At 40.4% G+C, this 282,264-nt stretch overlaps 8 protein-coding genes across 9 annotated transcripts; 4 read left to right on the forward strand and 4 right to left on the reverse strand.

Moving 5' to 3' along the window:
* Window positions 1-20,222: 20,222 nt before the first annotated feature.
* Window positions 20,223-24,627, reverse strand: RBM46 (RNA binding motif protein 46). The gene is made up of 4 exons (XM_065736017.1): window positions 24,474-24,627; window positions 23,479-23,946; window positions 22,228-23,010; window positions 20,223-20,248 (listed from the first exon to the last, which is right to left on the reverse strand). Exons 1-4 carry the CDS (start codon window positions 24,622-24,624, stop codon window positions 20,223-20,225), a joined length of 1,428 nt encoding a protein of 475 aa, XP_065592089.1. The 5' UTR covers window positions 24,625-24,627.
* A 12,021-nt stretch (window positions 24,628-36,648) lies between these two features.
* On the reverse strand, window positions 36,649-38,597 carry LRAT (lecithin retinol acyltransferase). The gene is made up of 2 exons (XM_065736260.1): window positions 37,761-38,597; window positions 36,649-37,385 (listed from the first exon to the last, which is right to left on the reverse strand). The coding sequence occupies exons 1-2, from the start codon at window positions 38,538-38,540 to the stop codon at window positions 37,233-37,235; spliced, it is 933 nt and encodes a 310-aa protein (XP_065592332.1). The 5' UTR covers window positions 38,541-38,597; the 3' UTR covers window positions 36,649-37,232.
* On the reverse strand, window positions 38,552-81,933 carry LOC136048368 (uncharacterized). The gene is made up of 20 exons (XM_065736019.1): window positions 81,768-81,933; window positions 81,567-81,667; window positions 81,424-81,493; window positions 80,325-80,455; window positions 79,866-79,954; window positions 78,380-78,479; window positions 77,114-77,157; window positions 75,899-75,976; window positions 72,327-72,523; window positions 70,402-70,466; window positions 68,218-68,324; window positions 66,269-66,380; window positions 62,135-62,234; window positions 56,034-56,073; window positions 55,768-55,819; window positions 53,228-53,339; window positions 49,505-49,588; window positions 47,882-48,005; window positions 43,869-43,963; window positions 38,552-38,877 (listed from the first exon to the last, which is right to left on the reverse strand). The coding sequence occupies exons 1-20, from the start codon at window positions 81,931-81,933 to the stop codon at window positions 38,552-38,554; spliced, it is 2,193 nt and encodes a 730-aa protein (XP_065592091.1).
* Window positions 81,934-86,171: 4,238 nt separating this feature from the next.
* FGG (fibrinogen gamma chain) lies at window positions 86,172-91,256 on the forward strand. The gene is made up of 10 exons (XM_065736261.1): window positions 86,172-86,291; window positions 86,385-86,429; window positions 86,862-87,045; window positions 87,154-87,247; window positions 88,139-88,269; window positions 88,782-88,915; window positions 89,034-89,218; window positions 89,853-90,130; window positions 90,491-90,657; window positions 91,026-91,256. Exons 1-10 carry the CDS (start codon window positions 86,220-86,222, stop codon window positions 91,038-91,040), a joined length of 1,305 nt encoding a protein of 434 aa, XP_065592333.1. The 5' UTR covers window positions 86,172-86,219; the 3' UTR covers window positions 91,041-91,256.
* Window positions 91,257-96,520: 5,264 nt separating this feature from the next.
* Window positions 96,521-102,942, forward strand: FGA (fibrinogen alpha chain). The gene is made up of 6 exons (XM_065736262.1): window positions 96,521-96,586; window positions 98,417-98,545; window positions 99,430-99,613; window positions 99,906-100,051; window positions 100,683-101,718; window positions 102,091-102,942. Exons 1-6 carry the CDS (start codon window positions 96,536-96,538, stop codon window positions 102,798-102,800), a joined length of 2,256 nt encoding a protein of 751 aa, XP_065592334.1. The 5' UTR covers window positions 96,521-96,535; the 3' UTR covers window positions 102,801-102,942.
* Window positions 102,943-107,535: 4,593 nt separating this feature from the next.
* On the reverse strand, window positions 107,536-113,409 carry FGB (fibrinogen beta chain). The gene is made up of 8 exons (XM_065736310.1): window positions 113,257-113,409; window positions 111,951-112,154; window positions 111,150-111,333; window positions 110,344-110,571; window positions 109,699-109,812; window positions 108,995-109,117; window positions 108,535-108,820; window positions 107,536-107,829 (listed from the first exon to the last, which is right to left on the reverse strand). The coding sequence occupies exons 1-8, from the start codon at window positions 113,368-113,370 to the stop codon at window positions 107,601-107,603; spliced, it is 1,482 nt and encodes a 493-aa protein (XP_065592382.1). The 5' UTR covers window positions 113,371-113,409; the 3' UTR covers window positions 107,536-107,600.
* A 3,668-nt stretch (window positions 113,410-117,077) lies between these two features.
* PLRG1 (pleiotropic regulator 1) lies at window positions 117,078-128,442 on the forward strand. 2 transcript variants are annotated; one of them, XM_065736308.1, is made up of 15 exons: window positions 117,078-117,143; window positions 118,049-118,155; window positions 118,359-118,501; window positions 119,495-119,548; window positions 120,315-120,408; window positions 120,900-120,990; window positions 121,178-121,279; window positions 121,817-121,909; window positions 122,246-122,395; window positions 122,512-122,613; window positions 123,061-123,163; window positions 123,645-123,753; window positions 124,444-124,583; window positions 127,066-127,259; window positions 128,233-128,442. In XM_065736308.1, exons 1-15 carry the CDS (start codon window positions 117,135-117,137, stop codon window positions 128,290-128,292), a joined length of 1,551 nt encoding a protein of 516 aa, XP_065592380.1. In that variant the 5' UTR covers window positions 117,078-117,134; the 3' UTR covers window positions 128,293-128,442. The 2 variants fall into 2 exon arrangements, with proteins under 2 accessions (XP_065592380.1, XP_065592381.1); XM_065736309.1 differs by lacking the exons at window positions 117,078-117,143; window positions 118,359-118,501 and having other exon boundaries at window positions 118,084-118,155.
* Window positions 128,443-141,960: 13,518 nt separating this feature from the next.
* On the forward strand, window positions 141,961-237,859 carry DCHS2 (dachsous cadherin-related 2). Its single transcript, XM_065736033.1, has 20 exons — window positions 141,961-143,799; window positions 174,232-174,423; window positions 181,593-181,824; window positions 192,283-192,519; window positions 193,851-194,870; window positions 196,250-196,437; window positions 197,244-197,343; window positions 201,569-201,726; window positions 202,320-203,160; window positions 211,899-212,138; window positions 215,169-215,303; window positions 215,515-215,724; window positions 216,861-217,718; window positions 220,335-220,445; window positions 222,143-222,354; window positions 223,781-223,932; window positions 229,079-229,209; window positions 230,734-231,020; window positions 233,722-233,860; window positions 235,221-237,859. Exons 1-20 carry the CDS (start codon window positions 141,961-141,963, stop codon window positions 237,857-237,859), a joined length of 9,921 nt encoding a protein of 3,306 aa, XP_065592105.1.
* The last annotated feature ends 44,405 nt before the right edge of the window (window positions 237,860-282,264 follow it).

A 282,264-nucleotide genomic window follows, 5' to 3' on the forward strand; every position in this document is an offset into this window, starting at 1 on the left:
AATTTAATGAATTAAATTTTTTTAATGATTTCCAGATATAAAACTTTAAAAAACCCAACCATCTTTGCTAGCCCTGATAAACACAATGAGTATCCCACCAGAATTTCCTGAGAAGTTCTTGAGTAGAAAAATCACACTATCCTTAACAATTTGAAGAAAGTAAAATTTTCCCTATGTTAGTAGAAGCTTAGATTTATTTATTTATTTGGTCAGTACTGGAATTTCCAAACCCATTACCTAGAGCAACTAACTGTGCCTGCTGAATACCCCTGCAGCTTTTCCATTAACGTGGACTGAAACATAATTAATAGTCACCATTACTCCAACTCTCACCTCTGGGCAGTAGTTCTTTTAAGATTTTAATTTAATCTAACTCTGCCACGGTATTTCAGGAAGGAAGGTTATTTCTTTCCCTTCTTTGGCAGGTTATTTTAAGGTGTCAATTCAAATTTTTGGCACTGACGTCAAATCTTTCCAGAGAAAAGCTGTTCCTATCCTCCACAGGGCTGTTAAATTTAAAAGCAATAGACTCCATCCTTCACTACCTATAATTTTTCCACTGTCTTATTTCTATCATTTTCCACCTTGCAAGTGACAGGTTTGTTGGCTCTGCCATGCCAGAATAAAGGGGTTTAGTCATTTGTCTAGGGGACATTTTCATGAAGAAGGAGGAGCTGGCCTTGCACACCCAATTTGCTTTGGGACAGTTAGAAGAGCAGTGGCTGCGCCTGTGGCTGTGATGAGAGCACAAATGTAGCTGTGTATTTTCTAAGAATAACAAATCTAATAAGAGTAGCAATAGCTGTAATGATCGTGGTGTATTTAGTGACATTAGAATTAGTTCGGATACAAGGAAAAAGTTATTCACAACAAGGATAGTGAAGCACTGGGATAGGTTGCCCAGAGAATGCCCCATCTCTCAAGACATTTAAGGTCAGGCTGTACAGGGTTCTGATCAACCTGATCTAGCTATAGGTGTCCCTGTTTATTGCAATGGGGTTGGATTGTTGGACGAGATGACCATTAAAAATTCCTTCCAACTCAATCCCTTCCAACTAAATTCACAGCAAGATAGTACACAGTGTGAGTTATTCATATTGTGTCAGCCCAGGGCATCAGGAATGCAAAATATTTAGAAATGGGATGTGGTGTTGCTTGGGAGGAGAAAGCCAGCTGCCCTGCTGTCTCTGGTTAGCAGGGAATGTGCATGCCATTCAAAATGTTGATCATCGAACAACTGTTTAATTTCAATTATTCCTTTGTGTTACATTTTCAAAAGCAGGAGGCAGATTTTTAAGGTTATTTTTCTTCATTACGTATTTGCTTTCTGGAGTTATTCTCTTCCAGAGATGGCCATGTTGGAGGTCTGCATATGCTGACCAAGGCAAGCAGTGAAAGAGTGTCTTGTCTTGGGGAAGTGGTTGCTCCACTACCACAGCGGAATTTTTCACAATTTCTTTTTCTTCAGACTAAGAGAAAATATTAAATTGCAGCCAAAAATGGTTCTCCTTGCACAAGGAAAAGATGTTAATGTGTTGTGCTTCCCCATGAATATTTCCATGAACATTTCCATGAATATGCATAGAATTCAGAACAGCTGCTAAGGTTTTAATGTTCACCACTTTTTCCTGCAACACCAACAGTTTTTGCCATCTGTACGCAAGCTCTGCTTAAAGGGTTTTGCAACACTCAGAGTTATAACTGGGGGAGACGTAAGATGGGTGAAAAATTAGCTTTTGTTAAAACATTTCACAAATCAGTGAAATGAAACAACTACTTTCACTGGAAAAAATAAAAAAGAACAGAAAGAACATTAGTCAGAAGTTCAACTGAACTTAGAAAGAACGTAGGAATGAACAAGGAAATGTATAATTATGCTGCCGAAGTATAAGTATGCTTTGTTTTATTAACAGAATCATTGAGGTTGGAAAGACCAATAAGATCATCCAGTCTGAGCATCAGCCCATGCCTGTGGCCATTCTAGGCCACGTTCTTCAGTGTCACATTGATATGGTTCTTGAACACCTCCAGGGATTAACTCCATCACTTTCCTGTTCCAATGCCTCACCAGATTCATACTTCCGTGCTGTGCACACAGACAAAAATCCTAAAAAAATATGATAAAAGGCACCAGAAGAACTCCAGTTCTGTCCCAGACTCAGCTGCTGCCCATACTGAGTATGGTAAGGACTTCCCAGAGTAATCTGTGTGGGAGCTTGCAGCGTCTAAGCTACAGATGTGGGAAGGTGTCATGAAATGAGCTGTCACTGGAAGCAGCTGGGTGGGAAGGCCAAGAGATGATAGCTCCACAGAGAGAGCAGCAGGTAGGTTGTGCTCATGAAGAACAGGGTTACTTGGGTTTAGCTCGTATTTGCAGCATCGCTGTCTTTAAGTCAGCCCATCCCTCAACTTCTAAGGCTTGGAAATAACCGTACAAAATTACAGCATAGTTAGTAAAGCTGCTGGGGAAAGTAATGCATCAAGAATTGTTGAACAGGCTCATCTGTTCTTTTCTCAGCATTCATCTTACAGTTTTAAAAATGTTTCTGACAAACAGAGGATGACGCTCTTTTGCCTACTGAGGGTTCCCGCATATCAAAGATGCAATTCAATTATCTGTGAAGCTTTTCAAAAATCTTCAGCGCTGCAACAAATTTTAGTGTGGATTAACTTCCAGCTGAGAAAATAATAGCTGGAAGTTTTGCTCCTTTACATGTAAGAGAACAAAACCATGAATGTTTTTACACAAAACGGTAGCAATTTCTTCTCTGTGTATAAATAATTGCTGATAACTTAAAAAGAAACGAATGGTTTTGCAGCTTGGGTTTGTACCTACATTTCTGTGTCTGCAATCCTCCGGTCTTGTTCTTTTTGCTTGACTCCTTCAGCGCTGCGCCCCTTCTATCTGTTGAAGGTTGTGGGTCAGAGAAGAAAAATGACTACAGTAAGAATTTTCATTTCAGATCTCATTTCTGGACTACTGCATTATTGGCAGCACCTTAGCATTAGGGATAAAACTCAAGGTTTTGGGGTTAAATATTGCAGTCTATTTCAGTCTTTATAAATCCCTTTGTATCAAAAATCCTCTGTAACCACCATGAAATAGAGTGGAAATGAGCAAAGTCAGTGATTGCTTCCCCCAGATGGCCACTGTGGGGCAAATTACCATTACTGCCACTTGGGCCTCACCTGGGGCTTAGGTAGGAGGCAAGAAGGCCCAGCACCTTGCAGATGAATACAGCGCTGCCTTTAGCTCCTCAAGCAGTATGCTAGATGGTTTGCACTTGCGATGATATGTGCTGAATGTGTGCTCCTGGGAGTTCTGTCAGCTAAGGGAATACTATTTTTATTTAGCTTATTTTTGAGTCAGCTTTGTGGTCCCACGTTATGTTGCTGTGCTTTGGGTGTCCTAGTTTCTTGTGTTGATTGTGTTTTGCTGGTGCTCAAAAGTCAGTTCTCACTTCTGTCACCAGTGATGTAAAGAGCCATGAATAGACCAAACTGATGGTTAAGTCTAGCTGTGGAAGAATTGTCAATGAGAGTGATGGAAAAGCAGCGAGGGAAACAGAGCTGCGCTGCTAATTTTTGCCATGCTTTATTTCCCAAACTGTTATTTGAGGCTGCCATGCTTGCAACTAGGAGGCTGCACTCTGACATGTAAGGTGCCTCTACGGAGAAATATGGCTGAAACGTTTACAATATTCTTCTCTATCAACACCTATGTGTCAGCTAGAGTGGAGAGCTCTTACCGATGGGAGGAAAGAAGACAATGCAGTCCTTTCTGATGTTCCCTGTCTCTTGGGAGCCTAACATGGAAGCACCATGAAGAAAATAAAGCATGTAACCAGAGAGTGGGGAAAAACAGGGAGTGAAACAATACGAAGATTTAAATTATGAGGAAATGGATGATACTCACCAACGCCCTTTTGATGCTAAAACAGTGGTAGCTTGATTACATGAGGAAGCATTTATGTTAATGGAGTTATTTTGCTATTAAGTTTTCTTTCAACTTTTAACATCTGCTTTAAAATACATGTCTCAGTGCTGAAATAAATACATGAGATTTAATGCTGCCTTCTATTACTAGTAGCTCTTGCTATTTAAATGCAAATCATATTTTGCCTGAATCTGATCTGCTAGAGATCTGGTTCTTCTTTAAATTACAGTTTCTGGGAAGCGCTGAAGGGAAGGAAACATTTATAGAAAGATATGTTTGTCTTTTCTGCTTTATTTGGAAATGGTCCATCAAAATGTACTTGAACTTCGTCATATTTGGAATAATGTCCTGGGCCAGTGGGAGCTGCTGTAGCAGGGAGATATCTGGTTTTACTCGTTAGCTTCTGTATGGCAGATTTCATTATTAGAAGTGGTGCAGTTTGGGTATTTCTTTTCCCTAGAAGTAAAACTTAACCACCTATGGCTAAAGATTTTGAAAGGCTAGTTTGTTGATGCCGTGTGAAGCTCTTCCCTAAGCAAGGAAGGAAGTCTATGGTTTTGAATAGTTTAATTAAGTTCTTCTCAAAGGGATAATAGTGAATGTTCTGCCTTCGGGATCTGTATGAAACCTTGAGTACTTTAAACTTCCAACTGCTATGACACAAATCCACTTCAAGTGGAAGTGGTGGTCCCTTCAGTGGAGGAAGTGACTGGCCGTGTGCTCTTGTCCTGTCCCGGTCCCATCTGCCTGCTGAGAATCAGTGACCAGGGTCCAGAGGCTGCAATGAGCATAGCTAAACTGTATGGCTGTTCGACACTATGGTGGTTGGAAGGAACAAAAGTTAGGCCCACAGCTCAGCCATGCAATGAAGATTTATTCTCTTTTATAGTGGATCACTGTTTTACATACAAAATCTATGAGAAGCATGCTCTTTTACACACAGGCACCAAGGGATGGTGCCAATTTTCATTTCTTGATGACAAACTCAAAAAATAAGTCTGCTTACTAATAACTCTGAGTGTTTCAAGGGGGGCGATCTACCATATTTGGTGTCTCTCCCTGCTCTTACTTAGTCTAACATAATTGAGTTTAACTAACTTCCATAAATATATGTATTTTAATATTTTTAAGGTAATTTCATGTGTGTGGGAACTTCTTCTCAGTGCAGTGACGGAGCACTGGCACAGGCTGCACAGAGAGATGGTGGAGTCTCTTTCTCTGGAGACATTCAAGACCCACCTGGATGCCTACCTGTGCAACCTGGGCTAAGAGCTGCTTTGGCAGGGCGGTTGGACCCGATAATATCTAGAGGTGCTTTTTGACCCCTAGAATTGTGTGATTCTTAAAGGAGTGACCCTTAACTCATTTTTAAATGATTTGATTTCATGGAGAGTAATACTAAGCAGATGAAGAATCCTTCTGGATTTGCATTTTATATCTTTTTAGTGCCAGAAAAACTCATCATGACTAAGATCATTTTTAGCGTCATAATGAAACTTAATCAGAAATGTCTGTCTTTCATTCTGAATGTTATAAATCACACATTAGTTTTACATCTTAAAAAAGGCTTATTTGTGAAGGATTAGAAGGGATCTTCTAATCCTCATTCCATTTCATCTGTTTTATTAATAAACTCTAAATACTCTTTCTAATTATGTCACGCTCTCCATGGGTCTGATCCTGCAAGATGCTGGCTGTCTGGGCTCTCAAGGTTCACCATCAACGTTTTTCTCCAACATCAATCCTGCTCTCTGAGAAGTCTGGTCTGAGAAGAGTCTTTTTGTGCTTTCTTGTTCTGGCTTTGGCTATATGCATCAGTGTTTCTTCCAGCAGGATGACAGCATATTGCAATTCTTTTTCTGCGCTTCAAAAGAATGGTGTAGCTACAAAATGTTTCATGGGGTATAGAGCCTGCAGGGGCATGGCATGCCTGTACTTTGTGTCATGTGCTCTCAGGGCTTTGCATGTGTGCCAGAAATTGCATGGCTCAGGAAGTATTATATTACATGAAGCAAGATCAAAAACTGCAGGTATGAATGATTCAGCAGTTATGGCAAGGGAGAGGGAAGACTCACAAGCACAAGAGAAGAATGTGGGATTTTAACACCAGTATTGAGCGATTTGTGCAATATAACTTCAGTTAAATTTTGCCTGCTCTAGTCTCCCCACGTTTAATAACACACAGCCGTGTTGATAAAGCTGGTAAAAATTCTGCTTTCAACTTTGTTATCACCAGACTTTTTCAAATGCCACTACGAGGGGGAGAGAGACTCGAATGCAATTAGGAAAAAGAGGAAGGGGAATACTGAGGTAACCTTGTGAAAAAGGGATGGTGATGGCATAAAACTGCTGCTGCTCCCTTTGCAGTACTTTTGTGCTGTCAACAAGGGAACAGAAATGAGATGAACAGCATATTTTGGGTAACTCCATCCAAGTTGTTTCCTTTTTACTGCTTTTCACAATTTTACAGTACAGCATTGTGCCAATAAATGAGATGGATAGCAAGTCTCCTAGAACAAAAATGCCTCAGCAGTCATCCAGGACAGCTTGCCAACTTTCCTGGAGCTTGTCAGGAGCGGGCTGTGAGCCAGACCTGACTTTTGGTAGCAGCAGCATGCTTTGGACTCCGAGGTCTTCCTGCTCTGCAAAGATGAAGCCCTTCCAGTCATGGAGTTTTGAGTAGGTCATGGAGGAAGGTGATGGCTGGAATCTCAACTTTCACTTAGAAAGAGGGAGCCCCTCAGGAGACCAGATGCATGGTGTTTCTGAAGGTTATCTGTGCAAAGCTGATGTATTTAGGAGAGATGTGGACTGGATATAAGGAGAAGGTTTTTACAATGAGGGTGGTGAGTCACTGGGATATGTTGCCCAAATAGGTGGTAGATGCCCCATCCTTGGAGACACTTCAAGGTAAGGCTTAGACTCTGAGCAACCTGAGCATGTTAAAGTCTTGTTATTAATGTATTATTTGCCTTCTGTTTTTTGAGATTCCTGAGTTCCCCTGAGCTATACTTTCAATTTCAAGTTCTTGACTAGACTTTTTTTTTTTTTTTCTCTGCCAGTGACTGGAACTCTAAGAAAAACTCCACAACAAAAAGCTTCAATGAATACCTGGAAGGTGGAGTTGGAATCAGCACCTTATGCAATAGAAAATACAAAGGTTAATTGTTTCTTTTAGTAACATAAGGGGGACAGGATTACTGCCCATAAACATCAGTGAGTAAACAGCAATGTAACTTGGAGAGCGTTGTCAGGAAATACACAGGAGAAAGCTTGACCCCGAGTGATCCTGAACTGTATAATGTGAGACAGTCCAACTTCAAAAGAACAAAGCTCAGGGCGAGCCCCTGTAGTAGCAATGGGAGCAGCAGACTTGTTCTTCCCAAGAGGAAGGTGATGTGTCTCAAGGTTGAAATTGCACTCTGCCAGCAGGGCTGCTGGACTTCTACAAACAGAGAAACCTCCGCTGAGGCAACTGCCCAGCAACGCATGTTTGTTAACAGCAAAATGCTTCTAAGCCTACAAATTACCTGAACAAACTCTGTCATTTCAACTCAAAAGACCGTGAAAGAGATGTAAACCAATAATGATCTACATAGTGCTTAACTATGTATTCAGTAAAAGACCTGACTGCATACGTTTCATATGTTAGGTTGAGTCTTCTGTTAGCATCTCTCAAATCCTGCTGTGATGGAGACCAGACACCACTGCAGGAGATGAAAAAGGTACGAGGAAAACTGATCTGAACATGTTTAATTCTTGCTTGTGGCTTTGTTGTTATGTGTTAAAAACATTAAATACTCCTCAGCCTTTTTTCTTTTAAATATTTTGGATATACATAGTTATTAAGTAGTACAGATATACAATACAGATCAAACCTGGAGGAGGTGTCTCTAGTCCAACCCGTCTAAGCTGGGCCAACATCAAAGTCACATTAGACACTAAGGCTCTTGTCCAGAGGGGCTTTGCATACCTGCCTGGACAATGATTCAACATCAACTTCAGGCAGCCTTCTGCAGTGGTCACCTACATTCATTAACAAAAATAATAGTAGTAATCATAATCTGGCTAGAATTTCTCTTCTCTGACGCATGTCTGCCACTTCCTGTGCTCCATGAGGAGGATGTGACTGTCCTCTGTGCATCCATGGCAGTGCACACTGCCATCAGATCCTCCCTTAGTTCTTTTCCAGGATGAGGGTGCTCAGCTCCCTCACAGCTCCTGGTACAGCAGATGCTTCAGCTCCTGACCCCAACAGGAGCTCCCCACCAAGCTCCTCCTTTCTGTGCTGGGGGGTGACACAGCCGGAAGCTCATCCAGGTGCTGTTTTGAGTGATGAGCGCTAGGGAATAATCCTGCACTGCTGGATGCGCAGCCAGCATCCTGCCCCTACCCAGCTGGACTCAGCTTGGCTTCTAGCTTACCGAGTAATCTTCCTCCCTCTAGGCTGAATCCCATTTGCATGGCCCACGCTTCAGACAATTACATTCTGCATTGCTGTGTAGATGAGATTAGTGCCCACCTCTATGTAATGATAACATTTGACAGTAAAAAAGCTCTCCAAAGTGATGCTGTGTGATTTAGGGTGACAGAGCTCCACGATCCCACCGCTGGCATGCTGTGTGTAAATAATATGCATTTGACATAGTATTCTTGTGTATACCCCAGTTTGATTACATTCCTTCAGTAGATCAAAAAGCTGTGTCTTAATCCTTTTCTTAATGGAGCAAAATTTGACAAGCAGCTGCTGAAGTTGTGCACTATCTATACAGGTTGCTTTACTACTTAGTTCTGAGCTCATGGTGCCTAATGATAAAAATAATACTGTACTTTAAAATAACTGTTGGGTGGGGAGATGGGGAAACTAAAAGCAGGGATAGGCTTTACATCTTGAGGTGCAACAGTTTGGGAGGGGACTCCAATAACCCATTCAAGGTAAACTTACTATGCAGGGAGGGGAAGCAAGTTATTAAGGATACAGAGCTAGGACTAGCCAAGCTTCCTCGTGTCAATAGGCTGTGTTTGTGCCTGTGCTAAAACCTGCTAGTCAAAGTCACAGAATCATAGGACCTGTAGAGTTGGAAGGGACCTCTGTGGGCCATCTAGACCAACTGCTCTACAATGAACAGGGACACCACAGCCAGATCAGGCTGCCCAGGGCTTGATCCGGCCTGGCCTTGAAAGTCTCCAGGGATCTACCTTGTGCAAGTACTCCTACTGAAATCTGTGGGGCAAGAAAAGTGGGAGAGGATGCTTCTTAGGGGCAGCTTCTCTCTTCTTGCAGGGACCCAGTGTCCCCTGCAACCCCTCTGTGAACTGCCTTTTCCACATGATGTTACTGCATAATTAGAGTTCATCCACTTGGGGCAATTAAGTCAGGTAAGCTTTTTTTCCCTCTCTGTCAGATTAATCTCTTAGATGTAGTGTTCGAATTCTGATTATTTTTTTATTCATCTTCTAAAAACTCATTTTCTACTCCTGTGTGTTGGGACCCTGGCTCAAAATAACAGCAGTGTAGCACAAAAAGCCAAGCTGCTCCTGCTGGAGAGAAGCCAGTGTTGTTAGTTGAAATGTACTGCGAACTGATAGGATCTGGCTGCCTTAGTGACTTGAAAGACATTTTTAATTTCTTTAAACTGGAAGCTAGCCAAATTTTTACCTTCTGAGCATGCCAGGACTTATCATGTGTCTGGAAGGAGAGTTTGTGCATAGCTGCAGCCCAGTACTACCTGTGGGTCCCACTGAGGCTAGGTGTTCCCAGACCTGCCTTGCACATCCTGGGGATCTGCACAGGCTGGGGCATTCCTGGCACTGCCCAGTCCCTTGCCTTCCTCCATCAAAATGTCTTCCACAGTAGCAAGAAATATTCATTGAGGCATGCCTTCCTTCCCCAGAAATATCCAAGCGAGGGGATGATCTGATCCCAAGAACAGACTCTTCCCATGGTAATATATTATCCAGGTCTGGAACAAAAAGTCTTTTGCAAGCAATTTTTTTTTCCTGTGTTGTTTGTTTCCAACCAATAAGCTGTCCTTGGTGAACCAAAATAACTGCATGTATGCACAAATATATTGATGCAAATGTCTGAGGCCTATTGGGTGTGCACATCTCTCAAAATCAGATGCAGTGTTAAACATTTGGTGCTGGAGAGCTTAGTGTTGAGTTTTGGCTTGAGGAGGTGTCACAGTGGATGCAGACTCTGGTCCACTGCTGCTGGACAAAGCTGTAAAATTAATTTAATAATCAGAGCCTTCACTGTCACAGTAGTTTAAATTGCTATTAGTTATCTTGTCAGTACAGGCTGATAAATAATGCCTGTTGCGTAGTGCTCCCTGTCCGGCACGTTGCAAGTACAAGGATTCACCATGAGTACCACATCTCACCAAGTACTGAGCTGTGCCTTCTTCAAAGCCCAACTTGATCTACTTCCTTTGCTCTGATTTGATTTAAAAACTGACTTTAATGTTTGTGTGGAATGCTGAGAAGAGACCACTGTCTCTTCCTGCTGCTTTCCAAAATTCTGATGCAAATCCACTGGAAAATAAACTTCTCTGTGCAATTAAAAAAAAAAAAAAAAAAGTCTGCTTCATCAATGACTTTTACATTCTGTGAATTATATAGTTGTAGATTTATCTCTTGATCCCTTATTAAATTGGTGCTTGGTCAAGCATTCATATTCAGCTTTCCTAATCTTTCCTCACACATTTGTCCCTCCAAATCCACAGTCACTTTGATGCTTTTCTCTGAGCTCCCTGTGAAAATCTTTGTTTTGGATTATTTTTCCCTGGAGGTAATAGTTCCCATATTTTCAAGCCAAAAATACATGTTACTTTCTGTCCTGGATCTGTACATTGTTCACATCGATGACTGGAATATTTCCAAGCTTGAGGATGCTTCGTTACTCTGATAATGTGTGTGTTTTCTCATATAGGTCAGGACTTAACACACATGCATTGGCACATGCACCAAATTTCTTCCTGCTTTGGGCCAGTTTTTGCTTGACGTGTTACTTGTTTACAGGCCTTTTGGTTCTCTTAACTTAGCAGAACAGTTAGAGAGGCTGATCTACCTTAGGGCTGGTTTGAGCCCAGCAAGGCCTTCCTTATCTCTCTCTGCAGGGTACATTGGATTATCCCAGCGCCTCCACATCACAGCTTTCCTGAAGTCAGAATGCTGGAAACCTTCCCCTCTTGGAGTTCTGTGCAGCAGAGACTGTATCTAACCAAGTCCTAGTGGCCAAGCCTAATGCCTTGAGATGTTAGGGAGCACCAAACAAAAAGACTGGAAGTTAAAAATGAAGTAGAGGTTAAAACAAATAAATAAATAAGCTCAAGTTTTAGTATTAGCTTGCTAATTCGTAGATTAAAAATAAAAACCCAATTCTGACTAATAAGGCATCATGCAGGAATGTCCACGGAACACACTAGAGCCATGTGCTGCTTGGTGGTAACAGGTGAGACTATGGGGCATGCAGAGGAGGGCAGGAAAGCACATCAGACATTCCCTCTTCATACATAGGAAAGATCCTCCCCTGTAGTCATAAACCTGCATCTTCTTTTGAAAAAATTCTGTTGTGTGTCACCTAGCCACTGGTTACCTGGGAATGAAGTAATAATAGAAAAAACGGCCATTTAATTTTGGTGTTATAAGTTCTGTTAGGAGCAGTGGCCTTTCCTAAAGACAGTTATCTGGAGAAGAAATTGAGTATATTGATTAGAGCAGACAATGTGAGTGTCCTGGAAGCCTGGGAAAGCCTGCAGTTAGAGAACCCAGCCCAAGGAGTGCCAGCAATTAGCTGGCTTTGCACAGTCATTGCCTTCTGTGGGTGCTGCACCCCCAGATCAAACTCTCAATTCAGAAAGCTGAGCTTAGCTTTTGGCATCTTTACCTCATCTACCTCTTCCTACCATCATTTGTATTCTTCACCTGTACTTCTGTTCGAGTGTTGTTTCATCGTGCAGCCCTCTAGTTCATTTTCAGTAGAGATTTTGGCTGACACGGCTTGAGTTTGTTTTCATACAGCTTCTGCTCCTTGCATCTCCCAGAACTAATGAAATAATTCTAGAAGCCACAACAGGTGTCATGTTAGGTGAGGGGTGAATGGTGTTTGCACACTTGATTCTGCAAAGGTGCTCTTTCTAGCCCATTTACAAGACCACGAAGCCAGTAGAAGCATTAGTCTTTCACTCACATGTAGTACTCCCACATTTTGTCCCCAAAAGACAAGCATTTTGTCCTTGATCCCTCCCTAACAGGAGTTCTTGAATGTTCAGGGTGCAAAGTTAGTTTGCTACTGTTTCTGGAGTACTTTGGGTACCTTCTATCAGGACGCTACAACAACATGCTATGGAAGCACATAGACAATCCAGGTAATATCAAACCAGTAATAGGAGGCTGAGAGATAATTTTGCTCCCTTTCCATGCTCATAGCATTCACGCCACACATGGGCAAAGTAATAGGCAATAAGATCCTTCAAGCATGTGATCTATGTATTAATCCCCAGCCAGTAAACTTATTTTTATCCTTTCTTTTGGTACTACCACAATAGCTGTTTAGATATATGAATACAAAATACATGGCTCGGTCATATGGGACCATTTGGTGGGTGTCTTGTTGCCAATGAGGATCACTAGAGCATGCACATGATAGATGTATTAAACTCTCCCTCTATAAAACACTGCTTGTAATGAAAATAACTGAGGTTATATTTGATGTTTAGGAAAGGTCTGTAACATAGGCTTCCTACAGCATGGCTATGTGAAGAATATGAGAAAATAGAACCAGTGGCAGACACATCTAAGCTGGCAGAAGTCCACGTGCTACTAGGGCTGAATGAATACTCAAAGCAATATCATGGTAGCCAACCATAAAAGCAACCCTAATGCTGGACACATTCGATATGGAAATAATCTGGAAATCCACATGAGGAGAATACGTTGACAGTAAACAGTTCACTGAGAGCACCATTCATGCATCTGTCCCGATTCTTTTAAAGAAAAGCTAGCGTGGGATGGCAATGAAAAAGCAGCAAATACTTCCTACTTAAACACAGTAGTGAACTGAAGGCTATTGTGTAAGAATGGTCAATGACAGAAGAGAGTGAAGGCAAGTATGCCAAGCTAAGTTCTACAAAATGATGCAGTGGCAATGAAGCAAGAAGAATCTAAAGAGAGATGACAAGTAAGGTAGCACAGCTTGAGAAATAGCTTGTTAAGCTGCCCTGGAAATGAGGCCAAAACTAGAACATATTTCTCTTCTCAAGGATTTTTTTTTTGTATGGCTCACCAGTAACTCATCTGCAACCTCCTGTAACCGATTCTCTTTCACACAAGTCAGCAAGAGTCTGCAGAAGGGCTCCCTCAGTTCATCTTGTTCATCTATTAATTAAAGTTACACCTTGTCATCTGACACTTCTGTCAGAAAAGGACTGACAAGATGTCTGTCAGCTGTAGAAAAAACCTTCTCCCTTCGTGGTGAAGTTAGGTACTCTTGTACTGTTATGGGAGGCCATGTTGCATGCCCTGACTCAAGTACAGTTTTTGACTGGTGATATCTAGAACTTAGAAGAATCATAGTGGTCTTTCCAACCTTAATGACTTTAAGTTCACCAAGTCCAACCACAAACCCACCCCCATCATGCCCACTAACCACGTCCTTCAGTGCCACATCTACACGGTTCTTGAACATCCCCAGGCATGATGACTCCACCACCCTGCTGGGCAGCCTGTTCCAATGCATCACCACACTTTGTGAGAAGAAATTCCTCCTAATATCCAGCCTGAGCAAACCTGCAGCGGGTTTGGCACCACGGCCTTTCCTTGGTGCTTTTCCTGCAGCCTAAAAGGCTGAATTGCAGAACATTCAACTAAGCAAATGGAAAAAGAATTCCTGTTGGAAGAATAAAAGGTCACGGAGAAAGCTCCGAAACAATCACCAGGTTGAGTTTCTCAAGAAGGAGGAAAGCAAAGATGATGAGATGCAGCAAATGTTTTACAGCTCTCCCATGCACAGCTGACAGCCACTGCCGTGATCTCATGTGTTTGTTAGCAGGCCTGTTTGTTTATTCCAGAGATGTCATTTTGCTTTCAGGCTCGTTGGCTTAGGCTGGCTTACTACCTCTGACTCATGAGGTGCTCTTATCTATCCAAGGGAGACTGAACAGAGTGCTGAGGCATCTTAATTTTTTATCAGAACAGATTTTTGAAAAAGAAGACAGCTTGATCTTCTGACTGCTGCAGAGAAACAAGCACCTGTTAGTATTAGTTATGTTACACTGATGATTAAACTGCATGTAGTCACTGAAATATGTTCAATTGTTCCTTACGGTAGAACATACTGAAAAAGTTAGCCAGAGTTTGTCTTCCAAAGTTGTAATGCATTTATGTCTTAAGGTTGTTCAGGTGGAATATTCTATTCATAGCAAAACATCTGCTTATCCTAGCATTATGAATCAGAAAAATCCAACAAGCTTAAAACAATGAAGCAGCTATCCATGCAAATGCAATTAGAAATGTCTGCTGGTACTTAACTTTTTGCTCATTAATTCTTTCATAAACTCTCAGACAAGGTAATAAAATTTCTCTGAGCTCTGCTGTTGCTCCTCACCAGGCTGCTTGTAAACTCTTACTTGTTTAGAGGCCTTCCCTACTTCTGTTGGCTTCTGCTTTTTTTTATTTCACCCCCTCTTTTCTTTCCTCTCTTCCCCCCCCCCCCCCCCCCTTTCTTTCTCCCTTTCTTCCTCTTCTTTCATTAGGGTGCTACTGGGCTTGCTTCAATGAAATTCAGTGATGTGTGTGCGTGTTGCTCGATTAACTGGATGATGCAAGTTTTCTCTCGTTTTAATCTAGCACTTTCATAGTCTAAATCCTTGGATGGGATGAAGAAACAAAACAAATTTAAAAGTTTCAAGGTAGTTGAAAACGGTATGCTTTTTTGAAAGGAAAGTAAGTAGTGCAAGTTTTCATTATTGTTAATTAAGAGTGAAGAGTGCAGGTAGTTTTCTCTCAGGACTGTTGCTTTAGGCCAGATGTGGCTTCTTTTCTTTGCCTAGTCGCAAAACAAACTTTTTTCATCAGTGTTCCTCTAATCATAGTCTGTATTGTAAGACCTCATGTAAGTATAACTGCATAAGGCACTCGTGCTCTCTACACGAGAAAGCTACTGCCACAGATAAGCTGTTGTCCACTTTCTGATAAACCTCTCTTCCCTGTATAAAAATACTAAAAACAAAATATCAAGGAAGAATTTAAGCTTTAGTCCAATTTAGCTGAAATCGGGCACTCTGACACTTCATTGTGTGATCTTCATAATCTGCATTATCCTGTAGACATCTTGAGATGACATTTTTGCATACAACCAATCCCTTCTTTGCCGTTTAAGTCCTCCTTAGCCAGATCCACTTCATTTCTGAAAGAGTGTGACATCTCATGACAGCCTAGGATCCAGAAGTTGTATCCTTTCTCTTCTATCCTCTCTTTCTGGAACCTCAGAACTCTTCCTTTTGGGACACTACTTTTGTCTTCATTAGAGTAACACTGTCAGTATTAGAGCCCAGAGCAGACTCATAGAAGACCACACAGGGGTGAGATTTAAGATGTTTCTTTTTCATTTCCCTCTGGCTTGTCAAGTTTCCATTTGCTCAGAAAGCTGACCATTTTATCACTTGCAATGTTTTGATTTCTCCTTACAAACTAATTCAGTGAATACCATTCCTGACATTCTAGTCCTATGTTCTTGTCTCAGACCCCGTGACATTTCCAGCTCTGCAAAGATCATTTTCCTTGCTATTTGTTTTTTTATACAGTAGTGAATACTTCCCTCTGCAGGAAACTCTAAGTCAATAGCAGCTACAGCCTGTGGCAGCACTGAACAACCTGAAGTGGTAATTTGTATAGTTAAATTTACAAAAGTGGGTACTGGATTTTGGCCAGCTGCCCTAGTGTTGTTGTCATGATTTGAGGTAGTTTTCCATCAAGGTAATTCCAATGAGTTTCACAGATTTTCATTGGCTCTTGACAGCAAATAGGTACCCTGCCACAGAATATGCTAACTTTGGTCAAAAGTGTTTACAAATATTAACCTCCTTGTGTTGTTAGATGAGAGAGGGTTGGGGGTGGGAAAGAACATCTCCATGTTAGTAATACTCTGCCATGACTTTCTAAAGGAACTTGCCTTCCTACCTGAAGTGAATTGAAACATACAAATGTGCCTCAATGAGCTGCAGTTTGCCTTTGTAAATGCTTCTGGTTCTCGTATGACTAGTTTCTATCACTGTCACAAAACAGTTCAATCATTCAGGCACAGGGGTTCTGTGGATGAGAAGCTGGACATGGGTCAGCAGTGCGCGCTTGCAGCCCAGAGGGCCAACTATATCCCAGGCTGCATTAAAAAGGGGTGGCCAGCAGGGAGAGGGAGGGGATTGTCCCCCTCTACTCAGCTCTTGTGAGGCCTCATCTGCAGTACTGCATCCAGACCTGGGGCCCCCAGCACAAGAAAGGCACAGAGCTCTTGGAACAGTTCCTGTACTACTCGCCTCTTTCAAGTCTAAAACTTAATCTGCTAGCTTAGCTAAAAGCATCACTGCATTGTCAAAATGTGAGACTGGAACTGAGACATAACCGTCTTGTTTTTGCAGGCTTCTTGAACAGATACAGGTTTCCTCATACTTCCTGAAATTTCACCCATCTTTGAGCAAAATGTAAGATATTCTTCCAATTCTACACACGTACTTGCAGTGAGGGGCCTTCAAATTTCACCTCGATTGACAGTGGTGGTTTAATTATTCTGTCATTTATATTTCTGGAGACAGAAAAGCCTCTGTACAAGACAAGGACAAAACCAGTAACAGTTAAGCCCTTCTGCACAAAGGCCAAAGCTGTGTCAGTTGGATGGAACACCATTTAAACAAATCTAAGCTATTATTGAGATATACTTAAATAATTTTTGCCAATTATTGTTTCTCCATGGCAGTTTTGCAGTAGCCTGTGTGGCCATGTGGTTTTGGAACAGCTCTCACTGTGCTCCTATGTGCCAGGCACCATTCCTGATACCCTGCTGGCACACTTGTGGTTTGAGTGCTCCTTCCACAAGGCAATGTGAGCTCTGTCTCCGGCAGATGATACAGGTTTTAGTTACTTTAATACCGATGCAGCCAGCGGGGTATTTAAGTAGGGCCCACCTTTTTACCAATTCTGACTCTTGAAATGGTTGTGAGTTGTCTGTGGATGAACTATTTAAGTGGCAGCTCATAACAGCCTGGTTAACATAATGAAAAAATAACAGGGGTGGAGGAAGCTCTAAATGACGAGGTTTTCCCTTGTCTTGGCACTTTTTGGGGCCTACTAGAGTTCTAACTTGCAGCTACCACTGCTAAACCTTTATCTGCTTTCCTTCCTCCTCCTAATAAGCTGTTGAACAAATAGCTTGAGATGTTTACCTGGTTGTTATTACTGTTATGAACAGCAATTGCATTAAGAAATCCAGAGAAAGATGAGATTAGTAAATCTACTGCTTTCTTGAGCTCTGCTTTTTACCTTAAGATTGTTAACCTAACAAGCAATACCACTTTCTATTTGAAAGCAAATTGTACGAATGTAGCAATTCCCATTATTAAGTAGCACACTAGATGTTGGTGACAAAAGGCCTTAGTTTTCCCCATCCTAACAAATAAAAACGGGTTGGAAGACTTAGGCTGTTACCCTCAACCGACTTGCTGCCCAGCATTGGCATAACCACCAGCCATCAGCCAAACGGCAGGAATAATATGGTTTTTTAAAAGCAAGCAGATGAAAAAAGCAAGATTAAGGATCAGCCTTTCTTGTGTAGGGCAAGTCTTTAAACGCAGTGAGTGGGCTCAGTACAAAGGAGCACGAACACAACTTTGTTTGACTAAAGTCAGCGACCTCTACTTCTACAGGGCCTTGAAGTTTCTTAAAGCGACCTTAAAGCAGGATGTTTCTAATATGGTTATGCAATAGTCCTGCAAAACATGCAGAATTATGTTCTCTTTTTGTCAAGGCTAATAGGCTCCAGTGAGACATATAAATACAAAAAACATACTCTCATTTTTGAACACTAATTATTGAGACTTTTAACAATGCATCCTAAATAATGTTCAAAAACACTGAGTGACAGCAACCTACTGCTACTGTTGGTTCAGCTGCTTTTCTTACAACTTTGCTCTGATCTGGAAAACAAAAAGACTTGTGGCTGAAGGTTGTTTTTGGCTTGCATCCTCCCAGTACTTGTTCTACTGAAGTGTTGGATCATGCTTGTGTACAGTCAGACTTACAGGGAACACTTCAAATAACTGTGAAGGTACCTGTTCACGTTAGTAATGATGAGAGTTGCTGGCTTGTAGCAAACTTGTTTTTTTTTTGTTTTTTTGTTTCTTTTTGTTTTACTTTGGACTTCTTTTGCATAATAATCCTTCAAGTATGGGTGCTAGTTACAATCCAAACAGCCCCAGACTTTCTGCAATACTGGTCACCTCTTTGCCCCCATCACCCAAGGGTATTCATTTGGGTACTATGCAACTTCAGTTTGTGACACAGCTTCCTTAATGAGCCAAGAACACCAGGCATACCCAAACTTCCATTAGAAGGAATAAAGAACATTGTTTTATCAAGTCTTTCTTGCACACACAAGAAGTTTGCTGTGTTTTCAAGATGCCTAGTTGAAAACCTTATAACGAAAACATGGAACTCAAAAGACTTAGGGCAGACAAAAACAAAGCTCACTGCATCTGCTTGTAAACTGCAATTCTCAGGCTGACAGGCACAAGGACTTGGAAATTAGCTCCCTTATATCTATCAGCGTAACATTGTGTTATTCTACCTAAACACTGATTTTTGTCTTGGCCTCAGGGACTTCATTTTAGCATGAGATAAAGCAAGTCCCCTCTTCTTTCCTCCCACCTGAGCTTCATAGGAAACAGTAAGCCACTAAATTCAACTTCATGCTCAGCAAAGCACTTCAAACTGGAGCCCTTGTTTACTAGTTGACTAAGTTTACTAGTAGAAAAAGCAAAGTGAAGCCTACAGAATCAGTTTGCAAATGTAGTACATGTAAGATTCTAGTATTTAAGTAGACACACCAAATGCCAACAGCATAAATTTAATATTCAAATTCAAGTGAAGAAGTAAAACACTATATTACACATTAAAATTTACAACACTTCAAAACAACTTTGTAGCTATTATTAAATACAATTAACATTCAGGTAGATCAAAAAAGGCAATATATTGATGAAACATGTCCAACTGTAATATTTGACTGTTAAGAAAAATATTTAACTTACAGCTCTCAATTACATTTTCTTTTCTCTACCCCTTTTCTTTTTCCCCTCCAACAAAATTTCAGGAAAAAAAAATAAAAAAGCTTACAACCATTACTTGCACATTAGACTCTTGGTCAGGAGCTAAAAGCACATAAAAGGTTTAAAAAGGAGATGGATCCACTTTTATTCTTAAAACAAAAGCAACAAATTATATAAGGAAATCTTTGGTGGAAATGTTCTTCCTATAAAATCTGCACTGTTACAGAAACAAATCTTTGAGTGTGGTACTTACATTTTGTATTACAGCTTGTAACAGGATTATCAGAAATTATTTTTATGTTTGAAAAGGCAGTATTGCCATCGTTGTCTTTTCAGTGTTTACTTACCATTACTTGCAACACAATCTTAACACTGCATGAAACTCGGAGTACAAGAGGCAAGGAGTTGTAATGAACTATTTCAACACTAAAAAGAGGCTACTGTTCTATAAATTATTATAGGCAATAAAATCTAAAACGAATTACCTTCATAACAAATTTAATCTAATTAAAACAATTGCACCAATCTTCAAAATTGAAAGTTTAAAATGTGCTTTCGAAAAACCCTTCAACAGGTACCACATAATCTGAACTTCCAGTAATAATGCATCAGTGCGGTGCTCTTCCTTTCATGGTGAGATTCAAAGTAACAAACACCAATGTTTTCAACCACTTAACTATGTTCTTCAGGGCAATTCAAGCCAAATTGGGTGTACTTCCCTTGCCTGCAGGAAGACATGGGGAAAAATGGGGGGGGGGGGGTAAGAAAAACAGACAGTTTCAGCAAGCATATTGCATTACCTATTCAAAGATGGACTTAAGATAAGCATACAACAAAAACTTTACCCCATGGCTGCCTTCCTCTTTCCTCTGTACCCCTAACACCAACTCCAATCCTTAAGTAAATGTTTCAGTCAACAGTTAAAGCAAAATCAGATAGGAGCTAATGGAAAATAGTCCAACCTTCTTCTATCTTTCCTTTTCTCCAAGTTCTCCTACACAGGCCCAGATGTAAAAGTTTACTTTTACATTACAAAAATTCCCTGTCTGTAAGCAGCAGGGACAGAAAAATACTAATCTTCAGGACAAATCCTGGGTAAGATTAGAAGCTTCCAGCAGCAAAATTAATACTAAGCATTGATTTAGCCTCCCTTATAAGCTTTTAAAACTGATCCCATGACACTAAAACAGTAATCTCCATTTTAAACATGAAAGAGGCCTCAGCAGTGACAGATATCCACATATTACTTAAAATCATTACTTAAATTTCTGCATATCAGGGAAGGAACAACGTCTTTCTTTTACATGAAAGCAGCAATCCAACAAAATAGTCCAAATATCACCACACTAACAACTCCAGTTCTTAATATAAATCTAAACCTGGAAGCTGGACCTGTTAAGTGATTCTAGGTATGTGAAACATAACTCCTTTTTTGCCTGTATACACAATTACAGCTGACACCACTTAGGCAGGTGCACTGTCAAATAATATACTATCTATGGAATTACAAGAACCAAACAGAAGCTAGCGTGCTTCGGCAAGAAAATATACTACCCAATTTCTAAGAAAAATTTCTAGTCATATTAAAAAAAGGTTTTTTTTCCTTCTCTCTCCTGTTCATCTTTCAATGAAATTCAGTTTGTGTTTTACTCGAGACATTTTCAAAATATTCAGGTGACACCAAGTGGAAGGATGTTGTACTGCAGCCTGCTCGGGACTGCTGCACACTGCAGCAAGTATTGTTACTTAACTACAGAAATATCTTTTCGAGAATAGTGCTTTGCACTAGGTACAGGAGATCATTCATCATGTCATTAGCGATAAAATATCCAGATTTTAGGCATCTTGCTTACAGTGTAGATTAAAAATAATAAAAAAACAACCTGCTGTTTTACCTTACAGCACTTGCAACAATTCACAAGAGCACATCACATACTTTTGTTTGCATTCTAGATTTAACCACAGCTGTGAAATCACTCTCAGACCAACCTCCCCTCCTCCTAGTTGTTTCTGAGTTTCTTTCCTAGCTGAGAATAGGAGAGAAAAATCTAAGGATTTTTTTTGTTGTTTTTTTGCACTAAGGAAAAGATTGCTTACGTTTCAGTCAAGTCTAAATTAACTCTGCTACAAACTGCATTTATTTAAAAACAAATAAATAAATAAACGAATTCACTGCAGTAGTACAAAGAAAATTCCAGAACAATTCCTAAGTAATATTAGGAAGAGCAGCAACACTATTTTAACTGTATGCTATCCTGCAGTAGCTTTTCCAACCCAGTAAACAGGAGCAGGAGAGAAGAGGGGGAAAAAAAACAAGAGAGAGTTGGGGAGAGGAGAGGAAAATAGTAGGTATGGCTCTGTAACAACCTTCAAATCCATCTACCAAAGAGCTCGAATTCTGCTTTCTTTCAGAATGAAGTTTGATCAAATTGAGACTACAGCCACTTAAGGAACACACTAGCAATCAGTTCTGTATTTCAGATGCTTTAATATTACAGAACTGAAAAATAATAGGCAGGAACTAGATGTCAAATGTCACGTTCTACATTATTTGGGTGTACACAGCGCAGTGATAATGATCTGCCAGAACTTCAGTGATTGTTTTCTCAGTTACAGAAAGCTTTTATCATAGGAGTTCATAACACCAAAGATTTAGCTTTCTAGTACACACATTCTGACTTTAAGATACTAAATACATGAAGATTCCAGACTTTCCAAGAATTGAGAATGATCATATCAATTTTCTCTCATTTTCTGGTTTAAAAATAATGAAGAAGAAAGAACTTTAAGTGACAGTACATTCTACCTCAGCATACCACCTGCAGTGCCCTTCAATTGACAGACTGCTATTGTGTTGAGAGTGTCTATAGAGAGAGGAATCAAAAAAACCTTCCCAAAACTATATGCAAAGGCCAATTTTATCACTTTTCCAGCTTCAGTTCTTAAGAACTATTCAAAAGCATTTATGCTTACCTAGATGTACAAGTGCCATCTGTGCTGCCAATTCCCTTGCATCTTCTACTGTTGCACACGGTTCATGTGACATGAAGCAACTCTGGGAACCATCTGCAATACTAGGAATAAGTATCTCACACACCAGATTTTTTTTCCCATTCTGACTTGTGGCTAAATACAAGTTGTACTGTGGTGGTAACCACTTATTTTTGTAGCAAAAATAATCCAGACGCATCACGGCAGAACGTAAGTAATTGGACTTTAGAGTATACATGCTCACGGGAACAAGCTTTACTCCTGAAAGAAATGGGTATGGATGCTGTTCACGTTCAGCTGAGCTCGGACTGTGCTGACCATTAAGACTAGGTGAAAGACTTACAGGTTCTCCTCCAGATTTCTGATCACCGTCATCTTTGCTAGGAAATTTCATGAGATTTTCAGAACAGGGGCTTACGTGCCCATTAAGATGCTGCTTCCAAGTACTGTCTTTGTGAACTGGCTTTGCCAGGGTTACCTCAATGCTAGCTCCATCAATGCACTTTCCATTCATTGCAGACATGGCAGCAACTGCATCCTCTCGGTTGTAGAAATGAACAAACGCATAGTCTCTCAACTTCTTTACACGCTCAACTACTTGTGGCTTAAACTTGTTGAATTCAGCTTTAATTGTGTCTTCTGTAGTAGAAATCATTAAGTTTCTTACGTACAACACTTTAACTCTCTGCATTGTTTCTGCATCGACTTCTTTCTCTGGGCATGCCCAATCTACTTGAACTGCACAACCCCAGAGTTGGAACGTTTCTATTGCAAAGAAGCAAAACATAGTAAACAAGATGAAAAGAAAAATCATTCTTTTACACTACCTTTAGAAAGAGCTAACAAATACGATGCGTAACACGTGAATCAGCAGCGTTTGTTATCTGCGTCCACTTATTCCTTAAGTGGAAAGACACAACCACCTGAAATAATTAATGAAGTAAGACTTGACAAAAATTCAACCTTATGACCCTGTGTGTAGATGGGAGGCATACTGTCAAATTTCCTTTTTAACTTCACGTTTAACTATTCCCTCCTCTTTCGATACTTTTAATCCCTTCTACTTTCCATTCCCCAGAGCATAATGCACAAGCCACTTCCAACACACTAAACTCTTAAAACGATTTTAATCTCAGAAGGGGATTACACCCCCTTCAACTCCACTCCACCCCCTCCCCCCTATTCCAAAAAAAAATACTGTCCTCCAAAAATTTAACTTAAAAATAGCTTTACCTGGGAGTAGCTGCCTTCTAGCCATGGCAGCTGCTTTGTGAGACTCATATTCTACAAAAGCAAATCCACGATTTTTAGTTCTGTCAGTGGCATCTGGACAAACAACGACATCCACCACTCCTCGTGTAACTCTTTTCATTTCTTTCAGTATTTCTTCTCTCTTCTTTTCTCTTGGAATTGCTCCAATAAAGAGTCTGCAGTTGTCCAAGCTTATGCAGACACCAAGAAATCTCCCTGGACGAATTTCATAATTATTAAGAATCTTGATGGCAAGCTGGGCGTTCTCTTTAGTAGCATACATCACAAAAGCAAAGCCTCGATTCTCACCACTGAATTCCATCATCAGCCTGAGCTCATATATCTTGCCAGCCCTCTCGAAAAGAGGGACCAGTTCATCTTCATAAATGTTACGAGGGATCTTACCCACAAAAACTTCACATCCACGAGGTGGTGGAGGACCTTCCCAACCTTAAAAGTAAGTTGTCCAGCAAAAAAACGTTAGTACAAGTGGCAGATAGTCACACCTTTGCACAACGCACTTCGGAGATCAGTTGTTGTTTTTTTGTTACCTTTGAAAATTGGTATATTTGTATCTTTTTAGATTTTCTAAGCTTAAATACAAATTGTGCACACAGGAGCACATTTTTTTTCTTTAAAATTCATCTGCTACTTTCCCTTGAATTTGTATGTCAAGCCACTGAAACCAGCATTATTTAAAACACACAACAGACACAACATATCTGACAGATACACTTAGCAATACTATCTTAAACTCAAAATAAAACCCAAATTCAGCATGAAAGATGTTAACTATTTTAAAAAATTACAGCTAGGAGTAGATAAACCCTCCTTCCAGAGTTCTCAAAATCAAAACCAAAAAAGCCATTGGGCTCAATACAGTAATAACGGAGCGGAAAGTACATGTGTCATACACAGAAGTACAGTGCAAGTACCCTTACATAAAATAAACTTTGTTACCTCAAAAAATTGCTTACCTGGTGGTGGCCCACCAAATTTTCTTTGCCCATTTTCTTGAACCATGTTGTATCCAGTCTTGTTTAGTAGGGAAAGTAAGGCAGCAGTCATCTGCTTACCACCTCTCTTTCTGTCTGGTTCTCTTGCTGCAGCAGAATTTTTCTCAGTCATATCTGCAATAGCTTCAATAGAACGTTATACATAACCCAGTTGAGATAATTGTAAGCCACTACCTGTATACAGAGGCCACCAGAGCACAGAAACACATTCTAGAGTTGACTATTTACTGTGATTTCAATAAGCATAAAGCTGCAATCCTGTACGTATCCGGTACCATCTATATACTTGCTTTCAAAACATAGTAGTGAACTTCAACAAGCAACTAGATAGTCCATATTAAAGTTTTAATCTTATGCAAGTGGCATCAGAGCTATTTTATAAATATGCTCTCTTTAAGTACTGTAATGAATTTCTTCATAACACCTGTCTGTTGTTCAGACCTAAATGCTATCCAGAGTGACAAAATCCACTCCCTTATCACTGTATTTTACAGAAGCAACTTTAAACTTGGATTTCAGTCCAAAGAATACTTCTGAAATGCATGATATGCACCACTCATTAATTAAAACAATTCAGAAAACTCTGTTAGAAAAGTAATCCAAATGAAATCAGTATTTATTGTTAACAGTTGAGAGAACTGTCTGTGAAAACTAAGGGGCTGAGATAATCCCACTTCTGAGGTCCTCATTCTCATACTTTTATTCATTTGCATGACACTGAAAAGTAAGGAGCTGTATCAATAGTTTTTACTGCTACACCCAGTATTGTGGGGCATGCCAAGATCTCCTTTGGTTTTGGTCACAGGGAACAAATGAGACCAGTCTATACAGTAATCTATGAACTTCACTGGCCAAATTAAAAAATTAACTTAAAAATCAGATTTTTCTTTTCACAGCCTTTCTTTCTCTCCCTGACCTACGGTCTTAAGTCCTTAAGGTCCTTGCCTTAAACTCTGCAATACTTAGCCAGGCCATCACCAACACTTCAATCACTTGCCTTTTATTCTCCAAAATCTACACAGGTTATGTAACACATGGCCACATAACTTCCCGGTGCTGCCAGAAGCAAGAATTACTACCAACAAAGCCACTCCGTACACAGTTAACGTTATCCCCACTACAAACATCAACCAGCCCCGTGCTAATTAGAAGCCCTATGCATCCCACTGGAACCACTACAGCACCTCGAACTAACAACAGCTCGAAGAAACTGAGAGCAGGTTTTCAGAAGTCTCTAGGCGATGATAATTATTTCTCTTTTCTTCCTTTTTTCTTTCCCCTTCTCTCACCCCACCTCTCAGCTCACTTTCCCCCCGCCGTCCAGCGCTGCGCAGCCCAAACTCGCGGCCTAGCCGAGCCGCGCGGCAGGTATAACTGACGGGAGGAAGCAGCCAATCAGTGCAAGGCACACATCGAGGCTCGGCATGCGGCCGTTTCTAAAACGGGCGCCCGTTGGCTGAGAGAGGGCCGCTAAGCCCGGGCGCACGCGGCTGTGTGGCGCAGCCCCGCGGAGCGGGTCCCGTCGTCGCTCAGGCGTCCCGCACTCCCTCCCGCCATCTAACGGATGTGTGTTAGGCCTTCAGCTGCATCCAAAAGGCATATTTGTGCCTCCACCGCAGGTTCTGCTGTGTGGTCCCACCTTAGTGCACTAGGTCTGTTCTCAGCCCTTATGTTGCTGTTCGTATTATGACCTAATAATGAAGAAATTAGTTTAAGAAGGATAAGGGCCTCCCGCCCATCTCGTCCCAGAATGAGTTGGGCTCCTGGGCTTTGCACTTAGAGCTCCTGATCAGAGTGCTTTGGGGGGTCTCAGTGGCATTGCACACACACACATCTTTGATGGGCACACATCAAAGCCCCAACAAGTGTGGGATTAGGTTGTGAGGTCTTTCAATTTGTAGCCATCAGAATACTGTGGCACACTTTCTTCGTCTAGCAAAAGAAAGATGCTCACAGCCAAAACGCACTCCTCCCCACATACATCTTCCTTAAGCCTTAAAGGCAGAAGTGTTCTTCATAAGCTAGAGAATCACCCAAAAAACTTCAGGTGTGCTCCTGAGCTTTCAGCAGTCTATCTTTCTATCTAAATTTGTGCTACCAGAAAGCTGTTTTGATACAGCATATCGGACACCAATCTGCTTGGTTTTTATTTTCAAAGAGAAAGCTCGCTATCTTTTTTAATCAATAACTGCATGATTTGTTAATTGGGTATTTTACAAATGATATGTCTCCAGGTAATAGTTTTGAGTGGACAAGATTGCTATTACCTTCAAGATGAAGCATCACCTCTTTTCCTTTCAGGTTATCTGCTGGGTTTTTTTTTTGGACAACACCTAACAGCTGTGAAACCTCTAATAGGAACAAATTAGGGGTACATTACAGTAAACAAAATTTTGGGTCTTTGCAGCTCCTTGTTTCCTTTGAGACTGCTCACTTTCTAGTAGAAAACCCAACGTGTTTCAGTTGCTACTGCTTGTGGAGAGTGCTGAAAGAATGCAGATGGTGGCTTCCAAGTGAAAAACCTTTCATACATTTTCTCTGTGTTTCACCTGTGTGACATCTTACTGAGAAGAATACGGTTTGCTGATGAACAACTGCTTAGCTGGAAATTATAACCCATTCCAGTAACTGCCATCAGCAGGTTTCAAGGAAACATACAACTCGGCTGTCAGATTTTTCTCTTTATGACGTGACAGAAATAAAGTATCCAAAACGAGGTCTACTTCTGTTTCTTGTTAAACATCAAAGTCAGGTGTAGGAACTAAAAACTCGCTTAATTTTCTTGCTGACCCTTACCTCTATTTAAAAGAAATTAACATCTTTTTCTTTTTTGTTCCACAGGTGCTAATTGGGTAGTACAGCTCTCATTATCCCCTTGCCCACAGTTGTTTGCTGTTTCTCTCTGGCAATCTTATTGTTTGGTATAATTTTTACGAAGAACAACTGTTTCTAACCTGTATTTCTCTCAGATTTTGCAGTGGTTTGTCAAATGTGGTAAAGTTTGAGCTGAATATTTTCATGGTCTTTTTGTTTGCTTGTTTTTTTGTTTGTTTTTCCAACAATAAGGCAATTTTTACAGGGAACATAGTTTTTGTACTAAATTCAGGGGTATATCTGGTAACCTCAGGTCTTCAAAAAAGATTTCACACATGAAAGCTTCTTATGGCTAAAACAAAGCTGTTTATTCAGCCCAGATTGCACTCTCTGAAACACTGCTTTGCTTGTATTGGAAGTAGAGGAATCCTCAAAAGGCAGACCCCGCAGTCAATCGTCTAAAAATTAGTTTTAGTTTATTTTAATTATTTATACAACGTGCAGTGGTGTTACGTAAGCTGGAATAGTTGGAGGGAACAAGACTTCTCTATTCTTCCTCCACACAGGCACCTCCTGCATCAGATTCTACCTTGTTTTTATGTCTCACAAACTGTATTGTGCATTCAGAAGACGCAACTCATTTATCATTTGGAAAGCTGTGATAGAAGAAGGCTGATTAACATGCTGATTCCAGTTTCTAGCAGTGACAGCTGTTCCCAACAGAAGTGTTGTTTCAGTTACAACAACTCTTTCCCTCCATATAGAAATGCTACTCATCCAAATTAATGCCAAGTTTTAATTCACTTTTTTTTTTTTTTAATGAAGACATAATAAAGCATAGCAAAGAGGACCAGGCTTAGAAGAATGTTGTTTATCAGAGTACTTATTGCTTTGCTGCTTTATTTAATTGCTACCCTACTACATACCATTTTAACTTGTGAACCTGCTAAACATAAGCTCTCTGTTATTTTTCAAGAATTTTAAGTATTTGGTGCAAATTCTAGTTAGAGGAATACTTACATGCAATCACAAACAATATGCTGTCTGCCCTAAAGCTTTATTAAATTCCACTTAGTGTCAAGGAGACACTGAATTAGTTTCCTCATGAATGTCTTTTTGAAACTGTCAGAAGTCTGATGGATGAGGAATGAAGGCAGTCCTGCCAAGACTGACGTTCATTCCTTTGGCTGAATTTGAAAATGTGAAAGAGGCCTTTCTCTTGCGCATTTTATTTTATAGCACAGCATCAGACAGTTGCTTTTCTTTTTTGTAGGTTATTTTAGGTAGCTGTAACACAGAAGTACAGAAGTTCTGCTTCATTGGAATGTCAGCAAGCCCTGACATATATTCCTGGAGTGGACTACTACTGCAGTTGTAATGTCTTAACAGGGGCATAAACTTTTTTTGTTGAGGTAAATTTTACTGCAGCCTGGAGCAGAAAAAGAAGGCATGTAGTATTTCTGCACTCTGACAGGTTTGATATGTGGGTAGTGGAAATACTTTAAAAGGACGCAGACATCCTTTGAAGTTTAGACAAAGGTCTCTGTAGAAAATGTAGAGGTAATTTGATTGTAAATCTAATCATAGAAAGCTGTCGAGAAGGAATTTCAATCGGTTGGTCCATTTTCTTTCAGGTTCCATTTGATCAAATAGCCAGAATGCCTGCTTAGTAGGATCCTCCTAATAAGGCATCCTCATGGCTCCAGAGACTGCTGTTTTGAAAGGCACCATTTGCACTTGCTTTTCTGAATTTCAGAATTGCATTCTGCCTCAGAAGAGCTGGAATCTTCTCCATTTGTAAAATAATAAAATCTGATATTGCTGGGGGGAAAATTGGGGGTTTTAGAGTTTTTGTTTTGTTTTTTTTTAGAGTACTTTTTAGTAATTTTTTACGAAAAAAAATTGATCCCGAAGCATGTTTTCTGTTCACCTAGACAAAACATAGCAAGTTTTACTTACACAAATTGAACTAAATCAATTTTAAGCCAATGTTGCTAAGTGCAGTGATGTGAAATGTGTACAACAAAGTGTATCAAATTATTTGACTTTTTTTTCCCTCATAACTTCCAGAACAATTGCTTTCTGCCCCTCTGTGCAGCAGAGGCATACCTTTAGTCACCCAAATGGGCTGGTTTTGATAATTTGAGGGACACACACAAAGGAAGGAGCAGCCTGGCATTGTGGCAGAGATTAACTCTGCAGAGGGGTTGGAATAAGAGGTGAATATCAGAAAACATGGGGAGGGTGTGAGAGAAGGGCCACTGGAGATCGAGAATCCTGTAGTGTGTTGCAGCCTTCTGTTTCTATACAGTTGCACGGTACTTTGTCATCTCTTTTTAGACAAACGTTTTAAGCAAATCTGAAATGGCAGCATATCCTTTGCACATCCGTAACAGCAGCAGTTAAAGAGGTTTGGCTGTATTAGCACTTCCAAAGCAGTGCCCTAATGAGCTTGAGACCAACTTTTTCTTTCTACAGTGTGAAGCACAAGAAGCACAGAGCAGGCCTCCTTTTGTTGTGCCACAGGTGCCCCTGTGCTCACCAGAGGACCTGGAAAGATCAGAGATAGTTCCTCTCTGTCACTGCTCAGTTTTTCACTTAATTACAAACGTTGACAGAAAATACTGGAATTTATGGTGGTTCCTGTGAAAGTTTATAACGTGGTTTCAGCACTGGAACAAAGCACACATCAAACTGTGAAATCTTTGATCTCATCTGGTCTGACCTAGTTACTAACTGGAGGTTTACTAGGAAGGCTGAGGATTTTTATATCACATTGCCTTTTGAATATTTAATCATTCTGGAAATAAATAGTATTGAATGCAGTAAGGGTAAACAAATTAAGTTTTTACTTTTTAAGTATTTTCACTGTAGTTTAAAAAGTGGAAAGGGTGTCAACAGTTTCCTTAGGCTGTTTATTCTAGGCTTAAAATCCCAGTTTATTCTGAGGATCCTAAAAGGCATTGATTTATCAAGCTCATGTCCTTTTAATTTATAATCCTTGTGAGATGGGAAGCTTTTTCCTACGTCTCCACTAGATGGGAGTACTTGATCTTACAGCAAACCTGGCTGTTATTAGGTAGAGGTCTAGCAGCTCCGTTTTCCCAGCATTGTCCACTTCTGGACTGGTACTGGGTTTCTCGCTGCTTTCATCCACGGCAGACACTGGGAAGAAGCCACTCTAGTAAAGACACAACCTAGGAAGGTTGGATGGATTCCAGGCTAAAGAAAGCCCAGCACGACGCTGTGGGGCTGAGAGGTGTAATACATAACAACTTCTATATAACAACATAACAACAAGAAGCCATGGTGTGGGAATAGTGGTGCCAAGTGAACCGTTTTCAGAAGAATTCCAGTGCTGACCTTTGGAAAGCAGTAAATTTGAGTTCCACAGCAGGAACATCTGAGAATTTTAAGGCCAAATGGTCTTCATTGTTCCCTATAGTAAACGCTAATGCAATCACCAGACAGCCAATTGAAAATAAAGTGCCATTTTGTACAAATCCTAACATTGCCATAGAGCCTTTTGGAGAGATAATTATAAAAATAAAAAAAGAGAAGTTCCTGTATGGTAGGGTAAATTCATTGGTGAACATGAAACTCAATGTTATGAATGCAAATGCAAGCCTCAAAACAGGAAGATGAATTGTTGCTTATGGAAATTTTGGAGACACTATCTGGACTCTATACTCTCTATACCTGTAATCTGTCTCTAAACACTCATTGCTTGTTGGCAGAGAATGATTTGGGGCTAAAGTGACATTTGGATATTGCCAAGTCCATTCCTGTGTTCCCGTAGTGTTTTAAAAAAATTGTCCTTTGGCTACGAGCTGAAGACTCTCAAAGGCAGTTAAGTTGTTAGCAGCGTCTGGTTGCAAAGGACACACTTGCTGCAGTTCTCTGATGGAGAATCCAAGTTTCCTAAAAAATACTGGGAGTAGCCGTGTTCACAGGAAAAGACCTTCAGAAGGCAGCTGAAAGATGCATTGCCTGAACTAGTAAGAAGCGAGGGAAAAACACAAATGGCTGCACAGAAATGTCTGTAGGCATTTGTCTGACTAGAATTGCAAAATGAAAAAAAGAGTAAGAAAGCTGCACAACTTTGGCATGTAACATTCTTCAAATCTTAATTCAGTGAAAGCTCCTCAGTGATCAGGATGTCCATCTCTGGACATCATCATCATGTTTATGAGGCACAAGATATTGGGGAGATCAGGGAATGGAAGGGAGCATTTCCAGTTTAGTCTTGCTCCCCATGAAGTCAGTAGTAAAGTTCCTGTCAAGTTCAGCTGGAAGAGACAACTGAGCGATGCTGTTGTAACAAAGTAGCTTGGAGTTCTATGTGCCGGCTGCTAGATAGGTGACTTACTGAGAATCTGTCCTACTGGGATAATTTTAAATACACAGTGCAAGTGAAACTTCTTACTAATTTTTCTTTTTAGGATCAAATGTTCTTTGTCTCTTACCTATTCAGCATTCTCTTCCTGCTCAGTTACACAGTGAGCTGTCAACTGGTATCACACATTCAGTATCTTTCCCATAAGAACAGACTGTTGCTGCAAACAGATTTGTTTTTAATTGCAGGATTGAGTAGTGTCTGTTAAAGAGACTTTAACACAAATAATCCCTAAGCTGAAAATGCAAACTATAAAGTTATTGAGGGTAAGTAATTTCTCTGTCTGGTTTGGGTAGATATTTTCAGCTTGCTTGTAAAAAACCTCTTATTTACAAGTCATAAAAACCTCATTATAATTTTGAAACACTGTGTATCAGCTCTACTGCCTGGGTAACTTTCAGTGCTTTAATAGTACGAGAGTTACTGGAATTGCTCAGACACCTGAAATAGAAATGCTCTGTTCCTCACTGGAATTTCAGTTTGTTGTCCAAGCAGAATTACTGCTTTCTCCAGGCAAGGTTTTGAAAGACATTCCCAGGCTAACCCTGGTCTGTCAGATGATATAAATTATACCAATAATGATTTAGAACAACAGTGGAACAGCTCTTACAGTGTGACCAAAGCAGTCTGATTCTTGTCTCAAGTTTGGAGCAATACCTAGAGGAAAATAAGAAGTCACCTTTTCTATGCAATTATCAGTGCTAAATAGCTGATGAAGAGATGTTACTTCACCCATCTGTCCAGGTCACATCCTAATCTGTCAGACGTGGATTTCCAGAGGAGCTGAGTTGTGTGCATGCTCCAAGCTCTTGAAAGACCCAGGAATGGAAAACTGCAGTGTGACAGTAGGCGCTGTGTTAGGTATTGCAGCCTTGCTCACCTTCCAGTCTGCAGTTATTCTCAGTCCTGAGTGATGCATTCGGGCCTCTCTTACAAAACATGGAAAGAGTTACGTACCTCAGGAAGGACTGCTTGGAAACCAGCTGGACTGCAACCTGATGAAAGTAACCCATGAAGAAAATGCAGCTTGGGATGGAACTGAAACAGTCTGGGGCACATCTGCATGAATCAAAGCCTGCACTTCTGCTTCAGGCAAGTGGGTGTGAGTACCAAACAGGATCCAGTCCTGTCCCACAAACAGCAGGGACGTGATAGCATGATGCTGGACCAAACAGCCTTAAAACAGCCTTGGACTAAATGCAGATCCACTTCTCGCAGCTATCCTGTTTCAGATTCTGGAGGCTACCAAGGCATCACTAGCTCCAGGTTACTTAGTCTGTGCATTACCCCACTGTTCAGACAGACTGTGAATGAGTGTGGCTGAAACCAGGGGCCTCCCTCCCCCTGAGGATACGCTCGGAGATAAGTACAGTCTTGTACAAAAACAGAAATAGCAAAAAGTTACTGTGATTGATATCTAATTCCAGTCTTTCAAGCGTGGATGCAGGAGACCTCTCATTATCTTCACACTTGCGTTTCTTCACTTGAGAGCAGAAGAAATTAATGACTTCCTTCCTACAGTGTGACACTGGCAGACCCACCCTGCCCTGTGCTTCTGTGCAGTGCTAAATGGAAACATACAGGTTATGAGATTGCACCAAACACAGGTGCAAGTCTGAGTCAGGCCTAAGACTATGCAGAACAGTAGGTAGCTTGACAAGTTTAGCAGAGCATAACCCTTCATTTGTTTGTAATTCTTAATTATATGAAGTATATATACAGAAAGCTCTGGTTTCACAGGGATTGAAGTTGCCTTCTGGTAAGGAACTGTGCATTTCATTTATCTGCTATGTTCTATGCAAGAAACAAACAGTGGCAAAGGCAGCTGTACCTAAAAACTCTGGCTAGGCTAATCAACGGAAGAAAGTCACAGGATAGGTTTGCCTATGGGATTCCCCCCCACAATAAACAAATAAATAAATAAATAAAAATCTAAAGCTACGAGGCACCTCACAGAAATTTTCCATGTTGTGAGACAGAAGCAAAACATAAATCACCAGTTTTGCCAGACAGAACTGCCGTACTCCAGTCAGTGTAACTATGATTTAAGAATTGTAAAGTTTGCCCCACACTTTCCCGCAGTGTCTTGTGTTCTCAGGACACCTGTAACTTCAGAACTGAAGATGTGTCACAATATACAAAAGAGAACTGAGTATTAAGAAAATTTTCCAAAAACCAGCCTTTGACAACTTCATGATACATTCCTACAGCAGATGACATGCTCTGTTTTATCAGTGCAGTATGCTGAAAGATTTTCATAAGGCTCACAGGAAAGCACAGTGCACAGCAGCCAAGGGCCTCAAACAAGCAAGCTGTAGCATCTTCATTTCAGACCAGGAGGACCCAAAGGTGAAATCAAGCAGCAGGTGACTGCTCACCCCCAAAATGAGTAATCAGTTATGTTCCAAACTAAAATAAATACAAACAGAAAGCTCAGTGTTCTCCTGCCTTCATTTAGCAACTTTTTTTCTTGTTTTAAACCCAGGTTTTGTAAGAACATCTTGAGCCTCATGAACACTCATTTAATTTTTGTTTTCTTTGGAAAGACCATCTCTCCTTTCCACTTGATGTCCTCACTGCGGGCATTTCCCAGCAGAGCAGGGGTGATGGTTACACTCCTCCATTACATGTTCATGTTTAACCACACAGCTTCCCAGAACAGCCCCACCACTAAAATGACCTGCAGCTCTAGATTTACGCTCCCTGTCACCACCACTTAGTCACCAAAGAACAGTGTCACTTCTAAACGCACACACTTCCCAACAGATGAAATGCTCCACAGTTTCCCATGGTTTTCTTTCATAACTAGCTCCTTCATTTCAGCAGCATCATGGCTGAGCTCAAGGCTGAAACACAAGGCTCCACCTAGGGCAAGTGCTTATTTTTACTCAAGTCATTACAGAAAAAGGTTAACATTGACATTTACCAAAATATTTCAGACTGTAATGACCACCTGCTGAGCTGAACATGAGAATTCATGCCTCCTAGTCTTATTTTTCCCTCAGTGCATGACTGATCTGACTTGTGCCTGACTTTCAGAAACTCTCTCCATCTCTGCTAGAATTACCATCAGCAGGAAAAACTCCTCACTGCACAGCTGGATTTCTCTTCCTTCACCCGTGCTGTTACTTGTCTCTAACCTAAGGATACAGACACACAGCCTGGACCATTTCATAGTATTCTGTAAGCTTCTTAAACTTTTACAATTTGAAGGGAAAATCTCTAATACTGTTAGACATCTGCAAGGAGCTGCTTTCATTTCTTTTATACACATGCCTATCAAAATCCCAGTGCAGTGCCACAGGTTAATCTGGATGCTTCCTGTTCAACACCACCAGCAAGGCAGAACACTGGCCCTTTGATACCAACTCTAGAGCAGGGATGTTTCCCTGCCTTCTAACAGTCCTGCTTCTGATTTGATTACTGGTCGTAACCCAACTGATAATAACCCCAAATAAGAATTATTGGCACTCTTATAAATCCCAAGTAAATGAAGGGCGAAAGAAAAGCCCCCCTGTAATGAAACACCATGTAAGTGCATGTTAATGTTCAGTGCCCTAATGGGACACGTTGGAGAAATGCTATAACGTTATATATCAAGAGGCTGGTAGACACTTTCAAATGAATAAATTCTATTTATATAATTACAAGAGTGATCGGTGACTACAGTTCATTACCTTATGCACAGCAAATTAAAAAAAACAAACAAACAAAAAAAAACACTCAGTGGAATGTATGTAAATATTACTAACACATATGCTATGGAAAAGCAATTCACATTCATTAAAAAAAGCACCTTAACTTGAAAGGTTTATCAAACACGGTTATGTGGAGTATCTCAGTCTTTGAAAGCAGAACAGAAGCTGTTTGCAAGGACCCAGCAATAACTGATATCCAACTGCTTTGGAGCTGGGCTGCAGATGGGAAGTGTACTGAAAGCTAGGCTGAAATCCCTGCTCAGTTGATGACAGCAGCAATAGTGCTGTTGTTTCCAACAAGACCGGAATTTCACTCGTCTTTACATTCTTCGTCAGTTACAGTGAAGCAGCCAGAAGAAAGATGATTAGAGAGCGGCCAAGTGGGCTCACAGTTCAAGAACACAATCTTCAAACAGCTGTGAGGTCTGGGGAGGGAAAAGGGGGCTTACAACCTAACTAAACTAAGTCTTAATCAAAACATGGGCCAGAATGGCACCTTCTGGTAGCAGAACTGATCAGGATACCAAAACCACCTGGTAAGGAGCAAGTCTGAGGTTGTACCTGATGAAGACTTTCGCCTCTGTATAGAGAGGGAGGCGAGCATGGTGCGCTGACGTGTAAAGTGCATGTAGAGCAAGACATTCCAGGAGCTGAACAGTATCTCTGCATATATTAAGACACAGCTGAGGAGAAAAAAAAAAGCAATATCTTTAACACAGAAATGATTGCCTAGATAACACGATTTCAAATCGAGCTTTACACATTCTTGATAAACCAACAGGACTGAACATTGGAGATGGAACATTTTTAGCACCGACTGCTGGCTTGCCACTAAATACCTATTTGCAAGAGATGAGTAGAGAAAGACATCTTCCTTCACAGAGAGCTACAGGAACCACACCAGTGAGCCCTGATGCTTTACAGCACCCACATAGCTCTAATTACTGTGGGAAAGAAAGAACTAAATAAATGTGCATTCATTTTCCACCCCCTGCATGCCATGTGCCCTGCAAAACTAGAAACCCATGACACCTCTGTGTCACAAGCCTTCAGAAGGCAAACTGGTTTCTTCATGCACTGCTTAGAAGCTCTGCAGCCGTTTACATTAGCCATACCCACCACTACCAGCTGCAAAGAAAACACTGAGGAATCAGACTTTCTGTACCAGCAGCCCAGTTGGAAAATTGCTGGGTATGCATTTTTTGATCTTTATGCAGTATATATGAAAGAGAGACCTGTGACATTTTCCCAGAAGGAACCCAACACCCATCTGGCTAGATGTGCTACTGCAGCACAGCACCCACACAAGGGCTTTTTTTTTGTTTGTTTGTTTTCTTGGCTATCAAAAATAGACAGCTTACCTAACTGTATCTCCACTGAGGGACATTTCAGGAACAGAGAACATAACTCCTGAACATTAACTAAATATACCAAAGTAAAAAGTAAGTAGTTCTGAATACCCATCACTGTGAGGCATTTCATCATCTATTTTTATTTATAGCTGTAGCACCCAGGCACACGGCTGGGAGATAAAAGAACACGAAGGACATGAGCAGAATCACTTAAGGCTAAAGGCATGCAGCAGAACCACATCACACCCCTACTTTATGATTTTTAAGGTGTGCAAGAATATACTGAGATTTTCAGGAAATCTATTACTTGGCTTACACAGTAAGCTATACCTTGTGCACTGTGTTCTAGAGTTGCATTTAAAAGTGACACAAGGTTAAGCAACTTTACACAACGCCAGTGAGTAATTTGTGCTTTCATAAATACAGTAGTGTACATCCTATATACAGACAGCTGTGGGTGTTAGCCAGCCATCCACAGAACAAAGGTAATGAAGATCGTGGGGAGCGTGGTGGAAGGTGCCAGACCCAGGCAGATGATGGATGCTAAGCCCACAAGCACCGAAGCAAGAACGCTCCTCTGGTCACGAATTATCATCTTGACAGTCTCACAGAACTGCAGGGAGAAGAAAACAAAAAAACAAAAAACAGAAGAAGAATGTCAGGGTTAAGGAAGAAAGCGCTGAGATGACAGCTGGGATTGATGCTCACTCTGGTACAGAGGGGCTGCTGGTGCCACAGTGCTCACACGTTGTGTGAGAGCACGCAGCCTGCTGCTCCACCACCACAGGAGTGTTGGCTGATGCAGTTAATGGGAACTGAGCCCTGTTTTCAGCCAGCGGAGGCGAAGCCGCCTGCCATCCCGCAGCCCAGCACTGTAGTGGCATGTGGCAGAGTGACCACAGCCTGCCAGCTCTCAGTAGCACTTCTGACATCAGGAGCCACACACTCACTTGTGGGGTGCCCCTGCCGGCCCCGCCCTAGGCTGTACCTTGTCTGTCTGGAAGCTGACCGGGGCTCCGTAGCGGCAGTAGGTGACGAAGTGCTCGCAGTTGTTCCAGAGCAGGCTGTAGGCCGTGGTGCCCACCAGCTTCTCAGCACGGCAGGCGGCCTCCTCGCTGCCCAGCACCTTGTCCTTGAACAGCCGGTCCATGTGGTTGACCAGGATGCTACCGCCATAGGCGAAGTCCTCCACCGTGTCCACGCGGATGCTGGCCGTCTTGGTGATGACGCCCAGGATGAGCCGCTTGTTAGTAACGACCCGCTGGATCTGCCGCCGGTCGTCGGTAAAGGCAGGCAGGATGTCGGGCATCAGGTGGGCGACGCGGTTCTCGCCCAGGTAGATGCCGAAGTGGATGAAGAGGGTGCGCGGCACCTCCAGCAGGTCGCCCCGCCTGAAGCAGCTCGTGTCGTAGTAAGCGGAGGCGGCCGGCGGGGGCTCCCCGCCCTCCGTGCCCGTGGGCAGCGCCCGGACGTGGACGAGGAGCAGTAGCTTCTCCAGCAGCAGCGAGGCCGCCTGCGGCACCGCGTTCTTCATGACCGGCAGGGCCGAGGATGGCAGCAGACAGGGCGCCGCCGAGCAGCCCCGCTTTTCTAGGCTGCCGGTCGGGGCGGGGCGGCCCGGCCCCCCCGGCTGCGTGCCCGCCCCGCTCCGCTCCGCTGGGGGACGATGCCCGCCGGGCTCTGCCCGCAGCCGGGTCCCCGTCACGAGCGGGCTCGGCCCGAAGGGCTCAGAGAGAACGGGAAGAGGCGGAGGGGAAGCGCAGCTCATTTTGTTTCACGCTAATCCATGATGTAAAGGGGTAAATCTGTAGACGGAGCCCACAAAACAGCGGCGGACAGGGGTCGGTAGTCGAGCCGCTTCCCGCCCCATAGGCTGCGGGATGGTGGATGGGGCTGCCATTCATGGCACCTCTGCATGAAGTCATCGCCTTCTCCCAGTGGCTCTGCCTGCAGGTTGTGGGCACGGCGGCGGTTGCCACCCGGCCAAACGGGAAGCTTTGGCTCCTCACCAAAGGGAAACGGATGTGAAACAGCAAGTTCCTTCTCCTCTGAAGTAACTTTCAACCTGAACGCCTGCGGACTGTGGGTGAGAAGCCTAGAAGACCCTGAAGGTGTAGGACTCCTTTGGTTGCTCCAGAATAAAAGAAAGGGCTCAACATTCCCTTGCTTTCTCCTGAGGAACAGCTCTGGTACGAAGGGCAAGGCCCACCGTGACACGTTCCCAGCCAAGGTTCAAGGGAGGCTCCCGCATACAAGGACTATCAGGCTTATCACTGGCACAAAGCAGTTTTTCCACCACTCCTCAGTGACGCCAACGTTATGAGAACACTGCCCTCTCCATTCGTCCTGCTCAAGCAGAGAGCTTCCTGAGAAACAGAAGGTTTCTGGTCGCTTGTTCCACCTCCAGAGAGGTCCACAGAGACCTCCTTCAGCCTCTGAGCACAGGCCAGAGCACTGCTCGCCAACGCGATCAGACACTTGGGATTTTCTCTGAAGTGTCACAGCCAAACTTTTATGCAATAAAGACTCCAGTCGCTTAGAAAGGAGGAAATACCTTGTAGACGCAGCTCACAGTGCTGGTAGGAAGACATTACGTTAGCCACCAGTCACTTAATTACTTAAAATCTTTCAAATCCAGATGCTTCAGTACACCTGGATTGGTTGATACATTTGCTCACACCTACTAGTAAATAAAAACATGAGCAAGGAGCTTTATGCACTTCTGACTGGCCTGTTTTTAAGGGACTGGAGAAAGGGTACAGGTTAAAAACACTAACCTCATGAAAGAGTCTCAGCCTTTTGATGATGGCCACAGGGACTGGTCCAGAGATGAAGCACTGTGCCACAGCCAGAGGTTTTCAGAGACTAAGTCATAGCACAGAATCATTCATATTTACCTCCTGAAAGTGTGAGCCTTCCATCTCAGGAATCCCTTCATCCAGCCCTACTGTCTCAAGGCTCCTTCTTCCCAAAATTGCTAAGGGAGTGCCTGGATGGTCTTGGTTGAAGCAAGTACAATCCTTCAGAGCTACAGTTCAGATCTCTCTCCCACCTAGCACAAGAGAGAGGAATTCAGCTGAACTCCCTGACAGAAACAGACGTTTCCTAACTGGATCTCTTACTTGGAGACATCCTTTGTTTGCTTCCTTAATAACCACGAGTTTTAATCCCGCAAAATCCCCATTTCAAGTAAATCTGGAAAAAAAGCTGTGAGGAAACTGAAGAAGAAGCACAACAAGGAGACTCAGTCTTACTACAGGGAAGGGTTTGGAAGGAATTAGGTGACAGGTGTGACATTACGCAGAGGTCATTTCCTTGTACCCTCGTACCAAAGCACTAATGAGCTCTGTATCTCCCTCTCCCTAAAACCACTCAATTTCAGAGTCAGAAACCCATGGAACAAGCACAAAAGGCGTTACACAGATGGCATACACAACTCACATACGTGGTGGCAGCAAGTGAAATCCACCCTGGGATTACTACTTTGAAAGTGCTGTGAGCATGCAGAGCACACAGCAACAAACTCATTTCTGAAATAAACCCTTCAGATTCTTCTAACGCAAAACTACAAGCCAGCAAGGACGTTTTCTGTCATCTCTTTCAAACTGCCATCACGCGAAACAAAATTTACAAGGTATAATTATTTTTCCCTCAAAACATCTCTCAAAATATTTTATGCATGAAAACTCTTTCATCAGAGATGGCTAAACTGAAAGCATACTTTGTGCCTCAGACTAAAGCCTCCAATAACTTCTTTCCCATCTTCCTGGATCACTTTTGTGTAATGACTTCTAGAACTTTAATAGCTTAAAGTGCCTCACAGCTGGAAAGATCACTTTGAAATATTACATATAACACAGCAAATAAAGTACTTGTTTGGACTGTTACCTGCTGTGGAATAATTACTTCATGATAGACCCCATGATTTCCTTTTGAGAGCTACGAGAGATGTAGCAATAAAGCTGAGGGAGGTGAAAGAATCCAGCCTCTGTTTTGTATTGCAGATGAGCCATGGCACAAAAAAGAGGTGCTTGCCAGCTTCCATTACACTGAAAACCTAGTACGTTAGATTGATCCTTTTAGGATCTGAGTCATTACTGCTTCCATCCTGCCCTCACAGCTTACAGTAGGGAAAAGGCAGGAAAGAAAGGCAATTGAAAGTGCAAGTTCTTGCCTACATGAGGAACAGCCCTGCTTTAACAAGCAGGCAAAATGCATTTGTTAACTGCAGTTCAGCCAATGCTAACGACACACGTGCTCACCTTCCAGTACAATCTATGTTTTAATCAAACTTTTTTCCAATTACTCAATCTCTACTGCAGATTAACACACAAATGCAGCTTTAACAAGCTTCCAGGTCAGCTGGGATTGCTGGAATAAATACAAGTTTATGAATTCAGAACACGTTAAGGAGGATCAAATCCTTGGACAGGGATTTCTGAGACTTTTACAAGCAGAGTACCTGAAGGGCAATGCCATTTGTTTTACACTGATGCACTGAAAGAAATAATGGACAGAAAGCATGTCTGTGAAGGATGCATCCAATCGAGGTAATTCCTGAGATAAAAAACCAACCCTTTTGTATTCCCATATCCAATCCATCTGAAGTTCTTCTAAGCGAACTACGGCCTCCGCCACAGAGCTCGAAGTGCCAAACTCTACAGAACTATTATCACTTGCTCCTTCCATTTTTGTATCAAACAAAGGCGAAGCACAGAACAGATCAACTCTGGTGGAGGGAGGGAACCAATGAGACAAAGCACGAAACTGCAGGTAAGTGAAACAACCCCAAAACAAGGGGTTTTAAGGACCTCTGAAATAAGTATCGTGGTCTTCCAGTAGAAGAAACAAACAACTGAAACAGATTTATACTTAGAAAGGTATACTTTAATTCCAAATCTCTTGCGTACACATTTACAGCCTCTTAAGCAGCATACTGAATAAACTGCATATATTTACCACAGCCTTTCATAACTCTGCTGCTTTGCTACTGAGCTCTTAGCGCTTTTTTATTTCCTCTCAATATCTTCGTGCATTTTGATAGGGTTCCAAATTATTAACGACAGTTTTCTAAATGAACAGTGAATTGTAAACATCAAACTCAGCAAAAATATATGAAGTTGGATACCTTTCTGCAAGGAAGTAATGATTCATTTTTCACAACTTCCACGAACCATGCTGTATACACAGGTAGTATTTAGAACTGGCTAAGAGAGTAACGTGTTTAGATGGATACAGCTTTTGCTTATACTTTCAAGTCAAAACCATAGAAAAGGTGGGAACAATTTGTTGTATAATCCCTAGTAGCAAGCAAGAGGCTATGAAATTAGCAATAATGGCAGCACAGTCTGAGATTTAGGGAAACAGTTCAGTGAAGTTTGCCAAATACTTATTTTCATCTTTTTTTTCTTATGTATAGTCTTCCTGAAATAAAAGGGAAGAGTCATTTTGGAATAAAAATGTCAAAATGTGCAGAATGATATTTGTATGGCTTCTGCGGAAGGAACAGAGCTAGTTTTGGGGCCAGAATTTCTATCCTGACAGTTCCATACAACTGAGACATAGATCTTGGAGTCTTTGCTTAATTTAGTGAAGAAGTTTTGAGTACCATAATTTGGATACACTAGTAATACACTGCAGCAGGGGAAAAGGTTGGATGGAGAAAGGAAAATGCAGAGGTGGTAACTGGAGTAGGAACAGAGACAAGAGAGCACTTCTCTCAGCACAGTGCTCCTTCACAGCAGGAGACAGAGCTTTCTACTGGAGGCTCATGGACCCCTCTGTGGGAAGGAGAACAGCCAAACGAACTTCAACAGCACTGTAAGAACACAAGGCACTCTGCTCCAATGCCTGGTCCCCCTTTCCACCTGCTAGGGCTGCTCGTCACAAGAGATGGTAAGTAGATGGTCTAGCTCACAGAGTTCTCCTACACATATTTTCAAGAGTGCACCATTACCAAGAATTAGTTTGTTACTGCTTAGTCCTTTCCAACTGATGGATGGACTTGGCAGGGAGGCTGGAGCTCGAGGATCTTTAAGGACCCTTCCAAACTAAGCCATTCTACAATTAATTCAGAAGACATTGGAAATAGTACATAAATCTGTCATTAATTGGGCAAAGAGCTGGAAAGTTGGTGGATCAGCACCACAGGGCTGCACTTCCTATTGGTCGCTATGTAGTAGTAACAATTACTAAATTTCTTCACTGCCTATTAGGGAAAGCTGTTCTCCAGTGCCAAGCAGTGATGGTGAGGTACAGCAGGTTGTATCAGCTTCACTCTACACACAGGACAAACAAATAACTGTTGAGAGAAGCTCAACTATATTGGTCAATTTAATTTTCAAATACAGATTTAGAGAAGGGAAAGAGATGAACGAACAGGAGGTAATTTTCATCTTGGAACAAAGACTGTCTTGTCTCATAATGAAATGTTATGTTGCAATTTGTTTAATTCTCTTTTACAGGAAATAAATTAATTCTTCATCCAATATATTATCTAGACAGGAAATGTTATCAGTCACAGACAAAGCTATTAGTCTGGTATTACTCAAAACTGTTATTAATTTGTGCCATATAGCTAAGCCTCTGAGAGATAACTGTCACTAATTTATCCGCAGTGACTTTTAAAAGCCCAACTCTAAAAGCCAGTTCTTCCATGCCATTTTTATACTACTCAAAGTGTTAAAAACATATGTATCAAGCACCTGTTACTCTATCAATGATTTTAAATCAGGAACATTTTTAATCTGGAAATCCAACAGCATCTGCCCAAGTGCTTTGCCCTGCAAGGAAAAACAAACAAACAAACAATTACTATCTAAATATACAACATTTGTTAATTACACTGTGTAATATGGAGATGTATATATTTAATCAGTGTAAGAATTCAACATGGTCAGTGTGTTTAACATCAGTGAGTAACGTTAGTGAGTTTTCAATCAAGATCTAGATCATAGATTCACTCAAATTATACTTATCATTTTCAACAGTTATGTTTATCTCTTCCATGTTGCCCCACCTGTAAATTAACGAATGACAAACTATTGGGAAGTAGCACAATATTTAGTTACAAAAGCTAAATGCAGTAAATCAGTACATGCCTGTGGGTCACTCCTTAGGGACGCTATACCACCACCACCAAGGGAATTCTTCAAAACAAAATTTAATGCATGGATCCCTGGCAATTCATATCTGTAACAACAAGAATGTAAATTGTATTTTACATCTCCTCCACCCCAGAGATTTTGGACAAAAACTCATTTAAACAGAACACAAAGCAAAAACTTGTGTGCTTCTGATAGCATCCTCTACTGGTGAATCAAGCCTAGAAGTCAAACTTCTAGGTTAACCCTTCCTACTTTCTTATTTCTTACCCTTACACTGACTTGTTAGTCCTTCGTAGTTTTAAAGGTTTAAAGAAGGATCATAAAGTAATAATTCCCATATTCAATGTCAAAATTCATATGTTTCTAACAAGGCACTTTTCTCATTTCCATCCCTCCAGCCATTTAGAAAGCTCTATAGGCAGGAGTTTCAAACCCAGTGTGATTTAGGAAATTACAACGGGCAGTGGGAAGTATTTAAATATTTCCTAGTTCTGATAATGAAAAAAAAAAAATCACATAATCTCCACAACTCACTTTTGCTGGCAATGTCTGCCAGCTGATTTGGAAGTCACGTTCACTAGAAATAACTAGAAAGAGCTCCAACTCTTTCAACCACAGAGAATTTTTAATAAACAAGTAAAGCTATGTTTCAACGCTTCACTGAAGCCACACGCTTTGTTAAGATAAAACACCTGTACTTTAGTACGATAGACCCATTTTCCTGTTCCACTCTCATTGGATGCTTTTTTCCATCCTTGCTTTTGGCTGGTGCATTTGGAAACTTTTGTAGAAGTTTGGCAAATGGCTTTATGATTTCCTAGCAAAGCTATTTCAAATTCCATAGTCTACAGCATACTTCCATTTGCCCCTCATTGCATAGTTTTACAGTGCTTTGTTTGCTTCCATGCACTCCTCCAGTGCTCCTTAGTTTTTTGCTTTCCTCTAATACTTTTTTCATCTAAGGACTTGATGGCTTTCCTTTTCCTTTTTCCCCTCTTAGGAAAGAATTTCATCAGATCATCAGCAAGACGTGAGCAGTAACTGAAAAAGACCTTATCCAGCTCTTGCCGTGTCTCCAGATGTTTGACTGCTACAGTTTAAATCACATTTCCTCCAGCATTGCCTGCTTCTCTTTGGTCATTTATCTGATCTTTATCTGATTGCAACAGATTCTTCAAATCTGCCCTCTAAAAAAGCTGGAATTTCTTGCACTAATCTTGGATGGCTGATTTTGCCACTCGGAGGTTTATCATTTTCCAGTCCTTTTTAGAATTGCAAAAATGAGGGCTGTTGTTGATACTGTTGAGCATTCGACAGGAATGTGTAGAATACAGCCGTTTTAACAATACGCAATTTGTGTACCTGATTAACAATGTAATCAGCAAGGATTCTGGAAGCACCCAATGTAAGCTATGGATCTTAATTCAGAACATCAAAGAGAAACACGTTAGCTTCACGTATTTTCAAGAACTATTTAAGTAAGATGTTCTAGCTAGAACTAGATTTACAGAAGCAGTATTCAGAAGCAGCATTTTCAATATATTCAGGCCTGTCAGAAGCATCTGAACATTCTAAATCCTTCTGCACAAAAAAATCACTCCCACAGAACAAAAAAAAAAGCACCTTAGCAGAGCCATCATAGTAGTCTTAAGCAGCCACAGTGTATCAATTAGGTGCTGTCATGCATTTACCCAACCTAATTAAACAATTTAACTTAAGTGAGATGCAAAGAAAAACTGTCAAAATCTCATTGTTTTGTTCCTCAGTTCTTCACAGCAAGAAATCCTTAAAGAAATACCCTCACGGATACAGTTCTTATGCAACTCACTGCTATGGAAATATGTAACTGCAGAAATAATAATGAAAGATGTTGTAGAGGAAATGCTGAGTCAGGGCCTGAAGCAGTGACTGAGCACTTGGTGGGAAGGCAGGGACAAACCAGGGGAGCTCAGGTGCATGCAGTGCAAACCCAGACCTCACTTAAGGGTTGGCAGTGGAAGCATGGGTATCTTACTGAAGATCCCTGAGTAAGCAGATCTTTTCCTTTGCTTCTGTGCCCACGGCTACTGCACGTTTTCCATCACATTACAGCATTTCAGATGTGTACAGTGCAAGCTCTGATAGCAGATGGGAGAGTTCTCAATGAGGCAAACAGTATGAAATACTTCACTAGACTACATTGTCTGTTTTTGTTTAAGAGAGAAATGTTCACTCTCTAGCACTTCTCTAGCACAATCGCTTCTCAATTTATAAAGCACTGAATGTGCAACACCTCATGGGGAGGCAAAATGGAGGGCAAAATGACTAAAGGAAAAACAGACTCTCACAAGCCGTATGATCCTGTAGCTAGCTTATGTCTTACCTCAGCACTGATGCTATTTTTTAAACAGCAGTACTATTCAGACTTGTATGAGACTGACATCCTTCTTTAAATACAGAGCAAATTTCTGAGTACGACTCTCTCTTAGCTTGACTTGGATTAGCCTAACTTTGTTTGCACATTACTGCTATGCACAGGAAACACTGATTAACTGCTGAGAAGGTACTCTTCCTAAGTGGTGGAGGGAAAAAAACCCAATTGTCTCATCTCTGAAAGATCACCTTTCGCTACTGTGTTACCTGGAATTCTGCAAGCTGAGTTTACCATGCTCTCTATCAAAAATAATCCCATCTTTTCTGTTTATCTATTTTAATAGCCTAAGGAAAAAGAATGAAAAGCAACCAGCTGACAATCTCTATTTCTATTAATGCAGAACCATGGTTGCTATGATTTTAATACCAAAAATAATGTTTATTGCTTAACAACTCACATTTGAAATAAAGGAAAATAGGAGTAAGACAGCCCTTCTTATGATAGTAAAACCTGAAAATAATGAGTTAATTTGCCAGAAATTATGCAATCTGAAGCACACAAGCATAATACAATCCTAAGCAGTTCCATATACAGATCTATTCTTTTGCCCCCCAAAAGTTTTTCAGTTTTCTCACAGCTCCATTATTACATCATTAAAAGAAACCAAACCCAGGAACCGATAACCTAATTAATCAAAATTAATTGGCTTTTCCCAGACAGCAAATTTGAGCTTTTATTTATGAACATAAACATCATTAAGAAACCACAATGAATCCACTTCTATAAGTATCATTCGAAGGCCTGACATTTTTTTTTCCCTTTCTCTGGTACACTTTTTATTTAATTAATTAAATGTAATTACTTTATTGATATTAGGATTTCTCAGATCTGTAGATTTGTCAGCACTTATGAAACAGTGGGTGAGATCTGCACAGATCTGTTCATCACAGTGCTCAAAGAGCAGGAGTTAAAACAGCTCCAAGTTCTCCAGGCTTTGAGCTGCACCTTTCTGACTCATGCTCTCTGACCTAGCAAAAGAGACACTTATTTCTTAGCATCCACAAAAAGATGGAATGATTTTGGCAAAATGTCCACTGTAGTAGAATAAATAACATCATACCAGAACAGGTTTTAGAAGTGTAAAGAGTTTGTTGCAGTATCAAAGTACTTGCTTTTAATGAGACACAGTGGGTTTAAAACCTCTAATCTGCTTTACTGGGCACACTTAGAAGAATGAGCTCTACTTCCTCACTCTGCAAGAACAGGATGTCTCATTTGCCAGGAATTTCCAATTCCTCATTATGTAGCAACTTAGAGGCTTGGGAAGCTTCAGTTCTAAGGCTCCTGCAGTTTCCAAATGGTTGATTAGGAATAAGTTTCTTAAAAGCAGACTGGGAGTTATTCATATTTTGTAGACATTCTTTATTACAACAAAACAATATAGCTTTACTACTCCTTTGCAACCCAAGCCATTCTTTGATTCAATGACTACTCCTCAAGTTGTTACTGAAAAGTGCAAACAAAGATACATTAAAGAAAAAGGCTGTACACAGACAGGTCCGTAATACTCAATTTAATTTACAATACTTTCTGATACAGTCTCAAATCTATCATACAACTGAACTGCACAGCAAGTTACTTACTACTCACCTTGTTACTCGCTCTTCTTCAGGTTTTCCTTGCTCTAAAAGGTGTTCAAAGTAGTTCTCCAAGGCTTGAGCAGTTAAAGTTTTCTTTAGATATGGATAATAGAGAGGATGCCGTGCTATGACACCTGTTAGGGAAAATCAGTGTTAGTTGGAACACGACCTGCTGAAACCTATGTGTAATTATCCTTTCAAAACTGATTTGGGGTCATCCTCTTAACTGAAAATGTACACATGGATACTCTTCAGTGAACTCCTGAATAAAGTAGCAGGACAGCTTTTCCTCTGTCAGTAAGAAGGTGGTGTGGTGCACAACCAAACTACGTGATATTAACCATTATCCTTCTGGCTGCAAATGGACCCTGCCACTGGAAAACACCTGAAGAAAAACAAAATACCAAAAAAACCCAAAAACAAACCCAAACACACACACACAAAATCTTCCCCTGTGTGTGCAGGACTTACAGAATTGTAGCTGACCATAAACAAAGCATAATCAGATCAGCAGTAGGTGCAGCGATGGAAGGTTTTGGTTCTTACCCCACTGCCAACTAACTGCAAGAAATGACAGTTCTTTATTGCTGTAAGTATACTTTGATAAACTCTAGGTAACTTTAAGCTGAAGCCAATGCTCCACAGTAGGATCAGAAAGCAGATTTGTGTCACAGATTTTTTATCTAGGGACTTCAAATAATTTCATCCCATAGGTTGTTTGTTGCTCCTTTAACAAAGCAGTAGTTTCTTTACATCTGAGGAAGCCTACTGGCAGTACACGCATAATTCATGACCTGGCAATGCTATGTTGTATTCATAGTCAATCACAGATGGTACAAATAAGATTTATATATATATCTATATGAACACTTCCTCAATCTTCTACCCAAAATTTCTTCACAAGCAAGGACAAGAAAACCACATTCCTTAAATACAAACAGCAAAAATCCATCAGTCTTAGCGTGACAGCTAATAGCAAATCAAATCCCAAACGCACCTTTAATTCATACTGAGCTTTGAACACCACACGCTCTCATCTTCCAACAAGTAAAGAGAGCCAATTGTTGCATGCAGAGGTAAGGAATAGAAGGAATTATTAATCAACATGTAAAGCAGCACAACCAGTGTAAAGACTGCACAGTGAAATATACTACTTGGATTTACAATATAATTGCATTCTTTTACATTCAGGAGCAACTCTGGTATTTCCTAACACAATATTTCACCCTTCTACATGGTATAAAATTAACATATGGAAATGTTATACACCTTCAGACAACCAAGAAATTATATTATGTAACAGACACAAAAAGTAGCAACTAACACGCAGAAGAAACCCTAAAAATGTGTTTCTTAATATTGGGGTGCTTACTCTGTGCAACCCCAAACAAAGCTCTGTAGTGAAAGACATTCAAGTATTTTTCTTAAAACCTCAGATTTCAAACAGCTGCTGGACACAGACCTACAGATACTGCATTAGTTAAATCTTGTTTCATATGAATTATTTTGTTTGAACACTGAGGCAGTAAAAGAAATCATCAAGCTATGTTAAGGGATTTCCTAAAAGTTAAGCAGAGCACTTGATGGCTCTTATTTGAGAAACTTAAATCACCTTGAGAAGAAAGATAAATACCTATGTTTGCAGAGTTGCCTTTGTCTCCACTTCTAGTATAGGCAAGATCTTCTAAGCGGTAAGTGTGGTGACCACTTGGCAGATCTGAACAATATAAAAACAACTGCACTGTAACAACAGCTACAAACAATGGTACCTTTTGAAGAAGTAATTGTCTTTACAGACTTCCTGCATCGTTTGTAGTACTCTCACAAAAAATGTCAAAGCTTTCTTCCGGCATACATCCAGAGAAGTTGTGAGGGTGGGGGCAAAATCACAAAATCAACTGTTTCTTCCCTTTACAAAGGCAAATCCCTTTCACTTTTATACAGTTGAATGCTGTGCCACACATCCCGTTCTACCACCTCTGAATATGAAAATCATCTCCATCCTAACAGTATCTCTGAAGGAGGCTTAGAAGATACTTGGTATTTCTTGACCAGCTAAGAATTGTTTGTCCCTTAACACACAGATCTCTCTGCTTCCGGTGGAGGTACATTTAGTTTCAGATAATTTGTGGTCTGTAGAAAGCAGTCACAATTTAAAAGTCTGTCTGAAGACTATGCATCTCTCTTGCTTTCAAGTTTTTTCAGTTCTTCAGTTCTTCTTCTTCAGTTCAACTTTTTCAGTTGCAATGAAGATTTTTATCTCTTTTTTCTTTTTCAAATAGCCAATTTTGCAAATACTTTAGTGTTCCACAGAAAAGGCATTTCATAATCACAATTGCATTTGTGATAGGCAGCTGTTCAGTTCTTGTCTGGAATACTGGACTTTCAAGTCTTCCTGAACATCACTGCACTTAATAGAACATTAAGCAGTCCTACTCCTGCCAATATAGAAGTTCAATCGTGTTGAAGCCATGGAGTTTATAAACAAGATTTGATTGTTTAGTCATACATCAGAGACCTCCTGCAATTCTTATTAGTAAGCAGCAGGCAGACAGAAGCCTAATACTTAAAACATGAAGTATAGTTTATATCCCATTTTTAGTCAGAGAGAATCCAGTCATTTCAAGCTTGTTTTGCTTCTAATCCAACTTCCCTCTGGACATATCAGCTCTCCTGGCTTCAGTGCCAGCATCTCAAATTTATCCGCCTGTCTGTGTGGCACTTAGAATTCCCAGCCCTCAGCTACCCTTTCCTATAACCTCTTCCTGTGATTTTCTGTCTTTCCACACATGAGCTGGCAGGTTGTATCTTCCCTTTGTTCCTTGGACACCAGTACAGGGAGCATCACAGCATGGAAGTGACATTCTTCCAGCTTTCTGTCATGATTTCTGGCACAATACCTGGTGGCATCAGCCACAGGAATCAACTAACACCTTAAAAAACGTTTTTTCTTTCTTTCAGAAAAATAATTCAGCCTAGAGCATACTGTCATCACATTGTCAGTCTAATGTGTTACAAACTCAAACTTGTATTGAAGAGAAGATCTTGTAAATCAAATCTGGGGCTGACCATAGCAAACATTTTCTGGTCTATCTGTACCAACAGAAAGAGGACATCGACTCACAGCCCAAAGTAAAATGCAGCAATGTTAAGCTACTTTCAATTAAAATTTTAACTCTTTACAACATGGGGAAGACAAGCTGAAATTAATTATGGGTTAGTCTAGGATAATAATACTTCACTGGTAATAAACAGAATTGAAATGTTGAACATACACAACAGAAGAGTTAACACAGTAGATTTGTTGTGAGCTTGACGCCCTGTCTTTTCCACATTCACTTCCATGAAAAACGCAAGTAGAAGTGTGTGTAATGAAACCTGCCAGAATATATTAAAGGGTATATTTATACAACTGGGGAGTATTGTTTGTGATTAAATAAATCCTCTTCTGATGCAGAAAGAGTCCATGTAAGGCTCATTCCTCACTTTGGCCAAATCTACAATACTTTTACATCACAGAAACTCAATTTCTTTTTTTTCCTTTTTTTGTTTTTAATTTAATTCTTATTCAATCCTCAATTCAAAAAAAAAAAAAAAAGGAAAAGAAAAAGAAAGTGTTTTCTCAAAGGTTGAAAATGATCTGTTTATCAGGAAGTTGTTTTCATTTAACAAACAAATCTATAGAGTAATCCTCTCTGAAGCTAGGGCAAGCAGTAAATTCAAATTCCACTCTTCCAGAACCACATCTAGCAGAATTTTTTAAATCCATTTTCGCATATTTCTCTTATCTGTTTGAAGACAACTAACAGTCCCTCACACTTGAGATAACCATGAAACCAAGAAAAAATACTTCTCTCCTTACTAAATGCTGACAAAATGCTTAGAAGAGTTTACTGCTTTTGCAGTCTAATCCATCTATTTCTCTTTATGTCGACCATGTGTTAAGCCACAGAAGTAGGTAAGTATTTAGTCACGTAGAGAAAACATTTCAATTTACAACTAAGGGCAAAAGTTTAGAGGTCCTTCTCAGGGAAAAAAAAAAGAAAAAAGAAAAAGCAGAGGAGATCTGCTGACCCTCAAAAGTAGAGTTCTGCCTGAATAAAGCCTGAAGAATTCAGTACTTACAAGCTGATGTCAGGCACCTCAGAAAGTCTGCTCTAATGATAAGAAGGCATTTGAAAGCAACAGGAAGTTTGAAGACTTTTTTTTTTCCTCCAATATTTAGTGTTGCAGTCATGTTAAAATTAAAAAAAAAATCAGTAACTTTGCTAGCCTCTTCATTAGACAAACAATGACCTTCTATTCCTTCACTCACTCGGTCTGATGATGATAATCTCCCCCTGCCCTCTCTGCTACTCCCATATATCAAAGAGATTCTGCTTTGATTTGCAACAGACAAAATCAAGAGCTGAACACATACTGGAGATTAAAATTTATTACTGCTTGACACCAAAACAAGTCCTTGAAGGGACGTCTGAAAGGACAGAGAAAACAGATTGACACATGGCAGGTCAGTATCAGTGACTTTCAAATGGCAATAAACACAAAGCCACAGATGTGTTTGAAAATTTCTCTACATTATACAGAATATCTTCTACTAACTTATAATTACTGATTCTGCTAACAGTTTAGAGATATTCCACTCATTTATCCTGGATTCCAGATACAGATGATAGGTGGATGCAGTTCTGCCATTAGAAGGGATAAGAAAAATACCTATGAGCTTCTATTATCCTGAATCTAATACACAGCTTCTATAACTCAGACTGAACTCTTTGTTGCAGACAGTCTGACCTGCTCAGTTTAGCTCACCTGTTCACCCAGGTATCTTCCTTTCTTTCATCGGAGATATGGATGAGGAAAGTTGAATAGAAATGATCATAAGGAATCATTATTCTGATATGCTTTATTCACAAGTTCCAGATCAATCCCACTCTTGTTCACTTCGTGAAGTCTGATGTAATGCGACCGTATTTATTTATCCAAATCATTCAGGATTCTGTACATCTGCCCTCCATTCTGAAGGTACTATTATGTTTTAAGGTAAAACCAACTTGTACTAGGATTAATACAATAAGTCGGAAATATACTTTGAAACCACGTTTCAGTATCAGTTTAGAGTTCAAGTGCTTTCTTGTGGCTAAGGCAACTTGATACAGCCTTGTTACAGACTCCAATGTAATACTGTCTGATGCTAATCTCCATCCTTCCTAAGAAAAGTGGCTTAAGAGTTTTGCAAAGGAATTCAAACCGCACAGTGCAAAGAGGTAAAACCAATTTCTTGGACAAAATTTAGCACATCATTTTCTAGGACAAAGATGGGAAACGATACACTGCAAGTACAAGATGAACTTACCTCTCAGTTCACTGTCAATCTTGGGTGGGTCAAAGGAAACAGGCTCATCTGATGTGAACGTGAGATCCTCCTCGTACGTCTCAACATACTGACCATTTAGATACAGGCTGATCTGGAAAAAAATACCCATTTCCAAACTGTCAAATTAGACCAAGAAATTCAGCACAACACATGCATTACTAATTGAATATTCACCTGAATCATTTTTAATAAAATCTTTTAGATCATTTTACTCAACTGCCACTCTTAAGGTTGTTCTTAGAAAACAGCTAATAGCAACAAAGTCTTGCAGTGCTTATTTAAAAGGAAGACCTAAAAAAGCAAATAAGAAAAGTTATTCTTGCCTTCAGAAGGCTTGCTAGGATTCTTTCTCCTAGCACAACTTTTAGGTTACCCCTTCAACACGAGAAAGGACACTTGGAAAATAACTCATGTTTGCACTGTAAAATCACTCGTGACCTATGGTAAAACTGGGACAATTGCATCAGAACAGTGAAAACAACACATATAACCAACGAGGTACTGAATCCAACCTGAAATCCAGAAAAGTGTTATCAAACACAAAACAAAAGAACCCACTGTGGCAATATTAATGGATCTGAAAATCTCCTTATGTAGTGTTTTTGGGTTTAGATCAAATTCTAGGTTTATCTCTATGGCAACTAGACTCTTTGTAACTGAAATTCCAATCCAGAAAAGCAGTTAATTCATACCTTATTTACTCTGCAATCTCTAGCTAGATCTTTCTTAATACATGGCTAACACTTTGACCCGGGGACTGAATCACTCAGACCACGCTTTTATGTAACCTTTATTGGATTACAGAAGTGACACAGAATTTCAGTGCGAGCATATTACCCTGCTCTCCAGATTAGCTCCTTAAAGCAAGCATTTTGATTTTCTGTTTTGCTAAGAGAGACAACGCTGTCTTCCCCTGGTAAATGGAGTTACTATTTAATCTCAGAAGGCATTTGGCCACATCTGGAACACAGTGCTCGTAAGTAATTCTACACGTAATGTGATAAACAAAACAGTAGCCTGATCTTCCACTAAGACAATAAATTAACATTAAACAAAAACTAGCCATCCATACAAAACAAAGTGCCAGTAAAAATGGAAGTACTTCATCCTCACAAACCTGGACCAGGGAATGTCAGACCAGATAGTAGGAAAAACTCATTTACTGTGAGGGGGATCAAATGCTGGAATGGGCTTCCTAGAGAGGTGGTTCATTCAACACTGCCAGTGTTGAAGAGGCATTAGGTCAATGCCCTTAATAATATGCTCCAACTCCTGGTCATCCCTGAAGTAGTCAGGCAAATTGACGTGATCTTTGTAGGTGCCTTCCAACTGAATGCTTCTATTCTAACTTCTTCCAAAGCAAGAAGTGGTTTTGTAATACTTCTCCACTGTCCACAGTTTATCACTGTCATTTCAGTAACTATACAGCATCTCCTCTGAATTTAATCTTAACTTCTTACCCACCAATGTAGAGAAAAACATAGCATTTGGCCTTATTTGTGCTGAGCACAGTATACGCGTTTAAAAATGAAAGTGAGACAGTCCTTTTAGGAAATGTTTTGAATCCTTAAATCAATTACTGCAATTTATTTACAAAGTTTATTTGGGGTTTCTTCCTTCTTGCTGCCTGTGCTCCTAATGCTTCTCTTCACCACTTGAAACAGAAGGCTGTCCCTGTACTTACTGCTGTGGTACAACACAGAACAATATTCTGGCCTTGATCTCTTTCTCATCTGCTGAATGAGTGAGAAAGCCCTTGTATCATTATTAGGAAACCTTGATGTGAGATATACGCAACAGCAGCACGTCAGTTCAAATTCTCAGAAAAAGGAAGGGCATGTTCAGATTCTTGTCTGCAGTATCCGATTAAAATCATTACGTACATTAAATTAAGTATCTGAAAAAATCCAAACATTTCATATGCAGTAAAAGCCAGTTTCTCCCTCTGGTTTACCTTGAAGACTTCAAACTATACACAGGGACATATAGAATGGAAAAGAAGCAGGGCTCTAGCTTGATGTTTCACCTCACGTTGAAATAGGCCCACCCAGTCATCTGAACTCAGACTGAAACAAACTACTGTTACAAACTTAATATCATAAAGCAGACAAATTTCATTTGCAGGCTCTTCTATAATAGTAATCAGAACAACACTGAAACATCTCAGCCTTTTTTAATTTTAAACTTTCTGGAATACTGGTAAAAGTAGGGCTCACTAGTCCCAGTGACCAGAAGGAAGAGGTCCAGCTCTCTGCTGACATAAGACCTGCATAAATCAGAAGTTCAGTGATTTTAATACTGACTTCCATTAGTATATGCAGAGGGTTGGGTCATATCAATTAAAATGGAAGGCTAGGAAGTTGTAAAATATGGTGTGTGAATAACAGTACCTGGAAAAATATTTTTCCAAGTTATCACTATACTTTGCAGTATTCCAAGTTGCTTAAAAATGGGAAGTCAGCATAATTTTTATAATGACTTCAGAAGAAACAGAGAAGGCTTTAAGTGATAAGTCTTACCTGGACATTGCTCTTTGGATAATAGAAGAAAAACGGCTTCAAAACTGGGGATCTAGGCATACAAAGCAATCATAAATGCACTTAAATACAAACGAATGAACATTTTCAGATTGTTAGTATACTAGGCAATCACTTGGAAAATTTAATACTTTTTACCCACTGTTATTAACAGTTTTCTGAACAATTTTAGAAAACTCAAGGAATGCAGAAATTACTTAGAATTCATTATTAATAAAGCAAGATTTTATTTTTAAAAATTAACTTACATTCTAGGGCGCCCTCCAATAATTCCAGTGAGGCCAGGTGCTGGAGATGAAAATGAAATTCACAAAATAACTGTTAAATTCATCTTCAAACTATCAAAGCTCATTGCTTAAGGCAGTTTAAGTCATTTCTATAATGCAGATTTATTAATACTCGGAAACATCTAGCAAATTAGACACGGTATCAGATTAATGCAACCAAACATTTTACAGAACAGGGAAAACAGCAATATGTGTAAAAAGTACTGTGACTTAAAAAAAGATTACGTCTCAAGATGTGCAAAGCATGAAATGCTTCAAAAGAAGAACCTCATGATCTTTCTTGTATACCAATGCAAGCCAGGCAATACATCTGGTAGAAAAAGAACTAGTCTGAGGTTGGGGAGTGTTACTGTTCTGTTCACTTTTAAAGAGAGCAGAGAAACAGCTTTAATCAGACCCAAATTCCTGTTGCTTTATTAACAATTTCAGCTGCATCTCTCTCAACCATTTTCACTGGCTAACTTAGCTGGTTTTAAGTTCCTCTGCACTGCAGATCCCATTGTTTCTTTCTCTTTTCTACACAGGTAATTTAGGAGCTTTAAGTCACTCGCATGATTCAAGATTTGCAGTAAAATCAGCACTGTGATTAGACTCTTCTCAACATCTGACTGTTAGGCTTTACTGCCATTAAACCCATCTAACACATCAGTATTCCTGAAATAAACAGTTCTACTCTTCCTAGCTTATCTTCTATCCTTTCTGCTTGACATGGATAGTATGCATACATACTACATCTAAGTTCTCTTCCCCTTCTTTCCTCTGCAGTTCTGTAAACACGTACATAAAATCAGCCTAGGAATTAAGCTTCCCAAATGCTGTATTTACCCAACTTTACCCTGGCTAACATGAGCCCACTTTCCTTCATGCTTCTTCCAGGTATACTGCCTCTGACCAAACACCAAGGCACTACGTTCTTGTGGTGATAAGCCCACACTGATAACCTCTACCTCTCTGCCTTAGCTTAGGCTTGGTGCCTTGGTAATGCAGATCAAGTGGTAGCACATGCACAGCACAGCACAGGTCCAGATTACTGTCTAGAAACACATTCACAGGAGGAGTGATTTTCCTGAAACAGCTTTTAAGCAAGGTGCCTTACTGAAGTCTTTGATGCTGTTTCAAAAAATAATAATTCTCAAATTAACCATGAAGAATCACCCATCTGCCCACCAAGTTCTGCTGCAAAGAACACTGTTCTGGACAGAATGGAAACTAATTTATTACAATTAGACAGTTTCAAATGATCCAAGGAAGATTAGACTCTACAAACACTACCTGTGTGCTCTTCGAAGCCAAAAAATTTCCATTCAGTATTTAAACCAATTGCTGTTATTTGCTGACTGAATTATGCTCCTGGTTTATTTAGGCTGCTGGGTGAGGAAGTGGCATATGGTAAGGTCACGTTGAAAATAGGCTCAGAAAGTTAATTTAAAATTATCTGTGGATTGTCACATGGCTCACTTCCCGCTAGGGAGCTGAACTGCTCATTAAGGGTACCAGATTTTGCTCCAAAACCTATTTCAACTTCCTGAAAGCTCACAAAGAAAGCTCTTCACTTGCCTGCTCTCATACAACGAAACTTGGCTCCCAGAACAAAGCAGTTGTCTGAACACTAACAAGAAAACAATTCATCTAAAAGCATCAAGTACTCACACCCTGAGGCTATGATGACCTTCCATTGCTGCTTGCTATCACTACTCTTGCAAACTCCTCCAGCATAAGCTTCTGTAAGTGTGGATCTTTCTCAAGACATACTGTAGCTACCCTGCACATACATGCAATTGCAAAGCAGAACTATGCTGTTACGTGCCAGCTGCAACATTATTCATTTCTATGTTAGAATTATTCAATCCATTGTTTATGTTAACATAAGAATGACTGCAGCATTTGCAAGTATAATTTAACACATGCACAAGCAATTCCTATTTAGTCTTCAGGCAAAGAAGATGAATCAGATCTTAAGTTGACTGTGGCTTATGAGTGGGTATTTGTGTGAACAGATAGCACCAGAGCACAAAACCTCATCTCCAACCCAGGGCTCCCTATTGCATTTCTCAGTGAAGACTGAAAGAAGGCAATGGAAGGTTAACCACAGCTCTCTAGCAAGTCCGACCACACCAGCAAGCCCATTTCTAAATTACTTGTGATCTCCTTAAATCAACTGCTGTCCCAAGACACCTTCCTGGTAAGAGAGATCACGCTTATTATGTGCTCCTTATGTCAATACTTGTGCAGATGTTTCCCTCCTTCCTAGATGGAGGTAGGTGTACCTATCTACAACGAAATCTAGCATGAATAATTTGTCATACCTGTGGAGAGTATCAGTCATACTGTAGCATCAAGCAAATAAGATTATCAGATAAACTGAAATTGCTGATCTCCTTTCCCGGAAACACTGCACAAGCACCTTCTGTTATCAAATGGCATTCATTAGTTCCCTAAGGCAGGTAAGAATTGCGAAGGAAGGTGTCATCTGATCTGCAACCAGTCCCTTCAACTGTAGCTATCAACTCAGTCCAGTTACTCAGCATCAGTATCTGCCAGCTTCTGTGCCTCAGAACAGCACGTGTCAAAAGGAGACTAATGCCTTCAAGTTGATAAAACAGTTGCAGACTTTTTAAATCCACCTATTTTCTGTTCATCTGCATGTATAGTACCATCATGCTGAAAACTTATTCTGCCTCAAGGGTCTGATCCACTAACTTGCTATTTTCCTAGAACAGTTTATTCCCCAAGTCTGAGGATCTTGCCTGAAATGACAAACTATTGAGGTGGCTGGGCATCTTACAAGCAATGAGTCAGTATCAGAGACTGTGCCACTTCAGTTCAACTGATTTCATTCAGTTTTGAGTATATGGCATGACTGGAGAAATGTCTGGCACTAAGTCCACTAAATTTCCTTCCTTCTATGTGATGGATTTAGTACCTTTCCTTTGGGTATCAGGGTTTTAAAAGGTTTGAATCTACATTCCACCATTTTTTATTCCTTCCTGCATGTTTTCATTCTGCATTTGCTTCTCAGTGTTTTCAATTTTCTCACCGTACAGAACTCATACAATGACGACCTTGCAAATACCAATACTCTGACATCCTGTATCATGTTAAAACACATCAAGTTGTTAACAGATTTCATGAACGCCTGTACAAGGAGAAGAATATCATGATTTACTGGGAGAACTACAGCAGTTCATGTCACCCAGCCTGCCTATCCTTGGTCACACATTTTTCTCTCCCCTCTACACCAACACTGGTTTTCAGACAAGCATTTGAGGGAGTGGATCCACTGAAAAACAGCTCTGGTGAAATGAACACTTAACAGGGGCCCAAAGGAGCACGTATTTCAACATGAGTAACTGCCACATTCTAGTAAATTCTAATGCATGCCACAGATGTGACCCTTGTAGGTGTCCTTCAATCTATTTCTGCTACAAATAATACTTCTGCACGATTCTATGTACTTCTCAACAGAATGAAATGTGCAATATATGAAAGAATCTAGACTGCATTAGATCTAATTTGTACAACATTTTGGAGTGGAAAAAGAAGATATCAAAATTGTCTGATGGGTAGAGATTCAAAAGCTTTAAGTAGTTTGAATTCAATAGCTGATACTTTCTTTGAAACTTCACTGAGTTCCAAAGGACAATCACATCTCCTGGTGGTGACTGTATTGGCTCAAACAAAAGCCAGTTAATGTACTTATTGAAAACAATAAGGAATCACATATATGCAATACATTTACAGTTGGTTCTTACAATGTAGTTTACTAATAGTACAAATGGGGTACTTTTTTTTTATACACTCTAATTATTACATGTCCTTTGAATACAGCAGATGAACTATCTCCTACAGTACTATTCTCAAACAAAAATGGAGACTGCAATAAACTGTCAGATCAACGATGTTCCTTGAAGTATCTTCCAACACACTTATGAGATCAGTCATAATATTTACATATACTCAACTACTTTAAAATCTCAAGTTGTATTAACCAGCTGTCATCTTAGTGTCAAACTCCGGTCATTTTAATGTGAAATAAGGGTCAGCACATGATTTCAGCTATTAATAAAACATTTCTTAGCTACTGAACTATTAAACTACAAGTAAGACAGTTTCCCTTCTTGAGCCTCTTCCCCACTAGGCTTTATTAAGAACAATCTATCCAAATTTAAGAAGTAAACAAAAGCAAAATTCAGACAACAAAAGGACAGCTCTAAAACTGTACTACTAAAACTGAACATTAAAGACTGAATTGCTAGCAACTGTTAAATAAGCTTAATATTATCAATTTTCAAATTATTGAGGAATAAGCCTAGAGAACAAAAAACATTCTTTCACCAATTGGAAGTTAAGCAATCTCAACTTCGTACTAATTACAAAAAGGAGAAAACTATTGGTATAGTTTTTTAGTAGCTTGTATCTCCTTAAGCCCATCAAGCAAGCATAATCAAACTGAAAAAAATGATTGTTTAAACTGGTAAACTAGGTCTGGCTCAACACTGTGCCATATTCCAAAGGCAAACTAAATAACAAATCACTCTTTATTGGATGGCACGTCTAAATACAGAAGCATCATATTCTTCTCTTTGCTTAACCATCTGCAATATTAATACTATGAAATAGAAATTCGCATCTCATTGGTCATCTATATAAACAATGGGAATTAAAAAGCATTTGGAGAGACAACTACGTATGTGTCAACTTCAGATACTAAAAATAAGCGACTGTTTTTAAATCCAACTATCTTTCCTTTGTTCAAAAAGACTCTAGGAGATCACCTATGTGCATATAAAATAAAGAACAAGTAGAGATTTTACTTGCAGGAATAGAACACAAGAATAATTAAAAAGATTACTTCAATTATAAATCCTTAACTGTTTTCTAGAAATGGTAGCTTGATCTTACTGTGAAAACATTATCCATCATTAAAATAGCAGTCTTTGGAAGTAGTGTACATCTATGGTAAATGCTGATCCACTAAACAACCTTCACAATTGCAAAATATTTTAAAATGAATCTTCCTAATTACTTTTGCATGACTGTATTGTGTCTTTTAGGAGGGAGGAAAAAAAAAGAAAAGGAAAAAAAAAGAAGACGACCATGCATCAACCCTTCTTCGGTAAACAAAACAAAACAAAAATGTACTATGTTACACACAGCTCTGATACCACCCTAAAGACAACAGAGAACACCCTTAGTTCCATACAACTTTGAATTCACTAAAAAAAAATAATGTTGAGCAATTCTTTAATTGCATAGCAACATTTAGCCCCCGTGAATCAGGATTCTGAATGTGCTTTGGAAGTTGACATTCAGGGTAAGTAATTTAATTTGAAGATTCACATAAATCCCCAATATACCGCTGCATTAGGTATAGAGAAGAAATTGGAACACACCTGAGCTCCACTCTTCCAAAAGAAGCTCTCCAAATTTGAAATGGATTTTAAAAAGATTAAATGAGTATTCATAGTGGAAGCTGCAGTCAGATCCTAGCATATGAATGTATTCCTTACAACTGCGATGAATACACTAGTAACACTTAGATTTTACTTAGAAGGACAAGAGAAAGAGTAGGAAAAAAAAACTGCTCAAAGTGAGCTGTTAATAAGTTATCATGGAAAACTGAGAGAAACTAGTGAAAATTACAGTGAATAAATGCAAAGTTTTTCTTGGAAAAACAACTAATAAAACAAAAGAAGCATAAATTATTTCACAATGGAGGACCCTTGTGCAAAAACTTAAACTATGTACATTTAAAACTAAGACTGACTTTTAATTAAGTCCCGGTGTTTTGTCTTTACACTGGAAGTCAATGAAAATCATCCATTACAACACAAGTCACTCAAAGACAAAAGTTGATGACACTAATGTGAGGCTAGACACACCAGTGGAAGATCAGAATTTGAGTGGGGGAGCTAATACACAGTGTGAATAAAGACTGAGACGGAGGCCATTAGCATTCTCACTGCAGCATGCTATTTAAAACTTTTTCATTAGATCTGAAAGTCTGAATTCTCTACATAAGCAGCTACATCACATTGTTAGAAAAAGACATGAACGTTTACCCATGCCAGTTCCAGCTGCTGCAATCTCTTTGGAGAAGATTTCTAAAGCTTCTTTTTTCTTATGATGTACTGCAAGCCAAATAACAGCTTCTCGAGGACCCTGCTTTGAAAAAGCAGAGGATTAGCTTAGCAGCAGAACATCAGTTATATCTGTCAAATCTAAAAGGAATGCAGTATTCAAAGCGAATCTAATGGACATCTCATACTCAGTTCTACTAACTGCAATTCTCATTCAGCTGCTTTTCATCCAACATAACTACAACTTTTGGTTAATGTTCTATCATCTTTACCAGAAAATCAGCCACTGGGTATTTCAGACTCTTAGAATGCCATACATCTTCTCCATCCCCCAAAATCAAGTACCATAACAAACTAACGTAAGGAAATTAATACTTGGTTCACTCAGTGGGACAGGCAAACAACCTGTACTCTTATTTTTACATTCACTGAGAATACTCTGGGGCCAAGGCTACTTAGCATCAGAAAGTAAACAGGTCTGCTCACACTAAAGAAGCCAAACCTAATCCTTGAGAGTTTAAAGAGAGAACAGAATAAAAAGCACCAGATTTCCAACAAATACAACAGATGCAATAGTTCATCCTGACTTCTTTCACGTATTGATTTCTGAGGCATTTAGTAACTTCCTTAATTATCCATAAAATCATGAATATTTCAAAGCAGCATTTTTCTTATTAGTGCAGAACATTCAAAAGATTTTAGAAAAAAAGCTCATTTCTTTACCAATAGAGAAATTGATGACACTTCCACAAGAAGATCCACATGCTGCCAGAAACATACACCTATGTACACCTAAAGCCTCAAAACACAGGAGATGAGGTGTGGAGCAACAGTGCATGTTCTTATTATGTCAACTGAAAAGAATGGAATGAGTCCTTTAAGGAGTTTCCCCTCTGGAATAAGGAATAGTATCACCCCACACTTGACCAAATTGTTCATTACTTAACCCTCAGTAGCCATGACTCTTTGTGCTGATAGCATCTTTCTCCTTAAGTGATGGGAACAGGAGAGAAGATAACATATGCAGGCAGTTGTTAAATGAGCTAAATTAAAGTTGTGGTCTGACAAAAATCACATCTCAGCTTTCTTGCAGTATGGTTAGATGCTCATTCACTGAACAAAGTTGAATTCCAGAAGTCAGTAACAATTCCAAAATGATATGGAGCAACTGCCGATTTGCACAGCTGGCATAGGGAAAAATGCTAAACCGTTATGCCTAAAACAATACAAATATATTCATTAGTATGTTTAATAAGTATCATCCAAACAAAAATTTATTTAAGTCTCAAGTAAACATTCTGAGCTTTAAATATATATATGTTCTCCTCTTCAAAATAAGTAGAACAAGTGCATGCTGGATGCCAACTCCTAAACTGCCTGTCTTTAAACACATCCCCTAATGTTAGTTCTACAGATTTTAACTGCCAGTGTTTCTGTAAAGCTGAATTCTTTAAAAACACTGCATAAAAGTATTTTAAGTGCTTTTGAAATACAGATGTCCCCTAAGTATAATTTCCAAGCATATATACCGTACATTTCCACAAAAACCATTCTCTAGATTTTCTAAGGTTGACATATTCTCAAATCAGTTTCAGGAATTTAAGTAACTTCAGAAATTTAAAAACATGGTTTTTAAAACAGACAGCTGCTGAAATGTTTATAATAAATGCTGCAGTATGCTATACCCATCCTTCTGACTACTGGAAGAAGAGGCAGTTATTTTAACAGACTACTGAGTCCTGCTTCTAAACTGTATTGGCTCTTCAGTATTGCATTTTTAAGCCCGAACCTTTCTGCCCTGTCCAGATGCTGGAGAATGATACAGTGATCTATGAAAATAGAGTCCTGGCCTCAGTGTGATAATCCAATACCAAAACTGAAGTTGCAGACTACTTTAGTCATTTATGTTACAGTATAAATAGAAAATACACCAAAAAAAAACCCCAGCAAAACAAATTTATCTTTTAAGTTCAAAAATGTGTTGTAAAAGGGTTAGAAGAAAACTACTGCGTTTTAGTTAATGAAGCTTTATTTCTGTACTGCTAAGAATAATTTGCTTACACCCATGCTCAGTGCAGCCTTTAGAAAACCAACTACTACCACAGGTGCTGTTAATATATAACTTCCACGTAAAAGACATCCCGTATTTCTAAATCACGAACTCACTGGTACTATGACACTGTCACATAACCCCTTCTTCAAGAACATAAAAATCAGAGCAGGAAGTACCAGCAATTAAATGCCACCAAGGTTACTCAGTGCTGATTCAGGTGCACTGCTTCTGCTGATAAAGCAGGCTATCAGAGTGGCAAAGAGCAGCTATGGAGACAGGTGGAGAAGACTGAAAAAAAGGAAAGGAAGCAAGGATTTTGTATTTCTCAAGGCTGCCTCCTCTCGTTGGGAATACTCAATGCTATACACATCAGCTTACACTAAACTGACCCAAGTCTGGGGTACACAACCAGTACACAATTTAAATTCAGATGGAAGAATCTTCGAAGCACTGCTTCCCTTGTGTGATAATATAGCACCTAGCACAACATGGCTCTGCTTCTGACCAGTTATTTGCAATCCACTCAAGCACATCTCATTTTGTACAGAAAGAATACATCTACCAAAGGGCATATGTTTCTCTTACAAGTCTATAACTTTATTTTAAATGGTTACCATTTAACAATTAAATGGTTACCATTTAATAATTAATCCTCTCTCTTCCCCCATTCCTTTGAAGCTACACCACCACTGTTTGCCAGATGAGAACTCTTCACATTAGGTTCCTCTGTCCATGAATCAGTGTGAAGAAGATAAGGCAGCTTCCCGTGTTTCAGCTTCAGCTTTCACATCCCACTGCAAGCATACAGCAGAGATACTGCTGCATTTAATTTTACTGTAAGACCTGGAAGCTGATGCTAAAATATGGGAAATATAGTAAGTATTCCACTCGGTTTGGAAAATGTTTTCAGTATACTGTAAGCAAGGAAAACTGAACACTAACAGAGAAACTGTTCTTCTCCAAATCTTTATTATATTTTATTTATACTCTAGTGAGCCAGACAGAAAACTTCCCATGTAATGATATCATTAAAAAAATGAATTATCATGCCTAATCATAAAGAACCGGTACAAAGGGAACACAGAAGTCCAATGCCTGGAAAATGTGCTCTTATGCTCCAATATTTTCCTTCTGCAATCTTAGTAACACACCTAATGTACAGGGGTTTGTTGTCCTAAACAGACCACATCATAGATGGCTCCACAACTCTTGCTGCTGTTCAGAATAAAACTGAAGCTCAAGCATTAAAGTGCTCAGAGCCACAGACACACTTGTCTCCTTTCTAAGAGCAATTACTTTCTATAATAAAAGTTCCACTATCTCTTTCTTTTATTATTATTATTTTTGCCTACACAGACACCTTTTCAGCTATTTCACATGCTGGCATTGCTAAGATCAAACTCACAGAGCTGAGATTTGACAGGTGTAACTTAAGGGTTTTGCAAGACTTGAATGTACAGAAAAGAATTAAGATGCTGCTGTTTTGGAACAATCTAAACTGTCTAAATATTTTAAGCATATGTAAGTGGGGACAAGATTTACAGTCTTCTTCCTATGAAAAGATCTTCTATTTCTAGATAAGGGAAACAATCCACAGCTGCAGTCATCGTTCACATTCTTACAGATGAATTCAACAAATCACAAAACATGCTGAAGAATTATGTACTTAAGGATTACTTCACAGATAGGACCCACAGAGCTTCAGCACAGGCAATAATAATTCTGCCTTTCCTTTTATAATGCTGTCTTTTAAAAAGAGTTCTGCTTAATGCAGATTAAATCATAAGAACTTTTAAGGCATTTCTTGAGATGAACAACATTAGAACAGACCACAACAACATTTCTGTAAGGTTTCTTATCAGTGCTTCTGGAAGATCCAATGCTCCAAAGACTCTGTCAATGTAATTTTGTACACTAAGGACAACACTGAATTCTTTGCAAGATGGTGGGGGTGAAATTCCCAAGATGACAGTGACTTCCTTTAAAGTTATGGAAAAGATAACATTATAGATAGATTAAAAAGAGGTCAGTAAAAGTTTAAGAACACTCCACTGAATACTTACACCATCTATACTCCTTCTAGCATGCGATCCATATGTATCTTCAGACCCTAAAACCTGTATGTTAACTGCACTGTAATCTTCGTACCCAAGCTGACTGAAAATAAGACGTGTCCTGCAACAAATGATTTTCATTTTTAATTAGTAACCTCCCTCGAAGTAATTCTTTGTAGTAGCTCTGTGTTGTCACAGGAATTAGCTCTGCGATGTAAACTGGGTTACAGATAGTTTTCACTACACAAAATGTACATGAACACATCCAAAGTGATAACAGGCTAAGTCACTCATCTGAACTTATCCCTACGTTTCAGTTTGAGTTTTTTCTTTATTCAAATTCTATGGAAGATGACAGGTAAAGCCAAACAGATGGTCTTTTATCTTTAAAAAAATAAAAAAGAACTGCTTGAAAGGGTATACATGCAGTCTTCCTGGTTTTCACACTGGTAATTCAGTTCTTACCTCTGTTTCTCCTGCAAGACATTATGACTCACCAACAAATACATGCAACTATACACCACAGGCATCAATGAAGGGATATTTAACTGGAGGAAGAACTTTTATTCAAATTTACAGGTATTCAGTTTCAATTAATGAATAGACAACCCTAATGCCAAGAATTAGACAACAATTTTTAAGAACTCTTTTTCATTACTCATGCTTGTCTACTCTGACCCTGTGAATTTTCTCAAATTAATTCTGTAAGGTTATTTCCACCAAAATCATGCTGCTACAAGAACAATGAGTTTGCCCAGTCATGATTAGTAAAAGAAATTATTTTTTTAAAAAATACACCATAAAAACACATTCTGCTTTTAGAGAAACAGCAACTGAAACTTTTTTTGGGCAGGGCCAACAATTAAATTTTAAAAGTAAAAGTTTTTAAAAGGCAGCCCAACTTTCAACCACTGAACAAACCGAGAATGACCTTCATCTTTTATTTTATTTTTTAAACAGACATGTAAAGTCCAAAGACCAAGAAATCATAGTAAAAAATATGAGAGGAAAAATGCTTTAACATAACCCAACTATTAGAAGTACTGCAATATGTTAACATGTTGCAAACTGGAAAAATAAGTTAAATTCTGAAGCAGCTAAACTGGTTCTCCTTTTATCTTTGTACCCTCTAGATGTTTTAAGAAATTTAATCAGCTGAAACACTGGAATTATGTTAGGATGAGAAAAAATTTTCCATCAGTTGACTATTTTGAAGACACTAGCAATATCACTATTGTTGTAAATATTGAACATGGCACCTGGAAAACGATATGGGCTTAAATATAAAGTGTAATTCTTATTGTTATTGAAAAAAATGAAGGTGGTCACTGTATCACCACTGAGGCCATTTCTCCTCCAATGAGTACGGGAAAAAAAACAACTTGATTTACTTGATTTCTGAGAGGTGCCTATCTCAGAGAGCTAGTTCAACAGGTGTATAATTTGATGGAATGACAGAGGAGAAGTCTTACATAAAACTGAGCAGAAAGCAATAGTTCACATAACCAGAAAGTCTGGGTGCTATTGGAATAAATGGTTGATCAGGCTGTCTTCCAACTAGAAAACTGTTCCAGTAAATAAAACCATATCACAAGGTAATAAAATATTTCATCTAAAACAATTTTGGTAAATTGCCCACATTTCATAGCTTCCAAGATTTTGGTAAGTTATGTGGAAAAAAATAAAATCCTGTCTGGAATCTAATAAATTTGGGTCTCAGTTGTCCATTTTGAACAGTATTTGCTAACTTCTTCCTTTCAGTCAAACACAGGTAACAAGTGTAGTTACAGGTTGTTTAGGAAACTTATTTTCAGACTACTCAAGTCATGAAATGTCCTCCCAGCTTCTGTCTTCTATGGTTCTTACAAAGTCAATGTGATTACCATCATGTCACCATTCTATTTTCATTATCCTAAATATCAAATCATCAAAACCCCTTTTGAGTAACAAATACTGACCTTTTGAGAATACTTTCTGCAGTGAGCTTTCCTTTTTGTACTGCCTTTGGACCTCCCACTGGACAGACAGCTGTAGCTCTGAAACCATCAAGGTAAGTGGCATTTACCTAATGAAAAAGGGATTAAAAATTACATGTGATTCAGTACTGTGCCATCTGGTCTAGGGAGCCTGCCTTGGCAGGGGGATTGGGCTAGATGATCTCTAGAGGTCCCTTCCAACCCCTACAGTTCTGTTATATACTATAAATGTTCTCTAACAATTACTTTCTTTATAATCCCAGTAGTGGAATGATAAGAAAGCATTATAATCAGTAAACTTACACTATTATTTAAAATATGAAGTGATATTACAAGAAGGTTCAAATCCATAGTCCCGGAGTCCTTTAAGTCGAGCCGGAGGAGAAAAAGACCATTGTGGATGAACTGGGAACTTTTGTTGAGACTCTGAGAGAAAAGAAGAGTCTATGTCCTCTGGAAGATGGGACAGGCTACTTGGGGAGACTACAGAGAACTGGCCAAGATTTGCAGGCAGAAAGTTAGAAATGCTAAAGCCCAGCTTGAACTTAGACTGGCTACTGCTGTAGAGGAGAACAGGAAACCCTTTTACAAATATATTAACAGCAAGAGAAAAACTAAGGAAAATTTCTCTCCTTTACTTGATGAGGCAGGGAATGTAACCACAGATGATAAGGAAAAGGTTGAGGTTCTCAATGCCTTCTTCACATCTGTCTTTAATAGACAGAGCAGTTGTCCACAGGGTACTTGCCCTGACCTGGAAGTCCGGGATGGAGCGCCTAATGCACCCCCTGTGATCCAAGCAGAGACAGTCAGGGATCTACTCCTGCATCTGAACTGCCACAAGTCCATGGGACCAGATGGGATCCACCCAGGGGTGCTGAGGGAGCTGGCAGAGGTGATTGCCAAGCCACTTTCTGCCAAGTTGGGAGGATGTGTCAAACTTCCTGAGGGTAGGGAGGCCCTTCAGAGGGATTTAGATAGGCTGAATAGCTGGGCTGAGCTCAATGGGATGAGGTTCAATAAGGCCAAGTGCCGGGTCCTGCACTTAGGCAACAATAACCCATGCAATGCTATAGGCTTGGGGCAGAATGGCTTGAAGAATGTAGAGAGGAAAAGGACCTGGGGGTGTTGGTTGATACTCGGCTTAACATGAGCCGGCAGTGTGCCCAGGTGGCCAAGAAGGCCAACAGCATCCTGGCCTGTATTAGAAATAGTGTAGCCAGCAGGAGCAGGGAGGTGATCACTGTACTCAGCTCTGGTACGGCCGTACCTCGAGTACTGTATTCAGTTTTGGGCCCCTCACTACAAGAAGGACATTGAGGCCCTGGAGCGTGTTCAGAGAAGGGCAACAAAACTGGTGAGGGGTCTGGAGCACAAGTCTTACGAGGAGCGGCTGAGGGAGCTGGGATTGTTTAGTCTGGAGAAGAGGAGGCTCAGAGGAGACCTTATTGCACTCTACCGCTTCCTGAAGGGGGGTTGTGGTGAGGAGGGGGTGGGCCTCTTCTCCCTGATAAATAATGACTGGACGAGAGGGAATGGCCAGAAGTTGTGCCGGGGAAGATTCAGATTAGACCCGAGGAAACATTTTTTCTCTGAAAGAGTGGTCAGGCACTGGAATGGCCTGCCTAGGGAGGTGGTTGAGGCACCGTCCCTAGCACTGTTCAAGAAGCGTTTAGATGAGGTGCTAGGGTATTTGATTTAGTGGTTGGGTAGGGATAGTGATAGGAGGATGGTTGGACTAGATGATCTTGTAGGTCCTTTCCAACCTAATGAACCTATGAACCTATAGAACTGTTAAAACTCAGAATCACTGCCCACTGTCATCTAACTATCTTGTACCTACACATTTTGGTTCATGAGATATGTTTTGGAGTTGAAAAGTAGAATAATCTACCACAAGTTATTATTAAAAGAGAACCATTTCAGCCTTTTCCGGCTATATGTGGATTTGCCTGTTACATAAATAATCATGTTTTTATGCACCCAGTAATGTTTGTTCAGTGTTCTTTCTGTTATTCATCTGGCAACAGCACATGTGCACTCATGTGAGTCTGTGTGAAGACTCTGAAGTGGCAACAATTTTTGGCAGTAAATATTTTTATTTCTCCAAAATATCAATTTTTGTGTGAAGTGTAAGGTATTCTTCACTTACAAAGAAAGTAATACCTTATAAAATGTTGAAGGAGGTGATCCTTTCACTCCATGAACTTTCACTGCACCACCTTCAAAACCTGGAGTAGTTAAAAAAAATCAATACTTATGCTTCTTCACGTAAGCTTCTTCACGTAACTTCAAAGACATGCTTTTATGTTAATCAAACTCATTTAATCAGAAGAGCAAAGCACTGATAGCTGTTCTGCCACAGAAGAGAACCTTCTGCAAAACAGTTATCTCTGCCTTCAGAACTGCAACGTGACAGATGTACTAACTTTAACGGGTCTTTTGTCTTTTAATAAAATGCTCAAAATGTTTATGTACTTAAAAATAACTGACACAGAAAGGAATTTTAAAAGTTTAAATCCAGTTGTTACTATGCTATTATATCAGGTGTATTAATAACAAGAAGAAATGAGAAAATGCTGCCATGACATCAGGTTCAAGTCTGAACTGGAATAAGGTAAAGTGCCTTAAAAATCAGCAGTGCTTATGTCAAACTGACAGCATTATATTGTAGCTCATCTGTAGCTAATCTCTGCTTTCAAATGCTTAGAAAACAGTTTCAAGCTTTACAGAAATACTCTGAAGTGGTCAAAACAGAAATTCCTTCAGAACATATCTGAAAAACAGAATCAGACTAACCTAAGTTTTACGGATCATGCATTAAGTATCATCACTCTCTCCAAGGCTGCAATAACTTTTGTTCTACTCTGTCAATAGAAAACAATATCCCCACAGCCAGAGTAAAAATCTGGAAGACTTTCATACGCCTGATTAAGTTGTAACATAAACAAAGCCCGAAAAACAAAATGCATGACAGCCATTGACTAAAACAAAACAGAAGCATCTCTCAGTTCAAACACTGCCACTAATCCAGCAGGACAATAAAATCAGCAATGTAAACAGCAAAAACAGATAGCATGCCCTGTTTTTACTAGTGTACGTGTCAAAGCACTTCAAACTAAAAATATTTAAGAAATCTGTCTATTTTCCATCTGCTATATTTCTAAGACGACTAACTGAAAGTTCATGTGAAAGTTCATTTTAAGTTCAAACGTGTCATATCAGGTCATTTGCAAGCTGAAAGTTCATAGGAAGGTTAGGGTTCTCTTTTCCTTCTTAAAAAAGAAATACAAGACTGGTGGCTACAAGCAATAAGCTGCTCTTATCAGAATGTCATTCAGTTATGTTGCACGAGCATGAGGTTCACTGTATGCTTTTACAGTACTTTTATTACTGGAGCCAATTTTCCCTAGGAAGTTCTTAATTTGCAACTTCAGTTGTTCTAAGTTTTACAGAGGCACTCAGCATACTGTCATAGGTTAAGTTCCACCAGAATGGAAACAAATATACAGGTGCAGTAAAACTTAAAATGATTATAGCTAACAATCACACACACTAATCCAAACAGCAAACCTTGGAGTGAGCTTTTTGGGGTTTGTTTTGTTGCTTTGCTTTTTTTCCAAGTCCAAACTTGGAACAAGCGTTGCATCTGTCTTTAGTCTGCTAACTGTTCCTATGACTGTTGTAGTTCTGAAGATGGAAAACTACTTCTTCTAACAGAGGTTTTCCAGCAGATGTTCTCTACCTAAGCAAGCATCTATCACTTAGGTTGATCTTAAGTCTTGGCTGGTCTTCTATATGTCTTAAAAGTGAAGCAGTAAGAGCAGCGATCAAAGACTTAGATTAGTCAACCAGCAGGAAAGTAAGAGTGTGGTTACAATTCCCAAGACCATTTCTAATAAAGTTATTTGAAAAAACGAACAAAGTCCTTTCAAGGAAGTTTGATTCTATGAAAAAATTCTGTTGGATACAGTATCATGCCTTAAGGCACTGATATAGCAAGGAATATGCAGACAAAACATGGAAATGAAAGTAAAAGCTTTAGTTTGATCACCTAGCTCACACATCTCTTAACATAAAGGTGCACGGACCTGGAATTTCAGTGATGGAAACTTCAGAAAAGTCACATGTGACATCTGGTAAAAGGTAGCGTTGAGGATTGCCCACTTCATACACCAACTGTTCAGCCACAGTGCCAAAGGAGATCAGTCCCCCTGTGTCTGGTGGTTTGGAAATAATGAAGTCTCCTTCAGAGGAGCACTCTACAATAGGAAAGCCTATGTTATGCCTAAAATAATAAGAACGTTGAGAGAAAAAAAACAACATAAATATGAGGTGAAAAGAGGAATGGCATAGCAGAATTTTATGGTAATGAATAATAAAATAAAACTGTCAAGACTTAAAATGTAGCTTGTCACTTCTGAAGCAATAAAGGAAAAGCACTGAATAAGCAAACCAAAATAAGAGGGTGCGTTTTATTGCCCAGCAAAGAATGACACGTCTAACACCAAACACCAACAGTAAGCACTTAGGAGTGGAGAATGGAATCACCAAAAGCAGAGGAGAAGCTGGAAGATTTAGATATCTTTGACTGAAGGCATAAATTCAGCAGAAAAACATGATTGTTAAAAGCCAGGCTGGCTACAGCAGCACACCCAGCACTGAGGGTGAACACGTGTAAATGCATTCTGCAGTCTGGATTTGTAAGAAGGATGTTAAAACACAAAGAACAAACTGCTGGAGGTAGGAAACAGAAATATTCAGAAACATACTAAGGACAATTTCTCATTTTTGTGATAAATTTTCACAGGAAAGTTATAATCAGAAGACAGGAACACATGAAAGTAAGATCTCTAGCCCAAAATAATAAAAAATAAGTAATACAAAATAACAACAAAAATAAAAGCCAGAATCAACAGGAAGAGGCATAGACATATGGAATATGACTTCATATAGACTTCAAACAGGAAGACATAACAAAAGACAAAAGCAGTAAAACAGAAAATTGCAATTATATTCTCTCTAGATAAATGTACAGAAAGCAATCAAATAACTGAGATACATGCTGATCAAGCAGCATGGTAGAATTTTCAAGGTTTTGTGGAAGCTATCTAGGTATTTGCTTTCCAAGTTAAAAGGCTTCTCATTTACAGATCATTTATCTGAGCAAAAGTAATAACCTAAAATTAAGAAGTTGAAAACTAAAGCGGTGTTCACGCTCTCACAGAAAGGCAACCTGGCTCACTTCCCCTCAGAAGAAATTGGAAATTTGTGGAAATATAATGTATGAGAGAGAAAAAGAATCCAAATAGGGGATAAAGGAGATAAAGCCCCCTGAAAAAGGGAAACTCTTCTAAAAGGAGCTAATAAAAAGGTGCTCCATATCACCATTCCCATTATTGTCAATGATCTTCAGGTCCTTCGTACATAATTAAATCAGTTCATCCCTGAAATTAATTACTTCCGGGTGCTAGAGGGGACCATGTGCTGAACATACAACCAAACTGGCTATCTGCAAAGGTTACAAGAACATAGTTTGCATAACATACATTCACAAACTTTTAAAGGAAGTAAGCAAAGAAACCAGTGAACTCTGAAATGACATTAGCAAAAGTTCATGGGAGTTTGGACAGATTCCTTATCACTGGGGAGCTTAAAACTTAATCCTTTTTTTAAATAATGGGGTTAAGAGAGAAGCTCTGTTACCAGAGATCAGCAACTTTAATACTGCTAGCATACAAAACTTTGAAAATATAGTAGCTGGAGGACACCTAGAAAAGCCCGCCAGGAATCAGTAAGGATTATACTTTATTTGTCTGGACTTTGAAACTATTTAAACCATGAAACAGACAGAGGGTATTAAAAAATAAAAAAAAAAATAAAATAGAAAAGGGGAAAAAGAGGGAAAAAAGAAAAAACATAAACCAAACCCTGTGAGTACAACAGACTGAATGTATAAATCTGATTCTAAATGATTACAGTATGGGGGTTTGTTTATTTTTTCTGTTGGCTCTGAGGGAAGAAAAGGGTTGAAAGCTGGCAGCAGGATCATTTCTTTTCTCCACCTAGTATGTATCACCGTATGAATAACAGAAAAGGAGTAAGTGCCTTTTTTGACAGCATTTACTTATAATCAGTAATTAAAGAATGTTCGTTAGTCTTCTACAGAATCAGTGATTTCTTCAGTTTTCTCTGCTAAGCATCAGAGAATTTACACAAGAAGCTCTTGTCTAACTGGAAACAACAAATAGTTGAGTGTTGTAGGCATAAAATTTAACCAATTCTTTTACTTGTTTGTTTAAAACACAGAAAAACTCATAACCAGTAGTCTTTCTTAGCAGTGCTCTTCTATCTGCTTCAGCAGCCAAAGGCTGAACAGCAATTTGGACTACTTTCACAACCAAACACATCTTCTGCAATAAAATGTGAGGGAACTAGAGAGAGATTGCCCTCTAGTGTTCATTAGAGAACAGAATAAATTGTGACAATATCCTTAAGCTCTAATGTAAACGCCCAGTAATTGTTTGCAGACATGAATGATAAGCATTCCTGGCTGCATGAATACACTCTCAGTGGTGAGAAATTAAGGTGCCTTTCACACACTAATGACAACAGGCATTCTGACCTGGCTTCTTCTTCCCACATTCAATGACTTCGTTGGGCTGGTTTGGATATAACCTTGCATATCATACCATATTTAATAAGATTTATCGAGATTTAGATTACACAGGCTTACTTTCAGAAGACTTAAGAAACTCAGCTCTTTTTAAACTAAGTAGGAATCATTAACACACTATACTAAGTGAATTCTGAAAGCTCTTTCAGAGCTCTGTCGACCCAGTGCCCACACATGTTGCATTGGAGACAGCAGGGCTCAAAACTTTTATCATTACTGAAGCTGTGACTTTGCTTACATAGATTTGCACACACTGAAAACTGATTCAGGCTGTCCAAATAACCAGAAAAATTCGTATCATCAAGTTTCTGTAACTTACAGTCAAGCTACTACTAACTACATTAACAAATGGAAAATTCATTCACTTCTACTACTTGATTGTGTTCCCCAACTGCTTTTAAGCAACTCTTAAAAACAAGTTCATCAAAAGCACACTACATGAGTCCTTTCTCATGGCAATTCTCAGCAGGCAGAAAGACCTACCTATGTGAAGGTCTCATCCAGTACATCTGAACACAAGTAATGTATGTAACACTTTTTCAAGCATCAGTAATGTACATGCAGACACTGACAGCTCGAAGCATTTATGGAGATTGGAACATATAGCAAGAAAGGATGGTGGAATACATAGCAAGAGAGCACCCTGCCATCCCTGCCAAAGCAAGCTGTGTATGATTCCTGATTGGACAATGCACAACCCTGATCCAGCTGAAGATTGACAAATCAGCATATAAAACATCCTTATTGTCTTTTCCATTACACACACACACTCCGCAGATGATCTTTCAAACCAAGCCATTCTATGAGTAGAAAGAAAAAGAAACTGATTTTTGCAACAGGGAAACATAGATGGCCTTATATTTGGCCCTGCCTGTGGCAGAGGGGCTGGAACTTGATGACCCCTGGGGTCCCTTCTGACGCAAGCCACTCTAAGACACTATGATTTGGTCTCCTGCAAACATACACGCTGTTGTCATGATTACTTACCAGTCTGGTACCACGTGCCAGTCAGTGAATATCCCACCAGTACACTGAGCACCACATTCAATAAGATGACCTGCAAGGCTGGGAAAACAGCAAGCATTCAAACAACAAAATATTCTGTAAAAGGATGTATCGCAAATCCAGTCTGAAAATGCAATAATATGACAGAAAGAAAGCTAAATATCAGAACATGTTCATTCCTTTTCCTCCACAGAGTTCAGTGTATAAATTTTGCGTTAACCATTAAGTAGGAATTCTGAAAGACGACTAAAAGTTTAAAAGAGTAAACTTTTATATGAAAAAAAGGATTGGTACATTCAGTCAAAAATCAAGTTTCATTAGTCATTTCAAGAAGTATCCATCTAAAGGCAGTATTTTAGCTTTTCAGTCTGTAACTGAAAACATGCAAGACCCGTTTTTAATCTAGAGGTGTACAATCTCAGACAACGTGAAGGATCCCTCTGAACAAAACAATCTTTAATTGTGGTATTTCATAAACGTGTTAGAGAATTATAGGCAAGATCATGATCTCTCAAAACTGATTACTAATTTCAATCCCAAGTCAGCAGAGCTGGAGTTCCCTTCTGCAATTATTCTCAAGCAATAGGAAGTCCAACACCACTACTACTAGGTGCACTCAGCTTACTTAAGTAGCCACCTATTTTAATGTACTTTGTTGTAGAAAGATGATTCAAAAAAATGAAATTAGATGACAGGACTTTACTGAGTTCTTTTTGCAACAGATTCCTAACCTCAGGATTTATAGCTAGGGTTTGCAAGTTGGGCTACTCATATTCAGCTTCTGCAAAACCAGGATGCTGACCTGTGACCAAGACTCAGTCTGCAAATCTCTAAAGACAGGAGTTGCTATCAACATCAACTACTCAAACTGACGGATGAACAGAAAAAGCTGAAGTCACTGTTCTTTACCATGAGATTTCACAAAACATACAGGAAAGGAAGCTAACCTGTTGAACTATTAATTTTCTCTGCTCATTTTATTGTTGTGAGTTGGTTTCAGAATTATTATTTTTAAATTTCAGTTTCAAACATGAGAGTATTAAGTGAGCTTTAAAGAACCATAACCAAAATCTTTATTCTGAATAACTTATAAATGAGATCAGTAATAATATCCAAATTCCCAAAATGCTTAAAAAACCATTATCCTGATATTATACAAGATGAAATGCAGATTTATCTATTTCTTATATCATTTACCTTCCTGCTGCTAGCAAGTCAAATTCATCCCTATTCCAGCCAAACTAGAAGAGAAATACAAACATATTACTTATACGGAAGTCTTACACAGTACAGGAGACTGCTTTCATTAACATCATTTATCACAGTTTTACTTAACTGTAGAAAGAACAATCTAGTTAATTGGCAAGAGCTGTAGGTGGATTTGAGCTGCTAAGCAGTAAATACATCAGTGAGGTATTTCAGTTTTCATAGGAACTTTTAGTAACAGACCCCTCAAAAATTCATAGAGCCACACCCTCTTCAAAGTAGTCTAGCACCTTTTTTTTCATGTAAGCAAAGCACTATGTTTTTTCAACTTTCTGAAAATTATCAGTTCCTAGACTACTACCAGCCATCCCAGCAGCACATTTTCAGTTTAACTACAGACCTTTTTTTTTTTTTTAATCAAGCAGAAGAAATAGCAAGAGACAAATCAAAAACAATCAACATAACAGAAACTTCCCTTTTGTATTTTTTTCTCGGATCTTGCTCTCACTAATAAGGAGAATCTGGTTGAAGAGGTGAAGGTTGAGGGCAGCCTTGGTTGCAGAGACCATGAGATGGTGGAGTTCAGGATCTCATGTGGCAGGAACAGGATACCAAGCAGAATCACATCCCTGGGGTCAGTAGGAAGTTTCTGTGGGACCTCCTACGTTCCAGCTGGCACCCAGCGCCCCTTGTCCTAGCAGATGTCACCAAGAAGCGCCTGGCTCCATCCTCCTAACACTTACCCTTTACATACATATAAACATTAATGAGGTCACCCAACAGTCTTCTTCATGCTAAAGAGCTCCCTCAGCCTTTCCTCGTCAGGGAGATGCTCCACTCCATTATCTTTGTGGCTCTGCACTTGTCTCTCTCAAGCAGTTCCCTGTCCTCAAACCGAAGGGTCCAGAGCTGAACACAATATTCCAGATGCAGACTTACTCAGGGCAGAGCAGAGGGGGAGAACTTATCTTGGCCTACTAACCACACCCCCTTCTAATGCACCCCAGGATGCCACTGGCCTTCTTGGCCACAAGGACACAGTGCTGGCTCATGGTCATGCTGCTGTCCACTGTGAGCATGTGGTCACTGACAAAACCACTGAATGGTTTGGGTTGTTTGCGTGCAGGCAAAAAATGAAACAAAAATGAAAGAGCTCATCATTTTTAATTTATAATTTCTCAAGGATAAAAAAAACAACTCAATGATTCTGAAATAATCATTCTGTTCATCACCACCTTGTAATTAACTTGTACTTACAGAATGAATGAGTGGTCCTAACACAATCCCACTGTCAACGCATCTACCAGTGATTACAATATCAGCTCCAAGGTCAAGAGCTCTGCTTATCGGTCTTGCCCTAAAGGTACAAAGACATATGTAATCTTACTTTTTAAACACACCATTTAAAAATAAGCTCCCTGTCACAAACATAATAAGAATCATTTAAGTCTGCATGAAACCAACTTTGTTTATACAACAACTAAGTGATTGGAATTGAGGATATTTTTAAAAGCAAGCATCATAGTATCCCATCAATTCTGTAATAATTGAAAGACTTGTCTTGACACGCATACAAAATGTCCTGAAACGCAGTGCATAAAGGATCACTTTTATTATCTGTAGTAGAAAATATGAAGTGTTTTTCAGAGAAAATAATAACTACTATTTCATTTGTAGATGAGTATATAGTGTCCATCAGCAAGGGAACCTGCTCTGAGAAAAGTTGACCAGATGATTTCCAGAGGCCCCTTCCAACCTATCTATTCTGTAACTTGGTATTATTCACAAAGACACACTGCTGATTTGGCCCCTCCAAACTTAAAGCCTTTTGGTCAAACTTAGTTAAGTATTATTAGAACTTAAAAGAATCAGCCAACTTCAAGCGAAGTGTCACGTGTTTGTTATTTCTGAAGACACTCAGGCAATAGGTTTACCAGGTTGGTCAGGTAAAAGTTGGCCCAGTCATAATTAGCTAAACTTAATGATAACTTCTCAGATGTAGTTCATGCACTGAACCAAGAATCAAACTGTAAACATAACTAGATGTATGGAATTAAAAAAAAAAAAAAGTATCCACAGAGCTTTTTTGATTTTATCCATTATACTATGAAGCTGACTTGTTCTACAGATATATATAAACCAAAAGAGATATTTATACAATTAAGCATCCAATGCAGATGCCATAGAAAAATGTAAGTTATGAAATTGCTGATTTAAGAAGCTGGTTAGCAGCTATACATTTCAATGCATCTCAGATTAAGGGATGCATAAAAAAATACTGCTTCTTTAAAATAAATAAATAAATCAAGCAAGCAAGGTCAAGACTCAGTTGTTTTAGCTTCCATTAGTAAAGCAGAGCCATAAACAACAGGTTTTTAAAACGTATCCTCCTCATACTAGTCTGCTTTTGTCCTCTCTGCTTTTGTGAATCGTGAGTCACCTGAACTGGAATTAACACCTTCTCAATATTATAAACATTAACCACTGCTCGTTAGATCTCATTTACAGTTACAGTCTTGCAAGGCAAAGATTGACAGAAGGTTAAAAAGAAAATCTATCAAGAACTGTAACAGAAAATACTGAAAACAAACGCAAAGAGCAACTTATTAAATAATTCTCATTTTGGAGGAGAAAATACATGCTGTCTTAAGCACAGCCATACCCCTGCTGTCTTGCCAGGACACATTTCTGCAGAGTGCAGTATTATGGTGCAAGCCAGAACAGCAGCTTGTCAGTAACTCACCCAAGATACACGTTCATGCTATGAATGCTCTCTGGAAACAGTTTGCCACTCTCCAAATCAGTGATGCCAGCTCCTCTTAGGTTCTCTTTCTGTTATAAAACAAACCACCAAATTGATGAGTACTTTGTAGCATCTATGGAAAAACTTTTGTTTTTTCACCCCATGCATTAAAAAAGTAGAAAGCAACTGTTTTAAATGCTTTTAACAGTGAACACCCCCTCCATGAAAGCATTAAAGGCCAGGCTGGATGGGGCTGTGAATAGCATGGTCTGCAGGGAGTTGGCCCTGCCTATAGCAGGGGGTTGGTACTAGGTAATCTTACAGGTCCCTTCCAACCCAAACCATTCTGTGATTCTATAAATGAAGATGCTACAGAAAGATGCAAAGATTCAGGATGATTTCTTCTCTAGACAGAATGACTTCTATAGTTCTACAAAGTCTAGAGGCAAAGTGCCATACCTCACTCATCAGGTCATCTCCAGTAATAACAGCTATTTTCAAATCAACATCTGCCTCCTTCGCCACCTCCTGAAGAGCAGCCGCACAAGCCAGGGGGTTAATTCCACCCGCATTACTAATGACACGAACACCTTTACAAAAAGGATGAACCAAGCACACAAGTATTATCACTTATATTTAATATAACAATTCAATGTGAGCTGAAAGACAAGGAAGACAACCTTTGCAAGGTATCAGGCATCTAATCAAGTGAAATACTCTAAGTCTGAAGCCCAGTTATGTTTTTGAAACAAAGGATTAGGCTAAGCAAATGAGGGAATATTTTCAGAAGAGCAATTGCTGTAGATGGGCCTTATGGTACGGATGACCTCACTGCTCCTGGAGGTGTTCAAGAAATTTTTAGATATTGCACTGAGGGACATGGGTTAGTGGGAAATATTGGTGATAGGTGGATGGTTGAACTGCATGATCTCTGAGGTATTTTCCAAGCCTGGTGATTCTACGATTCTACAGTTTTCTTCTTCACTGTTCTTGCAGGAAGGGAAAGCGACCAGCAAGACAAATATGATGAGGAAATGACAGCAGCATGCCAGTTCCTATGGGTACAACACAGGAAAGCAATCTTTTAAGGCACTCGTACTTTCCAAAGAATGCCGTTGTGGCAGAAACATCTCTTTCTCTGAATTCAGGAGTATGTTAGCATGCTTGGAGGAAACAATTTCCCTCTTCCACTCGAACTCAGTAAGTTGTGAAGATACAGTCATATAAAACAAAAAGAGCTCATTAGGAAAATGGGAAGTATCAGAACTACTTTGGAATGCTGCCAAATCTTGTGATTGCACTAAAACGTGGGAATTTAGGACTTCCAACAAGAGATTTTCCATTCTCAAACTAAAGCTATGAAAAGAATTACTGGGAGACACACATACGCGTTTGTAATGACAGGTGAACACTTCAAATACGCCCTACGTAGACTCTTACCACCAGATGTGCACTTCGTGTTGTCTTTTGAGGCTGCGTTCACTGCGGTGTGACAAACAGCTGTTGATAGGTACACAAACTGCACTTGATTAAGGCGCGAACGCCAAGAGGAGCGTACCTTTCCTGTGGATATCTTTTATGTATGGAGCCATGGCAGTGGAAACAAAATCCGGAGCATAACCCAGCACCTGCAACCGCAGAAGCACAGGGGTTGGAAGGGGCACTGCAGAGCGCAGCCCCACTGCCGCAGCCGCTACTCACGGGAGAGCGGCCTTTGGCGGCCGTCAGCAGCGACATGGTGACCTCGGACAGGTAATCGAAGACGAGGAAATCCAGCTTCCCGCCGTACAGCAGCTGCGGCACTGAGGGCAGGGAGGAAGCCTCCGTGAGCCCCGCGCTGCTCCGGCCGCCCCGCCCGGGCCCTCAGCTTCCCGCGCCCGCCCGCTCCTCGCCACCGCCTACCCGCGGCCGCCGTGTCCCCCCAGAAGCCCGAGGCGCAGCCGATGCGCACCGCGGCGCCCGCCGGAGGCTCACAGCCGAAGCTCCGCCACCGGCTCAAGCGCTGCGGGCGGCGGGCGGCCCCGAGGAGCCGCGGCCCGCGGAGCCCCAGCAGCGCGGCGCAGCTCATGGCGGCGGCGGCGGCCTTGCGGGCACCGCCCCGCCGGGCACGGCCGGCAGGGGGAGCTGTGCGCCGCTCTGGTAACGAGAGCGGCTCGATTAGAAGATGTCTTCCTTACAATGGAAATAGGGGTTCCCTGCCGCCAGCAGCAACGACTGACTCTGAGCCCATCACTTCATACACGGAATGAGGGTCATTCCAACTATCTTTTCTATATAACTCTTGGGAAGCTGTGCCCCGTGGTGCGGAGGCTTTGGCTTCCCTGGTTTCACGCTGCAGATGAAGCGTGTTGCTCTTTGAGGACGGCAGATGGCACTGTGTGATTTGGAGTGAAGCTGGCAGGCAGCAGTGAGCCTGTGTGCAATGCAAACACAGAGCTGCAAGTAAAAGCTGCTCCCTTCTGGGTAAGGAAGTAAGTACTAGTAAGTGGCATCGTTCCGTTGCGTGGCAAGGACCCACATCCACTTGCTCTACTGCTTAATGTGCAGCTAGTAAGACACATCTTGTTCTCGTGAATTGTGAAGAGAGGGAAAATAACTTGGCTTAGGTTTTTGTGTTGGAGAAAGATAGAGGTTCCAATTTGAAAAGTAAAATATATCATTATTTTCCTGATCATAGTTCAAATGTAGGTAAGTGTAGCATCGCTGTTTCATTCGGTGACTCATAATGCTTCTATTTACTCATGCCATGTTAGTGCCGTTAATGCCTCAGATTGAAGCCTGCAATTCCCTCTCCGTAAACAAATGCATGCATCAGGCACTGGAATGGCCTGCCTAGGGAGGTGGTTGTGGCACCATCCCTAGCACTGTTCAAGAAGCGTTTAGATGAGGTGCTAAGGGATTTGATTTAGTAGTTTAGTGGGTAGGGATGGTGTTAGGAGGATGGTTGGACTAGATGATCTTGTAGGTCCTTTCCAACCTAATGTATCTATGAACCTATGAACCTATCAGCATGAGGAGCAGGTGATGTGTAAAGGAAATGTGAGATTAATTCTTCTACCATCATCCTGAATTCCTAGCAGGGAGTCAGGGTAGACTACATTGTTACAAGACAACTAAGCTTTTCTGGGATATTTCTGGCAGCCAGGTTTCCTCTGACTGTGAAAGAACTACAAGCGATGCATTTCACAGGCTACATTTTTATTGTGAAATGTATTACATTTTTGCTGTCTGTTAATGCCACTGCAAATAAATTCCTCTCCAAAACAATGCTATTGGCAGACACCAATATTATGGTTTATAAAGGAGGCTCAATTTATGGAGGCTCTGTCCTCTTGACAAATTACAAAATATTCAGCAAATATTTGAATGTATTACTTATCTTATTCCCACAAATTAGTGGATGCTTTTGTTTAACAAATGGAGTTCACTGCTCTTCTCCTCAAGGTAAAGCATACATTGCAATCTCTCTTTTGCAGATAGTCTAAGAGCCAACCTTTTCTAAGTGGATCAACAGCTGGAAATGATCTCTGTAAATCAGTAAAGGGAGAGAATTGTACCTAATACCTCTATTCAAGGTGCAAGCTGCTTAAGGCTCAGTAATGATTTTTAACTGATCCCAGGTCTTGCTTTAGGGTCTTTCAGTATGTTTGCTGAATCCACTTTAGTGTGTTGAAGTATAACATCCTGGGCTCTGGAACTTGGAAATCCTAAAAGCAAGAAAGCACAAGAATCATTCCTGTATCCATGGTATGCATGCAGCAGAATATCTTCTGTATTCTTCCCAAAGCACTCCTAATGAAACCATACCATGAATGATGTGGATTTCATATTTTTCATTGCTCTGCTTTCTAGGGAACGGAACTCTTTGCAGCCTCATTTGAACATAGACCATGTCTGTGCTGATTTCATAAGTGAAAAGAATTGAGAGCCTCTCTCATGCATAGTAACTGGCAGCTGATATTTGTGGTTAAAATCCTCTAGGCATTTCTCTTCAGGAAGGTTGAAAGAGTGTCTGATGCAGAGAGTGGACTGATAAATGGGCAAAAAACATTGCCTTTTGCCTAAGACTTAAATACTGAAAGAGAAAGATGACTTACTGAACTGTTTTAAAATTTGTTTTCATTTTCACTTTGCTATTTTTAAAGCAGTTTGTTTCTGGGCATACCGGAAGCATAACATCAGTACTAGACAGCTTTTTAACCATCTCTGTTTCTCATCCTAATTATCACTTGCTCATTAGTTGACCTAGAGAAGAAGCCTATCAGCAGTACAAGTAGGGCAGTGCATGTTCATGATAGGTTGCAAAGCAAAATATGCTTTTTCAATATTTACTTCTTGAGGTTTTTAACATTTATTTTTTGTATTTATTTTTACATTCAAGTTTCCATTAAAACAGTAACAAAAATGTACTGGATCAGTAGCATTTCTGAAATTGTATAAACTGAAATTTGACATTAGATGCTTAAGTAATGTAAGTATGACTTGAAAATTGTTGTTTTCCCAAGGCAGTCATAAGAATAATTTGCTATTCAGGTACTAATTTACATTACACGTGTATATATTCTGTATTTCTGTGTTGTACTGTGAGTAATGGGAAGGCATTGGGTAGCTTTCCAGAGGCTGACAAAAATGCTAATCAAATACTAATTGAATTGAACTAGACACTTTTAAACAAATAGATTTGAATTGACCTCCCACTCAAAAAATAAATTGTGAGGAAAAAGTAAGCTGAATTTGAGAACTCTTCATTCTGCCTGTGTGGCATTAATCATTCCTCATTTGTTAGCAAATCAGCAAACAAGCTTACCGGTAAGAAAAAAGAGCTGAACAGAACAGAGCTAACATATGTTGGGCACGTTGCAGGGTAAAAACAGGTCTCTAACACAATTGTTTTGTAAATGGGTCAGCTTTTTGCAGCCAGAATTAACCAAGAAAAACAAAAGGGAGGAGAACGACTACATTGCCATTTTGCTTTAGAGCACATGCTAGTTTTGACATAATGAAAAGTGGGAATAAATCAGTTCAAAGCCATGCAATGTGAATTTATGGAGGGAAAGAGAAGGGAGCAAAGATATGAAAAGGATTCATTATTCAAGGCTACACCAAGACCATGTAATCAGTAAAACACAAGATAAATGTTGTGAGGTTTTGATGCAAAGAAGAACAAGAGGTTACAACAAAAAATAAAACTGGTCAACTCTTAAAAGTGCAGTGTAGAGATATTTATAATCATTAAAGAAATTGTTCAGATTGATTCCTTTATGAATGTAGGTCTATGTGAAGATAATTTTATATAAGAGAAGAACCACACTGAAAATTCAGTTTTCTTGTTCCTAGACATTTTGTAGTCATCCTCTTGTTTTTCAGACCAAATTAGCCAACTCTCTACAGCAAGTTTTGTTGTTGTTATGTAAGATATGTTGACTTTAGCAAAAATTATTGCATTGTACATTTAAATTATTTTGTTACAGCCATTGTCACATTTTAGTCCTAGAATGTTAGGAACTTTTTCTCAAAATTAACTAATATAGCTCACTGTCAGGGTTGGCTGTTATCTTTTCTGAATTCTGAAATTATTATCTAAGGATGCAAGATGTATTTTACCATGTTCCATGATGAAATATTCCCTTGAAAGAGTTTCAGATCTACGTGGACTATTTTTGGAGACGAAAGAGAAGGGCACGCTCTTTCCTCTGTGAAAGAACAAGGGATATCTTGTATTCTGTAGTCCACATATTCTGTCCCAAACACTATGTACCCATCTGCACTGGAAGGGACATCTGTGCTTTATACCTCTCTCTGCCTGAGTTTTGTCATCTGCCAAATAGGGGAAAAGATATTGAACCCCTTTGCATAGGATGTTCTGCTTTGTGGAGGGAAGGTACTATGCAACTACTAAACACTCTTAATATTTAACTTTAGACTATGGATAGGTGTTTGCATATAATTTAGGTAGTTACCTCTGCTTTCCCCTATACTAGTTAAGTGACAACTCTGCCTGCCCCCATCCCAAAACCACATGTGCATTTGCTTTTGCTTGTGTTACGGCTTCTATGCACCTTGTTTGGCCTTTCTGCCTCCTTTAAGACCGGACTGGAACAGAGATAAAGCACAGAAGTAGAAAGCAAGTTCTGCAAATGGGAGGAGTAAGAGATGTGTGCAAATTCTGGGAATCCACCTCATCCCCTACTCCACCTCTTCCCGCTACCTCACTGTTCCCGCCCCCAGCTCCAACTGCTCCCTTAAACCTCTGCTGCCCTGTGCTGGGGCCAAAGTTGGCAGCCATAAAGGTGCTGCCTCAGCTGCTGGGGTGAACACTTTCAGTTGCTGACAGTCTAGCTGGCATCCAGCGAGATGAGGCTGAAGCTGGGCAGATGGGCACCTCTGGGGCATCTACTCTCCCTGCTCTTCTCCACCAGCATGGCGGTAAGTGAAGGTGCAGAGTGTTAGAAAACACATCAGTGCTGAGAACACTGTTGGAGAAAACTCACTGAAAGTGATCTTGTTTCTTCTTTTCAGTACATTGCTACCAGAGAAAACTGCTGCATATTAGATGAGCGATTTGTAAGTACTAGATTCATTTTCTTTTAAATTAAAAGTCTAGTCAAAGCCTGCCCACGCCGTTTAATAACTGCCATTTGTAGCTTCATTAGATCCTCATTGTTAGCTTCAATGCACACTAAATCCACTGAGCACCCGTTCTTGATTGGTAGTGGCATACATCTGCGGAGAAAAGCAGCTATGCTGCTGATAAAAACATATTAAAGACACTACAAGCAACAGCATGTTCAAATTTCTTTCTATGTTTGCATATATAGTGTATGTGAAACTAAACCCACTCTATATATTCCGTAGAACTGCAGACAGAGGCAAATATTTTTTTCCCTGAAATCGTTTGTACAAACTGTTACTGATAGTTCTCCTGTCTGAATATTCTGTTGCCCTTTTCCTTTTTTGCTACTGAAACATTATCAATTATTATTCTTTCCTCTCTAGGGTAGCTACTGCCCCACAACTTGTGGCATTGCAGATTTCTTTAGCAAATACCGTCTCACTACGGATGGTGAACTCCTAGAAATTGAGAGACTTCTGCAGCAAGCTACTAACTCCACAGGATCAATAGAACATTTGATTCAACATATCAAAACCATCTATCCTTCAGAGAAGCAAACCTTACCACGTGAGAATATAAATATAACTACACAATTGAACAAATAACGTTATGTCACAGTCTTGTTTTTCTCATTTGCCAATCTGCAATAATTTCTTACCTTTGTCTGTTCTACAGAATCAATTGAGAGTTTGACTCAAAAGTCCAAGAAAATAATTGAAGAAATTATCAGATATGAAAACACTATTTTGGCTCATGAAAATACTATACAGTAGGTATCTTCCACCTTGATAAAAGAAGAGAAAGAAAGTGATTTGGATTACTAGTCACAGTTAAAGCTTCCTCAGAAAGGGTTTTTGTGCTTATGTTGACCATTAGACACTGTCTTTAGTAGGACACATAATAAATATGAGGAACTGAGAGTGCATTCTCATGTTATTCATTAATTGTACAAGTACAAGATAAGAATGTTAGGAAGCCTGGCAATGTTTTCATTTATGTTTATTTTGCTGCATTAGACTTTGATTTATTTTTTTTTCCATGAGCTATGGAGATTTTATTAACACGAGTTTGTAGTGTATGAAATATTTGTACAATCATTTACTGCAACTAATTTTGCTGCATATATCAGCTCAGTTCCTAAGTATAATTCATAAGTAATTATAAACTCAGTAGTGGTCTTCAGTAAACCAACACTGAAAACAGAATTGGAAAAATCATTAACTTTTCTAAAACTTGGGGCTATTTTTATTGAGCTGAATGTAGCAAAATCTCTACTTCTATAGCATTATATCCAATACAATTTAGAGATTCTGAAACAGTTTATTTATATAATTTATGTAAAATTCCACATTTAAGGAAGAATAATTTATAATTTACTAAGGAGAGCAAAGGAAAACATTCCACAGCATTAAAATCATGCATTAATTGCTAGTTTGAGTTTTGCTGATTAGAGGCGAGTCAGGTTTTACATGAGATTAAGCATGTACATTCCAATTTTGGCTATTTTACTCAACTTTACATACCAGTGCTAAGAGAAGCATCCCCTCTGCAGCAATGTATGTAGCAGCATGTTATCTCAGTCAAGCATATGTGCAGGTAAACGTATTACAGTCAGTAAGAAGCAGCTGAGAAAACAAGCCATTTTTATGTCTCTCTCCAGACAGTTAACAGATGTGCATATAATGAACAGCAACAAGATCACACAACTGAAACAGAAGATTGCTCAGCTTGAGTCACACTGTCAGGAACCATGCAAAGATACTGCTGACATACAAGAGACAACTGGAAGAGGTGCACAAAATGTTTCTTGTATGGTGGAGGGTCAATCAAGTTACAAGTATTGCCAGTTGGCACTGCAGTGATGAGGTTCTTGGGATCTTAAGGGCTGTAGACTTGTGCAAAGTTATAAGACTGCTAGTTCTGAAATCAGTGCTTGGATCAGTTTAAGGAAGATAACTCATGATCACATTCTGCTGAGTGATCTGGAGAAGTATAACTCCAGAAGTGCTGCTTTCGTTGCTGTAGAAATTGGTACTGACTGTATTCTAGGTGTAAGTTGCTTAAATTCCATGTGAGACAAATGTTCTCATTTTATACATAGCTCCTGTGACTTTTAGTTTTTGTGGGGTTTTTTAAATTTGTTTTTAATGGCAATGGCATTTAAATATTTAGACTAAACAGCAAACTTTGCAACAATATGAATTTCTTACATTGAGAAATTTACCATATCAAATGCGAGGATAGAATTTGAAGATAGAACTGCAGCCAGATTAGTAACAGTCCTTTGAATATCTTTCCTTCAGATTGTCAAGACATTGCAAATAAAGGTGCCAGAAAAAGTGGTCTTTACTTCATCAAGCCTCAAAAAGCTAAGCAGTCATTCCTAGTCTACTGTGAGATTGACACGTATGGCAACGGCTGGACAGTATTACAGAGGGTATGTCACTAGGGTATTATTATCACAAGGAAGCATATGGCATCAGTGCTGTTTTCATTTGCTTACGTAAAGGACATAATGTTTTATTGAGGGCTGGTTTGTTGTCATTGTTTTACAGAGAATGGATGGGAGTGAGGACTTTGGGAGAAATTGGGTACAATACAAGGAAGGATTTGGCCATCTATCTCCTGATGACACCACAGAATTTTGGCTGGGCAATGAGAAAATTCACTTAATAACTACACAGTCCACTCTGCCATATGCCTTGCGAATTGAACTGGAGGACTGGTCTGGCAAAAAAGGGTATTTGCTCATGAAACTTCTGAAAATGGCATCTTAAAACCTACTGCTCTCCCAGTAGTGTTAGTTTGTACAGATTTAAAAAAACATGGCACTACTAGATATGTCAAGATGCATGGGATACTGCATGGGCTCCAGAAACTCACAACTGTGACAGCAACATGTGTGTGCATGTCTGAAGTCCACATGCCAAAAGCCCTAGTTGATTTGGCAGAATAAATCTGTTTCTTCCCTTCAGAGTTTCTTCCCTTAAGTCTTCCATTCTACAGGACAGCTAACTACCTTTCCTATTTCTTGAGATACCTATTTGTTCCTCCCACCAATAACTTCCTCATGACTTGAGTAAGCCTACACAGTAGGAAACTGGGAGATACACGCATATGTAGGTGTATAATGTAGGTCTTCCGTGCATCACTGGAGAACAGTAGAGTCAGAAAACTCTAATGGTGGATGACAAAAATTGACTGGATCTCTGTCATTGCACCAATGAACACAATGATATACAAACAATTCTATAAAATTACGTGCTAGGATGGCTTAAATCCCTTTTCTGTAGTGCTGACATCTATGTGTATTTCATTTGTGCACACACTAGGAATGCAGCATTCTTACATTCACTATTATCCTCTTTTAACAGCACTGCTGACTATGCAGTATTCAAAGTGGGAACTGAAGAAGACAAGTACAGATTGACCTATGCCTACTTTATTGGTGGCGAAGCTGGAGATGCCTTTGATGGCTTTAATTTTGGAGATGATCCAAGTGACAAGTCCTATACCTACCATAATGGCATGCGCTTCAGCACCTATGATAATGACAATGACAACTTTGAGGGGAACTGTGCTGAGCAAGATGGATCTGGATGGTGGATGAACAGATGCCATGCTGGTCACCTCAACGGACAGTACTATATAGGTAAAATATCTTCTAAATACATATTTTCACATAGAGAAATGTAACCAAGGACACCACATTTCAATGACAAAAGAAAATGGGTCACTTTCACTGGGTATGTTTTGCCGTCTGGTTTTTCCAAAGCTGAGGTAGTCCATTCTTTAAAATTTTCTTAATATTAACACCCATTTGTGGCAGCTCTCCAGCCCAAATTGGAATCCTTTGTCCTCATAGAAGCAAAGAGAGGGAGAAGTACACTGCGTGGTGTGTGTCAGTGTGCCCAGGGTTGTCACAGATGTGTTTGTACCACAACTATGTATGGAATGGGCACATTAATTATTTAGAAACAACTAAATATTTTGCTCAAATTGCTGGTTTTAGGTGGTGTGTACTCATCTAAAGATGCTGGTCCAGATTCATATGACAATGGCATTATCTGGGCAACATGGCGTGACCGATGGTACTCCATGAAGAAAACTACAATGAAAATCATCCCATTCAACAGACTCTCAATAGATGGACAGCAGCACTCAGGCGGTGCCAAACAGGTCTGACCATAGGACAGAGAAGATATTTAAAATGACAACAAAATATGGTTATAATTTCAAGTACAAGGCATGGACAGCTGAAATATTAAGCCTACTACATCCTGGAGGCATCAGCTTTGTTTACCATTGGTCACAGAAATATTGCATTTTGATTTTAGTATACCTTCTCTTCACTGTTTCTTTTTACAAGTAGACAGTCTTAGGACTAGAAGTTATTCCTTGTCTTCATGTGTTTTAATTGCTAAACTTTGAATTTCCAGCTAGTATAACTGTGTATGAACACTATCAACATGTCATTATCAAGACTTATATACTTCATCTTTCTTTAGAAGAACATTAAAACACTGTCTTTTTTTTTTCTATTGCAGGTTGGAGACACATAAAAGGACAATTTAATAAAGACTGATCTGAATAGAGAAAATAAATCTTTTAACTGTGAGGCACTGAACTTATCTCACCTTCCACAGTTTGGACGTCAGTGTTATGAAAAGCCGTTGACTGTAGAATGCCCAACAATTTCCTTTGAGCAGTGCTTACCTCTGTACATGGTTATTTTTTTCTGTACACATTCCCAATAAAAATTTGATTATTACATAAAAGCTGTGCTTGCTATTTGTGATCTACTGTTGCCCAAACACAACACAGTAAATGTGACTGTTGGAAGGTTACTCTGATCAAATCTGTTTGGTTCAGTTATTCCTGCTCTTTATTTAGAAGTGTATTTGGAGCTATTTCTCCATAAAATATGGCTAGCTTTCAACAGTCTTCATTTTGTTTTCTGATGAAATTATCAACTTGTGACACAGATCAAAGTGCACAGCAACCTGAAAGGGACCTAATTTACTGCTAAAGGCATTTAAGCAAATATACAGGATGTTAGGAAGTATACTAGCAACAACAAAGATATTTTATTTCAGAGCATGCATACTAAGAGGTTTCTCAAATATTATTCAAAATAAAAGTTTGGTTTCCTATATAGCACATAATATTACACTATATAAGGATTACACCTGCATACCACACTCATAAACTTATTAAATTATTCTAATGTTTTTTGCATCATTTTCAGACCAAAAATAATAAAATCTGTAGTATTAATTATGTTTTAGTTGCATTTGCTTTTACTATATTTGGTAATAGTTTTTCAGTGATCCACACTGACAGCAGAGATCAATAACTACAGGTTTTGAGATCCTGTCTGACTGTAATCACCCAAAATGCTTGATGAGTGTATCTGGGTAAGGGGTTTAGAAAATCATATTACTTTTGTGGATATGCTTCTCAACAAAAGAAATATATATGTTTAGAGCTAGAATAGAAACATATTTGTGTATATCAAGTTGATATATAAAGTGCACCCTAGTTTTTATTTTTAGTTACCACTGAATAGCCAGGACTTCGCCTGGTATTTCTGAATAGCACACTTAAATGGCTTTTTTTAGAGACAGGGAAACATTACGCAAATAAGACAGACCTCAAAGGCCATTTTATGCCACCTTGACACTTACACTGTTGGGGTGTGCAGGTGTATGTCTGTTTTGCTGCCAAGGCGCTTTGCCTGAACCTGAGTGTTCATAGCTTGACAAGCTGCTATCCACTTACTGCTTGTAGTAGGACTGTTTTGAGTGGTCAAGCCACTTTCACTTTCTGTTTTCAATTTAACCCCACCTATGATATGACTTTAAAAGTTGTTCTATTTATATATGTCCAACATGGAATTAAGAAGTATTCCTTACCTCTCTGTTACTTTGGCCTCTGAATCCACTTTTCTCTAGGTCTGAACTGTTCTCCCGATCTAACTTCTCGTTGCAATACCTTCTTTGATGAGAATCTACTGTAAAAACACACATTTCACTGATGTGAGCTGGCATTTTATGTTGCTATTCAGAACTAAGACTGACTCATTCTTTCATTTGGTTTACTGATTGGTGTCCTAAGGTTTCACAAACAATTTTGAGCCTCTTAGGGGAGGACCATCTGCATCAGAGGGCTGGAGGGCTGAAGCTGCTGAATCCAAGAAGTTTGATTGTTCACAGAAGTCCTGTGCTGGCCAGGCCTCAGGAGGGGATCTGCCAGGCACTGCAGGTATATTCTGTGGGCCCTGAAAGAAGAGTTACACCTCTTAGACATCTTTTCTACTGCATCCAACCATGGAACTATCAGAAAGGGACCTGAACTGATCTTTCTTCTGTCTCTTAGAGAGAGATTAATACTCTCACATTTTGTGAGGTTGTTTGTTTGTTTGTTTTTGTTTCTTTATTTTACAAGTAAATACATTCTGTTTTAACTTACTGCCTCCATTTTGCATTGTGAAAGGTCTTATTTATATTTCCTAAATCAGTCTACAATTGCACAAGGCCTTCAAAGCATGGCCTACATAATACAGCATAATACTTTATATTTAGGCAAATCTGTTCCCCTCTGAGTTTATAAGATATAGTCACAGGACTTGGGTGCTGGCTACACTGCCTTACTTTCATATGTTATGATTGCTGTCACCCTTCCTATTTGTCAAAGACCATTGTAGTACAAAGCATAGGAACTGGGAGCAGAAATATTTTCCTTCTGGTCCTATTGGAGAGAGGGTTGGACCAGATGGATCCAAAAGTCCTTTCCTACCTCAGCTATTCTGGGATTCTGTCATTCTGGATCGCATCCTGGGCACAAAAATCAAATCTAAACCCAGACTCCCCAACTATCACTGTGGCAACCTACCAAGAGTAAGGCAGCTAAGTAGTAAACTGCACTTCTGTCCTTTGATCATGAATTAAAGTTAAATCCAAAGTTTATCTAGCTCTTAGCCTTTAACCTTTAGAAACAAACACACAGAGAAGTGACTGGATGATTGCAACAGGAAAGCAAAGGTACAGGCCAGAGGTCAGGCACAGGTTCAGCCCTCAACTGGAAAGTTTGAGGAGCTCCTCCTCTACCTCAGGCTCGTACAGCAAACCCCTTCACACAAAGCAGGAAAGCAATCTTAGTTTGCCTAATCCTTACGGTCATTTACCAGCTTTTTCCAGTCCCCCTAGACCTGGTCACTGAGTTTTACTTGGACCAGAGATTAAGTTTTTTTGTAATTGAAGGTCATCAGAGAGCTGTGCCCTCTATTAGCGTCAGAGGAAAGCTAGCACACACTACTGTGGTGTCCAGTCTCACGCTGGTAGCCTATATGTGACACTATCTAGCAAATTGCCTCATCTTCTGTTAGCATGGTAGAAAATGCAGATTCTTCTCCTTGATATGTTCATATTGCAAGGACTCAAGCATCACAAAATGGTATAGATTTTCCATTTCTTCAACATATTTGGTTTTTAAGGCCTATTAAACTACAAAAACAGCATTCAAAGTGTGTTGAAGATCACAAAATCAAACTCCTGCAAGCTATAAAAAGCCAGAGCTAAGGTGACGCATCACAGCTGAATTATGCTTATATATTCCTTATGATACAGTACTAAAGATATAATCACCTATTGCTTTTTTTTCACATAATATATTTCCCTAATCAACTCTGAGCATGAAAACTGTTGGCAAAAAGAATGAAGGATGTTCTGTCTGTTGTATAGGCTGTAACATTTGTAGTAAGATAGGGTGTGTTTGTTAGGAACATCACAGTGATGCAGCAGTATGGCAGACTACACAACTGTACACACAAAGAGGGCACACATAGGGATTGCATGTGCACTACTTGTGCTTCTGAGCACCAAAGGCATAAGGCTGTGGTCTTCAAGCAGAGACTTTGACATCAACTGTGTAAGCCAAATTAGAGCTCATTGGCGCTGATAGGAGACTGTCCTTGGAGATATTGTATATAGTTCATTTTACTGTGCTCTTTTAAATAACTCATTGTAATCCCACAAGTCTTCCTCTCACTGTGATTGTTCCATCCTTTAAGCACTTTATTGTTGTCTGAGCTATTCATGATTCTTTAAGATTGTTATAATTCTTCCACAGCACTGTCACAACAGAGTGAACAAACCTGCATAGGACTTGGACTGCTGAGTTTAGCAGTGGAGCATGTATTGTGTGTCACTGAACCAATCATATAACAATAACCCTTTTACCAAATCACATGTAGGATAGCTTAAAATGGCAGGGGAGCATTTATGTGTGGAACTCCTTTGTCTGCTTTGAGTTCAGGAGCTCCTTATGGACAGCGCAGCCATGGCTGGCTGATCCTCAGACAGCAAAGATAACGTGGAGTCTGCTCAGACATTCATTGCTGATGTTAGCTGAGCTGTTCCATTTCTGAAATGAGAAGAGGTCTGTTGCATCGTGGTATGAAAATGGCACCATTCAGGATTCAACAGAGCACAACTACAAAACAACTTTATCTTGTTTCCGAGTATGCACAGGTAACATTGGGACTTAAATATAATAGAAACTTCTAGTCATACAAAAACATATTTTGATGATGTAGGTGTAAATCAGTGACATAAATCAGTGTAGCACCATCCTATCTATCTACTCCGTATAACCTGAGAATATGAGTCATTCTTAGTGATATTTGTATGAGCTCTGTTTTAATTTAAGAGGGTTTACAGAGGTAAAAGAAGCATGCAATGCAAAGCCAGACATGAGACGAAACAAAGGGTCGAGTTGAATTTCAGTGAACCTCACATGGAGAGTGATGAAGCCTTCTAAAAGCAGAAAATGAGGAAAAGCAGAGATAAGGAGGGTGAGAGAAAACCCACGAGTCTGCTGCAATGGATCCAAATCCACAAACAGCTATTTTGAATTTAAAATGTTGTACAATACCAGAGTCAAGCTTAAATATGCTTCTGTAGAACACAGTATAATATAGATCAACCAGCGGATGATGGAGAGTTTTGTGAGTACTATGCCATTTTAAAAAAACAAGAGAATGTTTTATTCTTTCAACTGATTTGCTTGAGCCAAGGTTTTCCTCATCATCTCTGCTCACTGTCATAGCAACTTTTAAGACAGGCAGGATTTCAAACATTTGACAGCCACATACAATATCACCCAGGAACATAATGGCTTGTTATAGATATCACAGTAGCAGCACATTTTAATCAGTTCCTATACAAAACTTCAGCGGTTTTAAAATGACCTAAATTAAATATCTGCCCCTTAAAATGATTTAGTAATTCTAAACTTTTTTGTTTATTTGTTTGTTTGTTTGTTTATTTTAGGACATTTTCAAATATCACTCTGTTGTGCTCTTCATAAATATGTGTGCAATTTACACAGTTAGTTTCAATCTCTTCATAATCACTTCATAAAAGAATTGTAAGTTTGTGGAAGAGAGAATATGATGCTAAACATGGTGTGTGTTATAAAAATACCAGCAGTGTCCAGCTCTAGAAATATATGCAAACTGATCTCTGCATTACTCAGGGATTCATTTTTGTTGGCAAACCATAGCAAACTTTCTTACACTTGCTTTGGAAGGCCCAGTGATTTTCATGAGCATGGAGTTACAAAGAAAGGGTAAACCTGTGACTTACTTTTTCAAATATCAACTGTCTGATCACATTAGATAAATTCCTGCAACACACTGTGTGTCTTCCAGCAGTTAAGTATTGCTGGCTCCTGCTAGGACCTGCATACACCCTAGATGAGCAACCACTTACAAGAAATCAAGCTTGAAGCGCATATATATATATATATATATTTTCTTTCCTGGAATACATGGTGTTGCCCTCATGGTGGTGCTGTACAAATTTATCTGGAGCAAATAACACCAGAAACTTGTGCAAGAGGCCTTAGGTAATCAACTCAGGACATTTGGCATGTTTTGTCTCCAAACAGAGGGAGAATAATGATTAATCTCAGCTCTTCAACAAGGTTTAAATCACATCAAATGACCAGAGGAGAGCATCCTGTAAGTCACAGTTCTACTTGCTCTTCTCCAAAGATGATACCAGCGAGGATCCTCTGTGTGTTGCTCTGCCTCAACTTAGCTTGGGTATGAGTTTTCTTACTTCATTTTACCATACCTTTCTGATTGGAATAGTAAAGGTTTATTTAATCTGCATTAATTAGATGTATATTTGCTGTTACCTGTTCTGTAAAATTCAGCATTCACACGTATGCACAAGCAAGCTTACTGTAACTACTTCACCTCTGGACTTTCATACCAGCAGTTCTCTGTTTTGCTTAATTTAGCCTTGCTGAACCTGCCTGCCTTCTGCAAAGCAGAGTAAATCAATTAACATGAATTCATAGATTCACAGGTGCTGCTGTGAGCCTTGAAGATGGCTGAATTGGATGCTAGAGGTTCCAGCCAGTCAGGAATTTTCAAGTTTATTTTAGGATGAATTCTACTCTCCTTTGGGCAGAATATCTCAGTTTACTTCAACTGCATTTTCCAGCTACTAATGATGCACAAAGCCTTTATTATAAAATACTGTTTAAAAACAGTCATTCTTGTGGCAGCAGCATCAGATTAAACTAGAATCTATACAAGATTACAATAGATCATAATCTATTATAATATATAATGTAATATATATTACCTAAGATAAGCAAGAAGCAATTTTTAGATAAGGAAAGTGATAATCTTGATTTTCAACTATGCTAACATGCCATCTTTTTCACTTACATTTTTGCCAATAATCTTACACTAGTCTTTCTCTTTGTGACTGTGTTCCAAAGGAAGCAAATGCTCTAACAAACTGCAGAAATTATGGGGAGTGAATCTGGATAAACAGAAGCAGTCCTGCTGGAGCTACTAGTGCTGAAAAGGCACAGTCCACCTAAAATTAAAGGTTTTATTTGTTACTTTTAGCAGACCCTTGGGCCAAGATGAATTGAACCAATGTGAAACTGCTGAGTTTAGTAATGACAATCTAGATGCCACAGGGCTGAGTTTCTGACTGGAAAGACTGGAATTAGGAAAACATTCTCTGCATCAGAATTAATGATTAATGTTTTTCAGCATTAATTATACTGGTTGAGAAGAAGGTAATGTGCGTACAGAGGAACCTGGGCAGTCCTAATTATGTAGCAAGCAGCCTTCTTCACCTTTTCCAGTTCTTTACTAAGCAATAACACAATAGGAATCCGGTCAGTGTTTTGGCTTAGAATTAACCTGTATAACTGCCCTTTTGTTTCTTAGGATTCAAGAAAATCTCAGTGTATTCATTTCTGTTCTGCCCATTAGCAAAGTGCAATCCATCCACCACTGACATTATTATTTTCATTACAATGTTATTAGTTTCTCTTGTTGTTTATGCCAAGCAAAACAGCATTACAAGCTTATAGACTAAAACCAGAAACATTAATGAATGGTAAAGCCATTGGGTGAATCTTCATGAGAATCTTCATTTGTACGTGTACCTTCAAGCCAGTTTTGGGTAGGCAGAAAGACTAGAATGAAAGCAAAAAATTAGGAATATGATAGCAAATGAAAATAGAATGCAGATGTTTCAAAGTACTTTCAAGGGCCGTTTCAAAGGGCTTTAACTTAATCTATTTCAAGTGAATTTCAAGCTAATTTTGCGTTTAAGTACAGAGCTCAAGATTGTCTTGTAATCATCATCATATATTCTAAGCACCATCCATTCTCTGTATGAGCATTAATTTTAAGAGTGGAAAAGCTTTATTTTGACAAAATAAACTAAACCACGTCTTACAAGAAAAGCTTTTGCACTGTTGGATAATGCATTCCACAAGGCTGCACTTTCCACAGCAGCAGTGCCACTGTGTGCTTGAGGATGTCAGCTTTTTGTTTTCATTTTCTTCACCACTGTTCCGACAGCCTCAGTTTTGCACTTCCCCTTTCTCCTCCTGGCAGGCACGGGATGGGGAGACCGTCTTTGAAAAAGAGGGTGCTGGTGGGCGTGGCCCCAGGATTGTGGAGCACATGCACCAGTCCTCCTGCAAGTACGAGAAGAACTGGCCCATCTGTGCAGATGACGACTGGGTAAGCAGTTAACCTTGGGGACAGCAGGGAACAGCCTGAAAGAAAAAGATAAAATAGAAAGAACCAATAAAAAGGAAATTTAAGAAGTTCTTTTCATGATTTTTATATTGCTGCTTTAAGAGTTAGTAAGAGAAAGGCGCTTGAAAGAAAGATTTGTGAGAAAGGAAAATAAGTAGAAACTGAAACTTAGGATATTCTTTTTAGGAAGTCTGATGACAAGATGCTCCGTAAAAGCTTCCCAGTGGTTGACTGAATGTCTGTGTATGAACTGTCAGTTTGTCTCTCTCTTGCTTCTTGCATCTCTACTCATCTCTATGCTGCATTTATAAGATGTAATCTTGCCAAAGAGCTGTAATTTATAAGAACATGAGGCTTTTCTGTGGAAAATTCTGCTTGAATTTAATAGTAGACCTATTAGTAACCATCCTTGCTCAAACTGGACAGCTAACTTCCCCTTACAGTAGCCCTTTGGAAAATAAATGCGGTAGGATAATTGTTTTGGTTTTATTAATATTGTTACTAATATTGTTATTGTTATCATTGGTATTTTGTTTAATTTTGTTTCACTCTTAAGGAACAGAGGAAAGGGAAAACTAAAGGTGTCTTGCCCCTGCTTAAGACAGGTTTCTATGAGAACATTTCAGCAATTCCAATGCACCAGTGTCAGAAGAGCAAGATGTGAAGGGTCAGTCACGAGGTGTCTTGCTCCAAGTCATACAAACCCTTGTCAAAGTCATTGGATAAATAGGACAGGGCAGCAGAAGTCACATAATATTGCCCCAAGTTTATTACAGTGTTTTAATTGCTGGTTTAAACATTGATTTAAAAAACAAAATGGCATGCTCCTGAAGATTTTAACACAATTATTTCGCTCCCACTCTTAGGATACAAAATGTCCATCAGGTTGCAGAATGCAAGGAATAATTGATGACACGAACCTGGACAACAATCACAGAATAGACAAAATTAAGCAGCAGCTCGCAGACAGTCAAAACAACTATAAAACATCCAATCGAGTAATTGTGGAAACCATAAATATACTAAAGCCTGGTCTGGAGGGTGCCCAGCGTAAGTATTCCCCCCTAGTTTTATTATCCATGATAATTTTTGAGTGTGTGCATGTTAGCACTATTTTGTGGAAACACATGCTGCACTCGACCTGATTAACAAAAGCCAAAACATACATAGTGATGCACAAGTTAACTACTAACTTGTAAAAAGAAATGTAATTTCCATCAGCTTTGTGTTATGAGAAGTTTGTTCTTAAGTATCTGTTTAAATTGCCTATTTCAAACTACGAATGCACTTCTAGGAAAGAAAATCACACCTGCATAGATGACCTGATGTGTTTCTGTTTCAGAGCTCGATGAGAATTACGGTCATGTGTCATCAGAACTGAGGAGGAGGATTGTGACATTAAAGCAGCGAGTTGCCACTCAAGTGAACAGAATTAAAGCTCTGCAGAACAGCATTCAGGAGCAAGTGATGGAAATGAAGCGCTTGGAGGTAGGCAGCTACTGCACCATTCCCACTGTTTGCAGAGCCTAGCTATACAGGAGTATCTGTTACACTGTGCATGGCAAGGAGTGCTCCACCCAGAAAGAAAATACAATCCAATTCTCTCAGGATCTGCCCTGGTGCAGCAAAATCCACAACAAGCTTTCCGTGGGGCTTGTTTTATCTTTCCTGCTTCATGGGAAGAAGTCTGAACTCAGGAGGGCCCTTTGTCCCATCTTCTCTCAGAGAGGCAGCTGGGATTCCTGATGCTGTATCTACTGGTAATCAGCTCCGTGTGGGGCATTTATTCACCTGTAAGAAGCTGCTGGGCAACAAAGAGCAGGAGGGAGGCCCTGTCCTTCTGTGGTGATGCCCACTGGCCCCAGGAGCACACCCTTAGGCCCAAGAACAATGAAAACAGAAACTGGAAACATGCCACAACATCTCTCTCCATGGAGCTATGTGCACTGTGTATTGTGCTTGCCAAAGTAGATTTCAAAATGGAGCTTTGGAAAAGCTCATCTGTAGATGGGAGGTACCAGGCCAGCTCCCCATTTTCCCCAGCCCATGTAAAGGATGTGCTAGCTTAAGAAAGTCCAGGAAAGTTCCCTAATGCAGTAATTTCTCTCTGTTTGTGTAGGTGGACATTGATATTAAGATACGAGCATGCAAAGGAAGCTGTGCTAGAAGTTTTGATTACCAGGTGGACAAAGAAGGCTATGACAACATCCAGAAGCAGCTTACCCAGGCCAGCTCCATTGACATGCACCCAGACTTTCAAACAACTACCTTGAGCACATTGAAAATGAGGCCTCTTAAGGACTTGAATGTTCCTGAGCATTTTAAGCTCAAGCCTCCACCAGAAATGCAGGCTCTGAATGCATTTAATAACATCAAGCAGATGCAAGTGGTATTAGAAAGACCAGAAACAGACTCAAGCCCTTCCCGAGGCGAGACCTTTTACCATGTGGCAGAAGCGAGGGGGGATTCTTCACCTTCCCACACCAGCAAATTAGTTACTTCTGCTCATGGGAGAGACAACCCTAGCTTGGTAGACAAAACCTCCTCTGTCCATAGATGCACGAGAACTGTCACCAAGAAAGTCATTAATGGCCCTGATGGCCCTAGAGAAGAAATAGTTGAAAAAATGGTTTCCTCTGATGGCTCAGACTGCTCCCATTTACAAGGAGGACGAGAAGGAAGCACATACCATTTTAGTGGGGCAGGTGACTTTCACAAGCTAGACAGGTTTCTTCCAGACCTAGAGTCATTCTTCACCCACGACTCTGTATCCTCTGGTAGTAGGCACTCTACTGGCTCGAGTACTACTGCAACCAGCAGCCGTGTGACTGGGGCAGGCAGCAGCCACCAAGGCACTGGAGGGAAAGACAAATTCACAGACTTAGGGGAGGAGGAAGAAGATGACTTTGGAGGACTTCAGCCATCTGGATTCGCTGCTGGAAGTGCAAGTCACTCCAAGACTGTAGTGACCAGCTCCTCTTCTAGTTTCAACAAGGGAGGCTCCACTTTTGAAACCAAATCACTAAAGACCCGTGAAATATCTGAGCAGCTAGGTGGGGTACAACATGATCAGAGTGCAGAGGACACCCCAGACTTTCAGGCGCGCAGCTTCAGACCAGCAGTAATGAGTACAAGGAGAGCCTACACTGGGAAAGGTACACAGAAGTAGTAATTGAGGTAGTGGAGCCAAATTCCATTCATAACCAAACTGACAGAATGATTTTAGATACTGCAGTATAACAATGTGATGATAAAATGCCACAACTGTGTCTGTTTGTTGCCACTTTGTAAATAAAAGGGAAAATATATCACTAATACTCGGGTGTGGCATAGACAACTAGCAATTTAAGATCTGTGTAAGATTTTCCTCTCTCAATTCTTTTTAATGCTACCTGTCACTAAACCTTAAGTAGTCCAAGACACATTTAACACATTTTCCTCAGATCTATTGCTGCTTGGATTCCTCTGAAGTTTTTATTAAACTTTACTGATAACCCCTGTCAAACCAGATCAACTTTTTTTTTTAGACTGCGATGATATCCGCCAGAAACACACTTTTGGTGCCAAAAGTGGCATTTTCAAAATCAAGCCAGAGGGATCCAATAAGGTTTTGTCAGTTTATTGCGACCAAGAGACCACTTTGGGAGGATGGCTTTTGATCCAACAGAGAATGGATGGATCAGTGAATTTTAACCGGACCTGGCAAGACTACAAGAAAGGTTTCGGCAGCGTGGATGGCAAAGGGCGAGGAGAGTTGTGGCTGGGCAATGAGAACATCCACCTGCTGACTCAGAACAACACTCTCCTTCGAGTAGAGTTAGAGGACTGGGATGGAAATGCTGCATATGCAGAGTACATCGTGCAGGTAGGGACTGAATCAGAAGGCTATGCCCTGGCTGTGTTCTCCTATGAGGGGACTGCCGGGGATGCACTGGTTGCTGGCTGGCTGGAGGAGGGGTCCGAGTACACATCCCATGCCCAGATGCAGTTCAGCACCTTTGACCGGGACCAGGACCGTTGGGAGGAGAGCTGTGCAGAGGTGTATGGGGGCGGCTGGTGGTACAACAGCTGCCAGGCAGCCAACCTCAATGGCATCTACTACCCAGGGGGCCACTACGACCCCAGGTACAATGTTCCGTATGAGATCGAAAATGGAGTCGTTTGGATACCGTTTAGAGCCTCCGATTACTCCCTCAAAGTTGCTAGAATGAAAATCAGGCCCCATGAAACTCTGTAGAAGGACAGGCATATACATCACAACTACACGTTGGAAATATCTTCTATATTCATGTGTATTCTGTACCTTTACCCTATGAATTTGAAGGCAATGTGGCAACTCTATAGAACACAAAATAAACACTGGTTAATTATTAACAAAACATTTCTTTCATCTTGTTTAGAACTGACAAAACTTTTCCAGGAAATGTTGATTTTAAAAACCTTATATAAATCTTTTCTACAACCTTTTGTCCCATTAGTGCTTCTTACTACCATGTTTAGTTTGACAACTTTAAATGTCAAAAACTTGCAGAATGATATCCCTAATATCCTCATGCCTGGTTAAGCAATTGTTCTGAAATGGGAACTGAAAAATTACACTTTGTGCTGTGATATTCTAAAATAGAATTTGAGTTTATCTTGACAGTTTTGGGGAAGACAAGTTTTGAGTATTCTCCTTTTGGCAACAGTAGTGGCATCAGTCTACTGAAGAAATAATTCGAACTGACAAACTGTGGTGCTCTCTGGAGCAGGTCAACACCCTGAACTCCAACTTAATAACATTTTCTAGACTTAATTCAGTTGAGTAGAAGAATCCCAATGACTGTATCAAATTTGCTGCCTCAAGTTTTCTTGCAATCATGTAATATTTAAACAGCAATCTTACACCTTTAGAAGTGAAAATCCATTCATTTTCTCACAAACTTATTCCCTGTCAGCAGCATAAAAGCTTTCATGGCTGGAAGATTTTGTTATTTGCCCTTTGTACTGGATAGAGTAGGACATACAAAGTGTACTGCCTGCATATCTGCAGATATGTCACATACACTCTGCCAGGCAGAATAGCACGTGTTGAAAATAGATCCTCATCATGCTCATTGTTCTACACAAGCACTAGACATGAATGGAGATAAAGATCAAGCCATAAAATTTGACACTAAAACAAGACAAACTGATAAAACAAGACTCTGCTACCTAAAAATCAGCTATTGTTTTTTAGCAACCATGGAAAGACTTTAACAGAAATCAGCAAAAGCAAGATGAGGAGCACCTGGGTGAATAATCTTCTCTCATGTTTTTAGTATGTTTCTTGGCATATGTGTCAAGCAATGATTCATCTTTCTGTACCTCAGTACAGAAAGGACATTGAGGTGCTGGAGCAGGTCCAAAGAAGGGCAACAAGGCTTGTGAAGGGCTCGGAGAATATGCCCTACGAGAAGAGACAGAAGGAACTGGGACTGTTTAATCTGGGGAAAAGGAGGCTGAGAGGAGACCTTATTGCTCTCTTCCAGTATCTGAAAGGTACTTACAGTGATACCAGAGTTAGTCTCTTCTCACTGGTGACAGATGACAGGACGAGGGGAAATGGCCTTAAGTTGTGCCAGGGTAAGTTTAGGTTGGATATCAGGAAACGTTTCTTTACAGAAAGGGTTGTTAAGCATTGGAACAGGCTCCACAGGGAGGTGGTTGAGTCACCATTCCTGGATATGTTTAAAAACTGTTTGGGTGTGGGTTGTGGTTGTGTCATGGTTTTATGATTTTTGGTACTGGTATTCCACATCATAACATCATGTAGTGCATTTAGAGTTATAGAGTTAATGCTCCAGCTCCATGGATCATCGATAGTTCCAGGTATACCTGTCTCAGAAGAGAAGAAGAACTCCATTCCCCAGAGGACTTTGCGATGCTTTGCGTTCTTACGTGTTTACGCTCAGAGGGAAAGATAAAAACTGTCTGCGGTCACGGGACACTCTCTTTCCTTTGGGATCGACTCAGCAGTGGGTGCTCGCTGCCGTCCGCCTTCAGCGTTAGCGTAAGGCCTTCGGTTTATCGGACACTCTCTCTTGCTCATTTTATTTGATTTATTAGCTTTAATTCCAATTATATTGTATTATATTGTGTTATTTTGCTTTCTGATATCTTATTTAGTAAATTAGCTTTCCTCCTCAGATCGTTGCCGCTGTTTTGTTCCTAGGCCCATCTCCCTTTTCCCTTCTCCCTTTCCCCCTTCCCCTTTCCTGGGGCGTGGGTCCGTGGGTCCCCCACACCAATCGTCACGGAACTGGGCCGAACCTGCCCGTAAACCGTTGACAGGTTGGACTCAATGATCTTTGGGATCTTTTACAAACTGAGTGATTCTATGATTCTATGATCTACGTGTAAGGTTTTGATATCAGCATCTTGCTGACAGTGTGTGATAGAGACTTTTTAATAAAAAGCTGGTTGCATGGAAACCAATTACATCAGTTACATGATTGCACAAGAATATGCTGCTGTAATGACATAAAATTGAGTAAATATGTACTGGGTTTTTGGTTTTTTTTCACATAATTCTATTGAGAAACAAGCATAGGTGGTCTTCCTTTCCTAAAATCTCACCAGTCTGTATTATTCTGCATTATTCTGCAGACTGCACTGGAATGGGCTGCCCAGGGAGGTGGTGGAGTCACCGCCCCTGGCGGTGTTCAAGGAACATTTGGACATAGTGTTGAGGGACAGGGTTTAGTGAGAACTATTGGTGATGGGTGAATAGATGAACTGAGTGATCCTGTGGGTATTTTCCAATCTTGGTGAGTCTATGATTCTATTCATATCATTTAAAAATATAATCAAATACTGAAAAAGGTCATTTTCAGCCTTTCCTTTTCAGGCCTTCTCAAGTATAGGCACTGTGCAACATATTTAATACAGCCCTGTGCAGAGAATTTACTGTGCTTTAGGAAGTCACTTCTGCTTTATGTTACCTGTTTTGGTTTTCTAGCCTCAGTGAAAGCCTGTCTCTGAGGATGCTGAAGATCTGCAGTCATATGGTGAGATACTGCCATGACATCTCCTCATCCTCCCGGTCTCCAGAGACCAAATCAACAAGAGAGGTCTCAGATGGGATCTACCTTCTGCTAGCAATCTAGGTCTCTTCCTTAGTGAAGAAAGTGGTCTCCTCTGAAGGCTGATCCTGCCTACTTAGCAGCTCCTGTCTTTCAGAAAACCTTTTATTCTGGCTACCAGTAGTTTCAATGAAGTACTCAGATTTTAGATAGTCTGTATGTCCTTGTCTATAAATATCGAAGGTGTGGGAGGCAAAGGGATGAGGCCAGACTCTTCTCGGCAGTGCGTGGTAATAGGACAAGGGGGGATGGTCACAAACCGATGCATAGGAAGTTCTGTACATACATGCATAAGAACTTCTTCACTGTAAGGATGATGGAGCACTGGCACAGGCTGCCCAGAGAGGTGGTGGAGTCTCCTTCTCTGGAGACATTCAAGACCTGCCTGGATGCCTACCTGTGCAACCTGGGCTAGGGAGCTGCTTTGGCAGGGGGGGTGGACTCAGTAGTCTCTAGACATCCCTTCCAACCCCTACAATTCTGTGATTCTGTGAAAATGAGGTGATTTAGATCTCCTTTCTAGGCTGTCATCATAGTCAGCTAAAGGAATTTTGAAGGTATGAAGTGTGTCCCTGCTGCCAAAAGATTCTGAGCTATATGGAGATCTTTGTCCAAATCCTAGATGGAATAAACAGATGTATTTGGGAACAGGGAGCAAAATGATGAGCATGACTGTCATAGTAACACTGACACATCTCTGGATTCATGTTAAATGTCTCTAGAAAAAAAAAACAACAACTTTGTATTGTGTTTGTTTAGCCTGCTTTTATTTGTTATCCACAGGTAATGCACACATGGGTAGGATTTATTTAAGAAGAACTTTTGCCTAAGTATTTTCCGGCCTGTAAGAGAACATTTAGAACGGTAAATGTGTTTCTCAGCAGTGCCTATAGCCTGCCCCTACTCAGTCATCTACTGTGTCAAATTGCAGCCACACAGCTCGAGGGCAGAGTTCACAGGCTATAGGCACCATTGAGCCTAGCCACTTTTCTGTTCACAAATGAGAAAGTTCCATACAAAAATGCCAGTATGCTCAGACATAGTCAACCTCATTGTCTTGCTCCCTTATTGTACACCTGTCCATCTCTCTTTGCTACAATAAGTTTTATCTTGCCTGACCTCTGTCTTTCTGCACTACCAAGTCAGTGGCACTTCACCAGGCCTTGGTGCAAGCAAGGTGTTGATCTGGCAATGGAAGCAGCACGGGGCAGTTCCCTATGATGAGGCTGCAGTAATGAGCCTCAGAGTTATATTAGTACCCTGTCTCATTTACCCCTGGTAAGCTGTGAAGATAAGGGAAGAATATAACAGGCTTGATGGCTTGGGAAGAAACCAAAACAAAGGTGGGCAGGGCCTGGTGTAGCAGAAATGCTAAGTCATGGCTTGAACAAGTAACTGAGCACCTGGTGGGAAGGCAGGGCCAGGGTTTCACAGGTAGTTTCCCACGCCTTTGCGGTATAAAAGAAGAAAACAGTCCCTTGGTGGGATGTGTTTGCTTTTTCCCAGGTTATGTACAAATACCTAAGAATTGTGAAGAAAGCTTCAGTTTCAAGGCTTTATTTAATTTTTAGTGAACATTTTACAGTAGTCCAGTCCCTCTTCAGATTTTGTCTGAACTTCTTTGTAGAAGAGTGAAGCAGCTGTATTTTTATACATATTATCAGCCTTATTCTAGACCAGTACTTTTGTCTTGTGAACAATGAAAAATGGAACAAAATAGTCTTTGTGGCTTATATTTGTGGTTCAGATTTTGATTTTTCAGTTGCCATGGTGTTTCACTTTGGGTCATGACATGGTAGTACCTGCAAATTTGGTTCTCATATGTAAAGATAAGCATGAATACTGTACCAAAAGAAACCCAAAACAACAACAACAACAAAAACAAGGTACAAATATGAAAAAAAAATCCCTGATTCTATATACTTCGATAATGATTAATCTGGGAAGTATGGCTTGATTTTCATGCTCATCTTCTTCATTGAATACCACGACCCCTTCCAGTTCATCCATACAATACCATCATCTGTACCATGTTTTGCCATATCCCAGCTATAAGTCCCCCCCCAGTAGTATCTGCCATTGGGGTTGGCTGCATGGCAGCGATTGTACCACCATCCACCACCGTCTTCTTTGGAGCACTGTTTTCTTGGATCTGTAGTTAACCTGATGAAGTAAAAAGGGGAGATAAGTGTCACAGATGAACTGTAAGCAAATATATCTGAGTATGTATATGTGTCCCTGCCCTGAAATTTTTAATTGCAATATCATCACAATTTAAAGATACTAGAAAGCATGACAATTGTATGTATTCTCAAATCTAAAGAATTCTATTATTCTTAAGTAAGAGACATAGCACTTATTTTAGAGATAAAGAACTAAATAATGTCTTCTACAACTGAGTTCCCATCTCCTGAGTAGGCAGAACTTTTATTTTTATCATAATCTGACTCTCCCTTTGGGACTCGTCTTTGTATAACTGGAGTTAGTACCAATACTCCTACTTAACCAAAACAGTAGTCCTAAACAATACCACCATCAACCTCTGACAATGAGTATATTGTATTCAGACTGCCATTTTCTCTATTGTAACATAATTCCTGGAATCGATGGAATTCATGATTCCTGTTTCTTAGTTGGTTATAGAGCAGCACTAATGTAATACAGTTTTACCTCCTCTTTGGCTATGCCAGTTCTGCCCTAAGCTGCACCAGTATAGGATGAATGCTTGGCTAGTAACTTGAGAAAACTTATTTTAAGATACTATAAAGCACTGTGCAAACTATCAGAAAGTTAGTTGAAATATTCTGTATTTTTTTAAATAGATACGTGCAGAATAATTTCTTTTAAATGTCTACTGCAAGTACATACCATCCATCATTGTCTCTGTCGTAAGTACTGAAGAACATGCCATTGTGAACTGTCATTGTCCTGTTTTCTCCATGCAACTGTGAAGCTCCTTCCATCAGAGCATTGCCTGCGTTGCCTTTGTAGTTACTAACGGAAAGCTGGTATTTGTTTCCTTCATTATGTATGGTGAAACCTCCATAATGAGCTGATACTTTATCACCATTCCAATCTTCCATTTCAATTAAAACTTTAGTGGGCCCTATCTTGGTAAGTTGGCTGATTTTGTCATTTCCAAGCCAATATTCACCTGAGAAGTAACAAATGAGAGTTCAGTGAAATCAATTTCAAAATATCCTTCAAGGCAACTTTATAATCTGCCTTCAAGTCTGTCAAAGTCATTCTTAAAAAGTCAAAAAGCTTCAAGAAATACAAGAAAACTGTTTCACTAAGCACTCTTCATGTTTTATGCTCAGCTTTTTACCTGGTGTATCACAGTATTTCTTCCCTCCACTCTTTGCAACATTTCCAAATCCTCTCTTATATTCATCCCATACTCTTCCAAAATTAACACTGCCATCCTGGCGGTTCTGAATCAAAGTCCAACCTAGAGGAATAACAGAATATAAATTAATTAATCTAATCATAATTAGATTAATTATGAAAGGAGCATGAAGTCTTAAGACAGAGCCCTACTATCATTATCTCAAGACAAATGCTACAGGTGACTTCTTTGGAGCAAGACTAAGTTATGAGTTCTGCCTTGCCATTTTTACTCACACTGAAGCAGTGCCTTGCTTCATGAGGAAATGTAGAAAAAGCAGAAGGTGAGGAAGTGCTTCAGGTTTTTTTTTAGTGTGTAAGTAAGAAATGGGTAAGAAATGAGCCAGATCTTCCACTTCTGTCCACCATTACATTGTCAGTTTTAGCTATAGTAAGATGTGTTTTTATTTACTTGCCCCTTCACAATTATTCATTTGCAGTTTCATTATAGAAATATCATGCTGGATATCTGACCAACATGACTTTTTTGAATAAGTCAGGCTTAATTCTCAGATAACAAAATTCTCAAATACAAAAATTGTAACTCCATATTAGTTTCTATAAATTGAAAATTACTATTATGTTTTTTTCTGTTTCAGCATTCTTACTAATTAATATTTAAAAAAATCTTTATTTTACACTAACCTCCATTATCTGTTTCCATATCACAGTAGACTCTGTATGGCTTGGTAAAAGGATCTGGCTGGATGATGTACATTTCAGACGTTTCACCTCCCTTTCTGTAGATATCCTCGCATTCTGCAAGAATAAACCAGGAACTGTGTTACTGAAAGAGCTCTGAACTCTTTGAATTGCTGATTACAAGGGACTGCTTTTAAAGAGGTATTTAATTCTGCTTTGATTTTAATATCCATAATAAACCATTTGGAAGAATCAAGAAAGAAAGAACAGCATTCCTGGATTGTTCTATGTTTCTGGATAGGCATTTCTAAAAGTTCAAGCCAAGCAACCAAAGACTGTATATATTTCAATGACTTTTTGAATTAGACAAGCTTGTAAAGGAAAAATCTTTCATAACTGAGGAGAAATAAAGGGTGCAACTCAGAGAGTCACAAACATACCACCTTCATCTTACGGAAGGTAAACCTGAAGACCAGATACTGGGTAAGAGGATTTTTCCATATTGAATAATTATTCATCTTTTCTGCTACCCTAATCAGTGTCACAGGTTTCAGAGGAACAATCACACCAATAGAATGATGCATCCATCAACTTGCATAGAAATATAAAGATGAGAAGAAAGAGTAGTCATTATAGTTAAATAAGCACCTCTGCCTGAAACCACTGGTATATTACAGGAAACAACACAAGGAGAACGGCAGTAGTCTGTCTGAGTTGCAATAGCATTCTCCAGTTTCTGTATCTTTTTGTGTAAAGAATCCACAACTGCACGAAGGACTCTGAGGCTAGAGGGAATGTTATTGTCCAGGTTATCCTTTATGTAGTTGTAATGCAATTCCACTTCTGTGTTATACTCAGAAAGTATAATATCATTGTCTAGAAAAACAAATAGATGAGAAGTAGGTTAGTTTTCTATGTTTTCCAGATGAAATAATGAAAAGTAACCTGTAAGCAAAATTTGAAAATCTGCTTATTTTCTTCGTGGGGAGGAAGGGTATGCATATATTTTGATTACTTTTCCACAATGTATAAAATTATACAAAGATTCCTGGAAAACTCTTTGTTATAAAATGGTTATTTCTTGGAAAGCTAGTGTATTTGATGATGTTGCTGTAAGAACTAGTTCTTGCCAAAGAACTATAACTAGCTTCTTCACAGAGAGCCATGCTGCCAAGACAGAAGCTGGGCATAAAGGAGTTGTATGGATGATGGACCACAGTATATAGACTTGGGAAAGCAGGTAAGAGAAGGGGAACCCTTACATTTAGAGTCCTCATATGAATCTTGACTTAGTATAGGATCCATTCCTTTGCTTCTCTCAAAGGACTTTTTTTAAGATTTCAGATTACATATTTTTAACTTTTTTTTTTTAAAGAGTACTGCTGGCAAGTAATAGTAGAAATATCAATGGAGCTGTAATATCATTAACATTAATGCTTCATAACAAAATGTACCTTTTCTTTGTTTTTGTGTCTTTACCAGTTTATCATCTATCATATTCACATACTGATACATAGTTGTAGAGGTGTCAGAAAATTTGGCCACTCTGTCTTTCAGATCACGCAGAACTGATGTCACTGTTTTTTCCTGTTTTAGCAATGTTGTTTGCAGTTCACACCCAGTTGGACACAGTACTCCCTTAAAAAAATAAAAAGGGCCATACATAAAGATCAAGACAAAAAGAGAAGTTTCTAAACCAGTCAGCAAATGACTATACCTTTGGAAACTTTGAATAGTTAGTAATATTTGACTACATATTTAGGCATTTAGATAAGGACTCTTAGGTAAGACATCTATCTGCTAAAACAAAGCTGCAGTTTGCAAATGAGGAGGGAGTGCTTAGTCCCCTCGAGAAGATCCTTTTGTTGAAACCATTGGGCAAAGCCACCCTTTTGGGTCCAGTATCGACTGCTTTTTGTTTATCTGCACAGTTAAATGTTCCTGGAGTTAAGGAACCTGCACTAGGACTACATTCTGTCAGGGACAGCTGGAACTTTGCATATAACCTGCTCCTTTCTTCACCTGCCTCAGTTAATCATGGAGTTTCTCCTCACCTTGGCTTTGTGTATCTCTCATAGGAAATGGTTGCTTACATTGCAGAAATAGTTATCTCAGGAAGCTAAGCACTGTGGAAGCCTGGCCAAATTCAGACAGAAAGAAACCAAGTTGGGCTGCTCTAAATGCATGACTATCCTACAATCATAGAAAAAAACAATGTCTTCAGCACCATATCAACCAAACAGGCAGACACCTACCAGCTCCTCAAGAGGATGCTTGCAGCCACCAGCATCCGGGTAGATGATCCGCTCCTTCTTCATGCCCTGCTTGTCCCGTTTTGGGGGCCGGGGCTGGTACCCTGTGCCAGAGATGGGTGGTGCCACAGGCCTGGGTGTGGGGGCTGATTCTCGCCGTTTGTCCAGGGGTCGGTGGCCTCGAACATTGACCTCAGGGGTTTCCTCCTGCAAAGCCAGGCAGAGGAAGCTCTCTAAGCCTGGGCTGAAGCCTGCCTGCAGCCAGGGCCCACCCTGGAGAGAACACTGCCCGTGCGAGGCCTAGACTCCACCGATAAATACAGCACTCCATCTTAACAATTTCACTTCCTTGAAATATTTCTATCTTAAAGTCCAGCCTGAAAGTCTAGCAAGGAGACTAAGCCATTTCTTGAAATGAAACCTTTTGAATCATGGAACAAATGCATCAAAATCTTCAATGACCTCCAATCTCATTCAAGCTTAGCTACAAATAGCAGAAATGTGTAAGAATTAGAGGCTTCAAGGAGTTCCAAAAGTAGGCAGCATGCAAACCACAAAAGGGATGCAAATGACATAGCAAGGTAATCTCACCAGTAGTCAATGCAAACACACAAACACATCCTGTAACAGAAAATAATCTCACTGCTGGTCACCCCGACCTATTTCATATTGGCTGGGATTTTCAAAGTATGAAGAAGAAAACTTACTAAAACTGTAAATAAAATTTCTCATTAAAATATTCTAAATAAAGCAAACTAAATATAGGTTAAATTATTATTTTTGACTGATCCTCACTGCTTACCTATTGGTCTAACGATTATCACCTTTCCATTTCAAACATAAATCACATTCATTATCTGGTAATTCATTCTTTTTTTTTTTTTAATGCCTGCTGAATCCATAGGAAAAAAAAAAAAACAACTGTCTTTTAGGTAGGACATAAAAAATTACACATTTCTACACCTTTGCACATCACAGATGAACTGTCTAAAACATCACATGCTAGCATTGCTAAATAAATATCCTTAAATACATTTAGTTAAATAACTAATCTTACCAATTTCCATTCTACATCTGCTCAAAGAAAGAAAGGAAATAGGAAGAGAGTACATCCAAAACCAGAAAATAGCTGTTGCACAATAAAATATACATGAAGAAATAACTAAAAGATTATTTCTTTGAGTGAAAGAAGAATATGCATGTATTGTATTCTAACTGAGCGAACTCACATGAGCCAAGTAAGTCATGCACACAATTAAACAAAATTTATCATTCTCTTATTATCATCAATTCTAATCAGTATTACAACCTCATCATCATATTCAGTGGATGCCTGGGGTTTAATGGCAGGGATGGAGAGCAGGAGCAACAGGAGCAGCTTCATGGTGCTGCTGGCTCGAGCTGCTCGCTGACCTTCTCCCATCAGCAGATCTGTCAGAGCGAGATCCTCTCTGTTCCTATATATGCACGTGGCCACCCCAATTTTCCAGTGATAGTGATAGCACCAACCCTTCACTGCAATCACTGCTCTGTTAATATTTAATTTTTCTTTTCCCTGTGTGCCTAAATACATTTGATGTTGAGCAATTTCTCTGGACAACTCTTATCTGCATGTCCCAGAGACCCCTGTGGCTGCTGGCATCAACTAACTGTTTAAATCCTTAAAAGTATGTCCTACACATATTACACAAGATTACCGTATTCTCAAAAGTCACAAGTCCTGTAAAACAGCTGACTGGGTGAACGTCCAAAGAGAAGAAATACTGTCAAATACAGACTCTGATGGCTCCTTGCTTATTTTCTCTCTGCTGAAAAGTGGAATATTTCAGAAATATCAGATTACATTTTAATTAAATTCACCTCATACCGAATGTTTTTTAAGCAAGTCTGATAGGACCTGGATAGATATGCAAGCCTTCGGCCTCTTTCCGTACAGTACATCTGAGTAAATCAGTTTTCCTCATGAGGAAGCATATGTAGTACCTCAATGAATATCCTGAAAATTCAGACTGACAGAAGATCCATGTTTTATCTTTACTTCCATTGCTGATAAGCCTCCTCGTGTACTATGTGGTTTGAGTATTTTTAATGGTATTTTAAAATAATATGGTATGAGGTTGTTGGTAATCATAGTAGAATAAACAAATGCTTTCTGGTGCTTTTTAAGAATGTGGCATATTGCTGCTCCCATATAAGTAGATTTAACATTTCAGTGCCTGCATGTCCCTTGATTTTCTCATGTATATAAACAATTGAGTTACAGTGAATTAATCAAATGTGCAGAATGAAGGTTAGCACATCTCTTTCAAGTCATTTCTATCAAAGTCTGAAGACATTAACAGGAGCAAGCCATGGGCTGAGCTTCCATTTCAGAGACCAAATGGGTGGTGAGGTAGATTTTGTGATAAACAAAAACAAGAATAGCTAAAATTGCTTGTTTTAGGCCTTCTTCCTGTATTTGTGCTGTTGTCAGAGTTCTGATAAACTATGGAGATTCCCGAAATATGAAAACAGTTTAACCTGGCTAGTTTAATTATTAAACAGCTTGGCCCCAAATCAGCCATGGCTCAAGGAGCTCTTACTATCCTGAATTTGATCCCTCGCAAGAGAACAAACCTAACACTGCTAGATTTGGAAGAACATGAACTTCTCTCTACAGGAACTAAGGGAAACTGTCTTTGGCCAAAACTGTTGTCATTAGCACGTTGTTTACATGAAAATGTGCCAGTCAAGATACTATATGCCCATCACCATCACAGTTTCTGGGCATCCCCCAACCTTAAATGCAATTTTCATCACACCATACCTGACAGAAAGTTCAATCACCACTATTTTATGTATAAGGCAGAGGCACAGTGATGCTGAACCTCTTGCCCAAGGCTAACAGGTAGCAGAACAGTGGAGAACTAACCTGGGGTCCCACTAGCCCTGAACCAGGAACTCACCTCTAAATTATCCTTCCTTGGTCCATACACTTCTTAATGATATTTGCATTTAATTTATTCTGAAACCACCACCATGTTATGCAGCAACTTTAGGTGCCATTCTTCAGGCACTCGGTGCTCTCTGGTCTGTGGTGGCCAAAAGTGGCTGCATCCAAGCTCAGCATGCTTGGCTTGGGAATCCCCCAGCTTCATCTGCTTTCCAATGGGATTTCCCCTATGAAATTTAGCCTTTGACCCTCCCCACTCCAGTACTTTTACTGGCTTCCCAGGAAATTACCAGGACCACATGAATGAACCATATGCCTATCATGCAAAGGCTGGTGTGTGGATTGGGCTTGAATAAGCAGCTGTCCTTGAAGGAGCTGTATCTGCACCACAAGGTTTTTTCCAGCAGAAGCTTTTCTGAGCAAAACTCCACCTGCACAGGGACGTGACTTACACTGGCAAGAAGTGCTTCTAGTATGAGACAAAATCCGGAACTGCAAGAGGAACAAGATATACCGGCAAGCGTGCATTCATATAACAAATATTTTGGGAAGCGAAATTTAATCTACGTTAGTTGGTTTCTTGGATATAAGATGTAATTTTTCTTTGATGCTTGCAATTGTTGCAGCTATGCTGACATTTCATAAGGACTGAATAAAGTCTTACAAACAACCAAGAACATGGTTTAAGCTTCTTCTGAAAATGGCATCAAGGAAGCTTTCACTCCAAACAGGATACCTGATCTTTTTTTCCTTGTGTTTTCTTCACGTCCTCCCCATCTCGTGTGGTTAATGGGAAGTTCTTCCTGAACTCATATAGTGGTGATACCACAACAAATCTGCTATGAGGATCTGTGAAAACAAAGCATTGACCTGACAGTGTTCCAGGACATCTCTCTGTACACTGGTTTTGTCCTGGCAAGGTACTTACTGGCAGAGACACGTGTGCTTTTAGTAATGAATTTTTGTGTGCTGCCTCTCATGTTTGCTCTGCCAAATCGTCTGCTCATGGTGCAATACTCTTTACACAAATCCCATCCTTGGATGTTGGCTCCTCCAGGCTGAATGTGTCCCAGGGTAGTTTTGATGAGGGGGAACAGAACCTTCTTGAGCCACTGACAAGCTGTGACAGTAAATGTAATTTTGAAAGGAATCCAGTTGTTAGCAGCTGATTTAGAAATGTTCTTTGAAGCCACTGGTGTTGGACATGTATTGTGACAGGATTACTCTAGAATTAGATTTTCATCTCAGATGTCCTCTTTCCTTCCCTTTACTGGTAATAATTATTACAAAGCTTTCTTTCTTGTAAATGAGAATTAATGTTATCTTCATATTCTGTAAGAAAGTTCATATACATTTATGGGGGGCATCTACTTTGGTCGTTAAAACAACACTGAAATGTATTCAATATGCCAGTCATCTTTCCATTAGTAAAAAATGACACAGCTTGTACTTGGTGGCATTATAGCTGGAGTTGACATGCAAGAAAACATCAAGCAGCTGCATTCAAGTTGAAACAGAATAAACTGAATATTTTAGTGAATACTGTTGGCATGGTTTTTTATTTCTTCTTGGAATTAAGCTGCTAGGAGGAGAAATAATATATATGTATTACATTACACATTTATATATATAAATAATCTGTTACATATACACATGTATGTATGTATGTATGTATGTGTTACATTTACATACATACATATACATATATATATGTATGTGTAACATAGAGTAATTTGACGTTTGATTTTCTAAAGCACTGCAAGGACATCAAGGTATACGATTCTATTCCTAATCTTTACTTATCAAAAAACTACAGGGAATCGTGAAATCTAACTGTGTGCTAATAACTAGCTTATCTAAGTGTTCTTACAAAACAGAGATACTTATTTTTCAAGGAGTGCTACAAAGGTCTGTATTTCAAGCGGGTTTTTCCTGTAAAGATGCGTTAATAATGAACCTGATTTCCTTCAGCAGAAGACAGAACGCAAATCGCTAAGACTGCACGTGAAACGAAACGTTAGCAGACAAACCCTGCGCGCCCACGGGCCGCCCGGGTCCCTCAACAAGCGCAACACCGCACTCTGGCGTTGCCAGCCCCTAACTGCACCCCGCGGGACTCGAACCCTCCACCTCCGCACCGCCCCGGCCCGCGCAGCCCGGGCCCGTACCGCGCGCCCGCCACGCGTCACTTCCGGTGAGGCGCGGGGCAGGCGCCGGAAGTGCCTCCATAGCTGTCGGAGGAGGGCGACGCCGCCATGGTGGAGGTGAGCCGAGGGTTCGCGGGGTGACCGGGCTGTGCGAGAGGAAGTGAAGCGGTGCGCGTGCCCTCGCTGCGGGGATGGCCCGTGCTTCTGCCTGCCTAGGCCGCTCCGGGGGCAGCGGGATGCTGGCTGGAGGCCTGCGGGGCCTTCTCGCCGGGCTCTGGGCTCTGAGGGGCTGTGGCAGCCAGCGGGCGGCTGTTCCGTTCTAATGTCGCTGAAATGCTGTTGGTAGGAGCACGTAAGATGCCAAGCAGCTGCCCGTCGTAGCGGGTTTTTTACAGAATGTCATCGCTGTCCGGAAATATTGCTAGATGTTTGCCTCGTAAACACTCGGCAAGTGGGCAGACAGTATCCGGGGCAGGAAAGCAGAGCTTAGTGGTGAAACCTCAGTGTAATGGAGCAAGGAGGCTGGGCAGCTGAAGAATATCTAGAGCCAGAAGTTTTTAGCGCAGTTTCCAGTTTATTGTTGCTGTTTGTGATGTGCAGAACAACTACAGAGAGTTCCAGTTTTGTATACTGAAGGAAACTCATATTCCAATTAGACTTTTTTTTTTTTTTGTGCCCCGAGGGGAAGATAGGAGTTAAAGCATGAATTATGTGTAGGTTAATACCTTTACATTCTACTCATTTGGATGTGAATGAGATAATAACTTTTATTTGCTTTCAGTAACAAGGATAATTTTAAAAGGATAAGAAGCTTTGTCTTGTTTGATCCCACTATTACTTGTACTAAACAGCACTAGATAGAGTGTTAAATTTTGAGTTTCCAGGAGGAACAGTGTTTTCTTTTATGTAAATAGGATTATATCACTTGTAAGTCTGAAATTGCTACTCGATTTATGTTTCAGATTTCAGTTTGTCATTTAGGCATGGATGAATTTATTTAAATACACTTTCCTTTATTTTAGGAAGTCCAAAAGCACTCTGTGCACACACTTGTGTTCAGATCTTTGAAGAGAACCCATGATATGTTTGTAGCTGATAATGCCAAACCTGTACCGTTAGATGATGAAAGGTGAGTACTGTGGTTGAGTTTTATTTTGTTAGTGATCACCCAGGTAGGAAGTTTGGATGTTTAGTACAATCACCAGTGTAGTGTAAGGGAATTAAAAATACGAAGATTGTAAAGTTAGCTGTATGAAATGTTTCCTCTTTTTAAAACGTTTCAAAACTTAAGAGCAGTTCAAAAATCAGGATTATGCTCTGTTCCTCCAACAGCCACAAAGTAAAGATGGCAGTCAAGCTGCGTACTGAGTACGGCTCAGTGTTGCACATGCCTACTCTTAAAGAAAACATGAGAGAGAAAGGAGGTCCAGCCACTGGGGATCCCTATGGACATAAACAGTATTCTGGAAATGAAGGTTTGTTATTCCTAGTAGAGTGTTTGCTCTTTGTTTTGTCTTAGTCTCACTAGTCTTCTATCTGAAGACTGCATTGTTAATCTTTTCTCTTTGCACAGAAGGGGGTAGGGAGGGACCTGGCCTTTTTTATTTATCTTTGGAATAATTTTAAGTGATGTAGAAGGATTTGAAGGAAATAAAAATACCTATTTTTCACTCTTTGGTATTTTCCTTGCTAGAGTCACAAGATTTAAGTGATTCAGAACAAGGAGAAAGTTTGTTTCCACAAGGAAATAGTAGGAGATTTAACTCATTAATAAAATGAGCAAGTTTTAAGGTAATGTTAGTGTGTGCTGTATTTGGGTGTTAAAAAGCTGATAATGGTCAATTATGTGTTTTGTGTTTATTTTTGTTTGTTTCATATAATTTTATATAGGTGTGCAACTATTAAAACAGAAAAATCATTAGTTGAAAAACACTCCGGTTTGGTGTTGTATAAAATAAGTATGCATTGGTCTGATCTGTATAGAAACATCTGAAGACTGCCAGATGCCTTTGTTGAGGATTTATCTTACAGAATACTTTCTATTTGAAGTATTCTGTGACTTAAAAGCATTGAGAGACTGCAAAAATACTTTAAGGAAACAAACTTGTGCTTGCGTTTTTCTTTTCCGATATCAGGCACAATTAATCATCCTCAAGTGGCTTTTGTCAAACACTGATACTGCCTGTGTAGTTGGCTCTCTTTCCATGGTATCTACTTCAGAAGGCATCTTTGACAGCATGAACATCTTTCTCACGGGAGAGTGATTGTCCCTTTTAGTAACAAGTGGTGCTACTGATATCATTTTACTATTGAGGTCTAGAAATCTGAGATAACCAAAACAAACATTGATGTAAATAAGAGGTTAGTAAGTGTAATTCATTAGAAGTGATTGCTGGTTTCTACTGATTTGCATGACCTACTGTGTTTAACTCAGTTTTGTTTGAATGTATTATTATGCTGGTCTTTAGGAGAGGAACTGGAGTATGTGATAACTGGTACACATCCGTATCCACCTGGGCCTGGTAAGTAAAGTTCTGTGTTTGAATCAGGTATGTCAGTGTTAAACCCAGATTTCTCTGTTGTTCGTTGTGGTGTTTCTTGTTTTAACCTTGGCATCTCACATGAATGTTATCTTTGTTGTCAAGTGCCAGAACATTGTCTAAGGGAAGAACTAGAGAATTGAAAGTGAATAAATTCGCTAGTCTACACCAGAGCTATACTTTGCAAAGTGGTTTTTGGTTTTGGATGTTTGTCTTTTTTTTGTTTGGTTGGTTTTCCTAAAGCAACCTAATCTTCTTAGGATTAGAGATTACAAGCTTCAGTCTGAAATTCTCACCTCATGTAGGAGTAAATCTTTCGTATCCCTGCAGTGCTCCAGGATATCTGAAGTTACATAGAGACCATACACTAATAAATAATGATACAAGAGCAAGACAGCAAATACTTGTCAAAATATTATTTCTGTGGCGTTTGGATTTTCACAATGGTTGAGACTGGATAAAAAGTGTAACTACTACTAGATAAATTTATTTCATTTCTGATGATAGAATCATACTGTTTTCTTCTCTAGAAATTGTGTGCTTCTGTAGGTAGGACCATAATCAAAATTACTGTAGATGTGACTCTCATGTGGAAAAACAACATTGAACAACTGTATTTAATATTACAAATGCATGACACGTCCTTGCACACAGGTGTGTGTGTGTGTGTAAATGTGTTATGCAATACGTTTTCCTGAATTTTCTTTTTAGTGGTTGTCTTTGATTTTGCTGTGTTGTTTTTTCCAAGGTGTGGCTCTGACAGCAGACACTAAGATCCAGAGGATGCCTAGTGAATCTGCAGCTCAGTCCTTAACTGTAGCACTTCCTGCTTCTCAGTCCAGGTACTTCTGTGTTACTTCATTAACATTTGTGTAATATACAAGAATCGCAAGGCAAAACAAAGTACTTTGAATATTCAGCTTTATAAATTAATAAAAGACCTGATCTAGCAGTTGGCAACCCTGTCCACAGCAAGGAGTTTGGAATTAGGTGATTTTTAAGATCGCCTGCAACCCAAGCCATTCTGTGATAGGATTTTAAGGTGGTCAGGCATCATCTTGGTGTATGTTCTTTGGCTGTCATTGGAGGTAATGGACAGAAAGTGGAGAATGGGGAATTTGGATTACATAGAAGGTAAAAAAAAGAGGCTTGGCTTTTGGGTGCTTCTTGTATATTGAGTTGATCCAAGACTGGAGCAGGTTGCCCAGAGAAATTCTGCAGTCTCCATCCTTGGAAATGTTCAAGACTCACCTAGACACTGCTTTGTGATACCTTATCACTTGATTGAAATCAACCCTGTGTTTTACAAAATAACTGTTTTCATTTGACCTAGGTTGGATGCAAATCGGACAGCTGCTGGTGTGGGTGAGATTTACAGACATGCTGGGATATCTGAGCGTTCACAGCCTCCTGGGATGTCTGTGGTGAGTTTGTTGCATGTCTGACTTGAAATACTGGCAGGTGCTTTGGGTTTCATTTCTGCATTGTGTGGAGATCTCCTTACTACCTAAACTTCATCAGTGCTGAGATGTCAGGGAAAGAAGGTTTTAAATTGCAAGTGAAGAGAGGTTATGAAGTGCAGATGGGTGTAATCTTCTTTTTAATGTACAGGCTATGATGGAAGCTGGTGGAAACAAAAATTCTGCATTGGTACCAAAGAAGGCTCCAACCATGCCCAAGCCTCAGTGGCATCCACCTTGGAAACTGTACAGAGTAAGTTGAAAACTTACGATGTGAACGTAGATGTGAAAGTGTATGAATTAAGTTCTGTTACAGTTTTGTTTTAGCACTGTTCATCTAAATACAATACTGTGCATGAACAATTGATCAGAAAAATCTTCAGAATGCTGTAGTATTAGTTAAGTGTAAAGCTAGTAGTTAAAATCTTTTTTTTGATAAACAGTTGATCTCAAAGGAATTTGTGTTGATTCTGCATACAAATGTTAAAACATGTTGTATGTAGAAATTAAGACAAATTACACTTCAGTACAGTCTGCCAGTCTGTACGTGTTGAAGCATCCTGTTATGGTTGTAGAAGCTTCTTTACAGAAGTATTTCCTACTGGGGAAGTAGATTCCCTATTCACCACACTCCCAGATGTGGTGTACAGCATGTAAAATCTCATCATTCAACCAAAGTAGAAATAAAAATCAAGCTCTCTTCAGATCTAATCTGAGATTTGTTATGGAAGTTATATTGAGTGATATGTGATATTGTCTCAGATTTAGGAATTTTTATCTTTTTCCAAAGGTTATCAGTGGTCACTTGGGCTGGGTGAGATGTATTGCAGTAGAACCAGGAAATCAGTGGTTTGTTACTGGCTCTGCTGACAGAACTATTAAGGTAAGAGATTGGAAGAAGGTACTGACAAGTGAAGATGTGGAGGTTTTTTTTTTGTTCTTGATAATTTTCTTGAACCCTTGGAAAAAGTTTCTCAGTTGATAGACACAGAATGCTGTGTACAGAACTGCAAAATGTTTTTATTTTACTTCATAGTCACAAATGGAAGAGAATTTGTTGAGTATTACTAGTACTTGAGATTTCATTTGTTATTAGCTGGAGAGCAAGCATTTCAGTTACTATAATTTTTAATGTTAATTCATTTTACCCGGATTCCTTGCCCACACTATTGCTCTGTAGCTTTTAATTGTCTACCTCAAAGAAACTGTTTTGGTGCAGATTTGGGACCTTGCTAGTGGCAAGTTGAAATTGTCTTTGACGGGGCACATCAGTACTGTACGAGGAGTGATAGTAAGTGCAAGAAGTCCATACCTCTTTTCCTGTGGAGAAGACAAACAAGTGAAATGCTGGGATCTTGAATACAATAAGGTAAGCTATAGTTTCTTAAATTTGAATTAACTGGTAGTGGCAAATATAAAAATAAAAGCATTTGAAATATTCTTATAAAAATTTGTTCAAAGCATATATTTTTTTTATTCATCTAGGTTATCAGACACTACCATGGTCATTTAAGTGCTGTTTATGGTTTAGACTTGCACCCAACAATAGATGTCCTGGTAACATGTAGCAGAGATTCAACAGCACGAGTGAGTATTACTTTGTGTTTTAATATACTCTATTTGTAGAAGGGACTAGTTAACAGGAGTTAAGAACTCATATTAAAATGAAAACATGACAGTTCATGATAACTTCGTTTTCCTTTACAGATTTAAAAACTAAGCCTTCATTTATACCCTAAAAATTGTCTCCAAATTATTCCTTAATTTACTAGGTTAAACCCTAAATATACAGGATCACTCTGTGTTTTATGTGCATATCTAGAAATGTAAAGGTAGGCTCCCTGCTCTGCTTGAAATTTACCCATCGGGACAATTAGTCTTGTGATGAACTGTTTGGTGAACAAAAAAATTTAAGGACCGTATTTTAATCCCTAGGCATATGGCAGGGAGTTAGTGTAATCAATTACAGTGTCTAAAATACATCAAATATATACCCTTCTTGGCCTCTTTGCTTTTTTTACTGTGATTTCACAGATTTGGGATGTGAGAACAAAAGCCAGTGTGCACACGCTCTCAGGACACACAAATGCTGTAGCAACAGTGAAGTGCCAAGCTGCAGAGCCACAGGTTATTACAGGTAGGGTGGGCATGGTTTTGCAAATATTGTATGTAATAAACCCTATCTTTCCTGTATGTGTCGTGTATTTCTGTGAGGTTCAAGTCTGTTCTCTTCGTTAATTTATTAAATTCATTTCTTGTTAGCTTTCTATTGAAAATAGTCCGTGCAATGATTAATTATACCATTAATAGTATGAAATAAGAAAATATAGCTATGTATTGTTTGAATGTCTTTCTGCATTTCCCATACAATAGTTAATGAAAAAGATACACTTCTTATTTATGTCAGAATAATGCCTTGCTCAACTATGTACTCCTTTGCATTTCAAGCTGCATAAGAAGATTGTTACAACCCAGTATCTTTCTCTTCTGGACTGGAATTAACATCATACTTTCTTAACAAAGATATTACTAATTTTACATTTCTCACAAAGTTTTGTTTGCTCTATGAGGATAATGATGATAGCATAAATACAATGTGTTGGGTTTTTTCATTGCAGGCAGTCATGATACTACCATACGACTGTGGGATTTAGTGGCAGGAAAAACTCGTGTTACCTTAACAAACCATAAGAAGTCTGTAAGAGCAGTAATACTTCATCCAAGACAGTAAGTTTTCCTCATTCTTTTGCCCTCTTGTAATTCATAACATTGGGTGGTGCTGGAAAGCCAGTGCGAGCTGACTAGGAATAGCAGGGCATAATAATGTAAACACAAAACAAACAAACAAACAAAAAACCTAATAAGCATAAAATGCTTAAAAAATGTATTTATCAGTAAGCTATTTGTGTAGCACCTTTTCTGTTCTGGCCTTCCCAGGTATTGGTTATCATACCCATATTGTATTGTAGTCCACAGAGTTTCTTATGCATGTGCTTTGACATGTTCCTTGAAAAGTCAGCAATGCTGCGCATGATGTAGCTAATAATAATTAATGTAACTGAATGATTATTGGCAGAAAGATACTCATTTTTGTCAAGTTTCACAGATGTGAATAATGCTAATGGAAGGTGTTTTTTTTTTTTTTTGTAATATATGCTTCATTGCACAAGATGTTTCAATCTAAGTAGCCTTAAAAAAAACATAAGAAAAAACATATTTGCATAAATTCACTTTTTTTTGCAGTGTTTCGTCCTTGCTTGTGTGGTTTTGGATACAAAGACCTGTTTTCCCCTCTGATACCTTTGCTGATGCTGCCCTTCTACTGAATTCCTACTGAATATTAGCTTTCACACTGTCCAAAGAAATCTTTTCTATCCTCTTATGTATCTTTAATATACTGTGCTTATTTTCTTTCAGTTATACATTTGCATCTGGTTCTCCAGATAACATTAAACAGTGGAAATTCCCAGATGGAAACTTCATTCAGAACCTCTCTGGTCACAATGCTATTATCAACACATTGACAGTAAACTCAGATGGAGTTTTGGTCTCAGGAGGTAAATGAGAAATGTACATTCATATTCCTTCCCACTCACTCTTGCTGTGCTGAATATGACTGAAGGTCCTTAGGGTCAAGATGTTCCCTTAGCTCTCTTGGACTTACCTGCTATAGCCTATAGCTTCATTTTGCAGGAAGGTAGAATCCCTTACATTTTTTGGTGCTGCTTGCCCAAAAATGTTTGAAAGGGGTCTGAAGTCTCCCGTAGGGAAAATGTTTCTTCCCAGTTGTTACAAGTCTGTGGAGTCCATCCTGTGTGATCTCATGAGTTTGAATTGTTAGAATCTTCTCAGGAGAAGACTGGATAATGGAAGCTGTTTTGTTAAAGACATGTTGATGCAGTGAGAATGGATAGAAGATATAGAAAGCTTGCTGTGCTATTTGTATCTAACTCATCCTTGAGGTGCATGCAGACATTGGTTTCTGTTGGTTTTAATTGGTTCTGAGGTGATATTGTTCCAAATTACTAGCAGAGCCTGGTTTTGGTTCTCTGATCTTTTGGTTAATTGTAAACAAGACTCAATTCACTTTATGACAGGATAGAAAGTTCAGTTTAAGACAGGTTTTGTGAGGTTTTTCAGAAGCAGATTCTTAAGAAAAGCATTTCTGTTTGTAACCAGAGAATAACAAAAAGCAACTGTTTTTAGAACAGTCCAGTTACAGCTCATTGTTTCAGACTGGGTTTGATCCAGTTTGGTACAGTGTATCGTGTAGTCTAGAGTTGTGGAGGGAAATGGAAATGCATTAAGCAGGAGTTGTGGAAGATAGCTAATTATATTGTCAACCTACTATGGCTTTATTTTTAACTGCATATGAAGGGGAGCCTTGGTTTTAAAATTCTGTCATTTGACAGCTGCTGCATTCATAGTGAGAGCAGGAACTCTACCAAATACTGGACTGATCTCATATTTGATTGTGTTATTTTGAAGGCCTTGTAGACTTCCGTGTTAGCAGCTGTTGAGGCTTTCAAAAGACCTGTTACTACTCCACACTAAACAAACACACACTGTTATTTTAGTGATTATCTGTGAGGGTTTTTTTTTATTTATTAAAATTTGAATGTAATCCTCATCCCTTTCTACACCTCCATGCTATTTACAGCAACTTAAAAGAAGTTTAAGCTGAATTAAAATAAGTTGAAGTTACCTTAGAGTGTCTTACCCTGAAAACACCCTCTTGAAATATACAGATTTTTCCACAGTTGCCAGCTAGACAAGAAATGAGAGTTTTAATAGATAAATAATGCTGTTGGAGTAAAATTATTTTTTAATTGAAAGATGCTCTCAAAGCAATTTTTCCAAATACATTTTTCAGATAGCTATGAATATCCTGATGCTACTAGCAGTTACAGCAACAGTAGTTTAGACTGGTGTTTGAAACAGAACCTCGACAACTATTAAGTATATGTCCTGTTAACAGGTTCCTTGATGTCTGTAATTTCCTTTGTGGCATGATACTTCAATTTTAATGGAGCTACTGAACTTAATGTTCAGAATACCAGTCCTTTCTTAGCTTCCAAAGCAACATACTGCAATTGCCTTGTGGGTTATTTGATTCAAAATGAGAAGAGATTCTGAGGAAGCTTCACCAGCTTACACAAGATCAATCTCCCTTCTTAGATAAGGAAAACAGAAAACGGAAAAACTTATAGGATGTTACATCCCCTTGCAGCCCACAATGTCAACTGTATCCTGGGCTGTATCCCAAGAAGCATGGCCAGAAGGTCCAGGGAGGTGATCTCACCCTTCTACTGTGTGTTGTGAGACCTCACCTGGAGTGCTGTGTCTCCTCTCAGTACAGGAGAGATGTGGACCTGTTGGAGCGCGTCCAGAGGAGGGCCACAAAAATGATCTGAGGGATGGCACACCTCTCCTATGAGGACAGGCTGAGAGCTAGGGCTGTGCAGCGTGGAGAAGAGAAAGCTCTGGGAAGATCTGAGAGCAGCCTTCCAGTATCTAATAGGGAGCTAAAAAAAGGGATAGACTCTTCAGCTGTTTTTGCTGTGGTAGGACAAGGGGAAGTTGTTTCAGACTAAAAAAGGGGGAGCTTTAGATGGGATATAAGAAAGAAAGTTGTTACAGTAAGGGTTGGTGAGGTTTGCCAGAAATGTGGTGGATGCCCTGTCGTTGGAAACATTCAAGGCCAGGCAGGGATCTGAGCAACCTGATCTAGGTGTAGGTGTCCCTGTTCTTTGCAGGGGAGCTTGGCTAAATGGTCTTTAAAGGTACCTTCCAACTCAGGTGGTTCTATGTCTGTGTTGTACTTGGGATGTTGCTTTCAGTTTTGGGCTTCTCACTACAAGAATGGTATTGAGTTGCTCAGGCATTAGCAGAGAAGAGGAATGAAACTGTTGAAGGGACTATAAAACAAAATTTATGAGAAGTGGCTGTGAGAACCTGTTAATGAGACTGATTTTAGAAAAAAAAAAAGTAGAAATTAACTGGTTGAAATACTAATTGTTTGCTTTGGCTTATTTTTAGCTGATAATGGTACTATGCATCTTTGGGACTGGAGAACTGGATACAATTTCCAGAGAGTACATGCAGCTGTACAGCCAGGCTCTTTGGACAGTGAATCAGGAATATTTGCTTGTGTTTTTGACCAGTCTGAAAGCAGACTGCTAACTGCTGAAGCTGATAAAACCATAAAAGTATATAAAGAAGATGATACTGCGGTACGTAGAAGTGTCTTTTTAATATATTTTCATGAAATCAACAGATTTCAAATAAATTTTAGGCACTAGTTTTACAAGCAACATTTATACACACTTGTTGAATCTATTTTATTAATATTGGAAAAGAATGTGTATGCATAAATTTGGAGAGGACAGCAGCTTCTTCCTTATTTCTTATTGACTGCTATACAGCAAAAAAGCTGTGCAGAAGAGCTGATGGACATGGAAGTCCTTTATGATTAAATTTGGCTAAATCTAATATATCTAATAGTGTATATTGTGTTTTGAAGGCACCAGGGGACTGCTTGATTGTAATCATGAAAACGTGAATTAGCAGGATTACATTTTGAATTTTTCTGTGTATGATTTGAGTTTTTTGAATATTTCTGTGTATGATTTGAGTTAAAAATTGTCCAAGACATATTACTAGAGTTTAGAGTAAGTAGAATTTTCAAACTGATGTTTTCAACTCTGAATCTGTTTACCAACGTGGAGAAGAGTAGATTGTAGGTTATTGGATTATAAAGATTTAAAGTGCTTTTTTTGTTTGTTTATTAAACGTTTTTTATTCAACTTTGGGATTGCTGTGTTGAATTACACTTGGAGCAACTCATTTTGCATTGGGCAAACTGTGTGCACTTTGATACTTGCCAAACTTGTGTGTCAGTGGAAGGACTGACTGAAATTCCTGCTCTTGTGCTTTGATCACTGAAGTGTTTTCTCTGAACTGCTACTGACAGCTTTGTGCCCAAAAAAAGAAGAAAAAAAAAAAGGCACACCAAGTTCTGTTGTGTCTTTCAGGCAGGAATGATACTATAATTTAATTTGGGTAAATGAATTAGGTAAATATAATGCTGCATCTAACATGGGAGTATATATCATATGTAAGTAATGTTTTAGACTAAACTCTAGTTACAGATTAGTCTAATGTTAAAAAAAAAATCCTTACTTGGCTTCTCTTCTTCCCTTTTAGACTGAAGAAACTCACCCTATCAGCTGGAAACCAGAAATTATCAAGAGAAAGCGATTTTAATGCGGCAACATACTTGTGCTGTAATTTTTTTCTGGCTTTTTTTGAGAGCTTTCAGTCATGTTAAGTTCTGCCTACAACAGCAGAGCAGGAAGTCAACAAGTCCAAGTATTTTCTTTTTCAATGTGTTTGCTAATAAATTTTGTTTCTTTCTTTTTTTGTCTTTTTTTTTTTTTTGGCTGTTGTGTGAGCCCAGCAAACAGGTTGCAGCTGACAACCTTCTCTGTGGACAATGTATAGCTCTTGAAAAGGATAAATGTGCAGGTGATGACTTTTTTATATACATCTACTGAGTGTGAGGATGACAAAGTCTTTTCAGACTAGGTTTTCTGGAAGACCCTTGCTTAACTCTAAGAGTAACTGAATTTATCCATAGAGTCCATCTACAGGAAACTTTCAGATTTTAGACCAATTGACTTTAGAATCACCCATCCTCTTTCAGTTATCCCAAGTATTTAGGACGTTCAGTTATGGGGAACTCTAAAACTGAGGTCTGAGGAAAAGCTCGTAAGTCATTCCAGCCTTTTTTTTTTCTTTTTTAATCTCCTTGTGATCTTACAAAGGGTTTAAATCATTTATACACGTGCATGTATGTAAACACCCTGAAAGTTTACTAATACTCCTGAAGGGGCAGATGTGTCACTGTGTTTACAGATAGTTACTGCTTGTTGCAGGACTATGTAACACTTACATAGTACAGCTGATCTTTGGTGTCACCATTGTTTTTCATCACATACTAAACTTTGTTCTTCAGATTGCTATGCTTGAGAATGGAATAGGAAAAGATAGGAATTATGGTGTTTTTAGGATTAGGAAAAATAGAAAAATTTTAACAGTATGGATTGAGAACAAGCATTCACTGTCATGAACAACCATAATAATTTCAGTTCACTTAAAATAACTTGGGAATTTAAAGAATTAAATTTAATTTTTTGTGATGTTTAGAAGTGATGTTTACTCCTTCCTACAGTAACATGTGCAGTCCCCCTTTAACTTGCTTCTCTTTGGATATCTGCCTGGCCTGCAGTTTTTTTGCTCATACAGCATTAGTTTTCTTGCATGGAGAAAAATACACTGGTTATTCTTCATTTAAAAAAGTGAATGCTAATAGAGTATATTTACAGGTTGTATCAGGCACCACTTATCTTGATTGCTAGGTACAGTTCTTTTTTTGCATTACATTGCATCTGTTTTCATCTTAATTTAATGGGGCAAAATGTAGATTATGGCCTATATGTGTTTTGTACCTGTTGCTAATGCTTTGTTCCAGAAAACCATGAAGCATTTTGGTGTTAAATGGAATTTTTATTCTTGTAGTTAATCTATAGGAAACCAGCATGGAGAGGAATAACTTGCAAAAGAGTATTTTTTGTTGTTGTTGTTGTCTGTTTTTAACAGAAATGTCTAATTTGATAACTTGGGAGAAGGAAAATTAGAGGTTTTGGCTCTGTTCTTGCACATCTTTTCTGTACTGGCATCATTTTTTCCACTGTAGGTCACATAAAAAAGAGAAGAAAATTCTTCTGCAGAACCTGTTTCTTCCTTGAAGGAATCCACTAGCACAGGAGCAGTGGTTACAACAACATTCTCTGTAGCACTGTTGGTAAAGATGTGGTTTGCAAATGAAAGGCTGTGTCACCATTGTTTGGAACTGCACTTTTCCCTTTTGGCTTTGTAATATGCTGTCCCAGTTCTCAGAGTGACTTTTTTTCCCTCAGTGTATTCTTTACCATTTGATTTGCACATTTGTTTCCTTCCCAGCTGTTTTTTTCTTCCAGTAATGTGAATAATGCCATATATACATCTGTAAATATGATCTGAGACATCAAGATTCATTTAAAAAAAAATAAATCAAAGTTCATGTAAGTGCTTCTGTGGTGCAAAGTTTGCCAAGATGGTGAGCTGATGCAGAGATCTGATGGTGTAGGACACACACTGAGATTAGACTTGTCCACATAGTCATAAGGTAAAACAAAAGGAGATACTTGGAATATATTTTCATGCTTCTGGTAAGTGCCACACTGCAATGTCAGGTAAAGTAATTTTGGATTGGAGCCTCATCTCGAAAAATGGTCATGTCTCATGAAATTTGATATCTCCTGTATATGATCAAATCATAACCGTTTCTACCACAAACCTTCTTTTGTTTTATATTGTACATAATTGCAGAAAAGTAAGAAAATGAGTTTTTTTGATGTAACAATTTTCAAAAATGTGTAAGCAGTAGAAGTGATAAATTCTTAGATGACTCTTTGCTGTATAACAAGGCATATAATGTAAGCTCAGCAGCTAGAGTGCTGTCATTTGCTGACAGCCTGAAGGTTGTGCAGAACGTGCAGAATTTGGCAGCCTAGGCTTACAGAAGTAAATCTTTAATATCCATTTTGTTGGTCCTGTTAGATAGGGATTGAAGTCTCTGCCTGATATAAATGACAGCAATTTAGCCATCAATAAAACCTTCAGTACAGTATGATTTTTGTGTCATTCTTTCCCACTTGTGCTAGTAATTCCTGTCAGTCAAAGGAGTCAGCCTTACAAAAGATAATACTATGTTAGCAGGATTTGAAACTAGCATAAAGATGACTTTCTATGGAAAATATTCCTTAAACAGAATATACAGTTAGTGAATTGCTTCATTCATTTGAAAGCAAACAGGTCTTTAATTGCAGTGAGCTTGAATGCTGTATGAGAAGCTGGCTCCTTTCTAAAGATGATCCTTCTCAGAATTGTGCTGTACAGGGGAGACTGAATTTCTCGTTGATATTTTCAATAAGCTTTCATAAATGAACTCTGCAGGACTATTACAGTGAAATTGCCTTTCCTACCTGCATCTTTCATATGCTTAGGAAAGGAAATAAAGCTGAGCAGCAGTCATTCAGTATGGTACCTTTGTCTGCTGGATGTCAGAAATCTGAATCAAATCTGTCAGAAATCTGGAAATCAAATGCTGTGACTTTTCTGGAGAAGTGACACCTAGGCCAACCAAGAGGCTTTGCTCTTCAGAATATCTCCTAGCAATGGCTGTATAGCAGCACTCATATTTTCATAGATAGATACAAAGAACTCTGGGCTTTGCTCTAGAGGGTAACTTTGGAGTTTCTAGATGCAGACTTTTTTTTTTTTTTTCTGCATTGTGAACAGCTTTTTACATCAGCCTTACTTTATCTTTTCCAGTTGAATGTAAGTTGGAATGTAAGGGATGCCTCATGATACCAGGTCAATTTCTCACTGCCAGTCAGGTGGTGGAGCCAAGGAGTGATGTGAGCTCATAGCTGCAGAGCTATGTGCTACTGGGATGCACTGCTGCTGGGAGACTATTGTGTGACAAAGAGTGGAGCGAGTGTAATCATAAACTGCTGTGCCCCATCCAATAGCATCTTTTTTCTAGTAGAAGATACCGTAAATGTTAACTGACTTAACTATTTCCAAGTAAATCCCCTTGACAAAAGCAAGCTTCCTGCACTGACAACTAGAGATTTGCTCTCAATAAAGTAGTAATATAGAGTATGAATAGAAAAATTCCATACAAAAATTTGAACAAGGCTGCCAGATGAGTCAAATTTCACGTCCTGCAAATACATTAATTCTTTCCTGCTCATTCCATTTCTTCCCATGTGACATGGTAATGAGCATGTTTCTTTCTAAAAAAGGCTTGGCAAAGCAAATCTACTGGAATCAATCCATTCTGCTAATGAATTTTTTCTATTTTGGAACTGAAAATTCCATTGAATTGAGTTTTATTATTCCATGCTGCTATAAATCAGTGTATAACAGGATATACAAATACAACCAGTGAATAAACACACCGTGATAGCTGAATGAAATTATAGATAGGTTTGCTGCTAATTACAACAGATGAGTAGGGTATTGATCATAGTAAATAAGCCCACTTTGTTAGTTTGGGGTGGGATTGTAAAAGGCATTTAAATGTTATATTAATGGAGATGAGAGCTGCGGTCCTGGTGTTGCCCACTTTCATAGTGCTGTTGGTACATGCAGTTGCCAGTCAGTGATGCAGCTTTTCTCCCAGTGCTAACAGGGGATGACCATGTTTAACATGCACGGTAATTAGCATTAACGGCATGGTGTGTTTCAGACTTTCACCCAATGAGGAAAGCATCCATATGCTTTCCAGTAATGCAGCCTTGTGCTCTATGGCGGTGTGAGTGTTCTCAATTTCTCCTTGATTTTTTTAGGCAACTATTAACTCCAATGGGATGAACATTGCTAAGAAATTGGAAGCTATCTCTGGCCTGTATCTCCAGCTTGATTCGTTATGACCTGGTAATTCCTTTCTTTCCTCCCTTTTTCATCCTTGTACAATTGTTTGAGTTGGAAGAGACCCTTGAAGGCCATCCAAACCAACTCCTCTGCAATGAGCAGGGACATCTACAGCAGATCAGGTTGCTCAGAGCCCCAGCCAGCCTGACTTTGAATATCTCCAAGGACGAAGCATCCATCACCTCTCAGGGCAACCTTTCCCAGTTCCTCACCATGCTTATTGTGAAAAACTTTTCCACCATGCTTGTCCTGCTCTTCTCCCTTCTGAAACCTGCAGTGCCCTCAGCTGTTCTGGAAAGAGTCACATTATCAAGCAGCACTGTGACATGTGGGTCGTCTACCTTGCTGCAATACAGTGGCTCAGCCATGGGGTGGTGGTGTTTTGTGGTGGGAAATTGCTCTCAGAGGCTGTCCTCTGTGTGATGGAGAGGTCTCTAGTTTTTCATACACTACTTTCAGTTATTCTTAATTTCTTAAAGCCCATAAATATTTGCTATGAATACTATAGTAAAAAGATCTGGTGTTGCAGGTAACAGGTTATAAAATTGGACATCCCTACCTCAGGCTGATGCTGTTCTCACACTGCCTTGGTTATAAGCCGTGTCAGCACACACATTTTTTAATGCAGTGTGTTCCTCTGGTGTTGACAGTGCCTAAATCATACGTGGTAGAATTTAGGAATGCTCCAGCATGGACAGTGCATTTAGCCAAGAATAGGAAACCTCATCTTCTTTCATATACTTTTTTCATGTTTTTTTAATGATTCTCATTGAAAGGTTTTCCTGCACATTCTCGCGTGCAGTTCATTTAAAGTCACTTTTCTCCCTCAATAGATGGGGAACAAAACTGGCAATAAGCAAGACAAGATAAAGGCAATGTCCCTGAGACCTCACCTGGAAAAAGATTGAAAAGAATTAATTATCTGGCTTGTTGGAGCCATACATTTGTTTCTCATTAGTTGCTTTAGTTAATGTGTTGAGCTTCTTTTGCATTATTCTTAAATATGCATTTTAAATGAAAAAAATATATATATATATTCCTTCAACAGTCTGATGTAAAGAGCTAATTTGCTCTTCTTTCTTCATGCTCTTTTTTTTTCCTTCCCATTTTGCTCTTTTTTCTTTGCTTCCTTCCTCTCCTGTGAGCCAGTATTGCTCACCCCACATTTAACATGTTTGCATACACTTTTTGCTGCACATAGGAACTGCAAGGAAGCGGTGGTCTTCTGCCATTGTAAGCACAACTCTGCCACGTGTCCTCTTGGAGAGTGCTGAACTGGAGGAACCTGGAGGACAGGAGTGAGAAGAGCAAGGAGAGAATAAGACAGAATCATTAAGGTTGGAAAGACCAGTAAGATCACCCAATCCGACCACTGTGGCTAGAAACAGTATTATCTTTCTGGGTTTGTTCTGTTGTTGTTTTAAATAGCCCTCTCAGCTGGTTTCCTCACACTCTTTTCATTTGTTTTTAAAAAAAAACAGAGTACAGAAGAGAGTGAGTATTGAGAGCTAACTCTGAAAGTAGGATTTTTCACGTGTTCTTTGAGTACTATAAACGTGCTACAGAAGTGAGACCATAGATCAAGCATTCCAAACATCATGCTATAAAGCTTCCTCTATCGAGACCTTTCATTTTCTATTTCTTCTCTTTTGCAAAGATTGAAGCCAACGGATAAGCCTTGCCTCATAGCCCACCGGTCAATAAATCCAGTCTGACATAACACCTGCAGGGAAATTAAACAGTTACCTTGTCTTCATGGCTGCACATTCTAGAATTTTTTTTTTTTTTTTTTTTTGCCATTATTTTTGGTCATAAGCCCTTTGCAGGAAACACTGAATGGCTGTGCCTTGAAGCTGCTCTAGTAACAGTAATAGCAGGGCAGAGTTGATCTCTACCATACTGAGTGGTCTCATTTTTCAAAGTATATTCAGTTACAATCAGTTAATTATAGTTTAGGCGAGGCTGACGGAATAGGGCAAGCTGGGATTGCTGGGATGGGATGTTTTCATGCCTTTTAAAATGCTCTAACACTCACATCCTGCTGTTTTCTTTCACATTCTTCCCCAGCTCAGAAAATGACAAACTGAGATTAATTATTTGTTCAGCCTGAACACCTGCTTGAACCACTTTCTTGTTTTCTGCCTTCACCTTTTCTCTCAAAATAGTTTAATAAATATCAGTCCATAGACTGAGGAATAGTCCAAGTACTTTCTTACTGACAGACATCAAATGGCACAAAACAATCCTGTGAACTGAGGGGTGCAAAAACTCCCTACATCAACCAGCTGCTTTGGATCTACATTTACCATTGTACTTGTTGAGAGGAATTTCAATATGTTTCCCTTTCCTTAACACTCTATTTTACAGTTTATTCCTTGTCCTACAATTTAGTGTGTTTAAAATTGGACACGGAGGCTCATATGGGTGGAAAAGCAAAGGAGAGGTTCCAAACTATGCTGTTACACGTTATTAACGGGAGGACTAGAAGCCAGCGAGCTCACTTGATTATGCCAAACCCTGATCATGCAGTACAAACCCTGACAATTTGGTACCGTTCTCTGAAGAAGCTAAAACCTGTCTGTTTTCAGGTGGGGAGAGAAGACAGGGTTTCTTTTGGTAAGAAAATTACACTCTTCAGCTGTTGAGCAAATACAAAGCATCTGCCTAATAGGCACTCTGAACATCCTAAGAAATGTAGGTGACGAAAAAGGTTTGTTTTGGAACTGAAGGGATAAAATCCTGTCCCATTACTGTAAATGGGAGATCTGCCACTGACTCCAGTCAGGCCAGCATTTCACCCAATATCTTTTATGTATGTTTTTATATGTTATGATATTTTGTGAATGAACAAAAACAATTCATGTGGAGGGTATATAAAGGTTTTTCTTCTCTACTTTAGAGGGACCAATCTTTGTTGCTTATATTGGAGTTCACGGAACAGATACAGGTTGGAAAGCCGTTACCACATTAACACTACATACTTTATTTTCTATTACTCTTGTTTAATCCATCAGCAGGAGCATTGTTCAGAGGTTAATTGAGAAAAGAGCACAGATGGGAAGAAAATGCCTGAAGCTGAGTCTTAAATGGAGCTGAGGTGATGCTGCCTGAAAGGAGGTTGAGGAGAAAACAAAGAGAATGTCTTGCCATTTCTACTTAAAATTGTTCCAAGTCTACATTCCAAAGACACTGTTGGATTTCCAGTCCCATTCTGGCTGCATTTCTGAATGCTCAGGGCAGCATTAGTATCCAGGACAACTTTCTGGGGTAGAGGTGGCGTAGGGGGGACCTGTCTGTTTTCTGTCTGGAAGATTCTGATGAATCCTTCTGGAGACAGATCTTATTTTTCCATCCAGATTGTCTTTTGCCCTGCAGAAAGTTCGTTCAACATCTTCCCTACAAAGATGAACCTTCCACCTGATGGGAAAGCAGTCCTTGTGGAGATTGTGGGCTGGTTTATCCCCGATAGCATGCTGTGCCTTGTGCCCTACAGTCTGCTTTGGCTACCTTGTGTCTTGAATTGAGCATGTTGTTTTTGGTCGAGTGGTTCTAGAAAGCTGAGCGAGCTTGTTCTGTCCTGGCCCAGACAACAGTCAGTGCTGACCCTTGGCCTGAAGGGCTGCTAATATGAGAGGAGAAGGGGCAGCTGGAAAGACATCTTGTGTTCCAGAACTTTGATGTGGAAACTCACCTTCTCCTCTTGGTCAGAATGCTGTGAGGGGGATGAATAAGTGGCTTGGAGCTTAAGCAAAGGAGAGGGTGAAACTAGTGTCCTCCTGTTTTCTGTTGCAAGACATGGTTAGCGGATAATTGAGGGGATTCTCTGTTAGCATAGCTATGCTCAGTTTAAATATTCAGTGGAATAAAATGTGGCCACGCAGAGAAAATAAACCCATAGCTAATGTAAAGATTATATAAACTAGAATATGAGAAGATATTACACCCTGTCCCTGGAGATGCTCAAGGCCAGCTTGGATGGGGCGCTGGATAGCCTGGTCTAGGGCCCAATATAGTGGGTGTCAATCCAGCCCAATGCAGAGGTATGAGAACTGAATGATCGTCAAGGTCCCTTCCAACCCATTCTATGATTATAAGAAACTGACAGGGAAAGTGCTGGCAAACACTGCCAACTGCAGAGTGCAGAACTTCCTAGCCTTGGCTAAAAAAAGCTGCTGCTGTCCAGCTCAGGGTTGGAAGCAATATGGCTGTTTGAGTGGTTTGTGTGCAAGTAAGCAAGTTTGGTTATTCAGAGCATACCTGTGCCTTCCATACCTGTGGTATGACCAGCTCCCATTAAGAGTTATTTACTTCAAAGTGATTGAGATCTGTCTATATTTCCAAGTCCATAAACAATTATGACTGCCTGGCTGTTATTCATTGGAAGGATGTATTTTATATTAATGGGAAAATTAAATTGTTCATCACAGGAGACTCACGTATGTTTAGTAGTCAAACAATGTGCAATTCTTAGAGGGCCAAATTTTTCGTTTCCCCAGTATGCTCTTGAATCCTAGTTTCCAACTGATGCTTCTGCTGTAGCTTTGAATCTAACAAATGCATTCTAGCATGAATCTAAGCAAATTCTAGCAATGAATCTAAGCAATAATGGCAACAGTAATTGTTGCAGTAAATAAAGCATTCCAGATAAGCACTGTGCTCGGGAAAAAAAGTCCATGGGGATACTTCAGCTCCTTTGCCACAGGTTACTATGATCTGTCCTTGCAATATGATTTTTTTCTGAAAAAATATTGGCATACACTCATTCTCTTCTATTGTCTTGTAACAAATTATCATGGTTTGGCTGATGCTCTGGTTTAAGTCCGCTCTGAAGCAGAAGGAAGGGAAGTAGCCTAAAACAGTGATCAGAAGAGAGTTTTGAAGGTCATGAATTGTTTTCTCTTTCTGTCAGTTCAGGGCACCTTTGAAGTCAGAGGAAATCCCAACTTCAGGGGTTGATTTCAGGGGTTCTGATTGAGAGGTCTGTCTGGGCTGGGGAACACAGCATGCACACTGCTCTCCACTCCCAACAGGACTGCTGCAAAGCCCAACTTGTCCACATCTCAAAGAGCATTAGGACTTGCAAACGAAGGGCTCTTCTCAAATATGCAGTGTTATTTCTGTGTAAATTTGTTCATTTTACCATTACACTCTCTACCAACAGTCTGTTTAGTGCAATGGAGCCATGACAGCCCGTGTCAACAACTGAAAGCAGTTCTTCTGTGAGAAAGAGAGAAGAGGAAAGGAGAAAATATAGACCTGAACTCTTTCCTTTACACAGAATGCATTAATCAAAGAATTTTTTTGTGTATGAAAATAAAATCTGTGTCTGTTATTTAAAAGCCCTTCTCATAAAAGAAATGCATGTTAAATTAAAACCACTGTTATTTTTCTCTTTCCTTCATAATATGGACCCCTCCTGGTTCTTGATGAAGAGTGAGGTGAAATATTGCACAACTGAACTGCAGAGAAAATACAGATTGTTCCAACTGCGTGTGCCAGAATGAGTGCTCAGAGAGAGATCACTGTGTCATGAGCTCATGCTGGCAATATGTTTTTTTTCTATGGGTGTAAACTGAGATTTGAGCCTGAGACAGACCCTATAGCAAGCCTCACAGGGGCACTTGCATGTGTGTGTTGTTTTCTTTAGCATCAGTGAGGAGGCTGCAAGCTGTTCCCAGTCCTAGAAATGCACCACCAATGCAATGGTAGAGATACTTGGACCCACCATTTCCTCAGGACACCCTGAGCATGGCCCAGGGTCAGGGGAGCACTGGATTTTTCAGCATCCTGAATTTCTCATCCAGTGAGTATTGTGCTGCACGTACACGTTTTACAGTTCCTCTTAAGAGTCTCCTATCTGTGTCACTGAAAAAGCATATAAACAATTCTTCTCACTGTGCTAAGAAAGGACAGTAGCTCATTATTACAAAAAAAAAAAAGAAAAAAAAAATTGTTTAGAAATAGGTTTGCTCATCTAATTCCCAAAGCATTGCCCCAGTTGTAGGGTATGACTGAGGCACAGTACCCTGGCACTAGGAAGGGACATCCCCCGTGGCACAGCCTCTTCAGGGGAACACGTTCAGGAATCCAGTTTCATTTGCCCAGAATTGCCATCCAGCACTGTTCAGCAAAGTGATGTTCTGTGTTATTTTGAAAGCAGCAGCTGTGGAGCCTTTGACACTGGAATTCAGAACTGAAGCAGACAAATCAGGCAGGAACAAATGGTGAGGTGGGCACACAGACAGCTCTTGCCCAAAGTAGCTCTTTCAGTTCAGTCTTGGCCTATCTTCTTGCTACTCTAACCACATGCTAGGGCATGTATGGATATGGTTTTACAAGTTTTGCTTTGCTTTTGCAGATGCCTAGCAGTCTTCCTTTTCCTTCTAAACACACTGCCAAAGTGTACTGCTTAAGGGACAGTGAAGCTTCTCTGTCCTGTCCTTGTTAATTTTGAAATGCAAGTGCTGGTCCCTGTACCCACTGTGGAATGATATATGCTTTATAACCCATAAACATTTATAGGTAATGCAGTCAGCAGATGAATAACTCAGGAGTTAGTTGAGCTTGTCCATCCCTTCACCTGCCCCTAGGCCTGCCATCTCTGGGCTGGCACCCTCGCCAGCTGAAAGCAGGGTTAGCATTGCCTCAGGGTTCCCTGTCCATTGTCTGATGTAAACGGACCCTACAGATATATAATTTAACATTTGCAAGCACTCCCCAGTATGGGATGGTGACAAAAAAAAACTTTTCAGCCTCATAAAGGTTCTGTAAAGATGAACGCTGTAAAAAAGGAAGACAACTTTGTGTAAGCTGCTGAAAGCACCACAAAAAAAAAGATTTTCCCCTACAGACATGAAATGGCCAATGAAGCTGCAAGAAAACTGCTTTTAGATGCTGCTGTATGCCTTACAATAAAACAGACAATTAACTTATGTCACCAGCGTTTGGTCATGGCTTACTTTCAAGCAAACATTATACATGAATTAGGATTTGTATGACTGTGTTTTCACACCCAGTAAAAATGGGTGCCCGTCCAAACCTGTGAGGTACCCCACCAGCCCTGCTCACCAGCAGTTCACTCCCAGCTGCCAGCAAAAACAAACCTGCTGCAGGAAGTTATGCTAACATCCACTGCTTCCCGGCCCTGGGAAATGGGATCTGCACAGCTCTGAAAGCCATAAAGGAACATTCAAACCACGTTACTCAGTAGTTCCTGCCTGAAGCCCTGTAAGTTGTGGTTGAAAATGAACCTCTCTGTTAGACATCTAATCTTGATGGAAAGTTCTAAGTGCCAGAAAATGCATCCTGCTCACGGTATCCTGTCACTCATCCCTATAGCTTATATGGTATTTGTGGGCTGAACTCTGCTGCCTTTGTAATTGCTGGCTTTGGGAATGATTACTGCCTGGCCCCACAGGGTGAAGTCTGCTTCTTCTCAAGAGGAACTTCTAATCTGCACCTGTGTCAGAATAACAGCAAAGGAAAGCAGCTTTGGCTCTGTTTTAAAGATTACTTTATGAGGTGTTGTGATCTGTATCGCAAACCACATGAGGAAGTTGAGCAATCAAAAATAGGGGTTTTAGATAACTCTACTTGCTAAAATAATATCTGTCTAAGCTTATAAACTAAATACATACATACAGCTCTCTATATGAATGAACAGAATGCCAAAATCTGAATGAACACCTGTCACAGAATCATAGAACGGCTTGGGTTTGAAGGGACCACAAGGGCCATCTAGTTTCAACGCCACAGGGCCACCAACCTCCTGATCTGGCACTAGACCAGGTTGCCCGGGGCCCCATCCAACCTGGCCTTGAATACCTCCAGAGATGGGGCATCCATAGCTTCTCTGGGATATCAATCCAGGTAATCTTACTTGGATGGTTAAATCTGAGGGCAGTAGCAACACCTGCTCCACAGCGGGGGGCACATCTACTGCTACTTCTGCTACCTGTAGCCCCACAGCTCTCAAAGTGGAATGAAAGCCCTTCCTACCTCAGAAAGCACCATCACATGTGTTATTCCCAATCAGGTTCTGGCCACAAAATGACTGCTAATTAGTGAGCGCTCAAGCATGTCCTGCAACAAAATGAGTTCTGCAAAACACTTTGTGACCAGGAGTGAAAGGATGGCTCCCAGAAAAACCATCATTTGTGGCTGCATTTCACTGTGTTTATAAGAAAGCCAGACCCACACATAGCTTTCTGTCACTATAGAAGTCACCAGTAAATATGTAGCACAGCCGACACTCCTTCAAAGAGGTGTTGCTGAAATCAGTATGAGTCTGCCTGGGGAACCTCAAATAATGAAACACCTAGCGATGTGCAGAGCTGATCCTTTCTCCATGTGCTGCATTACTCCAGGCTGAACTTCTGCAGAGAGCCCCACTGGTGGAGCAGCAGGCACATATCCCTTCTGAGATCTGGCTGTCCTGCAGATATCCCTGCAGGTGCTCAAGGGCAGACTGGGTGGGGTCCCAGGCAACCTGAGCTGTTCCTAAACACAGAGCTTTGCTCCTGTGGCAGTGCCTGAGTTCTGTAACAGCAGGTTTAGTAAGTGTGCCACATTGAGCATGATTCGCGTGTTTTCCTAGTGACTGCACAGGCTGCATGGGACATGGCTGTTTTTCCAAACTTGCTGTGAGTGAATGAAATTCAGGTATTTTCATCATGAACAGATGTGATTTGGGGAGGATCCATGTGTTTTCTCAATGAATATGCATGGAACTGGCAAGGGCCGCAGTGTCTCCTAGCTACTATGCTTGTAATTATTGCAGTATATAAATATACAGAGGCTTTCTCGGAATGCTGTGCTGTGCGTAGGAAGACCTGACACAGCAGAGGTTTGTCCCAGTCTCGGTTCTGCAGGAGAAAGAACCAGGACACAGCAGTATGGGGAGCGATGGCTGTCACATACTGCGCTGAGCAATCAGGGCAGAATGGATGCCTAGTGCCCAGCACTTGTATGATGCCATGTATTCTCGGTGTCGTTGGAAACACACTAATTCATCCGTACAACAGATATGGGAGTCAGGAGTAGTGAAAAAGGGAGGAATTTCTGCTCTCACTGAAGCCGACTGAAGTCTCCGCTTCGAGCTCCTTTCTAATGCACACTTCCCTGCCACACTTAGCGCGCGAGGCTACGACGTGAGCGCGGCGTAGGCAACGGGCAGGGCAACATTAAGCCGAGAAAGCCTCGGGCATCTCCGTCCCGTTCACGCCCTCTCCCGACAACCTCACACCCGCGAGGGCCGCCTCCGGCTCCGGGTGGGCTGTGCCGCGGGGGCCACGGCCCCGACGGGGCGGGGGCTGCGGGGCTGCCGCCTGCCCTGCCCGCCTCTCGCAGCCGCTCGGCGCTCCCGGCTCAGGGCTCTCAGGCGCTGGAAGCATGGCGCGGAGACGTGCCGGCAGGTGCCCGGACGGGCTCCGGGTCGCGCCGTCGGGGCTGCCGCCGCCGCCGCTGCTGCTGCTGCTGCTGCTGCTGCCGCCGCTGTGGCTGCGCGGGGCGGCGGCGGCGGGCGCGGGGCCGGTGTACAACCTGACGCTGGCGGTGGCCGAGGGGCTGCCGGCGGGGACGCTGGTGGGCGAGCTCCGCGCGGGGCTGCCGGCGGGCGCGGAGCCTCCGGGCGGCTTCCTGCTGTCGGAAGGCAGCGGCGAGTCGGCGCTGCTGGCCGACTTTCAAGTGCGGCCGGACACCGGCGAGATCCGCACGGCGCGGCGCCTGGACAGGGAGCGCCGGGCGCGCTACAGCTTCGCGGCGGCCACGCTGCGGGGCGACGTGGTGCGGGTGGAGATCGCGGTGGCCGACGCCAACGACCACCCGCCGCGCTTCCCGCGGGGCCGCCTGCGACTCGACGTGTCGGAGCTCAGCCCGCCCGGCAGCGCCTTCCGCCTGCCGCCCGCCAAAGACCCCGACGCCGGGCGCTTCGGCACGCAGGGCTACGCGCTGCTGGAGGCGGGCGGCGCGCCGGGAGAGCCCCCTCTCTTCGCGTTGCGCTGCGGACGCACGGCGGCGGGCTCCGCGCCCGGCCCGGTGGACCTGGTGCTGCTGCGGCGACTGGACCGCGAGCGGGCGGCCGAGCACCGCCTGCTGCTGGAGGCGCGGGACGGCGGCAGCCCGCCACGCCGCGGCCGCCTGCGAGTGGCCGTGCGGGTGCTGGACGAGAACGATAACGCGCCCGCCTTCGGCCGCGCCGAGTATCGCGCGCGGATTCCCGAGGACGCGGCGCCGGGCACCGCCGTGTGCCGCCTACGTGCCACCGACCCCGACCTGGGCGCCAACGGCCGCGTGCGCTACAGCATCAACCGGCGGCAGAGCGATCCTGGCGGCTTCTTCGCGGTGGAGGAGCGCAGCGGAGTGCTGCGGCTGCGGCGGCCGCTGGACCGCGAGGCGCGGGCGCTGCACCGCGTGGTGGTGGAGGCGCGAGATGGCGGCGCGCAGCCCGAGGTGTCGGCCGCGCTGGTGTCCGTGGCCGTGCTGGACGTGAACGACAACGCGCCCGCCGTCCGCCTCCTCTTCCTGACCGAGAGCGGCGGCCCGCGCATCTCCGAGGAGGCGCGGCCCGGCGCCTACGTGGCCCGCGTGTCCGTGTCGGACGCCGACGAGGCGGGCGGCGGGGCAGGCGTAGCGCTGGCTCTGCGCGGCGGGGAGGGCGCCTTCTCGCTGCGCCCGGCGGCCGCCGGCGTCTTCTTCCTATGCGTGGCGGCGCCGCTGGACCGGGAGCGCCGCGAGCTGTACGCGCTGCGCTTGGTGGCCCGCGACGGCGGCACCCCGCCGCTCTCGGCCGAGCGGGCGCTGCTGCTGCGCGTCGCCGACGTGAACGACGAGGCGCCCGTCTTCGCGCGGACCCGCTACCGCGCCACCGTCTCGGAGGCGGCCGTTCCCGGCACGACCGTGCTGCGCGTCAGCGCTTCGGACGGCGACGAGCCGGGCTCGCCCAACGCCGAGGTGCGCTACGCGCTGCAGGGAGAGCCCGGCGCGCTGGCGTTGCTGCACGTCGACGCGCGGAGCGGCGCCGTCAGTACGCGCGGGCGCCTGGACCGCGAGCGGCTCGCCGCGCTGGAGCTGCGCGTGGTGGCACGGGACGGCGGCCGTCCGCAGCGCTCCTCCTGGTGCCGTCTCAGCGTCCGCGTGCAGGATGCCAACGACAACGAGCCCCGCTTCCAGCGCCGCGTCTACCGCGGCCGTCTGCCCGAGCACGCCGCACCCGGCCGCTGCCCGCTGCAGGTGAGCCCGCGGCGGGGGGGGGGAGGGGCGCGGGGATGGCCCCTGAGCGGGGCTCGGCGCGCGGCTCCGGCGGCCGTCGAGCCCTGAACGGTTGCGCCGGGTTTGACGGCCCGGCGCTTCCCGCGGCCCCGCGTCGCGGTCCGTGGTGCTGAAAGCCGGCGACCTTGGCTCCCTCGGTGGTGGTTTTCGGCCCAACCCCCCCTCTTGCCCTGGGAATACAGCCTCGTGGGGCGCGTTTACGAGGTGCCACAATCTCATCATGTCTTTGGCCAGCTTCTCCCTTTCTGACAGAAGTCCGGCTTGGAGGAATCTGGGAGGAATGAACGGCTTTGCGCCTAGGGGACACGGAGCCGGCGGCGGCTACTGGAGGGGCTGCTCCGTCCCAGGCATAGCCGCGGGACTTTCGGTGCTGCCAAGTCAGCCTACCTCCCATTGTACATTGCCCGGGAAGGGACAATCTGTGTCTCCCCAGACGAGTGCAGTTTCCTTTATTCGTCTGTTTTTGCGCTGGTTGGGTTAGGAAGAGCCGTGCCGATGCAGTGACTGCAGCACCAAAGCCTGGCAGCTGGGACTGGGTTTGGCACACGGTGATGTGTGCCTCTGCGAGTACTGCACCTCTGTGGCCTCAGAACAACGCACGTGACCAAGTGTCTCCCTTGTGAGCCATTCTCTTATAGCTAATGCAGTCAGTTGAGAATAACACCTGGTCACTGGGTTGCCTTGCTAGCATGCTCTTGCTGCAGGGCGGTGCTGGAGCTCAGGAGGTATTCATGGTGTAAGCACTCACGTTACTTTGCACGTTCTTGTGAAAAGTGCAGTGCATCACTGCAGTTGTATCTTGCAGAGAACATAAATTGTCATGAGTTAGTGACAGTCACATTAGTAGCTTCTTGTGGCTTTTGTTTTTGAATTCATTTCCTTTGATGGTTCGTTAAAAAATCTGTTCATTGGCTTTACAGAGATTACCAATCTCTGTGAGAAGAGGAGAAAAAACGTGTTAACAGCAAAATTGCTGTTACAACTTGCACTTTGTGGGTCCATTAAGAAGGCTGCTTTACCTCACTGCTGATTCCTCTGTTCCCTTTCTTTAAAAATAACAGTCTTTCTGATGCTGAGATTGTGGGGCGTTTGTGAACACAGTGACAGCAATAAAGATTTTGTTTAAAGCTCTGAAAGGTAACTTTGGTGTACTGGGAATTGTTCCATGATTAGGGAAAGGCTTTTTGGAGAGTTGTGTTTTAAGGTATAACTCCTATCAGAAGGATGCTTCCTTTTTGTGGTGCTTGGCATGTTTGAGGGAAGTTTATTCTTGCTTGGGATATACATTACCAAGAGGCAGTGTAGAAGGAGAGGGATCTATAGAGGTCTTTCTATCATACAGCCATTCCTCAGGTTTTTCTCTGCTTTCTGCAAAAGAATATTAAGAGGAGGAGAAGGGGTTCTCTGCAGACTTTGGTTTTAGAATGTTTTCTCCACACTGCTGTTACTAGAAGCAGAAATGCACCCAGACATCTAGGCTGTGAACAGCTGCAAAATCTGACTGCGTTGGGAGCTGCAAATGGTTGAGTATGGCCTGTCCATTTATCGGATATGAGTCAGCTCATCACCCATATAGATGTTAATCAGTTGCTGGCTCAGCAGGAGGCTTAACCTCTCCTGGAAGGCTTTAAAGCACTGGGAAATAAATGAGTTCACCATCTCCCCAGGTGCAGCAGTCTGACGCATTACCGAGTGGGCCCTTATATTCATTATGTTTTGCTGCTCAGTTCATTCTTGAAAACAAACTTTTAACTGCATGTTGAAAACACATGAAACACACTTGTGTTCTAAAATTCACAAGTCTGATTAAGAACCCACCTGGGAGTTTTACATAATTGGATGCAGTGTATGCAGGGACGCTTGTCCTGCAGTGCATTAATAACAGAGTTAATGACACCCCAAAGCCTCACCCTTCGTGGCATCATCCGACAGGGAGAATAAGAAGGGTGTGTTGTAAGGGAAGCTGCCTTCGCTGCATCCCCTTTTCCTCTGTTTACCAGCTTCCCATTGATACAGAGGTCACATCTGTGGCCTTTGAAACACTGCTTTGTGCAGAAGTGGGTTTTTCTTCTCCACCTGACAGCATGGCGTTAGACATGCATCTCTTTCCCTCTTTTTCCTTCAGTGAAAACAAGTGTTGCATTTCTGCCAGACCTTAATGGGTCTGCCTGCTGTTGGATGTGACTGAAATCTCAGGATACTGTTACACCTATTTACTTGCACTCACAGGCTGTGCCATTTTAAGAACAGAGCTGTTGTGGTAACAACAATATCTGCTACAATAAAAGCAAGTGTACTGGCTTCCAGCCTTGACAGATGTCTCAGTCTCCTGTCCTGACCTTGTGGGACCCCTGTGTTGTTTTTTTGTTTCCCCTTCCCCTCTCTCCCTCCTCCCCTTTTGTCCTTCATGCAGGGAATTAGCTGGTCACGCTTATGTCTGCTCTGCTTCCACTGCCTTGCACCTACATCTGGTGCTGGGGAAGGGGTGACAGGAAGAGCAGTTTTTAACTAGCGACTGACTAAACATATGTGAGACAACCAGCTTGTGTATGCCCTGGTGAGTTTTTCCTTTACAATCCTAACTACACACATATGGCTTAATGTAGTGTCCAAGGAACTGGATGAATGTTGCCAGTCAGAGAAACTGCTGCACACTCCTGCACTCAGCCTCTGCTACTTTGCGTGCTGCACTGTTGTTTGTTTGCTAATATGTGAAATCCTAATAAACACAATTTTACAGTACACATTCAGTTTTTCCTATTCTGTTTTGCTTTGAATTCTGAACTCGTGGTCAGACATAGCAGTTATAGTTCACTGGAGCCATTTCTCCCCTCTGCAGGGTGACTGCCTTGATAACAGACCTATCATTCGTATGAGACTTATGTTTTCTCGTAGACCATCATCAAGGGCACAGATGTACTGGTATCTGCATCTCTACTTCCACCTTAAGACAGGGCTATGTATTAAAAGTTCTCCATAGATATGCAGACACCTAATTACTTAGGAAAACATTATTAATCTTTGGATAGACTGTTGCTTTGGACATTTATAGCTAATTTCTTGGCTTCATTCCAGTTTGGTATCTTTATCACTATAATGCTCGATGACATATAGAAATGGTATTTCTGTAGGAGTGGTGGTGTGCCTTTACATGGGCATGGACTCAATAAAGCATGTTCTGTAACACAAAGTTCATAAAGTTGTCTTAAGGTGCTGTTGGATGGAAGAAAGTAAGGTCCTTGAGATAAGTGTGCTCACCTTGGTAATGCTGGTGCTGTGCACTGTACTACAAGTGCTGTTGAATAGATAGACTTTTTGGCATGGCATTAGGAAATATATGAATCTCAAGAATCTAGTGGCATATAACTGAAACCTTTAAGTCACAGGTGTATTTGGAGAAAGGGGATCGGTAGCCTTAGTTGTACCAGCTTGGTGCTTCCTTGCTTGCTCATTTTGAGAACAGTGCTACCACCTGAGCTCATGGAGATCCTCACACACACAAGAATTTCTGAAGCAGTGAGTGTGTGGGAAAACACACTCACTGCATCAGAAATTCTTGTCCTTTTAGATTGACATTTGCATGATTTTTAAAGGAGCATAGAGGGGACAATTTATTCTGATTTTACAAGGAAAAAGAAAGATTAAACTGTACATTTAGCTTCTTTTGTTGTTGTTTGTTCACTCCCTTTTAAAATATAACTCTGAATCTGAACTTGTTTCTTTTTTTTTTAATCTGTCTTTGAAGTTGATGTCGTTACCAATAATTTTGGCAGCACTGCAGACTTTTAATGATTTTGCTCTGATAGCCAGCTGTTCTTTTTTTCATTCAACCCCTAAATCTCTTAGATTTGTTTTTTGAAGTTAAAGGAATAAGGCTTGAATTTTCATGGAACTAATTTGTAATTACTTTTTTTTTTTTTTAAGTTCTCCAATTATGCTTGTATCTTTGGAAGGGGAAAAGAGCAGGCAGTCAAAGGCTGATTGCTTTTCATTTTCAGAAAGGTTTATCTGAAGTCGTTTGCAGTGAGGACCAAAGCCAACATTTGTCTTAGATGAGGACATCTGTTACATTTCCTGAACACTACTGTTACGGGACACAGGTTATCCCTCAGTTTCCAAAATTGCCATCTCGCTATCTTCCTCAAAAGTGTATACCCAGACTGTGCTGTTTTTCAAAGGCCAGGTTATTTGTACAGCGACATTAGTTCTTGACTAGAAATATGTCACTTAAATCAGTTTGCATTTCTCTTCTTTTTAGTCAATTGCTTTGACTCACGGTACTCTGTAGTTTTTCTCTTCTGCAGTTTTCAATGAATGAATTCCGAGCTTACAGTTTTACAGTATTAGTTTGGTGGTATAAAAACTCATATGTTGTTCTATTTTTATTACTTTAGTCCTTTAGTTCTTCTTATGTAGGTGCTAATGGTCTACATTGACAGGGATTTTCTGCTTTCAAGAGATGGTGAATATTATTGAAGTGCTTATGTTCATTTCTTTGTTTTTCTAGTTAATAAATAGATCGAACATGAGGGTTATCAATACATCCTTTAGGAGCTTGACTCCTGTTTGTTGCCTTTGTAACCCATTTGTTACTTGTCTTTTTCAAGACGTTTTCATTTCTTCTATCTGGTTTCTTATCATATGACTATTTTGCTATACTAAATGAAAATTTAAATAAATATTTATCCTGAACATAGGTAAGGAACTGAAAAGACAACCTGGAAACCAGTCCAAATGCCGTATCATCTGTCACATTAGCTGGGGTGTCTAGGCACGAGGCAGGTAACTCCATCAGTGCCCTAAAGTAGTTGTACGCAGATATGATTCTGGTACTGAGTGTGAGGAACTTAAAAGAAGCCAACATGTTCTAAGGTACATGACGACCCTTACTCCTCTTTGCACTACTTTTACAGTGGAGTACAGATTCTGCATTGCCCGCATCCTCCACCAATAATTGTCACGGTGTTACCACAGAATGGGTTGGAAGAGACATTAAGGACCGTCCAGTTCCAGCTGTAAACAGGGTTGCCAACCATCAGATCAAGCTACCCAGGATTCCATCCAAACAGGTCTTGAATGCTTCCTTATTCACTGAACAGTCCACCCTTCAAATCCATCTTTCTCCAATTTAGAGATAAGGTTGTGGTGTGGGACTATGTCAAAGGTCTTGCAGAATCCAAGTAGATTACATTGGTCAGTTCTTCTGTGTCTTACAGGTCCCTTCCAACCCAAGCCATTCTGTGATTCTATATCCAGCCTAGGGTGAAGCTGTCTGCCCCTAAACCCAGCAGAAGACAGAACACGGAGCACACCCACCCTTACTGAGACAGATGTGCTTTTTGGTGAAGTGGAACTGTGCAGTCATTGGTGGTGCTGAAGTCAGGGTGGGAGTCTTTTACTTCCAGTTCTCTGCACAGACTTGTTCTATTTCTTCTGTATTTTTCATGTTTTGTCAGGGCATGCCATGTTTCTATGCTTTGAGCACATAACTAGTTTATTTTCCTTCTCTGATTTGCAGCTCAGATTATTACATTTGTCTCATAAATTCTGTCTGGTAAGGTATTTTCCTTCCAAAGCTGCTACAGTGTGTACACTCCATGAATTGCCAGACTGCTGCTCTTCACCTTGTGACACCAGAGTAAACTGACAGGTATATGGACTGTGAGGGCTAGTTTGATAGAATAGCATTTCCGAATATATCAAGAGACTTTCTATGTGTGGTTTATTTTTACTTGTTTATATCAAACTTTTGTGTTCTAGTATTCATCAGCTTAACGGAACTACGGTACAATTTTTAATAGCATAAGCCAGAATTGTGACTTGTTTTCTGTGCTGCTAAATAACTGGCTCATGTGAAAAATGTGCTTTTAATAATACAGATGGCAACAGATTCTTGAAAGAGCTTTTATGTGTGTCAGCAGTGTTTGCATTTTTGTGCTCAAGCAGTCACGAAGACTTAGTAACACTGACATGACAAATGCAGGACATTAAGTCCTATTATGGTGCTTTCTTGGTATGTGGTGAGGTTTCTCTAATTAAGTCAACCAAAGATTGTTTTGGTGTTTGTTGGATTATTTTTGTCTTGCCTTTCTGCAACGTGGTTGGTAAATCTCAAACGTTATCCGAAATGGCGGTGTCTGTTTTATTTTTGCTGTCTCCTGCTGACAGACTTTTCAAAATGTCAAAGCTTATTATGTTAACTATTCTACTTTTCTTATTCTGACAGTGTTGTTGCGTTATATCAAAATGTAATTTTTTTTCTGTTTTCCTGACCATGGTGATTCTCTTCTTTGAGTTTAGTTTTGTCCAAGTAGTTCCAATTCTAAACTCCTTGTCCACTCAAGTTGGAACTTTTAACTGGTAGAAGGTGTAAAAGTAGGCAACTGGGGATGAATTCTCAGCCATTTGTTCCTCTTATCCATCACAGTTCTTAATTTTATCATGATTGGATCTGGGTTGGCTGTTGCAATATTATTCCTGTTTATTTAGGTCTGGATCTGGATACTGAACTTGTACAGCAATGTAAGCTATCCCATTGACTGTTAGTGGCACTAGCCTGAAGAACAGCCAAACTCTATGTGCTTGGGTTTGACATTTAGATTTCCATTGATTTCTGGAGCTTGATGACACTATTTTCATTAGCATTACTGTATAAATTCTTCATAGTTTTGAGTAACCTTTGTAATGTTTTCTGCTTTATCATTTTTCTATTGTGAATTTTTCTCCGTTTCTGTGATGTGAAGAGTTAGTTTGAATGAATTCTCAGATTTCATGCAGCCTGTCTTCAGATTCAGGTGTACATGAAATGCAGCTGTATTTTACCATCTGAGCTCACCAACATGAAGATGAGAATTGAAGCCCAAATACTGTGAAAGCAGTATTTCAGCAGGAATAGAAAAACCTTGTGAGATTATTGTAGTTCATGGTAGTTGCCGAACTTCCAAGTGTTTTTATTGCAGAAACATTCTATCACAGCTGTGCAGAGTGCCTACATATCTTAACAGATATAGTTCTTCAACAGCCATCCTAGAACAAATTTCAGACCACACATTTTATACCTTTACAATGACCATGGGCACTATTTTATTACGGAAATAAATTTGCTTTCTTCCGGAGCACAGCAGCTGTAGTGTGTCTGACTGCCTTCATCTGATGAGCTCCAGAACCAACAGGTCAGGTCCTATTGTGAAAAAGAAACCAGCCACCCACTTTCTTTGGAAAACAGGATATTGATTCTTCACTGTGAAATCAGGGCTCAAAGAAGAACATGAAATTTAACAGCTGCTTCTTAGCTTCTCCTGAGAAGGCTCACATGCTTCCATGAGGCTTGTTTTCATTGTCCTAGAGAGCAAGAAACTTCACTGATTGGAGGGGGTAAAAAAGAAATAGTGCTCCTTATTCAGGCTGTTGGACTGGCACTGCCACATGACATAGACAAAGGCACTGCTGACACAACTGACAAGATGGTGTAATGTTAATAACTGGAGAAGGAGCACCCTAAGTCTAATTTATGAAACTTGTCAGTGTAATATTTTTATTTGTTGATGTAAGAAAAATATTTTTAAGTCTGTTGAATAGCAAGACAGAAAAAAAAATACTATCATCATAACACGTGCTTTTGAGGTTTAAACTTAGTAGTTAAATATGTACTTGACTTGTGGAAATCACTGTGTTGTAAAGATGCACTCCTGTATAATGAAATAAGGGAAGGTGGATAGCTTGTATCTCCTTTTGACAGCACAAATTTGGCCAAATTGTTTAAAGTGCAGTATAGGTGAGATTTAATTTCAGCTATTGTTGGCAGAATAGCTTAAGGAAATAGGTGTTGCTTTCTTTCTTTTTTTTTTTTTTTAACGTTTGTTGTCCTTATCTCTTCTGGAAAGGCTCTTATTTTTGTGCTTATTTTGGGAAAATTGCATTTAAATGATCACATGAGTAACAGAACCATGTTACTGTTGGTTCTGTCATTTTAGAAAATCAGTTTCTCTAGTAGCTGAACCTCACTCCACTGGTAAGATCTGAAGAGAAGAATGGGAACCTTCACTTTTACCTGTTATTTAATGGAGGTTTGCTTGAGTTTGGCTACTGAACAGCTGCCTTGCTGCACTTGGGTCTGGTTGGAGCCTTTCTGGGACTAGCAGGCATGCTCTCTGCTCAGTTACAGTTGAAGCGGTGAGGCCTAAAGGTGTAAAAGCTTTGTGATTAAATCCAACTGTGACAGGAGTGGCACCCTCTGAGTAGCTCTGCTCTTTTGAGTAAATGGGAGGACTGATAAATTTCAAGTGGCACTGGTAACCTAATACTATGTAGGACAGTCACAGTTGATATAGGTGATCCTAGAAATATGTATTTTTTAACCATTTTCTGTTTTCTACCAACACCATCTTACCTTTGCTAGGGTTCATCTAACTTCCTGGTATGCAAGCATGAACAATATTAATACTGTGGTTAAGTAGGAAACAATGCTCTTAAATTGGATAGCAGGGAGGTATGTTAGTGGTACGTAAGCCATTGCATTTAGTTTACCCTGGTGGCTTTGTGGAGAGGAAGCATGGATGCTTTACAGTTCTCTGAAAAGAGCCCTGAAACCACCTCCGCACAAACGTGGTAAGCCTGTGAGGTGTTTATGGCTGCAAGGTTCCCAGACAACAAATCCTGCTTCTTGGCTGTTCCTGCTTGTAGGCAGTTCTCATCAAGCTTATATAATAAGAGCTTATTTGGCCCCCTTGGGAACAAGGGGGGTTGTATTACAGATGGGATGTAGACATAGGATTTGAAGAAACGGGGGGAGTTTAATGCACTCCGAAGGAGACCTTTCTCAAAAGCATTTGAAATGGTAACATGACACAACTGGAAAAACAAAAAATAATTTAAGTTTGTTGTTACACTGCAAGCCTGGATTGTAGGTATATCTTTGTAGTGTGTTACTTATGAATATTTTTACTTGTTGATCCCTCTTGGCTTTTAGGAATGGGGCTGAATGTCACAAGCTAGCTAATGGCCTGTTATTTGTCACAGGAACCACCATGAAAGAGGACAGTCTTTTTGGTAGCCAAGCAGACTACAAGTGTGCACACAGCATCACCTCTGTACTGTGTGTTCCCTCATGGCTGGCACTGATCCGCATCAAAGGAACTTCTCCTGCTGGGGAGGGAGAGGCTGTCCTTTCATCAGTGTGGTTAGTTTGCAGCTTTTGTGGGAACCAAATGTATGTTAAGGAAATATTTGTGGGTTTCCCATAAAATTCATAAAGTCTCATTACACTTGTTTACAAAAAAGGATCCAAAAACAGTTGTTCGTGTGACATTATCTGGTTGCACTCTAAATGATTGCTGTGTGACCTTTAAAGTTTGATAAAAGTAGTATGCAATTGTGGACAGGTTAGCCCAACAAACAAAATAATAGTAGTTACTTTATGGAGTGACTAAAGCCTGAAAAAGAGAGAAAATAGATTTGCTTAGGTAATACCCTGCCAAATAAAATAAGGACCAAGACCTAAACAGTAGCAGAGATTTAAGGCTTTATGATGCTCCCTTGGAATAAAGGACTGTATACATCATCTGTATACTGGCTCAAAATTAATTCAACATTTGTAGGTTTACGTCTACGTTGTAGCTGTGTTTATGTGTTTAAACATGTTAATGTGAGGCAGCTGCTGGAGCTCTGTACAGAGATCAAGTCCACATGATAAGCCTTTCTTCTATGCAGTGGAGAGGATTTGGTGCTATTCATACTCCAAAGTGTTGCAGCAAAATGCAGAGTGTTGCAGAACTCTTGCTTGTAAGTGAATAGTGCGATACCACTTAACTGCAGGTCTTTCTGATTTCTGCTAAATGGTGTCAATACCTAGTACTCCTGTATTTTCTACAACTTCGGTAAAAATACCTTGATGTGATTTGGTTTGGGCACAGGTATCAGGTGTGACATGTCAACATGGCTTTGTTCACATTTTATTGCTGGTACCTTTGCTGTGGGATGATGTCCCTTTCTATACTGAGTGTTAAATGAGCCTTGTTAAAGGCAGAAAGAATACATTTCTTTCCCTTGGAATACTGAAGATCATAACATTATAAAGTTAATGATTGCTCTTCCAAAATTCCCCAAATTGCTAGCATGTTAATAAACAATAGAATTCTCTGCAAGAGGAAAGATTATTAAAAGTAGTGGAGCATACTATTGCAGAGTTTAATAAAAAATTTGAAGCAAGCGCATTTTTTATTCATTTCATAGTAAATGACAAGGCTGCTTTTGAAAACTTCTGTTTGAGAATTTTTCTGCACGCTGGATTACACTGAGGGCTTTTCTTCTGTCTGCCGGCTACTGATGGTGGCAGTGGGGCTGGTTTCAAAATGTGTTCAGTTGCAGTCACGGTCAGTTCAAATCAGTCTCTTGTAATTTTGTGCCATAATTGAGAATTCTGCCTATGCTGGGAAGTGAATTTTGATACACATACTGAAAATACCTGTTTGCTGAAGTGGTGTTGGAGTTAAAATCCCGAATTCATCATGCTATAGAAGGTTACAGTAGTGTTGCCATATTTCTCATCTGTGGCTCATAAGCTACTGTGTTGTTTTGTCTTTTCATCTCTGTAGCAGTATAATTTTACATCAGTTTAATAGTAGATTTTTTAAACTTCTGTCTTCGCCTTTCTTAGAATTGGGTGGGAAGAAAAAAAAATTACATTTATCTTACCTATTCTGTCTTGTGGCTTTAAAGTCACAGAATCACAGAATATCCCACATCAGAAGGGACCCACAAGGATCACTGAGTCCAACCCCTGGCTCCACAAAGTATCACTCAAACCCAGACACTCCCTGAGATGCATCAGCTTGAAGCTGTGCCCATTGCCCTGGGCCAATGCTCACTGCCCTCTGGTGAAGACCTGTTCCCTAACCTCCACCTGCACCTGCCCTGACACAGCCCGGTGCTGTTCCCTCAGGCCCTGTTGCTGTCACCAGAGAGCAGAGCTCTGCCATGAGGGCTCCCCTAGGCTTGCTCTGCTCTGGACTGAGGACTGTAAACTGAGGGACCTCAGCTGCTCCTTGCACACCATGCCCTCAGACCCATCCCTATCTTTGTAGTCTTCCTTTGGACTCTCTAATAGCTTTATGTCCTTCTTATGTAGTGGCACCCAAACCTGCACCCAGTGCTGGAGGTGAGGCTGCATAGCACAGAGCAGACCGGGACAACTGCTTCTCTCACCCAACCTGACACATTCCAGTGTATGGTTGACCCTTCTGGCTGCCAGGGCACACTTCCAGCTCACATTTAACTTGCCACCAACCAGAATGCCCAGATCTCTTTTTGTGGGACTGCTTTCCAACTCCTTGCCCCCATTCTGTACATACAGCCAGGGCTGCCCCATCCCAGGTGCAGAACCCAGAACTGCTCTCCTTCATGCAGATGGGGACCACCCTTGAATTTGTCCAGATCTTGGTGCAAGGCCTCTCTACCTTCAGGGGAGTCAACACTCCTCTCAGCTTAGCATCATCATTTACTTGGAGTCATTGATGAAAACATTAAAGAGGACTGGCCCCACAGAATCCCACTGGTGACAGGTAGGGCAACTGTCAGGCCATAGCCTCCCCTCACCCAACACAGCCATTTTTTGATTGTGATGGGACATTCTTAGGGTCATATCACCATGACCACCTCCCTACAGACATACAGGGACCCTGACAACAGAACACCAGTTGCTGACCAACTTGTGTTTGGGAAGGACATACTTGAGAGTAAGAGCCCTCTCCCATTTTGGAAGCATTTGTGGAGAAAGATGGATCCTCCTCAACCAAAGTGTCAACTTGTAGAGAGAAGTAGTGAACCCACCAGAGAGTGACGTTGACCTTTCTCCAGAGGACAAACCAATGGAGGTGGATCCTCCTCCATCAGGCCTGGGCAAGCACTATAGCAGCGTGCTTGCCTGGAGACCTTGCTATATCCATTGGTGGTGCAGCAGGGGCTCACAATTTCCATCTTGGTGTTGAAGAGTGACCGTCTGCTACTGAGCCCCTGGACCAGCTGCTGCTCTTTAGAACCCCTTCTTCCCCAACCTCATCCTTCCCCAAGACCTCTCACCTTCTCTTTCCCAGCTCTGAGGGAAAGAGAAGGACCAGGACTGGTGTCCATTATGTTTCTGCACTGAGACAAGACGAGGAGTCCATTGGATGGCCCTGAACTCCCTGAGGCCTCCAGGTAAGTCCCAAGGAAGAAGGCAGGGCTGGGACTGGTGTTCTCTCAGCTGCTGTGCCAGGAGCAGGAGGAGTTCTGTGGACAGCCCCAAGCTCCGTGCAGCCTTCAGGCAGCACCAGGGAAGGTACAGTGGCAGCTTTCCATTGAAGCAGCAGAAGACTTTGGTTTGGATGGGAAGAAGGGATGACATTCAGCATGAAGGTCCTTCCAGTTGATCCGTGAAGACTTTTGTTTCAAAACTGGAAAATAAACAATGTGAAAGAACAATACAAAATAATAAAACCTAAAGTCCTTTTCTAAAGCAAAACCAGTAAGTGCCTCTCCATTTTTGGTAATTTAGAGTCTGCCTTGGGCCTCCTGAGTCCCTTCTGCTCTCCCCAGAGGGAATAGCTTCACCATGCTTACTGATCTTTCTGAGCATATTGTTTGGCAGCGTTATGAATCTTAGTGGCATGCAGAACGTGGTGGCTAAGTGGAGATCATTTTTGCTTCCTGTCACTAAAATTTCTCTGCAGAACACAATGAAATGAGGATTTCTCTAACTATGATGTAGATAGAGAAGATAAGCTCCCTTTACTTTGTGCTAGAGCAGATGCTTTCCCACCAAAGTGCTTCACTCTGAGCATAACCTGTCCTTCAATAGATTTCTGTTATGTCTTTTTAGCACTTCATACAGAAGATCACATTTAAAAATCTGTGGCAAAAAGGAAATGATCAGGGAAAGATCAGAAATCTAACTCAAATTTATGCTGAATCCTTCAATGGGAATGAGAAGGAAGATGAGAAGAAATGAGTAGTTACCAGCTGTGTATTTTTTGCATTTTACTCCTGAAGACTTGGTGCTAGCCATTGTCCAGGAACAAAGTACTGGACTATTTTGAACTGGAAGTTATGAACCTTTATAATGCCCCTTCAGCAGCTATAATTTCATTTGAGAAAGAGGGAAGCAGGACAAATGAGAAAAGCAAGCTCCAATTGCATGCACTGGAAGAAGATCTTGAGAATAAAATACATCAGGGTATTTACAAGCAAGTTGGAAACCTACTGTCAAAAGTGGAGGGAGCACACATTGCAGCCCAGATCTTCTCATCTCTGCACTGCATGCTCTCCAGTGTCTCTTGAGTGGCTGAAGCTTAATAGTCCTGTTATGAAAGCTTAGCTGCTGTGATTCCCACTTGTGTTATTTAACAGGAGCCAGGTCTCTATAAGGAACTTACTGATTTACTAGGTTAGTGAAAAGACTGTTGCTGCATGCCTGCTGCATAGCTGCTAGTGAGAGGCCACCCTCCGTGGAGCCACAGGAGGGATGAAACCTGTGTTGAGGATAAAAAGACATAGCAGGGTTGGGAAAAAAACAATCTATTTCAGGACTGGATGGTGATAAGTTCCAATGCTAACAGCTGAGATTAGTGAGCATCATGGACAGGTACCAATACTGCTCATGAACGACTGAGAACAAAATCTCATTATTCAGTAATTTCCTGTACTGTATTATAACATGCTTTTTTGTATTGTCCAGAAAACATAGGAATGTTAACAGCAATGTGAATTGAAGACCTACAGTTTTAACACATAGATGTGACAAAACTACAGGGGATCCTTTCGGTTTAGTAAAATCCAGTCTACTTATAACCTAAGTACCATGCTGCAAATGGTCTCATCCTTTAAGGAAAAATGTGGTGAGAAAATATAGAATGGATCATCTAGAAGTATCACGTGATGTGCTACTTAGTGCCTTAGATTAGTGGTGTACTGTCTGAATATCCAGAGAGGCCTCAGTACTCTCTAGACATACATATATGCAGATTCTGCTTGTCCAAGTTGGACATATGCTCCAGTCCTCAGCATTTTCTTTTCCCAATAGAGAGCAAAAGACTTGAGAAAAGTCTAGAGATGAACAGTTGGACCTAGCCATCTGGCTTTCATAATCTCCCACTTTGAAACAATACTGACTTCTGATGATGTGGCCAATTTATACTGTCAGTCTTTTTCATTTCCCTCCTGGAACTTTACAAATCTGTTGCATTTATAAATTAAAAAATGCCCTTGGTACACAGTGTGCCTTCTGTAGATGTTAGATGTCACGGTGTTATCCGTGACAGTTACCCAAGGGAAACCGAGAAGGGAGAGAGGAGAGAAAAAGAAACTGCGTCAGCGGCTGCGCGGCCGCCCGAGCAGAGCCGCGCTCCGGGAGGGGGAGGGGGAAACAGCAGGAAGAGATGTGTCTACAAGAAAACAACGGCACGATCTGAGAAGGAAGAGTAACTTTACTAAATATAATAAAATTGAACAATTGAGAGAGAGATAAAAATTTACAAACCAAAAACCGTTAAGGAGGAAAACTGCAGGGGAAGCACACATGCTGAACCTCCACGGCAGCCCAGAGGAGCGCGCCCAGACAGAGCGCCGCCTGCATCCGGTGCGGAGCTCCGCCCCTCTGCTGCTCCCACAGCATTAACTCCTTCACTGCTGCATGATGCTCTGATGTGGAATACCGGCATCAAAACTACAAAACCACAACATTCCACCCCTTATTCCACATCATCACATCATGCTTAACACACATCTATACATAACTAAAACAGTAATAACATAAGTTACATAGAAACATATATATATATATATATACACATACATACACATGTAATTACAGACTGCATTCCCCCAATATCAAATTCCCTTGTGGGACACACTGGACGTCCCCATTTTTAACCATTACCCACCAGGTGCACCCAGGTCCCTGCGCAAAAACGGTTCCACGGAGGGGTTTGCCCTTTCCAGAGGCTGGAAGGACCCACACCGCCTTTCCCAACATGCTCCTCACATGTACCGCAGGGACCTTATCTCCCTCTATGGTCTGTAGGGAGCCGGACTGTGTAGGACCCTCTCGGTTGACTGATCCCCTAGTGTTGACCAACCAGGTGGCTTCTGCCAGATGCTTCTCCCAGTGCTTGAATGTCCCACCACCCATTGCTCTCAACGTGGTTTTTAACAACCCGTTGTAGCGCTCGATCTTACCAGCAGCTGGTGCGTGGTAGGGGATATGGTAGATCCATTCAATGCCACGTTCTTTGGCCCAGATATCCACAGGAGAATTTTTGAAATGAATCCCATTATCGGACTCATTTCTCTCTGGAGTGCCATGTCACCATAGGACTTGTTTCTCGAGCCCTAAGATGGTGTTTCGGGCGGTAGCATGGGGTACTGCATATGTCTCAAGCCACCCAGTGGTCACCTCCACCATGGTGAGCACGTAACGCTTACCATCGCGAGTTCGTGGCAAGGTGATATAATCAACCTGCCACGCCTCCCCATATTTATACTTTTCCCATCGCCCTTCCTGCCAGAGGGGTTTCATCCTCTTGGCCTGTTTAATTATGGCACATGTGTCACAGTCATGGATAACCTGTGCAACGGCATTCATAGTTAAGTCTACCCCTCGGTCTCTAGCCCACTTATAGGTCGCATCCCTTCCTTGATGGCCTGAGGTCTCATGGGCCCACCGAGCTAAAAATAGCTCTCCTTTGTTCTGCCAGTCCAAATCGATCTGAGACACCTCAATTCTGGCAGCTCGATCTACGTGATGGTTATTTTTCTGCTCTTCAGTAGCTCGATTCTTGGGCACATGAGCATCTACATGACGCACCTTTACACCCAACCTTTTTGTTCGGGCAGCAATGTCTTTCCACAGTTCAGCAGCCCAAATAGGTTTACCCTTCCGTTGCCAGTTGTCCTGTTCCCACTGCTGCAACCACCCCCATAAAGCATTTGCCACCATCCAAGAGTCAGTATAAAGATATAGCATGGGCCACCTCTCCCGTTCAGCCACATCTAAGGCCAGCTGGACAGCCTTAACCTCCGCAAATTGGCTTGACTCTCCTTCTCCTTCGGTGGCCTCTGCAACTCGTCGTGTGGGGCTCCACACAGCAGCCTTCCATCTGCGATGCTTCCCAACGATACGACACGATCCATCAGTGAAGAGGGCATACGTCTTTTCATTCTCTGGTAGTTCGTTATATGGTGGGGCCTCTTTAGCACGAGGTATCTCCTCTGATGGGGATGTTCCAAATTTCTTGCCTTCAGGCCAGTCCATGATCACCTCCAGGATTCCTGGACGGTTGAGGTTCCCCATCCGAGCTCGCTGTGTAATCAGTGCAATCCACTTACTCCAGGTGGCATTGGTAGCATGATGGGTGGGGGGAACCTTTCCTTTGAACATCCAATTCAGCACTGGCAGTCGAGGTGCCAGGAGGAGCTGTGTCTCAGTACCAATTACTTCAGAGGCAGCGCGAACCCCCTCGTATGCTGCCAAAATCTCCTTCTCAGTTGGAGTGTAGCACTCCTCTGAACCCCTGTATGCTCTGCTCCAAAATCCAAGGGGTCGGCCTCGGGTCTCCCCAGAGGCTCTTTGCCACAGACTCCAAGTGGGACCTTTCTCTCCAGCAGCAGTGTAGAGGATGTTTTTCACATCCTGTCCCAACCGTACTGGCCCCAGGGCCACAGCACGGGCTATCTCCTGCTTAATCTGCTCAAAGGCCTGCTGCTGTTCAGGACCCCATGCAAAATTATTCTTTTTTCGAGTCACTTGATAGAGGGGGCTGTAGTTTGGGATGTGCATCCTCCAAAAACCTACTACACCCAGAAAAGACTGTGTCTCTTTCTTGCTAGTGGGTGGTGACATACTGGTGATTTTGTCAATCACATCTCCTGGAATGTGACGACGTCCATCTTGCCATTTTACTCCCAGGAACTGAATTTCTTGGGCAGGTCCCTTCACTTTGTTCCGTTTAATAGCAAAACCAGCACCCAGAAGAATTTGGATTATTCGCTCTCCTTTTTTAAAAACTTCCTCTGCTGTATCACCCCACACAACAATGTCATCGATGTACTGGAGGTGCTCAGGTGCCCCACCCTGTTCCAGTGTGGTTTGAATCAGCCCATGGCAAATGGTTGGGCTGTGTTTCCACCCCTGGGGCAAACGGTTCCAGGTGTACTGAACGCTCCTCCGGGTGAAAGCAAACTGTGGTCTGCACTCTGTGGCCAAAGGAATAGAAAAGAATGCATTGGCAATGTCAATGGTGGCATACCACTTGGCTGCTTTTGACTCCAGTTCATATTGCAGCTCCAACATATCTGGCACAGCAGGACGCAGTGGGGGTGTGACTTCATTCAGGCCATGGTAATCTACCGTCAGCCTCCATTCTCCACTGGCTTTACGCACTGGCCATATGGGGCTGTTAAAAGGTGAGTAAGTTTTGCTGATCACTCCCTGGCTCTCTAGCTGACGGATCAAGTTATGAATGGGGAGCAAGGAATCCCTGTTGGTGCGGTACTGCTGTCTGTGGACTGTTTTTGTAGCAATTGGTACCTGCTGCTCTTTCACTTTCAGTACCCCCACAGCAGATGAATCTTCTGACAGGCCAGGTAAAACAGACAGCTGCTGAATGTTGTCTGCATCTACAGCAGCTATTCCAAAAGCCCATCGGTATCCCTTGGGATCCTTGAAATGTCCCCTTCTGAGATAGTCAATACCGAGTATGCATGGAGCCCCCTGTCCAGTCACTATGGGATGCTTCTGCCAGGTTTTACCGGTGAGGCTTATTTCTGCCTCCAACACAGACAGTTCCTGAGAACCCCCAGTCACTCCAGAAATATGAATCAATTCTGTCCCTTTATAACTCGAGGGCATCAGAGTGCACTGTGCACCAGTGTCCACCAGTGCCTTATATCTTTGTGGCTCTAATGTGCCAGACTAATCACACAATCTAATCCACACAGTCCAATACACTCTATTATCCCTTTCCCTCTCCTGGCTGAGGGCAGGGCCCCTCTATTGGTTACCTGCAGTGACGGGAGCAATTTCGTTGGTGGCTGATCTCTGCTGTAGTTCTCTCACCCGTGCTCGCAGTGCGGGAGTGGGTTTTTTATGCCACTTCCTCATGTCCTCTCCATTTTCTCGTAAGAAGCTCCACATGGCCACACGTGACATGATGTTACTGCTGTCATTTGCTCGTGCAGAGAGGCGGTTGCCTTTGGTGGCCGAGACTTTCAACAGTTTGATCAATTGCTTCATCAGATTCTTTGGGTCATGCTCGTCTTCATCAGGTGTTTCCAATACTGACACAGGTTCATCCCTATTCATCAGTAATGACAGTTCCTCCAGTATAGTTTCCTGTGTCTTCTTCATCTCACCTACTTCTTCTGCTACTATAGCTGCAATGGAAACACATGATGGTGGAAACTGTTGTTCAAAGTTTTGGAGTGTAATAGTCAATTCATAAACTGGGAGTCTTCTGTCTTGGCCCTCGAATCTATGGAACATTGCTACCAGTGTACTTGCGTACCTCTCTGGTGCTGTTTTTGAGAGCTTGTGATATACATCAGGTGTACACCTTACTCTATCAGGATCACGGTCCTGGTGTGGATTGTTAGGGACGAAATTGGGATCATACAGCATCTCTACTACGGCTGTTTCTCTCAAAAATTGGATGCCTTTCTCCATGGTGTTCCATCTTTCCACCTTAGGCTCCAGATCATCTTTGTAAGGATATCTATCCTTTACAGCCACTAGTACTCGTTCCCAGAGGGTAGCGACTCCATTCAGACATCTGCCAATTCCTCTGTCGATAGCTGGGTCTCGAGCAATGCTTCCCAGTTGGCAGGCTTCGCTACCATCTAGGGACACGCTGCTGGCACCGCTGTCCCAACACTGCAGCAACCAGGTGACAATAGATTCACCCGAGTACAAACTCCTTTCTTGAACCTTGTATTTCAGTCATCTTTAGGGGCCGACGAGTAGTGGTAACAGTGACTCCATCATCATCACTGTCTTCTCCATGTCTCTCACTTTTCTTAGTGGCCTTTCTAGGTGGTGGTGGTGGTGGTGCTGAGGAGGGCCCCTCGCCTGGATCTTCCTTTTCTTTCTCTGCTTCTTCTTCTTTCCGTTCTAGGTGCAAGGATGGCCATGTCCATTTCTGGCCTTCCACAGGGGCAACCGACACTGATGCCAGTGCTTCCTGTGATTGGTCAGGTCTAACTTCGAGGTTTTCATTTTTGCTTTGGACCTTGGTTTGGAAACCATTTCTCTCCAGAATATCAATTATAGCTCGATAAGCACAAGCCAGACCCCAAACAATACATTCCTTCTCAGATCGTCCTGAGTCACATGACTCCTTACCTAAAAACTCACTGAATTTTTCAGGATCCCACAGGTGCTCAAGATCAAAATTGCATAACACCGGGGGTCCCCACGCTTCTAATTTCTTTCCTAATTTTTTCCACCTTCCCTGCCATTCAACACTCTCTGGTTTTGAGGAACGCTCCCTCCACATGATGTAAATTACTGTTGCAGAGAGTGCATTCAGGAAAACAGATAACACAACTGCCACAACTGCCAGGCTGACATCCTGAATATAGGTAAAGACCTGAAAAGAGTAACTGGAAACCAATCCAAATGCCGCATAATCTGTCACGTTAGCCAGGGTGTTTAGGCAGGAGGTATGTAACCCCCTCAGCACACTAAAGTAGCTGTATACATACATTACTCCGGTGCTGAACATGAGGAGCTTAAAAAGACGCCAGCATGCTATAAGGTACATGAAAAACCTTAGTCCACTTAGCACCAGATTTACAATTGAGTACAAATACTTCACTGCCCGCATTCTCCACCAATAATTGTCACGGTGTTATCCGTGACAGTGACCCAAGGGAAACCGAGAAGGTAGAGAGGAGAAAAAGAAACTGCGTCAGTGGCCGCGCGGCCGCCCGAGCAGAGCCGCGCTCCGGGGGGGGGAGGGGGAAACAGCGGGAAGAGATGGGTCTACAAGAAAACAACGGCACGATCTAAGAAGGAACGGTAACTTTACTAAATATAATAAAATTGAACAATTGAGAGAGAGATAAAAATTTACAAACCAAAAACCGTGAGCTTACGTTAAGGAGGAAAACTGCAGGGGAAGCACACGTGCTGAACCTCCACGGCAGCCCAGAGGAGCGCGCCCAGACAGAGCGCCGCCTGCATCCGGTGCGGAGCTCCGCCCCTCTGCTGCTCCCACAGCATTAACTCCTTCACTGCTGCATGATGCTCTGATGTAGAATACCGGCATCAAAACTACAAAACCACAACATTAGGCTATAAAATTGAGCTGCATTCTGTGATTGTAGACATGCGTGAGCTACTCCCACATATGATGTTCCTTTTGTTATGTGGTGTGTTTAGGCTTAACTGGCCATGCTATTGAAAAGCTCTCCGTTTATGCAGGAACAACTCGTTAGTAAATAGTAATGGGACAGGATCCACTTCTGCAGCAGGCTCATGGCTATGGCATTTGTCATTCTCTTCCCATTCATGACTTGACCCTGTTAGCTGGCTTCTTACTGTTCTAGGCTGAAAACTTCTGTAATTTGGGTTTTCTTAGCTGTGGAAGGTTATGACCCAGTAGAATAGCTTTTTCTGCTCCCACGGGACCCTTGTCAGCTCCTGGATCCCATCTGAAGAAGGTGTGTTCTCTTGTGGTTTTTAGATGAAAAAGATGAAATCTTTTTACAGTAATACACTGTCTGGCTGCATATTGTGACTTGTATGTGGGTAGCATTGTCATTGTCATGTAACTGGAGTTGTGTATTAACAGACAGGTGTCATATCAGAGGAAAGGCTGGTGCACCCCACAATTTCATGCAGATATCCAGCCAGGCTGTGGCCAGTGTGCACCTGGTTTGCAAAGGAGGTAGAAGTGCTTCTGGCCCCATAACTCTGAGACTGCCTGAATGGTGCTGTGCTCATCTAAAGATCTGTGGCTTATGGAAGGGTCTGTTATGCACAATTACGTTCACTCATCATATGTAGGGTTTGTTTGTCACGATGAGTAACAAGTAAATTTTACTACTTATTCACTGAATGGAGTTCTTGAATGGGTTTCCACTTGAGTGTAATTCTCATTAAACTAATCAGTATTTGTAGTTTGGGAGCAGGAAGTAATTTATGCTAAGCTCTGTTTTAGATATGGAGTATGTTTAAGAGCTTTACTTTTACATTAGTTTGTGCAAAACATATAGTGGCAGCTTTGTGGTACTTCTGAATCTTGTTGATTAAACATCATGGGTTGTACATGATGTCCTTTAATCTTTTGGGTGGGGCTCTGCCTCCTCCATGTATTCAAAGCTGGGCATCTGAATTATTTGTAAAACATACATCTGACTTAAGGAAATTACTGGTTTAGTTATGTACATTTATTGCATGTAGTTTTTAATTTCAGAATAAATTTTGAAAAAAGAGATTCATTTTTTGTTAGAGAGTGTCCTGTATTTTGTTTGGTGTGATACTCTTCAGGTTAAGGTTTTGCCTATTTCATACCTTTTGAGCCTTCTGAATTGCTTATTGTTCTGAATTGCTTTTTAGTTGAGCCTCCAGACTGCACTGAGAGCTGTATAGAAATACCTGGGGACAGATGTGGAAAATTGGAATGATGGGGAAAAAACTGGTGTGTATGTAAAAAAATAGAAGGAAGGGGGGGAAATATCTCTATGGTTTGTGTCAGGACTCATTTCTGCACCAATTCTTAGAAGATATATAGGTCCCTTGCTAATTTTTATGTTTACAATAAACAGAATATGAAAATATTTTTTTAAAGTGCTATGAATACATTACTCAAGCTGTGAGTTTGGCCATGTTTTCAATTTTCCATAAAAGCAGAAAGAACCCTCATCTTCTTCCTTCCAAATCTGAATTGGCTATGATTTGTAAGGCTACAGTTTCACAAAATACATGCTTTTGTTGGGAGAGATTGTTCTTTTTAATGCTTATGGGATGGGTGTTGCAGGGAGTTGCTGAAAGCAGTGCAAGCCCTAATTCTGAGCACCAAGCTGAGGCACTCACTGGTGACTCAGAGATGTTATTAACAGCATTATTTTGCACGTAAGCATGTAAACAGGTATTCACAAGGGGAGAGGACTTGGAAGGCTTTGCATATTTGTAAATATTTGGCAGACTGTTTAAACAAGTGGTCAGTGTGACAGAAATAGTAGCTACCTGTGCTGATGTGTTCAGAAAAGCCCGTCATGAAGTTGTGCTGGAGAACCCTGCCATGCTATTAAAAACAAAATGAGAAAAAAGAAGCAGAATGTTGTTAAGCTACACTACTACCATCAGCTGTAGTCACTGCTAAACATGATTTTTAATGGATGGGAACAGAGTACGTTTTACATGGATATGTGGATGAGAATAGATAAATTGAATTTGTTGTCAGCTATTGACTCAGATAGCAGGAGGATTGGAATTCGATGATCCTTGGGATCCCTTCCACCCCAAGCTATTCTATGATTGTAAGAAACATGGAGTAGAAGGATGCCTGCCACTGACTCAACAAATATATAACCTTGAACAGTTTGAAAGCTGATGCTGTGAGGATCATAAAGGGAAGCCTGCATAGCACCAATCAACTTTATTAAAGGATCCCTTCCTGAATTATGGAAAGATGATTGATTTCCTTCTTCAGCAAACCTGCAAATCCAGGATGTAGCACAGTGTTATGAGCATGGGAAGGGCATTGGGTAGGCCATTTCTGAGACCCTCTCAGGGCTCATCAAAGTGTTGCATTTTCTGAGAGGACCTTTTACAATGCTTTTTTTTTTTTTTTTTTTGCCAGAAATGATAAACTGACCTTTGCTTCTGTGTATCTGCCATGCTACCCTTTGTTCTGTACTAAGCTGTCACATTTACCTAACAAATGTAGCAATTTGTAAGTGGTGATTTAGGCAGTTCACACTTGGTGTTTATTTACTATAAAGGTGGAATAACAAAGCTGTCTTCTCTGACAGCAAAATCAGTTTTAGAGATTTCTACCCTGGCTGCTCATTTATCACTAATCAAGTGAGTGGAACTAGGCACAGAATTTTGAAAATAATATGATTAAATGCAAATAAATTCTAAGGGCCCTTATTTCATTTTACATATCTTTTAGTGGAGAAATTAAACTTTCTTCTTAGTGATCTTGTTCACAATGGGGCTCCATCAATAGTTGTATCATCGTGGCCAGGAGTATTGGTTGAGCACTGCGGTTTGTGGGCAGGAATTAGCAGCTCAAACTGGTTTGTGGGTTTGGAAAACGTATGTAACCATGCTGTTTTATCCTGTGCTAAGTGCATGCTATTGCTGAAAGAGTTTTTAGGCCCATTTCTGCCACCCTCCCACCTTGTGCCCTGGGGTCAGCTGCATCAGGCTCAGGGCTGAAATCTGATGTTGCAACAATAAGTTGCAAAAACAAGATGTTTTAATGACTGGCTTCCACTGGGCCAACTCCTGGAGGCAGACACGGGTGTCCCAAAGGAAGGAGTGGAAAGAGATGCTTATCCACATTTGCCATTCTTCTTTCTCTCCTTTGTAGCATCCTCGGCTAGTTTCTCTGTTACAGACACCAGCGAAGACAAAAGATCATTTTATCATCAGTGTTTTGCTTTAAGGTCACACACCTGCTCTGCATTCAGGATATATACTTTGTTCATTTAGGCTCAGTTAGCTAGTGTATCACGTAACAGCTTTTAAGTACAGTAAGTATGTTGATTGATTTAAGCAGAAAAATTGAATTCTTCTAATTATTTTTAGTTAATGTAATTATACGTGTTGCCAACAAAATTAACAATTTATCATTCATGGGATAGAATTATAACAGGAAAAACATCCAAACAACAAGATAGTCAGTTCTTTTAATTAGTTCTTCTTTCTAAGCCATCTTGTTAAACGTAATATTAAAATAAATCCCACCCCCAGAAATTAAAATGTGGTCCAGTATGAGATCATCAAAACATGCTTTGTACAAAATATTTCTTGGTGATATATTCTAGATTATTAAAACCATTATTCATAGCTCCTTGGTTTGTTCAGTTAGCACAGAATAGGGAAACTTTTGTGCTCTGCTTTTGGTTCTTAAAGTTGGAGCTCTATAGCTTGCTGAATTTAATGAATAAAAATGTATTTGTACTTAAACTCTTTACTGTGCATAGCAAGTCTATAAAATATAGAACTGTAGCATAACAGCTGAGTAGCCTTAATGAATGAGCTGAGTTTCTTTTTTTTTTACTGAAAAGTAGAAGTCTTCTTCAGTTAAATAAAGTTTCAGTCCTGGTAATATTTATTACTTGCAGTGACAACTAGTTTTCCTTCCTCAGAAATATGCTGTCTTTTCATGTGCTGGGCCCCCAGCTAAAGAAGGACGCAGAGCTCTTGGAACAGATACAGAGGAGGGCCACTAAAATTATCAAAGGGCTGGAGCACTTCTCCTGTGAGAAGTGGGCTTGTTTAACTTGGAGAAGAGAAGGCTCCAGGGAGACCTCATTGTGGCCTTCCAGTACTTGAAGGGAGTATATAAACAGGAGGAGGAACAACTGTTCACATGAGTTGATAGTGATAGGACCAGGGGGAATGCTTTTAAACTAAGACAGGGGAGATTTAGGTTAGCTATTAGGAGGAACTTTTTCACTCAGAGGGTGGTGATGCACTGGAACAGGTTGCCCAGAGAGGTTGTGGATGCCCCATCCCTGAAGGCATTCAAGGCAAGGCTGGATGTGGCTCTGGGCAGCCTGCTGTAGTGGTTGGCAACCCTGCCCTTGGCAGGGGGGTTGAAACTAGATGATCTTTGAGGTCCTTTTCAACCCAGGACATTCTATGATTCTGTGGTTCGCTTCTGTTCTTCTAGCATATATGTTAATATATATAAACGATACAAATTCAGGCTGTGTTTGCAGTGAGGTGCATTGCCTAGACCAAGCAGATGAACCAAATAGATGCTTGGCCTCTTAGCAGATGGTCTTGGTGCTGGACCCTATGCTTCATAATCCCAAAATACATTTTCTAACCACCAGTCTAACATGTAGTGCTTAGGCATTAGCAGTACTGCTGCTTGCTCTGAAGTTACGTACTGACAACAGTGTTGGTCCTAATCATGCTGAAAGTTGTTGATTGAGGACAGGATGACAGTTCCTCTTCTTAAAGTCAAGGTTCATGCCTTTAGAACTTATGAAAGTAGATTGGAAGCTTTATTCCTGTATCTGTATGTTAAGCCTGCCATGCTGGGGAGCTTGGCAGTGATCAAACATGTTGAAATGGATTATAAAAAAAACCATAAGTATTTGTTAAAACTCTTCGTGGGGTTAGAGTTGGCGTTAGAGTCCATTCTGTCTCAGGTAGTTAAGAGGTAAAGATGGTTAGTTGTAGGCCAGATTGACCTCTAAGTAAGGGCACTGTGTTAAAGACATTCAGTTAGCCATCTGGACAACAAGGCTGAATGCTGTTTGGGGTGGAAGATTATACACCCCCAGAAGGATGTTTCTGGCAGTTCATGTGCTAATCTCACAAGCATGACTATATCTTCAGGAGTACTAAAGAAGAACAATTGCTAGTAAATAACCTTAATTTATACAGCCACATTTCACTGAAAGCACGCTTTGGAAATGTAGCGTGGTGAATGCTTACAAAATACTGGGTGTCTGTTATCCTGGTGGTGTTTGGGTTGTACTACAGTATTAGCCAGGTAACGGACTGACAGTGGGCATTGCTCCATCACTACAAACAAATCTGCTGTCCTTTCATTTGAAGAATGTTGGAGTTCTGGCTGGTGACCCCCAGATATCTGTAGGACAGAACTACTCTTAATACTACTCACCACCAGCATAGCTGTGTTGAATTACTTCCTTTCACAGTCCCAGTAGTTCCCCTATGTCTGTATCTATCTTACATTTGGATGAGTATTTTGGAGTAGTAAAGTATATTTTCCTATACGTTCTGTTTTTCTTTAAAACAGACTACCAGCAACTAATTTACTTTTCACAGAATCATTAACACACTTTCCATACTCAGAATAAAAACCTGTCTTAAGCACTGGCATTGAGAATCCCCCTCCTCTCCCAGACACATATTATGATTTGTGGAAGCTGTATATTGTTTTGCTGGAATCAGATTGAGGAAATGTGACAAAATATGTGGCATGAGAGCAATTCTTAAACCATGAAAAATTAATTTAATATTTTTTAGTCTCATTTAATTGCTATCAGAGGTGACCATTGTCATGAGCATTTTGGCCAAACTGCTTGCTTTTTCCCTTTGCAGTCTACTTTTATTGTGTTGTTCTGAAAGCCATAAAATTCACTCATATGTAAAATTCAGCATTGAAAAGCAGTCAGCATTAAGGATGCACAATGAAATCCTAGAAATGATCTTGGCATGGGATGCAAAGTGCGTGCCCTGGATTTTTGGTTTGCACAGTTGAGTTAATCAGATTGCATTCTCTGGTGTGGTTTCACATACAGTAGTCATTTATCCCATTTTGCATATAACTTAAAATATTTGCTCTGCTTTTCTCTCAGCTGTTTAAGGGCTGGCTTGGCCTAGTTCCGTCACTAATGGAGTGGGGGACCCACAGACCCGTGCCCTGGGGATGGGGACGGGGAAAAGGGAAAGGGTAGGGTGATAGGCATAAAAACAGAACAGTGGCAGTGATCTGAGGAGGAAAGCTAATTGTAAATAAGATTTTGGCAAGCCAAATAACACAATATAATTGGAATTGAAGCTAATAAATAAAATGAGAGTGTCCGGAAACTGAAGGCCTTACTCTAACACTGAAGGCCAGATGTCTAGGGAGAACACACACTGCTGGGATGAATCAAAAGAAAAGACAGAGTGATCTTGTGACTTGCCAGCACTTTTATCTTTCCCCTGAATGGAAAACAGAAAAACACAAAGTAACGCAAAGTCCTCTGGGGCACCTAGTTGTTGTTCTCTTCTAATACAGGTATGCCCAGAACTATTGACAATCCATGGAACAGGAGCATTCATTCTTTATCTCCCAGTGCAATCTCCCGGTGCATTGCATGATGTTATGATGTGGAATAACAATAACAAAAAATCATAAAACCATGACATTTTCAAAATATGTTCAGTTGATATTACATGGGAAATAACGCTGCAGGAAAAAAAGTGAAGATACCTAAATCTAAAGGCAGGAACCTTTTTTGTTCACCCGTTGAAACAGTTACATATATGTTTGAGAACATTAAAGCAGTGGAAATGAAACAAAAAATTGGAATGGTGACTTTTCTCTCAAAATCAAATAGTGCTCAAAGTAATCTGGACTTTAGGAGCAGATGCAGTTCCCTATAATCTTGTTTGTTACTCATATATTGATAGCACTGTTTCATTCCCCTACAGTGTGGAGGTAGATTGATCATTGTAGTGAGTTGTCAAAGTCCCACTGAAGGGAGGGGAGCCAACTGAGGTTCTGCTGAATATTTGGTTTCTATTCACTGTAAAATCTTTCCTTCCTTATTATAACAATGAAAAAAAGATGTTTCTGTTCCTGTCTATATGAGCACACTGCCAGCATTTTTTTTTCTTGCTTCAGATTTCCACATGTATTGTAGTATTTAAGTGTATGTGTAGGTGAGGTTAATGTATATGTAGGTTAATGCCCTTGAAGCACACAGTGCTTCAATTTATATGTAGGTTAATGCCCTTGAAGCACATAGTGCTTCCCTTTATTTTTTCCTCTGAGATCAGGCTTTCTTTCCATAGGCAAATCAAAGGTCATTTCTGCACTTCCAACAGTCTGTTAGCTGGTTGTATAAAGAAACAGATTATTTTTCTTTCTTTATCTTACACCTTCTAGTGTCTACCAGTTCCCACCATTTATTCCACTCATGTACTGGTCTGTCTGAGCATCACACTGACTGGTCAGCTTTTGTATTGTTCTGTACAACATTTACGTAAGTCCTCTTTCCCTCTTGAGAGGATGTCTGTCTTCTAACCGTTCATTTCTTTATTGGTAGTGTCAATATGGCAAAAGAAACCTTTTTCCCCACTTTGACAAATTTGCAGTCTAGACAGTGTGCAAATAGAGTGAAGGATGTAGGTTACAGAAAGCATGACTGAGTGGAGAGGGGCAGCCAGCAGCTATCCATACCAAGGCTGTGGTTGGCTTTTAAAATTTTCTGTAGGAAGTGCTTTGTCCTGTAGTTCTGTATTCCCAAGCTATACTCCTTAATTACACGTCTTCAATTTAGCACACTGAAAATGTTATTTAGCTAAGGAATAAGAAAGGCCCAGTGAGCTTCATCCTCCCCTCCTTCCTTTTCTCCTAACTCCCCATATCCTATTTAGCCTGACTGTTGGGGAGCTGAAGTTACAGGTTTGTGCTGGTTGCCTCCCCCATCTCCAAGGCCCATAAATCCTTTCAGCTATATCACCTCTGTGCTATTGCCAAAACAACACTCCTGGTCAATGCACTGTGAAAATTCTTGTTGCTGCCTTCATTTCCTCTCTCTTGGACTGCTGTAATTCACAGCTCTGAAGCACTTCGCTGCTGTAGGAATGGTACTGGTGCAGCAGCTAGTTACTACCTGGAGCAGCTGCTACACCCTGCCTCATGACTTTCCATTCCTAAATGTGTGGATGCTTCATCTGCATTGGAAAACTTGAACTTGTTTGCATATTTTCACTGGATTCCTTCTAAAGGACACTGCACTGATAACAGCTTACTGCTCCCCAGACCTCAGGTGTTGCAGTGCCTGTCAACCTCCACTTTGTTTGACGCTGTAAATTCTTTCTTTCATTTCTAATTTCAGATTTGTTTCTCTTCAGATCAAAGGTTCTGTGGGCAAATCTCCAGAGTGATTAAAAAAAAATACTGTTAGGTGGGTGAAAATTGAATGGATTCTAAGGATTTGGACAGAGAGAAAGATCATATTTTTATAAATGTGGAAATAGATGCTGTTTAATTCTGCTGTCTGATATATACATGATTAATGTCACAATTCAAATCTGCACTGCTTCGAACTGAAGCATTTTGCTTTAAATTTATCACTTTTTATTCTTTTGCATGAACTCCTAAAAATCTAAGGACTGCAGAGTTGAACAGAAGGAAAACAAGTTGCTGAACTTGTCATGGGCTGCACTTTTAACAATGCCCTTTAATTTCACACCTGCAGTTACTCACCCACACTCAGTTCTAGACACAAATGTCACTACACTTGTAACTAAGTACAGGCACTGTGAGACTGAAACTTTCAGTAATGGCATTAGATTTGAGGCACAATAAATAAGTTGAACTATTTTTTTCCTAAGAGACAAGTAAATTACTGTTCCGTAGCATCAGAGTGGCTGAGTACCAAGGGCATATATAGGTTTCTAATTTTTTATTTATTTATTTATTTTTTGTAACATCAATAACAAAGTGCATGACTGATGAAATACATGTGGGGTAGTTTGCAAAAAAGCAGCCAGGCACTGTTCTCTGCCCCCATGTCCAACTGTCCTGGTGCAGCTTGAGTCCATGCAACTACATTAAAAAATAGCAAGAAATCAACTCAATAAACTTATTAGTAGCAATCATTTCTGGCATGTCGTGCTTGGCTTCTGTCAAAGGCATGCCTGTGCCAGGTGTTCAGTGGTACAGACAGCCATGTGGCAGCAACACAGACCTCTGCCTTTGCCCTCCCTGATTCGTGGCTGTGGGTATAGCCACAGTTCTTGGTTGGGGTGGGCAGGCATTCTCTCATTCTCACACTTTGTGGTTAACTTGCCCGAATTTCACTCTCAGGCCTGGTAATGTCTCTGAAGCCCTGCTAAAATCTTCAGGCATTGCACTTATACAGGTAGGCAAGGAGAAAACAGGATTTTTCTTCAAAGAAGAGCAGCAAATAAAGTCAAATGAGGAGAAATCCTCCCAAGTATATCTCCAAGTGGGGCAAATTAAAGCACTATAAAAACAGACTATTTTAAGGTTTACTGAATTAAGCTGTGGGGAATTTCCCAGGAAATACATTCAGTAAGGATGTCCTGTGTCACTTCCCTGATGCGTATAGTTTTCATAGGACTGGTAAAAATGTGAAGGGGAAAGAGGTTGAATGAATGGCTGAACATGCATAGCTTTTCCAGTCACAGGGTGTTCATGTGATTGAGATAATTACTGATGAAGAACAGGTATGTTTCAGACAGATTCCAATTGCTCTGTGCTCGTTTCAAGAATTACAGTCGGTATCCAAGTTGCTGTCTTGTAAAACACACACAGATAGCTCAAGGTGTCCTTGTATTCATTGGTTGAATACACATTTTCTTCATTTGCTTTCATAATACTAGGACATCTTTAAAATAAAGTATCTGATTTTTGAAGGATTGAATAGTAGTTTCACTGCCTTCCTTTTTCCTTTGTTTCCCTGCAGGTCAAGGCAACAGATGCAGATGCTGACAAGTTTGGTGAAGTTGAGTATTTTCTTTACGATGGATTCCATTGTTATGAAAAATCCAAAGCTTTCCATATTGATTCACGTACTGGTCAAATCTGTGTCTCTCAAGACATTGACAGAGAAGGAGACCCAACTACTTATGATTTATTAGTAAAGGCTACTGATGGGGTAAGTTTTGCCCTTCTGCCAGGTTTGTGATAGGATTTGTAAATTTGGATATGCTGTACACTATTACAGGGGAATTATGTAAATGAAAATGATATCGTTTTGAATATTTTATCTTAACCCTTAGAGAGGACAGAATAATACATTACAAAACATAAAATTTGAGCCAAACTGATAAAATTCACTGTAAGATCCTCAGTTACTCCTACATGAGTGACTGTAAATCATTTCTAGGATGTGTTAGTTGCCACTGATTCTCCATTCGGGGTTGGTGGACTCCAGGTTACCTCTGTTTGAAGATCACTTCAGCAGTGATAAACCAGCAACTTGTGCTAGAGCTTCATGGCAAAAGTGAGTGCCAATGATTTTCCTGGTGAGCAATGGACATGTGAGCAAGGGAGTCTAAGAAATTGGTATTTTTTTACTGAAAACTCCCTCTAGTACAGCTCTGTGAAACTGATGGCCCTTTGCAGCTGAAGTCCATTAGCTGTATTCAGTGTATTCGTGAAGCACATCCGTCATTTAGTTCCAGCCTGGTTTGTGGCCTTTGAGGCTGCTGACAGTGTGAATCGAAGGACGGTAAACAAGGACAGTCAGGGAACTTGTCAGAAAAGTACTGATGGTAACTAAAAGCATTATGAAGAGCAGGCCATTTCTTCAGACTAAGAAACTGGCTGAGAATAGAGAGTTCTATTTGTTGGGACAGCATCTGTTTTTTTCCAGCAGAAGTTTATGTTCCTGTTTTGGAATTTCTCTGAGATGTGATTTTTGTCTTCAAAAGTCCTTCCTAGGCAAGATTTGATAGTGTACATATTAATATAGACTTCCAAACCTTGAAGAATAAAACAGTCCATAATACAGTATATAACATCAGATACCATATAAGTTGCTGTAGCTCATCACTTCATTTTCCTCTCATGAATCCAATGGTGATTTTGTGCAAGTCCTCATGTTCTGCAGCTACATAATAAACATATACAAATAGAATGTCAAAATTAATCTTACTCATCAGGTCTATGGAAGAGCTGAATAGCAGCACTGAAAATCTGACAGGTTTCTTGTATGTGTTTTTGGTCTGACCCAGAAAGTTATTCCAAAAATATAGAAAGAAGATAGGTTTACATGAATTTTTTTTTTTTTTTTTGTTAAGTTGTTGCACTGATTATAGAGATGCAGGCCATGCAGTGAAACCATGGATTATCACTCCTTTTTCTTTTTCTTTTTCTTTTCCTTTTCCTTTTCCTTTTCCTTTTCCTTTTCCTTTTCCTTTTCCTTTTCCTTTTCCTTTTCCTTTTCCTTTTTCTTTTTTTTTAAGATCGTTCTGTGATTTATATTAATTTAAGGACCTTGAACTTACCAGAATTTCAGTACTGTGGGAGGGGTACAATTTCTGATTACCTTTGGCAGGTGGGATGTGTAGTTCCAAGCAGATGCGTTCAGCAGGGGAGAAGTGAATATAGCCAAGACAGAGAAGGGTGAACCATCAGTGTTGATAAAGGGGAGGGAGAGATGAAAAGGAGAGAAAATAACAGTTAAGTAGAAATGAGGAGGAAAATACTTCATTTTCCAGGTGATGAGCAGCTTATCTTACAGCATCGCTATCAGTTTCTTCCACCTGTCTGTGCCTACTCCATTACACGCTTTTGGAGCTTGTCAGTCATCTCTTTTATGTGCTATTTACAAGTGGTAATGGGAGAACTGAAATTGCACATGGGAACCCCTGGAGAGGCAGGTGTAAAACAGATTCTGTTTAACTGATGTTAAGTAAATATCCTGTAAGAGCTTGTGGGATCTTTGCCCTGATGTGCATGGGGACAAAGCAGTTCATAGTGCTAGTGCTAGCTTTTTCAGCTGTGCTTGTTTTGGTCCCCAAGCCACTTAATTCACACATGTCTTTGGTACTCCTCCATGAAATGTGTTTATATGGAAAGAAGTAATGTAAATTGCCTATAGAAATGCGCTTACACTACCCCATGGCATCTGCATTTAGCCCTACTTTTGGGTCTCTGGGGTTGTGGTAGACAGAAAGACTGTTCCTGTGGTGAGGGTCGCAGTCCCCTGACCCACACACCAGCACTGCTTGGCCCTGCTCCCTGTCAACCTGCACTGCCAGCCCCAGCTGCAAACATCTGTGTCAGGCACTCGTGGCACATCAGTGAACCCAGCGGATGTTTTGGGAAGCTTTGAACTCCTACTCAGCTAAAAAAGTTCTTGACTATATTAACATTCTACTGCTTTTCTCTCTCTCTCTCACACACACACTAAAAATAAAAATTATAAATCCCACAGAAAAACAATCTCACATTAGGTTGCTTTGCCTGGGAAACCTTCACAAACGTTTGAGAGGTTTAGATTGAACTTACAGTGGAAAGCCATGCCTTAGAAAAGGAAACTATGGAAAAATGGGAATTCTAGTAAAAGTGTTTGTGTTTTCAAGTGTGGTACAGGGGACAAAAGTGATATGGGGGACAACAATTATTCTCTGATTACTACTTTTTCTTTTTGAACACATGAAAGTTACATATGCTAAGCTACTTGTGCTTGTTTTTTCTTTGCTTTTGAAACATGACTAGAGTAGACATTACACTGATTTTTTCCTACTTGCTCTGGAGTCTCCAAACTGTTACTTATGCACATTTATGCTTCCATGACTTCTTTTGTTGACTTCTGTCTCAATCTTAACATGAATTCACTGTCATACAGGAAAGTTTTTTTCCCTGCAATTTTCCCCAATAACTGAGGAAGACCTGATGATCTATACTTGCATAGGTTCCATCAGGAATGGCCAACTCCAGCAGTAAGCATCTCCCTAGTTAATGTGGTGCACATACTAGTCTGCCATCTCTCTTCATCAGTGTGGCAAGCAGTTTCAGAACATGCAGAGGACAGGCAGGTTGTTCTTCCTTCCTTGGTGCTCAACTGCATCCCCACAGTGGGAATGCAGTGGGATTGCATGTATCCATATGAACTTGAGTTTGTCTAATCTCAGATGGATCCCTATGGCTCCTTATAGCCTTTAGTGTTTCATACGCCCCTCAGGTAATCTGGGCTGTTTCTTGTGTTCTCTCCTACTGCAAGCTGCAAGCAAACAATGATACAACTGCAAAGAGCTCCTTTAGTATGTGTGGGTTGCAGGATATGTGTGGTACTTGGGGTCAAACGGAGCAAAGCAGCCTGAAGTGGTGTGTTGAACCATTTACAGTGATGATGCAGTAGCAGAAAAACTTGAAGATCTAGCATTCCACATAAAATAAATTAGAATGCTTCTTTTCATCTGTAGTTAATCAGTAGTAAGACAAGAAGGCATTGATGTACTTTCTAGGTTTCTGAGTTGTTAGTCTTTTTATCTTTTTCTGGGAAACTTGTATTTTTGAATAGATGGATTTTTTTTTTTTTTTGTACACTGAAAACTGCTTCTGTGGGGTAAATAACTCCCAAGGATGGTACTTCACAAAGAAATAGTATAGATGATGGTATATTTTGAGTAGTTCCATATAGATAGGATACAAATAATACAAAAGAGAAGATGGCTCACCTTCAGGATGACAACGCTTGCAGGGGACTCTATGTGGGAGGAATCTCTGAGAAGAGACCCTTCCCTGGTGGTGGTCGGCCCTTAAATGGGGTTTGGGAGAGGTGGAGCCAGGCTCCACCCCTTCCACTCACACAGGTATATCACCTTCACCTGTGGCCCCATGGCTGACTCGGTGCTCACCTCAGGTGACCAATCAGTGGTTCAGGTTGTGATTCAGCAGTACCCATACAGCTTCAAAATCAGATTCACTTGTAGAAACTAAAATAAAGATTTTTTTAGTACAATTCTTTAAGGTAGATCAATAGTCATATCTATTTGCATACACAGTACCTCTGCTAAATACAAAGGCACAAAGAGATTATGATTACATCTGTACTGCATACTCAGGGTGGTTGCCTACTGTATTTACTCAGGATTATGTTTGACCCTGCACAAATGGGTGTTGTCATTTACTCTTTGATAAGAAGCATTTCTCAAAATTCAGCTTAAATGCAATAAAGAACATTTATTTGCATAAGCAGAGTACACATATCAAAAAACTAAGAACAGAGAGAAAGGATTGTGCTTCATGTTTTGTGCACAGACTGATCTTCCCGTCACAGAATGCTTTGTTAAAGCTGCCTTATAGTGCTGACTGCAGTACAATGCCAGGGCTCCTTCTACACGACATGTTTGGCATGTAATTGCATGTAATGTCTTCAAGGTCTGTTGTGAACAATAGGAGCTTAAACATACCAAGGGACAAATAGGTAAAAAGGACATGTGAACAGTGAGAGTATTTGAAATTTTTAAAATATTAATATTTAATAAATTTAAGATATTGATATTAGTATGTTTTTCTTTAAAAATAATACAGCCACAAAAAAAGTCATAATATTCAATTTGTCAGGAAACTGTGAGTGGAATCATAGAAAGAAGGTAAGAGTCCTGGTCAGGGCTTCAGGCTGGCATGCAATGCTATGTTTATTTATTTATAAGATCAAATTTAGAATGTATCCTGAAGTCTTTCAACTTTGATTTACAGCAGATCATGAAATTGCCTATCAACATAAAGTATAGCATTAACCACTTTTATGTTACAGCTCATTTTTACTTTTTAGGTACCCAAACAATCTTTCATCAAACACTACGTTAAACACTTAAACTCAGCCAGTTAGGTCAGTTGGTATTTATTTAGATTCTGAAGAACTTCTAAGAATACTGAAACCACAGTGGCTTTTCCACTGTCTTTGCACATGGATAAATATTTTCCTCTCTATCCTTCTTGTTTTTTAGTAGGCCACGCAGCCCACTGTGCAGTTTTCTTTGTCTTTTACACTCAAGTAATGATGAGAACTCAACACTCACAGGCAAAGCTTCTAAAGAAGTTAATGCTTTTAAAATAACTGGCACTGTCTCTCCATTTTGACAGCATTGCGACTTGATGGTGACATACCATCTTTTAGATTTAACAAAGAAAAGAATGTATTGCGTCAGAGATCCTGTGTGTCACAGTTGAGCTGGGAGCAAAAATTTGACAGCATCGTTCACTGACAGAAGTGTTGGAGGCTGTAATGAAAATCTCGTAAGATTCTTAGGTGTTTTACAGAGTCAACAAGAAGAAATGCAGCTATTCAAAACAGCACAATTTCTACTTATTATGCTAAAAAACCTCTTCTGTCAAAGGCAGGATGGTTATTTTTATTTATTTATTTATTTATTGCAAGCAGCATGAAAAGGTGTACTGGTAGCTTTCTATTTTCTGACAAATTTGGATCCTGTCAAAGAAAAGGAAACATTACTCATAGTTATTTTGCGTTGGTAGTTGCTTTTTATGTCCTGTCCTTTTTCTATGGGTCACAGAAATCACAGGATTCTGACAAAGAAGCTATTTTGAGCTTTTGTCACATCAAACAGCACATCAGTAATTAAAATATTTGAATGTTTGAGTAACAGTTTCAAAATAAACAACTATGGCTTTCTGTTTGTTGCTTTTAATATAGTTTGACAACTGCTATTTTCTGTCAACAAAATACCTGCTTGAATCAGCCTTCATATTTTGGAAGACCTACTTCATGTTTGCTTCTGAGTAGATAAGTATATCTGGAGGTTAGAAAAAGAAGCACCTTGTTCCTTCTTGGTCAGGATGTTACTTAAAAATTTTCATATCCAGAACAAGAACTGGGCCATAATCAGGTTAATATTTCTCTTAACTCATCTGAAGGATTATGTTGCTGTATGAGGAAGAGCTGAGCCTGAATCCGTCATAAATTTGGTTTGTCTTTTGGGAGATTTAAGGTTACCAACTTGCTTCTGCCATATAGAATCAATACTGAATCAATTTCCAAATATTTTAGTCTTCACACAGCTCTTTATGATAAATTTAAATTGGCTCAAGAGGGCACTTTTTCTGTTTAGTCTGTTTAGTAATATTGAGACTTGGAAGAAGCAGTTTAACTCATGAGGTGTGACAGTTTGATTTCTTGCTGTTCTAACTTTTCCTCTTTCTAGATGCTTTTTATTCTTGACTTCTTTCTTCTATTCTTGACCACTGCCTTCTTGGCCTGTTTCTCTTAGAAATGTTTCTGATTCCTGTCTTTAAGTACCTGAAAGCTATGAAGCCACAGCTCCAAGGAATCTTCTGGCAGTGGGCTTCAACAGAGCATGTCTCTTCTTGTGCAGGCATTTCCATCCCATGATACTGGATAAGTGCTCACTCTGCAGTTAAATTGGGAATCTAGAGAGAATGATAATAGTATTTCTCCCTCAGGTTTAAGTCTGATCCTGTGGAGATGAAAAGCAAATCCCCCAAAAGTTTAGGATGTACTGTAAGCCTATAGTAATATCATCCAATGTCAGAATCATTGGATGGTTTCTGTGAAGACTGGGTTTAAAAGTAACTAACACCTAGGATTAGGTTGTAGAGACTTTCAACATACTTATTTTTTAACATCACTGGTACCACAACTTCAAAATGAAGTTTGTATTTGCTTAGCATAGCTTGTCATTTGTACTTGCCTTCATGCCATCTGTGTCAGTTGTTTTGATAGGTGCCTAACAGATCCAAGCACCATGCTCCCAGCCTAACTTTGAAGCGTGCAGGATCTTTCTTTCATCTGTGCATCGCTGTAGTGTGTATGCTGTGTGCAAGGTGCATGTGTGTGCAATCCTTTATGCCTACATAATTCTTCAGGCAGTAGTGTGGTAGAAATTTGGCTGTCCTGCATTGGTCTGCTGTCAACACATCTTCCTAATCAATATTGAAAAAGTCCTGCATGCACTGTTGCAATGGTTATGCTTTGAAATCTGAAAGATTCATAGATAGAAAAAAGCTATTAGATCCTGACTTTTGTCTCTGAAGAAACACTTAACATATAAGGTGATCTCCGTATGGAAGGGTGTGAAGACCAGCAGACTTTGCAGTTGCAAGAAGTCAGACTTCTGAATGTATTGTTAGCAAGCATGCTGGAGCTGTTCTGAGCATGTAACTGGCCTGGTGTCAGTATTTTGGGCTGCACATACCTTATGCTGATTTTAATGGACATTTTCATTGATCAGTAGTGTTGCAGTATGTTCTTTAATGATGTGCTGAAGCCAGATGTGTCATTGTATTGCATACATTTGTGATATTGAAATATTTTTCTGATTTATCTTACAGGGTGGGCTGAGTGCCCAAGCTTTTGTTCTCATTGAGATAGAAGATATTAATGATAACCAACCTGTTTTTGAACAAACTATCTACGTGACAAGCATCAGCAGTCGCACAGAACCAGGAACAGAGATCATCAATGTTGTTGCCACAGACAGAGATTCAGGCATATATGGAGCTGTCACATATGAACTGGTCCCAGGAGAATTTTCTTCTCTTTTCACAGTGGACACTACTACAGGTACTGTGCATAATTCAGAAGGACTATAATTATACTAATATCTTTTCCTTGAAGGTTAATTTGGTTGTTGTGTTGTGTTGTGTTTTGTTTTGTTTTTCTACCTGGAATCATGTAATACAGCTGCAACTTAAATCCTTAATCAGAGGATGGAGGATTTAAGTTCAACATGAAACCTTTGTGTTCATTGGAATAAACAGGAAAACAGGAATCTACAATATAGGACAAGCATTTATGTCCTTTCTCCAACATTTTCAGACATAAATCTACTCATTGTTATAAGAAATAAATATAATGACTTTTTACAATAACATTTGAATTCCTCTAATTTTTAGATTTCTCTTGGAAAAGCAATCAAAGACCTCTCAAAAATTTTCTTCTTTCATTTTATCTCTCCATTTCTGTCCTAATCTTTCCACTCATTGTGCTACAGTGTCTTCCATTCTCTTGAAGTCTTAAAATATCCATTCGCCTTCCTATGTGACTTGATGATTAGTTGTGGAAGTGTCTTTTTCTGCCTTTTTTTTTTTTTTTTTTTTCTGGTATGATCCTTCCCCTTTCTGGTTTCTGGAAAGAAATGAAGCTGTGAGAATGAAGGCTAGAATACAGTTTTGGTAAAAGCAAATCTAGATGAAGTTTTTCTAAGCCAGTTTGAATCTGGCAGATTGACTTGCTTTTCTGATGGTCACAAAGGAGCCTGTGTAGCCTGCTTTCCAATTTTAAAGTAATTAGCAGTGTCAGCTGGAATGAATGTGAGCTGTGTATCTGTGAAGGCCCATGGATCTTGCCAAGAGTGGCTAACTAAGCTGCAGCTCCCTCTGTACTTGAGAGACAGCCCTCGCATACTTTTATGGACTTATCCTTATTGACAGTATTGCTTCCTGATGATATTGGCACAGGGGATTATTTAATATATATATATTTTTTTTATGACTTGAGAGTCATCATACTGTGTGTGTAGTATGCATATATTCGCTGTTGGGCATATTAGCCACTATAAATCCCTGTTCTTTCAAAACAGTGCCTGTTTTTACCTTCTTGTACATTGCCCAAAATATTCTGATGAACAGAAGAATCCAGTCTTCTTAGGAATTTGGCCTGGTTGACTTGGCTATTTCATAGTTTACTTTAATGATGGACTTCCTGTCAAATCAGATTCTGTAGGGCATAACTTTTGCCAGACATATATAGGTCAATCAATAGTTAAGAGAGCTGGATCTCCACAGGCATTTAACTGGTCATTTTAAAACTGCACCAGTAGGTTTGTCAGTGGATTGTTCAGTGGATTGTGCTAGAAGAATTGGCTGTGCGGCAGTTCTTCCTTCTGAAAAGGGTTCTTTCTCAGACTGGGACCTTGCAGGCCTTTTTTTCAAGTTTTGGCACTTTGTGTAGGACAAATGTCATCCTTGATCATGAAGACCAAAGAAGATACCATTATCTTGCAGATCTATCATAGTGTTTTGTCAAAAGCAGACCAAATTCAGGGTGAAGTAACATGAGGTCATTACTGACATTTCATGATGAGAGAAGCATTTAGGCTAGAGACATTGTTCCCAACGCTGTAAAGCTTGGATTGCACTTAAATCAGATTTCCTGGGTAATTCAAGAGGTCAGACTGTGTTTTGTTTTCACTTATTAATATTAATGGCATGTGTGATTTCTGAGGAATACAGGTTTTCTATTTATATTCTTGCTTGTGTACTTACAACAGTGCTTATTGTTTTAGACTGTTGGCAGTATTTAGACAAAACGAGCCTAAAAATTGCCAGTTTGCTACTCAGAGGCCCTTGCAGTCTTTCTGGGTTAAATAGCTGCAGAAGTTGCTTGATGTTCAAAGTGATAATGCGGCTCATTGTGGAGCAGTGATTTCAGTTATTCCTCCTCACTTCCTTAGGATGTTGTCTTTTTCTAGTTTTTGTCCTCATAAAGCTGTACACTTTTTTTTGTACACTTACAAAGGTTATGGTCAAGGTTATGTGAGGGACTTTATCTAATTATATGGACTGCATTTTGTGAATGGAGGATGTTGTCCAAATATGACTGGAACAGCAGTTCTTCAGAAGATTGACTGCCAAACCCACCAGCCAAACACAACACTATTCTTTTATTTATTTTCCTTTTAATATTACAGGACCTCAAAAGAGGCACAGTAATGGTGCTGGAGTGTTCCATGAATTTGTCTTTCTGATAAGTTTTATTTTTAAGCGCATATTCTTTCTCACTAGTAGATTGTTTAGAAATGAGAAGTGAAATTCAGTGAATTTATCTTTGTGTTACTTTGTTGACTGTAGCCCTGAGTGTTGCCCACATAAGGAGACAGAGATATTTTCAGTATTATGTGATGTAAATTAATTACTAGTGAACAGTTTGTCTCATTACACTATGATACATGAAAATCATATGCAAGATGAAGCTGTTATGACGCAGCATAAATAGTGGTATTGAGGATGTGCATTTGAAAAAGTATCTGATTATGGTACTCTTCAGGGATGTTTTGGAGTGCTGCATTAGATTGCTCACTAAAAACTGACCTTTTTCGACAAATCCCTTTCCATTTTTAGGAGAGATGGGTAACTTAATAAAATAAAAGCTACAATCTGTTCTATGGCAGTCACTTTGTTAAAGCAGTTATATAGATATATCAAGAAAGCCTTTTGCTGAACTGTGTTCACAGCACAGGTATCATACTAGCTAGTAAACCACTTACTGTATCTATCAATGATACTTTTGGTACACAGAGAATGAGGTCAGGCCACATCCAAGCTGCTTGGAGGGGTTCCATCTTTTGTTTCAAGCTCTATGTTCATACATAAATTCAGTGGAAGCAGGAAGGAGGAACTTTTCATTGGTCAGGCAGATACTCAGTTAAAAAGTTCTATGAATTCTAATTCTAAAGTATTTAGTAATGGTATTTTTCCCCTGTTTTAGTCTTTGGATACTGCATTTATTTTTTGTGGTACTCTTACACACTTGCAAATAACATGCATTGTTTTTAAATGGAACAGTATTTTTCACTTGGTTAATGATAATGATGTCCACAGGAAAAAAAAAAAAACATGATATTAAGAAGTGTATAGCTAGAAAAATGTGTGGATAAAGAACTGCTGACTGATTTCTCTGCTAGCTCATGACACTTATTTGTTTCTAGTGTAGTTGTAAACAACATCTTGTCTTCATTTTATTTCCTTTTGTAGATATCTGAACCATATGTGCTCTATGAACAGCACTTGTGAATTGATTATGTCATAGGAAGCTGAAGAGCTCTTCTGGCTGAGAAACTATCTGAATTATGCTTGTTTATGCTTGTTACCTAATGAGCTTTCTCCAAGATGGTATATTTAAAGTTATGGTTGAGTAGGTAATTAAAATTGTAGGTCACAGGATATGATCACATGTTTGGCAGAAAACCTATGCAGTGTTTAAATTTAATTTACAAACTTTCATTATATTGCAAGTGTTAATAGTTTCTTTCACCCATGAAAGGGTGAAAGAAATCACTGAATATGAAATATGTAATACATGGGCATAGGATTATTTTTTCCATTGTCCTTAGTGATGATGTTCTTGAAAGCTGGAAGAATATGGTTATCATCTCACAGTAGTCCTGGTTCAAAAAAGCTGCTTCAAATCAACAAAATTAATAATAGTTAACGTGGCTTCATCATATCAGTCTTTAGATAAACCAGCTCTCTATCTGTGTTTATAGAACAACTCCCCTGGGTAGACATTATGCATGAGAAAACTTTGTCATGAAGATTGAGTAAAATTCAACAGCTATGGATTTATGTTCATTTGAAGGTGTTTGTGATTTAAATTTAGTATAAAAAGGAATTAGAAAAGGTACATTTCACAGTTGACGTCACAGTAGTATTATTATTTAACTTAAATTGTCAAAAGAAAGAAAGAGGAAAACTCAGATATTTAGGCTCTTTTTTCTGTGAATCATTACTATGTTACATGCCTAGAACTATGACTGTCCATGTCGGCTACAAAGACTATTTCTATGAGGAATTTAGAGATTTCTCCACTGAGTTGGAGACTCTTGGATCAGGCTTTTATCATAATTACTTCTGCTTTTTATTTACAGCAAACCATATACACTGAGTAAAATAGACCTGCCTTTTCACAACCTGGTCAGTAGTATAGCTTTAAAATTTCCCTGAACATGCATTCTGATTTAACTGATTAGCATTGAGCACTGTACAGCTGAAATGTCCTGGAAGGGATGCAGTGCAATCTGGGGGCTTAGTCCATTGAGAAATAAAGAAGGCAGCTGAAGGACATGCAGTTTTGAAGAGTGTAGCAATTTCTACTTTAGTCAGCCAAAAAGCAGATTTAATTCCAATACCATATCATACCTCTTTATCTGCACCCAGTACTGAGAGCAAAAAGAAGAGGTTAAGAAAAGACGTGTGCAACATGGTTCTTCCACTGGTATATTTGCCTTGGTAAGGTAGTATGCAGTTTGGTCCTGTACTACTTCCAGTACTGTACTGCAGCACTATATGTAAATTCAATTTAATGTCATTCTGAGTTAAAATAAACTTATTTATTTGGTTCAGAGCACAATAATGGATTAATTCCACTTAAGAATGTTGACAAGTTCTGTTTTATTGAAGAAAATTGAAGTGAAGTTATTTGACAGTTGAATCTTGGGAGATTTTCATTGACTGAAACAGTCTCATTTGTTTTTATTACAATAAAGGTAGACAATATAAGTTAAAATACCAAAGTTTTTTTTTTTTTTGGGGGAAAAAAAAGTCTAATTTTACTTAACTCTGTATTTTACAGTATGTTTAATATGTAGCAGATCATTATATGTATCAAAGTAAAATGAGAAAGCATCCTTTTTAACGAAAGCCAGGATGTTTTTATGATGATTAATGATGTTTTCATACAGTACTGTAGGAAAAAATAGTTTATTTTTAAACTACTTTTGGCTTTTTTGTAGGGCATATAGTACATTTGCTAAACATATGAAGAGGTTCTTATAAATAACTTGTAAAATTAAGAGCATTTTTATTCTGGAACATTTTGAGACCACATTTTTTAATTGATGTTTCTTCCATTACTGTTTTTCTGATCTTTCACATGAAATTGGTATCATATGCAGAATGCTGCAAATTAAAGGAATATATCTGAGACATTGGGTTAGCTCAGTAAGTTTTCAATTTTGAAGAATTTTATTCATGTTAGGACACAAAGGAATAAGTAGAGATCTCAGCTGAATAATTCATGAACGTTGACCTTTATCACTGAGTTCTAATCTATTGAGTAGTAAATTACACATCCCTGAAGCATACAAATAAAATTTGTATAGAATCAATCATGTACAGAGGGAAAAATTCCTGCAAGCTATGTGTCAAAAGCTCAACAATGCAATAGTAGTGACATGAGTACTTGAGATTCATTGTGCATGACACAATGCAAAGTACTTCCAAAAAAACAATTCTAAGAAACCCTTCTTTCTCATAATTCAGTCAGTGTCAGACCTCAGAAATCCACCAGATGACACCAACCAAGGGTGATCTGTCATGGTGCTGCTCTGCCACAGCTCTTGGTTTGTGACAGGCAGCTGGTAAGGACTGGCAGTGGGAAAAGTGGTGAAGATAAAAATTGTACACAAACCTCACATTTTATAGGAGAGGAATAACGTGATGTTAGTACAGTTAAGTTCAGGCAATCAACATGTTTCATTAATAGAAACTGTATAGTTCTCAAGCAGGAAGTGTTAAGTAAGAAACCACCAGTTATTGCTGGCAGTGGGCATGTTCTGTTCTTCCGTTATCTTCCATTTCAGCAGAACAAGGTACTGGCCTGGCACACTGCCTTTCACAGCATCAGCTCAGATGGATGGTGTTTGCACCTCACTAGTCCTTTCCTGTGGCTGTCCTGTTTAGTGTTCAGGGAGGTGACAGTCCTGGGGCCTTGCAGTTGGTTTCTGCAGAAAAGTGAAGGCTCTCCATTGGGTTCTGAGTTAACTTAAAGAAAAGAGGAAAGTGCCAAGTCACACAGCAAACAAATACCTTCACTGCTGAATTGTTAAAGTGAACATAGTAGGGAGTGTCTGTAGTAGCAACTCATTTTTATAGGATTAAGATAAGCATCTGGAATGTTCTGTAATGCCCTCAATACAAGAACATCAAATATCTCTTATTGGGCTTCTTATGCTTCAGTTAGTGCCTGTGTTGGAAATATGCATCTTCTTTTGTGTGGTTCCTTCAGGAAAATACCACCTTTGGTTACCTTGGTGGTGGAGCTTTGTCACCAGGTTCTGTATTGGGATGGCTTTGAAACTTCAAGCTGGCAGCTGGATTGCAAAGGTCCTAAGATGTTTTTGGAAAACTTCAATCAGCTAAACAGCCCAAAGTGAAGTGGTGTGGCAACACAGGAGCTGCAAGGACTGTGTGGGGAAGGCTTGGTCTTTCTCTTGGAAAGCAAAAGCTCATCTGGCAGGAGTCTAGCCCACTTTTGCTTTGTTCTTAACTATTTATTTGTTTTTAAACTCAAGCCTAGCATGGACACCTTATCTGTTGGCATACAAAGACAACAGGTGCTAGATTCTGAGTTACTGTTGTTAAATTAAGAAAAACAAAGTAAGGTCATATGAAAGAAAGCGTTCATGTGACAGCAAATCAGGTCTCTTCAGATGTATGGGACTTTACTGACCCACTGGATTTTTATTTATTTATTTATTTATTTTGCTGGTTGGAAAGAGTTACTTAAATGTATAATAGTGCTACATAGAGAAAGCTATGTCAGTGAAACGCTTGTTTATTTCTGAGTTCAGTTTAGTTTTGGTGTCCTGTGGTAAGTCATGATAGTCTTTGTTGCACAAACTAAGACCTCACAGGACAGGACTAAGCTTGTTAGCAGTTTGAAATGGTAAGACAGTAGTGGATTAATATGAAATGCAGGCAGTTCAGCATCTTCAGGTTTTTTTAATGTGTTGTAGAATATGAATTTTGAGGAGGTGTTTGATTTGACGGTTTCCTGAAGAACGTGCAGCAATTATGCTTGTCAGAAATTTGAGATGGTTTTTTATGTTGAAATTTAACATGGGAAGAAAAGGATCAAACATCTCTCCATCTTATTTGAAAAGCCAAACTCTTCTTATAAAAAAGCCTAAATTGATAGAGGCAGCACCCAGAACACTTTGTTGAATTCTAAGCTTCTTGAAATCATTGGAAGTGATTTTTTAAAGAGTGTTTTGAATTCTGTTTGGAGTTTTTCATGGGTTTGATGAGTGTTGTTTTAGGATTGCCTGGGACCTGAGGGCATTTACAGAGGCTACTTTATAAATATCAGAGTACTAGTTCCTTATATTGTATATAACCATTCTCTAACCACTATTCTCTGAAACCAATGTTTAGGTCATGAAGATTGAGCTTTTACAAATACTTTTATGAACTGAAGCTGTGTGCATTATGCGGATAGACTCCAAAGCAAATTTTCTCACACATTTCTTTGCAACATGTAAAAAGCAAAGCTGTATGAATGTCTGCTCTGAGGAGTTAATGTGCTGGGTTGGGTGAGACACACTCCCAGTAGATCAGTGGGTCAGCACTGACCTGCATGGCATTAAGCAGCAAGTTTAGAGGCCAGCTTTGAAGGTGAACTGGGGTGGTGAACTATGGACACCTTTTTGCCATCTGTTTACTGTCTGAGACATACCAGTCCATGTCCCATCCTAGGATATTTGCTGAAGAAGTACTAAAATCCTCTACAGTTGCTATGCCATTCAGTTCCATGATCTCAGAAAATGTTGGTGTTTGTTGACTTTATTCTTCTTCCTGTGTGCTGAATTCACTTTTCTATTCCAACAATGAGAGAAAAAGTAGAAGCTAGTTAAATGGATACATATTTCTGTCTGATCCAGACTCTGTTACTGAGGTTAGCATGTCCTGATTTATCCCTTTGCCTTTGCAGTGCTTAACTATTGACTATATAGAAATGTATTTGCACATTCTGGGTAAACACTGGCTTAATTTCACCTTTTGTTGCGTATAGGCACAAAGTAGAGAAGAACAATGTCTTGGAAGTGCCTTAGCACATGTAAGGAGTGAGGAAAGTGATGCAGGTCAAAGAGCTGGCAGGCATGTATTCATCCCTTATCAGTACTCACAGTAGTACATTGAATTGCTGTAATTTACACACCCTTCTGAGCCAGAATTGATTCCAGCACACTCTCCTACCCGAGAGGTTTAATCTGAGGTAAAATCTTTGAGGCAAGTGCAGTAACGTAGAAATAGAAAACAAAGTCCAATACTGCTAACTTCTACAGCTTCTTTCCCATTAAATAGAGTCATCATATAGCTTAATGTCTGAAATATTTCCATTCCGTGAAACGGTTAGTGTTCCAGGAAGGAACCAGTTTTTGTTCCATCCTTGGCTGAGGGGTGTTCTGATACACTACTGCTTTTTAAAGTATAGATTTCAACATGATGCCTGTCCATAGAAGTTTTTCTACTCTTTGCATACACCTTGAAGTATCCAAAATGAGAATGAGATTCCTGGCCTTTTCAATAGAAAACTACCCAGTAGTGAATAGGTCAAGTTAGTAATATACAGCCTGTCACATGATTTCACTGAATTTGACAAGCAGCAATGTTTAAAATCCAATCTTACAAGTTTAATCTCTGGAGAAAAAAGAAAAAAAGGTTAAAAACCTTTTCCTTTGAGCTACAGTTGCTCATAATACCTCAGGAAATGACAGTTTATGTCTCTGGAATACTTCCTGGTTAAGCTAACTAATCATAAAAAGCAATAATCAGAAGACCAAAAAAAACCACCCTAAACCTAAAAAAAGGTTGATTCTTGAAATTCCATCAGTTTTTGACATAGGAACTGTACTGATAATGAATTCTGAAACCATCTGTATCTGAGGTTTTGCTGTGGTTTGTCACATTGGAATAGCTGTCCTTTGTTGTTGATGGAAAGCATTTGTCCTTCATCGTGAAGATGCTTGGAAGGCATTTTAAGCATGTCAGGGCACAGTTTGTTGTTATAATGTCCTGGCAATATGGTAGGAAAGTGTACAGCATGCACAATTCAATATTTATAAGGATTTCTATGTATTTTCTGTTATTCTGCTTGACAGTGCATTACAGCACACTGATGTTATGGCTTCACACTGAATTTTCAGAAGATATACTGTAGTGGAATCATGCACTGATTCTCCTAATTTTTACCCTGACAAATAGGACCACTCAGTGACTGACTTAAACACCTAACATCATCCTTATTAAATATGTTTTGAGGGCCAGAAAGCTTCAAATATAGCTCAAATCTTGAAAGTAGAGAGCTAGGATTTGGATGCAGTTCTCACTACTCAGACTGATGTCTTTCCTCAAACAAAGCTTTCTTTCAAATTTAGACAAACTTATATTGCAGGAGATGAGACAAGATTCCTGCCATGTGCATTCCTTCTATCCACTAATATTTAGGTGCTGATGTAGATGTGAATTTCTGTATCATTATACAGAGTAACTAAAAGTCAAGCAGAATTATCTGATATTCCTAAATACTTATTTTAGCATTCTGAAGAATATGTATTTGGAGTCAGCTAGTCTCATTCACCAGAGTTAGAGGATGAAAATGTATTTATCTTAAGGAAAGTACATCCAGACTGTTGTATTTCTGGGCAGAGAATTGCATTTTCTTTTCAAAGAATTACTTATTTCATGTAATTTAGATGAAATATAATTGATGGCAGCTTGCAAATTCAATGGATATTAGAATTTACTAGTAGAGAGTATTTTAATAGAAACTCATGATCAGACAGCAGGTGATTGTTTCCCAGATAATTTCCACAGAGCCCAGTGCTCCTAAGATTTGTATTCTGGGGCTTCAACTCCATTCCATGTAGATATTTTCAGCAAGGAGTTGAATTGTCTTCAAATCTTGTTGGAAATAAAGTTACTTTTTACTGTTTGCAAATATATATATATGTCTTATTGTTGTTGTTGTTGTTGTTGTTTTTTTGTAGCATCTTTTTTTTTGCTCTAACTCACTTCTAGATTCTTAAATGTTAATACTGGTGAAAGTATGTTTTTCCTGACATTGCTGAAAGCTCAGAACAACTCCACTAGCTCTGCTGAGGTTCTGAGATTTAGCTGTATTTGTTTCTAAAACAGGAACACTGTGTTTTGACTGAAGAACTTACTGTGTGTCAGTGGCTCTGTGCATGGTAGAAGAGTGCATATTTTGAGAAAACGTGACCCTTAAAATGGGAGCACTGCATGCCTAATGAAGGGAAAGAGGTGAAGCATGTACATGGTCACTACTTCTGGCACATTTTTTCTTAGTTGTTTCTCAAAGTCTTAAAAATCTTTTTTCAATGTTGTCTGGCCCATTCTCTTAGAGCCAGAGGAATGCTGAAGCTGTTTTGGCAGCCTGCTAGATATGGAGGAGAGAATCCTGAACGTATTTAATTGTTCCTTTACTTCTGCACGCTTTCAGGAATTGTTTACCTGATCTCAGCTCTCAGTCACCTGGCACATTCTGCACTGCTTCTGTCAGTTTCTGCATGGGATGGGGGTGGCCTTTCCTCAGCTACCAATGCAACTGTCACAGTGCACATCCTTCAGACTCCTTCAGCCCCTGCCAGATTTGAGAAGTCCTGCTATGCTTTTTCTGTTCCCGAAGATGCACCTGAAGACAGTCTGGTTGGAACTGTAAAGGCCAGAGAGCCCCCAGGTGAGTTGTATGTTCAGAGATGATTCTCTCTTACAGTTGTGGCCACCAATGGGAAATGTCTGTAGATAATATTTATTGAAACTTTCAGACAACTTACTATTCTGCTGAGCATCAAATAGTATTTTCTGTTAGTATTTAAAACAACTATGTAATTACTACAACATCAGGATGCTCTTTAGGTCAGATGGAGATTGATGGTCATTTCTTTGGTGGCCCAGTGGGAATGACAACTTCCCTCACTTTCTAATTTACTTATTCGCTTTGCAATATGGTTTAAAAAAACCTTAGTTTTATAATACACATTTTGCATGCAAGCAGATGCTGTATTTTCTAGAGGGATTTGTGCAATTGTAAATGTGGAGATGGGGAGCACATTTGTGAAAGTACAAGGAAGGGTCTGCTTGAGTGTGCTTGTGTTAAAACATTAGCCATGAAAGAATATCTGAGAGCAACACTCATGAGCAGACAGTATTCCAAATTGTCAGAGATGTAAGATGTGCAAGGGATGTGCTGCCACATTTTTTCTTTCCAATTAAATGATCAAGTCTAGATGGGTGTTTATGGGGGCTGCTTCATAAAATACCCTGTTCTGAGAGCTGTCTATGTTAGGATCTTATGCAGAACAGTGGGAGCCATGCATCCATATAGTGGCTTGGTGATTAATCTCAAGAGTGGTGTGGCAGAGAGAAGTTTTATGAATTTGTGATTAGTCAGGTCTCTCCATTTTCTTCTGCTTGGAAAGGACAGTATATTAACTACTGTCCCCAGAGAGGAAGCACCAGCAGAGCAGCCTTGGCAATAACTCTTTACATAGCTCTTGCTTTAGACTGCGTCTAAAACTGTCCTCAGGTTGTAACAGTGGTCATCCGCTATCAGTAAGGTCAGTAAAATACCTTTCTATCAGGGGTCGGCTACCTGTTTCATTCCTTGCAGTGAATGCCTGTGTATAGTGAAGTGATTACCTTAAGACTAATTCATAGGAGCATTTTTCTGCAGTTGAGATTAGGAAAAAACGAGGCTATTGTATGATTTTTCTCTATATAGTTTTATCATAGTAATACACTCAGACCAAGCTTGTGCAGTATTTATATTACTGATGGGCTCTGGGGCCAGTAACAAGGAAGCATAAAAAAAAAAGCCAAATTCTGTGTAGCCTACATCGTATAGCATTCATTCTCCACGGTTCTTACTAGTCCTTCATGCTACACAGTCTATCTGTATGATCTGATATCATCTATCAACATCTGATCAACATTTGATCATATCAACATCTGATATCATGCTATCACTCTATTAGTATTATTCTTTTTAACTTTTATTTCTATTTCTAGATTCTTTAGACGTGATATCCTACAGAATTTCCTCTGGTGATCCACAAGGAAGATTCTATATTGACTCTCAGTTTGGTATCATCCGCATCAAGAAAGAGCTCGATCATGAAACCCAGTCTGTTTTCATGCTCACCATTCAGTCACAGTTGAGAAAGTCCCCTGTGTACAGCAGCACCCAGGTCAATATATCTGTGATAGATGTCAATGACAACCCTCCAATATTTCTTACCAGGTCTGATGAGGTAATTATTTCACACACCCAGCCTCCTGGCACTGCTGTGTACGTTGCTCATGCAGAAGATAAAGACAGCGGCTTCAACGGGGCAGTCAGATACAGTCTTGCAAGCAATCAGACAAATGCATTTAGTATCGATTCAGGCCTTGGAGTGGTAAGCCTCATCAGAACAGTGTTTGAGGATAAACAGCAGGAATATACTCTGTACATAGCAGCTGAAGACCACGGAAGTCCTCCTCTAAGTTCTTTGCTATTGTTGACAGTGGCTGTTGAAGAGCAGAGGATGGGCCCCACTTTGGCTTTTCAGAACTTGTTGTATCAAGTAGAAATCAGTGAAGCTACAACTCCAGGTGCCCATATCCTTCAGGTTAGAGCCTACTTATTTGATCCACACCACGTTAGCTCCAAGCTGACATATTCCATAGAGTCTAGCACAGATTCTATTGCATTTGGAATCAGATCTGATACTGGCTGGATTTATCTTCGGAAACATTTGAACTATGAATGTGCACAGATTCTTAGTTTTAGAGTCCTGGTCAGTACCTCAGAGGAGGAAAACTCCATGCAGATTGCAAGTACATCAGTAATAGTAAATGTCCTGGATGAAAATGATAATTCGCCTGTGTTTATGCATGAGAGTTACTTCTTCAAAATGGAGGAAAATCCAATTCCCAGGGGTGTGATTGGCACTCTTACAGCTGTTGACAAAGACTCGGGAAGAAATGGACAACTTTCATATTTCCTCCTGTCTGATGGAAAGTATTTCAAGATGAATTCCAACACAGGTAGCATTTTTATGATTTATAATCCACCTAATATTGCTTTCAGAAAGCAATACTCCCTAAAGGAATAGAAAAAAAGTCTAAAACTTTAAAGAACTTCTGTGAATCTCTTGGGTTGGTTGGTACATGAATATTCAAACCGAAAGCTTCATAGTTGAGAGAATGAAATAAATCATACTCTTGAGAAATAAACTAACCCTTAGGATTTGATTATTATTATTATTTTTTTGGTAGCTTCATTCTGATTGCTTAGCTGTAAGTTTTGGCTGTTCCAAATTAAAAGAGGGAATATTAAACTACAGCTTCAGTAGATCACATGAGAAACTGAATTGCCTGTGATCAAGTATAGTTGAAAAAGTATGAATTGGTCATAAATAATTGTAAAAGTAACTGTGATGTTTGACAGTGTTTTAAAACATTTGTGGAAGCTTGTGCAAGTTACATCAATGGATACAGACTTAATATTGTACGTTTTAATGAAGAAAGCAAATTGTCTGAAAGAAATTCTTCGCAAAGTGTGAACTCTGCAGTGAATCTCAAATGTGTTATGTGATAGATAATATATCCATGCAGTGTAGCAGCACAGAATGCAGCATGGAAATCCCAGAGGAAGGAGATCCTGTAAGGAACATAGGCATTGTACATAATCCAGTTTAGCAAAATAATATCTAATGCACAAAGACCTGCTATTTAAAATTTATTTTCTCAGAGATTCTGTCCTCATAGGCAGAATTTCTTTATGAATTTCATAATTGTTATTTCAAAACAAAGGTTTGTTGAGTACATTTACAGAAATCTAAAGGCAAACAGACTCCCAGGAATTAACAGTGATGCTCTTAAAATAATATGTTGATTATCTGTGTGAAAGGCTCTGGTCAACCACAAATCTTCAGCTATATTGAGTATGGGTGAGCAGATGGAGAGGAGATTGGCTTAGATTTATTTACTGGGTTTACCAGAATGTATAGGAGACATCAGACTTCCTGATTAATGTACAGATGCTGTGTTGAGAATAGTCTAACCCATGTGTATAATAAAGGCCATTTATCAGCAGTCAAAACCCTGTGCTCTTGGGTTATCTGTCTTGAAATGTGATGATGGAAAGCTCAGTGGGATTTGTTTAGAAGGCCAGTGTGTTGCTTTGTGCTGCTTTATGCTTTTGCTCAGGAGAATCTGGAGTAGAGTGAAGAATATAATGTAGCACTGAAGTACAAGTGCACACTTTGACGTAACATTTGTATGGAATTGAATTCACAAACCTGGGATTTTAGTGTCAGCAGCAAGGTATAGCAAAAGATGTATGATTACTACATGTCATAAGATTAGTGCTAGCATACGATAATATGTAATTCCCTTTCTCCCTTGTTTTCTGTGTCCATCAGGTGAAGTTATAAATCGGGTTGCATTAGACCGTGAAAAACAAGCTCACCACCAGCTGACTGTGCTAGTGACTGATCATGGGTCACCACCACTTAATGTCACGACAACTGTGTACATCTCAGTGATGGACGTGAACGATAATAAACCTATCTTCCCCCAGATTGCGCCCGGAAAAGAGCTAAGCATTAAGGTCTGTAACAACCCTTGGCCAGCCTGTGCTGCTGTTCACAGCTTGTTTTGAGCACCACCCTGTGGCAGCAGCTCAAACTGTACATGGCATTTTGGTGTGCGTAGTGGAGAGCCAGGCTGTCAGCTGGGCACTGCGGAGTGAAAACAGCCACCACAGCACGCATCTTTCAGTCCAGCACAGTGCCTGCAATGCCTGACCTAAAGGAGATTCAGTTAAGGTTAATAAACTGATGAGGGAGCAGCCATCGGTCTGAATTTTTTTTTTTGCATGTTCTTAATTTTGACCCGGGTATATTCAGGACCTTCAAAATTTGTAAATAAATAAAATAAAAATTTTTTAAAAAGTAAAATATGTAGCCTGTTAAGTACAAAGGATATATGTATAATTTTGTTTATGTGTGTAGTAGTCTTTTCCAGTTTCCAATCTCTGATTCTGCTATATTAATTCATATTTATTTTTGAATTATAAATATATGCAGACCATAATAGGAGATTTTTCAAGACCAGGTTGAGTGAGGCCCTGGGCAGGCTGATTTAGTGATTGGCAACCCTGCTTATGGCAGAATGGACAGAGTGTGATGATCCCTTCAAACCCAAACCATTCTGTGATTCCGTGATTGTTAAAACTGTATTACTTAACTGTTTTCTGAAATGCCATTTGCACTGTTCATAAACTTTCCATCTCATTACTGAGATGGAAAATACAGCATCAGTAAGTTCTTGTGCTGAGGGAAGGAATTTCTTTTGAGGCTTGCAGCTATCTGTTTATGTTTGCAGATAAATTTATTAATCTGTGCTCAATGACAGGTTTTGGAAGGACAGCCATCAGGAATGCTCATCACCTCTGTCTTTGCAAAGGACTCTGATTCTGGGAACAATGGTACAGTACTATATTCAATAGAACCAGGTAAGAATCAAAAGTGGAATTCATAAACAAAGATACATTGAAATAATCAACGTGTTAAGAGGTGTCTTGTATGCATACAGATTTCATGTCTGTTTTTTCTGTTAGGAATGTGTCACCTGTATAAATAGGAAAGAGGGCCATTCTGTGTCTAAATTTTAAGTATGTCTGGAGGTACAGGCAGTTTCCTACCCTCCTCTCTACCCCATCTCCCCAGGGATTTGGGTGCTTGTGTGGCCAGACAGTGCATTCGAACAACAGTCAGAAGGGATTAGGACCATGATCTTGTGCTGCACAATTTAGTGTTTCAGTCATTGTCTAACATGGTAAAGGAGAGATGATCTCTTTTTTTCCCATAACCAACTGATGATTTTCCTGCTAGAAGAATGGTTTATGAGACTGAGGCAGGGATCAGAAGGATCAGCAGATAATCTAAGCAAACGATGAAGCTTGTGGGTTTTAGTTTATGCTGCACCCTTTTATTAGCCTTGTGTTAGTTCGACATGGCATAGCTGCTTGAAAACACTTCTGCTCTTTAGTTTTGTCCATCACTTCTGTGTGTAGGAGTTTACTTCTGGGGTATGCTGTAGCACTCAGGTTTGCTTGTAGAAAATTGAGCAGTCCTAAATGAGAATGTGAGAAGGACTAAGGTGTTATTATTGACAAGAGGCATAGATGTGATCTGCTTCTATCACAGATCACTTGCCTCTTGTTTGACAGAAGAGATCTCAGTCTGTAACAGTGAGAAAAATCTCTCTGTCTTGCTTTACTTTGTTATTGATTCAAAAAAGCAATATATGCCACTAACAGAACTTCGTTTTGTACCTGTTCTAGTCTGCTGGCTTACTGCATTCAATGTCTTTTAAAATTGTTGTTTCTTAGTCTACGCTCATTTGCACCTAAAACATACTACTTCCTCAGAGCAAGAAAACATTTCTATTATTCCCACCTTATCAGCAGGTTTTCTCACGTGTTCTTTCCCCTTACTTTTTAAGAAAAAGAGAGTGAACCTGCAGCTTTTTCTTTCAGTGATTTCAGCCTTGTTAACATTCCTTTGGATTATATCATACTGTGTCTTTATGAACCCGTTGAACTTCCGTGGGATAATGGAAAGATTTTAAGATCTAAAATCAACGTTAAAGGAGGATTAATTCTGCTCTCACCCAGCAAGAGATGCTTAAAGAAATAAGACATTTGATAAGCTGATTAAAATTCTGTAGTTGAAGTGTATGTAGGTAGTAAAAGCTGTCAGTTTTTTATTGCCATAATTCTGTTGCATTAATTTGGATACAATAGACCAGACCACTTCTTCCAAAGGGGTTTGGAGGGGAAAAGAAAATGGCAGAATGGGTAGCATCCAAACCTTTGTTTGAAGGCTAATGGTCAGACAACATAGGAAGTGTTCTCCAGGGGTCATCGCCTCTCTGTACATATTGCTGTATTCCTTCCTTTAAGCAGCATGTTGAATTTTCTTATCCCCCTCTGCGGAGCCACAGAGGGGAGTGAGAAGGAATTCCAATTGTAAAAAAGCAACACAAAATAGGTCTAGTCTGGCACAGGCTGTCTCTAAAAAAGATCTAAGGATAAAAACAGAAGCAGTAAACCAACAAAAGAAACAAACCCACTACCATGAAAAAAAAGCACACTAAAAGACCTCTCCTGGCCTTAGAGCTAGATAGGTTCCTGGTAAACAAATACAGAAGAAGCAGAACTTCTCTGATACTCATTTTCGTTGTTGGTTTTGGTTGGCTTACAGCCTTTAACATCTGCTCTTCTGTTATGTGGTGAAGTTTTTGCTTGGTTTATATTTAAAATAGTATTTTCTAGTTTGCTTATGTTCAGTACTACAATTGAAAAAATGTGACACAGTATTATAGCCAGGAAAATGGTCCCTTGAAAATGGACTTTGGGTATGAGTTTCAGCCATTGGTGTTTCCTTCAAAATGCCCCTCTCTCTTTCAAGAAAACCCAAAGAAGTTATCCTTAAGCATTCTGCTACTTGGCCTTTACCTGTTTCTCTCATACCTTCTTCCTTTTCTCTTTGTGCCTTTAGGGCATGTGATAATGGCAGCCATTGTGGTGATTTATAGAGAGAAAAGCTAAGAAAAGGTTTCTAGAACTGCAGGGAGGAGCATGCTTTTAGAGCTGTGACTGGCATCCTAGGAGTGTAAAACTTATTACCCACCTTTTTCCCTTATTCCTCATTTTGAAATTCCAGCAGAATAAAGAGGAGAATTTGGAATGTATTCAGAAAGAAGAGAAAGCTAACACTCACTCACACTTGCTCTTTGTTATCTTGGGCAGAAGTATTTAAAATTGATCTGTCTTTTCTCTTAGTATATATTTCTGATTTGGGATCGTCTCCCCTTTGAAATTATTCAGGAATAAATTAAAAAATAGACTGATAAAAATATTAGCAAAAATAAAAAATAAAAAGGTATTTAAAATTTGAACAATTTTATAGTGCAATTCCTGATTACAAAGATGAAAATGAGAAACAGCCTCAGTTACTGCTGGGGCAAGAATGAAGACTTGCAGCTTATGGCTCAGGTTGCAATTATATACAGTATTTCTGTTTTCTAGTACTTCTTGGCTCAGTTTGGTATCTGCAGCTCCATGTTGGTAGAAAAATTAAGGTTTTCATACATTTTTTGTTTATTGTTTTATTTTTCTTGTTAGTTTTCTTTATCAATTATTTTATATATCAGTTTTAGCAAAATGTTAAAAACATTTGAATGCTATTTATGTTGTATTCTGTTCTTCCTATCTTCGCTGTTCTGCTTAACTGGGATTTTGTTTCTTGAAGCATTATATGGAACAAAATAGCATATCTGTGCGTGGAGACCTAAACCAGAATGTATGAGAACACTAATGTGGCAGCACTAGTTTTTTGAAGCTGTCACCAAAAAGTGCAGAATGCGAGCCTGTCTCATTCAGTGTAACTGTCTCTACATATTGTTTGGGGTCTTTTTTGGCAATGTGTTTATTATATTTCTGACTTTCAGAGTAAACCCAAAAGGGACTTACGGAGCATTAAAAACCTAGAGTTGCTCAAAAATAACAGAACATGTTGGGAAAAGTGATGTGTTGATTGCCATAACTCTGTTTTCTAACTTGCCTGCTCAGCATTTGATCATATTCTACAGATGCAAGTATTTTGCTGTTACAGAGAAATAAAAATGAACCTATAAATGAACATTTGTATGCACTGCTAATTTGCACGTGCAGAATTGGAGAACATTAGCAGCCTCATGCTCTCTTAGGCGCCTATGGAAATACGGTTCTTTGTGGGTGTTTTCTTTAGTACATCTGAACTGAGTTTATTTTTACCATGGTTGCTTATTAGAATAGGAACTGTTCTGCTACATTATTTTATTTAACCTGCCAGCACACCTTATTAAAAATTAATGTACCAAAATTATTTGCATTTTATTTTAAGGGATAAAGAGTTATGACAACTTCGTTTTCCTTCATTTCTGGTAATGTATACCAAGTAATAGATATTTTCCTATTTTACTAAAAAAGATGGAGACTTATTTCCATTGTGTTTCTTAAAAATGGAGAATTCACTAAGAGCTAGTTACTGTTCTGTGGTAGATTTATTTTTCTTTGCAACTAGAATAAATGCAATAGGATGTTCAATTAGAACTTGCCAGTTATTAGCATGCAGCCAGTCCTTGGTGGCAGATAAAAGCCTAATTCCCGCTATTTTTTTGTTGCTCTGGAACCAGTCAGTGTAAGATGCTGGTCACCCCCAGTTGTGTCTGTGCTGAGAGCAGTGGCAAGGAAGGCTGCATCACTGTGATTGCATTATCTTCTGGGAAGAGAAGTGGCCTTTTCTGGCTTGTCGTAGTGTACCCAGCATCACCTGTTTGACCCTTCATTGCCACTTCAGAGACCAAGGCTTAATTCTTTCCCTGTCTCTGATTGCCAAACGACATTGGAGATAGGAGTAGCAGTCCTGGTGCACCTGCTGCTTTCTGAATGCTTTTTGCTAACGTGAGCAACATCAATACAAAAACAAGCAGTTGCTTTGGTACAGGGTAAGCAGCCTATAGTAATTTTTTACTAAAGGAAGTGAACCAAACGAGTCTGAGAAATACAAGCAACTGCAGCAGGCTCCCTTTGTGTCCTGCTCCTTTGCTCCTTTTTAGGTATTAGTTATGATGGAAGCATATGGTGAACTGATGAGTCCTGTAGTAACTAATACCCATTTTTCCCCCTATAGAAGAGGATATAGGATACTTCCAGATTGATGCTGTCAGCGGGGAGTTGAGAGCAACCCAGCCTCTGTCCCATGCTGGGAGATCAAGCTACAGAATAATGGTCACAGCCAGGGACCAGGGGATGCCTTCCCTTCAAGAACAGGCTGCTGTTGACATCCAGGTACTTTTTGGTATTGTACAGATAGGAAAAATTATGCTGCATACTTAGTTTATTTTTAAAAACCAAAAAGCAGATAAGCAATTCTGAGGAAATCTAGGGAAATAATCTGCAGAAAGGAAAAATTGGAATAAAACATGTTGTTTCATAGTTTTTAGTTTGGTTTACTCGAGTGAGGAAAATGAGAGGGTAAACTCATTTTTGATTTGAATACAGAACAGCATTATGAGTTATCTTAGGAATGGAAGATGTTTGTGTGTTAGGCCATTAGAAAACTGGAAAAGAGAAGGAAAATACCAACTAGTTGTGTTCAAAGTTCCTGTATTTGGATGCCTGTGATTCAGTGGGTACTAGACAATCTTGCCCCTCCTTTTTTTTTTTTCTGGTGTGGGAATGAAAAAGAGAATTACAGAGCATCTGGCTGAGGACTGTTTGAACTCCACTATAGCACGTCAAGTTTATTTTCTGGCTTTGAAGCATAGTACAGTAACATAGTCACAAGTGATAAATGATTAAACTGTCAAGGAAAATAATGATCATTACATTTCCCCTAATAGCAAAGGGAAAATGCACCAGTGTTTGTGTTTTTGTTACAGGTAATCCCACTTCCCACAGGCAGACCTGTCTTCTCTCAAGATTTCAAGCACTTTGTCATACCTGAAAATTTTAAACCTTCAAAAGAGCTCACTTCTGTAAAGTTGCCTGGCAATCATCTAACAGATAACAGGAAACTGTGTTTTAGTATTGCTGAAGATGATGACAATGCTTATTTTGGGTTAGACAGTTGGACAGGAAACCTTTTTCTTTACAAGGAACTTGACTATGAAACATCTTCACATTTCTTTTTGCAAGTTATTATAAAGGATTACAATAATAATCCCCCACAGAATAATACTGTCTTTCTCAGTATTGATGTAGAAGATCAGAATGATCATTCTCCACATTTTCAAGATGACTTCATAGTGATTGGCATGGAGGAAAACGTACCTGCTGGCACTCTGGTTTACACATTCAATGCAAAAGATGGAGATGGCAGTTCTCCAAACAGCCAAATGCAGTATTCCCTGGAAATGAGTAGCATGGCTGAAAATATATTTGTTGTTCACCCTTCATATGGTACCTTGGTTGTAGCATCCCCACTGGACAGGGAGATTACTCGCTCTGTGATCCTTACAGTGTCTGCAACAGACCAGACAATAAACATGGCTGATCGCAGACGTGATTCTTTGACTGCAAAAATTGTTATTCTAGATGTCAATGACAACAGTCCCAGCTTTGTATCTTCACCTCTTTGCTATGTCACGGAAGATGCAGATGTGGGCCTCTTCGTGCACCGTGTAACTGCAAAGGATCCTGATGAGGGAAGAAATGGACACGTTACATATCACTTAATTTCAGGCAATGAAAATGGATCATTTGTATTGGATAAAATCACAGGTACTGTAGCTCTCTTTGTTTTTATACTGTGTTTATCATGGTAATATTTGGCAGTGCATACAACACAGTAACAAAATGCTGAATTACAATGATGCTCTAACCAGATGGCTTATCAAGCGCCATACAAGTGTGGCAATGCTGCAAGCTCAGTGAGACTTAGCTCAGAAATTCTGCATGAAGCTATGACTGTGTTGTGCAGAATGTGTTAAAACACCTTCCAGTGCGTTATTGAGGAAAGTGTGTGCAGTGGAATGCTTCACACTGATTTTTTTTACATAGTGCATACATAAAGCTTGTATACATGCATACAGTGCTACATGTAGATGTGAATAAAGGCAAAAATCAAGATGAAAAGAACGAAGGAGTGTGCATTGCCCTGAGGATAGAAGGCATTCTATAGATGCTCAAAGTGCTGCTGAATTTTATTCTACAGCCCTCTGAAGTTCCCTGGTTCCTGAATGAGCTTTTTGACTGTTATACCACTTCCACAGAAATGCAAATTTCTCTCTAGTAGTTACAATATTTTCTTGTTCTTATTCTGATTTTAAATCCATGATGTGTTACAGATGACAATAATCTGTGGAGCTGCTGTGAGAACTGATGTACACAAAACAACTTAAAGTTAAAGGAAGTTAAGTAAAATGGGAAGCCCAAAGTTAAGAAAAATAATTCTTTCTTTGAACCTCATTTGAATGTTCCGTGAATCTGTGGGGTAAATAACGCCCAAGGATGATACTCTGCAAAGAAATAGTATAGGTGATGGTATATTTTAAGTAGTTCTATATAAACAGTATACAAATAATACAAAAGAGAAGATAGCTCACCTTCAGGATGACAAGGCTCACAGGGGACTCCATGTGGGAGGGATCTCCAAGAAGAGATCTTTCCCTGGTAGTGGTCAGCCCTTAAATGGGGTCTGGGAGAGGTGGAGCCAGGCTCCACCCCTTCCACTCACACAGGTATATCACCTTCACCTGTGGTCCCATGGCTGACTCAGTGCTCACCTCAGGTGACCAATCAGTGGTTCAGGCTGTGATTCAGCAGTTCTCATACACTCCACCCCTTCACAACATGAACCACTGATCAAGTAACCATAAGGTGAGCTCCCCTTGATACAGAGACCCAATACATCACAACACTTACATAATTGCCTGTCGCGACACATGTTGATGTAATCCGAGATGAGTGATGACTGGCATATCAGTCAAACTCTTCTTTGGGCCAGTGCTCAGTGGTATCTACTGGAAGCATGCAATCACACAGTGCAGGTCCATCTTATGTGTCATCAGTCCCGATTAGACCATCACCAGATGCTGCACATGGTCTTATAGCAACTCTGGAACACTGCAGCATTGTTTGGCTCCTTCTGGGGACTCATAGACTTATGGGGAGTAATATAAGTGTTTTAGAGGTACCAAGAGGGGAAGATCTGCTCTCGAGGGTAAGATACAGGCCGTATTCCTGTCTTGGGTTAACACTTCAGCTTGTACAGGGGCATGCCCTGGCCGCCTGTACCAAACCCTTTGACCCGATGTCTGTGGCTGTACGATTATGTCAGGCACCAAAGGGGGTGTCCTGATCTGCCACAGAGACATGACAGGGGTCCCCTTAGCAATAAAGGCTGGAGTGTTAACCATTATTCCAGTAGTCCATGTACCAATTACCAGAGGGGCTACCAAACCCCCCACCTCCAATAATCTCCCCCAAGGTGCAAGTAGGCCGCACCATCGTGGTCCTACCTGCACCTTCCAGGGCCATTTTATTTTATTGGTACCTGGTTTTAGGTCCTCAGGGACAGGGGGCAGAAGATTGCTCTCACGGCCAATCTGAGGTCTCACCTCATTACCGGTGCCCATAATTTGGATCCTAAGTGGGGAGGCCCATGTTGTCTGTAACATTTTCAAGGCACTGGGTCTGCCATCTCTAGGTCTTTCATTCAGGTCCCGCAGGGTCTTGTGGAGTCTCTTTGTCCACCCCTGCAGGGACTGAGAGTCTGTCTTCAGGGCAGCCTTGAGAATACCATTGTAATGTTTGATAAGGCCTGCCCCCGTTGGATTATATGGCAGGTGGAATCACCACTCAATATTATTTTCTTCTGCCCAGCATTGTATCACTGCACCCATGAAATGACTTCCTTGGTCGCTCTCGATGACTTGTGGTGTCCCGTAGGCAGCCATCAGCCCTGTGAGTGCCTTTATAGTGTATGCCTGGTTGGCTTTTGGTACTGGATAGGCCTGCATTAGCCCACTCGCGGTATCATAGGTTCATAAGGTTGGAAAGGACCTACAAGATCATCTAGTCCAACCATCCTCCTATCACTATCCCTACCCAACTACTAAATCAAATCCCTTAGCACCTCATCTAAACGCATCTTGAACAGCACTAGGGATGGTGCCTCAACCACCTCCATAGGCAGGCCATTCCAGTGCCTGACCACTCTTTCAGAAAAAAAAATGTTTCCTCAGGTCTAATCTAAATCTTCCCCGGCGCAACTTGTGGCCATTCCCTCTCGTCCTGTCGTTATTTATCAGGGAGAAGAGGCCCACCCTCTCCTCACCACAACCCCCCTTCAGGAAGTTGTAGAGTGCAATAAGGTCTCCTCTGAGCCTCCTCTTCTCCAGATGAAACAATCCCAGCTCCCTCAGCCGCTCCTCATAAGACTTGTGCTCCAGACCCCTCACCAGTTTTGTTGCCCTTCTCTGAACACACTCCAGGGTCTCAATGTCCTTCTTGTAGTGAGGGGCCCAAAACTGAACACAGTACTCAAGGTGCGGCCGTACCAGAGCTGAGTACAGGGGGACGATCACCTCCCTGCTCCTGCTGGCTACACTATTTCTAATACAGGCCAGGATGCTGTTGGCCTTCTTGGCCACCTGGGCACACTGCCGGCTCATGTTAAGCCGAGCATCAACCAACACCCCCAGGTCCTTTTCCTCTCTACATTCTTCAAGCCATTCTGCCCCAAGCCTATAGCATTGCATGGGGTTATTGTGGCCAAAGTGCAGGACCCGGCACTTGGTCTTATTGAACCTCATCCCATTGAGCTCAACCCAGCTGTTCAGCCTATCCAAATCCCTCTGAAGGGCCTCCCTACCCTCAGGCAGTTTGACACATCCTCCCAACTTGGTGTCATCTGCAAACTTACTGAGGGTACACTCAATCCCCTCATCTAGGTCATCAATAAAGATATCAAACAAGATGGGCCCCAAAACTGACCCTTGGGGGACACCACTCGTAACAGAACGCCAGCTGGACTTAACTCCATTAACTACTACCCTCTGGGCACAGCCCTCCAGCCAGTTCTCCACCCAGAGAAGAGTGTACCTGTCCACACCATGGGCGGTCAGTTTCCTCAGGAGAATACTGTGGGAGACCGTGTCGAAGGCCTTGCTGAAGTCCAGGTAGACTACATCAACAGCCTTTCCCTCATCTACCTGTCTGGTCACCCAGTCGTAGAAGGAGATGAGGTTGGACAAGCACGACCTGCCCCTGGTGAACCCATGCTGGCTGGGTCTGATCCCTTTATTGCCATGCACATGTCCCGTGATTTCCCTCAAGATCATCTGCTCCATAACTTTCCCTGATACCGAGGTCAGGCTGACAGGCCTGTAGTTCCCCAGGTCTTCCTTACAGCCTTTCTTGTAGATGGGAGTCACATCAGTAAGCCTCCATCTTGTGGGACCTCTCCAGATAACCAGGAATTCTGACAGATGGCAGAAAGTGGCTCAGCAATCACCTCTGCCAGCTCCCTCAGCACCCTTGGGTGGATCTCATCTGGCCCCATGGACTTGTGGCAGTTCAGATGGAGGAGAAGATCTCTGACCGTCTCTGCTTGGATCACAGGGGGTGCATTAGGCACCCCGTCCTGGACTTCCAGGTCAGGGCAAGTACCCTGTGGACAACTGCTCTGTCTATTAAAGACAGATGTGAAGAAGGCATTGAGAACCTCAGCCTTTTCCTTATCATCTGTGGTTACATTCCCTGCCTCATCAAGTAAGGGAGAGAAATTTTCCTTAGTTTTTCTCTTGCTGTTAATATATTTGTAAAAGGGTTTCCTGTTCTCCTTTACAGCAGTAGGGTCGACACAGGTTAAGGCATATCTCGCCCCCTCAGACCGAGGGAGGGGCCCAATATAATTAACCTGCCACCTCTGTAGAGGATTGTGTCCTCTAGCAAGATGGGCTGTAGTTTCAGGCAACGACCTCGGTCTTATCTTAGAGCAGGCGTCACAGTCTCGGCATGCTTGAGCGATGTCCAATAGTTGTATGGGCAGTCCCCATGCTTTAGCAGCTGCCCACATGGTCTTCTGCCCAGCATGCCGCAGCTTTTGATGTAGCCAGTAAGCGATATTCTCAGATGGTGAGTTCTCAACCCATCTAACTCGGGCCAGTGTGTCGGCTTCATCATTTCCTGGTGACTGTAGGGGTTGATGACCAGAAACATGGTAGACACACACAGTTCTGTGTTTGACTGTATTCCATATGTCTAACCACATATCTTTGCCCCAGATCAGTTGGGAGTGGATAGTCCAATCCTGGGTGGCCCACTGTGCGATCCAGAGTGAGCCCCCGATACACAGCCCAACTATCTGTGCAAGTATTCAGGATACCATCACCAGGTTCTTTGGTTATAACCATCCACACCGCCCGCAGCTCTGCCCACTGGCTGCTTTGACCATCCCCCTCTTCGAACCATATTGTGTCTGTGGCAGGATGGTACGCTACTGCTCTCCACTTACTTGGGTTGCCCTTGCTGGACCCATCCGTGTACCAGGCATCTTCAGGGATAGGATATTTTCCTTCCTGAACAGGACTCTTCCGTGGTGGAGCAACCAAAGTTTGTTTCGGTGCATCACTATGATACGTTACTGGGCCAAGAATCTTCTGAAGCTCTTCTTTCAATAGTGAGGAAGACAGACTACTCCTCTGACTGAGATAGGTGACCCATCGTGCCACCATCTGCGCCTGGGCCACCCCGTCTTAGGAAGGTGGGTCAGATCTCTTACCCACCCCTGGATTGGCAATGTAGTCTTGACTATAACTTCGGCCATTTGGGTTATTGGCTCTACCACTTGTAATGTGGAATAGGCAGCCAATAACTGTTTTTCAATCATACTATATCTTTTCCTCTGCTCCATGCCACACCTGAGACCAAAATCCAATGGGGGTCCGAACAGAACTCTGACATTGCCACAGGCCCCAGCCAAAGCCATCTTGAGTTACGTGAACATCTAGCTCAGCTGGGAGGGTAGGATCAAATATACCCAGTGCCTGGGCTTGTTTAACCGCCTGTTTCGCCTGTTGGAAAGCATCCTGTTCTGTTCTCCCCCAATCCCATAATTGGCCCTTTTTGGTAAGTCTATATAAAGGTCTCAGCAGCTGCACCAAATGAGGTATAAAGGAACGCCAATATCCCAATAAACCCAGGAATTCCTGCAGCTGCTTTGGTGTTGTAGGGACTGGAAATGCCTGAACCTTATCTATGATGGCATCAGGTAACACTTTGGTCTTTCCTGACCAGACTACCCCTAGAAATTTTACAGATTGTCCTGGACCTTGCACTTTTTGAGGATTGATAGCCCATCCTCTTTCACTTAGGTAGGCAGTTAATGAATCTGCTGCCTCCCCTACTGCTTTCAGTGAGTAGGATGTTAACAGGAGGTCATCAATATAGTGGTATAGGTTCACATTGTTTGGTTTTCTCCAATCAGCCAGGTCACGTGCCACCAAATTATGACAGTATGTTGGTGAGTGCACATACCCCTGTGGCAAGACCTGAAAGGTCCACTGCCTGCCTCCCCACATAAATGCAAATTGATCTGCTGATTCTTTAGCAATAGGTATGCTAAAAAACGCATTTGCTAAATCCAGGACACAATGGTAGGTTTTAATTTCCCTACTAAGAGTGTCCATTAAGGGCGCAATATTGGGTACAGCCGCATGGATGGGCGGTGTGACCTTATTCAGTTCCCTATAATCCACCGTCATTCTCCACATTCCATCCGACTTCCGTACTGGCCATATGGGGGAATTATATGGGCTGTGTGCAGGTCTTATAATACCTACTTTCTCTAATTCCTGCACTGTCTTTGATATTTCTTCTTGCCCACCCGGGAGTCTCTACTGTCTTACATTAGTAATCCGGCATGGTTTCGGCAAACAAATGGGCTCATGTTTCACATGGCCCCTCAATATTGTCCGTATTGCCCGGATACTCTGCCGTAGTCTGACTCTCCCACAGTTGTCTGGAGAGCCAGAACCCATAGAATGTCTATGCCCAGGATATATTCTGGAATTGGGTCAATTGACACCTTATACTCCCGGGGTGGGAGACGCCCAACTCCCAGTTTCAACCATGTTTGGGTGACTGGAATAGTCTGTCCCCCAAACCCACCAATCATCACTCTATTACCCTTAAATTTTGTTGGGTCTCCATATATAATTGACGTTTCTGCACCGGTATCCACTAGAGCCATCACCTTCTGCACATTTGTCCTAGACCAAAATATTGTTAATTCTACATAGGGCCTCCGGTCACAAATGGAGGTCCTATGGGGATCAGTGTTTTTCGTTAACCCATGAACTTTGCCAGATCCAAATCTTTTGCCACAGGTGGCTCAGGCACTGTAGCCCGCGACACCTGCAAATGTTTTTTCCTTCTGTTTGGTATTATAAAGTCAGCCAGATTCCAGGTTGTTGTCGGTGTTTCTTGTATAATTCGTACTCCTGATTTTCTGGGAGCACTCTGAAATTTTTGATCATTCCTAAGCTGTTTCCACAGCTGTAACAAAACATGGTTGGGTTGCCCATCAATTTTGGTAAATGCAACCCCAGCCCGTATGAAGTCATTGAACATAGTCTTCCGGGATACCCGTACGGGGCCTGATCGGGGTATCCATGGAGCAGGCTTTTTAGTTTTAATAGGGAAGGCCTCAGCGCCTTCCACTACACGAACATTGCGCCTGGTTCTTATGCGCTCCGTCTCCCCTAAGTCTGCCACTAACTGGGCTGCCTGCTGTATGATGGCCTCTGATGCCACCAACAGATTTAGTATGGAAACTAACATCCCATATAGGTGGGAGGGGGCCTGCTGCAGTATCAGATCTCTCATGCCCGCTGTAAATTTCTCTGTATTTGGGCTTTCAAAAGCGTCTGCGTACACAGCCTCCCTCATACCTAGTTCTCTGATGTATGTCTGGAGGTCCTCCATAGAGGACCACAAACCAGTATTGAGAGGAATATCGGTTTTGTTAGGCCATGTTAAGCAGCACGCTGCCATCAACCAATCTATAATAGAATGGTTTTCATCATTGTAGTGGACAGCTGCATATAACCTTTGTCTCAAGGCCGGGTTTATTGTTATGGATGCTAATTTTGACATTTCTGTCCCATTCACTAAAACACTTTCAGCTCCTGCATCCCATAACCTTAGGAGCCATGATGGTATGCTTTCCCTTGGTTTTTGATAGAACCGTTGTACTAGGTCCATCAACTCATTAGCTGTATATGGACGAGCGGTCACACGGAGGTAGGTTTCAGCAGGGGGCCATTGGTCAGGAGGCACCCCTGCTGGTCTATCCTGTACCTTTTTTGTTTTTTGCATTATAATAGGCTGAATCTCGAATTAGTCCACCATAGATGGAGTTTCGAGATCTGCCTTAGAGATCTTTTTTTCCTGTCATATACGAGTCTTCCTCCTCTGATTTTTGGGTGTCTTCTACCGATATACTCCATATTTGTCTTGTGGGGACATTTAGGCCAGGCTTTTTGGTTGTTAGCGTACCCAACTGTTGCTCAAGTTTCTCAATACACTCTCTTAATAATTAATTTTCAGTTTCGATGTTAACATTTGCAGTATCTAATTTAAGTATGGCCATTACTAAAGGCCAGGCTACTGCAGAGGCAGCTAACCGCCGCTCCTTGGTAATGAGTATGTCCTTATCTAATCTGAGAAAGTAGTCAGTCAAATAAGATGGAGAGGGAGAGGCAGTCCCTGGAACCCGCATGGGTCCTCATTTCTCAATAACAGATGCCAACCCATAGTAGGGTGACCCCACGAACCCTGGAATTAGACCAGGGATTATCTGGTCTAGGGGGGTAATGTTCTCCCCCCCGGCCCATTTAAGTATATTCCAAATAAAGGACATGCTGAGTAAGTATGGATTATTATTACTAGAGCCGCCTGGCTCACAAAGTGTGGGGTAAATAACTCCCAAGGATAGTACTCTGCAAAGAAATAGTATAGGTGATGGTATATTTTAAGTAGTTCTATATAAACAGTATACAAATAATACAAAAGAGAAGATGGCTCACCTTCAGGATGACAAGGCTCACAGGGAACTCCATGTGGGAGGGAACTCCAAGAAGAGATCTTTCCCTGGTAGTGGTCAGCCCTTAAATGGGGTTTGGGAGAGGTGGAGCCAGGCTCCACCCGTTCCAATCACACAGGTATATCACCTTCACCTGTGGCCCCATGGCTGACTGGGTGCTCACTTCAGGTGACCAATCAGTGGTTCAGGCCGTGATTCAGCAGTTCGCATACAGAATCCCAATTACTCCTTATGTCAAAATGTGCATTTCTGGGCTGCTCTTATGGGAATTACCTACTCCAAAGTCTGGAAGCCTCGCAGCAGTGGTACAGAATGTCCTCTAGTGAGAGTGCAGGAACAGTCAGGATCCTAACCTGGAGCTGAGCACTTCTTTACTGCACTTCTTTACTGTTTCCATTCTTTATAACAGGACTCCTAAGTACAGCCCAACTCCTGGACCGTGAGATTCAGGAGCAATACAGTCTGACCGTTGTGGCTCTTGATGATGGCAGTCCAGCTCTCTCTGCAACACAGGTTCTAAGCATCCTTGTTCTTGACGTGAATGATGAGAGACCAATATTTCTGCAGCAGCTTTACGAGACTGCAGTTTATGAAAACCAGGATCCAGGGGAGCTGGTCACAAGAGTGGAAGCTGTGGACAGAGATGAAGGTGATTTCAATCTTTTTGCTATTGTGCATATTGTGGGCTGATCAAATCTTGCTTTGCTCTATGGTTGCATGTACAAACATCATGCTTTGTCCAGGGTAATGTCTAAGTTCCAAAATATGGCTGTTGGTTCAGATTCTCAACATTCATTCAGGGCTTGGAGATATTCTGACTTACGCACTGGGCTAGCCTCAGCCCTAGTTAATGTGATGTGGGGTGATGTGGGGCAGCTCAGTATACTCTGTGTGAAAACAGACAAAGGATTCTGGTTATAGTTCAGAAAAGAGTATTAATCTCCATTAGAGTCAATATTTGGACACTTTGTTTCGCTCAGTGAGTTCTGAATAGTTTTAAATAACTGAAAAGTTCACATCCCAGTTTTGTAACAGCGAGCATGCACTAATGTCTTCTGACCAGACAGGGGCACTGTCAACCAAGATTTTCCGGGCACTTAAGCTCTGTCTATGAAGGAATTTTGAAAACTGCCCTGGATTTCAAATATAGTTTCACATACATGTTTTTCAAACGTACAGAAAGTAGATAATAATAGTTCATATGCTTGCTAATGATGAAAAGTGAAAGTCTTTGCTAACCAACAAAAAACTCCCTCCAGTTGTTCAACTTCTGGAATATCTGAAATGCACAGGATGTTACAGGTAGTCTGGGTCTGAAGATAGTTTTACCTTCAGTAATGCAAAGCATAGCACATGCAGTTGGAAGCAGTTACCCAGAAAAATGGGTTCACTTTTTGCACATCTTTAGAATTAAGACTGCTATCCAAAAAATAAATCTTGTTAGCAAAATGATCTCTCTCCAGTAAGATTTCCAATTTTAAAGCAGAGTACATAATGATTACAGAAGGCTGATGTGAGATTACAGCTCAACAGAAGTGGAAGAGCCATTTCCCCACAAGTATGTGAAGTATCTGGAAACTAGGAGGGACTCAGTATTCCTATATTCAAAAATCTTCTTGATAGCTGAGCATCATTACTGTCTACCTCTGCCTCCCTCACTCTTTCATCTGTATTCTCTTTGGATCACCCTATAAAAAAAAAAGTATTTGAATTAAAAAAAAATTATAGGTAACAGAAAAGAAATAGCTATCTTGAATTCCTCTTTTCTCTTTCTCTATCCCCCTCCCTTTTTAATTTAATATCATTATTATTTTGTATTGTGCATTTCATGGGATGTACAGCAGGATGTGCATTTTGTAAATCAGTGGTAGGAGGGAGCACTAATGGCTTGACTGGGTGGAGAGGAAAGGCACTTCAGGTCTGCTGGGTGGCATGTGGATGGCTAGCTTATCTCTGCTGCTACAAACATGTTAGACTGGAGTGGCATTGTTGCTGATGGTACCTTCCTGGTTGATTTTGTCTGTTTGTTTAATTATTATTATGTTAATATATACATTTTTGAGTAACCGGAGCCCTTCTGTTGGGACTTTTTCTCACATTTTCAGTATTTGGCCCAGTGTCATATATATGTTGCAGAATTGTTCAAAATACTGAAAGTGATGCTCATAATGTAAGTAGATACGATGTATATGGGAATCATATAAACATAAATCATTTGTATTTTTTTTTATTTTGTTTGCTCTTTAAGTTGCTGTTCAAATCCTAGGAATGTTTGTGCAGTCTTATTGGAGGACTTTCTTCTTTATTGTTCTATTCACCTTATATATTCGTTAGCTGACCACAGGGAGGAATCATAGTAACAATCACAGCCAGCATCAGCCTTATGTTTTGTTTTCCTACTTTATGTATTATCTTTGAAGGGAAGAGCAAGCAGCTGTCATCTGCTTCATTTTTGCCCCAAGCTTTAATCTTGACTCCACTTCAAAAGGTCTTTTGTGGAAATCACTGCTAAAATTTTTGCCTGCACTGATTTTTTTCACATAGATCATCTTGTTCCACTGATTGTACCTGCACATTACAGCATAAAATTTGGATAGGCTGTGTTGGTAACTTTAAATTTTCAAAACATTCTCCTTAATTGTGCTTACAGCTGTGATTTTTCCCCCCTTTTTTTCAGGAAAGCTGAAAAGAGCTCTGTAATTCTTTTTGTTGTGTGTGTCTGTGTGTGTTTTCATGAATAAGTCCCTTCCTTGAATTGGTTTAAATGAAAATGCATTTACTGTAATAATTCTTTCAATCAAATTTCAGAAGCATTGTCAACTATTCAGCAAGGGTATTCAAAGGCAAACAAAGGCAGTCATGGGCATTTAAACTGTAGGTTCTGTTTCTTCTCTCGCAGTAGTGTTTCTCCACCAACACCAGTTATTTTCTGCTGTTCTAGCTGAGAACAGAATGTAATGTTAACTCTAACTGGCAAGTTTAGTATTACTAGGAATGCTGTAGTTTTCCAGTGTCCAGCAAGTAGGTTTTTGAGTTGAAGACAAAAGGAAGAGCCTACCCTGTGAATGCTGATGGGACATAGGCATCTGCCTTCTCAAAATTACCAATACCCAGAACTTGTAGACATCTCAAGAATCACAGAATTGTAGGGGTTGGAAGGGACCTCTAGAGATCATCAAGTCCAAGAAGTTGATGTTTTCTCTGAATGTTTATGCTATTCGCTGTTGTACTTTACAGAGATACTTGAGTCTGAGTGAATTAAGTGGAAAACCAGAGCCTGAGCAGCCTGGTGCACTGCCTGACATCCTGCTGAAAAATAATTCATTACCTAAGGGGGAGCACAAGACAAATGCATGGATCCCATGGTCTAAGTTCATGATATGCCAGCTTGTTTAGTAACTTGCCTTGGGTCCCTCAAAATGCTGCTGGGTTCTCTTGAAATGCCTGGAAAACTTCCACACAGTGCAGTAGCTGGAAAAGGATTTTGAAGATCTGGTTTTAAATTTTGATCTCTTGTTCTAATGAAGAAGCAGTTACTCACTGCATTTAGAGTAATAATTTCATCTGTAATCCATTTCCTAAAAGGCGGGGGGGGGGGGGGGGGGGGGGGGGGGGGGAGGAAAGAGGGCATGTAAGGAGAGTGACTCTGTTTTACTAGCACTTCTATTCTCCTTTTAAGGACAACATTCCTTGCTTCAGTATGAAATATTACCAGGACCTGGATATGAGAAATTCAGGATAAATTTGGACAGTGGAGAATTAGAAACAGCTGTATCACTGGACCGGGAAACCCAGGAGGTTTTCAGTATTAAAGGTATCAGCATGAAATAGCTATGACTGCTTGTGCAATGGGAGGTGGGAATGGCTGTAGTGTTATTTCAGAGTTAGTCTGGATTAATGGAAGTGATCATATTTTCAGATATGGGAGTATGTGCTTTATTTATAGCAAAAATAATGAGTATTCTGCTATTACTAAGGAGTAGTATACCTCTATATAAAATTTGCTTTCTGTCTTTAAATCTTAGTTTTGGTTCGAGATGGTGGAACTCCATCTCTGTCAAGCACAGCGACAGTTATCTGCAAAGTGCTGGATGAAAATGATAACTCTCCAAAGTTTTTCTTTCCTGTCTTTGAGATTCATATTCCAGAGAATCAACAACATTCAGTAGTTTACATTGCCAGGGCTGCAGACATGGATGCTGGCAATAATGGAGCTCTAAGATACAAAATAAGTGGTAAGTTATACCATCATGTTTGTTAAATCAGGAAGCACATAAAAAACAGTGTCCAGATTTTAGTCTAGTATTCCTACATACTCACTTATCCTTGTACTTTTTTTTCATGTGGAGGGAGGGGAAAAATTATTTCAATCTTTCATCAGCATTAATAAGCATTTTCCAAGCAAACTTTAAGTCTGCTTTCTGAATTTGAAATGGTACAGAAGAGAAGAAAAACTATCAAATGCTGGAAGAAGGCATTCATCACAAATGCATAATTTTATCCCTTTCATTATAATTCTGGAAGCTGTGAACATAAATATAGAGTAAGTAGAAGAACTAATCTGATTGTAATTTTTTAGTTTTATCTTGTGAGAGCTTCTTTCGCTCATTAATTGAAGTCATTCTTGGTTTTCATACTGCCAAACTTTCCCCAAGTCTGCTATGCCATTGTTAAGCTCCACCGCTGTTTAAAGCCTCTTATAAAATCTTTGCACAAATACAAGTATGCTGTGCTTGCTTTGATTTGTGGCTCCCAATGTTAGCTCCCAAGGTTTTCATTTCATAATCTTTTAATAACTTTTAATTTAATTACCATTATTGGTCTTTCTACATGTTATAAGGTGTGTATGCCATCCACTGTGCCTAAAAATGCTGACTTTTTTTCTATCAGCTGCTTCATATTTACCTTCCTCTTCCGCCCCTCCCTCCGCCCCCAAAATCAAGACCTTGAAGTACAACTATTCACTTCCAAAGGACAGGTTTGTAGAAGAGAGCAAAGAGCAACTAATTACAATTGTCAGCAGTGCTTTATAGGTTTCTGGAATTTGTAACTAAGGTTGAGAAGAGGTCACCTTGTGCTGCAGCATAGTTGCAGAAGACCTTATAAGGTGTGCTGCTTTGGGAAAAAAGACACTCATCTGGCAAAATAGCTGCGCTGTAAATTGATATGATATTCTGCATTTACTGTAATTCCCACCTGCTGATCTAAATGAAATGCAGGTTTTAGTCTTATGAGGAATAAAATATGCAAAAGATACATGAGCACACCAGCTGTCCTGAATCATGTTATTGTAATTAACATTGTAGTAGTCATGAGATTTTTTTCCAAACGCAATTGTTTGTCATCATTTTTCTTTTTTTGTGTTTGGAAGGTGGAAATGTTGGAGAATACTTCACACTAAATAGTACTTCAGGAAGACTGTTGGTCACTCATATCTTAGACAGAGAGGATGTCAGCAATTTTGCTCTTACAATTGAGTGCCATGACCTAGGCAGTCCCTCAAGGAGCTCCACTGCACTGCTGTACATAACAGTCCTGGATGAAAATGACCACAGCCCACTGTTTGAAAAGAACCAATATCACATCTCTGTGAGAGAAGATGTAGAGGTAGGTGCAGCCATCCTGGACCTCTTTGCTTCCGACAGAGACTACGGCCCAAATGGTGAAGTTACATACTCACTCATTGGAGACACCTCTGGAGCATTTGCCATTGACAGTGTAACAGGCTCCATAGTTACTACAAAGGTGCTGGACAGGGAGACCAAGTCCCAGTATACATTTAGGGCTGTGGCAAGCGACTGTAGCTCCCATTTGCAAAGGAGCACCACTGCCAGCATTGTGGTGCACATCGATGATGTCAACGACAACAATCCAGTGTTTCTGCAGAGCCCCATCAGGGCCTTTGTGCCTGTTGAAACCACAGTGAATGAGACAGTAGCCACTGTGAGAGCTGAGGATGTGGATCTGGGGCCAAATGGAGGTATTGTTTTTAGTTTGTTGGCAGCAGAAACTTTATTTGAGATTGATGCAGAGATGGGTGACATCATACTTCAGGAGCCCTTGGCTTCTGAAGACTTCAGTACACAGCTGCTAGTGCTGGCTTCAGATCAAGGTGCCTTACCTCGAACAGCCACGACTCTGGTCATTATCTTTGCAAAGGAACAAGAGGAGGAGATTTCATTCAGCCGTAGCCTGTATGAAGCAAGTGTGCCTGAGAACAGTGCAGCAGGTGGGTCTCAAATTCCCCTGGGTATTATTGCAGCTGCTGGGCTGTTTGGGGTGGTAATTGTAACAAATTGTGCAGTAGTTGGGAAAAGTGAAGTTGGATGTTTCGAATACTCTTCTGCCCTTTTCAAGTGTATCAGCAAAAGAACTGTTATGTAGAGGAACTGTCTGGCACATGGGTTTGCTGCTCACATACAGTGCTGTTGCTCACTTTAAGCAGTAAGCTCATGCATCAGAGGTGGTGTGTTTCCACCCCGAAGTCTGGGAAGCCCTGAGCAACAGTGGGTTCACTCCTTTAGCAAAATGATTTCAACATTGGGTGGACAGTGCTTACTCCTTACTTCTCTTGTCAACACAATTGAGTTCAGATGAGATAAGTGGGGTGTACCATTTGCAACATGAGATTTTTTTGTTGTTGTTTTTACAAAACCTTTAATGAACTGCAATAGCTTTCAGAAATATTGTAAAACCTACTTACATTCTGGACTTTCAGGAGAATAGGGATAAGGCGAGGTGAATGGTGGAGAAGTTTGAAGATACTGACATTCACACTTCCACAGTGCATCTCGAGACAGAGACAGCAGTACCACCACATGCTGCTAATAGATAAAATAGCTTAAATCACAAGGTACTTATGGATTAATTTGTCGTTCAGAGTAATGATGAAAATTACAACTGTACTTCTTACTATATAGAGGATATTAGTAGTTGTGCATCCTTCTAATTAGATATGGTAGGTAATTTTCATGCTTCAGGGGTTGTGATCATCACAATGAGGGATGTAAAATAGGATCTTTCACATTTCTTCCACCTAGAAATCCCACTGCACAATTGACCAGATACATTTAGAGGTCTGATCTGCACTATGTTCTTGATTCAAAAGCTGCTTCTTCAGTTTGAACAAGTCATTTATCCTCTATAGTTTAAATTTCCCTCTGTAAAATGAGAACAATATTCCTTCGTATCCTAAGGGTACTGTGAGACTAGTGAGTTATTAGATCTTGAACAATAGGCTATTTATTTGATTAGGAATCAGTAAAGAAAAAAAGTGTTAATAATTTAGGAAAAACAATCAATAAGCCAAATTTTCATCAGTGTGTTTTAAAATTAAAATAATGCTATGACTATTACTAATGTAAATTGTGGCCAAACCACCAGGCTAAAGCATCTGACTTATTCTCTCACTATCTGTCAAAAAACATAGAGGATTTTGGAAAAATCAGAAAGCTTCCAACAGGATAGATTTTAAAATTCTGTGAAAACAGTTATTCGTTTGTAGCTTCAATTACAAATGAAATAATAATAATAATAATAATGATATGTATATATGGTTTTTATTCCATTAATTTGACCATATAGTTTTAGGTGCCCTACAACTGACTTTTTTTTCCATAACTGTGTCACAGATGTGTCATAGCTATCAGCCCTGTTTTGTCTATTAATTAGTCATGTTTCTCGCTGCTGCCTACCTGTTGCTACAGCAAGCTTATATTTTTAAAATTAGTGGCTACCTGTACTAAAATAAAGCTTAAAAATAAAGAAAAAAAATTGAAGATAGAAACTAAGAACAATTTATTAAGATAAAGCCCTTCCTTGCAAAATTTTGCGTGAACAACATGTCTTTTGCTAAATATTAAAATAGCTAGTTTTCTATAATGCTGTTTGGAAGGTTGTATGGTAATATCATTCCATCACAGCTGGATGGAATAAATTAAAATTAGTGTAAACAAAATTATTAAATATCAGTTGCCATCTTGAATACAACAGTATCAAAAACACATTTATTAAAACTTGCTACTCTCTTTAGTATTTCAGATAGGATTTATATTTCACATCTTTTATATTCTGTATTAAATCATTACTTGTTTCATAGAATCAAGATTCTGCCTGATTCAACTGCCTTTGACACATGGCTGTGCGTGTAGTTTCAGCTTCTTCTCTCTGTTGGAAAACGGCTACATAAAATTTTTATGAATCCTTCATTCTAAGTATCTCTCAAAAATCCAGATAGAGCTCAGATAAATGGCAGGATAAGTAAAGTAACATCTTTGTAGTGATTTAGAGGTAACATCCATTCCTATCTGTGTTATTAAAAGGGACTCTTCCTTAGAAGAATCCCCCAAAAATTTAATTAAAGCAACCCAAGACAGCATAACCTGAATAAATGGAATACAGCCACTTTTCCAGATAACCTCAGAAAGTGAATTTCGTAGTCAGTGTCTGTTTTGGCCTTCCACTGAATCAGTGCAGCACCACTGAAGAGAAGATATATATATGTAATTTTCTTTTTTCCAATTATGGCTTCAGGTTAGATTTAATTTCAGCGGTATGTGGGAATTTGCTATCAACAAAAGTTGAAAACTCATTAGGGAGCTGATGAAGTTGCAATTAAATGACCAGTTTACTCTGCAGGGAAAGGTAGTGCCTTGCCTGTGATGTTTCATCATGGTGAAAGTTCACGGAGGACTTGGTTTTGTTTTCTGCTCTATTAAGTCATGAATAAGCAGCTAGGCAAATACACAAGTGTTCAGCTGTGTACGTGCTATTACTCAGAGTAATATAAAATTACAATATACCCTCTTTAAATGGACATTATGAAAATCTTGTGCTACTTCCATAGGTACATCACTTCTAACTGTAGAAGCTTATGAACACAAATTTTCAGGAGAAAGCATAAAATACAGCATTCTCAGTGAAGAGGAAAGCGTATTCTCCATACACCCCATTACAGGTAAACTAGTATTTTCTTTATTGTTGTTTCTGTCGAGTGACTGTAGCTTAAAGTGTGTGGCCTCATCTGAGGCCTGTTCAGAGAACATAGCATCTCCAGTCTTCTCTCAGCTCTTATCAAACATCAGCATTTTTCCTGAGAAGTAATGGGAATAGTTTGGACTCATAACAGATGTCTCCCTGAGTTCCCAATGCTTTTTCCTTCTGATTGTTCTGATGGCTCCAGGCATCAAGCAGTGAACTCTCTTGTAGATATATCATGTTTGCTACTGATGGGCAGTTCAAAATGATTTTGTTTTGTTTAAATGAGGGACTCTTATAGGCTTATGCTAGATTTTTCCAGTTCTTCTCATTTTACTGAAATAAAGCTAGACATATTTATCTTTAGGAGCATCAGACAAGTTCATCCCTGAAGGAGTTCATCTTCACTAGTATCAACTCCTCCAAAAACATCAAATGCAAAATTAAAAAAAAAAAAGTTAAAGGTCAAATGAAATGTTCCTATTTTGTGGTGTGGTGGTGGTTTGTTATCAAAAAGCCTTCAAAATAGTTGCACAATGTTTCTGAAAAGTCTCATAAGCACTTTCTTCACAAACAGTAGTGGAATTCCTACTGCACTGAATGTTGCAAGTCTTCCTCTGAGACTTCCTAGCCATTGTGGTTTAGTATTGAATTACTTAATGCAACTGAAACAAAACTTCCATCCTGCTTCTTAGAAAACATGAATTGAAGTGCTCCCTATCAGAACTTTTAAGAGCAGTTTTTACCTCACTAATAATTCTGACACCAGTGTCTCTATAATCCGTTGTTTCTACAGCAGAAGTATTCTGAGCTTTAGATTGATGCCCTCTGTTTCTCAGATGTTCTTAAAACCAGGCATCTGCTCTTGACTTCTCAAGCACTGTAGTTAATTAAAACTCACTTTGGAAAAAGTCTCTGGAATTGTTTGTTGCTACCAAACATCTTCTATGCTGTCTAGAAACTTTCTTCATCTTAGGGTGATATAGTTTGCTCTTGAAGTTATTATTACTTGAGGCACATAGAAGTGACCCAAGGACATAAACCTGCCATAGAAAAGGAATTAACTGTGCCTACTCAATCAGTCACTGCTTCGGTTCTTACGCTATTGTGAGTTTGTGATACAGATATTCACAGCATCATTACTGAAAAATTAATGCAAAAATTATTTTGAAATCTAATGAACCAACATACATAACAATGACCAAGGAAAGAACCAAGGAAATTTTGAGTGCAATGTGAAGATACATAGTTGTGCCTGTTGTCTCAGTGATTATTTTTGTTGCAGGGAACTCGCTGCATCTGAAGAAATTGCATTGTTTTGCCTATGTGTCAGTTAAATACAGATAAAGCTATGCTCCATTTGGATGTAGATTGAAAGGCTAGATGTAGGTATACAGAGATGAGAGCCAAGAGTATCTTGAGACACAGCTGGTTTGCTGTCACTTGTTGAGGAGCGCATATCATAAAGCCACTTTCTTTTCTAACCTTCTGCAAGTTGGTCTGCTTTGTTTTAGGAAATCACCAACATGGTAGTCCATCAGTAAAAACACAACTATCAGAGTACAGTAACTGTACTGTACTGTGGTGTCATGTAGTGGGAGGATGCAGTGGGAAGCTTGCTAAAATTCTGTGATGTGTCCAATGATATGTTTGTGGTTTTTTTTTTTAATTAAACAGGTACAATCACAGTAAAGGAGCCAGTGTTTCTTGACTATGAAATTAAGCATAAAATACATCTTTCAGTCTTGGCCGAAAATAGTTTGAATTCAGCTCTCTGTGCAGTTACAGTTTTGCTACAAGATGTGAATGACAATGTACCTAAATTTAAACAAAGCTCTTACAAAGCATCAGTATGGGAAGGCCAAACTCCTAAAACAGATGTCATACAGGTATGAGGAAACATATCTTCATAGTTTGAGTTCTTTTGTTTGAAAGTGGTTGGGTTGATCTGATCACAGATGCAGTCCTGCTCCATCTGTTTTGGATCATCATCTTTCAAAAACTGAGAGTGGGGTTCTTGCTACTACTCTGCATGTGTAAAATATCCAGAGATTTCGTGTAGACCACTCTTCAGATCTCTCTTTCAATTTTATCAAGCTGGAGGACAATTCTTTGTCGTCTTACTAGTTTGCAGCTGGACTTTAACTTCAAATTTCTTTAATATTCTGTTTATCTCTTCAAGTAGTTGAAAAGTATTATTCATCATTCTAGGATGGGTCCTGCATTAATACCCCTACTGTGAAGGGGCTGTAGCTATAGAGAGTACTTCCAATGCATCAGACCAGGAATGGAGTTAAACTCAAGTATTCTATTTAAAATGTGATCCTTAAAGAGCAGCTTGTCTCAATTTAAATGTGCAAACATTTCTTCCTCTGAATAGATCCATTCTCTGAAAGTGTTTCCAGCTGGCCACGTAAGAGCAAAAGAAGACATCAGTTGGACTAGAAGATTATGTAATTTCCTCAGTACATGTTCTTGCATTGCAAGTCAGGTCGCAGTAAGGGTCATGTTAGGTACTAAAGATGTTTCTGTTCTAGAGACTAAGTAAATGAAAACCTACAAATGCCTCACAGGCAAAGTGATTAGAAATTTATGGATTTTGTATTTAGAGAAATGTGTCCAGCAATGAGGAAAAATCAAAAGGCAGTCAACTTCAATGTGTAGTCAAAATGTAATGTCATTTTACAGTCTACTGTGTTTTCTTTATTCGGTGACTGGTTGTTTCTGCCATGGTTTGCATCCCATACTCACTATATTTCTTCTTCAGGAACCAGCAAAATACAAAGACAACTCATTGAAGAGACAGAGAAATCTTTAAACATGTTTCTGCTGCAGGATGTTTGGGGTTTTTTTTATGATGCTTTTATAGATTGCCTCTGCCCCTTTTACATTTTTTTATTCATGTTTTTATAAAGTACTTAAAAAACTATCACATGAAAACTCTGATAACCTTAATAATTGATTATACTTACCCTTTAGCTATATAGTGTTAATATTTTAAGAGGTAGTTCTGGACTGCGAGAAAGTGAATTGTAGTCACTAAACAGAGACAGGATTCTAACGGCAACCTTATAGAAATATAAGCAGTGTAAGAACGAATGCATTCACATCTAATGCTTTCTGTAGCTTGATTTCAGATTGTGCAGGGAAATTATTTGTGCACACCATTTCAATACAAGAGCAGATTTCATGGCCTCACGTGACACGTTGGAGGCCGGTATGAGGAAGGTGACCGGAAATATAGTAGTATAAAGTTTTCTTTGCAAAATCATGTTCTGCCATTTTGAATTATGCCTCAGATTTGCTCCCAAACAGATATCTGCAACTGACCCTGACACCGGGCTGAATGGAGAAACAGAATACTCAATTTTGTCTGGTAATGAAAACGCAGCATTTCTAATTGATTCGGCACGAGGGACTTTAGCAACTAACACTGTCCTAGATCATGAAGACATTTCATCTTATAGGTCTGTATGCAGAGTTCCTAAATATATATATATATATATATATTCTTATTGTTCATTTTAATGTAAGATTGCTTAGGATATGTATTCTACAGTTTTCTGTTGATATTTATTACAAACTGTTAGTACAAACTAGGCAGCACTGAAAACAGCCCTAAAGCTGCTCATTTCTACCATGAGTGGTTACTTGTTAGGGGAAGGAAAATAGTTTTGTTCTGTCAGTTGATAGAAGTGAATATGATTCACTAGAGGAATTATTATTCTAACATAAAATTATTTTATAAGCTGATTAATATTGAGGACAGGTCAGCTTATAGAAGTAGGTTTTTTTTTTTCTGTTTACCAAGAAATTGTCAGTAAATACAATCAAGTGAATGTGACAATTTATCAGGCATGCTATACTGAGTTTAGAAAAAAAGAAAATCACACCTTCCAGGGAAAGTAAGAAATTATGCCTTGAAGGGAAGGTGCTAGCATCTTGATTCATAAATATACCCTTTATATATACTTCAACCTCTATGAAAAGTAAATTGCTTCCTATGTGTTAATAGAAATCTCTTTTCTTTTCTTTTCTTTTCTTTTCTTTTCTTTTCTTTTCTTTTCTTTTCTTTTCTTTTCTTTTCTTTTCTTTTCTTTTCTTTTCTTTTCTTTTCTTTTCTTTTCTTTTCTTTTCTTTTCTTTTCTTTTTCTTCTTCCCTTCCCTTCCCTTCCCTTCCCTTCCCTTCCCTTCCCTTCCCTTCCCTTCCCTTCCCTTCCTTCCCTTCCCTTCCCTTCCCTTCCCTTCCCTTCCCTTCCCTTCCCTTCCCTTCCCTTCCCTTCCCTTCCCTTCCCTTCCCTTCCCTTCCCTTCCCTTCCCTTCCCTTCCCTTCCCTTCCCTTCCCTTCCCTTCCCTTCCCTTCCCTTCCCTTCCCTTCCCTTCCCTTCCCTTCCCTTCCCTTCCCTTCCCTTCCCTTCCCTTCCCTTCCCTTCCCTTCCCTTCCCTTCCCTTCCCTTCCCTTCCCTTCCCTTCCCTTCCCTTCCCTTCCCTTCCCTTCCCTTCCCTTCCCTTCCCTTCCCTTCCCTTCCTTCCCTTCCCTTCCTTCCCTTCCCTTCCTTCCCTTCCCTTCCCTTCCCTTCCCTTCCCTTCCCTTCCCTTCCCTCTCCTTCCTTCCCTCCTTCCCTCTCCTTCCTCTTTCCCTCTCCTCTTTCCCTCTCCTCTCCTCTTTCCCTCTCCTCTTTCCCTCCTCTCCTCTTCCTCTCCTCTTTCCCTCTCCTCTTCCCTCTCCTCTTTCCCTCTCCTCTTTCCCTCTCCTCTTTCCCTCTCCTCTTTCCCTCTCCTCTTTCCCTCTCCTCTTTCCCTCTCCTCTTTCCCTCTCCTCTTTCCCTCTCCTCTTTCCCTCTCCTCTTTCCCTCTCCTCTTTCCCTCTCCTCTTTCCCTCTCCTCTTTCCCTCTCCTCTTTCCCTCTCCTCTTTCCCTCTCCTCTTTCCCTCTCCTCTTTCCCTCTCCTCTTTCCCTCTCCTCTTTCCCTCTCCTCTTTCCCTCTCCTCTTTCCCTCTCCTCTTTCCCTCTCCTCTTTCCCTCTCCTCTTTCCCTCTCCTCTTTCCCTCTCCTCTTTCCCTCTCCTCTTTCCCTCTCCTCTTTCCCTCTCCTCTTTCCCTCTCCTCTTTCCCTCTCCTCTTTCCTCTCCTCTTTCCCTCTCCTCTTTCCCTCTCCTCTTTCCCTCTCCTCTTTCCCTCTCCTCTTTCCCTCTCCTCTTTCCCTCTCCTCTTTCCCTCTCCTCTTTCCCTCTCCTCTTTCCCTCTCCTCTTTCCCTCTCCTCTTTCCCTCTCCTCTTTCCCTCTCCTCTTTCCCTCTCCTCTTTCCCTCTCCTCTTTCCCTCTCCTCTTTCCCTCTCCTCTTTCCCTCTCCTCTTTCCCTCTCCTCTTTCCCTCTCCTCTTTCCCTCTCCTCTTTCCCTCTCCTCTTTCCCTCTCCTCTTTCCCTCTCCTCTTTCCCTCTCCTCTTTCCCTCTCCTCTTTCCCTCTCCTCTTTCCCTCTCCTCTTTCCCTCTCCTCTTTCCCTCTCCTCTTTCCCTCTCCTCTTTCCCTCTCCTCTTTCCCTCTCCTCTTTCCCTCTCCTCTTTCCCTCTCCTCTTTCCCTCTCCTCTTTCCCTCTCCTCTTTCCCTCTCCTCTTTCCCTCTCCTCTTTCCCTCTCCTCTTTCCCTTCCTCTCCTCTTTCCCTTTCCCTTCCCTTTCTCTTTCCTTTCTTCTTTTTTTTTCCATGTGGCAGTGGCATCTGTTTAAGCATTTGCAAATTTCCAATCCTCTGGGGCCCTCAAATTTCCCTCTCCTCTTTCCCTCTCCTCTTTCCCTCTCCTCTTTCCCTCTCCTCTTTCCCTCTCCTCTTTCCCTCTCCTCTTTCCCTCTCCTCTTTCCCTCTCCTCTTTCCCTCTCCTCTTTCCCTCTCCTCTTTCCCTCTCCTCTTTCCCTCTCCTCTTTCCCTCTCCTCTTTCCCTCTCCTCTTTCCCTCTCCTCTTTCCCTCTCCTCTTTCCCTCTCCTCTTTCCCTCTCCTCTTTCCCTCTCCTCTTTCCCTCTCCTCTTTCCCTCTCCTCTTTCCCTCTCCTCTTTCCCTCTCCTCTTTCCCTCTCCTCTTTCCCTCTCCTCTTTCCCTCTCCTCTTTCCCTCTCCTCTTTCCCTCTCCTCTTTCCCTCTCCTCTTTCCCTCTCCTCTTTCCCTCTCCTCTTTCCCTCTCCTCTTTCCCTCTCCTCTTTCCCTCTCCTCTTTCCCTCTCCTCTTTCCCTCTCCTCTTTCCCTCTCCTCTTTCCCTCTCCTCTTTCCCTCTCCTCTTTCCCTCTCCTCTTTCCCTCTCCTCTTTCCCTCTCCTCTTTCCCTCTCCTCTTTCCCTCTCCTCTTTCCCTCTCCTCTTTCCCTCTCCTCTTTCCCTCTCCTCTTTCCCTCTCCTCTTTCCCTCTCCTCTTTCCCTCTCCTCTTTCCCTCTCCTCTTTCCCTCTCCTCTTTCCCTCTCCTCTTTCCCTCTCCTCTTTCCCTCTCCTCTTTCCCTCTCCTCTTTCCCTCTCCTCTTTCCCTCTCCTCTTTCCCTTTCCCCTTTCTCTTTCCTTTTCTTTTTTTTTCCATGTGGCAGTGGCATCTGTTTAAGCATTTGCAAATTTCCAATCCTCTGGGGCCTCAAATTTTTAATCTTCCTATCAGAGATATTGTGAATCAGAATAACTTTTAGAAAACTACATGAAAAAAGTTGAGCAGAATATGATTTTTTGTTTAACTTGATAATAGCTTTCTAAAGGAAATGCTTTGGTTTAATTAAATATGCAGAACTTATATTTCAGTTTTTCACTGAATCAAAAACATCAGTTCTGATTTTTAGTCACTATTTAAATAGTGTAATACATTTCATTTGCATGTTGTACTTAAAAAAAAAAAAAAAAAAAGTGCCTGGAGTAAATCCTCCAAAAGAAGGACGTTCATGCTTAGTGAAGCACTGAACATGTAATCCCAACAATTCTGGTATCTATCTTTAATTGGAAACCTAATTTATTTCAATACTTAAGTGGGAATTTTGCATTTTTCATGGGCAGTTTGTTTGAGCAATATAATATTCATATTCCCTCTCTTTATTAATGCTTTTTCAATCTGTGTCACTAGTTGGAAAGTGAATAACAAAAGAAGCTTTTAAAACTGTTCGCTGTTTAATTTCAGAATACTGTAGGTTCTTTCCAATCTGCAAAGAGTTATTTATTTTATCTAAAATGAATGTTTTCATCCCCATTAGTTCTAAGTCCCTTATAAGAAGGTTTGTAATGAAAATGTTGATGGAACCTTAATTGTAATGCCTTGTCTGAAATGTTTTTATGAGAGTTTCTTCCTGAAACCCTAGAAAGTGATTATTTTTAGTAAAATATTTCCATATGTACCTTACCAATATTCATTCTAGAAAACATATACTTTTTGTATAGAATTATAAGTGATCACTGATAGAATACTAGTCTGCCATTCAAGCTATGTGTTCTCTGGGTGTAGGAAACCACAAAGACACCCAGGACAGAGACTGCATGGTTCAAGAATGGAAGCACAATCTACAACTTGAGTGACAGCCTTGTTGTTCCATACTGATGTCTGAATGTTTAGAATGTAGTATCTTCTTGACATTTGGAATAGCAGTTGGAACTAAGAGGAAGAAGTGAAGCATTGAGAAGATTTATTGAGAGACCCAGAAAGCATGATGCACGTGTGAACAGTTGGCTCCTACTCAAAATAGAGATGTCAAGCCCTGACATGTATATTTTTTCATGTGGCTCAATGTTTTCTGTTTTCAGTGAGTCGCCTTCTTAGAGCACCTGTTGAGTTAGATTTACTTTTTAATTCCCTTCATAATCTTGGGGAAGGATGGAGTCTTCTAAATTGTCTTTGCTTACAGTAACAATTTCATTTTTATTGCTCAGGCGCTGGTTCCCTCAGAGTAAACATCCTTTTATCTGTGTCTATCACTTCATCCCTTAATGTTTTCATTGCTACCTTGTTTGTGGAATTCAAAAGGTTGTTAACAATTTGCTACTGGTCCTTATGCAAGCGTGTAACAGAAGCCTAAGTCAAACTCTCTTTATCTGACAATGAGATTCATTCTTGTCCTTCTAAAACCAGAGGGTCTTTTGCAATGAGGAATGCTGTCAGTATTTTCTGTTTCTCTGCAGACATTCTGGCTGTATATTACTTTGGAAGTTTTAATACTGCTTGATTTTCATGTTTCTTTTGTCTCCTCATAATCAATGAAGAGAGTCAGATTTCTCCTAGGGGCAACTCAGTACTTATCTTCTCATTCCTGCTCTAAATTGCCTTCTTGGGAAATATCTTACCTAACAAAATCTTTTCAAGGTTTTTTTTTATTTTAACTACCTGCACATCATATGAATTCGGCTGAAATGAATAATCACAATGTCTTTATGATTTCAGTATATTTTTGTTATGTGGATTCTCCTGGATACTGTTCTTCTAATATACAAAAAATAAAATTTCAAACAGCCACTCGCACAGAAAGTAAGATGGAATTTAGGAGAAACAAGGAACAGAAACAGCTTATCATTTTACTTAATTTTTTTTTCCTATTTATATCAGTGGTGAATAGTTCTGTGTTTTCTGACAGATGGTGACAATTACTGCTTCCTTTAATTGTAGATTGGTTGTACAGGCTGCTGATAAAGGAAACCCCAGGCTTTCTGCCACAAGTATTGTGAGGATACAAGTGGTAGACATTAATGACAATGCTCCAATTGTCCAACCACCTGGTGAAGTGGAGGTCCCAGAAAGTAAGTGTTGTGGCACTGCTAGGTAATGTATAAGACATATTTGTCTTGTTTGTATCTGACATAATTGTCAGACTACCATGGTGTTTTCTGTGATCTGTATAACAAAAAGGTTATAGCCAAATGGATAATAGGTCATAGTAATATTGAAATATCTTAAGTGTATCCTGCTTTTGTGCTTTTTGTTTTGTTTTAAGGCATTATTCTTAATCTTTAAATACTGTGTTTAAGAAGAGTTTCAAATAAAACTATAGGCAATTCAGAAAGAGAAAAAACTACAGAAGTATATCTATAGTTTGTTTCTACAGTTTGTTTTGAACTCCAATGTTGTATTGATCAGATGTCTTCAATTTCTACTTTTCTGCAATAACGATACTTGGTGCTAAAACCATCACTGATAGAAATGAGGCATACTGAAGTTCATGGTGACAAAAGTAATTCTGTAAATTTGAATGAAATTTTAACATGTTCTGTGGCTTATTTTGGTTGATGGCATGAAGGAAAGGACTCAGACCTTGTTCTCATTGCAGCAACCAGTTGGTAATGCAGTGTGACATTAGCTCAGCACTTATGTATCTCGAGTCCTTTCAGCATTTTAAGTAACAGGCATTGTATATATGATGCATGGAGATAAGTAGCAACATGTTTGTAAAGACTTAGTCCAATCCTCCTATTAGGAAAAGGCATGAAGGCTTCTTTTCATTGATTACTTTCTTCTGAATTTAGCTTCCACTTGTAATGACAAGAATTGGTGTCATGGATGTATAGAAGCTGTAAAATACTTGTTTAAGTACATTTGTCCCAGGGCATGACACAACGTATTTAAAGCTTAATGCCCCAGGCAAGCAAATGAGAAATAGTTTGGACTATGTTGACTAAAGGCTTGATTAGATTGTCACTGATAGTTGGTTCAGTTTGCAATTCCTAATCTGTCAGTTTGACCCAGGACAAAAGGTGTCTGCACCCAGTGTCTAAGTCTCACAGGAGTGTACTTTGAGCTCTTAAGATTCAGTGGCTCTTGGCTCTGCCTGGATGTCTTTCTAGTGGCTTCTTCCTCCTGTGGAAATTATTTAGGGCTACAAGTGTTGATACTGCAAAGACCAGGGGACAGTGCCTCAGTTAAATATTCCTGTGGAATTTTATGACACCGTGCAATTATTTCATGTCAGCTAATCATATATCACATTCCCATTTATTGCTGTGTAGGAAAAACATGAAAGTTCCTCTTCCAAGTGAAGAAACAGTTTAAGGGTATGCTGGCTTAAGTTTAAGGAAGTTTAAGGAAGACCTAGTTTAAAATTGGAAAAGAGTAGATGTAATTGAACTACTACTACTTTTGTATCATTTCTGAATCTTGTTTTTATTCTAAAATATGAAGCCAAAAGGCATATCAATCAAAAAGACCAAACACACCCTAATGCAGAAACATTACCTCTATCTAAGATTTAATATTAAAAAAGTGGCAAGATCTTCAGAAATTGTAACATCATCCTTAGCTGTGACTTACTCTGAAAATTACTGTTTCAGCTGTCCTGCCTGGTTTTACAGTGATTCGAGTATCAGCAACTGATGTGGACTCTAGCTCAGCACTTCAGTTTGGCTTAACTGATGATAAAAGTTCTGGAATGAAATTTGCTATCAGTCGACACACTGGTGTAATCTCAGTGGTAGAACAACTAGATTATGAAGAAACTGCTGTGTATAAGCTGGGAATCATAGTTTCAGATTCTGTCCATCAAACAGAAGCAGAACTCACAATCCATGTCTTGGACGTCAATGATAACCCACCAGTGTTTACTCAGGATTTGTATCAGGTGAGGAAGCAGCAAACAGCAGTGTGATGTCTCGATGTGTGAGGGTAAGCAGTGGGAGTACACATTCATCTTTATGTTAAAATTGCATTTGATCACCACTGAGAAGGAATGTCTCTGCAAGCTCTTACTGGGCAGAAACAGAGCAGACTGTACACACTGCTCTTCTCAGAAATCCTCCCCCTTTCCTAAAGGAATTCTGTGAAAAAGACTGATGGTTCTGTTTAGTTTTTGTGTTTGTGTCCTGGCTTCAGAAGAACAGTGGTGGGAATGCTAGCTGTACTCCTTACACTGTGCATTTGTCACTCGAAGTTAATAATCCAAAATTGATCTGGGGAGCAGTGACTGTTGTTCAGGACTGGTTGTTTCTTCTGACAGAGTAGTAAAAAAAAAAAAAAGGTACATTTATTCTGTCCCTGTTATTATGTCATGTATTTCTTCCTTTTCAGTTACACAGCTCTACAGAGGTGTAGCAACTGTCCCTGCAATACATTAGGCACATACAGTTTGTAACGTAGCCTTGCCTTACAGCCATGGCACGCTTGTAGGCAGTGGGGGAGACCAGTTTTGACTTCCCTAGCAACTCCTACTACATGGAGGACACAGCTCATCATCTTTTGGACTTCTGGGCAGAGATCTGAATGCTAGTCTGTTTTAGAGGTCAAGGTGTCCAACAGCATTTTGAAGTGAAGCTGTTTTAGCAACTATGGGCCACTAAGATGATTAAAAGAATTTGAACATATGTCATAGAAGGCTCTGAAGAAAGATTAGACTGCTGAAAGGGTTTTGGCCTGACATCTTCATGTGAGATGAAGGCTGTGGGACTTGGGCTAAGACTTAGGTGCGTGTAGTGGCTTAGGTTAGGGTTATGGACAGGGGACAGATAGCCTGGAGCTGTAGGGGAAGTGAGGCTGCCAAAAGAGTTGTCTCATTAGGAACTGTTCATATGTGGCTAGGCTGTGGGGCTTGCCTAGGAGAGCCTAAAGCATGGATTGTTCAGTCTGGCAAGGAAAAGGCTCAGAGAGGACCTTGTCAGTGTATATAAATACCTGGTGGGTGGAGTAAAGAAGAGCAAGACTGTTCTCTGTGGTGTGCAGTGACAGGGCAAGAGGCAGTGGGCACAAACTGAAGTGCAGCATCTTCCACTGAAACTTCAGAAGGAACTTTGTCCTGACAGAGGGGTTGTGGAGCCTCCATCCCTGGAGGTATCTGCAGTCCAGACAATGTGCTCAAAGTTACCCTGCTCTAAGCAGGGCCTGGACAGCACGGCCTCCTGAATGTGCCTCCCAGCCTTAGCCATTCTGCAGGCCTGTGAACTCAGCTATTGGCTTGACTTGGTGCTTTGTGTCTGTTGGGGGTGCTCGGAGTCAAAAATATAAGGTATCACAGAAGACTTGGGTTGTCTAATGCTTCGTTTGTAAATCTCATGGAGCTCTAAGGGTTTAGCTTAAGCAGTTGTAGTGGAGAATTTCAACCTCTGAGCACGTGCAGAGAAAGTGGATTAGCCACCCACATAACTGGAATAGACTGTAGGCACCTGGGAAACTTTCGGGTGCCTGAGTTGTCAGGATTTGTGTAAATCATCCATTTAAACCTGTAAACCAAAATCCCAGAAAAAAAATGTAATACTCAAGTGATTTTTGGAACCTGGCATAAGTTTTCTTTAACCCTTGTGTGTGTCTGATTTTGAAGAATAATTTAGGGAGCTTCTTGCTTTGCAGGTGCCATGGACGGTTGTGTGGATCAAAGCAGATGCTACAGGCAGCATTCTGAGCTGTTGTACATCACAGTAGCTCTGTTGACTGTGCTAACATAAACAGCTGAACTCTCTCAATATTCCTGATGATTTGATACATTGCTTGAGCAGTAAGATGCACTGCTTCTTCTCAGTCAATTATAACTCCCTATTCACAGTCCTGTGATTTTTATCCTTTTATTGTCCTTTAAAGTGTTTTCATATTTATGCTGTATGTGGCTGTTATATGCACATATGATCTACTAGTTAAAATGATTTAGACTATCACTTGAAGTAGCTGCTTTTGTAGCTACTATTAATGTGAAACTGAATTTACAAGGTAAAAGGAAACTAGTCACAAAAATACTGTGTCTAGACTTCAGATAGTGGAAGCTTTTAAGAAGAGAACCGTCTGTCTTGGTTTCCCAGGTTATATGTAGAAAAGAAAGGAGAAATGTGAAAACTTATTCAGAGTAATTCTGGTAATTTTTCAGACTCTGGTGCTGAGATTTTCAAGCTTTAGGGGATGAAGGAGTTTTTTTTTATTTTTATTTTTTCTTAATTTTCTGCATTATGGGACTGCAAATTGTGTTGTATGTACAGAAATAAATATGTTCCTTAAAGAAAGAAAAGCCTAGTTGCAGTGCACTATGAAGTATTCCTCTTGTTAGTGTATTACTGAAGAGAGATTTGGGGATTCATTGAACTCATCATAATGAAGCCTGAACTAGATGTATTTTACTTCTGTTTAAATGCTTCTATAAAGCCTGGCTGTATTGTATGCATCATTTTCAGTATCACAGGTCTTTATTCTTTTGTTCATTAAGGAAACAGGTAGGTGAAACCTTTTCTAAAGATAAGAACTGCATTCTTTTTTCCCAGTCAGATCAAATGAAGGAAAACCACTTGTTTATGATCAAAATCTTTCATTAAGCTTTATCAAAACTTCAATTTTTCTTTATATAACAGGTGAGCTTGCCAGAGTTCATTTCAGTGGGTACCACTGTTCTGACTCTCTCTGCTGTAGACAGGGATTCAGAACATAATGGAATGATTTCCTACAAAATCCTCTCTTCCTCGAAGGGATTTTCCATTGATCACAAGAATGGTGAGTCTGTAAGCATGATTTATTATTTTGTTTTTTTCAGTGTAAACTGAAGAGTCATATTTCACTTCCTCTCTTGCTGCCAGTGATCAGTTCTGGAAATATTTGTTGACCAAAGTCCACTATATATCTGACATTATTGATGAAGAAATGATAGCATTAAAGACCAGTTCTCAATTTGCCCCTGAACCATGTGCTCAAACAGCTACTCACAACATCCAGTAGCACAGGTACTATTCCTCTGATGCAGCTTAGCAAGCAGAGTTGTACATTTCCCAGTGTTTCATGGCCTTCCAGCTCATGTATTAAGCTGCATTAAATTTAAGTTAATTCCTGCTGCTTTTCAAAATAAGTTGAACCTATCATAAAGGAGCTTCTCTACAGCTTGGACTGTATGCTTTTTGCAGTACTTGTTCTTCAGTCATCCAAAATAGAATTTAAATGTTTTCTAATTTATGAGCTCACTGTTCAAAGTGCCCCAAGTCTGTTAATAGTTAACGGATTTACTGATGTAATTTTTCTGACATAATGCTGTAATACCCTGGGAGGTAGAAAGATGGTGTATGTGCATCTCAGTACACATATGTATATATAATTTTTGCTAATGACAGCTCCAGCTTTTGTAGATACTGGAGAAATGATGTGTAACTATTCAGTAAACAAGTGCATTTCTTGAACTTATTTTTTGTTCCTTGTCATTCTTGAGGTGAATTTTTGAATGCATGTTTATTGAGTGATGGTAACTGTGTACACTGAATGTACAAATGAATTGCCCAAATCAAGTTGTCTATTTTTTGCTCAGTGTTAACCAAGATTTCTTTTATCCTTACCTAGTGGTTGTTTTTAACAGAGAATAGGAAATTTTATCTGTTACATAAAGTTGTCTCTGTGGTGCTTAAATAAAAAACAAAGAAGGTGACTTATGAACATGTTCAGATAAGCAAGTTAAATGAAACATGTTGACATAACTTATTGCCAAACCTATCTAAATTACAAATATGCCCAGAATGCTATTTCTAGATTGCAATTAATGCTGTTCAGCAATGGACTTGCACAGCAGAGTCACCCCTAAAGATCAAACTCGTGTCATTTTTTTGCCTCCTTTTTTCTGATGTTTGTATGTTCAACCTGCAATGAGGAAGAGATAAATTTTTGTTAGTCTGAGTGCAGTATGTGTATCTGATACTGCATCCTTGTGGGTAGGCCTTGTCTTACAGCATTAGCTGTAACTTCATAGAGTTACATTGGGGTGTGTAACGTACGAGTCATTTTCCAACAAGACTGATAAGATTCAGCTTTTGCAAACACATTTATATGTCTTGATGAGTGTTGTGAAGTTTTACAAATCGTATTTTATTTTCAGGTTCATTGTTCACTACTGAGCCAGTGGCACAGGTGGAAAACAATGCCATTATTCAGCTACTGGTGGCTGCCGTGGACAGTGGCAGCCCTGCTCTGAGCACAGTCACCTCTATAGAGATACAATTAGAGGATGTAAATAACCATGCCCCTCAGTTCACAAAGGCACTGTACAATCTCAGCGTGAGTGAGAGTGCCTCAGTAGGAGAAAGCATCCTTGCGTTTTCAGCAATAGACTATGACTGGACACGTGAAAACACATACATTGAGTACACTATTATTGATGGCAACGCTGAGAACTTATTCACCATAGAAACAAGTGTTTTGAAGTCAAAAACATCCTACGAGCGTGTTGGCAATCTTGTTCTGAGCAACGTTCTTGACAAGGAAACTACTGCTTACCATCGTTTGGTCCTCCTTGCCTCTGATCATGGAAAGCCCTCCTTGAACTCAACTGCTACCGTGCTAATAACTGTATTGGATGTCAATGATAATCCTCCAGTATTTAGCAGCTCAGAGTACCACATTCATGTCAAAGAAAGCCTCCCTGTCGGTAGCCATGTCACAGAAGTCTTAGCAAATGATGCTGATGCAGGCACTAATGCAGAGATCACTTACACTATAATTTCTGGAAATGACAAGCAGTATTTTCGGATAGATGGGAAAACTGCATCAGTGGATTTGATGAAAACCCTTGATTATGAGGATACCACAAAATTTACTTTGCTCATCCAAGCCACAGATGGAGGAACTGATGTAAAAAATGTGGCTTTTTCTGTTGTCCACGTTAGTGTCCTAGATGACAATGATTATGCTCCACTGTTTTTGTTTCCCAGCATGAACTGCATTGTCAGTGAAAACCTGCCCAGTTTTTCTTTCGTATGCACTGTCACTGCCCTGGATTTTGATAAAGGCTCCTATGGGCACCTCATCTACTCCATCCAGTCTTCGTGTTTGGCTCAGCGTGAAGCTCTTAGAGATCATGACATGTTTTTCATTGACCCTTTGACAGGAGATATTCATACAAAGCAAACATTTGACTATGAAAGTCAGAATAGGTACTGTCTCATAATCCAAGCAAAAGACAGAGGTGACTTACTGGCCACAGTTACAGTTCAGGTAGATATTGAGGGCAGAGATGAGTTTGACCCAGTTTTTTCACAAGATCAGTATTTCTTTAATCTCCCTAGGAAAAATGAAGCAGGCCAGTTGCTTGGCAAGGTGACAGCATCAGATAATGATGGTGGACTGGATGGAGTTGTTCGTTACTCCCTGCTAAAAACTTCTGCATTCTTTTCTGTAAATCAAAGCAGTGGGGATATTTATTTGACTCAAACTCTTCACCAAAATACAAATGACAGCAAAAGGAATGATGACACCTTGAAATTGTTGGTAAGGGCTCAGAGCCCAAAAATGGAGTCAAAGTTCACAGTATGTGCTGTTCTGGTGAATGTTTCTGATTCTCCTGAAAGTTATCCCATTGTGTCAGCCTACAGTCTGACCATTAGCCTTTCTGTCTCTCTCATGGTGTTCCTGCTGCTTGCCTTGCTTGTCAGTGTTATAGCACTTATTGTGAGACATAAGCAGAGAGATGTGATGAGCTCTTACACGCAAAAAGAAGCATTATCCTCCTCAGCTGCTGATGTGAATTTGGCCAGAGAAGATATGGATCCTAAGGACTGCCTGAAAATCGAAAGTACTGAGAGCAGTATGCTTCCCATGGGTGCCATAACAGATTGGCTGAGTTTGGCAGGAATCAGTGAGAGGAAGGATGATGATGTGACCTGCAGGCATTCAGACGTCACTGACCACAGTTCTGCTGAAGGAGAAACTGCAGAGGATGATGAAATCAAAAGGATCAATGAACATCCTTGCAGGAAGAGCACTGACTCCACACTGAGTGAGCGAGGCTCCCAGGTGCCAGATTCGGGGATCCCAAGGGAGTCTGACCAGCTCTCCTCCCTGTCTGGGGAATCTGACATCGTGGCTATCATGGAAAGCATGGAGAGAGTGCAGGCTGTTCAAGGAAAAGGTGGAGAACCCTGTGATGCACCTTATCCAAGGAGCAAAATGTTGTCTCAGACACTTAAAAAAGCTGAAATAAGAAAGGAGGACATAATGACAGACCTCACAAGAGACCGTGCTTTGGTACCAGGTATGCAGAACTCTGGATGTGATTCGCTCACAACTCTTCACACCTCTGATGAGGATCTTAGAGGTAGTTACAGCTGGGATTATGTGTTCAGTTGGGAACCCAGATTTCAGCCTCTTTCCTCAGTCTTCAGTGACATTGCAAAACTGAAAGATGAAAGTGTATATGATTGTAGCCTTCCTAAGGAGAAGCCTTTTGTTTTCCCTCCTCCCTTGATAACGTCAGTAGCTCAGCCTGGCATAAGGACAGTGCCACCACGAATGCCAAGTGTAATATCAGGGCAAGCATTTCAAAAATGCCCTCATTCTCCCCTTATCCAGAATCCCAGATACCCTCCACCAACAATGACCCACAGTTTTTCTCCTTCTCTCTCTTTGCTTACTGTGCAGACACCTACTGCTTCTCCTTTAATGTCTGATGGGAGCAGAATAGGAACGTGTCTCATTTGTCCAAGCCAGGAACTTGCAGCAGAGGAAGAAATTCAAATCTAGACTATTAACTTATGGTACTTTGTGGAAAAATATACATCTTGAAATGTATTTTGCTTTTTTTTTTTTTTTTAAACAAGCAATGCATGCCTGTCAAAAATGGTTCATCACTATCTTTTCTGTTCTCATGACCTGAAATGGTTAATATATAACATAGCCACAAACCTTGTAACAATCCATCACATTCTTTGCAGAATATGCTGCCAGTCCATGCAGCGTCTCCTTTTGCAGCTCCCAACAAGCGTGGTTTCCCACGTAAATCACGCAGCTAGCTGCCTGAAAGCCAACTTGATGATCTAATGTTTTTAACAAAATATGTTAATAACAAATAATGGTAGTAACAGTTCTCTGTGGAAAATTTTTCTATAGTTCAATTATGAGAGGGGAGAAGCATACAATCATAGAATATCCTGAGTCGGAAGGGGCCAACAAGGATCAAATCCAAGCCTTGGCTCCACACAGACCACCCAAAATCAGACCATATGACTGAGAACAGTGTCCAAATGCTTCTTGAATTCCAACAAGCTTGGGGCTGTGTCTGCTGCCATAGGGAGCCTGTTCCATGCCTACCACCCTGTGCTGATGAACCTTTTCCTAACCCCCACCTGACCTTCCCTGACATAGCTCCATAATTTACCAGCACTGAAGTAAGATTGACAGGTCTGTAATTTACTGGGATTTTCTTTCTTGCCCTTCTTGAAGATAGGAGCAATGTTAGCCAGCTTTTAGTCAGCTGGGACCTGTCCCCATTCCCAAGACCACTGAAAATAATTGAGAGGTCACATGATGATATTGTCCAACTCTGGTAGTACCTTGGGATGAATCCCATTGGGCCCAAGGACTTATATGCATCCAGGTGGAGCAGCAAATCACACACAAGTTTGCAGTTGGCAGGGATTTTATTGTTCCTGCAGTCACTCTAACTCAGGGCACCTGGGGTGCCAGAGCCTGTCACTAATGTTGGAGATAGAGGCAAAGAATGCATTAAATGTTTCTGATTTGCCTATGTCTTTGTTTTTAATATGACCGTTTTTGTCAAGTAACAGACCAGTGTTCTCTGTGATCTTCCTTCTCTTGTTAACATATTAAAAAAAACCACCAACAAACAAAAAAAAAACAATTGTCCCCTACATTTCCCTACAAAGTTGAATGGCTTCACTGTAGACCCCCCATGTTGCCTGACCTTGCTTCCAGCGGCCATACACTGTTCACTTAAGCTCTAGAATAAGATCACTGCTCAGCCAAGCTGGCCTTCTGCCCCACCTGCTTGAGTTCTGACATTTTGGAATTGCCTGTTTCTGTGCAAAAAAAACCAGAAAGAGGTGGTACTTAAAAAGTGACCAGGCACTAAAGGGTACATGAGTGACGTGGAAGTATGGTATTTTGGGCTAGCAAGTCATGATAATCTGCATAATAATGGCTCACTCATAGAAACCCATGGAAAAAAAGAATAATGGTAAGATGAAAGCAACATTCTTCTTTATTGTTAGAGTTGAAATAAATATCTGTTGTCTTTGTGTCCTACTTCAGAAGATGGCCTGTTCTGCAGGCAATTGTGGGATAGGACAGTGTCACGATTGAGAAGGGCTTCTATGCTTTCATGCTGTCCTTTGGTGCTGTGACAGGCACATCTTTGCAAGACAAGGTATCTGTCCTTGTTTGTTGTATGTATCATATAAACTGCATTTTGTGTATGTATATCCAGATAAGTACACATGCCTATATTGCTGTGTATGCTTGTATATTGTATCAGATCAATAAAATAGAAACTACATTCAGAGTAACTCTGGCTTCTCTTCAGTGTATGTTTAAAAGTCTTTGCTTCTTTGCATCCTGCATATTAAAACTGGGCTGTAGGGAAGAGTAATTGGTGCCTGGGAATCTGCCAAAATTTGGGTATATACCGAAATGTATTTTGTTTTGGTAACAGCTGGAGAAAACACAATGTTGTTAGACTGAATGATTACATGGGATCTGTGTCAATTGTTTCCTCGATCACACAAATCATGACCCTTGCTCTTCTGCAATCTTCTGCATAGCCTATCTTTGAATATGATACCCTTTCTAAAGGCGAACTTGCATTTTATAAACACATAACATGATCCAAGCTGCTGGGCAAGAATGCTTTTGAAGCTGTTGAATTCATCATAATGCCACAGTCTAAAAAGTTGGCATAAGTTAGTGATTCATCAGGATCAACAGATCTCACTAAGAAGGACAGAGAAGGATAAGTTCTATAGTTGGACAAAAAAATGTGCCAGATAGGAGAAGGACTCATTCTCCCTTTGTATCTTGTATGGGGACTACTGAATCACTGTCTAAACCACTGAATGAGCACCTGAAGGAAAGACCCAGTCAACTCTGGGAGCACAGCTGAAGACAATTCACCTGTGCAACCAGAAGGGTTGGAGCCTGGCTCAGCCCCTCTTAGACACCCATTTAAAGGCTGAAAGTCCCTGAGGAAGGATCTCTTGTTGGAGATCCCTCCTTTGTGGAGTTTTTCTCTGTAAGTCTTGATCCTCAGAGACAGGTGAACTTTCCATTTTCTTCTTTATTTGTAACATCTTGTTGTGTTGGTTCTGTTACCATTTTACGATACTTCTATAACCCTCTTTGCTGCTATTTTTTCCCCTCAGCTGTCCGCTTGAATGTAAATGTTATGCTGTGTCTCACATCCATAAGTCATCATGTTAATATGTAGTTTTAAGAAGCCACAGGGGTATCTCTTGGAATAAATTGTGTGCAGGTAGATATTCACATGCATAATGCTGTAATATTATAATGTGATAGGAATTACAGCAGTAATGGCAAAATGGTGCAATCCTAGGCTGCAGCAAATAAGAACAAGGCCAAATGCAGCAAATGCAGCAGCCCTTAATGCAGAAATGGGGAAAGGGGGGAAGATTACTTATCTTGGGAAGGTGTCACGTTTTCCAGTCTCCAATCCACTGGGATATCCCTGGTTAACCATAACTGTTGAAGGATGATGGAGAGTAGCTTGGCAACCACCTTTGCTAACTCCCTCAGCACTCTAGGGGGCAGTCCACCTGGCCCCATGGATCTGTGAGTGTCCAGCTTTTGGAACAGGTCCAAAACCATTTCTTCATGGGTTATGCAGGCCTGTTTTGTTCCCCATCCCTGTCTTCCAGCACAATGGACTGTGTGCACAAGAAACTACAAGTCTTACTATTAAAAACTGAAGCAAAGAAGGCATTGAGTACCTCAGCCTTGTCTTGATCCTTTCTTACTTTGCCTCTGTGCCCAGCAAAGGATGGAAATTCTCCCTAGCCTTCTTCTTACTGTTAGTGTATTTATAGAAATATTTATTGTTGTCCTACTATTTAGTGGCCAAGTTTAGTTCTAGTTGGGCTTTAGCATTTCTAATTTTCTCCCTGCACAGCTTTACTGTGTATTTGTAAGCCTCATAAGTTTCCTTTTGTTCCTGAGTTCCAGCCAAAGGTCTCTGCTCAGCCAGGCTGGTGCCCTTACTCATTGGCTTGTCTTCCTTGGGGATGGTCATCTCCTGCACCTAAAGTATTCCCAGCTTTCATGGGTTCCTTTGTCCTCCAGAACTTCCTCCCAAGGTACTCTCTCAACCATGGTCCAAAAGAAATCCAGTGTGGCCGTTCTGCTGACTTCCCTCTTCACTTCAGCAAGGATTGAAAAATCTGTATCAATACTGCAGCCTCAGAATGCAATCAGGTTTATGAGTAGTCTGTTTTCCATCTAATTGGTTAGACTACCTCTGCTCACGTTCTCTTCTTTTCATTCTTTATTGATTGCACTGCATGGTTTTGTCTCTCTTGCCTTTCTCTGAGGGCAATAATTACTGAGGTCAATACATTTTCCTTTTTAGTGAGTATTGGCACAATGCTCTAGTCTTCTGGCATGTTCCCAGTTTTTTCAAAGGCAAATCAAATTTCTTCTCAGCATGTTTAGGAGAGGTATGAAATTAGATACTACTGCATCTGCAGTTCCTAAATCTCATGAGCAGCTTGATGCCAAGGGTCTGGATAAACAAAAAGTAGTCATGGTACGGATACTGTTCTGTCAGTTATCCTAGTCTTCCTCATGACTGCCTCATGCCCCTAATCTTTGATTTGACCCTCATATTTCTGTGAATTTTATACCCGTTAAACTGTACTCTTGAGGGGCAAATATTGCTATGCTCCAGAAGTGTGTTTTTTCACAATCCTTACCATGTATTGAAACAGTTTTTATTTATAGAAATGCATTTTAATCTCCACACAGGACTGTGAAGAGTGACTAAAACACTGTCTGTATCATTTTACTAAACTGTAATCTTTTACTGGGATTTAATCTATTAATCTGACTAGGAGCAGACATGATTATCAGTGCAAACAGCCATCTGTTCATATCCTTCCTTCTAGCCACTGTACAGAGTAGTCTGAAAGATGCAGAGCAGAAGAGAGAACATTAGCCTTTGAAATTATTGTCTGAAGTACCTTATCTGTTTTTCCAGAGAAAGAGGAATACTGACTGAATCCACAAATCACATTTGTAAAGAGGAGATTTGCAATTAATTTCTTTCTGCTTTGCCTTACTCTGTTCAGTTGAAACTGAAATACCATATGTTTTGCTAACCAAAGAAATTTGTATTTTATTGGTATATTTCATTTCCCATTCCCAAACCTAACAAATAGATGCAGGCAGCCATCTTAGATATCAAAATATGGTTAAGCCTTATCCGTGAATGTTTAAAAAAATAAAAAATAGATTTTTAAGATAAATAAATTAACTATTGCATGTCAAAATTATCTATTTTTGTTTGAATAGATGTTACAGCTTTGTTCATTGGATCAGAGTCTTCTTTAGTGTGGTGCATGAGGTGTGCCTCACCCTTTGTGGCTTTTAGTGTCAAATGAATTTGTGGATATTTCTCAGAGCCCAAAATAGTAGTTAAAATCTTGCTAAGCATGGGCAGCAATTTCATTACTGACTGGACTAGGAAGTCATTTAACCACTTTCTAATGTGCTCAGTGAACAGGAGTAGAGGAATCTGAATTCAATCACATTGAGCTTTTTCTTTTCTAAGTGTGGATTAACAGGCAACTTTTGCTGAAATTCCAGGGAAAAAAAAGTGTATCTGCTGTGGAATAAGGAGTGGGCAACTCAGGGAGAGCACAAAGAAGTTGCTAGGATGCAGGGAGAAAATGAGAAAGGCAAAATCCCAGCTTGAACTCAACCTGGCCACTGTAGTAAAAGGCAACAATTTTATTTTGTTTTTAACAGTAAGACCAGGGCTAAGGAGAATCTCCAACCTTTACTGGATATGGCAGGGAATGTGACCAATGAAGATAAGGCTGAGATTCTCAGTGCCGCCTTTGCATCTGTCTTTAATAGTCAGGCCAGTTATCTTTGCGGTACTCCCTGACCTGGAAGTCTGGTATGGAGAGCAGAATAAACACCCTACAATTCAGGCAGAGGCAGTTGGATACCTTCTACTCCATCTAGACTGCCGCAAGTCCATGGGGCCAGATGAGATCCACCTGAGGGTGCTGAGGGAGCTGACAGAGATGATTGCCAAGCTGCTTTCCACCACTGGTCAGCCTGAGAGGTCTCAGAAGATTGGAGGCATAAGAGGAACCCAGGCAACTACAGCCTGAACTCAGTGTCAGGGAAAGTTATGGAACATATCATCTTGAGTGAGATCACAAGGCATGTATGAGACAACAGGGAATTGGATCCAACCATCTGGTTCATGAAAAGCATGTCCTGCTTGAACAAGCTCATCTCCTATATCCAAGTGAACATCCTGGCAGATGAGGGAAACACTGCCGATGTAGTCTATGTAGACTTCAGCAAAGCCTTTAACACTGTCTCCCACAGAATTATCCTGGGGAAGCTGGCAGCCCATGAACTGGACAGGTACGCTCTTTGTTGGGTAAAGACCTGTCTAGAAAGCTGGGCCCAGAGAGCGGTGGTGAATTGAGTTAAATCTGGTGTCTGGCCATGAGTGGCGTTCCCAAGGGTTCAGTACTGGGGTGTATCCTGTTCAACATCTTTACTGATGACCTGGACAAGGAGATTGAGTGCATCTTCAGTAAATATGCAGGTAACACCAGGATGGAAGGAAGTGTTGATCTGCCTAGGGTAGGACAGAAGGATCTGGACAGGCTGGATTGCTGGGTTGAGACCAGTGGGATGAAGTTCAACAAGACCAAGTGCTGGGTACTGCACTTTGGCCACAACAACCCTGTGCAATACTACAGGCTTAGGGCAGAGTGGCTGGGCAACTTGTGCATAGGAGAAGGATCTGAGGATATTGGCCAATGCTCGGCTGAACATGAGCTGGGAGTGTGCCGAAGAAGGTCAATGGCATCCTGGCTTGTATGAGAAATAGTGGTACCAGCAGGAACAGGGACTAGGCCCACATACTCAGCTCTAGTGAGGCCACATCTTGAGTACTGTGTTCAGCTCTTTACTACAAGAAAAACACAGAGGCCCTGGAGTGTGTTCAGAGAAAGGCACTGAAGCTGGTGAGTGGCTTTAAGAAGAGTGGTTGAGGAAACTAGGGTTTTTCTTTCTGGAGAAAAGGAGGCTCAGGGACTATATTGTCCTCTCAGCTCCCTGAGAGTAGGTTGTAGCAACGTGGAGGTTGGCCTGTTCTCCTGGATAACTAGTGGTAGAACTAGAAGGAATGGCCTTGAGTTGTGCCAGGGGCTGCCCAGGTAAGTGGTTGAGCCTTTGTCCCTGGAGGTGTTCAAGAAATGTGTAGATGTGATAGTAAGGAACATGATTTAATGGGCAACATTGGTTGTTGGTAGATGGTGGGACTAGATGATCTCAAAGATCTTTTCTAACCTTAATGGTTCTATGATTCTACTTAATTCTGTAATGCAGTATGGGACTCATGACAAGAAGTATTTTGTATGGTACATGCTACTGGATGGACTAGATGATAGGTCCTTGTAGGTCCTTTCCAATCTTGTGATTCTATGGTTTTATGCTCAGTGAACTGAAGAATAAGCTCATTCTTCATCGTCCTCTGATTTTCCTGTTTCTCCATTCTTAGCTTTAAGGCCTTCCCATAAGCACAGACTCAGCAGTTTTGTGGATGCAGAGTTGTTCAGTGATGTCAGACAATTACATGAATACGAGCTTATTAAGTGAGGCTCTTGGTTAAATTTCTAGCAGTCCCCAATCTGTAGACCTGCAGCTGTTTCCTGTGGTGGTAATGTCTATTTGTTCTTGTATGTGTATGGATCTACTACTGTAAAAAGGGAGGCATTACTTTCAGAGCAGAGCTTGTACACTGGAATTCAGACAGACAAGGCCTGGGATCTCAAAATCTGAAGTGAAGGTTGGCAGTGTGGAAAAAGTGTTTGGACTAGGTGACCACACATTACTTTCAACCAAAATATTTTTGAGTAATTCCTCTGCAGTAATTCTCACCTGTTCCTTACATCGAATTCATTCTGGCTGTGTATGACAAGACTCAGGTTTTTTTTACTGCAAGATGATTCAGAAATGTCCTTAGGTTTCAAATCTGAAATTATCTATTTTTCCCCAGACTTCTTGTCTTTGTGATCTCATCTCATAAGTCACTCATATTCATGAAGTTGCTGGATTCTTGTCTGCTTTCCTGTATCTGGGATGAGGCCTTGCTCTGGAATACAAGCTCTGGAGCATAAGAAATTAATAGTTACTAAAAGAAGTGATTTTAACTCATAGGCCAGTTCTTTGCTGATATAAATCTGTCATTTATTTCAATGTACAGTAGCTTGTGATCAAAACAGCAAATGTTTCTTTAAGGTCATGAACAAACAGCTGTATTTCTGCTTCCTCAATGGGAATTGGTGGCTTAGGTAATTGGGTTCATTGCTATTTGGAGCATAATCAGCATGCATTCATTCTGTGCACAGCCAGAATATAAAATTTGCAAGAGCTGCATACAGCACATAGTCAGTGTAAATCACTTAGCAGGCCACATAATGGACATCTGGCTACTGGACTAAAAAGCACACTTGGTAATACAGGCAGATGAGTCACGAACAAGTTTTCCATTTATATATAAATGATTATATCCACAAGAGACTGAAAGCTGAACAGACCAGCTTTCCAGCCAGGGGAGAAGATGAAGTATTGTAGCAACATTTTCTTCTATTTTGAATACCTTCCGTCAGTGCCAAGGTGGCATTTTGCGACAGGTAATAATTATTACAAACACAACCCAGTTCTAATCACCCAAAGGACTGGGAAGTTCTGTTCTGTTGACTGAGTACTTATACTAGTGGTGAATGTGTGAAAAATCCTGTACTGAAGGTAAGTTTGGACTTCTGAGCAGGGTTTAATGGTTGCAGAATCCTCCCTGCCTGACTTGTAAACTAAGAAATCTTCCGTTTGCTTGAGAAGCAGTATGCAGTTGTGGATGTTGGAGCCTCAGCTAATAATTCAACAGAGATTTCCTGGGATTAAACTGTCATTTAGGATATGGCCCTTGTTTAGATCACTGACATCAGAGTAGGGGTGTGTTGGCTGAATATCAGCAGCTGCAAGGAGCACAGATGATGAGTGTTCTCCTTGCCAATGAATGTCAAATCCCTGAACATTTTCACTCAGTTAATATGCATTTGCCAGTCAGAAAATGCTGTGAGCAGCAAAACATAGATTTGAGCTGTTTCTTTTCTTCCTTGAATGTGTGTAACAAGACAGAATTGTCTGTTTCCATTGCACCCCTTTACATTTGCATTTCAATCTCACAATATTATGAATCAGTTTTACTGTTCTCATTTGAAATGAGAACTAGCCCTTCTTAAGTACTCTTTCCACTATTATCTTAGCTGGATTTTGCCTAGGCTCACGCAAAACCTCGTCTGCATTCATGCAACCATGTCACAGGTTAAAAGAACACATTTGCAAGCACAACCTTTATCTGGCTTGTTGCAGAGGAAAGAGTGCTGTGGGATTAACTTATTGATTTATAGTGTTTGAGTTGTCTCATTAAGCAGCATTTGGCCCCACAGGTCCTAAATAAATGGTTAATTTTTGAAACTAAATTTTATAGGATGTTTCTTTGGCAGATGTTTTTATTTGTGTGCTTTTACTTTCTGGGTGTGGTGGAAATGCTAAGTCACAGCCTGAAACAGTGACCGAGCACCTGGTGTGAAGGCAGGGCCAATCCAGGGTAGCTCAGGTGAATGCAATGTATGTGTGACCAAATGAGGGTGGAGCCAGGAGCCATTCCTTCCCAGACCTCATCTAAGGGTAGGTAATGGTGGTGACAGTATCTTGCTGGAGATCCTTACTTACCTGAGGCATCCTGAAGGTAAGTAGATTATTTTCTTTGTTTTTGTGCCTGTAACTGTTGTATTAGAGCAAATCCTTGTTCGTCTGCTGTCATTGCTGTGTTTTCTGTGGTGTTACACTGGGGTGCTATTGGAACTCAAAAACAGAAATTGTGGTAATCAGAGGTTTTAACTTATAACTTTCCAAGATCTTCAAGAATAAACTTAAATCAGTTTCACTGAATTGAGAGCAGAGGTTCTTTTGTATTTTAAAATGAATACAAGGGTACTTTGCTCCTGCTTTCAGTTCAAGATCTCCCAGTGTTCTGTGATGATAAGAGTTAGCAGACAAATACTTGCTACTTGAGGAAAGGAATCTTGTTTCCACAGAAAAATGCAGCTACGGAAAGCTGTCTTTGTGATACCGCTACACATGCGTGATTCAGTCTACAAAGATTTATCTCCCTACATTCATAGTTGCAACTCTAAGTGAGACAAAAAGGATAACAATTCTTCACAGATGCAGGAGGATGAGGATTAAAAGTGCATGGATTATGGATCAAGGCTGTAATGTTTTATAAATGGGAATGTGGGGCCCACCTCTAGACCATGGATACTTTTCTAGCTGTTTATCTTTCTTCCCTGTCTTTCATAGACCTTTCTACACATACTTATATTTATTTCTTTGTTTTATGCATCAAAGCCCTTATCTCAGGTCAGGATGGTGTGAAACTACCTGCCCTAGAGAAAAAAGAGCCTTGCTTGTAAGGGTTGATAGGTGACTTGTGTTTCTCTCAGCCTCTAGTTCAAATGTTCTTCAGTGCTAGTGGGAATTATGTCTTACTTTAGTGGACAGAATTGAGGCAATGAGTAGACTAAAATTTGGCCTTTAAAAACTTGTAATGTTTGTCCCCATTATGTGACATATATCTAGCGGTGCGAAAAAGCCATCGTGGGGTATTTCTGTGTACTGGCCTAGGCTGGTTGTGAAAGCAGTTCATACTGAGGTAATTTTTCCCTGTCTTGCTTTGTGCAACCACTTCAAAGTGGTAACAACAAATGTGAAAGTCATCTTTAGGGATATAAAAAGTTTAAAAAAAGAAAAAACAACACAAATTGAGAAAAATCTCTAGTTAAGCAGTTGATTATGCTAACAACTAGGCAGTCTTATTTTTGTTTGTAGGTGTGCAACAGCAAGACTAGCTTTTGTTCCAGACAAGTCATTTTGTAGTGAAGCAAACAAACAGATCTACTCAGGAATTTCTACTCAAACTTCAATGGTGACAGAAAGCAGGGAAGGGTAATTGGTGAGTCATCATGCAGATGTTCACAGAGCTGTTGAGATTTGACTGAAGACTGTTCACCCCTGGAGCTGCAGTGTTTTTATGAGGAAGAAGCTGACAGGTCACTGTGAGATAACCTTCTCAGTTTCTCTTCCTGTCAGTGTAAGCTGTTTTCAGACCTGATAATTAAACTGCAAGTTACCTAGCTGCATTTCTTCGATGGTACAGTCTTCAGTAAAGTAAAATGGATTTTTTTTTAGTCTTGTCTTATTTGCTAAAGGTAATATGGCCAAATCTGAGTGGACTGATAGAGGAACAAAAAATTGTTGTATGAAAAATATGACTTAAGTCATGAGAGAGTTTTAAATCTTTTAAATCTTCATTCAGAAGTGTTGGTGTTGAGCAATTACCATGTTCATGTTGATTTTGTTGTTTTGAGCCTGTTTGAGAATGTCCCTGGCAGTGCTGACAGGATGGGTATCTAAACATGGGAATAGTCAGCATGGGCTTTCAGGTATCACACACTACAACTGAAGGGTGTTTACAGCTTTCCCCCTCTGAAAGCAGGAAGAGAGAATACTGTCACTCTGTGAGTGATTGGGTTCATAAGGTCTTGGAGTTTTACAATAGTCTGGTGCTGAATATATACTAGTTAAGGAAAGGTCTGAGATTCTATCCATACTGGAGAAGAAAGTTAAGAAAGGCAGGCACTTTCTCCCTGAATGGACATCTTGTTTCACCTGAGATATGCCCTGCTCTTGTACGTCTTCTGCTAAGCTGTTCTATAGCTCTTTACTTCCAAGCCTTTCAAGAGGAAGTACGTGATGATGTCTAAAGATAGGTGGAAAACTTTTCAGGGTTTTGTTGTCCCAGAAATTTTCATGATGTGCGGCCTTCTCGTAACATTGTCTTTTCTGTACTGTTTTTTGAAGAGCATTACTTAATGTATTAATCAAGTAAATGTTTTGGCACCCTGTTGAACTCACAGGATTAATAAATTACTAGGTAACAAGTATGGCTGAAAAAGTTGCTAAGATCAACTGAGATCAAGCAAAATATAATATTATTCAGAACAAGCTGAAAGAAGGGAAGGAAGATGCAGCGAATTAGGGCTCTTATCGGCAATGAAGCCCATGATGTATGTGAGAGGTCTTGCAAACTGTGAGCAAGGAGAAGAGCACTTGTATACTGCTCTTCTATATACTGCAGTGTACAGCATTTGTATACTGTTATGTTGCACAGCTGGGGGGTGTGGCAGACTTCTTGTTTTAGACCAAGTGTGTCTGCTCAGATTGCCTAGGGAATGGTCCACTGAAAAGAACTTATTTGCTGTTTAAACAACTTTTTTTCTTTCCAGTATGTTCATGTCTCTTTTTTTATTGGAGAGCCCAGACCTGGAGACTCCAGGTGTGGCCTCACCAGTGCTGAGTGTGAAGGGATCCCCTCCCTTGACCTGTTGTCAACTCCTCCTAATGCAGCCCAGGATAACACTGACCTCTGTTTCTGCAAGGGCATGGTGCTGGTTAGTGTTTAACTTCTACAACAGGAGAAGAACGGAGCCAACCTCAACAAGGAGATATGTTTCACGTTGGGCATCCCAGAGCAAATACAGAAGACTATCAGAGCCTTCCTTTAATGCCTGTCGTGGTTTTATGATTTTTGATGTCAGTATTCCACAACATATCATCATGTAGTGCACTGGGAGTTAATGCTCCAGTTTTGTGGATCTTCAGTAATTCTGGGTATATCTGTCTTAAAAGAGGAGAACTCCATAGCTCAGAGGACTTGTGTGTTACTTTACATTTTTCTGTTTACCATTCAAAAGGAAAACTGTTGGCAAATCACGAGATCCCTCTCTTCCCCTCCTGCTCATCCTGGCAGTGCATGCACTCCCTAGCCATCTTACCATCAGCATTAGAGCAAGGACTTTGGACTCTCTCTCTCTCTCATGTTATTTATTAGCTTCAATTGCAATTATATTGTATTATATTGTTGTATGGGAACTATTGAATCATGGCCTGAACCACTGATGGATCACCTGAGGTGAGTACTGAGTCAGCTGCAGGAGCACAGGTGAAGGCAATGCACCTGTGTGACCAGAAGGGGTGGAGTCTGGCTGCACCTCTCCCAGACCCCATTTAAGGGCTGACCACCACTGGGGAAGGATCTCTTGTTGGAGATCCCTCCCCTGTGGAGTCCTGGGTGAGCCTCAACCAGTGACAGGTGAGCCTTTCCTTCTTTACTGGTTTACTAGCTTATTTTTTTTATACCATCTAGATAAGCCATACAAAATATACCATCCACCTTCATTATTTTCTGTGTCTACTATTCTTTCAGGTTATTCACCCTACAATTGTGTTATTTTGCATTTCAGTATCTTATAAAACTAGTTTTCCTCCACAAATTGCTGCTGCTGTTTTGATTTTAGGCCCATCACCCTGCCCTTTTCCCCTTTCCCAGGGTGTGGGTCACCTCCACCCCATTTGTCACAGAACTGGGCCAAATCAACCCATAAACTGTTGATAATGGCCCTTTGGCTGTTTATCGTTATTCTGGCAAATATAGTTTGGAGAATGCTAAGATGCTGGAGACTCCAGAAAAGGTGGGAGTACTATTTTCTGTTCAAATCAAGAGTGTTCCACTGACTAGGCAAAGGGAATTTAAGTAAATAAGATTGCTGTCTCCACCTCAAGATGCCAAGCCTGGGATGTGACCACAGGAATTCTATCAACAAAGCTTTGCATCTCAGGACCTCTTGATCTGCTAGACTCAGTCTGAAACTTTGAGAATATATTTTGTCTGAGCCCACTAATGCAGGTATTTCAGTAAGTTGAATGGATGGGTTATAAGTTTTCTGGGGCAAATGATGTTTTATTTGTAGGAGGCTGCACTTTTCTTCAAAGCATCACACTCTTGTGGAAGAGTATCCTACAATGTGCCATCTGGTTGCTTGTGCAGGAATGTCATGGGATTAGGATTTGATGGTGAAGGGAAAGAGGAGAAAGCTTTAGTGGCTTACATCTGATATGACCTATTTTTGGTGAGGAGGGATATTTCTTTTTCTATACATGTGTAGGTATTTCTGCATGCTTTAAATTCCCTGCAACACTATTTTATCTGTGGGTATATAGGATTATACATTAAAACATATTTGATCTCTCATTGAGAAACATGCAGGCTCAGTATTTACTGTGGCTTTGCTTTCAGAATGGGATTCAGATATTGTGGTCTCCATCAAAGAAGTTTCTGTCAATAATCTGCCTTTCTTTCATTTGTTTTTGCAAGTGAAACAGTCATGCGCCATTGCTGGATTAGCAGTCACACCCCCAGATGCTAGTATTGTTTATTTATTTATTTTTATAAGACTATCCTCAAATCCTATCAAAGGACAGGATTCCTTTTGCTTTGCCTGGCATTGGCTGTAGGTCACTAGTATGCTAAAGTCAATAATCAGTAAACTGTCTGACATGGTGAAAGAACGAAGAGTGCCTACTGCTTCTTATGATGGTTGTGGTTTCTCTTGACAATGGCTCTACATCTAATTTTTTTCCTTTCCCCATCTCATCCAGTCTGGCTGCATGAACTGGTACTGAACAGAAGAAAATTTGCTATAATAAATTACTCAACGCTGTTACAGGGTCACACAGGCTGAGAGGATTCTGCCAGGCTGAATACTGTGGAGGAACTGGAACCACAAAAATGTGGAAATGGTAGGTTCTTACATTCTTTTTCTCTTGTTAATAGTGCAAATGAGCTTATCTACCTGATGAACATGGTGTGTAAAACTGACTGTTCCTCTTGATCTGAAAGCAAAGTAACAGTTCTGGAGACAGGTCATAAATGGAAAAAAGAATTCATGTTCTTTGAGCTCTCCTTGTCTGCATCTCTCAAAGGAGAGATGCCTGAAGTTGGACGTTGGGTATATAGAATATTGAAATGCCATCTTTAGGTTTGCAGAGCTCACTGTTGAAATGGCAAGGACTCTGCACTTCATCTTTTAACTGCTTGGTGTTTATTTTCATTTGTGTGGAAAGCATACACACAAAAAGATTGTGTATAGGTAACAATGTCTTTCTTTTATTGAGCAGATTTTAAAAAATGGGTTAAAAACCTACAGGATACATAAGAAATTTTGAATAGCAATTTGTACTCTTAACATTTCAGTATGTGCTACTGTGTGGAGGATCCACATTAATATCTCTAATATTTTATGTAGAACTTTACCACTTTTTACTAATTTGTTGTTAGAATTGAGAGTGTAGGTTTTAAAATCTTCTTTGAAAAGAGAGATCATAGGATGTAGCATGAAAGATGTAAAGTGTGTTTAAACCTAATCTTGAACAGGCAACAGTGCTGTGTAATGGTAGATGTGACTTTTTTGGTGGCCCTCAGGAAATATTCAGCCATGGTATGGAGTCCTACTTTCTAATAGCAAAGGAGCACAATTCACTTTCTAACTGAACTGTTAGATGAACAAGTAAGCTAGCATTAATATCATGTCTCTCTGTTTCTGGTTCAAAATAAGTCATTAAAGTTTCGTTCAGAACTATTATTTCTTTGAATTTCTGAATGAAGTCTCCACCTGCATTTTAATTAAAAAAATATATTTTCTGGAGACTGTTAACAAAGATGATGGAGAATAGGAATGTACATGGGGCTACAGTGAGTAAAGATCAGTGGAATTGAGCTAGGAGACTTAAAATTTAAAATAAAATTGAAAAGTAGGAAGAAAAATGGTTTGAGTTGAATGGAAACAAATGAGTAGGAAGAGCTTCTCCTAAAATGTGGTTAATAAAATTGTTAATTTTATAAAATGCGTTGAGGAAAAAGCAGTGCAAGTACAATTATAACTACATAGCAGCTACTTGAGAAATGGTGTAACTGAGATGAAACAAAATTAAGTAAATTGAAAGCTTTTAAGACTTCACACTGATTTTTGAGTCATTCCCTAAAGGTACAAAACTATTGTCTTTCAGGTGTTTTTGTTTTTATTTTTATTTTCTCTCTGCAAAGCCTAAAGGCTAAGTTGCTTTTAAAACATAATAAAAATCACAGTAAACTGGTAGGCTACAACTACCTTGCAGTGGTCTTTTAAAAGGAAAAATAGATGTGCTATGTGAACATTCACATCTTTATACTTGGCATGCAAAGCTAATGTGATGTGAGGAAAAGTGGTTCACCTGTTGCAGAGAAGGCAGTTTCCTATCTGAACAGATTAGTTGTATTTCATCCTTGTGGCTTAATGCCTTTGCTAGTTGTTAGTGGGCAACAGGACATCGGGTATTCACAAAGAACTGAATGTGAAATGCTAAGCCATATTGCCAAGGCAGAGGAAGATGCAGTGGTTTCATATTGTGGTGTACAATATGTACTCATTACTGGTCTTGAGACAAAGACACCAGAATCTGAAGCCAAGACAGCTTTCTGTGGTGCTGCAGTAATGCAAGAGCTATTGCTGTCATTAATTACATTGATATTAAAGTAAAGTCGGTCTTGTCTGCAAAACCACAACGTCAAGTTAATCACACAAAGTAGGGGAAAGTGGAATTACTGTAATAACCAGACTAGGACAGCAGCCTTGGCCCGAGAGGGAGAGGGAAAAAGGTTTTTAATGTACCTGTGCTGGAGAAAGCTCAGTCTGACTCATTAGGACCCAATGTTAAGATCACAGCGAGCTCCTGAAATGTCTTCTAAAACCTGTTTCTCATACTGACTACTGTAGTCTTAAGAACTGTGCTGCCAGCGCTTGGTCATGTGCCTCCTTTTCCTCCCCAGCCCAACCAGGCTGAGAACAGTAGCTCTCAGCTTGTGATTGACCTCTACGCCTGGCCTGGCCTGCAAAGCCAGAAGTTAAAGAACTCCTTCCGTGCTCTTGAGAGAATGTCTTGTCTAATGTGTGCTTGCACACTAATTTGTTTGGGTAATTGTGTACAGAGGAAAATCCCACAGGTGGAATTTTCCTTGGTCTCAAACAGCTGTGAGACATTTCTTGGTCTTTAAATGTGAATCAGTCCTCACTAGGGAGGGTCAGTGACACCCCCTGTCCTGAATGGGTGCTAATTTCAAAGAAATAAGTGCCTCTCAGCTGTCCACAGAAACAATTTAGCAGTTTGATAGTGGTAAGAGCAAGGAAGGGTGATACAAGACTGAAAACGTACTGGAAAGAGAGGAAGTGACTAGACAGCCATGTACAGATGAGGAAGGGTGCCTGAGGGAGAGATGTAAGCAATGTTGGATGTATTTCTTACAAAAAGAGATCAAGGAACTATCTGGGACAGATACTTGAAGTACTAGCAATGAAGTGTAAAACATTCCTGTGCGTAAATAGGAGCGTAGAAGAGAAAGGGGCTGAGAGGGGGAAAGTAAAGAGAAAAAACTATATATGGAATGTATATAATGAAAAAAGGTCTTGCTGAGCTAAGAAAGACCTTAGATGAGAAAAATGCAAAACTGTAAAGAATTGAGGCTTGTGAAAAGCTGAGGCAAAACATAAGCCCTGGAAATAAGGGAAAGGAAGCTCCTTGGAAGAAGAAAAAAGTTTTCAAATTGCATGCAAAATACATATGTTTGGAGTTAATTTTGGCTCTTGTCCTTTTGAATGTCTGTTGATCAGGGATTAAACTAAAATTCTTGCATTTTATTTTCATGGGCATAGAAGTCATTGAGAATTTTAAAATGTTATATATTTTTAGTGGATTTTTCTGCCAAATATCTGTTTTTTGTGACCACCTCTGGATGGTATGCAAAACCCCCAGAGAGCCTAACACTTGAAGACTTTAATTTTTAGCAGGTCTAGCTCCCTCAATATAAATGTGCCTGCAGTATGTCAGAAAGGAAAGGTGCTCCAGGTGGCTTAAGCTAGGCTGAAGGTAATTCATGTTGCACTGTGGCTGACTTAACACAACTCTGTACATTAATTTTTGCATCCCCCACTTGCAGCATTTGTCCCTGTTCTTGAAAGATATGATGCCTTGTCCTACTAGCTTGTTTTTAAATGTTTATTTTGAAGCACGAGGAAGAAAAAGGATCAGAAAGCAAAACAGAAGATACAAGATTACCTTACTTTTTTTCAGTTAAAAAAAAAAAGCAGATGAAATAAAATCCATCAGTCAAACTGGTACATTTTCTAGGTCTGAAATATTCCTGAAAACATAGGAAAAGAGGAATGCAACAAAAGCAACCTTTATTTGTTCCAATTCTTTGGAAAATTTTATTACTAGCTTTGAGAGCTGGCGTTGCGAGTTCAGCTCAGAGAAAGAATTCTCTGTTCCTGTTTCTGAGAAACCACATTTGAGCATTTGGAGTATTGCCCTCATAATAATCCCCTAGTATTATTGTTATATTTCTGTATGGTAGCTCTTTAATGTATAGTCATGTCAGCGTATGCTTTTTAATTAAGTTTTCCACGCACAAATCATTCAAGCTACTTCTGTTGAACGAAGAGGCCATATGGGGCAACTTGATTCATTGGCTCATATTTACACTTTCAAAGAAAAACATCTTTGACTGATACAGCATTTGAGTCTACTGACCGCTTTCTGTGGAAGTGTGGTCTTGGACAGATAGGATCAGTATTCATAATTATGCTTTGGATCTAGAATTTTAGCTTGAAATATTCATCTTCAGGCTCTGATAACATTTTCAGGCATGCTAAGTGCCTATTGTGATAGGATTTTCCTGGGAGACACCTGATATTCAGCCTTTTCAGCAGTTTCCCTCAGGACAAAACATTAAGGCACTTGAAGGCTATATTGGACAAAAAAAGCAACAAACAAAAAAACCTGTGGTAATTTTTCATTTGTCTTAAATAGTGAAGCACAGCTAATTCTTATCTACTACCCTTATAAGTTCTTACAAAATAAGTGAATGAAAGTCTCTGAGTAGGTGGTTTGTCTTGAGCTTGATAGTAACAAATCCTCATATTGTGAGACTTCTACCTTAAAACCAGCTGTAGCACACGCTCTTTCTGGGGCTTGGAATCTGTAACCTATCACAAAGCTTTATTGTAGCTGTGCATCCATCCTGCTGTGAATGGCATAGGTATTGTAGGTGAGGAGATTACACATGCCTCTTCAATTTGTCTGTACATCACCTGGCAGGACTGGGAGCACAGGCCTCATGCTCTTGTGCTGGATTAACAGTAGCAAACTCCATTTTATGTTGATGTAAGTTAGAATTTGTATCCCTGATCATTTGTCTGTAGTTCTGATCAATCATATTCACCTCCATTGCTGTGGAGGCCTACAGATCCTTAGCAGTTAAAGCTAAATGTTTGCTCATCTGTGCTGGCTACCTGATGCTGTCTAGGTTCAAGTCCTGTCATTACCTCCTTGTTTTTTTGAGTGCATTTAAGTCATCACCACTGTAAAAGACAGAAACTGTTTTCCTTTCTTTTGTCTCAAAGCTTGCTTCGTAAGGCCTTTTCTGGTGACAAGACTGACTGATTACTGCCAGTTATCTGGATGGGTGTTATGGCGCCATTGTCTCTGCTTATGGTTGTAAAGATAAGCAGAAATAGGTGCAAATAGTCTTTTCCGTGGGAGTACAGCTTGGAGAAGCTGACCACCACAAAGATAATGCTCCTGCATGGCAATGAAGGCCACATCCGCTGCTGGCTTATCTGTTGGGCCAGACATGTCACACAATTAAACTCCTGAGAAATGGGGGATAAAAGGCCTTCACTGAACTAAGGATTTTGGGGGAGAAGAACTTTCAGAAAAGAACTTTGGAGAAGAACTCCCAAAGAAAAAATCTTTGAGGAGAACTCCCAAAGAGACTTAGGATGGACCCTGAGGCCTGCTTGCTGCCATCTCCCATCCCCTGCGGTGACCAGACAAGTTCCTGAGATCAACGGACCAACTACGAACCTCACTGGATGCACGGTGGTGATTATATCTCTCTTGCTTTCTGCCAAGTCTCCTTGCTTTTCATCTCTTTTCTATCGCCCACCTTCCCTTCCCCATATCCCTAAGCAACTAGTATTTGTAATAAACTGGTTGGGCTAACATTTGACCCGCTGTGTCTTAATCTCGACATCGGGTATACATATACATATAAAGAACCTCGTCTCCCTCCTTTACATTGGAGCATGACAACCACCATGGTTGGCTCTTGTTACTTGTTCTGGTCTGCGTTTGTAATTTCCATTGACCCTCTGTGAGGTTTGTTCTGTAGGCTACACTTGATGTTACAGAAATGGTTTTGCAGTATGGGTGAAATTGGGTCATAAGCATCTTCCTGTATGTATTTAAAATAACATGGATCCTTCCTCATGTTCTGTTCTGTATTACAAGCATATCAGCTAAAAACTTTCACCCCTGAGCACCAGAATTGCTTGATGTGCTTCTGGCAGTTTCAGTAACCTCAAAGCCTGTTTTTATGGCAGTGGAGTGTGGGGTGACTGTGGGTGGGGAAAGGACATTGAAGTTAGGCCAAACTGGAGCTATCTGGAGATACAGATGATATCTTCATAACATAATGCAACAAAACGTGTTTCTCCTCAGTGAGAAATATTTGTGAGCTGCTCAGAAGGTCAAAATTAGTGTCAACTGACAAGTAATATTCAGCCCACTTCAACACCGGTGCTTAAAATATCAGAGAAGCTAAATTCTTGAAAGCGTAGAAATTCTGTCTATCGGGGACATATCTGACATAAAGGTCTCTTTAGTCAGTTTTATGCAGAGACACTGAGGGATTCAATCCCACCAATCATCAAAAAATACCAAGTTTTATTTTCTGCTACAGTGAAATATGTCTATTTGCGTGCAAATGTTCAGTACTTCAAACACTGGAGTGTCAAAAGTCAAGTTTATTATTACCTAAAGAAATCTACAAGACAGGTGGAGAGGAGGAATACAAAACTTAAAAACATCAAAGGTACTTCAGTACAGTTACAGCAAGGTGCTTTACATCAGTGTGGTGTTGAATCTGTGTGACACTGGTTTAGCAATGGTATGTGATAAACTGATAAAAGCAAGATGCTAACAAAGCAGTTGCTGACAAATTAAAGGCCAAGTGTGGAACTTGAAAGAGACAGATCAGATGCAGAAGGAAAAAGATTAATTATTTTGTAGAATACTTTGGAACTCCTCAGGCATCTGAAAAGGTGAAGTAATGTGTAAGAAATTACACAGACCCTCTGTAGCAAAATGAGTTTCACTCTGTTTAAGAACAACGTGATCCCTAGGGAAATGTAGACATCCATTTGTAGCTAGAAGCCCAAATGCCTATATTGATTTCTGAATAGAAGACATCTTTTTCTGATATTACTGTTCTTCCAATTCCTTCAGATGTTACAGAGACTGTAGTGAGGTAACATTTAAATAGAAGAGGAGAAAAAAAATAGACATCTTTAGAGCTAGACTACTTTTATCATACTGGCTATTCAGCACTGTGTAAGCATAGTATAAAAAAAATCCATGTCTCTCAGAAAGAATTCTGTTTTTTCTCTGAATGTTTCATAGCTTAAGTTAATTGTACCTGAGCACAGCATGATGTTCCTTAGATGCTTCCTTTCAAGTGGAGGGAAAAGACTTGATAAAAGACAAAAAGTCTGATTTTCAGCAGATCAGTCAAAGCAAAGGCAATTTTAATTGGAAAACGTGAAGGCATTTCTTATTTTAGTCATTTTACCTGCCAAATTTCCACCTTAAGTCTTCAGCCATTTCAGCACAAGTGTTTTTTACGTTCTTTGTTTGGCTGTGTTTAGAAGTGGTAACATTTATTTTTCATACTGCGGAGTTACTAACCTGCTTTTGCTTAGATTTTCCAGCTGGTAAAAGTAACTCCCATTTCAGGATGTGAATTTTCAAAACTTCACACAACTGATATTAGCAGAGATGTTAGGGACTTTCAGTTGAAAGATTCTTCATGTTGTTTCATAATTAATGAAATTGTTACCTTTGGGGGTTAGTTATCTGCAGAGAGGACTAAAGAATCTTGTCTGGATGTTTTTGAATGCTCAGGCTGTTATCCCAGGGTAGTGTTCTCTCAGTAGCTTCCAGTGGTTCACTTATCTTCATTTAGTGGAAGTTACCTTACTCTCACTTGTGCTGGTGTAACTGGCTTCAAAACTAGGACTGGGAAAGTGTTTCATTTCAAAAATGAAATAAATTATTCCCATTTCAGTAGGACCAATCCATTTTGCAGCACTGCTTTACAGTGCAGTTATGCCAGTAGTTGAATTATCATTGAATGGCTTGGGTTGAAAAGAACCTCAAAGATCAGATCATCAAGTTGCAACCCCCCTGCCATGGGCAGGGTTGTCAGCACTAGACCAGGCTGTGCCCACAGCCACATCCAGCCTTGACTTGAATTCCTCCAAGGATGAGGTATCCACAACCTGTCTGCACAACCTGTTCCAGGGAATCACCACCCTCTGAGAGAAAGACTTCCTCTTAACATGGAATCACAGAATCACTGAGGTTGCAAAAAGACCTACAAGATCATCCAGTCCAACCGTCCACCTATCACCAATAGTTCTTTCTAAACCACATCCATCAACACACTATCTAAACGTTCTTCAAATACCTCCAGGTTTGGTGACTCCCTCACCTCCCTGGGTAGCCTATTCCAGCATCTGACTCCTCTTTTGGAGAAGTATTTCCTAGCATCCAGTCTGAATTTCCCTTGGTGCAACCTGAAACCGTTCCCTCTAGTCCTACCACTAATTACAAGAGCGAAGAGGCCAACCCTCAGTTTGCTGCAGCCTCCCTTCAGGTAGCCATAGAGAGCAACAGGGTCTCCCTTCAGCCTCCTTTTCTCCAGTCTGAACAATCCCAGCTCTCTCAGCCATTATTCATAAAGCCTGTGCTCCAGGCCCTTCACCAGCTTCGTTGTCTCTCTCTGGATGTGCTCCAGGGTTTTAGTGTCTTTTCTTGCAGTGAGGAACACAGTACTCAAGGTATGGCTTCACCAGTGCAGAGTACAGGAGGGCAGTTACCTCCCTGTTCCAGCTAGTAATGCCATTTCTCATACAAGCCAGGATGCCATTGGCCCTTTTGGCCACCTGAGTATACTGCTGGCTCATGTTCCACTGAGCATCAACCATTGCTCCCAGGTCTGTTTCCTCTAGAGAGTCTTCCAGCCACTCTGCCCCAAGCCTGTAGCACTGCCTGGGGTTGTTGTGGCCAAAGTGCAGGACCTGGCACTTGATCTTGTTGAACTTCACCCCAGTGATCCAGGCTGTCTGGATCCCTCCGAAGGGCCTCGCAACCCCCCAGGCAGATGGACACTTCCAGCCAACTTGGTGTCATCTGCAAGCTTATTGAGAGTGCACTCAATGTCTCCCTTGTCTTTGTTCAAAACAAATTCCCCCTTGTCCTATCACTATCAGTTTGTGTAAACAGTCATTCCCCCTCCTGTTTATATGCTCCCTTCAAGTACTGGAAGGCCGCAATGAGGTCTCCCCAGAGCCTTCTCTTCTCCAAGCTAAACAAGCCCAGTTCCCTCAACCTTTCTTCATGGGAGAGGTGCTCCAGCCCTCTGATCGTTTTAATGACCCTCCTCTGGACCCTCTCCTTGGTCTGTCTTTTCCTGCCTATATACCAATTATGCAGGATATTAATTTCTGCCAAAGGACTGTGTCTGTGAAGAACAAAGCTAGGAATACTAGATGTTCTTTTGGAGATTACAAGAAATGGTAGTCTGAAAATATAGCAGTTTTTTAGAATTAAAAGAGCAGTACTGTCATTTCTGCAGGCCCCTCTGTATTTTCTACCATTACAACAAAGGAACTAGTCTCTGTCTTAGGTACTTCTGAATTCCAGAGCTTCCTAGAGGTGTTTTATATACATATGCTTTTTTGTGCTGCGTGTCATAAAATATTTGAAAAAGTTATACCTAAACTTCTTTTATGTTTTGCACGGTGGAAAAAAGGATACAAAAATGTATGATCTTATTCTTTTAGCATCTGATCCAAAGACCTTTTACAAGTTGTAGAAAGTCATAATTGATTTCAGTGAGTGTTGAAGCAAGCTCTAAACCAAGAACTCACAGTCATTGATGCAGTCCTTTAAATACTCTACTCAAGTGGACAGGAAGTTTTTGCAGAGGATTCCAGCTATCATGTGGCTTAGCCTGGCTTCTTATTCTACATAGGTCCCTCAATAGCATAACTGCTTTCATCTTCTGCTTAGCTTTGCAATAGCCTGAAGCAACACAAAATCCCTTGCCCCTTCGTGTTTTGTTGTGTATATTTTTGACAACAGATGTACTTCAGATAGTACTGAAGTCTATTTAAATAGGAATGTTTTGTGGTTTTTTTGTTGCTGCTATTCTTATTCTGTGTGAGAGGATGATACGTTTTGTTGATTTAAGACACTTCTGCAATTTTAGAGACTTTTTACTGATGCATTTGGTGTTCAAAAGCAGCTGGATTTTTTAATCTCTAACCCTCCCAAATGGGATTTATTCTACAAATCCTTTGGCATTCTCTTGAACATACTACCAGAGTTGATTTTTATTTTTTAAATATGTTTCAGTATTTACTTATGGTGTCATCTTCTTTTCCAGATATTTTTGGTATAGAATAAAAGCTTGAAAATGAATGAACAAAGTAGGTTGTTTTAACACTTTTCAAGAAGAAGCTAATGTTTTTGAAGAAAAAAGGGCTATGAGACAATGTTATCTCAAAACACAGGCCTGCCCAGCATCTAGGATCAAATGTAGACCATAAATTTCATGTTGCAGCATGCAGAGAAATCTCAGAATTCTTTCAAGCCTGTAACTGAACACATGGAAATAATTTCTGTGAAAATGAAAAATTATGAAACATCGTATTGCCCACGTAGTAAACAATGCTATTTTGTGGATCAGTTTTCTATGCAAAAGTTTTTATTTTGATTGGGCTGGTCTTTTCAATAGGGGTCTAATACCTGTTTCCCCATTAAATAGAAAGAATCCACAAAGAACATAATAAAGAAGCTAACACTGCCATTTATTGAGGCCACCTGCTGCTTACGCTGCAGTTTTGTCGTATAGTGGACTTGTGTTTTGTGACTTATTTTTCAGATTTATAAGTGTCTCTTGTCTGTGCCTTATTGCTGGGTAAGTAGCAGGTGCTTTCAGTACCACCCTTCTGATTTAGGAATGTGTGTCTCTGTACCTGTGTCCCCCTTGATGCTGCCTAGCCTAGATGAAGTAATATTATATGAATTACCAACAAAGTCTGAGTGACAAGTAAGCGCCATGGATTCTCCCCATTGTTGCTATGCACGCTGGAATGTCTCCAGCTGAGGTAAATCAGTGGGGATGTCTTTTCATCCACAGTGACACCTACAGCCAGGCAAAACAGGTTAGAAAAAGAAGGCCCTCCTTACCTTTTCTTTATTCTGTATGATGATACTGCAGTAAGACACTGGGACTCCGATAAGTGTTCCGATCCCCATGTCTTAATTTTCATCCACACCCACCAGAGTGGAATGTTTTAATTATTGCCAGCTAACCAAAAATCCCCCACAAGATGAAAGTGGAAAGTAATTTATTTACATAAAGTAAGCATAGACAACAAAGTTAGTAGGTGCAGAGACAAGCTAAAAGAAACAAAAACAGCCTTTGACATCTTCCTGTATTTTAGCTCAGCTTCTGCTAGCAAAGAGTCATAATCCTTTAGTAATTTATGGTTGGGATCCAGTTCTCAGACAAAAAAGCACTGCTCTCAATTTAAATATCACTGATAAAACTCTGCTTAGGGGTTACCTCTATCTGAGAGATGCCCAGATTTTTCTTAGAATTCTGTTCAAATTCAGACACTCTCTTCATATTTTCTTTTAATGCAACAGTTTCTTAAAGGTCAGCTCTAATATTTCTCATACAGGTCTAGTACCATATGATACATTCCATAACATATGGTGTCATACGGTATGGTAAAACTGGGGATAGTTGGCTGAAGGTCTGACACTGCTTGGGGAATGGCTGGGCATCAGTCAGCAGGGGGCGAGCAATCACATTTTGCATTACTTGTTTTGCGTATATGTAATCTATTATTATTTTCTTTTTTCTGTCCTTCTAAAATCTCTACATTTATGCCCACAAATTTACTTTCTTTTCCAGTTCTCTCCCTTTTTCCACTCTGGAGGAGAGAGTGAATAGCTGTGTGGTAGTTAGCTGCCTACATATCCTTATAACAAATGCTTCTAATGCTGAGTGCAGACTAGAAGTTTAGTGCATCACTGCTTCTTAAGGCTCAACATGCCAATAACCAGTGTCTTTGGTGAGGCAAAGGATTTGGGATCAAGGATCATCAGGCTTTGAGAGAGGTCATGGCAAGTTATTTTCTGAACCCATAGGAAAAAAGGGATGGAGAGGGACTGACTTTTTAGTGTTGGATATAAGCAGAGAAACATCATTACTAATGCCAGATAAAAAGCTGTTGCTCTGTTTAAACACACCCAATATAAAAGTAGGTTCTGCATAATTAAGGGAGTTGGAGCATTGGTTTCGGTGCTGCTGAGGAGCAGGGGCTGTAGAAAGTCTATGTTGTTTGGTTGTTGTTTTTTTTTTTTTGATACCATGTGAATTTGTTGAATTATTCAGCAGTCCATTGTTAACCTCCATTCAACTGGTATAAAAAACCCATGTACTGGTTGTCCATAAAGGTTTCTCACAGAAATGATGTGGATTAGAGGTCAAAATCAAGTGTGACTGTGAAGGCCCTTGATTGCTCCTTTGCAATAAAATTGCTGCTTTCATTTAACATTACAGCTGAGAACAGAAACATGTATTTGAATTAGTAGCTCTGCTCTTAATCATCATATGTAACTTCACTTATACCAGAGGAACTGCAAGTTAGTGAAACTGTGGTACTGAGGAAAGTGAGTGAAAGATTGACTTTAGTTGTATATTTTGACTGGTTGTATGTATGTACTGTTTTCCAATTTCTTTGCATATGTACATTAAAATATTTCAGAGCTCTTTAAAACTACATGTTACGTGCCATTAAAAAAAAAATAAAAATCTCCTTTGCTCTTCTCCAGACCACAGACACAGTCCTTAGATACTGTGGGTTAAAGTCCAGCTCTGCTGAGTCCTGTAGCAGATATCCTATTATTTCAGTGAAGCCAAGATTTTGCCCTCAATTTATTAGGTGGTAAAGCACTACTAAACCATACGTGCCATAATGCACACTGTAAATGCCAGTGACCTCTTTTCAGGGTGATAAGACTTTATAAGGATAATTATCTGTGCATGACAACCTAGGAACTGAAGTAATTTTATGTAGATTACTATGGATTTCAGAAAGTAGTACTGTCCATCACATCTAAATTGGTCTAGATACAAACTTCTTGTTGAAAAGTCAGTCTGTAATCGACTGATCTATGCTGATCTGCTTGAGCTCTGAACACCGCTGTACTCACGCAGACTGGAAATGAAGGAGAAAACAGAGATCTGTAGCACTAGAGTTGATTCCAAGCAATTTAGTAAGATAGAAGAAGTAGATATAGATACATCATAGCTGATCCATTTAAGACTGGTGTTTTTCTCTTGAGCATAATGCAATTGTCCAACATTACAGACCTTCTTGTGGGTACGTTCAAACCAGTCTGCTTTTCATAAAGGACTCAGCTCATTGACCATGCTGGACATCTTTTGTCACCGTTTCAAAAGGTATTTTTGTTTCGTTCACTGGATTAAAGGAAGTAACTTAGTGCAGTGACTTAAAAGAGGAGGGATACTCTAAAGGTGCAGTACTCCTTACAGTCAAAAGATGGTAGTGCAATTTCTATTCCAAGCAACCCAGCAACACAGAGGCAATTGCCATGCATCCCTTGTTTGTGTTTATGCAAGGGATAAAGGGATTCCATAAAACTGTGGCTTTTTTACCTTCACAAAAGAAGGGTGAAAATCCATATGTGGGATCTCAACAGACAGCTGTTTATCTGGTAGTGGTTATGACCTCAATCTTCTATGAATGTGGTCCTGATGGCCAGGTTTTATTGGCTTTTGCACAGTTATGGAGTCTGCTGGTACCATAATGGACATGGGTACTGAAGGCTTTAATTAAGGTTTAGGGGTCTGGGGGAGTAGGAGAGTATGAAATGAAAATGTCCTCACCATCTTCCCTATAGCTTTCAATAAAGTCTAAAAGAAGCAACTGATATAATTAAACCGGCAAGATTAATTAGGTCTAAGTATTTACTATATTATATTAATCTGAAGTTATTTGATGGTGAGGTGCAAGTTGTTCATAGCAAGAAAATTAAGCCATTGTGGAGAACAGTATTAGAGTTTCCTTCATTAAAAAGGTATAAAGTCACTATGCGCTGTCCAAATTGTAGTTAGCTGAGAACTGTGGGCTCTTCCCAACTAATTTTGTTTTGTTGAAATACAAATCAAGTAAGATGCTGATGCTAAAGAAAATGAACTATTTACCTGCTTTACTTGCGAGCAAATGATGAGATCTATATCCCATTTTGTCTATAATAAGTTCTGTTAAATTAATTGCATGTTTGGATATACTGCTGATTGTAGCAGTACCTGGAAAAGATATTTGATGCAGGAGATAGATAATGTTTGAATCATTTAGGATCTGGTATCCCTAACATAGAAATGCTTAGATTCATATGATACTGTGAGCTAAGAAACCAGGAACTTGGCTGTACTCAGTGAGTGCAAGAACTGGGGATAAACTGTTATATTTTTGAATCATATTGAATACCTCTGTACACCCTGAGATGCTACTGTGTATTTGCTTAGAAATAAGAATAACAACTTGAAATCTTATAATACCTCTGCAATGCTTTTAGATGTGGAATATGTACTTGAAGAATTCTAGTCCTGCACTGCAGTACCTGTGAGGATTGCATTCAGTCCTAACAAGTGAAGCATGGGAACATTAACTACCCTTTGGGGGGAGTGGTCAATAAGAAACCTTCATGTTCAGCATAGAAATAGCCAATAGAAAACAGTGAGCAAGGGACTTCATCCACATTTTCTTGCTTTCAAGACCAAAGGTTTTGTTGAAAGCCACCTATTGATATGTTTTTCAGCCAAGGATTCCCATGAGTGTCATCTGCTGTGACAGGACTGTATTCAGAGAGGGCAAAACAAGTACTGATGTTTTTCAGTTCTCAGGCTTCATACAGAAGGATATTATGAAAAAGCTATTGCTGAAAAAGCTATTGCTGAAAAAGCTTGTCTAGGTGTGAGAGCATTATGCTGTAAAACCAAAGAGTTGTTTTCTATTCTGTGGTATCAGTGTCAGTCTAGGAACAGGAGAGTTTGCAACTCCTAGAATTAAAAGATTAGTTTCAGGCATGGGGATTATCTGAGATCTGTCTAAATCAATCTCTATGTTATATAGGGAAAATGATAGCAGGAATAGGGTCACACCTTTGATTCCTTGTCACCAAGCCAGAGTGCTCTCACTTTCAGAAATCAAGGAACAATCTGTGCACAGAAAAAGACTTCCATAAAGTATAAGGGAAAGAAATGATATTGCAAATAGATATCACTGGAGCTCTTTCCTCCCTTTATCAATAATCTTAATCCTCAGTGATTTATGCAGTATTCACTCTCCCTCTAGGAATTCATTTTTGCAGTAGTGACCTCTTGATCTGAAACAGATTTGAGAGGTCATAGGGTATTGGTTATGGTGATGGTATTGAGTAATCCCCATGTTTTGCAGAGGGAGGTACTAAAATGCAGGGAGAATCAGGAAAGTGGAAAAGGCAAGGACCAAACTGTGACACTGGCTACTCATGCTTTCCAAGTAAAACTGTTTGACTTCCTTTTTACAGAGTTATCTTATGTGTATGCTAATAACTAATTTCTACCTGCTGTCCTTTAGTAATGGTAAGCAAACCAAAGAGTCTATTTAATAATAAAGGCTGGGTAGACCCCTGCAAACAGGATGCTGCGTGCACTGTGCTCAAGGGTCCCTTGCTAGATATAATCTTGTTGAAGCAATTTCAGATGAGTTTGAGTTGTTGAATTGCTGTAAAAGGCAGAACTGTGGAATATCCTGAGTTCAGGGATCAGATGTTGAATTCTCACATTAACCTTATGCAGGTGTCTTGATTTGTCTGCATCGTTCAGCTCCCTTAGGAATAGGCAGACTTGTGTTTAGGTAATCACAGGGGGTTTTTTTTGAGAGGAAGAGCCTTGCTTAGAGATGGCACTTTGCATGTTATGTTGTCACAATACGTAATTTCACACAGCAGTCTGTGTTTCACTCTCGGGGCAGTTGAACGCTCTCTCTGCATCTCACCCTAGGGAGTGAGTAGTTTATTGGCCATGTCATGCAATCATATCGCAAAAACCTTGGGGATTGTTGGTGTTTAATCTGCCCTTAATGAAGCCTGCCAGATCAGCTTACACTATTTGTCACTGTTTTCTGGCCTACTGGCTGCCAGAGCCTTGGCAATGGTTTCTGCTTATAAAACAAAGGAAAAATAGGCCTGTAGCTGGGAGTGTTGATTGAAGTTGTAATCCATGAGGAACTCAGACAGAAATGCACCTTTGATGTGTATCCTGTGTGATCTAGGCTAGATGAAATCAGATTAGTTTTAATACCCATAATGACCACTTCCTTGGCTGAACTCAGGCAAGATCCACACAGGGACTGAGATCAGATGTAGGACCTACCTACTCTCTGGGGTAGGCTGGTGTTCAAGAACATTCTGGAAATGTTCCCTAGTAGAGTGTAACTTCATGCAGAGTGCTGCAGGTTTTTAGTGATCATGCACAGAGCGAGTTTCTCTGTTTCTGCGCTGAACTCCCCAGCATTGTGGGTTTATGAGTCAGTATACAGCTCAGATGCATTTGTTCCCATGTTGTAGTCATGACCTCAAGTGTCTGACAGTCACCTTAAGCACTTCAGGTAGAAATAGAAGTATCTGAAACCTAGGTGCTTGGAGATGTTCACAGCAGCAAATGAGCATCTCTTTTTACACTCTGCCTGTCTTCTCTAAAAACAGTTATTGTGAGCTTACAATGCACCTGTTGAAACTCAACCAAATTGCTTTTACCATCAGGGATACTAAAACTTGGCTCTACTCTTGAACAGCCAATATCTGGAGCAGATATAGGACTTTCTAGGTTACTGCTTTAACCAATAGCCCAGCTACACAGCAGTCTTTGTTCTCTCCTTCATTATTTGCTAATAGCAGGACAGCAGTTTCAGAAAGATTCCTACCTTAGAATAAGCAGGAAAGATCTTGTTTAAAAAGGGAGTGTTGGTTAAATTTTCATCTGGATGCTAGTAGAGTTGAATATTCAAGTACTGAAGTTGCCTCCTGTCTTTTTGCCAGTCAGCCTTTGTGAGAAGGAGAACACATAGGCAGTGAATTCAAGATAATGGATATGTTTGAATCCAATTTGGAGAGGGTGTTTTACTGTAACCCATATGAGGATACCAAGTTCATGGAGAGATTTTAAAATTTCTTTCTTGCCATTCCCCATTAGCTAAGTTAGACAGCTCTCTGCTAATGTGGTGGCTTTTCTGAGAGTCATTCCTATGAATTGCTTAAGCAGAGAACTCTTTACAAGGGGATCTGCAGGCTGCAAGGCATGCAGTTAGAAACTGACACCCTGACACTCCTACCTGTTTCTTTGTGAATCTGTCTCCCCCTTTATTTTCTGCTAAGATTTTTTCTCCCCATCCAAATCACATCAATGCAAGTAGACAGAAAGAAAGACTTTTTCTCTATGAGATGACTATGGGAGGAAAGACATAGTAAGTTGAAAAGCAATACAAATCTGATAAATGGTCAGTATCCTGGAATTATATGTAGCTTGTCTATGTAAAACCCTAGCATGAAATTAATTGAGGTGATATGTGAAATAGAGACTTATCTGGAATCAGGACTGTAATTATTTTACAAACATTTCTATTGATGCTTCTCTCTACCTTTGAGCAAGGCCATTTTAAATATTGTGTTACTAATGTATTTTTTCATAGGGCTGATGTAATGGCATGGGAAAAGGTATGGGAAATGTATAATAAATACTGCTGGAATACCATTTTAGATAACCCCTGGAAGTCTGCCTTTCTCAGCTGTAGGATTGCTGTTATGTTCAGTGACATGTGCCAAACAATGTCCAGGTCATCATACCTCAATTACATGTTTTCTGAGCCTATTCTCTGAGCGACTATTATTGAACATCCTGAGCTGTCAAAAGAAGCTTGTACTCCAGGAGTGAGCTAACTCTGTGCTGGAAAGAAACTTAACAGCAAGTTCACAAATTACAGCTGCATCTCTGCATGCCTGAGTCCTGCTGTACATGCAGATCTGTCTTTTCTTAGTCTAACTGCCTTCTCAGCAGTATCTCAGCCAAGTGACTTAGTGAGATCATAAATCTGTGAAGCTTGGAATCCCCAGGTAGATAAAGAAAAAATTTAGGATAAGAAATGTAAGTGCTGTAACGTTCCTTCTGAGGCTAACTTACTGGAAGTACACTGGTCATAGTAAGACACCGACTTCTGAGCCTAATGACCATACAAGCTATCATATGCTTGAGGAAGCAGCAATATTTGAATATTTGAATATTTTGCATCGGTAAGTGGAGATGGATCCAAGTTCATGCTGCCTCCATGCTGAGCTGAAAAGATGTTACTTAACTTGGTCTAAAAGTCATATAACCATGTCAGTTATTACTGTGCTTAAGCTGATAATCCAAGCTGGGAGAATTAGTACAGCTATGAGAATTTGTTGAGCTTTCTCATTTTGTATTAAATATTTGCCTTGAAATGAAGCTAATAATTTTTTTTTTACCAACTTTTGATATAATATCTATTTCTCAATTTGTCCCTTTTGCTGTCTTTGTACAATGTACTCTTTGAAGTTCAATGTTTTACATAGCAAAATGTCAGAACTACATTAATTTAGGTGTCAGCTTAGCTCTTTCTAAGCTAAGGGCAAGAAGGATGATCTGGGGAACTACAGGCCAGTCAGCCTCACCTCTGTCCCTGGAAAGGTAATGGAACAAGTTGTTCTGGATGCTGTCTCCAGGCAATTGGAAGAGAAGAGAGTTATCAGTAGTGAGCATGGGTTCACCATGGGGAGGTTGTGCTCAACTAACCTGGTGGACTTCTATGATATCATTACTGGCTGGATGAATGGGGGGAGAGCAGTGGATGTAGTCTTCCTTGATTTCAGCAAGGCATTTGACACTGTCTCCCACAGCATCCTTATAATGAAGCTAAGGAAGTGTGGAATAGATGAGTTGACAGTGAGGTGGGTTGAGAACTGGCTGACTGGCAAAGCTTGGAGGGTTCAGTGGTCAGTAGCACAGAGACCAGTTGGAGGCTGTGTTCCTCAGGGGTCAGTGCTGGGTCCGGTCCTGTTCAGCATCTTCATCAGTGATCTCGATGAGGGGATAGAGTCCACCCTCAGCAAGTTGCTGATGATACCAAGCTGGGAGGAATTGCTGACACACCAAGAGGTTGTGCTGCCATTCAGCAAAACCTCGACAGGCTGGAGAGTTGGACAAAGAGGAACCAGATGAGGTTTAACAAGAGCAAGTGTAGAGTCTTGCACCTAGGGAGAAATAACCGCATGCACCAGTACAGGCTGGGGGATGAGCTGCTGGAGAGGAGCTCTGAGGAGTGGGACCTGGGTGTTCTGGTGCATGACATGTTGGCCGTGAGCCAACATTATTCCCTGGTGGCCAAGAAGGCCAATGGGATCCTGGGTTGTATTAAAAAGAGCATGGCCAGCAGGTCAAGGGAGGTAATCCTCCCCCTCTACTCTGCCCTGGTGAGGCCTCACTTAGAGTACTGTGTCCAGTCTAGGCTCCCCAGTACAAAAAAGACAGGGATCTCCTCGAAGGAGTCCAGCAGAGGGCTACAAAGATTGTAAAGGATGTGGAACACCTCTCTTATGAGGAAAAGCTGAGAGACCTGGATATGTTCAGCCTTGAAAAAAGAAGACTCGGAGGGGATCTGATCCACATGGCCAGACTCTTCTCTTCAGTGTGTGATGATAGGACAAGGGGCAATGGCCACAAACTAAAGCATAGGAAGTTCCATGTAAATGTGTATGGGAACTTCTTCACTATAAGGGTGATGGAGCACTGGCACAGGCTGCCCAGAGAGGTGGTGAAGTCTCTTTCTCTGGAGACAGTTCAAGACTCACCTGGACGCCTACGTGTGCAGCCTGGGCTAGGGAGCTGCTTTGGCAGGGGGCTTGGACTCAATGATATCTAGAGGTCCCTTCCAACTCCTACAATTCTGTGATTCTGTAATTCTAACCTGACTGTGGAGCCTTTTTATTTTATTGTTTTTCTTTTGAGTTTTGCTATCTTTCCTATGGCACTAAATAAGTGTTTCAGTAGTGACTGTCTAATTACTATGTAATTTGTGTGCAGGATTAATTCAGAATGGGATGAAAATATTTTATAATTTGTTTTTGTTTTTTAACTTTAGAAAGCAAAATATTGTTTGTAATGCACTGTGGTTGGTATGTCCTCTGGATAGAATCTGAGAACTGGGGTTCAAAGATATGATATGCCTGACTTCTATGTAATACTTGACCAGATATGGGATAAATCATAAAAATTTCAGTCATGTAAGATGCAGAGAATGTTCTGGAGGTTGTTAACTTTCTCAAATCCAGTTTAAGTTAACAACATGTTCCAAAATTCCTTTGTTTGAGAATTTTTAGTACTTTCACGTCTTCATTGAACACTTCAGTTTCACAGATATAATGGACTAGCTCATAATGTATGTGTACAGACTCTGACAAAAATAGTAATCTGTCAGCGTGATGGTCAAAATAGGTGTTCTGCATAGGTCAGTTTGGCTGTTCAGAGCCATTCATGGAGCAGTTTCCTTTTTTTCGCTTTCAAGTCAAACTTCTCCAGTTAGAGAACTCCCTTTGCAGGGGGCTTGGCTTAGAGAATGTTCTACCCCCTTGTGTCATCAGCAGCTTTTTTGTGAAAGTCTGGACATGGTTCTTGAATAGCTGCTTAGAGAAACAACATCCCAATCAACAGCTTGCATTTAGGCAGCATGAGTCTGTCCTTGTACACAATATGATGTTGTGCAGAGGGAGTTTTGAAGTGGGTGGCAGTTCAGTGGGCTCTCTTATGCTGCTTAAGGGGCTGGTCGGTTATTGATTGGACTTGTGAGCAATCACTTGTTCACAATCATCATTTGTTATGTACATTCATATATATATATATATATTTAATATATATATATTTTAATTCATAATTGTTATCCTTTATCTTAGAAAATAGGTGTACCTCAACCCATAAGTTCTACTTTTTTTTTTCCTGATTCTCTCCCCCATCCCACTCAGGGGTGAGGGAAGTGACTACGTGGTGCTTCGCTAACTGCCAGGTTAAACTACAACACTTGCCCAGCAATATTCTCGAAACTCAAGCCACTGCTTTTGTGTAAACAGGTAGCTCTAATTTCTGAATCATTTCACTTGTGATTTCTCTTACCAATAAAAAGGCTATATGCAGGTGTAGCTGGCAGGGAGGCACATTCTTTACTTGTTTCACAGGGGTCCATCTGTGAACTAACTAACCATCTGTTATGTGACCTATATCACTTCATGTTGTTCTGAGCCATGAAGGTCTTCAACTGCTGATGTAGAAGGCAAGCCCTTCACGGCCTGTGCAGCCCCACTACAAGGGCTCTCATCTTCCCATCTTCCAGATAGGATCTGATAGATCTGATCTCCCTGCCATGGTTGTGGATAGATTTGTCTCCTCTGAGCTGAGAGGAAAGACATATAAACAGCAATTTGCCTTTTCAGTTTCTGCTCCGCTGCATGCTATGCCTCACTGATTTGTATAGCTCCTCTCAGGCACTTCCTTGAGTTTTAATGTGGCACCATTTCATAACGTGTAATAAGCAACAGCGAGGCTGATGTTTCAGATTTGAATAGAGTAGTGAGATTCGTGTTGCTGGAAGAATAAATAAGCTGAAAAATCCTCCGTGCTTCAATATTCAGTATTGATTACTGCACTGAGCCCTAATGTCAGCTGAATGTCTTCCTTCATCCTCACTTCCCACAAATACAAAATAATAGACCTTGTTTACTGGAATTCAGAAGTGTGGTTTTTTTTTTTTGGTTTTTTTTTTTTGTTTTTTTTGTGAATGATGCTCTGACAGTGGCCCCCTGTGCTCTCATTTAACTTGTAATATCATTTGTTCTCTGTTTCATATTTAGATATAATTTTTAAGTAACTATGCTTCTTGCCCTCAAGACAAATAAGCTCCAATTTTACCATGAGAACTTGGCATTACCTTATTATGAAAAAGAATCTAGGCCATATACATTACGTAAGGTTGCCATAGTAACACTTTCTCTGAGAGGAAAACTGACTGTCCAGTTTCCACAGAAACCACTCCCTGCTGAGACAGGTGCCTCCAGGGGAAGTGAAGGGAATATAAATGAGAGAGAGGCGCACGCAGATGTCATAAGATCTCTGCAGCATCCCTGCACTGTTGCAAATTCAGCCATACATTTCTGGGTTTATTTTCAGTTGGTAGATTTGGACTGTATGAGTGGCACCTTCTCTTGGCATGTAAGCTCTGCCTGGCACTCCCTTCATGGAACTGGCTGTGCAGATGGAGGTACGGAAATGCTCCACGTTCGCAGTGAAGTGACCACATCTGACAAGAAAGTCCAGAGCTCTTGGAACCGCTGTGCATGGGAGGATTTAAATGGTAAATCATAATTTCCCCCTTTTATTAACTCTGCTTTTCTGTCAGCAAAGACAGGTATGGAAATAATTCCTTCTGGAAAGGAGTAATCCTTGACTAATTTGTCTATTTAATGATTTTGTTAGTTCGGGGTACAAGCACATGCTGCTTAGCGAAAGGTATAATTAAAGATCAGGGTGTCTTGAAAAGGAATTAACTCAAGACCTAGCGTTCGTTAACTGATGAAGAAAGGAGCCCTCTCTTTAATGTACTTCAATGTCACTGAAAGCAAGTATGGATTCACATTTCTGAAATCCTTTTGCATGTTTTTTTTTTTGCAAATATTGTTGATTGTTGTTTTTTCTTCAAGAGCAATAAAATGATGACATTCATTCAAGGCTTAATGTGGACATAGCTACAGATTAACGTTCTGGCTACTTCATCTTCATCCTGTCTTCTGCTTTATGGGGAAAGCAGGCTGACACGGTTATTAAATCTGGCAGCTGTGTTGTGTGCACATGGGAAGCAAGTAGAGCACAGCATATAGAAAATGAGTAGCTTTCAGATAACAAGCCTTCCTTTTACTGCTTTGAGGCTTGGAAGGCAGACTAAAAAGCTCTTTCTCCTTTTTGTAATCACCGGTCGCTGGTACAGTATGTGAATATTACAAATACAGTGGCAAGTGTAAGTTTTCTTTGCATGTGTGGTGCTTTTGCATTGCTAATTAGGATTTCTACCTTGGTGTTCTGCTTGGAAAAGCAGACGGATGAAAGCTGAAAACATCCTGAGAGTGAATGCTTCTCTGCAGTATTGTTTCAGCTTTCAGTAGAGGAGCTGCTGCGGGAAAGGGATGTACAGAAGCTTTCTGGAACAAATAGTTTGCAATTCTGTTTGTTGATTTTGGGGACGTCTGCTTGACACTTTGTGAGGGAAGCAGCCAAGCAAATGCAGTGGATGCTTCTAGATAGATGGTTTTCTGCTTATGTTGGATAATACTAGATATGCAGTGAGAAAGAAACTTCACCATTAACAAGCTGGTCTTGAACATGGAGGAGAGAACTCTGTCATGGTATTTTTCACCTTTAAAAATTAATACATGCAGAGCTGGACTTCTTATTAAGAATCTCAGCAGTACCATATAATTGGAAGTACAAAAAAAAAATCATCGTAAGAGGCACCAATCTGATCTGTTAAGAACAATGAACAAAGCATGGTGAGCAGTGCATGTTTTTAACCATTTTACACTGTACATGTGGAGATTATTGATCTGACTTGTGGCATGGAGACAGGATAGTAAGGTGGTTGGGAAGTAATGCAGTTGCAGCTTTCATTATAATGGGGTTTAAGGAAGAAATAGCATCAAGTTTCTTAGCTTCCTTTCTAATTCAAAGCTTCTTTAGTACCGTTATCCTATGAAGTTTATGGGTAGTGAATTTTTATTATGCTGTGAATTAAATCTGCTTAGTGAAAACAAGTATACAGGTATACACATCAGATAATTGCATGAGAAATACAGGATGTAGCTGGTTTGTTTGTGTTGCCATATCATGCTTCTTGTGTTGTTTGCATGATATTTCATTTCTTAGGCGTACCATAGGCTTTTTGTGAGCCTTGTGAAAAAGTAATAACAGTTAGCAGGTGACTACTGTTATGTAAGTAGAGAGAAAATTGTTTGCTCTAAGGAAAGGACTAAAGATTCGTAGTACTACTACTGTGTATCTAATGCTGCTGTAACACAGGTTATACTGTTTTATATACTTATTATTTTTTTATATATACATCTGTTGTTTTGAATCGCTTCAGAAAGTACTTGAAAGTACTTTTTCGGTACTTTAGTTTCATTTTTGCAGATGTATACAAAGAAATGCTTGTCTTCTTTGTCACAACTGAAGAGATTTGGAAATTCTCTTCCTCTCATCTCCCTTTTTCCTCATACACAATCAGAAATTCATAGTTTCCATGAAACTAAGCTGTGAAAATGGTCATTTCTGATGACAGCTGTGTAGCTAGTCTTCCCAAGCCTGAGTGGCAGCTAGCCAACTGCTGAGACAAGTGGTGACCTTTCAGGATAATGTCTCTCACAAAAATGTCAAAATGTTAAAACGGTGGACATCAAATGCCATGTGCATAAGAAAAGGGTTGGCAGCTGGCAGGCTTCAGCTGAAGGCAGTTAATCTACTTTTTGCCTGGATTAAACGCTGAAAGCCCATGCCTAAATCTAGAAAAAATAAAGAGATAATTTATGTGCTTCCTGTATCATTTCAGAAGTTCTTCTGGGAAGATTTGGGGATGGGTAAGCATTTTCAGAGCTATTTCATTGAAGATCAGCTCTGAAATGTCCAGACAGATGTACAAAAAATCAGCCTTGTTGCCTTTTCTTCTGCATTTCACATCACATACCAGTTTTCCTCCCAAATCTCTCATCCGCAACGTGAATTGATTTTGATAAAAACTAATCAGTGCTCATTGATGCACAGCAGGATGATGAAATTCTGATAGCATGTTCACTCTGAATACTAAACAGTCTCCTGCAGTTCTTGGTGCTGCAGCCCTGAGGTGAAACCTCATTTGTAATTATATGCACTGATGCTCTGTAGCTTCCTTTGAAGGCACTGAAGTCTGACCATTTCCATGCTTGATGATTTATCAGCTACTTGCAGATACCTTTAACCTCTGTAAAGAGAACAGAATTAGATCAGTAATGCTGATTGTCAGCACTGTTGGTTCTCTCCCCACCAAATATTTCTGAGCAGTGTGAAACTGCTTCATCCTTTATCTCAGCTTGTAGCAAAGCAGTATGTGTGGTTCATCAGGAAACTAACCTGTCGGCTTGAGAGAGTGAGAAAGTACATACCAGTGGCTGTACCAGGCCAGCTTTGTCATGGCAGCTTGCAACTGGCCACAGTTGAAAAAAATTCTCAGTGTTCTCCAACCAAAGCACAGGATGCACTACTAGCACAGGTAACCCCTGCAAAGCAGTCAATGGACAGACTTAGTGGTGCAAAGCCATTGGGTTTTTTTCCAGTATTTCTTCATTTCTCATTCACTTTCAAAACAGAAGTTTTGTGTCACTACAAGTTTTCTCACTTGCTAAAAGCAAACAACTAATTCCATCTGTGTTTTAATGCTCTTCACATCTACTCTTAGAGGAAGCCTCCTCACCCACTATGTTTAAAACTGCAAGCATCACATTCCTTGACCACCACCTTGTTTTGGAAGAGCTATGTCTCCATATCAGTCTTCTCTTTCCAGCCAGTATTCTGTGATCACTTCTTCTGTCTTCTAATTCTCTACAAGAATTATGAAGCACACAAGGGAGGTAAAGACACATTACCTTAAATATATTACAGAAATCAAACTTTCATCCTTCTCTTCCTTTCTCCTTCTCTCTTCCCTTTTCCCCTTCTATCTGCTTTCCCATAGGTACATCTTATGATTTGGGACTTAGCAAGACATAGAAATTGTTTGGTCTTCCAAATAGAGCACTATGCTTACCTAGCTGAGGAATAAAACAGTAGCCTACATATGAATTAGCATGGCCAATTACAACAAAGTACCTAGGATGAGTTTTGGATTTTTATCTTCAAAAACCAAGCCATCTATTTAATTATACATAATGATGTGGAAGAACAAATAAAATAAAGATGCTGCTTTTTTTCTGTGGACTTTGCATGAAGAAGAAAACTGAGGAAAATAACCGTGCATATTCATCAACAGTTATAACTTGTTTTAAATCCAATTATACAGAGCAAAGCTGTTTATTAAAAAAATATGCAGTGTCAGATCAGCTCATTAAACTTGTCAGTCATTATACTTGATACGAAATTCTGACTGCAGCAATAGCATTCTCACTTTATTTTGCATATTATGTTATTATTACTCTTTACTATTGTTGTAGCACCAAAGAACACTCTTATTGGGACAGAACTGAGCTAGGTACTGTATAGAAACAGAAGGTAATCCTTGAGCACAAATCATTTACAAGCTGTTCTAAAAATAAAGCAAAAACTTAGCCAGGAGGAAAAGAAGCAAGCATTTAAAACATGAGATCTAGATGTCAGAACCCTAATCATACAACTAGTTTTCTCATTTATCTTTTTATCTGAAGTCAGAATACAGACGCCAGTAGAACATTATAACCAAAGTGGTTGTTAGGATACCAGATATTGAGACTTGCCTGGATACAAGTTAAAATTGTAATTAAAATAAGCAAATGACATACACTTACTATTACCTTATTTCAAAGCTATCTTACTGATTCACGTGGGATTGCTCCCTTGGGCTGTAACTGCTTAGCTATGAAATTAACAAAGCATATTAATTGAAGTCAACTCCACTGACCAAAGCATGACTACAATTACAAATAATTGCAAAGCACTGATGAAGATTCCCCTTAAAATCATTATTTATTATTAACTTTGTCAATTAGTAAGTTAAGAAGGTTCATGATGATCTTGATTACTAGGGTAATAATATTAATTATTATGTTCAATAAAGAATGTTTACATGCAGTTACTTGCATGTTCTAAATTTCTGTGTTAATTATTGGAATGAAACAGCAGCACTGTGACACTTGACTGAAGGACAGTAATTGACTCAGGCGAACAGTGGGCATTATACTATCTGTGTTTTCTGTGTGGCATATTTTCCCCATCTCTCTGCTCCTTACCCATCTTGCAAGATTTCAGAAGTCACATCTGTTAACGTCACCTTTTCCGCTACCTTTTGTTTGAAAGTTACAGTTTAAGGTAGGCAGTGTTTTTTACATCTGTAAAGTATGTCTGAGTCTGCCATGTCAGAAGCACCCTGAAATTTCCAATACCATATTATAATATCTTATTCCATTCTGAAGGTACTTCATTTATTCAGTTTGCATGATCTTCAGATCATCTTTCATAAGGTAATATTGTAGCATGTGAAAACAAACTATAACTTAACTGAGCAATGTAACTGACATGACTACGCAATTTTGCTTGGTTGTTATTTCTGAACATTTCTGTTTTGCAAGCCACTGTGACCTGGCTGTACGTGCAGGAATAATGCTAAAGAATCCCAGAGGATCAAGGTGCCGTTGGAAAGATACAGTACCTTGAATTTCAAGGTTTTTTCTTTGATGTTCAAACCATGCTTTGCAATAATATCTTCATCTGTGTTGACACTGCAACTTGAATGACTATGACAACACACAACACTAGCAGTGGGCACTGGTATGAACAAAAATTTAAACTGACAGTGGCACAGTTGCTGCTTCTATAATTCATTTGCAAGAATCTAAATGAATAGAAGCTGTTGAACGTGAAGGCTTATTGCACTCATTAAATGTCTTATTTTTTCTTCCATACAGGGAGCAATAAATAAAACTGTTCTGAAAGATAATTTGCAACCATGCAAGTAATCATAAATCCAGCATGATCTGGTTGGATAAAGCAGTATTCTATCATTCTGGTTAGCCAGTATTTTGAAAGGATTTTGTGGAGTTTGTTAGTTCAGAAATACGAGGGCATGTGCCTCATTTATTTTTTTTTAAGAGATGATACCATGATTCCCAAATGGATAAGCTGAAAGATCATAGGCAAAATGATTTATTGCCAGGAGCTGTATGGATCATTGTTTAGAAGGTTCTGAAATACTGCCCTATCATCCAGATATTTCAAAACATTCCTGAAATAAATGACCTGATTTTGAAGATGGTAAACAGAAACAACCAAATCACTGCAGCTTGTCTATCTTTCAGAAGGAAGATAATTCTTAATGTAAAGGCTTCAGTACTTTTTAGCTGTTTTTATTTACCTAAGGGAATCATTCCAAAAAGATGAGCGTTCTTTCTGTTATGTGCATTTTTCTTTTTTGATTTGTTTTGTTTTTCTCACGATTCACTGTGAATTCACTCAGGGGGCTTCTTTAAGAACCAAGCAAGCTTCCTCTGCTGAATGCATTGTTAAGAACTAGCTTCCTTTCTTCTTTGGATGGAAATAAGTTCACTGAAGTACGTCTTCAGTTCAGCCTCAGCAGACAGAGAAATAATTCCTCTGTGGTAGCAAGGCTAGGGATTTCCTTTTTGAAAGAGGAGGTTAATATGACTCCCTTGACATTCTGCGTGCTGCTGGGCTGGCATATCTGAGTCTGTAGGCTGTTACTGCTTTGTTACAACATGTGTAACTCTCAAACAGATTTTAAATTTGTCATTAGATAATGCTGAGACATTAGGTAATTGTTATGTAAAAGCGAAACAACAAGGCTGAAAAATTATTACAGAATTAAATTGTGATTGTAAGCAACAGTTCTGTATCTGGGTGGAGTCTGGTCACAAGTAGTGTCCCCCAAGGGTCAGTCTTGGGACCGGTGCTCTTCATCATCTTCATCAGTGACACATGATGGAAATAAATGCATCCTCAGCAAGATGAGCAGCACAGTTGATACACTGGAGGGAATGGAAGGCATCCAGAGGGACCTGGTCAGGCTGGAGAAGTGGGCCCAGGGAACCTAGTGAGGTTCAGCAAGGTGTTGCACTTGGGCCAGGGCAATCCCAGTTATTTATACAGAGTGGGGGAAGCACTCCTGGAGAGCAGCCCTGCAGAGAAGGACTTGGGATCCTGGTGGACAAGAGGATGGACATGAGTCAGCAGTGTGTGATTGCGGCCCAGAGGACAAACTATATCTTGGGGTGCGTTGAAAAAGGGGTGGCCAGCAGGGAGAGGGAGGTGATTGTCCCCCTCTTCTCAGCTCTTGGAAGGCCCCATCTGGAGTACTGCGTCCAGGCCTGAGGCTCCCAGGACAAGAAAGACGCAGAGCTCTTGAAATGGGTCCAGAGGAGGCCCCTAAAATGAACAGTGGGCTGGAGCAGCTCTCCAATGAGGAAAGGTTGAGGGAGCTGGGCTTGTATAGCTTGGAGAAGAGGAAGGGTCCAGGGCCTCATTGTGGCCTTCTAGTACTTGAAAGGAGCACATATATAGGAGGAAGAATGACTGTTTACAGGGGTTGATAGTGAGAAGGGGAAATGGTTTTAAACTAAGACAGGCAAGGTTTACGTTAGATATTAGGAGGAAGTTTTTTCACTCAGAGGGCAGTGATGCACTGGAACAGCTTGCCCAGAGAGGTTGTATGTGCTCCATTCCTGGAGGCATTCATGACAAGGCTGGATGTGCTCTAGTGGCTGGCAACCCTGCCTTGGCAGGGGGGTTGAAACTCGATGATCTTTGAGGTCCTCTTCAACCCAGGCCATTCTGTGGTGATTCTATGATTTTAAATTGACTAAAACTTCAATTATTTTAGCATGTGTGGGGTTCCCAGGGCAGTAAAAACATTAGCCTTGAGACAAGTTGTTGCCAGCCTACAAGTATTGCATATTCTTATGCCAAATTTTACCTTACAGAGGCTTCCAACGATCTTCAATTTCTACCCACAGAATGGCAAAAGTATGCTTTTCTTTACACAATAAAGGCTCTGCAATTTAAAGTGGAAAACAAAGAATGTGTTCCATTTATTTTGTTTTTAAGAACATGATCAGAGTTAAAAGAATGAAGTTTACAACACTGAGAGCTGTGCATAGTGCTTATAGTGAACACTGTAGTGTGGACATTGGAGACCTAGAAATCAATACTTATTGATGAGAAAAGTCATTATGCTCATGGTAATTACTAGGAGACATGATGGCTTGTTTTGATTCTGACCTTGATTCTATGCGTAGGGATATAATAATAGCAGCTAATTCCTTTTTCTAGAAATGCTGTTTTATTGTTTAGTGTCAGTATAGTCAAGAGAGGATCACCTTCCAAAAGAACTTGTTATTCTTGTATCTCAGGGATTATGGGGCAATTAAAGGCTAAAGACAATGTTTTTTAACAAAATAATTCTGTCCTTTAAAATTTTTATGAAGAGTTTTGCTTTGCTTTATGTTTGACATTGTGAGGGAATTCAGATGCAGAGAGGACCTCACCTTTCTTAAAGTGCTGTGGAAAGCAGAGAGTACAAAGCTATCTAATGCTCCTTGATCCTCAGCCAGCAAGTCTTAGGAGAAATTAGAATGGGTGTTAAGCAGCCCTGATTTATAGAACTGGGAAAAGGTTACTTAGGTCTTTCAGTATCAAAAGCCCCACACTAATCTGATCTTCTGGAGAACTTTTTCCTTTAAAGGTACTTCCCCTCTATTTGTCACTGAGGAAAGTCTGAGTATGGTCAGAGCAAGAGGTGTTACAGTACATCACTGCGTTGTCATTTTGCTTCTGGTGAGATATCCAAATAAAGGTATTTACTAGGGAGAACTCTGAAGAGCTCTTC

The sequence above is a fragment of the Cyrtonyx montezumae genome, unplaced genomic scaffold, assembly GCF_038088225.1.
Source record: "Cyrtonyx montezumae isolate F1298 unplaced genomic scaffold, pur_monq_1.0 scaffold_2, whole genome shotgun sequence".
NCBI classification, from domain to species: Eukaryota; Metazoa; Chordata; class Aves; order Galliformes; family Odontophoridae; genus Cyrtonyx; species Cyrtonyx montezumae.

Excerpts from the sequence above, each read along its gene's own strand:
- FGG (XM_065736261.1), top strand. The coding sequence starts at position 86,220 with ATGAGGCTGAAGCTGGGCAGATGGGCACCTCTGGGGCATCTACTCTCC. Across the intron at positions 86,430-86,861 it reads GCATATTAGATGAGCGATTT|GGTAGCTACTGCCCCACAAC; the intron begins GTAAGTACTAGA and ends TTTCCTCTCTAG. Across the intron at positions 89,219-89,852 it reads GACTGGTCTGGCAAAAAAGG|CACTGCTGACTATGCAGTAT; the intron begins GTATTTGCTCAT and ends CTCTTTTAACAG.
- PLRG1 (XM_065736308.1), top strand. Across the intron at positions 118,156-118,358 it reads GTACCGTTAGATGATGAAAG|CCACAAAGTAAAGATGGCAG; the intron begins GTGAGTACTGTG and ends TTCCTCCAACAG. Across the intron at positions 123,164-123,644 it reads AGAGCCACAGGTTATTACAG|GCAGTCATGATACTACCATA; the intron begins GTAGGGTGGGCA and ends TTTTCATTGCAG.
- FGA (XM_065736262.1), top strand. The coding sequence starts at position 96,536 with ATGATACCAGCGAGGATCCTCTGTGTGTTGCTCTGCCTCAACTTAGCT. Across the intron at positions 99,614-99,905 it reads TGGTCTGGAGGGTGCCCAGC|AGCTCGATGAGAATTACGGT; the intron begins GTAAGTATTCCC and ends TTTCTGTTTCAG. Across the intron at positions 100,052-100,682 it reads TGGAAATGAAGCGCTTGGAG|GTGGACATTGATATTAAGAT; the intron begins GTAGGCAGCTAC and ends CTGTTTGTGTAG.
- DCHS2 (XM_065736033.1), top strand. The coding sequence starts at position 141,961 with ATGGCGCGGAGACGTGCCGGCAGGTGCCCGGACGGGCTCCGGGTCGCG. Across the intron at positions 215,304-215,514 it reads GGAGGTTTTCAGTATTAAAG|TTTTGGTTCGAGATGGTGGA; the intron begins GTATCAGCATGA and ends TTTAAATCTTAG. Across the intron at positions 220,446-222,142 it reads CTCCATACACCCCATTACAG|GTACAATCACAGTAAAGGAG; the intron begins GTAAACTAGTAT and ends TTAATTAAACAG.
- LRAT (XM_065736260.1), bottom strand. The coding sequence starts at position 38,540 with ATGAGCTGCGCTTCCCCTCCGCCTCTTCCCGTTCTCTCTGAGCCCTTC. Across the intron at positions 37,386-37,760 it reads TCAGCTTCCAGACAGACAAG|TTCTGTGAGACTGTCAAGAT; the intron begins GTACAGCCTAGG and ends TTCTCCCTGCAG.
- LOC136048368 (XM_065736019.1), bottom strand. The coding sequence starts at position 81,933 with ATGAGCTGCGCCGCGCTGCTGGGGCTCCGCGGGCCGCGGCTCCTCGGG. Across the intron at positions 55,820-56,033 it reads ATTGGAGGGCGCCCTAGAAT|ATCCCCAGTTTTGAAGCCGT; the intron begins GTAAGTTAATTT and ends TTGTATGCCTAG. Across the intron at positions 43,964-47,881 it reads GAAGAAGAGCGAGTAACAAG|ATATGAATTGCCAGGGATCC; the intron begins GTGAGTAGTAAG and ends TTGTTGTTACAG.
- RBM46 (XM_065736017.1), bottom strand. The coding sequence starts at position 24,624 with ATGACTGAGAAAAATTCTGCTGCAGCAAGAGAACCAGACAGAAAGAGA. Across the intron at positions 23,947-24,473 it reads ATTTGGTGGGCCACCACCAG|GTTGGGAAGGTCCTCCACCA; the intron begins GTAAGCAATTTT and ends CTTACTTTTAAG. Across the intron at positions 20,249-22,227 it reads GATGGCACTTGTACATCTAG|GAGAACTTGGAGAAAAGGAA; the intron begins GTAAGCATAAAT and ends GGGCCTGTGTAG.
- FGB (XM_065736310.1), bottom strand. The coding sequence starts at position 113,370 with ATGGGAGAAGGTCAGCGAGCAGCTCGAGCCAGCAGCACCATGAAGCTG. Across the intron at positions 111,334-111,950 it reads AGCATCCTCTTGAGGAGCTG|GGAGTACTGTGTCCAACTGG; the intron begins GTAGGTGTCTGC and ends TATTTTTTTAAG. Across the intron at positions 109,118-109,698 it reads TATGGAAACAGATAATGGAG|GTTGGACTTTGATTCAGAAC; the intron begins GTTAGTGTAAAA and ends TTATTCCTCTAG.